The sequence below is a fragment of the Pleurodeles waltl genome, chromosome 7 (genome assembly GCF_031143425.1).
Source record: "Pleurodeles waltl isolate 20211129_DDA chromosome 7, aPleWal1.hap1.20221129, whole genome shotgun sequence".
NCBI lineage: Eukaryota > Metazoa > Chordata > Amphibia > Caudata > Salamandridae > Pleurodeles > Pleurodeles waltl.
The window spans coordinates 914,974,972-915,263,329 of NC_090446.1; the positions used below are offsets into that span (position 1 = coordinate 914,974,972).

Below are 288,358 nucleotides of genomic sequence, written 5' to 3' on the forward strand. Positions count from 1 at the left end.
AGTGAAATTACTCAGAGAGGCACTCCTGTAGCAATTGGTCTGGGTCTAGAAATACAGAGAGTACATAGAGACCCCTTCAGGTTGAATTCAGAAAGGAAGAAATCTTGTTAAATTCTTGTCAACTTTCCATTTTATGTAATCAAAGAGAGGATCCTAATGTTTGCTATAAGATATTAAGATCCTAAGGTACAGTGTGCTCCATTCTCTATTACGTCTGATCTCTCCCACCCTACTATAAACAGGCAATGCGAACTTGGTAAATGGATGGAGGAATAAAAAAAAATTGGTGCAAGCACTTAGCTTAAGTTCCAATTACTGCTGGGGGTAATAAGCAATAATAAGGTGTACAACGTTACCAATCCTGAAGATGTTGATGAATCTTTGCAAAATCTAAATTCAGGCAGGGAAGGACCTTATTGAGAACTGAGTGTACAGAACTGATGCAGAAGCAGAGCTGGGTTGATCAAGCAGTTGCAACTGATCAGACACATTGTGCTAAAGGGGGGACATTTGAAATGAGGGGAAACAGGTTTAGAGGAGGAAGTAGGGCAGATGATGGAGGGTGTTGAGCCATTTCTGAGATTATGATACAGAAGGATCGGTTGAGAATAGCCAGCTATTATGGGTCCAGCGTAGACAAAGAAACATCCTTCAGGCAACTCTCCGCAGCCATCCTGGATTTTTATTCTCCAATACTTCTAGGGGGAGATTTCAACATAATTCTAGATAATGTATAGGATCGGTCATCAGTGTGACCTCAGATTTACTCCCTCGTTCTCTATCTGACGGAGGACCTGAATCTCTGTGATGTATGGTGAAAAAGGGAGGAGAGCGGTAGGGATTACACCATCTGAGTAAAAGTATGGTCACTATTAGAGGCTGGATCCCTTTCTGGTAGAAAGGAACTATATGAGTAAAATGTGGCGGTTGGGGCATCTCCCTATTCATCTTTCTGACCATGCTACCTTAAGTATTCACGTTACTTTAATGGGCCAAACAAACATTGCAAGATGGAAGATAGGAAGATCCTTTTTCATATGGATAAGGTGCTGGATATTTAGGAGAGAACAATGAGTTATTTGAATACAACAAAGGAACACAAGCTTAGAAGTTGTATGGGACACATATAAGGCTTACCTGAGGGGGATACTACAAAGCTTTGTGGTGTCCCAGAATAGAAAAGGGAGAAGTAAGATGATGAAATTAGAGCAAGCACTGGCCAGGTTGGAGGAAAGTTGATGTTTGCAGGGATAGATTAGGAAGATAAGAGGAGAACAGAACAAGAGCTACACCAGTGCCAGGCACAGTTCAGGGCAAGAATCGAGAGTATGGAGAGGCAGCAATGGGAAGCCAGCAAAGTGAAGAATTTTGAATATGAAGAATGTTGTGTGAAGATGTTGGCATTGATGGCTAAAAGAGACAGAAATAGGATTACATAACAGGGATACAGGAGGAGGGATTAAAGGTATTGTTAGACGACAACTCAGGGATTGAAGGGGCATTTGTGAGCTTTCTCCAGAAGTTATATTCAGAACCCACTACACTAGACTTAGATAAAGTAAGGAATTGGAAATTAAGGGGCTACCATCCATCTCTTTAGAGTGCCAGGAGTTTTTAAATCAAGAGGTTAGTGGGCCACAGGTGTTGGATGCAATTAAGGGACTAAAAAGGGGAACGGCAGCAAGAGCGGATGGAATCCCAAATGAGGTTTATATTGGACTAGTTGATAAGATAGTTCCCTTATGGATAACTCTGTTCAACTCAATTTTGTTGGAAGGTTTCGCTGTCCTCCCATCGTGGAATGAGACAACTATTTCCTTGATCCTGAAGCCTGGCAGGAACCCACAAGAGTGTCAGTCATACTGACCCATATCCATGTTAAGTTGTGACTACAAAGTGTTTGCTAATATCCTAGCTAACCGTTTGAATAAAATAGCTGTCAGCAAAATACACCAAAACCAAAAGCGCTTTCTGCCTTGACAACGACTGAGGGAACTAGCACATTGTCTGATTGGAACTATTGGTATTGCTACTGAACACTCATTACCCTTGTCCGTTCTCACATTTGATGGAGCCAAAACCTTTGACCAAGTTAATTGGGAATATCTGATGCTGGTTCTCAAAACCTGGGGGTTGGTGGTACAATCGGTGGTTTTACAAAAAATGTATACCCCCCCATGTCAAAAATTTTGGTTAACAGCTACATTAAAAATCATGAGAGGAACCAAGCAGGGGTGTCCCTTATCTCCACTCCTGTTTGCATTATATGTGGAAACATTGATGCAAACCCTAAGCCTGAACACAGAGGTAGTCCCTTTCAGGTGTGGAGAGAATGAGTAGGAAGGTAGCTCTATATGCGGACGATCTGATGGTATTCACCTCAGATATTACTCAAACATTTTGAACAGGAACTGGCTTTCTTTGGGGGGTTCTTAGGTTATAAAGTTAATTAGGCTAAGACCGAGATAATACTGTGGAATATGAAACAGGAGGGAGTAGGTACTAAGGAAGCCATTAGGTACCTGGGAATATGTGTAGTACATGATCTTGATAGTCTTGTGGACAGGAACCTGTAGAGAGTGAGGAGAGTAGTGTTCAGGCTGATGGCCAAATGGAAGTCTTTACCCCTAATGATCTATGGACGGGCTAATCTTGTGAAAATTTGCTTCTTATTTGACAACATCCCACTTATCTTTGAAGGGAAAGCCCTAGATAATATCAAGAGGAGAATAACATATTTACTTTGAGCCACAAAAGGTATCTGTCTATCTTGTAAAAAGTTCAGAAGTAAACTGGGTAAAGGGGACCTGGAACTCCCTGATATCCAGCTTTAATTTTGGTCATTTCAATTGGAAAATTGGAGGATGCTGTTCTCTTGCCCCGATGAGTACTGCACGGGGATTCTTTATAAAGCCATGACAGAGGTGTCAGGTGAGAAGGTTTCCTCTATAAATGTGGTGCCCTCAAATACTTCAAAAAAAAAAATAAGTGTCTGAGATCAGGTGCTTGATTATGGTCTGATGTTAGAGTGCTATTAGGGATTCCATATTATATTAAACTGTTGCCAATTCAGGATTCCCTGGGGACCCCGGAATCTTTGAAGGACTATTTAGCCCTCTGAGAATTTCTGGGATTAAGACATGGTGGTAGGTAATGGTGGGAGATAAACTAATGTCATGGGAGGACTGGTTGAGGCATGTCTAGATTGAAGTACTATCAGTTGGTCACTTGGTTCAAGACGAAGGGTTGGACAAACTGTGAGCCCAATAGCATCATCGAAATGGAGCTACAGGAAATTAAGGCCATGAAGAAGGATGTAGTGAAGCGGTACCTACATCTAGTAAAGGCAGTGAGACGTGCAGGAAACTGTCATATAATGTATGGGAAAACAACCTACCCAAAGGGGAGCTACAGGAACTTCGCAAATATCCTTTAACTTACTTTATTCCACAATAAAATCTGTCCCTCTTATGAAAAAACACTTGTTCCCTCTTCACAGAATTTATTGGCCACCTATGAAGTTAGCAAAGCTCAATGGAAAAAGAGACTCCAGTTCTAAAAGGTGTGGAATTCAGGATGCTGACAATGTTCACATGTCAGCTGCCTGGCCCTGATCCACTTTTGGAAACTGGTGGGTAAGACAATTGCAAGCATCTGCGGATGGGTGGTGGAGGTAAGCCCAAAGCAGAAACTACTTGGAACGCTGGGTGGGGCAATGGAGTGGGGCTTGACCTACCCTGATTTAGGCAAATTACGCTTTCTCTTGTACCTCCTGACAAGGAGAGACATATGGTGGGGGGGGTACCAGTCAGAACCCCACACTTGGTAAGACTGGTGGAGATCAGTGGTTTACATTTAGGAGATTGAAAAGAAAATGGTGGGCATGGGTCATACTCACAATCAGTCAATATAGGATCCCTAGTGAGAATGCTAGAACATAAGATCCAATAATTATAGCTCTATCGCTGATGTCAGTGTAATGGCTTTGGGTACTCTCCAAAGACCACTGGCCCCTGAATTTAACCTGGTGAGCAATGGAGGCTATACAGCTTGGCTGTATTCTCATTGAAGGTAATATGAGAACTAAATACATAAGTATGATAATATGACGAAGAATGGAGAATGTTCTTCTAGCTTCTAATTCCCAATATTTTCTTGAAATGTGAAACTATCTGTTTTAGTTTCTGCTTGTTCAGTTGATAAGTGATGAGTATCCTGCCCTGCCAGATGTACTTTGATGAAGCCTGCTACAAGAATTTCAGGGCCTCATCTACAAGGAGTTTGTGCCGCCATTGCGTCATTTTGCAGCAGTGCAATCAGTGCTATACACTGCTCCATATCTACAAACTGACGCATTGGGCTCAATGTGTCCATTTGTATTGTCCTGCCTCACATTATTCCTGCAGCAGGTATAATGTATGCAGGGCAGGTGTTCCTACCATAAAACCCACGCAGAACTGACGCAGTGGAATTTAGAACTTTTCACGGTGTCACCCTGTGACTTGACTGCGTCAAAATCCTTTTGCCTGCTCAGACCAGTTAAGGATTGACACACAGCTTTTCACCTAGGACTTTCCCCTGTGTTCTGATGCATTGCTGGAGTTACGTCAGTTTTACGATGCAACTCCAGCAATGCGTAACTTTAGCTCCAACAGTTGCATCAGAATTACTGACGCATCCGTGAAAACCTGAGCTCTGTATTATAAATGCAGTGCATCTTTGGCATTTGCATCTAGCACAAGAAATCTGACGGTTTGATGCTGATGCTTCAGTTCTTGTAAATGAGGTCCTCAGTGTCTACCTCAATCACCACTTTTACAGAATTTTCTTTAAAGCCAATATCATAACTCTAATTAGTGTCTCTGTCCCATCTTGTAGCTATCACTTATTTATGACAGAACCATGAAGATTTATCTGTGTGTATGAAATGTAAATTTTCCAAACTGAAGGGGGGACTTGAATTCACTTCTCCCATCCTGCCTGTAATTCGGTATATCCACGAAACAGGCCTACCGTTAAGACTCTATATCATGGTCAAAGGTTGGCTTCCTCTTAAATATATCTCATTGCACATGATTCATTGTAGTTGAATACAGTTCGTATAATTTGTAGGCATATTTCTTGTAAGTTCTACGTTTTGCAGAATTTTCCACATACAGGGAGTGCAGAATTATTAGGCAAGTTGTATTTTTGAGGATTAATTTTATTATTGAACAACAACCATGTTCTCAATGAACCCAAAAAACTCATTAATATCAAAGCTGAATATTTTTGGAAGTAGTTTTTAGTTTGTTTTTAGTTTTAGCTATGTTAGGGGGATATCTGTGTGTGCAGGTGACTATTACTGTGCATAATTATTAGGCAACTTAACAAAAAAAAAATATATACCCATTTCAATTATTTATTATTACCAGTGAAACCAATATAACATCTGAACATTCACAAATATACTTTTCTGACATTCAAAAACAAAACAAAAACAAATCAGTGACCAATATAGCCACCTTTCTTTGCAAGGACACTCAAAAGCCTGCCATCCATGGATTCTGTCAGTGTTTTGATCTGTTCACCATCAACATTGCGTGCAGCAGCAACCACAGCCTCCCAGACACTGTTCAGAGAGGTGTACTGTTTTCCCTCCTTGTAAATCTCACATTTGATGATGGACCACAGGTTCTCAATGGGGTTCAGATCAGGTGAACAAGGAGGCCATGTCATTAGATTTCCTTCTTTTATACCCTTTCTTGCCAGCCACGCTGTGGAGTACTTGGACGCGTGTGATGGAGCATTGTCCTGCATGAAAATCATGTTTTTCTTGAAGGATACAGACTTCTTCCTGTACCACTGCTTGAAGAAGGTGTCTTCCAGGAACTGGCAGTAGGACTGGGAGTTGAGCTTGACTCCATCCTCAACCCGAAAAGGCCCCACAAGCTCATCTTTGATGATACCAGCCCAAACCAGTACTCCACCTCCACCTTGCTGGCGTCTGAGTCGGACTGGAGCTCTCTGCCCTTTACCAATCCAGCCACGGGCCCATCCATCTGGCCCATCAAGACTCACTCTCATTTCATCAGTCCATAAAACCTTAGAAAAATCAGTCTTGAGATATTTCTTGGCCCAGTCTTGACGTTTCAGCTTGTGTGTCTTGTTCAGTGGTGGTCGTCTTTCAGCCTTTCTTACCTTGGCCATGTCTCTGAGTATTGCACACCTTGTGCTTTTGGGCACTCCAGTGATGTTGCAGCTCTGAAATATGGCCAAACTGGTGGCAAGTGGCATCGTGGCAGCTGCACGCTTGACTTTTCTCAGTTCATGGGCAGTTATTTTGCGCCTTGGTTTTTCCACACGCTTCTTGCGACCCTGTTGACTATTTTGAATGAAACGCTTGATTGTTCGATGATCACGCTTCAGAAGCTTTGCAATTTTAAGAGTGCTGCATCCCTCTGCAAGATATCTCACTATTTTTGACTTTTCGGAGCCTGTCAAGTCCTTCTTTTGACCCATTTTGCCAAAGGAAAGGAAGTTGCCTAATAATTATGCACACCTGATATAGGGTGTTGATGTCATTAGACCACACCCCTTCTCATTACAGAGATGCACATCACCTAATATGCTTAATTGGTAGTAGGCTTTCGAGCCTATACAGCTTGGAGTAAGACAACATGCATAAAGAGGATGATGTGGTCAAAATACTCATTTGCCTAATAATTCTGCACTCCCTGTACTATTTTCTTTTAAAGTTCACCAAGACGTTAGGGATGACAGAAATGGTTATATAGCCAACTTTCTTTGTAAATGTCCACACTCTTACTGGTAAAATATTGTATCATATTTAGTAAAAATATAATCTTTGTTCAATTGATTTGAAAAAAAACGAACTGTTCATATGCATTATCAATGCATCTTTATCTATGCAACAAGGTCTGGAATTCAGTAGTTACTGTATTCCCTGTTGTTATACATTTCCCTGGAAACATGGTATAAAGGTACGACAAAACCAATACGATTTACGGAGTTCGGAAGTCTAAGGTGGCGTTCCTTTATAAAATGTGTTGTTTTGCTGGTTCAAGAATTCTAAAAAAAAACCTGAAAGGCCAAACATATATTCATTCATGCATTATAAACTTACACAATAGCTTACCTTCAAAGTGAGAAAGAAAGGTACGTTAAAGTATTTCTCAGCTCTCACACCCCTTATATATGAAAGCTACCAAATTTGAGAAATTGTTCACACCTGATAATATTAGTATGAATACTCAAATGCAAATGCACATTTAGTAGTAGCAAACGTTAAAAAAAAGTTGCTTGTGGGTGTAATTTAATGAGATGAACTACCTTGGAATAATGGAGACATATTTGATTTTTTTAATCTTCTGTCGTTACTTTCGAATCTTTTTTCATTAATCTTGTTTTCAACCACCTTTTATTCGTTTTCTAGAAACTGATATTGCATTAGTCACACCTACCATCCATTAGGAAAACCCACGAGCCACAGGCTGTTAAAATAAAAATTATACTTTATTGCTTTACAAAATGGTTTAAACTCTCATAGAGAAAGAATACTTTACAAAATACGCGGATAATACACAATCCTCGTATTAAATACACTTGGTGGATGTGCCGTCCATGCAGAGGAAGTGTGTTGGAGGCAGGATTGAAGGAGGCATAGGAACACACATGGGCAGGCATTGCTTCTAATGCCGTGCAGAATAATATATAACAACACACTCAGATTCAGGACCACAATCATTGGAGGCTGCAGTGACAGGGATGGAAGAGTGGAAGCATTTAGAAGGGCAAGTGTATGGCTTTTCACCAAGGTTGTGGCCTCACTCAAAAAATGGTAGTTTGGACTAAAGCAGTTCTGGACACCATTAATTGACCCTTGCCAATAGGCATTGGGAGTATCAGTGCATTATTCTTAATGCGGATTGGTGAACTACCACTTTACTTCTTTATACAGATAAGATTAATTTTTAATTCCCTCTCAACTGTGTACTTAGGCCCATATTTATACTTTTTAGCGCCACATTTGCGTCATTTTTTGCCGCAAAAGTGGTGCAAAGTTACAAAATAAAATTGTATTTTGTACGTTTGCGCTGCTTTTGCCTCAAAAAAGGTGTGCAAATGCGGCACTAAAAAAAAGTATAAATATGGGCCTTAACGTTTTTCTAATGTTAGGTCAAATCTAATGGTGAAGAAATTATCTCTAGTTAATAGCCTTCGGATGCCGATTCCCACTAGGGGAACTTTCAGACCACTGACTTTGATGGGGAATTTTAGAGTTAAACCCATTTTCTGAGGAATGTACGATGCGTTTTGAAAGCTGATATGATTAAGGATTGTAGAACCACATAAATAGGTAGTCTTTTAAACAATGGCACTCTGAGTCTATGTGCTATAATGGGAAAATCATCTTGAAATTACTTCTGGTCCATACAAGCATTCAAAGCTAAATAATTGATGGTGTGGTGTGATTCAGCCCATGCACACATGAGGCACGTCTGGTTGCACTATCTGCACAGAGCTGTTCCCTGCTGGTAAGTGAATCATGCTACAGAGGCCGACTTTTAGCTGTCACAAACGCAGCCACGCATCTTGCCTCAGGCCACGGAATTGGGAACGAAAGTTTCATTTGAAGGGGGGCTCCAAGTGGATTCTATTGGGCAGATCAGGTAAGGGTTAAGATAGGAGGGAAATGTTACAGGTCTGTGCTCCCCTGCTACCTGCGCACACTATGGACTGGGAGTTGTGCAGGCAGTAACACGTTCGCTGATTGGTTATTTTGGAAAGAAGGGGAAAAAATACAATCATTGAAGGCCATGTGAAAAAGACCAATTGCCAACTTCCCATCAAGTACTTTGTACAGAGCAAAATCTAGAGGCCTTTACTGCATTTTGTGGTCATGTTAACAGTGTTCTTGTAAATAAACTCTGCATCGAGCTCTATGTTACTGTCGCTTACGTACACTCAGTATATTTAATATTGCAGTGGTTTCACTACTTACACAGTTAGTATTTATAACACTGTAATTCGGCAGCACTCTGGTTATTAGAAAGTCAGTACACAGGTCACTGATGTGGGCTCGCTATTACTTTTTCAATAGACCTGCTCCTTGAGCTTTCTCTAATTACACAGTCAGTATATGTGCTACCGGAGTGATATCAAGGATATAGTCCCTAAATAAAGACAGAGTTCCCTTACAATTTCTTGGCCAGCACATCTAATACTGGAGTGCTTTCACTGAATGAATCATCGTACAAAACACTGAAGCGCCCTCACAGTCAGCGTATCTCACTCTTGGGTGATTTGTGGCAGTGTGTCCTACGCTAAGATTCTCCGACTATCAAACAGTAACAATGTGCATGTGATACCATGCAGCTCTTCTCTTTCCTCTTCTCGCCTTGTGTTTCCAGCTCAAGTGTCTCTCTCCATCCATACTCCTGTTTTTTCCATCTCGACTTGATCTATTTTGCTTTGTGAGCATCATCTTTTCACACACCCTGCCAAGATCCGGTACAGTCACATCAGTCTCAAGGCTGCTATCATAGCACAACCTCTTTGGATCTTAGCTCAGATTCCAGGGCCAGCCCGGTAGAGGGCCACTTGATACCCCATTTTGACCAGTCTTTCAGTCATGCCTGGATTCCTGAGGCTGAAAGACACCCTTGCCCTGAGGCCACGCGCCATTGGATCTACGTAACAGGTGTCCTTAACAATCAGTAAACAAATAGTGTCCCTTGCCAGAACTTGGGACCTGATTTTACCGCAAGCTTGGAAAACATGCGGTTTGTATTACGCTGCTCAGTATCCTTTTGTTAGAAGTCTGGTTTTCGTCATGCCAACACATCAGCAACACCATCTGAGTACTGTGTTGATACCAGAGTGCAGATTTGCCACACTTACATTTTACATGGGGATAGATAAGCCAACCAGTGACCAATCTTAGCAACATACCAGAGCAAGGCAAGTTTATGTTCATCTCCAGCTGAAGACAGGAATCCATTTGACTTGCAAATGCTACGCATTTAACCAAATTCTCTCCTTTGGCAGTATCAATGCTTGGGAATGTGCAAGAGTGTTGAGTAGCAGGATGCCAACTTTAAGCCTTCAGGGGCCACAACAGGGTCAAGGATGATGATGCTTGAGATTATTACTTCAGTACACTCAATATGTTGAACCCACAGGTGGCTTTGGGCTTCTGTTGCACCTTGACTACCATGTTCAAAAGGTTCCATCCAGGGACCAGTGGTCAGAAGATAACTTCCTCTGAACTGCCATAGTCACTCTCCACCATGTCTGAGTCCTCGTAGTTAGGGACCACCAAGGACAGGGCTCTGCGAGTTGGGGCTGGCCCCTCAACATCAGCATAAGAAGGCTGTGCTACACTCAGGCGCATACTGACCCGCTTGTAGCCAGGGTTGGGCTGATACTGGTTCCCCTCTGCTAAGGGCAATGGATAGTAACTGATGGCGGTGTATTCATTCTGGCACTGGGAGGGTGGCACCTCCTCGGGCCGAGGGATCATCAGATCTTCCAAGTTTTTATTGCTGTAGAGAGTGGGAAGAGGTGCCCGCTTGTTGGTCTGGTCCAGTGGGAATGGGAAACCGCCATAGAGGTCTGCATGCTCAGAGTCCCTGGGAAGAGGAGGCAGAGGTGGGGGAGGAAGTGGCCGATGTGTGATCTCGTAGCGCTGATATTCTTGAAGTGCTGGAGTTCCGTAACTTGGTGGCCAGTATGTTGTTTCAGCAGGATGCACTAGAAGGAAAGAAGAGAAGAGAGTCATTTTGATGGCAATGTTTCCTGTAACATCGATTTGATCTTATCCTGCACCAATTATTATATAAAAGAGGTTCAAGAAGGGGTCTGTAGGTGACGGTAACATGCAATGAGCGAGCTTGGTGTTTGCTCCCAATGGTGGCAATAGTAAGGTTGATTGTCAAAAGTGTTTTGAAGGTAATGCAGGATGATAGAGGGGAAAAGGGGTCGCTACATAGTTTAGAGTTGCTCCACGGTCCACTACTTTGAGCAGAAGTATCTATAGGACTAGAATTTCTTCTTTGTAGAATATATATGCATTGGCTGAGATTCAGAAATGTATGAGGGGTATCTAGGCAAGGAGGGGTCAGATGGAAGAGAGACCGAAAGAGAATGGTTTAAAATTGCGACAATATATAATGGATACAGTGCAGACTGAGCGATGAGGAATAGAAAACAAGAGAGTAGATTGAGAGGAAGCTCCCATTCGCATCACAAGGATAAACAGAAGCCTCATTTTACTAAAATATCAATCTCAAGGAAGAATTGGTTGCTTTCCAGATAAAGGGTGGTATAGTCTGCATCTACAATAAACCACGTCTTGGATACCAGTGAGTGATGACCTGGTGTCAGGTCACTCAGGAATATTATGGGAAAGGTAGAAAGTGGCTTGTAGTTGCCCGTTCAACACATGCAGCCGATACACCGGGAACAGGCTAACGTTGACCACAGTCGCTTCCTCTCTACTGATTCAGTCTTCAGAAGTATGTCTGCCAGGTTTGCCAGCAAGCATCAGCTCCTATCAGTAAGCAGAGTTGGCAAAAATATTTAAGAAATCACTCTCCTGTGAAAAAAACATAGAGTTCGGTTTCTGGACCAATATGAATGCTTGCTTTAACTTGCTCCAGGCTGGGTCAAATTTATTTTGTCTCTGGCATGTTGTAAGGTTATGTAACGCTGGCAGAGATTGTGTAATTGCCAATTACAGCTTGATTACAGTTACTGATGTCATTATTGCAATAAAAATATACAATTCCATTTTAGTCAGAAGCATGGACGTCAATTAGGGGTCGCCACGGGTCTCAGTTGCGACCCCCAGCTTGCCCCTTGCGACCCCTGGCACTGCCTCTGCGGCCCCTGACCTCGGAGGTGGCAAAATGAAGTGCCCGGAACACAGCGACAGGTCGTGCTTATGGACGTTGATTGGGGCTCCACTGCCTAGTTTTCAATCCGTTTTTTAAAATTGCACTATAAGTGAATAATATATTCACTATTAGTAATAAAAAAAATGGAGTACAGTTAGCTGGAATATGATCCTCTTTGGTAATTGAGTTAAGTAAAAAACACTTTGAAATGTATGTTGTGTGCATGCGTGCTGGTGAGAGTGTGTTTATGTAAAAGAGAGTGTGTGTATGAGTGAATGTGTCTTTATGTAAGCATGTGTCTGTAAGTGAACGTAAAGATGAAATGGCGTGTGATGTCACTTCCGCTACCCCTGGCATTTGGGTGATTTGACGTCCATGGGCAGAAGATTGTTTAAGATTCTCAGTCCTTCCACTGTATTTGCACCAAACTGTGCTAAAGGCACGCATACTAATTGAAATTCTATTTCCTAAACCTACACTCTTAATTTTTCATTGTGGAAAGTTAAATATTCAGCAGTTCCAAATATTTCCAGCATTTGCCTATTACTATACTTACACGACAGAAAAGGGATGTGCAGTAGGGCAGAGTTAGGGTAGACAAGCTCCGGTCAGTTTATGCACCTCCATTATTCAAAGGCAGCAGCAGAACTCAAAAGTTACAAGTGCTCTAAAACTCCCGTCTACCGCCTGTACTTTTCACGTTTTAACCTTCACCTTTCCGCACTACAACAAATAGGATTCTGTTGAGGGCTTGAGGGTGCAACCAAAGGTCACCCAGATAGGGTGGCCACCTTGCACGGAGACAAATTACAGACAGTGACCTTTAAAATCCAGGAAAGGGGGCAGAATTCAGGATAGACAAATAGGTGAAGAAGTCAATTTTACGGACACAGCTGCAGGGGTTAAGCAGTCATATAAAAGTAAATAAGTAGACAGCTAACACAAGGAAGTCAACATAGGTTTATGGCCTCTGATTTGTATTACAGATATCAATGTCGAGCAATAATTTATATGTATATGGACTTATTTAAAGAAAACAAAATAGAGGCATAGCAATTTTTCTCAGTGCCAAAGATATCTGTCTGTGAACTAAAATATTACCTCTGATACGCCAACTTGTCGTTGCTTGGACCAAATCGCATGACAATGAATTTGCAAATGCGTGTTAGCATCAGTTAGAATGGCAAAGGGGGAGGCTATTGCTGCTGCAGGATGAGGCTCACATGCAGGAAAAAAAAGAGTATTTAGTTCTCCTGAAGAAGGAGAAATCACCAGGGCATGGTACTAAACAGTGAGGTGGAATGGAGCAAGTTTGGGCAGGGGCAGATGTAGGACTCTTAATAAGGTGACAGTGTTAGTTAAAATGTAACATTTTAAACTCTAAAAACACTGAAAATTCACCGGTTATAGTTAACTCAAGCAACTTTAACTTGCACCCTCACCATGTCCTATTTATGACTACACCACTCATATCATGTTCTGTGATATCACTGATTATATGACTGTGTAAAGCCGGGTCCTGAGTTATAGTTATTTGAGTTATCTGGAAATGGTGAAGTTCAATGATTTTTAGACCTAAAAAACTGTTGATGCACTAGAGTTTTCTGATTCCTCGCAACTACTTGTGCCCTGCCGTCTATAACATTTCCTGCTTCAGAATGTCCCTGGGTGAGGGGATCTTGCAAGCAGGAGGCTGGACCCTTCCAGAGAACACCAGTAACTGTGATGTTGGGCAGCTGGAGCAATGCAAGTTCTGGGAGCTATGCGATAAGGTAGCAGATGGGTGTGCAGGTGGGCAGGATAGGACACAACCGGGGGAGGCAACCCTGGAAGTTGGTGGGTACTGCAGCGCATGGGACTGGCCAATAAATCTTTTGAGCAAATTAGGTGGGTTGTGCTGGCTGCTGAGAAACTGCACATGCTCAGAGAAGGAGACTGGGGAAACTGATGCTGAGAGGGCAAACCCCCCAGATTCCCCATTTACAAAACTATGAATAGTTGCATTATTTGAATTGCTCCTCATAATGTATATTATGAGACGCAGTGTGAGTTCTCGCACTAGTTCTCCATTTTATTTTTCTCCTTGAAGTCCTTGTTCTGTGCAAAATGCCCACTGTGAGCATTCTGAATTCAGCTCTCTGTCTTGACTACAGAAATTATCAATTTCTTCTTGAAATGTCTGCCAGCGTGATAAGACTCCTTAAGGCTTAGACAATTCCAATTACGGAATTCAGACAGTCTCTTTTATTGTATTAAAAAATCCTGATACAAATTTTGATAATAGACCACAGAGGAACGCAAACACCTCCACCTTCCTACCCTCCATTCCTCTCTGTGTACATAACGGTATGTGTGCGTAAGAAGACATTGAAAACAGGCATTACATTGTAGCTACATACCAGAAAATATTGGTCATTTGCATTATTTCCTCCATGGAAGGTAGATAATGTAGCAGAGAAAAGAGTGTGCTGAATCATAACAAAATAACAAAATGTGTTTGTCATTTTTCTCCCCATCCTTTCCCTCTTCCCTCTTTCGGTTTCTTTCTCTTTTTCCCTTCCCTTTTTAATTTCAATTTCACCTTCTTTTTCGTTTTTCTTTCCTATTTTCACTTTCCTTTTCTCTTTCAATTTCCCTTTCAAATTAACATGTCACCTCTTTCACTCCCCACGCTCCCTTTTCTTTCTCATGGTTTCTGTTTCAGGTGTTCTTCCTGCACAGAAAGAACTGTAAAAGACCGAGGGATTTAGGGACCTTTAGTATTTTTTGTTGAGTCTGGCACTTTAATCTACATCCCATCTAGGTGACTTGCTCTGTTGGGAGGGGGCTAATTTCTTATAAAACTGGGCAAAGAAGTAGACAAATTCACATTATTTTAAATAGCCTGAAGAAACAGTGGTAAGATAGAAAGATGTCCTAATGTGAACGGAGGCACTCACCGAAGTCATCACCTTCCCAAGTGCTCTTCACAATGGACTCATTGTCGGAGCTCGAAGGTGGAGCTGGTGGGAGGTTGGGTGCGACACTACACACTACAGTTCCACGTGCTTTCTGAGTGTTTCCAGAGCCAAAGGATGTGAATTCTGGTGCGTCCAGCTGCTTGCATGAGCCAGATGCATCCAAGTTGTTCTGCGAACCAGTCCTTATAAGATTCAATTCAATTGGTGGTCCAGCACCTTGCGTATCTACACCAATATTCTTGGAGAACTCGTTCTTCAGGATAACGTCAGGGTCTTCCTTGGGGACAGGTTTATGGGCCATCTTCCGACGTTGAAGGTGCTTTTTCAGGATGATGAAGGCTCCCACCAGGATACCAAGCCCGAGGACACCGGCCACAATCTCTGCAATCTCGCGAGGCCCTGTCACCATGCTGTAGCTTCTTGTCTCAGGCAACTGCCATACCTCGCAGGTCGGGCCCCCATACCCATCAGTGCAGTTACAGCGTGGGGAGCCATCACTGTCACTCTTCTCACAGTGCCCCCCGTTCATGCAGGGAGCCTCTGGACACCCTAAGACATCATCCTCACACCTGCAGAATAATGGTTGGGAAGGGAGAAAGAGGCAAGAACACACATTAATCTTCTGACTTCAACATACAATTAATTACATTCTGTCAATAAATATTCTCGAATTAGCGGGTAGGTAAGAGTTTTCATGATCCCTTAGCAAATTAGAAGCTTGAACCACGTACTCAATTCTGCTGGGCTATGGCTGACTGATCCTGACACTATATGACTGGAGACCTCCAGGAATAAACACTACTATGAAAAAAAAAAAAACACTTCCATTCTAGCTTAAAGATGGTCTTAGCATCAACTCAACTTCTCCTTCCTGCAGGTGGAATGCAGAGCCAGCAGAAGACAGTGTGGCAGAGAATGCATGTCAATAGCAGAAACACAGGAAATTTGTAAGGTGACAGTGAGCGTGTTCGAGGGAGGAGAAGAAATACACGAAGCAGGGCAAAACAAGCATTGACAAAGCCAATAGGTCTCACCAGTGCTTAATTTGTGATGAAATGGTGGTTACAACTGGGGTTCACCAGCACTCGTTTGTAGGTGACACCACCTTTTTTACTCATCAGACTGCGACCCAGAGCAAGAGAAAGAGAAACACAGTGAGGGAAAGAAGAAGGGAGATAAAGACGCAAAACAGTGGCAAAGGAGATAGCTGGGATAAAAAAAAGCCTGCATGAATGAGATAAAGGCACACGAGTGTCTGGTGGTGGATGAAAAAAGCTTGAACTGAAATGAAGACTATGCAACCTCAGTATTCGTCTCACCCAATATTTGATAGCGCTAGCGGTAGACTTCTGAACAAAACTTTGTGCCACAGCACTTATTCTTTTACAAATTAAGCACTTGGTCTCACCCTTTTAACCTAATGACTTCGAAAATGCATTTTGCCAATGCTGTGCAGCATCAGGAAAAAAGGAAAGAAAACCACAATGATGTTTATGCATCATGACCCTATTGGTGACCACATAATTCCATTTGCAGATGCATACATGATGATGTATGCACATGCTTGTGTAATAATGTGTGCGTGCAGCAGCAGAATGATGTGAATGCCATTTTATTTATTTTTTAATTTACCATAATGAGATGGCAGACACCACTTGGGGCTGTAAATAAAAACAAATATTTTTTACAACCTCCAAAGCATTTTTTTTTTTTTTTTTCTTCAATGAGTGGCCCGGTAGCAAGTGGCAGTTGCCAGGCACTTCAACATTTTTTTTAACAATACATATTTTATTTTAAGGACCACAAGGGACGGGGGAGAAATAAAAGAATGTGTGAGGGGGAGGAGTTACAGAGGAATCTAAGGCAAGGAGGAACAAATAAAAAAATATGTAAAAACCAGCATGGGGTAAGCATTGGATGCATCAGTGGAGGAGGGAACAACACAGAGCACTTTGAGAAGGGCATAGATATTTGAGAAGGCTATGAAATGCATATAGCAAAAACACAGTGCATAGAGAGGAACCAACATGCGCACTTACTTTGAATGCTAACAGCAAAAGAAAAAAAAGTGGTTTCCCGAATGTAAGCAGAAGAATGATACAAGCAATCCAATCTAGATTGAATGAAGAAGCTGTTCTCCAGTGTAGCAACAAACAAAAGGAGAAAGTGAAGCAAGTGAATAAGAAGCAAGCAAATGAGAGTGACGAGAAAGCAAAGGACAGCAGTGGACTGACTCAAAGCCCACTGTACATTTTTGGTATAGTCCACAAGTGATCTTTTCTAACTAATATCTAAAAGTTGTCTATAGCTGATACAGTGTAAGTAATAGGCTAGGATAGGACAACGTAGATAGTAATGGCTGTGAGTACAATTGGGGGAAGGTGCTAGTTGATGCTAATATTTTTGTGCTGTTTCACGATGATTTGGATGATATTACTGTTGATATTGTGGGGAAGCTCATGAACATTTGAGGAGACTGTGAATTTTTGGAACATGTGGTTTTGTTACAATTTGTCACTGATATTTAAGGGGCTTTGTCTGAGGATTTGTTGACTTTTGGGCCACGCGAGTGGGCATTTTTTAATTGATCCCTACTCAAACATAGATTTGTGCATGAATTGGGATCACAAGTTTCCTGGTAATTACCACATCCCTGCAGTTTCCCCCAGATTAATTTTGTCAGGTCAAACTTGTTGAAATTCACTGAGGGAAAGTAGCAGGACAGGCGGATTTTGGTGCACATTTTACCAAATATGCATGTTGTGCCCCATTTTAAAAGGCACAGCTTGGAACATTCAATCATGATTGCACATTTAAATTCTAATCCCCGGATTATCGGATTTTAGAAGTGCGATAAGTATCACATTTTCAACTATGCCACTAACAACAAGAGCATTGATGTTGGTATTCTGGGATGATTACAGGTAATATAAAAAAGGTTTTCTGATGCTGATTGTTTTAGTATATTGTGTGACAATTTTGTTCCATTTGATGAACTTCTGAGACCACTCAAGAAGGAAGAGAAGGATTTCAAAATATTTGTCATAGGACATTTTATGATTTTTCTAACTATTTGGCAGAGTGAGAGTTGAAAGTTCCATTATGATCTTTTTTTAAATAGGAGGTAAGCCCAACCTCGCCATATGCCTAAAAATATAATATTTTATCAATTATCTTGTCTACATATTCAGTAAGTTGCTAAATGTTGCTAATTTCTGCTTAAAAGAACATTTCAAGGTAGACAGAACTTTAAAACTCCACTAAACAATTGGTTCTAAAATCCAATTAATTTGAGCAGTAGCAGGTTTTTGACACGTTTTAAAAAGTATGTATCTACTCTATTTTGAAAGTTTTCTTTGCATTACATCTACTCTATCTCCATTTATGTCAACATCAGGGCAGTGCACGCTCTACGGGTGACAAGAATGCAAAAACCCAACAGTTTCAAGCTAACATAACTTATGCATTGTGATGATATGACGTTGTTTAACCTTTTGCATGGCAGAGTTTAATCTTAAAGACTTATGTTCAGCATGCATATAAATACTGTTGACATGCTCTGTACTGCTGCAGGTTTCCAGACTGTGTCAGGGTGTGGTCCCCTTCCAGGGCCTTCTATAGAAGCTTTCCCTGCAGCATGCCTGGGTGTGGTTTGTGGGCTGGGCCAAGACTCTATATAAGGGAGCCAGCCCAGCTCCACGTACTCACTATTCCGAGGTCCCGCTGCAGAGTAGCAGCAACTTCCTGAGCTCCTGTTCCGGTGGCCTACTTTGATTTTCCAGGCCTCTGCCCTTCATTTACATTGGTGATCCTTAATCAGGGCGGTAAGACGGAGGTTGGGCTGGGCCCCCGACCCCGTTATCGAGGACGCTCGAGTTCTTGGGCCTAATTCTTGCATGATAAACCATTTAACTCTTGCGCGTGTGAATGTGCGCTTGGGCATTTCGTGGCATTTGCATGCTGATACTCGAATCGGCAAGACGCGCGATTCATGTTCTTGTGATTTAACCCTTGATATTCATTGTGCGCTACCATTCTTTGACAGTTACATGGTGGCATTCGAATCGGCGAGATGCGCAATTCATGTTCTTGTTATTTAACCCTTGATATTTATTGTGCGCTACCATTCCTTGACAGTTACATGGTGGCATTCGAACCGGCAAGACGCGCAATTCATGTTCTTGTGATTTAACCATTGATATTCATTGTGTGTTACCAATCCTGGGCAGTTACATGGTGGTATTCGAATCGGCAAGACGCGCTATTCTTTCCTCATGCTTAATTCATGTTATTCATTGTACGCTACCATTCCTTGGCAGTTACATGGTGGCATTCGAATCAGCAAGACACGCAATTCTTTCCTCATGCTTAATTCATGTTATTCATTGTGCGCTACCATTCCTTGGCAGTTACATGGTGGCACTCGAATCGGCAAGGCGCGCAATTCTTTCCTCATGCTTAATTCATGTTATTCATTGTGCGCTACCATTCCTTGGCAGTTACATGGTGGCATTCGAATCGGCAAGACGCGCGTTTCTTTCATCGTGCTTAATTCATGTTATTCATTGTGCGCTTCCATTCTAAGGCATTTACTTGGAAGTTTTCGAGTTGACAAGTCGCATGATTTATTCCTCGAATCTACATGGTGTTATTCATGGTGCACAATCCTTCTATGGTGTTTACTATCTATGTGAAAATCTGCAAAGTGGGCAAATTCATGTTCCGACAATTTGAGAAAACAAAAAGGCCAGAGGTCTAGATGTAATGTGGTGTGTTCCTAATATGCTTTCTCAAAAATGATTCATATGATGGTTTAGAAATTATTCAGATTGTTTCCTGATTCTCATGCAAAGGAAAGTACTTGAATTTGAAAGTTTCATTTAACAATTTCTTGATTCCCTCACAGGTATCCAGTCATCTTGAAGCCTAGTCATTTTAAGTCTATGTTTAGGTTGTTCATGTTTTCATAATGACGATGCTTAGCGTCATTACCTAGTACTGATTTCTTGTGATGTAATTTTGATACTGTGTGTTTTAACTTTTGCTTCCTACAGGTCTCCTTCCCAGCTGTTCCCTTCCTAATCCCCTTTTCCCCACTTGGACTCTCTTAGACTCTGTGATAAATCTAATCAGGGCATTGGAGCTGTCTTGTGGTGGAATTGTTGGGAACGTGCACAGACCCCGAGGATCTGGTGACTCTGACAATTTACAAGTGTCTCGAAAATGTTATGTCACAATAAAGTGATCAGCTAAGGTGTAAAATGTCGATGATTTTTAGGGTGTATCTATGTTTTTTTGGCAAGCCATGAGGATGTTGTGGTGTGATTTCTGGGACATGAAACTAGAGGTGCTACAGCCACCTCCTCCATCCCTCCACACCGCATCATTTTAATCAAAGAGTTACATTTTCAGTTTTTAAATGTTCGAGATTTAAATCTTACCTTCAGTACCACCACACAAGGCACTTTACTTTTTGTGTGCTATAGCGCTTGCTTTTCTACCAGCTGTATCTCAATGGTTTGACTTTCAAATGCAGGCTCACATGACTGGTGGTCATTCTATTATTTTTTGGAAAGACCAGCTAGAGTGAAACTAGGGTAGCAGTCATCTTCCCTATTTTAAGGAGCCGGTGGAGCAGGAATCATGCGAGAAAACCATGTTAATGCAAATGTTAAGCACTACACAGCACTAAGTCATTGCTAGTAAATAACCTAACATCTCTCAGAAGTTACTAGAAATCCTTATCGCTCACTATAGTCCATTTGGAAACATAAGATGTGGATTTTCTTGGCAGCAATTGTGCTACAAGTGGGTATCCATCAGCTTTTCTGCAAATCTTCTAAATAGAGCTATACTGGCTCACGACACTGTTATTAATGCTTCAGGCAGTAAATGTAGGTATAGCCACGGTTCTTTACGTAAGGACAGATGCGGTTCCGGCAGTATCAATGGAACTACCAGCAGTACCAGAAGTGGCCATTATTACCCGCCTACAATTGACAAAACTTGAAACCATGGCAAGCCAGAACATTGCAGTGGGTGCCATATTAGTTTTAAAAGTAGGAAAATAGCCTTAATACTACTAGAGGAGACTGACAAAATAGCAACACTCAAGGTAGTAAAAATCCTTGCACTGGCTGGACAGCCACAATTGCTGTGTAGAGTGTAAATCGTGTCCCCCAAGACTGCCGTTGCCGGACTTCTGGTCTCACCTAGGTCCTTGGTGGTGGCTCAGGCATCTGCAGGTGTATCCGCTGAGAGTTGGAGTGCAAGTGCCACCCCGAAGGCAGGGCTGGGATGCACAATTGTCTCCGTCCAGCTGACAGTGTTGACCAGTAAATGGTGGGGGGCAAATGCAGCTGTAACCTGGGGAGAGAGGTACAAATGGGTTAGGAAATGTAGGGAGGGCGTTTAAGTAACGTATGAAAAATAATCAATTACGGTAGATACATTAGTCATGGAGAACACATGGAGTTATCCAACTCACTGGTGTCCAGTCAGTTGCAAAAAACAATACTATGGCTAATTAAAAACGCATGATCCATATTTACTAAGGGCGATTCCTTTGGACTTGGGTAGGAATGAATTGCCATGTTGCATTTGTACTGTTAATAAAACACATTTTCACATGAACTTTTAGCAGCACCTATGATTTTTACCATATAGAGGTTGTCCTGGGGATTGTGAGGATCATGTACAAAAACAAGGTATACACAGTTCCACAATGTGAGTATAATCAGGGAAACCACACTGGGTCCTGATCTAAGGAAAAGATCGGAAAGAAAAGAAAGAAAACCAGGTCCCTGGAAAATTAATTATTTTGGAACAAGAGCCCTCACTCACCAAAGGTGACATGCTTCATCCTTGGGCTCTGCTCCACGTCAGGCCGGCGCTGCAATGCCTGACGGGCCCCTCAAGGGGGGCTCTTTGCCGGAGATCTTTTGAGATATATGGCCGGTTTAGAAAGAATAGGGTATAGGATTGGAAAAATTATATTTAAAAATAACTAGAGGTTAGGCAAATTTTATTCAATAATCCAACCACTGTCATGATTAAAACCAAAGAACGGGGAGGGAAAAGAACAAGGTCTAGGCTCCCCAAAAAATTATTCACTTCCTCACTCAATTTGAGGTAAGGAATTGTACGTACAGGATCCCCTGTACGATTTACCAAAAGGTCAACATGTTTCTCGCTATTGATGTCCTATGGATCTAACGCGATTCTTCAGGACCTAAACTACCTAATCCTATGTGTAAATGTAACCTATAGTAAGGAATATTAGATTGTGAGGATCCCCATATGCTTTTATCTGGGCAGTATTCAACCTGGCATTCTTTGGTGTGTGCGAGGTTTTGCCCGTGGGTTGCAGGGGCTCACCACCATAGGCTGCCAGGAAAGCCATGCAATGACATGACAACTAATGTGCACTCTAGGGGCAGCCAAGGGTTTCAGTATCATGGCAATTGGTAGAATTCCAGGGAAAAACTGTTTGTTATAGGCCAATAGGGTGCATGCTGCTTGAGTTCCTGCCCTCCTGGACTACTAAAACTAGATGGAGATGGCAGGATATCCAGGAATAAGTGTGGCTGCATGTTTGCCATCCATTGCCAGAACTCCTGTCTCTCTATCAGCCTCTGTATCTCTCCTCTTTATTCTAAAGTAGGTCTGTTATCTGGTGCAGGAGCTTGATCCCTGCTGGTCGTAGGTCTTAAAACCACCCCATATGGAGGTCATAGAGTCATTTATTTGCACGGAACGCTTACCTTGCATCTCATTAAGGCAAGGTAGGTCTCCACTTTCAAAAAATGACTTTAATTCCATAAATTTGGCACTTCAGGGGTCTAGCACCAAAGTATAAATATGGAGTTAGTTTTGCACCGAATTAGAGTAAAATAAAAATGACACTAATTCGGTGCAAACAGAGTATAAATATGCCCCTTAATGTCAAGTGCATGCTGGCTTTATTTCCTCTTCTTTTGGCTGGAACATTGTCCAAGTACTGATTGCTTCACTTCAGTTGCTGTCCATCTGTTGATAGCTTCATGATTGAGACACTATTTCTTTTCTTCTTCCTTGTTGCACCTCTTGCCATTTGTAGCTACGTTTTACTATGACACATGCAGTTCAAAGAAGCCCCTGCTCCTTTGAAATGGATGTTTATTGTGACAACAGATGGTGTTTTTATTGTGACAACTAATGTTATGTGCTTCCAAATTATTTTTCACTAAGTCATGGACATGAGCACAATTGCTTTTTTTATCTGATAAGATGTTTTGCCAAATGTTGTTTTTCTTTTTTTCATGCCTGTGGAGATTAGTTGATTTGCTCAGACCCACAGGGGTGTTGTGCCAAGACCTAACAAGCATTAGCAAAGCAATGGGTCTAGTTTTGGAGACTATTTGCTCTGTCATTGCCTTTTGTTTATGCTGTACAGCACCAACCTTGGCAATTATCTCTAGCCATGTTGTGTAGCAGCATGGCTGCTGTTCAGCATGGCTATAAATAATAATAAAAAAGGACTATGATTTATCCAGCGCTAAATTACGTTTGAAAGAAAAAGCACATTAGCCTTGGCTGCATCAGAGGTTCTTTCAAATGTGTTTTAGCCACACTGCAAATCATCTGCACTCCTTTACAGCATGGCTACAAAACATTTCCAAAGCCAGTAGCTCTCATAGACGAGACCTATTTGCTTTGCCAATGCTTGTTCTATCTTTCTCATTCTTCTTTTGATGTGAAGTTATTTTAGCATTTACATGGGCACATTATTTTAGCTCTGGGGCTGTGCCTGTGCCCTTTCAGCTAGTTAAAAGTCATTTGTATTCCTTTTATTATCTTAGCAAAACTTAATTTTAGTAGATATGTTTTATTATTTTTATCAGTTACCCTTCCAAGCAGAATGTTATTCATTTCTTTGTACAACATTTTCTTCCTGTGCTGAACCCAAGGCTGCACACAATAGCTTACCAGGTATTGCCAGTACAAAGAGTATGATGTCTACTTGTTAGAAGTGGATCCTCTTCTTGGCAGTGGATTGCACCCTGTCCAAGTAGGGACCCTCACTTTAGTCAGGGTAAGGGAGCCACACAGCTGAGCTGGCCCCTGCTCATCCCAATGGTAGCTTGGCATGATCAGGCAGGTACAGTACATTTGGAAAATGATGAAACAAAGTAATCGTATGGAGTCAGGGAGGTGAGGCAATGCTGGAGATGGTGCAGCATTGGTTTCTTACTGCTACTGAGGAGGTGAGGCGTTGGTTCCTTACTGCGAGGAAGGGGAGGCGAGGGGTCGGTTCCTCACGGTTGCAGGGGAGATGATGTGGTGTAGACGGTGAGGCATCGGTTCCTTAGGATTTGGTGGGGTCGATGAATTCAGCAGGTCAAGACGTGAGGCCTCGAGTTTGCGGTGTTGTGGTCACACCACGGGGCCACAGATGACGCTGTGGCAAGACTCCGGAGGTGCTGCAGTGGCATCAGGCCTGCGGTGTCAGTCGCAGTTGTTGCACTCAGCGGGGGCTAGGACTCTGGTGCAGGCAGCAGCGCAGAGTCAGACAGTGGTCCTGGTTCTGAAGTTGCTCTGGAGCCAATGTACTTGGTTTATTCTTCGTTACACCAGAACTCACTCCCAAGGGCTGAGGAACTGGATTTGGCACCACCTGGTGATTCAGGACTCTCGGCAAGAGAGCCCAGATGCTTGCAGATAAATCTTCGATGTCTCTGAGACTTCTAACGGGAGGCAAGCTCAGCCCATGCACTTTAAAAACCTTTAAAGCAGGATGCAGGAGCAAAGTCCAGTCCTTTCACTTCCAGGACAGAAGCAACAAGCAGCAGGCCATTACAACAAAGCAACAAGCAGAGTGGCAGTGCTTCCCACAGCATCTAGCTCTTTTTCCTGACAGAATATCCGCAGTCCAGAAGGATTCTAAAGTTGTATAATAATAGTGTGGTGTTTCATTATCCTAATAATCACAATTCATGCTTTTTGACATAGAATGCAGTTGTTTCAATAAAATGTATTGAACCAAATCTTGCTTCTGTTTGTCTATGCATGCATGAGACTTGTACAACTGAGAGAAAGGGGTAAGATGTATTCCACCACGACTTTCCTGAGGAGTATTAGAGGGTCATGTGATAGACTGCCACAAATCACCTTTATTCTTGGATTCTGGTGAGGTGCTTCTAGCTAGGCCAACAGCTATCAGACGGTGTGGGATCAGACTCAGTCCCCCATATTTGTTGCCGCCCTAAATCTAGCAGTCTTGTTCCTATAGGAGTCCTATGACAATTTCTCACTTTTATTCCCTTCCTGTCTCCTGCTGTTGTAGAAACTCTAATTAAGTCCTGGTGCCTATTCCCTGCAGACACCCACACAAATTAAGCACTCTGTGACTCAGTCCTCGAGGAGATGATAGAAGTGATATCTTTATCACCCTTTAAAGGTTTGTAGCCTAAGGCAGACTATAAGGCTGCTGGTCATCTTCCACCTGCTAGGGATGTGCAGAAACTCCTAAATCACCTGACCCACACATCAGACTTACCCCCTTACTCTGTTTGTGACACCAAGAGCTCCAAGTTTGGAATATTTTATTTCTCAGTTTAAAAAGCCTTTTCAATAGGTACAGATAACAGGGGCGTTTCCTCTAGTAGAGCTGAGGGGCTGTGCCCCTCTAAAACTTCTACACATTCATATGAACAAATATTAAATAGATCAATTTGTTTAGAGATAAGATCATATCTCTGAACAAATGGATGCACTTAAGTCTGGGCTGTCTGTCCCAGGCTGCCTGTTAATTATTTATAACTAATCATTGTTGTTACTCATTTACCTCAAACAGCTAACAACCATTGACAATGCCAATTGTACTGACAGGTTTTAGGTGTATATCAGTTGTTGTGTTATATTTCTGAATGCAATAACAACTCAGAGAGAAACCGAAATACGGGCCAGATAGCACACTATGGGAATTGTATTGTACTGTAATAGTATTTATATAGCGCTTACTACCCCTGACGAGGCATCAAAGCGCTTTTCGGTGAGTAGCATGCTACTCTGGAACCCAACAAGAATTAGTGATGGATTAGTATCGGGAAATAATTAATACAGTTTTAGTATTATTATGAGTTAATTTGAGCCATGGATATGAGAGTTGGTTAGTTAGCTTGACTGGAGTAATGGAGGGGTGGAGGAGGAAAGAAACCCAGAAGTGTTAATTGGGAGTATATCCTTCATTTACTCAACCCAAAGGCTTGGGATGACTAAAGGGGGATGGAGGAGGGAAGAGTCTGTGGAAGGGTTAGGGAGAGCATAGTAGCAGGGTGAGATAAATGAGGGAGAATTTAGTAGGGTTGTGTGGGAGGTCATGGTAGTAGAGTGAGGTTTGGTGCGTTAGATGTGGAAGCGGAGGGAAGAGCTTAGGCAGAGTTATTTAGGAGATGAAAGTAGTTAGAAAGGATTTGGGATGAGTCAGAGTGGGAATGGAGGATAGTTTGATAGAGACATGACATATGATGATGGGTAGATAAGTGCGATAAGATGAGAGCAGGAATTCATAGATATCTAGTATAACAACCCATCCAGGAGCCATGCAATGACCCAGGAACATGCCAAGCACAGAAACAACATATACACATATATACATACATATATATATATACACATACACACACACATACAAACACACATGAATACACACACATATGCACATACAATACATAATTAGAACCATGGGTAAATATACTTAGTCAAACAGGTTTAAACAATGTGTGTGTACTTTATTGTTATGACATAGTAGCGATACATATTTTCTAAAGAACTATACATAACTAGAAATATACACATAATCAGAAAACAATATTTATCAACATAGGCATATGCAGTCCATAGTTGTTTGAATATGGTGGTTATGAAGGAAAGAGCCAACTCTTGAGTAGTTTTCTGAAGACAAGAAAGTTATCTGTGGCTCTTATAGTTGGGGGTAATGAATTCCATAATTTGGCTGCTTGAATGGAGAAGGATGTACCACCTATAGTCTTTTTCTTGTATTGTGGTGTTCTAAGGCGGGGTATATATCTAAATGAGATATAGTGTGCACAGAGACAAGGGGTTCCCCAAGAGGCTTGACAGCGGCAATAATAGACAATACCAATGCTTTACCCGTGGTAGTGTGGTCGAGCAGTTGGTCCCCCAGAGGGCAGTGTCAAGCACCTGCTGCACACACACAAGCAACAAGTGAAAACACACACTCAATGACACAACTCCAGACCAATAGATTTCCATATAGAAAAATATTCTTCTGTCAATTAACTTCTAGAACCACAAGATTCATTTAGCAGGTAAGTACATTAAATGAAAGGTACTTTGCATAGTAATATTTATAACATTGAATGGAATCAACAATGTACACAGTTTTCTTCAAAATGGCAAAAAGCTGTTTCAAAAGTTGACACTGCTATTTTCAACAGTTTCTGGGGGAGGCAAGTAAAGTACAGTCCTTGAGGTAAGCAACAAACCCACGGGCTCAATCTCTGGGGTATAGGCAGCCCACCTTTGGGGGGGGGTTAAAGATAACCCCGAACACCAAGCACCAGCAACACCGGTCAGGCGCAGAGGTCAATAGGCCCTTATGGAGACAGGGGGTACTCCCGTTCCGGTCTGCCTGTAGGCAAGTACCCGCGTCGGAGGGCAGACCAGGGGGTTTGAAGGAGCACTGGAAGGGCCCCAAGTAGGCACAAAAACCACACCCTCAGCGGGCGGCCAGGTGCAGTGTACAAACAGGGCATCAAGTTCCCAACAGAACTCTGTGGAGGGACCTGGGAGTCACCTAGGCGCTGCAGGCAGGGCACAGAGGGGCCTCCTGGGCAAGCTACCAACTGGGCAAGGGTGACGTTCTGTGGAGGGACCTGGGGGTCACCTAGGCGCTGCAGGCAGGGCACAGAGGGGCCTCCTTGGCAAGCCACCAACTGGGCAAGGGTGACAGCCACCTGCAGGTTGTTGCTGCACCGGTGGTCGGTTTCTCTCGGGCCCGGGGGCTGCTGGTGCTGTGTTTCTCCAGTCAATGGATATCATCGTCCCGGGCAGTTGCTGTCAGGAGGGTCTTCCGGATTCCCTCTGCAGGTGCTGTCGTGGGGTGCAGAAAGATCAGCCCAAGGTGGACACGTAGTCGGAATTGCCTGGGGATCCTCTCCGGCTAGTTGGTTTCACTGGACACGGGGCAGGGGTGTAGGGGGCAGACTAGTTGGACTCACGCTTCTGGAGTGAGGTGAGAGTCCCTTTAAAGATGGTTTCTTTATCTTCTTGTTGGACAGGTCCGCTGTCCATGGTAGTTTCATGGTCCTTGGTGATGCAGGCTGTCCCCTGGAGGCTTTTCAGGGGCCGCTGGTTCTGCAGAACACTTTGCTGCTTCTTTTGCAGCTTTTTGAAGCACGAGACAGCCTGTTAGGGCTGGGGAGGAGTCAACTGGCGTCTCCTCTTCTCCGCTGGGTTTTCAGCTCAGCAGCCCTTTCTTGAGGTCGTCAGGAATCTGAAGAGTGGGGGCCCACGATCGCCCCTAAACACTAAACCTAGGGGTGTGTTTAAGGTCAGGGGGCAATAGCCAATAGCTACTGTCCCTGAGGGTGGATACACCCTCCTTGTGCGGCAAATCCCCAACTCTATTGGTCCTAATCCTCCCAAGCAAGATAGAGGATATCTTAAGGAGGGGGGGTCACTTCAGCTCTGGGCCCTTAGGGGTGGTCCTGGCTGAGGGGGTGGCTCCTCCTTGTTTTTCTCAATATCCCTCTGGACTTGCCACCAAAAGTGGGGGCTCGTCCGAGGGAGGTGGGCATCTCCACTAGTTGGAGTGCCCTGGGACACTGTAACACCAGGCTTGAGCCTTTAAGGCTCACCGCCAGGTGTTACAGTTCCTGCAGGGGGAGGTGTGAAGCACCTCCACCCATGACAGCCTTGTTTCTGACCACAGAGTGCAGAAAGGCACTGACCCCATGTGGTCAGAAACTCATCTGGAAGTGGCAGGCTAGCATGACCGGTCAGCCTTACCCTAGCAGTTGGACTAACATACAGGGGGCACCTTCTTAGAGGCCCACTGTGTGTATTTTTCAATAACTCCCACTCTGGCATCAGTGTGGGTGTATTGTGCTGAGAAGTTTGATCCCAAACTTCCCAGTATTCAGTGTAGCCATTATGGAACTGTGGAGTTCGTAATTGATAGAGTCTCAGACCATATACTCAGTACGGCTACCCTGCACTTACAATGTCTAAGAATTGACTTAGACACCATAGGGGCATATTGCTCATGCAGCTACAATCACAGAAATGTATTTTACATGTTACCTTTTAGAGAGCCCACACTTTTTAGATTCCACTTAAACATCTGTGTGCACATATTTATGTATGATTGATTGCAGCCAGCAGCTGTGAGTGCTTCCTGATGCCAGGTTAGAGCATTTACTTCCAAAGCTGATGCTACATAGTGTGCAAGACACTGGGCAAGCACACACTCTAAAGGTCCTGAAGTTGTCACACTGTACAATTTACACATTAAAGTAACTGTTGAACATATTAATGGAGTAAGATATGGGGCAGTGTTTAATGTGTTTAGTATTCCAAGACTATCTGTTCCCACTGGTTTATAAACTTTTTTTCTTGGGAGGAGTACTCACCTTGAACCCCACATTTGTCCATTAAGCTTGCTCGCTTCACTCGCTACATAAAATTCATACCCAACTTTTACGTCTCACCGCTTTTAAATGTCACCAGCTGCCACTGACAAATAATGCATTATTAAAAACACATTATAAATCAAGCACCACGGTGGGGGCAAAAAACAACTTATTTGTACTTTTTTATGCCAATGTATTGCATTTCTGCACTTTTCAGAAAGCTGCATGAGTTTCTCTTGTCAGGACATGTTAGTGTTGCTGTGTAATTTCGGTCCTGAAGCCTTTTATGTACTAAAAGCGAACAATCTATTAAAATCTGAGACTTGCTGCCTTCCACGCCCCTCCACCCCTTCGCTCCACCCGTACACGCACAGCCAAAGGGCTCTGGGTGACACTTATTTGGCAGCTAAGTACAACTCTATCAGTTCACACAAAACATGACTCTTGGTGGACACAGGGAAACAAATGCACCAATACTAGGACAGTGAGGGATAAACCAAGTACAAGGACAGTTTGACAGACACAAGGCAGCCAGAAAGGCACACTGAGAAAGGCAGACATAGACTCGGGAACACACTCAGTTGGATGAGGAATAAACAAAGGCAGGGGTTCAGGGACAAACTAGGACGGGACACTAACACTGGGACAAAGAATGCACACGGGACACACTCGGATAAGAAAACAATGGCATGCATATCGAAGAAGATACACATAACCATCTGATTACACTTAGCTGAGTTGTATGGATGGCTATAAGACTGACTGTAGGAGGCTGGACTGGCTTGTAGTGAGTACCAAGGGGTACTTGCACCTTGCACCAGGCCCAGTTATCCCTTATTAGTGTATAGGGTGTCTAGCAGCTTAGGCTGATAGATAATGGTAGCTTAGCAGAGCAGCTTAGGCTGAACTAGGAGACGTGTGAAGCTACTACAGTACCACTTAGTGTCATATGCACAATATCATAGGAAAACACAATACACAGTTATACTAAAAATAAAGGTACTTTATTTTTATGACAATATGCCAAAGTATCTTAGAGTGTACCCTCAGTGAGAGGATAGGAAATATACACAAGATATATATACACAATAGCAAAAATATGCAGTATAGTCTTAGAAAACAGTGCAAACAATGTATAGTTACAATAGGATGCAATGGGGAAACATAGGGATAGGGGCAACACAAACCATATACTCCAAAAGTGGAATGCGAACCACGAATGGACCCCAAACCTATGTGACCTTGTAGAGGGTCGCTGGGACTATTAGAAAATAGTGAGAGTTAGAAAAATAACCCTCCCCAAGACCCTGAAAAGTGAGTGCAAAGTGCACCAAAGTTCCCCTAAGGACAAAATAGTCGTGTTAGAGGGAAAATGCAAGGAAAACACAAATCAGCAATGCAACAACGATGGATTCCTGACTGAGGGTACCTGTGGAACAAGGGGACCAAGTCCAAAAGTCACAAGCAGCTCGGAGATGGGCAGATGCCCAAGAAATGCCAGCGGTTGGTGCAAAGAAGCTCTTACTAGGCTGAAGAACTGTGAATACTGCAGGAACGACAAGGGCTAGAGACTTTCCCTTCGGAGGATTGATCCCCCACGCCTTGGAGAGTCGTGCAGAAGTGATTTCCCGCCGGATGAACGCCAACAAGCCTTGCTACACGCAAATCGTGCGTTTGGCGTTTTTGGACGCTGCTGGGGCCCAGGAGGGACCAGGAGGTCGCAAATTGGACCTGCAGAGAGAGGGGACGTCGAGCAAGACAAAGAGCCCTCACTGAAGCAGGTAGCACCCGGAGAAGTGCCAGAAACAGGCACTACGAGGATGCGTGAAACGGTGCTCGCCGAAGTTGCACAAAGGAGTCCCACGTCGCCGGAGACCAACTTAGAAAGTCGTGCAATGCAGGTTAGAGTTCCGTGGACCCAGGCTTGGCTGTGCACGAAGGATTTCCGCCGGAAGTGCACAGGGGCCGGAGTAGCTTGCAAAGTCGCGGTTCCCAGCAATGCAGCCCAGCGAGGTGAGGCAAGGACTTACCTCCACCAAACTTGGGCTGAAGAGTCACTGGACTGTGGGGGTCACTTGGACGGTGTCGCTGGATTCGAGGGACCTCGCTCGTCGTGCTGAGAGGAGACCCAAGGGACCGGTAATGCAGCTTTTTGGTGCCTGCGGTTGCAGGGGGAAGATTCCGTCGACCCACGGGAGATTTCTTCGGAGCTTCTGGTGCAGAGAGGAGGCAGACTACCCCCACAGCATGCACAAGCAGGAAAACAGTCGAGAAGGCGGCAGGATCAGCGTTACAGAGTTGCAGTAGTCGTCTTTGCTACTATGTTGCAGGTTTGCAGGCTTCCAGCGCGGTCAGCGGTCGATTCCTTATCAGAAGGTGAAGAGGGAGATGCAGAGGAACTCGGCTGAGCTCATGCATTCGTTATCTAAAGTTTCCCCAGAGACAGAGACCCTAAATAGCAAGAAAAGAGGGTTTGGCTACCTAGGAGAGAGGAAAGGCTACTAACACCTGAAGGAGCCTATCAGCAGGAGTCTCTGACGTCACCTGGTGGCACTGGCCACTCAGAGCAGTCCAGTGTGCCAGCAGCACCTCTGTTTCCAAGATGGCAGAGGTCTGGAGCACACTGGAGGAGCTCTGGACACCTCCCAGGGGAGGTGCAGGTCAGGGGAGTGGTCACTCCCCTTTCCTTTGTCCAGTTTCGCGCCAGAGCAGGGGCTAAGGGGTCCCTGAACCGGTGTAGACTGGCTTATGCAGAATTGGGCACCTCTGTGCCCAACAAAGCATTTCCAGAGGCTGGGGGAGGCTACTCCTCCCCTGCCTTCACACCATTTTCCAAAGGGAGAGGGTGTCACACCCTCTCTCAGAGGAAGTTCTTTGTTCTGCCATCCTGGGCCAGGCCTGGCTGGACCCCAGGAGGGCAGCTGCCTGTCTGAGGGGTTGGCAGCAGCAGCAGCTGCAGTGAAACCCCAGGAAGGGCAGTTTGGCAGTACCAGGGTCTGTGCTACAGACCACTGGGATCATGGAATTGTACCAACAATGCCAGGATGGCATAGAGGGGGCAATTCCATGATCATAGACATGTTACATGGCCATATTCGGAGTTACCATGGTGAAGCTACATATAGGTAGTGACCTATATGTAGTGCACGCGTGTAATGGTGTCCCCGCACTCACAAAGTTCAGGGAATTGGCTCTGAACAATGTGGGGGCACCTTGGCTAGTGCCAGGGTGCCCTCACACTAAGTAACTTTGCACCTAACCTTTACCAGGTAAAGGTTAGACATATAGGTGACTTATAAGTTACTTAAGTGCAGTGTAAAATGGCTGTGAAATAACGTGGACGTTATTTCACTCAGGCTGCAGTGGCAGGCCTGTGTAAGAATTGTCAGAGCTCCCTATGGGTGGCAAAAGAAATGCTGCAGCCCATAGGGATCTCCTGGAACCCCAATACCCTGGGTACCTCAGTACCATATACTAGGGAATTATAAGGGTGTTCCAGTAAGCCAATGTAAATTGGTAAAAATGGTCACTAGCCTGTCAGTGACAATTTGGAAAGAAATGAGAGAGCATAACCACTGAGGTTCTGATTAGCAGAGCCTCAGTGAGACAGTTAGGCACCACACAGGGAACATATACATGCACACCTATGAGCACTGGGGCCCTGTGTGACAGGGTCCCAGTGACACATACATATAGGCCACAAACCTATGAGCACTGGGGTCCTGACCAGCAGGATCCCAGTGACACATAACAAACATACTGAAACCATAGTGTTTTCACTATGAGCACTGAGGCCTGGCTATCAGGATCCCAGTGAGACAGTGAAAACAGTGACAAACATCCTGACATACACTCACAAACAGGCCAAAAGTGGGGGTAACAAGGCTAGAAAGAGGCTACCTTCTCACACAACCCCCCCCCAAACGAAGGACAATAAGGCTAACCTTGGCCAGTTGAGACTTTATTGTCTAAGTGGTGATAAGTAGAGAGTAGCTCTGCAATAGACTGGTTACTCCCTTTATCATCCACTATATGGTTACTTCCCTGTGGGGATGTAAACCACCCTGTTTGAAGTTTTTTAGCTAACCAACAATGTGAAGATGTATTTTCAGAGTTTCTATCAGTAAGTTTTAGTTTAGAGCAGTGGGAATTATCCACTGAACCTATTTGTAATGATGGAAATGCCAGACAGGGATGCTGTCTCAGTAAAGCCATAGCTGGACAAAAACTTTGTCCATTTGGCTGGAAGAGAGAACAGGGATGCTGTTTCTCTTGAGTTGGAGCAGGGCAGGGATGCTGTCCTATGAGCTCCACACTAGGGCAGGGATGCTGTCCTAAGTGTTGTGAGGCAGTACAGGGTTTCTGCACTAAAGTTTCTCTGGGAGGGTTGGAGGGATGCTCCATGTTAACTAAAATGGTGCTCTTTTTGTCACCAATGTTAGTTATCCCACAGAGAGGTACTTCTACCTCAGGGAGTCCAGCTATGCCAGCTGATGATTCCCTTGGAACAGGTGCCACCCCAGGAGAGGTTTCTCCCACCACAGGAATAGTATCCTGAATGGTAGGGTGGTTAGGGGATACTGTGATACCCTTTTTACCTGTTGATGGAGAGGGATCCTGAGTTTTCAGGCCTTCTCTCCTTTGCTTTTTCATTTCACTTGAAATGAGAGGGAACAATTCCTCAGGGATGCCCAGCATGGCTGCATGGGCATAAAACTCTACATCAGCCCAACCTGAGGCCTCTAGGTCATTACCTAAGAGACAGTCTACAGGTAAGCTAGGTGATACCACCACCTGCTTAGGGCCAGTAACTCCACCCCAACTAAACTGAATTATAGCTAAGGGAAGAAACTTAGTGGAGTTATGGACATCAATAATCTTATACTGTTGTCCAATGATGTGTTGTTCAGGAGGCACTAGGTTTTCAGTCACCAAAGTGAAACTGGCACCTGTGTCCCTATAGGCCAAGGCCTCAACACCATTTATTGAAACTGTCTGCCTGTACTTATCCATTGTAAGGGGACAAGCAGCCAGTGTGGCAAGGCCAATGCCACTAGGTGTGACAGAAACTGTCTTGGGACTGATTACATCAGTTTCCACTATGGACCCATAAGTGAACCCAACTACACCCTTTGCTTGACTGTTGCCAGCAGTCCCACCACTAGTACCACTACTGCTAGGGGCACTAGAGCTTGATGTATTAGTGGTGGTAGGCTCAGGGGGTTTACCTGGACAGGACTTATCCCCTGGCCTATGGCCTCTGTTTTTACACACAAAGCACCAAGGCTTTTTAATGTGTGCAGGTTGGGAAGAAGAGGAAGAATTTGTTTTATCCCCACCCTCTGAAGAGTGTTTAAGATTTGAAGTGGGATCTTTGGTTTTACCCTTATCCCCATGCTTATCTTGAGATTTTTCACCATCTTTCTTCTTATTGCCATCTTTGTCACCCCCTGTATGAACTTTTCTGTTCACCCTTGTTCTGACCCATTTGTCTGCCTTCTTTCCCAATTCTTGGGGAGAGGTCAGATCAGAGTCTACCAGGTACTGGTGCAACAAATCAGACACACAATTATTAAGTATATGCTCTCTCAGGATTGTGTTATACAGGCTTTCATAATCAGTAACTTTACTGCCATGTAACCACCCCTCCAAGGCCTTCACTGAATGGTCAATGAAATCAACCCAGTCTTGTGAAGACTCCTTTTTGGTCTCTCTGAACTTTATCCTGTACTGTTCAGTGGTTAAGCCATAACCATCCAGGAGTGCATTCTTAAGAACTGTAAAATTATTGGCATCATTTTCTTTCACAGTAAGGAGTCTATCCCTACCCTTTCCACTAAATGATAGCCATAGGATAGCAGCCCACTGCCTTTGAGGGACATCCTGTACAACACAGGCCCTCTCAAGTGCAGCAAACCACTTGTTAATGTCATCCCCCTCCTTATAAGGGGGAACTATCTTGTGCAGATTCCTGGAATCATGCTCTTTTGCAGGATGACTATGGGGAATACTGCTGCTGCCACCATGGGTATCTAAACCCAACTTCTGTCTTTCCCTCTCTATTTCTAAAGACTGTCTATCCAAATCCAGCTGTTGCTTCTTGAGCTTCAGTCTGGTTTGTTCCACTCTCAATCTATTGAGCTCCCTTTCTAACAATCTGTCATCAGGGTGGATGGGAGGGACATTTCTAGATACAGAGGTATGATGGGAATGAACAGAAGGAGACCTGTCCCTTACAAGGGGCACCCTAACAGCTTGGCTACCAGCATAATGTGAGAGCACATCATCAGTATGATGTGATTCAACCTCTGTACCAACTATGCTAGACTGTCTAGTAATGGGCAGGCTGAGAAGTTTCTTTCCTGAACCTTTTCCTGGGGGAGTCCCTGGATCAGATTGAGAATCATTAGCTACTTTTTCTACAGATTGGGCACTTATGGCCTTATCCTGTACTCTAAGCATATTAATTAACAGTTCTAAGGAAGGATTCTTCCCTACACTCAAACCTCTCTCTATGCAGAGACTCCTTGCTCCTTTCCAGCTAAGGTGATCATATGCAAGTTTGGATAGTTCAACTTTTTGGCCTGTGCCAGACATTTTTAGAGAGAGTTAAAGTGATAGACAAAGAGAAAAAAGTTTTCAGAACTTTTTGGAAAGACAGAAAAACTTTTTAAACTTTTAAGAACTTTTTGAAAGTTTAGAAGTACTTTTCAGCACTTAGAAAAGAGTGAAAAGAGGAAATGCAAAACTTTTTGGCTATGTGTATATACACTGACCTTGTTTTGTATATTTTTCTCTTATGAAAAGTACAATGACAAGAGTGGTAAGTAGTCTCAAAGCACTTATCCCACCGCTGCACAACCAATGTAGGAGGCTGGACTGGCTTGTAGTGAGTACCAAGGGGTACTTGCACCTTGCACCAGGCCCAGTTATCCCTTATTAGTGTATAGGGTGTCTAGCAGCTTAGGCTGATAGATAATGGTAGCTTAGCAGAGCAGCTTAGGCTGAACTAGGAGACGTGTGAAGCTACTACAGTACCACTTAGTGTCATATGCACAATATCATAAGAAAACACAATACACAGTTATACTAAAAATAAAGGTACTTTATTTTTATGACAATATGCCAAAGTATCTTAGAGTGTACCCTCAGTGAGAGGATAGGAAATATACACAAGATATATATACACAATAGCAAAAATATGCAGTATAGTCTTAGAAAACAGTGCAAACAATGTATAGTTACAATAGGATGCAATGGGGAAACATAGGGATAGGGGCAACACAAACCATATACTCCAAAAGTGGAATGCGAACCACGAATGGACCCCAAACCTATGTGACCTTGTAGAGGGTCGCTGGGACTATTAGAAAATAGTGAGAGTTAGAAAAATAACCCTCCCCAAGACCCTGAAAAGTGAGTGCAAAGTGCACCAAAGTTCCCCTAAGGACAAAATAGTCGTGTTAGAGGGAAAATGCAAGGAAAACACAAATCAGCAATGCAACAACGATGGATTCCTGACTGAGGGTACCTGTGGAACAAGGGGACCAAGTCCAAAAGTCACAAGCAGCTCGGAGATGGGCAGATGCCCAAGAAATGCCAGCGGTTGGTGCAAAGAAGCTCTTACTAGGCTGAAGAACTGTGAATACTGCAGGAACGACAAGGGCTAGAGACTTTCCCTTCGGAGGATTGATCCCCCACGCCTTGGAGAGTCATGCAGAAGTGATTTCCCGCCGGATGAACGCCAACAAGCCTTGCTACACGCAAATCGTGCGTTTGGCGTTTTTGGACGCTGCTGGGGCCCAGGAGGGACCAGGAGGTCGCAAATTGGACCTGCAGAGAGAGGGGACGTCGAGCAAGACAAAGAGCCCTCACTGAAGCAGGTAGCACCCGGAGAAGTGCCAGAAACAGGCACTATGAGGATGCGTGAAACGGTGCTTGCCGAAGTTGCACAAAGGAGTCCCACGTCGCCGGAGACCAACTTAGAAAGTCGTGCAATGCAGGTTAGAGTGCCGTGGACCCAGGCTTGGCTGTGCACGAAGGATTTCCGCCGGAAGTGCACAGGGGCCGGAGTAGCTTGCAAAGTCGCGGTTCCCAGCAATGCAGCCCAGCGAGGTGAGGCAAGGACTTACCTCCACCAAACTTGGGCTGAAGAGTCACTGGACTGTGGGGGTCACTTGGACGGTGTCGCTGGATTCGAGGGACCTCGCTCGTCATGCTGAGAGGAGACCCAAGGGACCGGTAATGCAGCTTTTTGGTGCCTGCGGTTGCAGGGGGAAGATTCCGTCGACCCACGGGAGATTTCTTCGGAGCTTCTGGTGCAGAGAGGAGGCAGACTACCCCCACAGCATGCACAAGCAGGAAAACAGTCGAGAAGGCGGCAGGATCAGCGTTACAGAGTTGCAGTAGTCGTCTTTGCTACTATGTTGCAGGTTTGCAGGCTTCCAGCGCGGTCAGCGGTCGATTCCTTATCAGAAGGTGAAGAGGGAGATGCAGAGGAACTCGGCTGAGCTCATGCATTCGTTATCTAAAGTTTCCCCAGAGACAGAGACCCTAAATAGCAAGAAAAGAGGGTTTGGCTACCTAGGAGAGAGGAAAGGCTACTAACACCTGAAGGAGCCTATCAGCAGGAGTCTCTGACGTCACCTGGTGGCACTGGCCACTCAGAGCAGTCCAGTGTGCCAGCAGCACCTCTGTTTCCAAGATGGCAGAGGTCTGGAGCACACTGGAGGAGCTCTGGACACCTCCCAGGGGAGGTGCAGGTCAGGGGAGTGGTCACTCCCCTTTCCTTTGTCCAGTTTCGCGCCAGAGCAGGGGCTAAGGGGTCCCTGAACCGGTGTAGACTGGCTTATGCAGAATTGGGCACCTCTGTGCCCAACAAAGCATTTCCAGAGGCTGGGGGAGGCTACTCCTCCCCTGCCTTCACACCATTTTCCAAAGGGAGAGGGTGTCACACCCTCTCTCAGAGGAAGTTCTTTGTTCTGCCATCCTGGGCCAGGCCTGGCTGGACCCCAGGAGGGCAGCTGCCTGTCTGAGGGGTTGGCAGCAGCAGCAGCTGCAGTGAAACCCCAGGAAGGGCAGTTTGGCAGTACCAGGGTCTGTGCTACAGACCACTGGGATCATGGAATTGTACCAACAATGCCAGGATGGCATAGAGGGGGCAATTCCATGATCATAGACATGTTACATGGCCATATTCGGAGTTACCATGGTGAAGCTACATATAGGTAGTGACCTATATGTAGTGCACGCATGTAATGGTGTCCCCGCACTCACAAAGTTCAGGGAATTGGCTCTGAACAATGTGGGGGCACCTTGGCTAGTGCCAGGGTGCCCTCACACTAAGTAACTTTGCACCTAACCTTTACCAGGTAAAGGTTAGACATATAGGTGACTTATAAGTTACTTAAGTGCAGTGTAAAATGGCTGTGAAATAACGTGGACGTTATTTCACTCAGGCTGCAGTGGCAGGCCTGTGTAAGAATTGTCAGAGCTCCCTATGGGTGGCAAAAGAAATGCTGCAGCCCATAGGGATCTCCTGGAACCCCAATACCCTGGGTACCTCAGTACCATATACTAGGGAATTATAAGGGTGTTCCAGTAAGCCAATGTAAATTGGTAAAAATGGTCACTAGCCTGTCAGTGACAATTTGGAAAGAAATGAGAGAGCATAACCACTGAGGTTCTGATTAGCAGAGCCTCAGTGAGACAGTTAGGCACCACACAGGGAACATATACATGCACACCTATGAGCACTGGGGCCCTGTGTGACAGGGTCCCAGTGACACATACATATAGGCCACAAACCTATGAGCACTGGGGTCCTGACCAGCAGGATCCCAGTGACACATAACAAACATACTGAAACCATAGTGTTTTCACTATGAGCACTGAGGCCTGGCTATCAGGATCCCAGTGAGACAGTGAAAACAGTGACAAACATCCTGACATACACTCACAAACAGGCCAAAAGTGGGGGTAACAAGGCTAGAAAGAGGCTACCTTCTCACACTGACCCTCCCTCATCAGCCACAGAGAAAATAGCAAACAAGCAGCCAACAGTCTGCACACGCACAACAATGCCAAGAGGCCAATGAAAGGATGAACATCTGAAAAAGCAAAGCATAAGGCAGCTTGCAGAAAAGGTGTGACAGGTCCTTCGAGGAGCTGCCCAGACACACTCTCCTGCACAATCAGACCATGAGGCATTCCTGCTTACAGTACAGATGTGAGAGGTCCTCATATGGCCCTTCCTTGGACATGTTTCCATGCACTATCAGACCATGATGTACTATGATGTGGGAAGTTCCTAGAGTGTCTGGCCTGGGCGTACTACCATGCATCATCAGATTATGAGGCACTCATCCTTACACTACAGGTGTGGGAGGTCCCTTGATAGTCTGGGAATGCTCCCCTACACAATCAGTCCATGAAGACACCAAAAGCTGTTAATGTCCACCAACCTAGGCACACATGTGAAACCAAGGAGTGGCTAGTCCTAGCTCACTGGTGGACACACAACCGGAACGTATTCTCATGTACTCAGAGCTGCAGTAAAACTAGGGTTATGTGAAATTGCAGCACTTAACACAAAGTTCATGTCATTCTGTAGAAAAGGTAAAAAAATAGATTCAGTAGGAAAAACATCTGAAAATTGACTTTGTATGGTATCTCCAGCAAGCTAACGAAAATTCTTATTCAGTTGAAAGATAAAAATTCATACTAATTGACTTTTAGGGCGGATTTTCCTACACAAAAAGGACAATTTCACTAGATGTGCAAATTGATCAAAATGTGAAAAATTTCCCTGATCTGTAAAATTATGATTTTTTACTCCACTTCGCCTCAAAAAGTTTAATTTCACATACGATTAAAGACAGCAAGAAATTAGCTCAGTCACAGGACCCAACAAAGGCAACGTTTTCATTAGAGCACCTGCAATATCTTGGATCATATACACTACCAAAGAGTTTAGACGCAATGCTCAATCACACAGTACTTTTCTCATGCAAAGTTATACACACAGTGCTACTCAAACGTGCAAGTAAACAAAAACACAGTCAGAAAGTCTCAGAAATACAGAAGAGATGCAACGAATGGGATGTGTGAACAAAGATACACAAAAGACAAGGCATACAAAGTTTATACATACACACCTAAACGCACAAATGCATACACATACACAAATATAGAAAGTAGCAGGTAGAGAAACCATAGATATACACAGTCATGTACAGACATATCAACCCGAGATCCTCAAACCAAGAGAGGCAAACACTAACAAATATAGGTACATAAGACGTATGTACACAAACAGAGACACAAAAACACAAATACAGGTTCACAAACCTACCAGTACACAAACAGATTCTCAAACTGTCATGCCCACACACAACATGAGGTACTGAAACTTGTAAGAAGGCACAAATACATAGGAACCCAAACATGCAGTGATGTTGTCCATTGAGATACACACATAAGTGTTCTATTACGCGCACACTTAGGTGCATAAGTGCACTCACCCCCCCCCCCCCGATCACACAACATGTTACCAAATCAAATTTTGGGTTCAGAATAAACACAGAATTAGTATTTGGAATGGGTATGTAAAAGGAATCCCTTCTAAATATTGATTTTTTAGTTCATGTATTATTGTTTTGTGATTGAAATGCGTTAGTAAAACAAGAATATTTTATCACTAAATCAACAGTGATGGCAATTCGCAAACTGGAAGAGGTCCCCTTCTCTTTTGTGAATGTCACTAAAGGCATTTTTTAATCAGCCCATGGACCTGGGTCACACAGGACCTCGGTCCCTCGCTAGCTTTCTTTTTAAATGTGTCCTGTTTTCCTATAAGGAAAATGCCCTGAATTTAAAAAAAGATTGCTTTATTGAAAAGCAATCACAGACCTGGTGGTCTGCTGATCCTAGCAGGCCATCATGTCTGTGATGCTAACCAATCGTAGAGGGTCTAGATTTATGTCCTAACATGTGCATATTGATGAGATAGGCCGAATTGAGACCCGCTACAAATCAGTATTTTGTGCACCAACCTATTAATACATAAATTGATCACTAAATACCAATGCATTCGGTAGAAGATAGTGTGCAAATTGCACCCATTTGTAACGAATTCATTTTAATAGATTCCTAATATGAAATCACAAATTACAAATCGTTATGTAATGCTGTTTTCGATTTCTTAAAATAAATCTTAGTACAGCAGGTCCCAGATCCACGGATATATCAACAGATACATAAACAAAGATCTAAAAAACACACACACAGGCACCTAAACAGACGTATGCTGCCAAAGTCTGTACTCGGTTGACATGTACACTCTTACACACACCCTTCCTGTTCACCACACACACACACACACACGTACTCACACAACAAACACACAGTAACACTCTTCACATAAATGTCTGTCAGGGAGCGGTAATTACAAATCTCTTTTTGAATCCATTTAACTTTGCTGACAGGGACCTTTTGAGGCCTGAGGGGGTTGAGAGCCTGGCATTACCTGTAATTGCCACTCAGCCATCAGGGTGTGGGCCACAGAGCCCCAGGCATGTCAACAGCAATCTCAAACAAAAGCAAAGCATTTTAAGAAAAGCAGCGTGTTTCTGAGCTCTCCTAAGACCTACCGTTCTATTCACAACACCTCCTCCCGAAACACACATAAACCCTTCTACCCTCACACACACACACACACACTTTATCCGCAACTGAATTAGTCTGCAAAGTAGAAATATGACCTCTGTCATTAAGTGACTGGCTCTGAATTCAACTCTTCGCCTGACCTTCTTTACTTCCGCGTGCAGCCCAGGAGGAAACTACTTATTTTGTAGATTTGTACGAATTAAAAAACTAAGATGAAAGCACACTAGAGATGTACAGGGTTTGGACTAAAAGGTAATTCTTAACGAATCCCGGGCGAGAGAGAGCTCTCCTAAGTCTGACACTAAACCCATTGCTCAAAGTTCTCTCCCAGAGAGGGAGTCTATATTTCAATTCTTTAGACTCCGTGAGGAAGGTACCGTCCCAAGGGATGCCACGCCCTTCCAAGCACTTTCATAAGGTGATATATGGCACGGTACAAATAAAATCAATAAAAAGAGAGAGTATATGCTTATGGGTGAGACTCATGTTGGAATGAAAAGCCACACTATCCAGATTTGGTATATTTTCAGTTTGTTTGTTTTAGACAAGCGCTGTCATTATCCATAAGGATACTACAGTCGATACACAGGAACTATGGAAAGGGAGATAAAACCATTTCTACATCACATGGGCTACACAAGGACTATTGTGCATATTCTGAATTTCACGAATACCAATAAATGTGGCCATCATATAATGTAGGTAAATCAAAATATATGTCAGTTTCTGATGTGTAGGCATCATATGCAAGGAACAAGAGAGAGGAGTAATAATCGAGTGCAGTGTAAATGAGGTTCATTCTCTGAAAAAAAGAACAACTACAGTTTCCCTACTACCAGCATCAAAATGTGTGGCTTTAACAAAGAGAGAGGGAAGAGTTGACAACTTGACAGTGAAAGTGTGCCCCCTACCTCTTAATCATCAATAGATTAGGAAGAGAATGCATGTGCCAGCCTGCTCTTTTTTAGGTCGTAGCTTACCAGACAGCACAGCTGTCTGATTGCAAAGGCATACTGGGGACATTCTGATAGCGTCCCTAGGAATGCATCTGCCCATTGCTTACCATTAGCTTTGTGTTTTGTAACTCACATTCACTTTAGTTGTAGGCTGTTCTGCAAGCCTTTGTTGCTCCCATGGAGCATATCCTGTTTACTACCTCTCTGTCTGACTACTTGTATTCTTCCATGAGTGCTCGCTTTCTGGGAACTCTTTTTTCATTTTTCCTTAGGCACTCCATGAGAGTAAGGGCCTGATTTAGAGTTTGGCAGAGGGGTTACTCCGTCACAAACGTGACAGATATCCTGTCCGCCGTATTACAAGTTCCATAGGCCGTAATGGAATTGTACTACAGCAACATTTACAGCCTGATTTAGAGTTTGGCAGACGGGGAATAAGTCTTGTTTGTGACAGAGTAACTCCCTCCGCCAAACTCTAAATCAGGTCCTAAATGTTTTCAGGTGTCTCCCTAGACAGTTCATAAAGCAGTAAACTTGCTGTATTTCCTTGGAAAGGTTTGCGGCCTCCTACCTTTGTGGTTGACTGTTTCTCCTTATCTCTGTCACTACCAGTTAATCCATCTTTCGTGCCTGTGAGGAACAGCGTCCTGTCTACAGGCTTGTTTATTTTGGTCATTGCTCTTTACTAATAGCATAACATAAATATTTATCTTCCTCAATTTCACTCCCATGCCATCAGCTCTGGAGGTAGGGGAGTTGGGGTGCCCAAGCACCCCCAAATTAACCATGCTGGAGTTCAATAGTGAATGAGGAATACACAGGCCTTTTTTGTTTCTATCTTATCACATTTGCTGTACATTCAAAGACAAAGGTCAGATGTTAGACTCTGTCTTCCAAGGAAGGTCTTTACTTTTTTTTTCTCTGACTACAAGGTGAGGGGATTTATGTGACAATCTTGGTGGGTACTAGGGCTTGAAAGGAAAGGCTGTGAGATTTGTTTTCTAGCACACAACACAATTTAAATGCTAGTAAATAAACTGTAGAAATATTTTAGAACATAACACATTTTTTATAGCACTGATGAAGCATATTTGTTTTAATTCTGAAGTGTTGTGAAGAGAAACATTTTAATACACTCAAAACAAATCAGTACCCTAAATGATTTCCACACATTATTGTGTGTCTGATGTATAGTATTATCATTAAAACTGTATATCTGTGCAAATGTAATAGCAGTTTCAAATAAACATATGCTGTCTGCAATGGCTGTGAACTTCCAAACCACAAGCATTGCACTCTACACCACTCCACTCTATGTCATTCTACTTCACTATACATCACTCCATTCTAGAGTACTCGACTCCACTCTATGCCACTCTAAAACCCTCCACTGTATGAGACTGTACAACACTCAATGGCACTCTACTCCACTCTATGACACTCCACTATAAGCCATTTCACTCTACACCACTCCACTCTATGACACTCTAATCCACTACACAACACTCCACTCTGTGCCACTCTACTCTTTGTCACTCCACTATACAACACTCCACTCTACAACACTCTACTTCACTCTATGCCACTCTACTCTGACACTCTACCTCACTCCACTCTACAATACTACTTCACTTTAAGCCGCTCCACTCAACTCCACTCCAACCTATTGCACTCTACACCACTCCATACCACTTAACTCTACAGCACTCTACTCCACTCCACATCACACTCTACCAATCATGCCACTCCACTCCATACCGTTCCATTCCGAATTTGTATCTATGCCGAACAGCAGCCATGCTGGTGTATAACATGGCTAAACATATTGGCAAAGCCAACGTCTCTCACATATGTGAGACCTATTGACAATTTTTTATTGGGTCCTTTTCTCCCTGGTGGAACTGACATCTGAGAGCTGTCTGCAGGTGCTCTGCTACTGGTAGCATTTCATTGCCCTTGTTCAGTGTGAGGTACGGTCACAATCAAAACCACTGGAATTATTCAAAATGGCAGGACCAAATTTTGTGGCAGACTTGACTTAATTACATGGCAAGAAAAGGCAAATTATGCGGCATAATGCACCACATTTTGTGATAGCATTACTTCTTTATTTTGTCACTTTTACACATTTTCTGGGCAAATGTTTAATCTCTTTAGTGCTAGTTCCACACACAAACACAGCAATAAGCAACAGAAAGGTGACCAGTCAACCGTTCCTAAAGGGCCTTCAACTGCTTTGTAATAGGCCTTGCTGAATTTTTAGTAACTTTTGACACCTTTGAGCTAGATATAATATTTTTGTTAAATCTACATATTAGGAGGAGGATTTTGGATTATGTGGCAAATGCAGCAAATACATAAATATGCTGTAAACGCAGTGGCTGCAAAAATCACATATTTCCAGTGGCCTTAGTCATGACTCACTGAAGCAGATGTCCTTATCCTGCCCCATCAAAGTAATAAATAATGTATTACTCTCCAGGCATTTGCATATATGTTAATGCCATGATGCAACAGTACATGTAGTAGTTATTTACAAAGGTATTCAATTATTAGATGAATTGTTTTCCTTTTAAGAGCTAACATACACATATCAGACCAAATCTGCAGACCCAACACCAAGTCTTGCCTCTGTCTCTCTGTGCCACTCAAAAGATATTAGGGAATTCACATTTCAAATTAATAAACATAAAAAGCAGCTGCCTAAAATTGCAGAAGTCACTTGTTTTTGACACACAGAACATACCTCCTCCGTGAATCTCAGCACAAATGCCGCCATGTTGGCAAGGATCGCTCACACAGGAACCTTCATGGGCACAGCATGGCTTGATGCCCACCTCCTCCACAATGCCACCAGTTTTCTTCTTTGCACCAAGCACAATATCTTCCCCATCAATACTGACATCATTAAGGCAACCTCTGAATGCCTGGGAGACCCTCCTGGGCTGCTGCTGGAGAAGGCCCCCGATAATCAGCTCTGGCCCATAGTGTGAGACTTTGCACGATTCGATGAGGCGTCTGAAGGTCACACTGCCTGAGCCATCAATAAGTAGACGGAAGGATGAATGCTCCACCTCCAGTAACACCGAGTGCCACCTTCCATCACTTACAACAGGCAGATGGAGTAGTGCCTCACTGACATTGTCTTGGCATCTGAACCTGAAGTTAGGGATGCCATTGACCAGCTGTGAAGTAGGAAGGTACACATATTAGATGCAACTAGTTACATAGAGTTATCAGCATGCCCTATTGGGCCGTGCTCTTCTTCTCTTCACGTACCTCTAGTATAAAACCCAGGAAAATATTAGATGCACGAACATGCATGAGACAATTAGAAGCATTAAGAAACATATTCTGACATCAAGTACAAGCTGAAATATAAATGTATTATATTCAGATGGCAATTTGGATTAAACTCAAGCCAGAACTTATTTCGTCAAGTACAGGAATGGACTTTTTCAAGGCTAATTAGTATTGGATAGTTTAGATTTCTTTCTCTGAATTGTGATAAGTATGTAGAGGTTCGAAAAGGTCTGAAACACTTGATTTGTGCACCTGAGTTGACAGGGTGCGAAAGAGCATATGCACTCTGGTATTTAAGCTCTAAGTTAGACTAATGTGTTGAAAACTATTCATACGTATAATTACTAGTTTAAGGTGTGTGCAGAAGTGATTACTGTTGTCATTGTAACCTGTATACTAGCAATATCTGTTTGATGTTATGTTCTAGTGTTTTCCCCACAGACTCCCAACATAGACTAAGCAGTACATGTACATGGTTTAAAGTAGAATAACATTTTAGTTAGGAGCCAGAACTACTCTCTACATCCATCACAGGGCAAGTTTGCTTTCTCTGTGTGCTTAGGAATGGCACAATAATGTTCAGCCCTCCTGGCAAGATAGCACTTGGCTGGCTGTGAGCTTACCATCCACTAAGAATAAAAGGGAGTGTAGTAAAATGGCTCTGTGTTGCAGTTTCCCCCCTACTTCTTGCATGATATTGATGCTGACTTGACTGAGAAGTGTGCTGGGACGCTGCTAACTAGGCCCCAGCACCAGTGTTCTTTCACAAAAAAGGCACCATTGTTTCCACAATTGGCACACCCCTGGCACACAGATAGGTCCCTTGGTACCAACGGCCCTGTGACCAGGGAAGGTCCCTAAGGGTTGCATCATTTGTTGTGCCACCCTAAGGGACCCTCACCTAAACACATACACACTGCCATTGCAGATTGTGTGTGTTGGTGGGGAGAAAAAGGCAAAGTCAACATGGCCTCCCCCTCAGGATGCCATGCACACAAAAAACTGCCTTTGGCATAGGCAAGTCACCCCTCTAGCAGGCCTTACAGCCCTAAGGCAGGGTGCACTATACTACAGGTGAGGGCATAGCTGCTGGAGCAATATGCCCCTACAGTGGCTAAGTCTATTCTTAAACATTGTAAGTACAGTATGGCCATATTAAGTATATGGTCTGGGAGTTTGTCAAAACGTACTCCACAGCTCCATAATGGCTACACTGAATACTGAAAAGTTTGGTATCAAACTTCTCAGAATAATAAACCCACACTGATTCCAGTGCCGGATTTATTAGAAAATGCACACAGAGGGCATCTTAGAGATGCCCCCTGTATTTTACCTAATCCTTCAGTGCAGGACTGACTAGTCTGTGCCAGCCTGCCACTGAGACGAGTTTCTGACCCCATGGGGTGAGAGCCTTTGTACTCTCTGCGGCCAGAAACAAAGCCTGCCCTTTGTGGAGGTGCTTCACGCCTCCCCCCTGCAGGAACTGTAACACCTAGCAGTGAGCCTCAAAGGCTCAGGCTTCGTGTTACAATGCCCCAGGGCACTCCAGCTAGTGGAGATGCTCGCCCCCTTGAGACACCACCCACTTTTGGCAGCAAGTCCAGGGTGAGATAATGAGAAAAACAAGGAGGAGTCACCCACCAGTCACGACAGCCCCTAAGGTGCCCTGAGCTGAGGTGACCCCTGCCTTTAGAAATCCTCCATCTGGAGTTTGGAGGATTCCCCCAATAGGAATAGGGATGTGCCTCCCTCCCCTCATGGAGGAGGCACAAAGAGGGTGTCGCCACTCTCAAGGACAGTAGCCATTGGCTACTGCCCCACTGACCTAAACACACCCCTACATTTAGTATTTAGGGGTGACCCTGAACCCAGGAAATCAAATACTTACAACCTGAAGAAAGAAGAAGGACTGCTGACCTGAAATCCCGGCAGAGACGATGGAGACGACAACTGACTTGGCCCCAGCCCTACTGACCTGTCTCCAGACTCAAAGAACCTGCACAGCGACGCATCCAACAGGGACCAGTGACCTCTGAGGACTCAGAGGACTGCCCTGAACATAAAGGACCAGGAAACTCCTGAGAACAGCGGCACTGTTCAAAACCTGCAACAACTTTGCAACAAAGAAACAACTTTCAAAGAACTGTCTCTTCCTGCCGGAAGCATGAGACTTCACACTCTGCACCCGCCGCCCCCGGCTCGAGTTCAGGAGAACCAACCCTGCAGAGAGAACTCCCATGCAACTATGACGACGTGGGTACCCTGAGCGACCCCCCTGAATGCCCTACAGCGACGCTTGAAGAAAGGATCCAGAGGCTCCCCCTGAAAGCGACTGCCTGGTAACAAAGAACCCAACGCCTGGACCAAGCAGTGCACCCGCAGCCCCCAGGACTGAGAGGAACCACCTACCAGCGCAGGAGTGACCAGCCAGTGGCCCTCATCCTAGCCCAATCCGTGGCTGGCCCGAGAAGCCCACCTGTGCCCTGCCTGCATCACCTAAGGGACCCCCGGGTCCCTCCATTGCTTTCAATAGCAAATCCAACGCCTACTTTGCCTACTGCACCCGGCCGCCCCTGTGCCGCTGAGGGTGTGTTTTGTGGGCTTGTGTGCATCCCCCTCAGTGCTCTACAAAACCCCCCTGGTCTGCTCCCCGAGGACACAGGTACTTACCTGTAAGCAGACTAGGACCGGAGCACCCCTGTTCTTCATAGGCGCCTATGTGTTTTGGGCCCTCCTTTGACCTCTGCACCTGACCGGCCCTGTGTTGCTGGTGCTGTGGCTTTAGGGTTGCCTTGAACCCCCAACAGTGGGCTGCCTATGCCCTGGAGACTGACTGTGTAAATGCTTTACTTACCTGAGAAACTTAACCAAACTTACCTCCCGAAGGAACTGTTGATTTTTGCAGTGTTGACTTTTAAAATTGCTTATTGCCATTTTAACCAAAACTCTGTGTACTACTACTTTAAATCTAAGTTCTATACTTACCTGTGTGAAGTACCTTGCATTTGTATGTACTTACCTCAAATCTTGAATCTTGTGGTTCTAAAATAAATTAAGAAAATATATTTTTCTATATAAAAACTATTGGCCTGGAGTTAAGTCTTTGAGTGTGTGTTCTTCATTTATTGCATGTGTGTGTACAAAAAATGCTTAACACTACCCTCTGATAAGCCTACTGCTCGACCACACTACCACAAAATAGAGCATTAGTATTATCTAATTTTGCCACTATCAACCTCTAAGGGGAACCCTTGGACTCTGTGCACACTATCTTGAGATAGTATAAACAAAGCCAACTTCCTACAGGGAGTTTTTGAGACCTTTATTTTTGTTATTTGTTGTCACCTTGTATTGAGCCTTAATTGAAATGGCCATTAGTGATTGCTGTACCGATGATGGGTAGCTTGTGTGGGAGCCAAACTCCAATGTTCTACTGCAACCCAATATTTTGATCACCCCAAATTTTATCTCATGTGCTCGGCTCCTGCATACACCTGATCTTGGGATAAGAGTCACCATGAATTACATCCATTTTAATAAAAAAGATTGCCTCACAAAAATGTGGCACAACTTAGCCATGTTAATAAACACACTTCTACATACTTAAAGGAAAATGTAGTAAATACCCCTCTCTGCTCTGACAAACCTGTAATAATGGCTTTAGTGATGAGTTTCTCTGGCATAATGGTGGTCTTCCATGCATAATGGTGGTGCCCATATATTGAGGACTTTCTCAGCATCCTTAGCATTATTGTGGCAATCCATCACATAATGATAACCATGCGAGGTGTACTGATGATTATTCACTGACATATTTGTGGTGATTATTCGAGTAATGGTAGTACTGTCATACTGTGGTCAAGGAGGCCGGAATATTGTATACTTTCTTGGCATAATGAGAGAATCCCTATTTAGTGATGGTTATCCCTGGCATGGCCCAAGTATAAGGTGGCCACTGTTAGCATTTAGTGGCCATCAGTGGCTTCTGAAGGGAATCCCTGGAATAAGGCAGGATATCCCTGAGATCTGGTGGCTACCACTGACTTATTGTAGGCAACCCCAGTATGTGATTGTGATACCTGTGCATGTGAGGCATACTTTGTCCTTATGGAACAGTAGCAAATGTGATTTGGCCCTCTCAGAACTACTCTGGGCAGCCTTTATCTATACCGATATAGCATTTTATATTGTTAGTTGATTTGTTGCCTGAAGTCTATGCTTGTATAGTTGGTATGACCTCAAGGATATGCTTACTGTCTGAAAGCTGTAGGGTTTATATGCAACCTAGGAAATAACTTGAGGGGCTGAGACCAAGATTTGTTTCCCTGTACGTATAACTCTGACATTGCGAGCTCTGTATATCTTTTTAATTTTAAAACTCTGCATCATTCTACATAGATTCACATTCGAATTCACAACTCAGAATCTAAATGAAAAAGGCAAGATAAAAAGTAAAAGGAAGATGAAAGAAGAGATATGAAGCTATGTTATTTAATTGCTTTAAAACTTAATTTATTTACACAGTTTTATGCACATTTTGCTGAAACAAACTATTTTGCTGGAATGTTTTGAAAGCTTTTGTGTGAAGTGAAGGTTACAAACAGCTATGTGGAGGTTTGGACGTGCTTGGCATGCCATGAAAAAACATTGCAATATGTCATGATTACTCCTTGGGGAAACAGTGCAGGAACCCTGAGATAGGGCAGAACCTATTTAGAACATTCTTGGCCTGCATTGACTTCACACTAAATGAACTCTGTTCATCCAAATACGACATTTTATTGCTATATTTAACTTCACTCTCTAAGGTAACTACCTCACCCATTTGTATTATCGTCCAACCACACTGACCTTGAGGAGAGGGACAGTGGCGTAACAAAGTCCCCCACAACCTCCTCGGTGGGGGTGAGGGGGCAGCTCCGGACCAGGAGGACACATTACCCAGGCCTTAGAGCTCCTGATTGAGTCCAGAGGGGGGTCCCATCATGTACTTTGCAGGGGGTCCCCCCTCAAGTTTTGCTACGTCACTGGAGAGGAGGTTACCACAAATACTTCCTCGGGCACCTTTAGAACTCACTATAAAACTATGGCTTTTTGTCCAATTCACTGAATATATTTGCTGTAAGATACGTTACATTGGCCATTTGCTCCCCTTTATGGAGGGTGTGATCACCTTTCTCGCTCACTCTGCAAATCAACAGTCACTTACAATCCATCAAATTCAAAGTTCAACAAAGCCATCACTAGTATGCCACATTAGGTTAAGTAAATGCTGTTCTGCAGGAAGTTGCCCAAGTTGACTGTGTGGGGGTCTGGTTGTCGTAAGAGGAGAGTGGCATATGCGTATGCCTACTTAGAGCCCATTGGGGAAAAATGGTTAGGCTAGCCAAGGGACCAATCTGAATGGAGCCAAACTCCAGGCAAGAGCTGCTTGGGGAATGTCTCCGCACCACAGGCTGTGATGGTGGATGAAATATATGTTCCTAAGAGGAATGTGGGAGACAAAGATTGGCTAAAGCAGGAGGTACCTGGGAAGTGAATTGGCTGTTTTGCTTCTGGATGCCTGGTGGTGTTGAATGAGACAATATCTGAGTGGATGCAGCAAAGACATTTTTGTCTGATACTTTGGAAGTGTGTCTTAAATCCAAGTAAATAAGTCCAGATCATCCTTTTTTTCTGTCCTTCTTACCTTTCATTACCGTCAGCAGTGAAGTTAGAGATTGGAGGGCGAAAACCCAGTGACCCAATCAAGGGCAGTATAGGGACCCTTCACCTAACATGACATTCTCTTTGGCCTCTCTAGCCTCTTCCTTCCACATAAACCTAGCCTAAGCCCTGGATTCGGCAGAGAAGGCAACTGGGGTGACCTTTCAAGAGAAGAGAGGGAACACGGCCTTTGGTTTAAGGCTCAAGCAGGGCCCCATCTAGATTTTAAATATAAATCTCTGCTGTGGACACTAGGTGAATAAACAGGCGGAAGGCTGGGAGAAAAGGGATTGTTGCGGGGAAGACAGAGCAAAAGAGAATCCTGCAAAAATCTGGATTCTTTTGCAAACAACCAAGGACTAAAGCCAGATCTGTTCAGAGACACTGTAACTCAACACCTGTCAGCTGTGCCAGGTGCTGGCAAAGAAACAATTGAATCATTGAAATACCCGGATCCAGCTACAGCACGGCTTGTATGTATTGTGTGGAGGTGTGGAGCCTTGCCTGTAGTAGAAGTGGCCCAACTCTGACAACTACTGTAAGGAAAAAAAGAAATGTTCTTGAAGGCAAAACCAGGAAGGAACACTCTGTGGGCTTCATAGACTATGCATTGCAGGAGAGCTATGTGCACTGGAAACAGGAGAGAACATCCGACAACATCTGTACTCCATTCTCACACGCCTACATCAGGCGGGACCAGCGAGGAGGCACACTTTGGCTTCATTGTGGCAGCAATTCTACAGTCAATATGAAGACTAAGGGGGTCATTACAACCCTGGGGGTACAAGACCGCCAGGGCTGTAATGATGGAAGCACCACCAACAGGCTGGCGGTGCTCCCCAGGTCATTACGACCGTGGCGGAAGCACTGCGGTCGCACCACCGGGGCTGGCGGTTTCCCACCACAATGGCCCCGGCGGCAGTAATCCGCAGCGCTGCCCAGGGGATTACGAGTCCCCCTACCGCCAGCCTTTTCCTGGCGGTTTGAACCGCCAGGAAAAGGCTGGCGGTTCGGGGAGTCGCAGGGGCCCCCCTGACAGGGCCCGTGCAGCTTTTCACTGTCTGCATAGCAGACAGTGAAAAGTGCGACAGGTGCAACTGCACCAGTCGCACGGCCGCAACACCGCCGGCTCCATTTGGAGCCGGCTCCTGTGTTGCGGCCGAGATCCCTGCTGGGACGGCGGGCGGAAACTAGCTTTATGCCCGCCGGCCCAGTGGGGATCTCCAAATGGCCGCGGCGGGGGTGTGGCCACATTGGCGGCCGCCCGGCGGTCTGATCTTGGCGGTCGTAATGAGGGCCTAAATGTTTTCCTTTGCTCCCAGTTACTTATTTATTAAGGGAGTTTTGTATTGAGCCATCCCGTCTTCCTTCTCAGGATAGTGGGATAGGATGTGGGGTGAAGGAGGGATAATAGGTGATAGCATTCAATTTAGCCTTAGTTGCCCCTAGAATGATGAAACACCAAATCGGATGAAACTGCAATGCTGAGGGCAAATTTTGAAATTGACTGTCTAGTTATCCAAGGCCGTAGACAACCAGGAACTCTTAGGGATCTTAAAAATCACATTCAAGTCTGAAATGATTACTGGAGTGATATCCTGAGGGAGGAGCTTTATGTTTGAAAGTATTTAGCTAGGTAGGTAGTTAGTATGTCCAGGGAGGTTGATATTAGGCATTAACTTGCAGGTAGCAGGCAAGATTTGTCATAAGAGATACCCAAGGACCGTCTCATTGCAAAGGAATTATTAGCCAATCCAGCATCTTCTGTGTGGCTGTCAAGAGCTCTGAATAACCCAGCCAGAGGATGAGCCACTTTGTGTGTGTTTGTACTCTTTGTTGTCGGCAGATTTTAGGGTTGGGAGCCCTGTGCTGATGGCTTTGAAGTAGTCCAGTTGTGAAGTTACTACTGCTAGGGCCAAAGGGATCAGGTTGAGAAGGTTCATAAAAAGGATGATTCTTCACATTAGAAGCAAGTGAAGGAAGATACTCCGAAAGCCTACATTGTCTTTGGGATGAAGGCAAATTTGGACTCAAACATCATTCATAGGTTTTATTGTGCTTTATGGGAGGGTGGTAAGAACATCCATCCCACAGGGGTTGGAAAATTAAAGCAGAAGCCAGACGATGAACAGGATTTGGAAATTGAATTTTTCAGCAGAATATTATTCAATACACTCAGCTTTGATGAGCCACTTTTTTTGCTCCCCCCTCACCGCCCTACCCACACCATGTGTGCGCCGTATCCACAGTACAGCGCAACATGGCGCACGTTAGGATAATAGAATCAAAAATTTTTATGCTTTTGTGGCGTTTGCAGGATTTGCTCCGAAAATTACAGTGCTAATACTGCAAAGTCAAGAGAGGCCTATTGAAAACATTGGGAGTGTCACTTTAATGCCTGCCTTAGTCAAGCGTTAACAATGACGCTAAAAATGGTGCAATGAAAGCTTGTAAATTTCACGATGACATTTTTTTGTGCCTCACTACGCAGGAACGCCCCCCTACAAAGTGCCGCAATGCATCCTTAAAGCCACATTAGCATAAAAAAAAATACGTCAGTGTGGCACAAGGAGGCGCAAGAGGCTTGTTAATATGCGCCTAGGTTTGCACTAGATTGTCGGACTGTGTCAAACCAGTTAAGAAAGGAAGCTAGAATGCAGGTCAGCACGCTGCTGCCTGCAAGCTGTTTGAGAAATGTCTGAGGCCCAAGAGGCCTATTTGGAATGAATGTGCTGAGAAGTTTAAACTTTTTTAAAATCTGAATCGCGTTAAGTGCAGAGTTGGATACTTGGGCCCATATTTATACATTCTTAGCGCCGCATTTGCATAATTTGTTTACGCAAAAATGGTGCAAACTTGCAAAATACAGTTGTATTTTGTAAGTTTGCGCCGTTTTCGCGTCAAAAAGCGACGCAAATGCGGCGTTAAAAAAGTATAAATATGGGCCTTGGTTCATCTGAAAGTTCAACAGTAAGCTGAGAGATTTGGCTTGTGAAGGACTTCCAATCTTGACTGAATTCTTATTCTTTCCAGTTCCTTAATTCTTTTCTCATTTTCTTCTTCTTACCTTTCTCTCTCTTTGCTTTTCGTGGAATCCAAGACCAAATCACACCCCATCACATACATCTTGTCTGAATCACCACACAACATTTGCTCACAGAATGCCTGAATGGGCCATTTTTCAACAAAAAAATGTCTGTAGGTAAACCTCTAAACTCTCCTTAAGACATGTTTCTGAAAACAGTCATGTTTAGTCAATGCACTTGGCATGGCAGACCGCTATAATGCCAACCGCCTTAGGGAAAGACATTTTCCTTATGAAGCTGTCTGTCAGCCCTGCAATTTCCAGCATCAAACCCGTGGGTGCACTTGGATGCCCCCGGCAGCCTGTGTAGGATGGGAAGACGCCAAACCTTAATCCCTGCCACTGCGAATGCCACTGTATACACACAGCCGGGTAATGTAAAATATGTCTTGTAGTCTTATTGTTCATCCAGATGACTGTGTTAGTATGGCACCATGGCACTGTGGATGCTGTGCATTTAGCATGCTCCCAGCACGTGCTCGGTGTGGTGGCTTAGTGGACTAATATGTGAGCTCCACGAATCTATTTGACCTCATGCTCACAGGTTTGAATGCCTGTGGATCCAGTCTGTCTCTCAACGGTCTGAGGTTGCAAAAACAAACACCATTGACTTGGGCAACAATTAACATATGTTTTTTCAGTGCCAAGATACTTTTCAGGATGAACGTGTGCTTTACAGATACATATGTTATGTCATTAATGTAATCTATTTTTTCAGCTAAAGGAAGCCAGGGATTAGTGGGGAAGAAAGCATGGGTGTTGATCACAGGCTATAACACAGCCTAATATCAGCAGGGCGCCAGCCCTGGGACTTTTGATACAGCAGGAATATTGGACATTCGCCCTATTACATTAAGGGTGGCTCACTCCAGCTCACAATGTGGCCCCGGGCTCCAGTGGCGATGGGACTTCCGTGATAATCTAAAGGTGGATGGCCTCACCGCGGAGTATAAAGGTAGGAATGGAACCCAAGACCTGAAAGGCTAAAGGGGGCATCCCTTTACATGGAGAACATGATACTTATTTAGGACAAAACAGTTAGGGGGTCATTCTGACCCTGGCGGTAAATACCGCCAGGGCGGAGTTTGGCGGTAGTACCGCCAACAGGCTGGCGGTGCTCCGCCGGGCATTCTGACCGCGGCGGTACAGCCGCGGCCAGAAGCGGAAAGCCGGCGGTGTACCGCCGACTTTCAGCTGCCCATGGGAATCCGCCATGGCGGCGCAGCTTGCTGCGCCGCCATGGGGATTCTGACACCCCATACTGCCATCCTGTTCCTGGCGGTTCGCCCGCCAGGAACAGGATGGCGGTATGGGGTGTCGTGGGGCCCCTGGGGGCCCCTGCAGTGCCCATGCCAATGGCATGGGCACTGCAGGGGCCCCCGTAAGAGGGCCCCACAAAGAATTTCAGTGTCTGCTTTGCAGACACTGAAATTCGCGACGGGTGCAACTGCACCCGTCGCACCTTCCCACTCCGCCGGCTCCATTCTGAGCCGGCTTCCTCGTGGGAAGGGTGTTTCCCGCTGGGCTGGCGGGCGGACTTTCGGCGGTCGCCCTCCAAGCTTAGAATCAGGGCCTTAATGTATTAATCTTCCTCTAAGCCCAAACCTTAAGAACGAGTTGCCTATCTATTTAAGATTGCACGTCTTGCTCTGGAAGAGGCATGGAAAGGGTGAAATGTCTTTACTCCCTCCCTCCCCTGCAAAATTTACTTTTACTCAATACCTTGTCTGCTTACATTTAAACATTTTTTTTTAATGTCGCATTGAAATTAATTTATTTACCTCTATAATGTTGACCTCATGTCAGTTGCCTTCTCTTGCTTTCATAACACGACCATACATCTTGACAAGTCCTTTATATACGTCTGTGTATACACCAGCATGGATTCACTGGCTTAACTTAAGTGCTCCACTGCCACTCTGGGTCAAGATTTTGCCATTTAGTGCCTTGTATACTTAATCCTAGCATAATATCTGGGATATGTATTAACCTGTACCAATGGTTGAAACATGTTTATCCTGTCAAAAGTTTGAGGATAGTTGTTCCCAGTATTGCAGCTGTGGATAATTTTATTGTTAGTGTTAGCTGCAACATATTTATCTTGGTGCTGTTTCTGAAATGCATTTTCTGCTGGTTTTTTTTTACAGGAAACAAAACCCTTGCATCGTTGTTGGGAATAATATTATCCTGGCACTGCGTCTACAACAATTTTATCCTACTTTTGTGGAATGCATATCCTTACCCCATATCGAAAGGCTCATCAACTGGGCTCAGTCACTAGACCACACTCCAGTTGAGCACTGCAAATGGTGAAAATTAGGTGGAACAACTGTAGGAAATTGTTTTACTGCTTTAGGGGTTGACATTATATTCAAGCAGCCACCACAATCTTTGTCAGAGTGAAGTCAGAAGCACACCTCACATTATTCTGTGCTCACGCTCTGGTAGCTAGCACGGAGCAGTCAGGCTTAATTTAGAGGCAATGTGTGAAGTATTTACACAGCAATTCAAGAAGTAATAATGTGAACGATAGCACAAGACAAATCCACACCAGTTTAGAAAAATTAAGTTATATTTAATAAATTATTTAAAACCATAAATGCAAATATTCAGTCAGTAGATCCAAAGGTATACAATTTTAAAGATTGAAGTGAAAATAGTGGCAAAAAGCACAACTCGCTAATAATGCTCATCTGGTGATGCCAGACTGGGTGACACAAGCTCAGGCTGGCCATGATGGAGGGTGGGCTGTATTCAGGAACCAACTTAAACCAGCTGAACAACAGTACATTAAATCCTGGTTGCAGAACTTTGCGAGATACTACATCAAAGATATTTTGTGCAATGGCAGTTCCGGGAAGCTGCGAGGCTGAGATGCAATGTTCTGCGTTGTCTTTAAGAATGCCATTAACAGGGGGTGTGAGATACAAAGTCCTCCATTGATGTATGCTGCACACCAACTGGTCCCAAAAAGGTTGCGGGGATTGCAATGCAGAGTCCTGCATCATCATCGGGATGCCTTCGAGGAGGGGCTTGCAATGCGCAGATCTGTGTTGAAGATGCATCGGCAGTGGCAATTCCACTGAGTCTGAGGGCTGCGATGCAAAGTCCTGCACCAGGGATGTGTCACCCAGCGGTTCTGATACAGAGTTTTGTGAGGTGATACGTCACGCTGTGTTGGTTCTGCTGTGACCGCAGTTGAGCTGTCAGAGCACCTTCAGGCCCACCTCCAAGGGTCCACGGCTGGGGTGGCACCACTTGGTAGGGCAGGACTCACTGCAGGCAGAGCCCAGGTGAGTGAGTTCAAAGTTGCTGGAGCCTGTTCTGTCCCTGAGGCTCCGATCAGGAGGCCATCCAACTAGCCCTTGGAGTCATTCTGGTCTTCCTCAGTTCAAGATGCAGGTCCAGTCCTTCTCACTCAGGCAGGAGGGCAGCAGGACAGCACAGCAGGGCAGTATATTAGCAATCCTTTTGCAGTAAAGCTGCACAGCAGTCCTTCTTCCGAGACTTCCACAGGTCGAGATGTGTACTGAGGCACTGGGTGTGAGGGTCCTTTTATTTATACCTGGTGCCTACTTTGAAGTAGCAGAAGGTTCTTGAGGTTTCCACCACCCTGGGGTGTCAGACACCCCTTTCCTCCGTACCCTGGCCCAGCTTTTCTGGGGACACAAAAGACTAGAGACAAATCCTTTGTATGTGTGTTCAGGCAGAAACTTTGTGATGTGCCATAAGTACAACATGTGTGTTAAGGACTGAAGGGAAGCCATTTGAGTCCTGTGTAATTTCTACCTTGCATAGGCCGATGAAGGAGGGCGTTCTTTGTGGACAGGTGAGTTATAGAGGCTGTAATCATGTCTTAGTTTGAGTAAAAAGTACAATAATCTTATGGGCCAAGTCTATGGCTAAAAGAGATGTGAATGTGGGCACATATTTAATAACAGATGCGCAAAGTTATGAGAATAGTAAACACGCATGGGTGGAATAGTGGGAACAAATAAATATCTGTGATTCAATTTGTGTAAAGGAGTTATCATATGAGCATTCTAACTATAAGTGGCAGAATTATACTCAAATAATTCATATATGGGTCTGGTTATCGGTACATTATTCAAGTGTGGGTGCAATTATTGTAAAAACATCCTGCAGGAGCATTACTCGGGCATGGGCTAGCTATGGGTACAGTAGTGTGTTTGGATAGAGTTGTGGGTACTACATTTGTAGTAAGATGCGGTTGTGAGTGGCCTGCTCCTGTCTGGGAAGTGTTTTGGATACCCTAATCCTGTATTGGACATATCTGTGTTGGAATAATTGTTTTAGCACATGCAATCTACTAGATTTTGAAGGAAGATTTTGGTTAAAACCACTGTTTCTCAAATGTGGTACTTGTACTTTCGCTGTTCTAACTGTGGTGTATTATCAGGGGTAGTTGGATTTTGCTCCGCAGTGTCAAAATAATCAGTGACTTCAGTGAGATAACGTTTAAAAAAACACACCCTTCATACTTTTCATTACATATAAATGTTTTTCTTACTTTGTAATACTGTGACAGTGACTTGGCTGTGAATGTATACGGCTTGATTTGCAGGGACACACTAAACATGAAACTAAAATAATACTGTTTATCGTACTGTGAATAACATATTTTTTTACATTCTGTGATGAGGGCCGGCACAAGCAGAACGGAGGATTTTAAGCATGAAAGAGGCATTTAGTACATGGGCATTTTTGTTGAGAATGTGTGTTATGCTTTAAATTGATCTAAACACAATAACATTCACTTTTTGTCATTTAGTGGCAGCTACAGGGTGGCTGGACTTTTCTCTCCACTGGGGATTGGTGAACACTTACTCTTCAATATAAGGCAGTGGAGGTTGTGTTGTCTACCGGAATGTGTCCTTCTCCTCCAGGTCTTTTGGAGGGATCACACAGCTGTCAGCACAAGCCCAGCAGAAGGGATAATGGTGCTGGCTGACGCTCTTAGACATGTTCGGGCCCCCATCGGAAGGAGCCTGGGGCAGAAAATGAGCAATTACTGTTCTGTGAAGGCAGGGATCAGATCCCTCTGCCCAGAGCGCTGGGACTCTTCACAGCACAGTTCAAGATGAGTTTACAGGGCCGAAACAGGCCTTGTCGCTTCAGTGGTGAGGATTTTACTTCAGTGCTCCTTTAAGCCATTTCTTTGGGGTCATCCCTAAAGAGTCATTTAGTTGTGATCTTGCTGTATTTGAAGACATTTCTGTGCATGTGATGAGGAGCAGAGACTCAGAAGGTGAGGAAATGTGTTCAATGGATGATAGGTAAATGTAAGACAAAACAAGATAGAGGGTTCACAAACTTCAAAATGTTGTGTTTATGGCTGTGGTGCAGTGTGTGTGTGTGTGTATAGTGTATATAGTAGCTTGGGCAAGACAGGGATCATGTTTGATTCTCAATTAAAATCCATTATTATTATTATTATTTGCCTCTACTTATCAATGTGCAAAGTTCTCTGCTCGGACTGCAGTCTCTTCACATGTAAGTATAGATTTTACTAGTAAGTATGGGAGGGACATAGGAGGGTGGGTGGGAAAAGGGTTAGAATTACTACTAAAGAGGATGGGATTAGGGAGGTGTAAGAGGGATTTTGAGAGGGCCAAGGAGGGGCTTGGGCGGGGGAGGAATCACCTACTCACACAAGTGTAGCCAATTGCTTTACTTTGGGGGGGGGAGACGTGTAACCTGCACTTACTAAGGGCCTCAATATGAGTTGAGCGGTGGTCCCACCATCGCCCGATTATGATATTTCCATCCTGCTGACCAGTGCAAACGTGGTATTACAACATTTCTGCATGTCAGCCAGGTGAAAACAGTGCAGCAGCATTCGCCTCGGCTCCCTTAGGGAGCTCAGGCCAATGCCATTGCACACAGCACCCTCGGAACGTGCACTGTCTGCCATTCAGAGGGTTTTGGCAGGGGGGACCTGGTTGTGGGCAGTACAGGGGCTCCCACTGTGGCCCCCATCACTGCCTTTCCACTAGCCTTTTCATGGCGGGGACCCCGCCATGATAAGACTGACAAAAAGAGAAGTTGTAATCAGCAAGGCGGAGCAGAACTCACCATCGCCGTGGCTGACCACAAGTTTGACCGCCGCCAACATGTCAAGATCCCTGATCCCAGCAGAGGCAGTGGTCTCCTGGCGGTCCAAGAACCAGGTTCGCCAAACTTGTAATGAGGGCTTAAGTTTGAGTTTGTGAATACTGTACGTAAGACATTTAGGGGGGTCATTCTGACCTGACGGAAGCACCGCCAACAGGCTGGCGGTGCTTCAAAGCCCATTCTGACCGCAGCGCTAAAGCCGCGGTCGGAAAACCGGGGCCGGCGGTTTCCCGCCGTTTTTGCCCCGGCTGGGCGAATCCGCCAGGGCAGCGCTGCAAGCACCGCTGCCCTGGGGATTCTGACCCCCTTACCGCCAGCCTGTTTCTGGCGGTAAGGGGTGTCCTGGGGCCCCTGGGGGCCCCTGCACTGCCCATGCCACTTGCATGGGCAGTGCAGGGGTCCCCTAACAGGGCCCCGGCCAGCTTTTCACTGTCTGCCTAGCAACTGCACCCGTCGCACGCCCGCAACACCGCCGGCTCCATTCGGAGCCGGCTTCTGTGTTGCGGCCTCTTTCCCGCTGGGCCAGCGGGAGCTAACTTGGTTAGCGCCCGCCGGCCCAGCGGGAATGTTGGAATGCCGGCAGCGGTCTTTTGGCCGCATGGCGGCCGATTGGCGGTTACCGCCGCCCGCCAAAGTTGGAATGACCGCCTTAGTATCAAGTGTAAACCTACTCAAAAGTGCAACATACCTTTGCGAATCAGACCCTATGTGTATAGAAAAGACAGTCAGGGTCAATGTAAAGATGATGACATTGGTGGTGTTATCAATGATACCATTTAACATGTCATGAGGGATGTACAACGTCAAGTCATGTTATAGTTAGCCCAGTGAGCTATAACCATATATACATATATAGATATATTTCCACTGAAAAAATAACGGTTATAGGGATATTATAATTAGATTCTGAATTTACACGCACAAAGCCAAAGAAATGCAGCTGTTATAGTTAGAGTTATTTCAAATAACTATAACTTGTGCCCTAAGGTAACTATAACTTGCGCACTCACCATGCACAGTTTTCTCATCAATAATTTTACTGCAAATGTTTCATATGGCCAACCCCCTATACCACCCAACCTCATACCATGCACGGCGGGAATTAGCCACGTGGGTTCAGGTAGTTATAGTGGGGTTGGGCCAGGCCCTGCAGTCAAGCCACCTATAACCACCCAATCCTGTGCCATGCATGACCTTTGCCCGTGTGCAGGGGGGTTGGCAGCAGGACCTGGCCGAGGTTGTCCACAATAGCAACACCATCCCCATGCAACGCACAGCCTTTGGCTGTACACGTATGAGGATGGCCACCTCCGGCAACCCCTTTAAGCTCCAAACCCTACACCACATAAAAGGAGGGCACAAAGACCCCCTCATGCCCCAGGGACCACCACCTCCTCAGGCTACGTTTAAAAAAATATGGGGGGGGCTGAGCAGATTCCCCTCACACCACAGGGACTACCACCTCCCAGGGGCTATTCTAATAATATTTAAAGGGGGGGACACAAGGACTCCCATGGGCCCCAGGATCCACCACCTCCCAGGGACCAAATACTTATTTTGTTAAAGGGAGGGGGGGCAACGGGTGGCCCTCATCACATACAATGCAAACTTAGCCCCGGGGAGGTGGTAGTCCCCTGGGCCCAGGGGGCTCTGCAGGACCCCCAGTTATTATACTTTTATCTTGCCTTGGGGAAGTGGTGGTATCTAGAGCTACTGAAAGCCTTAAGAGTGGGCCTGTGCACTCCCTCCTTCTATGAGCCCACAATGCCCCTGCGACCTGGCCCATTCAGGGGCTTTAACGTTCAGTAATGCAGGAGACCACATTTTATTTAAATCGTGGAGAAATCCACAGAACCAGCGGTGGATTTCTCCATTATTTTTAAGAAAATACTTTTTAGTCTTGGGGGGACCAACTCTGGATGGGGGGCGTAGGGTAAATATGCTCTGCCCTCTTTTCGTTTTTTTAACTTTTTTTTTTAACTAGGCCGAAACCGATTCCCAAAATAGCTGCCAACACTTGTTCGAAGTGTTGGCAGCAAATCAGATATCAGCGGGAGAGCCCTCTGAATCCGCAGCCATAGATATACAGATGTCTTTTCCCTTTAATATCTCGAAAAATACTGAACAGATTTACATCAAGTAAAAAAAGGATGAGCTTCGTACTAAAAGCTACATTTTTGTCAAATATGTTGTAATTCTGTCCAGCGGTTCAATCTGCAAGTGTGTCTAAAGAATCTATGGGAATTAACACGCAAAACACACTTTTTTTACCCTCTTCCCCTTTTTCTTGGCCCTGCTTGAAGGATCATCACAAAACCTTCCATGCACACAAAGATCTTTGGGCACACTTTTTAAGAAACGTTTTTAGAAGATTTGTCAAATGGTGCCAAAGATATAGGCAAGTCAAAAAATGCTTTTTCAATGGCAACTAGGTCCTAACTACAACTGCATAGTTTTAAGGTACATATATATATATATATATATATATATATATTTACATATATATAACCTAGTGGTGGGTCGCAGTTATAGCCGCCATGCCCTTTGTTTTGTTCAATAATGGTGAGGGCACAAGTTATAAATACCTTAGGGCACAAGTTATAGTTACATACTTACTCTAACTATAACTGTTGAATTTCTATGGTTTTCTGTGTTTAAAATGTGAGCCTAACTATAATGGCTCTGTATCCGTTAGTATTTTAAGTGAATTTCTAGGTTTTTTTAAATTCTATTTCCTAATTATAATGTCCCTGTAGTAGTTGTTTTTTTCAGTGAATTGCTATGTTTTTTTTAACGATAAGTAATTTTCATTACTATATGTTGAGCCAACCACTGCCATGCACAGCCTTCAGCCATGCGCGGCAGCGGTTGGCCAGAGGTTCAACCCTCCCTAACCACCCAACTTCACGCTGCGCACGGCCTTTAGCCATGCTCAGCGGGAGTTGGATGCAGGTCGTCGTGGCCCCCCTCCCCGGGCCGATTTCAGCCCTAGGGACCCCATCTCCCTGGGTCTGGCCATCCAAACCTTTTATTTTTTTGGGGGGGGGGCGGGCCTACCCCGGCTGATTTTGGCCCCAGAGACCCAGGGCGCAAGTTATAGTTACCTTAGGGCACGAGTCATAGTCACTTCAGCTAACCATACCTATATCTGCTGAATTTCTATGGATTTGTGCCAGTAAATTCAGTACCTATCTATAAACATCCCTGTAACTTTTATTTTTTTCAGTGAATTTCTAGGGTTTTTTAACGTAAAGTAATTTTCATTACTATATGTTGAGCCAACCACTGCCACGCACAGCCTTCAGCCATGCCAGGCAGCGGTTGGCCAGAGTTTCAACCCTCCCTAACCACCCAACTTCACGCTGCGCACGGCCTTTACCCATGCTCAGCGGGAGTAGGACGCAGGTCGTCGTGTCCCCCCCTCCCGGGCCGATTTCAGCCCTAGTGACCCCATCTCCCTGGGTCCGGCCATCCAAAACTTTAATTTTTGGGGGGGGGGGGCGGGCCTACCCCGGCTGATTTTGGCCCCAGAGACCCAGGGCGCAAGTTATAGTTACCTTAGGGCACGAGTCATAGTCACTTCAGCTAACCATAACTATATCTGCTGAATTTCTATGGATTGGTGCGAGTAAATTCAGTACCTAACTATAAACATCCTTGTAACTTTTATTTTTTTCAGTGAATTTCTAGGGTTTTTTAACATTAAGTAATTTAAATTAATTTACGTTAATCCAACCACTGCCACACATGGCTTTTGGCCTTGTGAGTGGTGGTTGGTTGCAGGGCCTGACCTGTAGCCAGGCCCTGTGACCTACCCTTCTATAACCACCCAAGCACGTACCACGCATGGCCTTTGGCTGTGCTTGGTGGGGTTTGGCCCCAGGGCCAGGCCACATCCTGTAGCCAAATCCTGAGGCCAACCCCTATAAACACCCAACCTTCCACAGCTTTTGGTCGTGCATGGTGTGGGTTGACTGCAGGACCTGCGGCCAGCCAAAACCTCATTAACCACTCACACCCGTGCCACGCTCAGCCTTGTGAAAGAAAACAAATGGGTTTAGGGTAGAAATATCCCAACCCCTTTGCCTTAATGCTGAAGCTCCCCTGGGACCAAAAATGTTGCTGCGCATTTGCAGTAATAAAACAAGCGCAGGCTCCTGTGCTTGTTTTCATTGAAAGCCCCCATCCCGGGGGCATTCTGAATTAAAAAAAATAAAAGGAGGGGCACACAGGGCCCCATTTATATATATATATAAATACAATTATTATATATATATATATATATATATATATATATATATATATATATATATATATATATATATATATATATATATAGAGAGAGAGAGAGAACGTGGTGGGTAACTGAATCCAATATTCTATTATTGCTATTGACGGGTTCTGATAACAAATTAAACCACAAGGGGTAAGACCAAGTGGTTTGTGATATCACCAGAACGCCAGATGGTAATGTAGTACCATATTACACGTTAACTTTTATGCATTTTTTATACTACTTGAGTAATTTGGGGGATTTAACCTAAAATTCAATTTTAAAAGGGAAGCTAGCAATTGCCACTGATTGAAATTAAAATGTTTGTTTTGTGTACCTTTCATGAATACATTTTTGGTAAAGCAATGGGCAATAGCAATGGCCATTGAATTTACGGGGGTTCTGCCACTGAATTGTTTACTGCATAACTATGGATTTACTGAATTTGCCACATAATTTGCAGCTTTCTCAAACAATGTTGTTTGTTGCGGATCACATAATACTACCAGAGAATGTGTTGCATAATTTGATTTTTTTATGCACAATTTGGATAACATTACTGCATAATTTAGATATCTGTGTCACACAATCACAGTAGCTCTGACAATGGTAGAGCTATGCAGAGTGGTTTAGGGTTTGCACTTATGATGACAAAACCACTGTTCCTTACAGAACTGTGAAATATTTTCCATATTTCACTGTTCCATTTAACCTATGACTCCCTTTTTAGGGTCGAGCCGGTGAGTGCATGAGCTAGTGCATACGTCTCGCTTGCGACAATCTGTTGTGTTCACTAGAAGGGCTTGGAGCCCACCTGGTGGCTCACCATTTCTTGGCTTGTGTGGCACTCTTCTTTACAGCCTTGTAATTAGTCGAGGCACGCCTGGCATCACTTCCATTTCTCTCTTGGGGCAGGGATCAGGCACTAACTGATGCAACTTAGTTCCTGTCCACAGCTCCTGACGTGATTGAGGTACTATTTGTTCTTTTTAGCTTTGAGTGCCACGCAAACAGAATGCTTGTGACTGGCAAAAACGTGCCCAACAGGCACAAAATTGCAACATTTTATTTTTTAAAGCTAACTTTATTTTATTTTGCCAAGTCGTCTTTTCTCAGTTTCTGCTCATGTTTTCTTTTGTTTTTGTTCAAAAGATGACAATGAACTTGTTCAAAATATGCAAGACCCATTGCAGTGCAAATGCTTGTTTATATCTTATTTGCCCTCCACATGCCATTCAATTTCTTGACTTTGGGATATTAAGATAGCAATCCTCAATAAACATTTGAAATGCATCAAGTCGTTCATTGCCTCCTCTCTGTGTCTAATTCCTTTATCTCAACAAACACGGGGCACAGATGTGAATGCTTACCTCTAGTATCCCAGCGTTGGTCCCATTGGCCGAGATAAGTACTGCGTGGGACTGATGGGTCTTCATCTGGAAACGAATCATCCAGTCTGCTGAACCTGAGTGAGGATTGTACCGAACAAAGCTGTGCCCGTTAAATCTCGCTCCGGTATCTGGGGAGAGGAAAGACAAACAGAAAAAAACTGTAAAGGGTGGAATCCTGTATTTCTTGTGACGATAATTGAGCAACACAATTCCAACATCATTTTTCTCAGGGTGGTGAACTCCAGGCAACTGAAGGACACACCTCTGCTGTTTGATATGAACCTAAGGGCAATGAGTCATCTTTCTCAGATTCACCAGGAAGCCACCACTATATGGTGGTTAATGCCTCATCAGCTAGTCATCAAATGCTGCAAAGCAGAACACCTAAAACTGAGTGGAAGCAACACCTGTCACTGGCAATGCCTGTAAGTGATAGTAGTGAGTTATGAAACACTATATATAAAACAACTTCTTAATTATAGTATTCTGTTATTAGTATTATTTTAAATAATGTTCATTTATTGCTTTTATAAATATGCAACACGTCATGGAAGCAGGAAATCATCATTCAGAAAACAGGGTATACGATGTATCAGAATTTCAGTAATAAACCTGGCAGTCCTCAGCCATAATAAGACAATAATACGATACAACAGATATGTGAAAGTAGTCCCACTTTTGTTCCCATATCCTACAATGTATGTGTGGACTCCCACTGACTCAGTATATCTCTGTATCTGGGATGAAACATCTATCCACGTGCCTTGTCCTTGCCTCTCTCAGGAGAGGCTTTGTCAGATTTCCAACTACCCTCCCCACCCCCTGAGAACCAGCAGTACATTTCAATATTCCTAAAATGGCAACTATCTTAGATAACATCTGAAATACGGTGTGCGAGTATTTCTTATCACCTGAAAGTTGTAAACAATGTGAAATAAATCACCTGTTTCAGAGTGACATCTGATGCAGTCAGGTGAGAGTGATTCTGTCCAAGTTACACAAAATGTTTGGAGTGTAATACATTCTATGTAAATAATTGAATTGAATGAGGTACAGCATAGCCAATAGAGATCACGAGGAGCGATTTTCCACTCTTTCTCCTCCACTGGGACTGGGCTGCCCTCAGTGGTTAAACGAAACTTGAGGGCCCCCCCTACAAAGTGCATGGAGGTGCCCCCGTCTGAACTCACTCAGGAGCTCTCAGGCCAGGGAACTGTGCTGGGGGGGCCTGATGCAGCCCGGTGTTCCCCCTGCACAGCAGTGGCTGAGGGGGCCTTTGTTACACCACTGGTTGCCGTCCTGCTTAGACCATAGGTTTGCAAAAATATCCCCATCAGGCGTAGGTGCTCTTGAGGCCTTGTCTGACACCCAAATCTGCCAATCAATACATTGGCAGGACTACATAGGCTCTCCGAGTTTCCTGATGGGACCAATCCTTGAATCTGGGGAGGGTTCCTGTACCACAAAGTTTACATAATTTACCATAACTGTGAGGATTAGGTATGATTTTATAACTTTTTTTGAGCTCCTGACGAATCACACCAAGATCTGTATAGACTTATTTCAGCGACAAACATGTTGACCTTCCATAATTAGGGCAGTGTAGGAACGTCCAACTATGCCACACACATACTTGATTCCTAGACTACAGGGTTATCTAACATTATATATTATTTCATGAACAGGTTAAGACAGACATTATTCTTACTTCCCCTGACTGTATCTATTTTTAATCTTGACAGAGGCCCACATTCTTAATAAATGACTTTACTATAGGGTCCTATTAGTCAATTTTAACATTTCTTCTCACCAATCCCACTTATTTGTTTTCACTTATGGCAACTTTCTTTAAAAAGATGTCCAGTAAAGAGCCCCCATGAGGTGCCCGTCAGATATTGCAGCGCCAGTCTGACGAGGAGCACAGCACGATGATGAAGCATGTTACTAGTTGGTGAGTGAGGGCTATCGCTCCTGATATGGGTTATCCATAGGGACTTTTATGGATTTCTCCTACACTTGGGTGAAATCCATACAGATATATTCCTTTTGGAACCGTGCATCCTTTGTTCTATGACGTATATGGGAGTTCTATGCATCGGACCATCCTTCATAAAAATCTCCCACCTCATAAGCCCTTCTTTTGTTTTTTGTAGTTGAAAATGGCATGTACCACAACATAATAGGGTCTCTTGTGACAACATGTTCCACCATCTGATCCAGCGAAGGGCTCTGGATCAGCCGTCAATAACTACTCGTGTAATGAATAGAGGGATTTAGGTACAGGTGCTGCATAAAGACACCCATAAAGCCCTTTGAAAAAGTCTGTTCCAATGAGAAATTCTGGGTCAGTCATGTCCCCTTGTAGTCAATCAATTACATTCATCAATTGAACAGCCCAGTGGTGTAAGAGAATATCTGGAATTCCTTGTACCACTTCGAAGACTGAGTAGTACATTCATCAAAGGCGATTTGTGGGTAACTGCCTGTCCAAAAGAAGGTCGGTAGGCTCATTTGTACAAAAGAATTTAGGGATTTCCTATGGAAAGTTTTGAAAGGCATACAAGAGTTTGGGAAGTGCTAACATTTTGTGAAGGGTCACTATGCCAAAAATAGAGACTGGCAGGGGCCTCAAGTTAAGTTACCAGAAGCATGTTGGGTCTTGGATGATGTGGCCTCCAAGGTATTTAAAGCTTTATGTTTAGATACATAGGGGGTCATTCTGACCCTGGCGGCCGGTGGCCGCCAGGGCCACCGACCACGGGAGCACCGCCAACAGGCTGGCGGTGCTCCCACGAGCATTCTGACCGCGGCGGTTCAGCCACGGTCAGAAGCGGAAAGTCGGCGGTCTCCCGCCGACTTTCCGCTGCTCGGGGGAATCCTCCATGGCGGCGGAGCGCGCTCCGCCGCCATGAGGATTCAGACACCCCCTACCGCCATCCTGTTCATGGCGGGAAACCCGCCATGAACAGGATGGCGGTAGGGGGTGCCGCGGGGCCCCTGGGGGCCCCTGCAGTGCCCATGCCATTGGCATGGGCACTGCAGGGGCCCCCGTAAGAGGGCCCCAAAAAGTATTTCAGTGTCTGCTTTGCAGACACTGAAATACGCGACGGGTGCAACTGCACCCGTCGCACCCCTGCAACTACGCCGGCTCAATTCTGAGCCGGCGTCCTCGTTGCAGGGGCATTTCCTCTGGGCCGGCGGGCGCTCTTTTGGAGAGCGCCCGCCGGCCCAGAGGAAATGTGTGAATGGCCGCCGCGGTCTTTTGACCGCGGTGCGGTCATTTGGCGGCGGGACTATGGCGGACGGCCTCCGCCGTCCGCCATGGTCAGAATCAGGCCCATAGTCTGGAGTGCCTACTGACTTTATCAATCCCTCTCCTGACCAGGATTATTGTTAATTTCTCAAAATCTGATATTAAAAAAATGAGGCCTCAACATAGAGTTCAAGAATCTTTACTAGTGTCCCTACAGTAGCACAGAAAGAGGAGCATGTTGGCTGTTTACAGAGAAAGGCAGTTTTCAAAGTCCCTTTCCAATGGAAACCCTGAACCACAGCACCAAACCTCATCCAGTTTGGAAGTGGTTCCATAGCCAAGACAAATAAGAGGGACAACAGAGGTACCCATTCCTGGTGCCAACAAATTGTGAAAGGAGGTGACTCTAATGCAGGCATATACAACTTTGTAAATAATTTAATGCTGGCTAGAAAATGGGTGCTAAACTTCATTAGGGTAAGTACCTGTTGCAGGAACAACTACTTGAGACAGTTGAAGGACTTCTCAAAGTCCACCGGCATAATTGCACAGGCCCCAGAGATTTTGTGTGCTTGGCCAGAGCCATCTGCCCACATGCAATGCACAGTGCTTCAGCTTGGCATAAAGCCATTTTAGTCCTAGTTTAAAAACTATGGGGGTCATTCTGACCCTGGCGGTCATGGACCGCCAGGGCCAACGACCGCGGGAGCACCGCCAACAGGCTGGCGGTGCTCCCATGGGCATTCTGACCGCGGCGGTAAAGCCGCGGTCAGAAGCGGGAAACCGGCGGTGTCCCGCCGGTTTACCGCTGCCCATGGGAATCCTCCATGGCGGCGCTGCAGGCAGCGCTGCCATGGGGATTCCGACCCCCTTACCGCCAGCCTGGTTCTGGCGGTTTTGACCGCCAGAACCTGGCTGGCGGTAACGGGTGTCGCGGGGCCCCTGGGGGCCCCTGCAGTGCCCATGCCAATAGCATGGGCACTGCAGGGGCCCCCTAACAGGGCCCCCCTAACAGGGCCCCACCAAGATTTTCAGTGTCTGCCAAGCAGACACTGAAAATCGCGACGGGTGCAACTGCACCCGTCGCACCCCTTCCACTCCGCCGGCTCCATTCGGAGCTGGCATCCTCATGGAAGGGGTTTCCCGCTGTGCTGGCGGGCGGCCTTCTGGCGGTCGCCCGCCAGCCCAGCGAGAAACTCAGAATAACCTCCGCCGCCCGCCAAAGTCAGAATGACCGCCTATGTGCTTAAGTGGACCAGCCTACTCCTAAGTACCTCGGCAAAGGCCTTAGATTCACTGTTAATGATCAAAATCGAGAGGTTAGAAGCGCACCGGCACAGAGGCCTATCAAGATGCAAAAGAACAGATATTGTAGCCATCTTGAGGTCTTACAGCTTCACTGAATAAGTTAAGTAGCTTGAGGCTAGAAGTGACGTACATCAATTAAAATAATTGGACGGGAGCCTGTTGGGTCCCAGTGTTTTCCCAGCCTGCATACCAGAAACAGCATCCTCTATTCCTGGCCTGATTTGCATTATTACATTAAATTATTATTATGAGCAAACTGTCAAAAGGATGCTATCAGGATGAAGAAAGTCCTTGAGGCAATGAAATATCTACCAGACAATGTCACTGGAATTGAATAAACAAAGGACATACTTGTCATATCTTCTCCATGTACTCATGGCATTTGGTTTCATTCAGAGCTACTGAATTTAGAGTAGTGGTTCTAAAATCCAAAATTAAAGCTGTCCTATAGAACTTCAGAGAGTTGTTCTAAATGTCCTAGATCCATCGTCTAATCAAGATCTTGTGCTGCTCAATTCCCTTGTGCTGGCTTCATAGAAAATACATAATTGTGTCTTTTTGTCTGACAGCCAGGTGGATCTGAAAAGCCACAATGCTGCACACTGCAGTTACATTTTCCTTTTCCCAGTCCTCATTTTGGGGAAACATCCTTTTTTACGACTTTTTTATTACGAAAGTCGTGGTTAACGAAAGCGTAACAACGCTTTTTTTTAACCACGACTTCGTATTTTTGTGCCTTAACTACGTATGTTCTGAACAACGAACATGCGTCGTTAAGGTAAAAAGAAGGGAGTTGGCGAAGGTAAGTGGTGGGTTTAGGTTTTGGGGTGGGGTTGGGCGGGTGGGGCGTTTTTGGTTTTGGGGAGGGGGTGGGGGGTCAGGGGGTTTTAGGTTTTGGGGTGGGGTTGGGGGGGTGGGGCGTTTTTGGTTTTGGGGAGTGGGTGGGGGGGTCAGGGGGTTTTAGGTTTTGGGGTGGGGCGTTTTTGGTTTTGGGGAGTGGGTAGGGGTCAGGGGGTTTTAGGTTTTAGGGTGGGGTTGGGGGGTGGGGCGTTTTTGGTTTTGGGGAGTGGGTGGGGGGTCAGGGGGTTTTAGGTTTTGGGGTGGGGTTGGGGGGGTGGGGCGTTTTTGGTTTTGGGTTTGGGTTTGGGGTTGGGGGGGTGGGGTGAGGGATGTAGGGTGAATGGTGCCTATTGCTAATGATTTTATTAGGAATGCCTTTACAACAAAATATCGCTGTTAAGGCATTCGTGGTAAAATCATTAGTAGTAAGGACGAGGTCGGTGTTCCGACCTCGTTGGTAAGGTTAGTAGTTGTTTTTAATTCGGTGTTCTGTCATATAATCCTAATTTTGTAATGTCATTCAATCATAAAGTTAAGAAAAACATTACTATCGAAATCTTGACACCAACATGTCAACATGCAAAGGTTTGACAAACTGAGTATCAATGATATGCATAGAACAGTGTAGATAGAATAGTAAATTTGCACAGTTCAACTAAGTATGTAACTATGGCCCTCATTATAACATGCCCTGGCGGATGGCGGTAGGGTGGCGCTGCTGCCAACAACAGGGCCACGCCAGTAGACCGCCGCAGACTTTATCATGACCCATGATACGGCCTGGTGGTGTTCTGCTGGCGGACGCTGCTGCTGGCAGGTGTGGGGGGGAAACCTGGAGAGGGGGAGGGGGTAGGGAAGACCCCTATCAGGGAAAGGGAAGGAATTCCCTGTCACTGATAGTGCCTACCGCCATGGTTTTTGTGGCAGTACGGAACCACGAAAACCATGGTGGTAGGTGGGGTCATAATCCCACGGGTGGGCTAGTGATGGCCGTCTGGCTGGAGACTGAAGTCTCCAGCCCAGCGGTCACTACCGCCGTGGCGGACGATGTGGTACATTGGCGGTTTGGCTTGAGCTAAACTGCCAACATCTTTATATGGGGAAAAGTACCGCCAGCCTGTTGGCAGTACTTTTCTCCATTTTACCGCCGTCCGCCGGGGTCATAATGACCCCCTATGTGTCTTGCAGACCTGTACCACTAGGTGGGATACTTCTCTACTGACCACGAAAGGTCAGGTGTTCCTGCACCTGGATTTTCAGGGTACAAAACAAGCCAAATTTTATGGTCGGAAAAATCTGTCAGGAAAAATCACATCCAGATTGTGCTGGGACTGCCGATGCAATTGCCTGATCCCTGGCTGCCCTACCCCCAAATAGCATTGGGGAACATGCAATGATCTCTTTTACTGGCACACATTATGCCCTGACTGGACCTCCTTCCCCACCCTACCTGCGACTGGCATAGGTCAGCCACTCCCATTTATCACCTATGATGGGAAAGTTGTAAATGGGACCGCAATTGTTCCCAGAATGGGGTATTTGCATGTGGAAAAGGACCTAGTAACTCCAGGTGTGCATGCTATTCCCATTCCTCAGACCTGTAGGAGGCTAGCTCAGTTTATGGTGAACACCTATGGTGTGGCACCATATACTAAGCACAGGCAACCCTTACTGATAGTGAATAGGTGCCCAGATAGCAAAAGCTCTCTACGGGTAGTGGACTCGAGCAGCTACAGCTTAACCAGGAAGAATGTAAAGTACTTGCAATACCACAGTAGTCAGACAATAACTTAGTCATGAGAAAGAACTACACAAGTGTTGCAAAAATGAGACACACCCAGAAGACAGGAGTACCTACACCAGGGACCTGGATGCAGAGGGGAGAATGGACGTTCTCTGAAGACTGTGGATGCCTTGGATCATCTAGCTGCTGTCACGACCTGTGGGCCAGGCCCTTGGAACCCAGGGATGGATTCTAGAGGTGGAGGACCTGCAAAGGAAGGGGGCAGAGTCCAGCACCGTTGGAGGAGCCCAGGTGGTGCAGGTGGCAATACCCACCCTCTTGAATATGAAGTTCTTGCAAATCAGTGGAAGAAGCCCTGATGAGGGGTCCAAGAGCTTTAGAAGATCCCAGGAGTCACCTACGAGCTGTCCCTCGATGGTCAGAGGATTGCAGGAGGGTTAGTGACCAGTCAGGTCATCAACAAGCACTGACAAATGCAATCAGGAGCAGAAGAGGAGTTTGCAAAAAGTTTGGGGACCAGCAAGGTCCAGGGGACTCTACCCAGGAAGGGGAGTCAGAGCTCGCCCTCAGCACACAGGAACGGCAAGAGAAATTGGTGGACCCCCCACAAGTGACCCACTGGCGCTGGACACAGGGAGCCACAAGCAGGCTTTACCAGCCCAACAAAACAGAAGTCCCACTTTGCAGGATTTGCAGGACAAGAGCAGATCTTCGGTTTGCAGAGTGTGGAGACTGGGGCTTCTTGGGGCCTGAATTTTTCACAGAGGAAGAGTCAACAACCCTTGGCAAATGCAACAGTCATGGTTCACAGGGGTACCAGTCTACTGGCAGAAGCAAGGGCCTGGATAGAAGACAAGCAGGACCCAGAGGAGGACTTAGATTCACCACCTGTGAAGCAGAATCTTTGGATGTTCAGGAACAGCAGACCCCACCAACTGGTTGATGTTGTCTTGAGGTGCCAGCAGTTGCAGGGGAGTGACACCTTCACTCCAAGGAAGATTCCTTTGTGCTTCTTGGTGCAACCAGAGTTCTTGTGATCCTGGAAGATGCACAGACTTAGGTGTTGCAGAATTCTTGAAGTACCCAGAGAAACATTGTTGCAATGGGAGCCTTCCCATCAGAAGCAGACTTGTTCAGTTCCAGCAAAGACCAGCAATGCTTCCAGAGGCCAGGAACAGAAGATGTCTTGCAGAGTGTTCCTTGAAGAGTCTTGGTTGACAAATCTGAGGACCGGCCTGCGAGGGAGTCCTTAAGTAACCCTGAAAGGGGGTAGGTCACTCTCTGCAGTGACCCACCTATCAGTGGGGGTCAGGGACTTCATCTACCTGGCCTAACCAGTCAGATGCTCCCAGGGGCCTCTTCACATCTTATTATCAAGATGGCAAAATCAAGTGGCCACTTGACAGAGCTCTGTGCACCTCCCAAAGGGAGGGGCTAGACAGGGGGTGGTCACTCCCCTGTGATTTGTGTAGTTTCACACCAGAGCAGGAACTGGGGAATTCTGAAATGGTGCAAACTGGATTACGCAAGGAGGGCACCAGATATGCCCTTCAACGCAGTGTGGTGGCGCTCAAAGGCCACTCCACCCCAGCACTTAGACACCTAACACACAGGGAGAGATAGTCAGACCTCTACTTGGCAGAAAATCCTTTGTTCTGCTCCTCCGGCCTGAGCCTGGCTCACCAGCAGGAGAGCACAACAGTGTCTGGGGTCAGCAGTAGTGAGGGCTGGTAGCTGGACCCTGTAAAGCTGTACAGGCAGAACGGGGAGATCCCCTAGGTAACACCCAGAGTACATGGTATGATGCAACTAACACTGGAATCTGTGTAGTCGCATGATTCCAACATGTTTGATACCAAACATGCCTAGGTTTGGGGTAGCCATTATGTAGCTGGACCACTAGTCTCAACTACATACCTTAAGATGGCTTCCCCGCACTTAAAGAGTCCAGGAATTGGCCTGGGGTCTATACAGTATGCTACTAATGCAGGGGTACCCTCACACGTAGAGACATGCACCCTGTCTTTGGGCTAAAGGGCCTACCAGAGGTGTGACATAATGTCTAAGTTTGGCAGTGAAAGGGTGCATGCACTCTTTCACGCAGGCTGCAAAGGCAGGCCTGCAATCCCAGTTTACATGGGCTCCTATGGGTGGCATGATACATACAGCAGCCCCTAGGGACCCCCGGTGTACCAACGCCCTGGATATCTAGGTACCATATACTAGGGACTTACATGGGTGCACCAGTATGCCAATTGTGGGTGTGAAAAGTAACCAACAACTACATTTAGGGGAGAGATCACAGTCACTGGGGTCCTGGTTAGCAGGAACCCAGTGAACTACATTACAAACACATTGACATCAGGCAAAAAATGTGGGTAACTATGCCAGAAAGACTGCACTTTCCTACATGACTATAACTCGTAATAGCCAGATTTGTGCATGGGGATACCAGCCAGCAACATTAATTTAGGCCACCTTGTCTTTTCGCTCATAAATACACCTACACCAAAAAAAGGTTTTTAACAAAAACTGTTGCCCATGCAATGAAAACAATATGATATGCTGAGAGTGAGTATATGTAAAGACTTATGTTTAAGTAACAATCTAGGGTTATGAATTAGAAAAACTTTACTGCCCAAGCCCATCGTTCAGGAAGGAAAACAAACATTTGCTTAGAGACTAATGCGTTTTTGCTGCAAACAAAGTGCTATTTTCTTTAGCTGTGGTATTCCCCCATAATTATCACTCTAGTTTAAGTGAAACCAGAAAATAGGTTTGAAAAGGCATGTTTGGAGCTGCACACTTGGCAACGTGTGGCTACCCGGTGACTCCTCAGGAAGGGAAAATGTGAAAGCTTTCTGTAGATAATTGCATGACATCCTGAGAAGAGGCACATTATGCCGCAGTTCTGGATTCACGCCCAAAGCTTAAGGCTGTTCCTCATTTCACATTCAGTCTTCAGCGTCAGTGACTAAGAGCTCACTCTTCAGGGATAGGCCATTCTTGACTGTTAAGTGTTGTATTTTTCTGACTCTGATAAATGAACTATTGTTAATAATCTCATCTTTAGCACTATAGGTTAAAAAAACAAATCACTTTTCTCTCGTGCTTAGACAGTCTTGTAGCTGTAGAAGGACTATCTCTCACTCTTCAACCAGATAATTAACTATTTATTTATTTAGCCCTCATACATGCCTGTATTGTGTTTATTCGCGCTTCCAGTTTTTAGCACTCTACCAGAAGACTTTGGCAGTAATTTAACCACCCTCCCCCCAGTCCAGGGGAGTGCCTGACCCTAGAACCTGGTACTCCTGCATTCAAAGTCACCAGTTGGACGTCACAAACACGTTCCTATGCCGCTAACTTTTTGTGCGAATGTGTCAACCTCTTTATATAAAGAAGTTAACAAGAGGTTTTTTTAAACAAAGCATGGATATCGATTCTGCTGCTTTTGAGGCCTTCGGCAGTTAATCAAGCATCTCGACCCATGCTATTACTAAGTTGTCCTAACTGTGCGTTCTTGTTTGTATTTGTGCCTCCAATCAACACTCATCATGTGTCTAACATCCAAAAAAGGAGTAATACAACATGATCTTCCACAGTGATGACTGTGACCTCCACAGTAATGTTAAATTAATTGCTCCTCTAACCGGTACAATTTGGAGGTGGTTTATGTCATACTCATGATGACCGGGTAGTTGCATTGTGGAGTTGGAGTATCTGATGTATAGATCCCTGTGTCTAACGGCCAAGGAGTGCGCCAGACCTCTTTCCTTTGTACCGTTGAGAAAATAGTTCATCTAGGTGTTTTAAAAGTGGTGAATCTCTGGAATGATCGGGAGTCACTGAAATGATATGCATGACGTCAGCGACTGTCCTTTCCCCCTCTAGCTCGCCCTCTGTGGGCGTCTTTTTTAAGGAGAAGGCCTAGTTGCAGTGGAAGGGGGGGCGTTCTCTGGCCATCTTGCAATGGTGTTTTGTTCCTCTTCAGCATTGGGGTATTCTAACTTGCCTCGCAAGTGAATTACTTCTCAGTCCTTTCTTTGCTATTTATCTTGCAAAATTCACATTCCCTTATAGAGCGTGAGGATAGTAAACATCACACACAGCATGCGGGCCACAAGCTGCCTTCATCCTTCCACAGGAAAACAAGTGAAGATGTTGGTAGAAAATTCCCCTTCAAATGGTATCAAAGGAAGGAGGAAATGCTTCATATATGTTAAAAGCATAAAATGAAGCACTTTGACCTGAAATTTTTAGGATAAACCTCACAACATATGTGAAAAAACTGAATTCTGAAGAAAAACCTCACAACATAGGTGAATACCTTAAGTAGTATGAGATTCTCTAAGCATGAGTTGGTAAAAAGTACTGAGATTGTCAAGCAACTGACAGTACAATGTGCGCTAGGCTATGGAAACTATAGACTCCTTCAAGGGGCGATGCATGTTGTCTCCAGCTTTCCCTACATTCTGCTCATCATGCCTTTTTTTACTTTGTTTGACTGTATCATTTGACTTTAGGACCCCTATGTCAGTGGGGTAATGAAACTGGAGGGGGTACCCCCTGCAAAGAACTTTGGACTCACTCAGGCCAGGTGGTGTGCTTAGGGAGCCCCTAGAAGCTTGGAGGCCCACGGGGCTGTGGGGGCCTTCCCTATGTGTAAGGACTTGAGGACTTAGGGCTTTTTTCTGTTCGCAAACAGCCCAATTCACAGAATCCAGCGATCAGAAAAAAACATTTTTGGATGTACAATAATGGTAATCTAATACTGGATCGCAAAATGGTAGCGATTCGGTACTATGAAGGAGCGTGTCAAGGGCGTCCCTTCCTAATAGTGACTCGCAGTGGTATGTACAAATGTTTCGTGACAGAATTGCAGTCGCAAAACATTCACTTTTTGCCGCCAAATTAATTTTGGTGGTAAACCATTCACAAACAGGAATGGGTCCCTAATGTCCCCTGTGAATGCATGTGCAAATGTTTTTGGGAGGGAGGCAGTGATCCCACAGGCCATCTCCTACTCTTAAAAAATGTTTCATTTTTCTTTTTGAAAATCATCCTGTTTTCCTTCAAGGAAAATGGGCTACATTTTAAAAAAATGCTTTCTTTAGAAAGCAGTCACAGACATGGTGGTCTGCTGACCCCAGCAAGCCTTCATCCCCTTGAGTGCTGGCCACTACAAATGGGTTGCAAATTGCGTCCTGCCGCATGAATATTCATGAGGCAGGTCCCTTAGGAATCCCAAACCGTGTCTCAGACACTGTTGTACATCAGAGATTGCAACTCGAAATTAGCAACTCGCTAAAGTTTGCAAATTGCGAGCCGCAATCTCTGATGGTTGTACATCTGGCCCTTGGTGCTGCCATGCAGTATACATTAACAGAAAGGCTACAGAAAATATTAAGGCTGTATAGGCTCTTGAGGTTATGATTGCATTTAAAAATATTGCAAAATCTCACCTCTATTGCATGTACATCCTTTGCATGTATTTTAAGTGTTCTAGGACCCCTGCACACGGGTGCAAATATTCTTCGTTTATGACTAGATGCAGGATCTGTCAGTTACCTTCCAAACTGTATATGACATTTGGTATGTTGGTTTTATTGTCATATCCAACATTTCTTGTCATAATGTCCCCTTTCTGCTCATATGAAAATAATTAAAGAGATTCATAAATAGATATGATGACTCTCCTATTGGACCAAGTGTATAAGAAGGTCTCAAGTTCTAAATCCTTTCATCTATATATCAGCATAATATTTATGGTGGTCCATTACGATGTGCATTCACCCCTCTGGAGTCTTTTTATTTGCAGATGACTAAGAACACAGGACCATAGGCCTGCCTCTATTTCTGCTTCATCCACTTTCCTGTTAATCTATACAGAGCCATCACCTTCTTTCCAGTTCTTGCTTCTCTTGATATGGTTCCTCACACCAGGAAGCAGGTACACCCTCAAATAACTTCATTGTGTGTCCACAGGACTGCCTCCTCCACTAATAAGGCAAACGGGTTGGACCTCACTTCTGTACTTAGACGATTGGTTCCTGATCTGTATCTGAACATGTTCCTTCTCTACTCTTTCCTATCAATCAATCAGGATTCTTGTAGAGCGTGGCTAATCACCCATTTGGGTCTCAAGATGCGGTACTGCAGCTCAGTCATAGCGCTGGATGGCCGGTTCAGTCAAAGAGCCAGGTCTTGCAGTCCTTCCTGAATTGAGGCAGAGAGGGAGATTGCCTGAGACAAAGAGGAAGAAAGTTCCAGGTCTTAGCGGCAAGATAGGAGAAGGATCTTCCTTCGGCTGTGGTCTTGTAGATTTGTTGGGTGGTGGCCAGGGCCAGGTGAGTGGAACAGAGTTGTCTGGTGGGTGTGTGGAAGGCCAGGCAGTGGTTGAAGTATGCAGGTTGATGTTGTGGAGGGCCTTGTAAGAGTGCGTGAGGAGCTTGAGCCCACTCTTATAGTAAATTGAGCCTTAAGAGCATAAAGCGAACTCTTGTCTAGAAAAAGTATCTACTATTTTTTGACAGAGTGTGGTTCACACTCTCATATATTGCACCAGTTCTCCTGCAATTTTCTATAGTAGTTCACTCACCTTTCCGTTATTTTGCTGCACTTGCTTAGCAATGTTGGAAATCTCTTGAGTAAAAATGAATTCCCATATTGGTGGTCTATGCTGTTGGCATACACCACGCTTCGATTCAGTACTTCACAGTCGCAGTATATAAGCTGTGTGTATGCACCTTTGATGAAAAGGAATGATCTTCTCAGAAGGATGACAAAACAAATAAACCCATGTTTCAGGAGATGTCAAGTATGGCTGAACCAGTACATGACTGTAAAAATAACTGAAATAAGAGTAAACTGAACTGCATCTGCTCTAAGGCTTGACTTCATGATACGTTCAACATATGAGAGGTCAAACCAGACACCTAGAGATCAATCTTAAGTGAATTCTGGAATCCCAGTTGTCAGGTGATTCTTCCTTAAGGGGAATAATTGTGTGTAGGGACAGCTGTTTCTTAATATTTCAGGTACATCTTTCATGCTCTTTCTGCAATGCCTTGCACTCATACATTTGTAAAAGAACCACACCACCTGTGCAGCTATTGCTATGCATTCCCACCTCCTTGCTGACTGGCAAGCCACACCTCCCTATTAGATTTTAAGGCATTATAAGGAAACCACAAGTCCTTCCTCTGCCTGGTGACTCAACATCCATAACCACAAAGTATTCGCGGTAAATCCATAGCCATGAAACAAGGTTTCAAACCATGCCCAACCGAATGCAACTTGAGATTGAAAGTAACTGCACCTTACCACCCAGCTTCTTCCAGACATTCTATTCCCTCAAGCAACATATGCAAATTACTTCATAAACACTCTTTGTTTAGCACACTTCTCTGGTTCCCTTTTCTATATCATACATATTCATAGAATGCTCATCAAGTCACCCCATGGGCAACTCCACGGAAATCTTACAATGTTCCAAATAAATGTATAAACAAATACATAAATAAAAATATATAAGCACCACTTTTGCAGTTTTTCCAAGATGACATCGAGCAAACAGATTTCGTTCCACGACATAGTGGAATGTTTTTTTACACGAGGAAAAGCATAAAGTTAGCATAAACAATAGTGTGAAATTGATCTGGTCCTTCTTTTGCTCTGTTTGAAATATCATATTTTCCTTTTCACTTTACATACGCAGCAAAAATGGTTCAAATCATTTTACCACAGTTTTGCACCATTGCTAAGTTTATGCGAGGCCTGACAGAAAGCTTGTCAGAAAAGTATAATTTCATGGCTTTCGTGAATAAAACTACCTGGAAGGCTAAAGAAGACATCAGAAGACTCAATGATCTGATTGGTCAAATTATTTTGAAAGTGTAAAGGTAGCAGACAGATTTTCTCACCGTTACACGTGCAGATCTGCTCCAGGATGTGCCGTGGCGTAATAACGCTGAGCCGGGCGTTGCTGTAGGTAGACAGGGTGTACGGGTCCAGTTGCACATTTTCTGTGCAGGAGCGCCTTGCACATTCTAGTCCTTTACAGGGAAGGTGTGCCACCTTCCGAACGCGCAGGCCAACCGCCTGCTCCAGCTCACGAGCTGATGCCGAAATTTTCTCAGCCAAGAGATGAGGCTCCAGGAAAGAACTGCCTGAGTCTCCAGCCACCAGGAGGAGGTCCACAGCATGAGCATCTTCCACCTGCTGCAGACTAACCATGTAAATCTTCTGACGTGGTACAGTGAGGATATTTGCTAGGAACCGCTTCAGGCTCCTCCAGTGGTCGCCAATAAACTCCTCAGAGGAAACATGGGCAAAACGCAGCTGGAGGGACCTATCTAGAGCCTCTTGATTGAAGCACCAGACCTGGATTTGTACATTAGCCAAAGTGGTGAACGTGCCATCGCTAATGGTCACTGTTAAGTTGTATAGGCCTTGAGGGAGTCCCTCACTGGCGATGATCTTTCCGTCCACACTACCCACAGAGAAGAGTCCTTTCTGTGGTTGGTCAGGCCCCAAAGTGTACACAAGAGCATCATGGGGGTCACGGTCTGTAGCATGGATTTTCCCCAAGACCCCACCACGGAACACTCTCTCGTTGGTTGTGATATAGATCTCCAAAGGCAGGGCTGATGGTGGGTAGCGGCTAGGTTCCGTAACCCGAATATTCACAAATGCAAAGGAAGAGAGAGGAGGAACCCCACTATCGAAGACCTAGAAGGATACAGAATAAGTTCACAGTTAAAACTATATATCTCTGCATCACCATACCATGAAACATGAAAACCCAGCCCACTACCCACCGAGGCACAACAGTGACAAGTCATTACCTGTTGTGTGTGTGATGGAAGTTTACACTGCTATTGCCTATGAGATGTGTGTGAATGTATATGCCTTTGTGTGTCTGCATATGTTTGTGGGTTTGTATGACTGGGCAAAAGAATTGCACTGCTGGTTTTACTATGCCTAATCAGTGTATGTGAGGAGAACCTGCACTGCCGCTGACTGCACTGTATGTTTTTGGTGTGAAAAGAGAACTCCAGATCTGCACCTTATACTACACCCCCTCTTTAACTGTCTGAGAAAAACTTCCACTGCTGCTACTTTTGCAGCAACTGTTCTTGATGAAGAAAGGGTGCATTGCTGCTGCCCAAGGCAGACATGCTGTTTCTCTATCCCCCCATCTCTATCTTTATCTCTATTTGTGTGTGAGAAAGATATTCTTGCATCTCTTCTTCCTGTACATTGCCTTTATTGTGTTTGATAATGTGGTTTTGTGCTTGCACGTTTGTGTCACATTTCAGTGTGTGCATGTGTTTTAGATTGCATCTTGATGGTTGTATTTAACCCTAGAAGCTTGATCCTAACTCCCATAAATCGTTAAAAATGAGATGAAGCTGAACCTGAATCTGCAGCAGATACTTCTCCTTGAGTTTTCTCCTTAGCGCGGATGAGGTTGTCAGCAAACCATTGGATCCAACTTGGAATGCATTACCATCATTTCCAGCCACGATCCTGAAGCGATAAGGAGGTCCATTCTCAGGGGAGTCCCTGTCAGTCATGATGAGCTCCAGGACACTTGTGCCCACTGGGGAATTCTCCTAAAATTGGGAAAGATTAAACATTAAGCCACAGAGGGATTTGCTGAGCAGTGCAAGCAAAAACTGTCCGTCCTGTCAAAAGGTCCTGGCTCTTTTTTCAGAATGCCTTGGAAAGGCAATGAACTATTAAGAAACATCTCAATTTCCTTGCATCTAATCATCAGTCTCCGTCCTCCATACGCTTAAACCAGCAGAATGGTTTAAGTGGGCTCCAGACTTAGAGGTTGAATGCAGGCCCTAAGAGATTTTTGCAAATACTAAATTTCTCAAAATGCAAATAAATATTCTAGATACAGCAGTGGTAAGCTTCTGGATTCTCTAAAAAAACATAGGAAATTCCATACTATTGCTTACCACTGGGTTGTAACTGCAGATCAGCGTTATCTGGTGTCTCAGCTCCATTGTGGAGCTCAGCTACTTCCACAATGTGATTGGCTTCTGAATACCACTGCTGCATTTGCATCTAGATGCTCACTCCAGTAACACAGCAAAATCCATACCATCATTGCCTGCTTGGTGTCACTGCCTCACACGTTTATCTGATCTTTCCAAACCTTACATAATGCTGTCTCTGATTAGCCATTTGGTGTCCCTGTTTCATTTCTGGCTGAGCTTTTTTTCAGCAGATTTACTGACTTTTTGGGTAGGGATCCCCATTATAGGGGACTTCAAAGAGGCACATAGTGGTCATCAAAAACGACAAAAGTACACCAGGAGGTGTTTAACATCGATGTTATGGTACAATGCCCCATACACACTTTTAAAAGATCCCCTCTCGCTTCTATGCCATCTTGAAAGGTCACAAAGAATGAATTCTCCCCTTGCCTACATCATGCCTTCAAACTGAGTCTGTTCACTCTGATGAGGTGGTGGAGATTGATTTCCACTCTCACCTGCAGCATAAGACTATAGTTGAGCTGGAAGAAAGTTGGTGGGTTGTCATTGATGTCCAACACTCGGATGCTGATTGCGATGTCACTGAACAGAGATGGCTTCCCTCCATCTGAAGCACGCACCGTCAGGGAGTAGTTGGGAATCTGAAATAGAAACAAACATGATGTCACCAGACATGTGTTGTTTTTAGTATTGAAACTCGAACTTAGAAGTTATCAGTTTTCTACCATTTATCCATGACTGGTACTAGAAAAGCCCTCATAATAATAGACAATAGTTTCCTTAAAAGACAATGGCTCACCTCCTCCCTGTCCAGGTGCTTGGCAACAAGGATTCCACCAGTTTTTGACTGGACTGTGAAGTGACCATGAGGATCCCCTCCGACTATAGAGTATGTGATCTGGTTGTTCGTAGGTCCATCCTGATCATCAGCTGACACCTACAGGAAGAGAAAAAACATTTCATTTCAACAAAGTACGTGATGGTGAGGAGCTATTAAAGGTCGCAGGTCATTCTTGCACAATGGGGATTTGTTTTCAAAGGATCCAAAGTGTTCACTTTCCTGGTGAGTGGCTACCAATGTTAATTAAAAAAAGTTTTTATCCACTTTCTGTCTCCAAACCATATGCACAGGAGCAGCGTACAGTTATAGCACAGTAGGTATCACACAAACTTTTGTATAAGGCAGTGGCGGCCCATCCTTTAGGGCGGAGGGGCCACACCGCCCCCACCTTTTGCCCCTCAGGAAGAGTGTCTGTCAGGCTGAACAAAGGCCAGCCCGACAGACACTCTTCATTTTCAGCTCAGACAGCCAGGAGTGAGCCATGCGCGATTTACGCAGACTCCTGGCTGCCTGAGCTGAACTTTGCTGAGCTGAGGAGGTCACAGCTCCTATGGGCATGACCTCCTCGGCTCAGCAAAGGTGCCTCGAGGCCCTCTCCTGGGTGACGAGAAAAGCATCACCCATTGACCCACACCCTGGGCGCTTCAGGTTTAAGCCCTGAAGCGCCCAGGGCGAGTGTCAATCAGTGACACTTAGTCACAGAGTGGGGTGGGGTCAGCAGTCTCACTGACCCTATCCCACTCTGTGATGAGGCAGGGACCTGGAGGCTGAAGGTAAGTGTGTGTGTGTGTATGTGTGTGATGTTTGAAATTGAATGTTTGGTGCGCACGTGCATGTTTGAATGGTATGAGTGTTGTTAATGGATGTGCATGCGTGCGTGCGTGTCTGTGTGTGAAAGAATGAGTGTGTGTGAGTGTGTGTGTGTGCTTCCCGCCTGCCCCCCTCCCTCCTAAAGCTGCCGGCCGCCACTGGTATAGGGTATAGAGTGTTATGAGTGTTGTTAATGGATGTGTGTGCGTGCGTGTGTGTGAAAGAATGAGTATGCGTGATGTTTTAAAATTAATGTTTGGTGCGTGCGTGCATGTTTGAATGGTATGAGTGTTGTTAATAGATGTGCGTGCGTGCGTGTTTGTGAAAGAATGAGTGTGTGTGTGTGTGCTTCCTGTCCCCCTCCCTCCTAAAGCTGCCGGCCGCCACTGGCATAGGGTGGAAAAGAGACTTAGACCCTTTTACCACTTATGTAAGTCAAGGTGACCAGTTGTCTTGGTCACACTACATTCACCAGGCATCTTGAGAGGAGAATTTTTCCTGCATGCATTACTTAAATTGCCAGTATGTAAACTTTGGAAAGAAGTAGAAAAAATGCAATAAACAGATTCAAATAGAAAACGAGGGGGGAGTTCTTCTATAGACCTCTTCCGAAAAAAACTTCTCTACATGGTCCCTTTCTGATTTTTGAACTGGGGCCAACTATTGTGTTGAGTCACTGTGTAGTGGAAAAAAAGGACAACAGCCTTAGCTGAGTCCTGTGTCAGTTTGCTGTAAGGTGCTTACCAACAGGTGAGCAATCTCCTGGGAGCAAAACATGTCTGCTACCTTGTCTATTGTTGAATATATCCCTTCTTGTTAGTTACCTCATAAATGATAATGTCAGGTGCTGTCAGTGTTAAGAACTGAAAGTGTGTTAGTCTCAGAAAACGTTTGTATGACAATAAGGATGCTTCTCGAGTTCCAGTGAAATGGCTTGTGGAAGGAATTTCGATCCTGCTATTGCACCCAAGTTAAATTCTGTTGGCATGTTGAATTAACATGCTGCCCTTGCGTGTGCGCTTCTGGCTTACCAAGAGAACGACATCTCCAATGGCTGCATCCTCGCTGACCTCCACGCTGTAGGACTCCTCAGCAAACTGAGGTTTGCAGTCGTTAATGTCTGTGACGTTAATCACCACAACAATGACATCAGTGAGTGACACTTCATTGCCTCGCGTGCCCTCCACGGACAACGAGTGCTGATGGCACACCTCAAAGTCCAAACTATCATTTAAGTAGAGTACACCTACAAATGAATGATAAAAGAAGAAAAGGCATTATGATAGAGAAGTGGTTCCCAACCTTTTGACTTCTGTGGACCCCCACTTTCAGTACTGGAACCCAGGGACTTCCACTGAGTCATTATTGGAATACAGGGAGCCCGCGATGAGTCATTACTGAATGCTGGAGACCTAATCTGTTAATATTATTACATTTTCTAAGCAGTCACAGACCCCCTGAGGAGGCTTTGCGGACCTCCAGGGGTCCAAGACCACAGGTTGGGAACCACTGGTATAGAGCCAAAGTGTAACTAGCACGCCATATAGAGCGATTTCTCACAGTATTTACCAATAAATGGTTGTGCTCACTTTCCCGTCTACATTAGACTCCATGTCGAAGATGATGTGATGAAATCCAAACAAATATGTATGTCTACCTTACCCGCATCACACTTCAAACACAGGAGCAATGATCAACCAGTCTTGACAAACCACCTCCCAACCCACTTCCCAGAGCCACCCTCTCTTATAGGCTGAAATGGAAACTGTGGTGCTTGCAATTCTTCTTGCTAACAATTCCTGAATACAAAACTACATCTTTTTAGATGCTGATTGTGACAAAGGTTTAGTAACTGGGAGCATCACTGACTTTACCTCTGTTTCTGCCTCAATGCTGTATACTTAAAGCACCTAGGGGCAGAATTATGACCTTTCATTTTGCGACTCGCAATTTGCCACCCGCATGGGAGTCTCAAATTGCGAGTCACAAAAAAAATGCACAACAGTGTTAAGTACACTGTTTGCAATTCCCAATGGAGTCGCAAATGATCAACCTCATCAATATTCATGAGGTAGGTCTGAATTTGCGACCCCATTGGGAATGGCCGCACTCACAGGGATGGTGGCCTGCTGTAGACAGCAGGCTACCGTGTCTGTGACTGCTTTTTAAATAAATGCAGCCTGTTTCCTTAAAGGAAAACTGGATGTATTTCAAACAAAAAAGATGAAAGTTTTCTTTTCATTTTTTCAGAGTAGGCAATGGTCTGTGGGACAACTACCTGCTCTGAAAAAATATTTTCACTTCCATTCTCTAGGGGAATACACCAATTTGAAATTGGTGTTAACTCCAATTGTTTTGTGACCGCATTCACGGTCACAAAACAATCATACATACCACTGCGACCCGCAATTTGGAACAGACACCCTTGGAACGCCCCTTCCTAGTTGACCCCAAACCCTTTTTGTGAATTGGTAAATAGATTGCTGAATCACAAAATTGGGTTTTTACATTGGGAAATGCTTTTTCCTTGTCGCAAATGGCCCGATTCTGAGAATCGGACCGCTTACAATAAGCAAATAGCTTTGTACATCAGGCCCCTAGTTATCAACGTTGAACTGCTCAGCAATAGAGGTGAATGGCTCAAATGTAGATTAATGTGGGCTATCAAGGGCATTGGACAGGGACCTTAAGGTTACAGAGCATTGGGCAAGGACCCAGGGCAGGAAATAAGTAGCATGGAAAGGTAGTGAAGGGTTGTAAGGAATGGCCACATGGGAATTCTGGTCGATTGTGGTCGAATGGACAGAAAAATAATGAATAGAGGGGGTTGATGGTGTTGGCAAGTCTAGAAATCATGGAACAACAAGTCCTGGATAGAATCTTGAGCAATCATAGAGGAAAGTGCAATGACAAGAAATTATTGATCATTTGTAAGGTGTTGGTGATTGTTGGTTCGATCAGTTGACATTTGATGATGATGGCCATGGGATAGTAAATCATGAAGCAATTGGTGACGGACCACATGAAAATAAAATGGAGAAGTCAAGAGAACAGAAATAAGGTGGAAGATTGGAAATAACTAAGGGGAATAGTTAAAGAGGGGAAATTAGAAACTTTGTGTTAATGATGGAAGTGAAATTGAGGAACATGGGTAGTGGTGTTTGGTTGGGTTATGTTGGATATTGTGGGAATATCCCTTTCCATGTTTCCCTCCATGTTCCCACTTTGCCAACATTTTCATCGATATATCGCCACGTACAAACAGGGTCAACAGATAACTCGTAGGGACTCTGGTTGAGGATCAAATAAATATCTAGGTCCCCAGAGGAATTTTTCTCGCCTCTGGCTAAGTTATGCAAAGTTATCATTAGTAGAATCCATTAAATGATTACACATCTAAAGTGATAAAGGAATTAAAATGGAGCAAAGACCTTGAAGTTCGAGAAAGGACATTTTTACTGATTGTCCATGGAGATAAAGTTGTTATCTATCAGACATTTCAAGGATTGTACACAATCCATTCTATCAGACATTCTTAAACAGTTAACTAAGCTGTTTCCAGAATGAGGCCTGGTTTAGGTTCACAAACGTTTTGTATTTTACTTAATTGGAAATGAACTGGTATTTAAGCTAGTTAATTCAAAGTTGGATGATGTCATCAGACAGGAAATACACATTTCGGAATGGGACTAGTGTTAAAAAGTCGAAGCACCAAAAAGTTAGCTTTCATAGTTTCAGAGGCACAACAAGACAATTAGATACTCTACCTGTTTTTGTATCCAGTCTGAACTTCATCTGCTCATTCCCACTGAGAATCTCATATTTTATTTCTGCACTCTCAGTTCCTTCCCTCATGATATTCACTAGATTCAGCACCTCTGACCCAAAGGGTGTATTCTCTAGTACAGCAACACTGTACTCTGCACAGGAAAACACTGGCCGGTAAGTGCCAAGGTCCACGATGGAAATGCTGATGGTGGCAAAAGATGAGAGTGGGTTTGAGACACCCTGGTCCATGGCACACACTGTAAGCTCAACAGTCGAGAGCTGCATGTCTTCAAGGGGCTTCTCAAGGTGGACAACACCAGTGCTTTCCTCGATGGAAAAGTGCCCATTGGCAGAGGTGGTCAGGGTATATCTAACTTCTGCATTGACGCCTGAAAGACAACAGGAGAAGGAGATTATTTGGCAGTCAGGCAGCACCAAGGTTCAGATTTTATTATAGTATGTCAAGATATACCCTTCTCTGTTTCTCATCTTTTGTCCCTTGAAGCGCACAGTGATAATTGGCAGCCATTTATTAAGTGACACCTTTTGCAGTTTTTCTCTCTACAACTGTTTTGATGTCAAAAACTGAGCATCTTTGCTTTGTCATGTTCTAATCTTATATTGCCGAGGCAGTTTCTCTGCTGCAAAAGTTATTATTAAGCCCATCTACCAGTTTTGCTAATTACAAAAATAATATTTTTGTTTAAAGGCAAAATAAAGAGAAATTAAAAACAGGACCATTGATAGAAATGGGTCTCTAGTTGGCAGTGGTTTGCACCCTGCCCAAATAAGGACCCTCACTCTAGTCAGGGTAAGGGAGTCACACAGCTAAGATAACCCCTGCTCACCCCCTTGGTAGCTTGGCATGAACAGTCAGGCTTATCTCAGAGGTAATGCGTGAAGTATTTGTACACACACGCAGTAACACAGTGAAAACACCAAAAAAGTATTCCACACTACTTTAGAAACATATCTAATATTTATCTGAATAAAACAAGACCAAAACAACAAAAATCCAACATACACAAACAAAACTACGAATTTTTAAAGATTAAGGGCTTTATTACAAGGATGGCGGTCCGAAGACCAACAGCTGAGTGGTGGCGGTCGGACCGCCGGGGCTGTGGCGGTCTGACCGCCACATTACAAGGTTGGCGGGCCGACCTGACAACCTACTGCAGTCCCGCCAGAATCAGTAATCCCGACGGGTTTACGGAGGTCCTGGTTGTGATCAGCCAGGGTGGCGCTGATTTCAGCACCGCCCTGCTGATTAAAACCTTGTTCTCCCCCAGCATTTTCATGGCAGTCTGTGTAGACAGTGTGCATTTTGAGGGTGCTAGTGACCCCTGTATGAGGCAGCATTGCCACCGGCTCTATTATGGGCCGACAACAATGCTTTTGCACCTTTCCCAATGGGCTGAGTGGCAGAAACCTTGGTTTCTACCAGTCAGCCCAGTGGGAAAGTCTTAATGGGGCTGGCGGGGAAGTCACCAGCACGCAACAACCTCCCCGTCGGGAGTTTGGCAGATGGATGTTTCCATCTGCCAAACTCATAATCAGCCCCTAAATCTCAATGAAGCACTTAGAAACACAATAGCCCCAACTGGAGCTATTATGATGTCGTTGATGGAGTCATTCCCAACAGTCCAACGCAACTCGCAAGGGAGTGCAGCCGATCATGAAGTTGCACTGACCCCAGGCACAGTACCTTTAAAAATGATGATGAAGCAAAGACGTTGCATGGAGTCTGGGAGGTGAGGCATCACTGCAACCGATGCAGCGTCAATTCCTTACTGTTATGGGGGAGATGAGGCGTTGGTTCCTTACTGTGAGGTAGGGGAGGTGAGATGTTGGTTCCTTATGGTTGCAATGAGGTGATGTGGCATCTGTGGTGAGGTGGAGGTTCCTTCTGGCAAGGTTAATGAGTTCAGCAGGTCAAGGCGCCCGTCGTCAACTTTGTGGTGTCACGTTCACACCATGGGGCCACAGATGCTGCAGAAGAGCTGGTATCCCAGAAGTCGGAGACACAGCACTTACGCTGAGGCAGGACTTCCGTGGTGTTGGTCTTGGTCATTGCACTTAATGAGAACCACGTCTCCTGGTGCAGGCAAAAGTGTGGAGTCATACAGTGGTGCTGGTTCTAAAGTTGCTCTGTAGTAGATGCACTTGGTTTCTTCTTTGTTGCACCAGAACTCACTCCCAAGGGCCCAGAAACTGGATTTGGTACCATTTGGTGGCAAGTCAGGTCTCTCAGCAAGAGAGAGCACAGGTGCTGGCAGATAAAGTCTTTGATGTCCCTCAGATTTCTAACAGGAGGCAAGCTCACTTCAAGTCCTTGGAGAACCTTGGAAAGCAGGATGTAGAAAGCAAAGTCCAGTCCTTTCACTCCTAGGACAGAAGCAGCAAACAGCAGGCAGCACAGCAAAGCAACAGGCAGAGGGGAACTCCCTCCTATGGCATCTACCTTGTCTCCGGGCAGAATTTCCTCAGTCCAGAAGTGTTCTGAAGTTGTAGTCTCAGAGACCCAGTACTTATACTCACTTCTACCTTTAAAGTAGGCAAAATTTAAAGGAAAGCCTTTGTAGCTCACAAGAACCTGCCTTTCCCTGCCCTGGCCCCAGACACACTCCAGGGGGTTGGAGACTGCTTTGTGTAAGGACAGGCACAGCCCTATTCAGGTGCAACTGTCAGTTCCTCCCTTCACTCTAGCCCAGAAAGACCCATCAGGATATGTGAGGCACACCTCAGCTCCCTTTGTGTGACTATTTAGAGTGAATTCACAAACAGCCCAACTGTTACCTTGACCCAGACATGTATTCCACAGACAGAGGCAAAGAATGGTTAAGCAAGAAAATGCCCACTCTCTAAAAGTGGCATTTTCAAACTTACTATTTAAAATCCACTTTCACCAAAAGATGTTTTTTTAAATGTGAGTCCAGAGACCCCAAACTCCACATCTCTATCTGCTCTCAATGGGAAATGACACTGTAAAGATATTTCAAAACAACCCCCATGTGAACCTATGGGAGTGATAGTTCTTACAATAGTGAAAAACTAATTTAGCAGTATTTCACTATCAGGACATGTAAAACACACTAGTACATTTGCTACCTTTTAAATACACTGCACCCTGCCCATGGGGCTGCCTTGGGCCAACCTGGGGGGTGACTTACATGTAGTAGAAGGGAAGATTTGGGCCTGGCAATTGGGTGCACTTTCCAGGTCTATAAGGCAGTTGAAACTGCCCACAGTGGCAGGTCTGAGACACGTTTACAGGGCTACTCATGTGAGTGGCACAATCAATGTTGCAGACCTAGGAGTAGCATTTAATTTACAGGTCCTAGGAACACATTGTGCACTGTACTAGGGACTTACTAGTAAATCAAATATGCCAATCATGGATAAACCAATCACCAATGCCATTTAGACAGACAACACTTGCACTTTAGTACTAATCAGCAGGGGTAAAGTGCCCAGAGTCCTAAAGCCAGCAAAAACGAAACTCAGCACAGGATCAAAAAGCAGGAGCTCAGAAGCTAAAAAGATAGGGAAATCCATGACAAGAGCAGACAGGTCTAACAACCACTATGATTCCAAAAGGAATGTTAATATGCAAGACAATATTAACTTCTCAGAAAACAAAAAAGGTTATATAAAGGCTGTCCACTCCCATTACATAAAGGCTGTCCACTCCCATCTGACGAGCTAGGGTGACTACTTGGCAGAACCTGCACTGTTACTACCTCAAATCATATAAAATCAGGCATCATATCAAAATGATCAGTATACCTTTGTGTGAAATAATTCAAAAGTCAAGAGCCTGAAGTACATTGCTTCATTTTCCATTAAAAGACATATGAAGCTTCACGAAGCCTACAGTGGAACTACCAAAATATCGATATGCCAGCTAATAGGAACTATGCTTCCTGGCCAATGCTAGAACAATCGGATACACAACCAAAAATCATGTGCAGCATTCCAGAGAGCAAAACTACTTGCAATGATTTGTCATGAGGCTTTCAAGACCAGCACAACGTTCCATGTACCAATAGGTATAACTAATTACCTATACTATTATCTAAGACAAGTTGAATATTTAGGATATGATCCATGATTGTGTATTAGTAATATTGGTCATCTACATTGCATATTCTAAATTTTACAAAAACAGCATTAGTAAAAGCCTCCTAAAACAAGTAATAACAAAAATTATAATAATAATGTTGTTATTATTATCGTTGTTATTGTTTTTATTATTATTTTTATTATTATTATTATTATTATCATCATCATCATCATCATCATCATCATTGGTGTTAATAATAATAATAATAATAATAATAATAATATCATTATTATCATGAAATAATCCTTTCTAAATGTTAGGAGTGGCTTAACCTACCCCAAAATCCACTCATCCGCATTCAAACAAAGACCCCTTTCAGACTGCCATTCCTTAAAACTAGCATGAACTTGCCCAAGAGCAATTCATCCTCTCCAGAAGCGGCACAGATTTGCACAAAAGCAGCATAGCTTTTCACAGGAATAGCACATTATTTTGCTAAGAACACAACTCACTGAAGAAAAAAAAATATCACACAAAAGCAGCACAATCATTCCCTGGATTAACCTAATTTATGTTAAAACCAGTTCTACCCCCCAAAGAACAGCATAATTAAAAACATGTAATCTCCACATTGTATTCCCCAACATAATCACAACCTTCAATCAACACCAATGCAACCAGTGTTAAGGCTAACCCCACCATCCAAAGACCAGCATATCTCCTCCAAGTGTAGTGAAACTTTTGTGTATAGGAGTATAGTCTTTTAGTAGACCAATACAACCCTGAACAGGTTTATTTTAAGTGGCTGTGAGAGAACCACGATTTCAGACAAGCTCAAAACAATCTTCTTCTGGACTACCACAACCTCCCTCAAAAAAATTGCAATTTTTTCTACAACCAACATGACACCCCCACAAACTCAGCTAAATAGCCACAGACACTAACATAGACCCCTTTAGGGCCAGCACAGCCTTATCAAAACCAGAACAACAGTCTCCAAGATCACTGGCCCTCAAAATTGGCATGCCATCACCCAACAAGACCAGCAGCATTTTTATCAAGACCAGCAGAATCTCTATCATGATTAGAACAATCTCCTCAAGATCAGCAGAACATCTTCCACAATCAGTGTAATATCTCCCTCTCCACACTAGTCAGAATAACTTCCACTATAGACACCATCTCCGAAGTTAAAAATACTCTTCCCAAAAATGTAAAAGTGCATCTTCTTCCAAGACTGCACAAACTCCACAATGCTAATGCATTGTTCTACAAGGCTAGATAACCTTCTAGCACAGCCTCCCAAATTACAGTGCAATCTCTTCCTCTATAGATGTAGCCTCCCTCAAAATCACCTAAAAAACACAGTAAATGTTCCATAAAAGGCAAGGAAAATCTTCTCAAACACAAGTGAAACCTTGTATAAGCACAGCACAGACTCTTCTAAGATCCCTTTATCCTCAACCAAGAACGGCGCGGCCTCCCCACACATTATCAGACCCTCCCCCATACTGGGACACTCTCTCTGAAGACCATCACAACTTTTGGAAAAAGGATCACAATCATACCAGTACCTGGCACCAGTACAATCTGCACCAATTCTCCTGCTGCAATTTTTGCTCAATACCAAAACATGCTCATTCAAGACCAACATATACAGCCTCATGAGCACCAAAAACTCCCATAAGTCCAGCACAGCCCCCTCCTAGACCTCCTCAACCTGTCACAGGGCCAGCCATACTAACCCGAAGAGAAATGAGAGTTTACAGAAGATAAGCCCACGTTCATTTAAGACCACCACAAATTCTCCAAACACCAACACATTATTCTTAGGATGTGTGCAGGCGCCTGGAAGATCACTGACACTTTCACCACATTTGGTGCACCATCTCCAAAATGAGCCCAACCCCCACCAAGATTACCATCGCCTTTCCATAGAGAAGCATTATTTCCATCGTAACCAGTGCAATCTCTTCAAGGATGATTTCTACTCAGGCAAAAGTCAGCATGACTGCTGTAAATAACTAAAACCACTACCAATCGGAGAACTCTTCCCACAACACTGGACCGACCTCCTTCAAGACTACAGGTACCTCCTCAAATAACAGCATTTCTACCACACTACAGAACTAATGTCCCTTGGTCAAGTGCGACCTCTACCAAAGTCAACAAAATACAACATCTGAAAAGCCCAGTACTGTCCTCCCAAATAAGGTTTATGACATCCACAGAACAGTGTAAAGACTTCAAAGACAAGGGAAATTTCAGTTAAATAAAGCCAATCCTCCCATGGTCCACAGTACCACCCGCAAATGAATTTCACACCCTTGCCCCGGGAGAAGAAGAACGTCACCTAGAAAACATCTTACTCTTGTCAATATTAGCTACACCTCTCCGAGATCAGCTCAATGTGTTCCAAAGCTAGATGAACTTGTATTCAACTTAATCTTCCCTAAAACTGGATTAACATTCCCCAGTACCAAATCACCCTCAATCCAGAGCTGTTTAACCTCTCCCATGGGCAGATCAACCTCCCACACAACTGGCTCAACCCCTCACAAGGCCAGCTTGACCTCATTCAAGACCAATTTCACCTTCCAGAGGCCAGCTCAGCCTGATGTACCCCAAGACCAGATAAATATCTTCTGGTAGTAGCTCGAACTACACCAAACCAATTCAGCAACCTGCAAGATAAGCTCAACCTCCACCAGTTTCACTTTAATTACCACAACACTACCTTGGTCTATCATCAAGAACAGCTTGAAACTCTGACTTCCCAGCTTAATCTCTACACAACCAGCACATCAACACACAAGACTAGACCAGCATGCTCCAAGACAAATACAGCTACCACAGACCAACCTAACCTGTCCCAAGCCCATCGTAACCTGCTGCAAGAAGAGCTACCAGTCTACCACACCAGCCTAAACAATGATCTGCCTTCATGTGACATTGAACAAGGACATGACAATTACTGTGCCTTCATATACGAACACGACCTCCATTGGGAGGGAAGTATGCTGAAAAATGCCATGAAATTGAATTTGTAGACAAAGACATCCATCCTTCCAAGGTCGGTAAATAGAGTACAATAAATTGGAAAAAGTCATGTTTTTTTATCTACAGTGCTTAGAACGTATGAGTCGTTTTCAGCACTGTACAAATAGCAAGTTATTAATGCTATTATTGTTCTTGTGACATGAACATTTGACATGCTAGGTCATATTTTCACCACATCCACACTTATAAAGATTAAATAGTCATCTCTCTCCCCAAACACACACTTGCCTTCATCTGGATCCTTGGCAAAGACCACAGCAATGGGTGTTCCGAGAGTGGTGTTATCAAAGACAGCCACAGTGTAGTGACTGGTGAGAAACACAGGTGCGTTATCATTCACATCTTCCACGGTCACAGTTACATTGGTGTGACAGGACCGACCACCTCCATCTGTTGCTTTGGCCAACAAATGGTATTCATCATTTGACTCCCGGTCCAGTGGTAAGAGAGTGGTCAACTTTCCTAGAGGAAGAGAATAGAAAGAATCCAACAGCTATTGGGCAGAAGATAGTCATGAAGGCCTTTTAGCCATAGCTGACCAACAGAAGACATTTTTGTGTAGTAGTGTCCCAGGTGTACATGTGATTCTTGAAACGGCAAAGGAATATATTTCTAAGATATAATGTTCTCAATGGGCCTAGCAACGTAACAGCCATACCACTACAGAAGGAGATTAAAATCAATTTCCCATCATGCAAAGAAATCCTGAAATGTACAGAGTCTGTCCGAATATGAAATTCATTGTATGAAATAATGTACGAAATCTACCTGAGATTTAAATTACCACCACCGGCATGGCGGTCACGACCGCCACATAATGAACACAGGGAGAACCACCACAGGCGGCCCTCCACCACCGCCAGGCTACTGCTGCCAGGCAGCCTGACGATGGTGGAATTCTTCATCCGACAGGGCAGCTCTGCCCTCCGGATAAAGAACCTGTGTTCCGCCAGCCATTCCCTGGCGGTTTCACCCACCAGGAAAAGGCTGGCAGAAGAGGTGCTCCGGGACCCCTGTGCACAGCCCCGTCGCGCAGGTCACTGCCCGATTTACGGGCAGTGATTTGCGCGACGGGTGCTGCTGCACCCGCCGCAATGCGGCATTGACGACGGCTCCATGTGGAGTAGACGGCAATGTCCAGGCCCAGCATTCCACTGGGCCGGCTGGCAGAAACACTGTTTCCACCCGCCGGCCCAGTGGTATGTTGATTATAGGGCCGGCAGGGTCTCAAAGGGGCTGGCGGTCTATGTTTAGACCACCATTCCCGCCATGTTCATAATGAGCCCCTTAATCTTGCTGCAATGAGTAACTCTGTGTAGCCCGAGGATTAATAAGTAAAAATTATTGAAAATGTCATTCGGAGATTAATAAATTATGTACATTTAATACTAACCCCTTTTCACCATAATATCTTAGAAAAAAATCCTACATTTGGATTGTTCATCACTGAAAGATGTGCCAACTTAGCAGCACGTTAGAATTCTCACCTGAATGAGGGTCCAGCCGAAACTTCTCAGCCCCAACACCATGGAGGGTGTACATAATCTGAGCATTGCTGCCTACATCAGGGTCATTGGCAGATATATAAAGGAGAGATCGTGCAGGTGGGGTGTCTTCGAGAACCCTCACTTTATTGAACATCTGTGAACGAAGAGAAGCATCATGTTATCCTGCAACCACAATTAGTTACGTGTTTAACTTCCCCTTACTTCTAGACCCTATCTAATTTCTGCAGCTTTCATCCAGCCCGGTGCCTGTCCCGTTTCGTCCTTCACTCTTTCTGCAAACATGCCGACTTTCTTATTTCTCTGCTACCACTGGACCAATTTATACCTCAGTCACTTACCTCTGGCCTAGCTTCCTGGTGCTGTATTAATTTCTACTCCAGTCTACTGCAGACCAGCTTCTTCAACTTTTACCGTACACGTCCCACAGCCCCCCATTTTGTACTCCACCTATGCTCCTGAACCTATTTCCTACTTTGTAGCATCTACTTTGGGTACTTCCCCCAAACAAGTCATTAATACTCACATGGAACAGTAAGTTAACAACCTCCTCGCCTGTGCAAAATTCTCTTCCGCCTGTGCACCTACTTTGCTTACTTCTTTTCCTTGTTTGCATGGGCCCAATTGTCAGCCCAAATGCCTGTCCAAAGTCTTCCCTCAAGCCTGACTTTCATGACCCCCACTGGGCATGGTCCTCGTCCTCACAGCATGCCTCCTCTGTGGGGCACAGATACAAACGTAAACGTCAACCTCTTCCGGCACACTTTTCATTGAGCCTCTGTTTCGCCATGACTGAATCACCTTCTCCATACGGAGTAATTTTAGTGGATTCATATTCAGCCAGATGGAGTATTGATAGCTGCTGATATGGCGCCACCACTCACAAACAACCTGTGCTCCCTAAATGGCATGCTCGCCAAAGCCAACAGCAAAATCCCTGTGCTCACCAGAAGAGTTATCTCGTTAGGCAAAAGCCAGGATTAGCTCAACAGACCACACTCACACAATATCTGGTTTACTGTCAAACACAAAAGACAACTTCCGGGCTCCCAGGCCAACCCTTTTACTATCAAGCCAGCACCACGGGACTCAACTATTCAACGCTGCTTAAACAGGGGGAATGTATTCATCCCAGCCGGCTGGCGAACCATGCGAGACATTACACTCACCTCCTGGCATTCAGGGCCATTATCATTGATGTCGAGAACGGAGATCTCGACGTCGGTTGTCACTTGGAACTTGCCGTCCGAGGCTGTCACCTTCAGGAGGTATTTCTCCACTGCTTCTCTGTCCAGCGGAGCCTTGGAGGAGATCTTCCACTCACCTCCTACCAGGTCAATGCCGAACTGCCCCAGTGGATCCCCCTCTGAAGGTAAGACAACCTAAGTTAGCAAATGACCTATTCAATTCACAGTAAGGCAGATTGTCATGACTTCTTTCAGTCTATAAAATACCCGTTCCTTGCATACAAACCTCCACTTACAGAGTTGGAACAATTTTCAGTGATGAAAAATAGCCACTTTAAAGTATATGATGGCATTTTTGACAAAAGTATTTCAAATTAATGTATTTGTCACATTTTGCATTTGTAGATACGACTGCAAACTACGAACAAATAAGAACAAAAACGTCTGTTCTTTAGTCAGAAATCCAGTACTTTCAGCTTACTTTCCTTTGCAGCATTCACATGGTGAACAGAGCTCCTGCGGTACACTGTGTTACTCAAATAACTGTCCATTTGAACCAAAGCGAGACAAACAAGCACTGCCTCTTAACATGTTAATGTTGGATCGGTTTTATTTCTATTTGGCAGAAAGTAAGACTGGATAGTTTGCATGTTTTTTTAAATAAAAGAACAAACCACAATTCATTAAAACAATAAGATCCGAACTAAAGAGAATGTGTTTGTTATTTGCGGGGAGGGCGTTTTTTAATAATTCTAGGCAAGATATAATTTTGATTGCATGCGTATTTTTTAAATGTTTTTGGTGACCCACGTCTAAATGGGAACTATGGGTCAGATTTATGAAGTCTTTTTGCATTCACAAATGACCAGATTTGTAGACCACAAAAAGGTTTTATATTATGGATGAAACCCAATTTGTAATTCGGTGACACATTAGCAAAACACAATTTGGATTTCCAACCAAATACTGATACCGAATTAGAAGAGGTGTCTCTAGGGGGACCAGTATTCAAAGTCATTAAAAACACAGAATCTGTCTCATTTGGGAAGGCAGTGGTAGGATACGTAACATTACAAGAGGTGGTCGGACTAGTGGACATTTCTACATAGACAACTTCCTCTACAGCCCTAGAGGACTTTGAAAATAATCTTTCAAGGGCTCTAATTCCCCATTCAATGACATTTGATACATGCTAACTACAAGCATAACAGATCTCTAAACACCATGTTTTATGCTTTAGGTTTAACAAATGGAAGCAATGAAGTTGGTCCAAATCTAATCACACATTTCAACTAGACTAATGTTTAATCTCTTTCTCTGATTTTAGTCTTGGTACCTCAAGATACGAAATTGCATATTTGCCTTATAATACTAGTTCAGAATAGCTCACCTATAATGTAACAGGTTATATGTCGATTGTGCTCTGAGATGTCAGCATCAGTGGTTTTTAGACCTGCAATGAATTCACCAGGCTTGCCATTTTCAGTCACTGACCCCCTGTATGTTTCCAAGGTGAACTGAGGAGGGTTATCATTGTCATCCGTAACTGTCACCTCCACAACTGTCTGTGAAGACAACTGCACTTTTCGACCATGGTCAGTTGCCACCACATGGAAGCTGTGCATTCTCTGGGTCTCACAATCGAGCTCTCTCAGTGTTGTGATCCATCCAGTCTCTCCATCAATGGTGAAAATCCCTTGCACATCATCAGAGTCTTGAGTTAAGCTGTAGGTCACTTCTCCATTGCTCCCAATGTCTTGATCATTGGCAGTAACCTGGATAACAGTGGTTCCTGCTGGCATGTTTTCCATGAGAAAAGCCTTATATGGGTTGGCTTCAAATATAGGATGGTTGTCATTGACATCCTTCACCTGAATACTCACAGAAGCCAGTGCAATCAGATCAGTCTCAAGATGTGAGCATTGAGCCATAACATCAATTTGATACCACTTGGTTGTCTCATGATCTATGGTCTTGGCAACCCTTATGGACCCTGTTTGCTGGTCAAGAGTGAAGACTCCATCTTTGTTGCTGTCAGTAGTCGTTCCTTTGACCAGGCTATAGATGATAGGTTCAACTGCTAATGCTTTCACCAATCCTAATTCAGTTCCAGCAGGGAGGTCCTCAGATGCGGCAAAAGTGTATAGAGGTTCTGAAAATCTCGGCAAGGACACATCTTTGGGCACCACTTGTAGATGCACAGGAATTGACGAGTGCCAGTGGGGAGAAGCTCCATCTTGGGCTTTGACCTTAAAATGAAAGACTTTGTTTTCCAGACCAACAAGACTTTCTTTGGTTGTAATCATCCCAGTGGAGGGGTGGATCTCAATCAGCTCTTCTGTGATCTCTTCAACTATATCAATAGAGTAGTTAATATCAGCATTCAGGCCTTCATCAGAATCATAAGCTATAACTTGAATGACAGAGGATCCCATGCTGACATTAGACTGAATTGATAATGTGTACCCGGGTGCCTTAAACTGTGGTGGATTATCATTCACATCTGTAAGGATTATTTTGACTGTGCAGAAAGCCACCTTGCCACCGCCATCTCTAGCCATGACTTTAATGTCAATGACCTTCTCTGTTGGGTTTTCTCTGTCCAGGTTTTGCAGGGTGGCAATGCGTCCTGTCTGGTCAATAGAGAATTTGTCATATGCCAACCTGTTGATGATGGTGTAATTAATAGAGCCATAAGGACCGTCATCTGGATCCACTGCCAGAAGGTCTATCACAGTTGTTCCCACTTCTGCATTTTCCATGAGTTCCACTTCAAATATGCTCTGTAAGAAAGCTGGGCTGTACTTATTGGCAGTGGTGGTATTTATATAGACAGGCACTACTGTTCTATGTACTCCGTCTGAGGCAGAAATTCGGAGGCTGTAAAAATTGTCTATATTTTTCTTACATACGTTGGCAATGGAGATAATACCAGATGTAGTATTGATTGCAAAATGCCTGTGGTCATTGCCGGACAAGATGAGATATTCCAGCTTGGTAAGTTCTGCACTGTCAGGATCAAGAGCCTGAACCTTAATGATGGTGTGGCCACATGTAGCTAGCTCATTCACGCTGGCTTCGTACTGGGGCTGCCTGAACTCAGGGGGGTTGTCGTTGACATCGGACACCTTGATAGTCACTAGGGCCTCACCACTCAGAGCCCTCATTCCATGATCTCTAGCTTGAACCCTGATATGAAACTGCTGATGTGTTTCATAATCCAGTTCCTGAGTTGTTGATATTTCTCCAGTGACTGGATCAATATGGAAGAACTTCATAGAGTCGTCCAAGCCATTTGGTAAGATTTGATAAGAAATCACTTTGTTTTTCCCTGAATCTGCATCTGAAGATTTAACAGAAATAACAGGAGTATGAGCAGGTAAGTTTTCAGAGATAATCGCATTGTAAACCATTTGAGAGAACAGAGGTGGATTATCATTAGTGTCCTCCACTTGAACTTCAACTGTAGCTTCGGAGAAGGATCCAGTTGCAGTGTCTGTGGCCCTCAAAGTTAACACATGCTTTGTCTTGTTCTCATAGTCCAAATGACCAATAACGCTCAGAACACCTGTCTTGAAATCTATGTTGAACAGTTTCAGTGCATCTTTGCTCACAAGGTTGTAGATCAAGCGCAATCCTTCTGGGCTACGGGCCTGTATGTGAAGAATAGGCGTATTAGTGATAATATTTTCAGGCACTTTAACCATGTAATAAAGATTCTGAAATATTGGACTGGATTTATTCCTCACAATGATTAACACCTGTTCTTCTTTCTGCAGTGGAGGTGTTCCTCTATCTTTAGCAATAACATTCAGGATATATTTATTCAGTGATAGGTAATCTAAGGGTTTCTTGATAGATATGTCTCCTAGATTAGGATCAATCCAGAAGTATATATAATCCTCTGCAAAGGAGTAGGTTATTGCTCCATTGTCTCCAAAGTCTTTGTCAGTGGCTGAGACCTGCAAAATAATATCTCCTTGTTCAATGTCCTCTTGCACTGATATTTGATATGGCAGATTCACAAATTCTGGAACATTGTCATTGACATCCTTAATGTAGATCTTGACATGGCCCCAAGCAAACCTCAGAGGGTTTCTGTTATCCTTCACCTCAACAGTAACATCATAGCTGCCATGCTCTTCCCTGTCAAAAGGCACACCTTTTGTCCGAATCAACCCTGAAGACTGTACAATTTGGAAATGATCTTTACCATTCAGGAGAGAGAAGAAAAGAGGCTCATTCAGTCGACTACCAGAAACCCCAAGAACCAACAGAGTCTTAACAGTCAAAGAATTCTCCATTAATTCTGCTGTGTATACTTCATGATCAAATTTTAAGTCTGTTTCATGTGCTTCTGAAAAATGTATTCTTACTGAGCTGGTACTTTTAAACAATCCATCAGAAGCCCGGACTGTGAGCTCATGATAGCGTTCTAGTGTTGTAGAATTGATGACAGATATGAGACCAGTTAGTGGATGGATGAAGAAGGCAGTATTCAGGTTGCCATCCAAAATACTGTAAGTCACCTCTGAATCTGCATCTGTTGCCTGCACTGTCAAAATCTCCATACCCTGGAACGGTGGCAGCCAGATGGTGACCTCATAATTATCTTGTAGAAAAACAGGTGGGGAATCATTGACATCAGTGAGATGAATGGTGATTTTTGCAGGTCTAGATGCAGACAGCATTGGTGTTCCACTATCGTGAACTTGTACATGGAAGTGGATGATGGGGGTCTCTTCATAGTCAAGTTTGGAGGCAACTATGAGAGTTCCTATACTGGGATCTACTTTGAAATATTTCCTTACTGCTGGCTCCACAATTTTATATACAAGCAATGCATTGGAACCTCTATCAGCATCTGTGGCTTGTATGACCAGAGGTTTGTTGGTTTCATCCATAACAATGTTGTTAACTCGAGCAGTCTCACTAATCCAGCCAACATAGGAAGAGTGCAAGAAGATCGGGGCATTGTCATTCTCATCAAGGAGGTGCAGTAGGACAACCACATCTGCCAGGCCACCTGCCATGTTGGTGCCACGTATTTTCAGCTGATAAGAGGAGATCTTCTCAAAATCCAAGTTCTTCTGTGTAGAAATGAGGCCTGAATAGGAATTTATAGAAAAGGCATTGTCTTTGTTCCCAGCTCTTATTTCATAGCTGACGGCTGACAAACTGATCGCAGAGACCAACATAACTGGTGTACCAGCTGCAGTGTTTTCCTTGAGCTCCTGAAAGTATTCAGCAGATGAAAATTTTGGGGGGGTGTTGTCAGAAGCCTTGATGTGGATGTGGACTGTGCTGGTGTCCCGGAGCTGGGGGACTCCTTGGTCTGCCGCCTGGACGGTGAGTACGAACCGTTCCTGCCTCAGTTCCTCCAGTGTTTTGGAGAGGGTGATAGTCCCAGTGAGTGGATCCATGGAGAAGAATCCCTCCAGGTTTCCTGCAATGAGAGGAAAAGAAAACAAGTCATGAAGGTTTAACTCATAGCTTACTTCAATGGTTCTTAAACTTTTGACTTCTCTGAATTCCCACTTAATCATTACTGGAACCCAAGGACCTCCACTGCATCATTATTAGTAAATGGGACACACACTGAGTCATTACTGGACGCTGGGTACCCTGGCATAGTCATTTGCAATCATTTGAACCGCAAACCAATACACAAAAAATACAGAAGTAAGCATTTATCAAGCAAATACACAAATGAATAAATAATTTGCTTTACCCACAAAGAAATATAAAAAAATAATTATTATTGGAAATGTTGGAGCGCTTATTTCAATTGAGACCACTCATCGTTCCAACTATGGCCCATATGTACTAAAACTTTTCCCATAGACACAGAATGGTTAAAATCCGTTGACACATGATGCCCTATATTCTGTTTAATGCCCCTAGGTCACTCCCACAAATCCATCTGAGGATACTAACTACATTTTAGCCTCCAATTTCAAATTCCTTTACATCCACCAGATGTTTTAAAATTCTCAATGTTACATTTTTCCTTGTTTATATGCACTTTATTAATCAGTTAATATTAATTAATTTTCTAAGCAGTCACAGATCCCCGAGTAGGCTTTGCGGACCCCTAGAAAAAAACACTGGCTTAGACAGTGGCCCGAGAATTTTAAATCATTTTGCTATTTTGTGCAGCTACATGAGGCATAGCATTTAAGTAGTATAGTACTTACATATAAAAACAATTCTGTTCACTGCTCCGTATGATCAAGCTTCCCCTTCAGAGTTGAACCCCCATCAACAGCCATACCGGTTAGACAAAGGATAACATCAACAAATGACAGAGGCTTTCATTCAATTCTGTCATTTCCTGAAGAGAATTTGCAAAAGCATGACTTCTGAAATCTCATAAAACTCCCTGAACCCAGTCATATGATTAGCCTACCTTGTTATTTGTGGGGAACTAATCAAGGATCCACAGCTCATGAGCATAATTCACTGGCATTGTAGACGGATGTCACTGCCAGCAGCCCACCAATGAGAGACCAAATTATTCACAAACTGTGAAGGACCAATCTGCTAATAACATGTGCACCAGATGTCACAGAAATTAACTATAGTACATTGAGGAGGTAGAGTTAAGAAGGATCACTGACACAATATGATGGCAGAAAATATTGTTGTCAAAATATCATGTCAAAAATATCATTTACCATAATATCATGATCCCATACTTATAATAGTAAGTACAAAAATATCAGAAAAAAATATCAACACTCATATTTTCCCTAAATAGACAAAATGTAAATTTTTTAATATAACTAAAGTTTAAAGTAGTACATGTTAAATATTTTAATATGTAATTTTAATTTAACATAAATTAAATATAATCCACTGATATTTAATAATATATATAAATATATACTTATATAAACACACATATGTGAGTATATATATATATATATATATATATATATATATATATATATATATATATTTAGGTATGTAAAATATTTATTTGAAATGGTATTATCTTTTACATTTTAGATATGTTTGTACCAATAAATGTAAAATAGTATTAAAATGAATATAATCTAAAATATACAAAAACAAAGAGGGAGAAGGAGGTTGTGGGCCTGGGCCTGTCCTCCTTATAGCCTATATAACATAACAAAAGAGGCCCAGCTAAAAGAACTACCACAGGATGGATAGGAAAAAGGATTTTCCTTTTAGAAAAACCCTCACCCACCAGGGTTACCCCTTGATGGCATGCTTCATCATTGGGTTTCTTCCCGTTCCGCTACGGAGCGGGCATGCTACGACATACGGGATACGTGGGAGCACTGATGTAGTCTCATCAATGTGAATCCCAGGAGGGATAGGAGTGGTGGGGTCTTGTGTAAGCTAAAAATACCTGTCTCCTAGTAATTCCAATGATTTAGGCGATCTCTTGGAGGCGGTATGATTAAAAAGGGGCTGCGGAAGTGGGGGAGGTAATGTACCTGACTTCCTAGTCTACATGTTTCAGAGACTTACCCCTAGGCTCCTCTTCAGGACCAAGGTGGACTCCCTTGTTTGACTACCTCTAATGAAAGCATAAATAATACATGCTCTGTGATATGGTGCAAATGCACCATACTAATGTGGTATCATAAGATGATACCTATCGTTTATGATGTCCATCATTGATACCTGTAAAAATACAAGAGAGGCATAGTTATCATAGCTCCCATTTGTAATGGATGGCTATATATGTTGTTGGTGGGTGTGGTGCCGTATATTTGAAAGCTGCACCCCACTCATGGGATACCGCACTCATGCATATAAGGACTGAGAGACTAAAGTACTCTCACAATCAACAGTACAAGACATACTACATTTAAGACTTGTAAACATGTAAACATGTGAAACCCACCAAACAGCACACACGTGGTGCATGCGTAGCCTACTTGGTAGTATTTGGATTCTCATATCATAGCTCCTCCGGGAGGGGTGTGTGCTTGTTGTCACACTCTAAATATTTGGCAATGTTTTAGAATCAATTCAACCTACTGTATCTGTAACGCAATGTAAACAATGTTCAAAAGGCACTTACTTCCTCAAAGCGACACTCCCCCTCTGTACCTAAAGCTCACCTCCCCGGGGTCTGAAACTTGAATGTTCACATGAGAGCTGAATTTAAATGTGCTGTAGCTCTTGCATCTCAGCACACTAAAGCGTGAAGCACTAGACCGCTAACTTCCCCAAGATGGTGGCCTCCAGTGGAACGAAGCGGGGTCCGTGAGGACCCTGAAAGTAGGTATCCCTTGTGGGTGCCTGTAACTGCACAGAGGTCATTGGGGCTTCAGGGACTTACAGAGGCAGAGCTGGGGAACCCCATATTGTTTTGAAAATTATTTGGGAGTTTCTTTCTTGTGTTTAACGAAGGGTTAATCATTCCCTTCTTACTGTGATGGTGATGTATATGTGAGTGGCTAATACTTATTATTGAGGGTTTGCTTTTTGTGACACTATGGAACGTAAAGGAATGAGATGGACTTAGAAACTTTTGCGCTGCCTAGGTGTACCATTCATTACAGGAGATGTATATCCAACTAGTGATTAACGTGATGTTAATACTTCATCAGCTGGCTCCAAGGTATGCTCTCATTAAGGCCAAATTGGTGTGTACATAATTTATAAACCCATTGTTGTTCTTTTTCGAACAGTGTAGACTCACAATTAATCTCTTTGTGGTGTTCTAGGATAACCCACTGGTTATCCTCCACTGTGTGTGCTTTCTCTTGGAAATGAGTGGACATTCTAGTCGTAGCCCGTCCACATCTTAGGTAACTACAGTTTTCGCAGATATGAGTCTTAACCTTGCGGGTGGTCATCGCCACATAATGTAGGTTGCATGGACAAGTGATTATGTATACTGCTCACTGAGTGTTACAATTAGAGAAGTCTCTAATGTCCCATGTTGAATTTTTTACTCACCCGAGACCCCACCACTCATATTCCTCCTGTAATTCACATTGACGAGATTACATCAGTGCTCCCACGTATCCCGTAGGTTGTAGCATGCCCCGCTCCATAGTGGAACAGGAAGAAACCCAATAATGAAGCATGCCACCAAAGGGTAAACCTGGTGGGTGAGGGTTTTTCTAGCAGAAAAATCCCTTTTCCTGCCCAAACTGTGGTAGTTCTATAATCTAAAATAAACATGTCTTAATTATAGTACTTTGTGTATATATGTGTATATATATACATATATATATATATATGTATATATATATGTATTTATATATATACATATATATATACAATATATACATATACCTACATATCTATATATATATAACATACATACACAATAAAAGCATTTAAAATATAAAAACGTTAATAAGATAAAATATATATTCATTCATGTACACAATAAATAAAATATTAAAATTTAAAAAATCCCAAAAACGTATTTACAAAAAAAACCTGTAAACATTAAAATGACTTCTAAAATATAAACAAATATTGTTAAATATACAAAAATAAAACAATTAATGCTATAAACTCAATTTAGCCAACATTATTAAAGCTATTGTAGTCTAAGAATATTAAATATGCTATTGCCACTCTACTTTATGCAACAGTAGGGAAAGTGTTGGACTTTGGAGCGGTAAAATTTACTATTCCCACTCCAGTCTGTGCAACAGTAGGGAAAGCATTGGATTTCGGAAGGGTGAACATGACTAAACCCACTCTAAACTGCACAAACAGCAAGGAAAGTGTTGGATTTCAAAGGAGTGAAATTTACGATTTCAACGCCAAACAGTGCAACAGTAGGGAAAGTGTCAAACTGCAAAGAGGATAATTTTATTATTCTTACTGCAGTCCAAACAAGGCGAGGGAAAGTACTTCATATACAGTATAAGTAACACCATTAGTATAAAATATTATTAAACTCTTAATATACAAATTATGAATTAACATAAATAATGATGAATATGTATATGTAATAAAGAAATAGAAAAACTATAATTAATTTAAATGCTATGCATTAAAATAATTATCAATTAATAAATTGTTATTCAATTATTTATCTTCCCACTCAATACCCCTACAAACCTAACAGTTGACACCTACAATATAACTTACAAAATAGGTATTCCATAATGTACATATTTAAAATTAATGAAATAATTAATTAACAATAATGAATTGCTAATTATTACTTAATTAACTTCCGAGCCCAAACCTAGCAGCCCACAACCACCATATGCTTAAAATAAATGAATATACCATAATTTAAATATTTAAAATTCAATTAATTAATTTACAAATAATAATAAAATATAAATGTATTATTCATTAAATAACTTACCAAAGTATACCCCTACAAACCCAGCATCCCGCAATTAAAATATTAAAATAATAAATCAGTATTCCATATTTATATACCTAAAAATCAATTAAATAATTAATTACAAATTGTTATTAAATTACTAATTATTTATTACTTAACTTCCCATCCCAAACCCCTACAAACCTAGCAGCCCACAACTAAAATATAAGTAAAATTGGTAGGTATACCATAAATTGCATAATTAAAATCAATTACATATTTAATTAACAATAATTAATTGTTAATTGTTGATTACTCAATTTACTTCCCACCCTATACATCTACAAACATAACAGTCCACAAGTAAAAGCTAAGGAAGATAAATCACTAATACATAATTTAATAATGAATATCAATTAAACAATTAAATAAAATATACTAAATGATTCAGAACTGTCAAATGAACTACCCACCTTATCGCCTTCCAAACCCAACAACTTGCTATGACACTATAAATCAATGTATAAAATTAAATAAAACATTCTAAATCACTTAAAATTACAAGCTATATTTTAAAGAAAGAAATAGTTCTATATAATGAATAGTAACACATTCAAATTATTAAAGAATGAAATTATTTACCATTATAGTATAGAAAATGCTATTAAAACATTGGTATTATTAAAGACAATATTACTTAACTAAAACAATAATATTTATGCATCTCTTTATTTATTTTCCAATGTTTATGCCTCCCGGTATTTTTAAACCACTATTTCATCCAAACACTATTAAGAACGCCTTCACCCAACCCACTAGTCTTCTGCTACACTAAATGCCCATGTTATATTATGTTATGTTATGTCCACCGAAAGGTCTCACAGCGCTGGAGCTACAGAAACAGTATGTCAATTATACAATCTGGATAGTTAATTGTAAGCCAGTCTAAAGTGGCAAGTCTTCAGGAGTTTCCTAAATTTGGAATAGAAGGAAGCAAACCTGATGTCAGAATGAAGGGTATTCCAGATACGGGGAGCAAGTGTTGAAAAACTGGAACCACCTGGAGCCTCATTACGAGTTTGGCAGACGGTTATGCCCATTTGCCGAACTTCCGACGGGGAGATTGCTTCCATAGTGGCTACCTCCCCACCGGGCCCATTAGGAGGTTCCCGCTTGCAGAGCTGCCCTGGTGGATTAGGACCGCCACAACTGCCACACTGGCAGGATATCTCCTCCTGGTTGTGCTGGCAGTCCCACCGCGGTCAGTCCGCCACAGTTAAAATATGACGGTCGGACCGTTTCATTGGTGACGATCCGACCGCCATCCGCAAACCTGGCAGTTATGAGACCACAAGTGTCTTCCTTTGGAAGGGGGGAATAAAGAGAAGGTTCAGATGGGCAGATCTTGTTACCAGGTGTATATTTATGAATGCAAGCTGAGATGAAGGCTAGGTTGCAGCTCTGTAAGGATTAAAAGACAGTACAGCAGGCCTTGAAAATTGAGCGTTGCTCAATTGGTAAGCAATGCAGTTCCCGCATCAGGGAAGTGATGTGACACTTCTGAGGTTGTTGGTACAGAAGCCTGGCAGCCTGATTCTGTATTTATTGGAGTCTGCCAACTAGGCCCTTCGGGAGACCCAAGTAGAGGGAATTTTCATAGTCAAGTATGGAGATGACCAATGCAATAATAACCTGTGTGAGAGCTCGAATGAAAGAAGTCTATTGTTTTTTCTAAATTTACGAAGTTGGAAAAAGCAGGCTGAAACTATGACCCCTACTTGGGGTTTCATTCACAGCTTCAAGTCAATCAAAACTCCAAGGCCTTTGACTGACTTCTTGGGCTGGGGGAGAGCCCATTGAAGAGGGCCAGAAGGCAGCATTCCACAGGTTGGTTTGCTTTCCAATGATGAGAATTTCGGTCTTATCGGAATTCAATTTAAGTTTATCCTGAAACGATGACTTTGATTCCGATGAGTTTTCATTGGAAAAAATCAATTGCATGTCATCAGCATAACTGTACACTTTGACTAGCATTTTATTCAGGACGTGCACTAGAGAGTGAATGTATAAGTTAAAAAGATAGGGGCATAAGGAAAATCCCTGAGGTACTTTGCAGGTTAATTTAACCTTAGGAGATCAGAAAGAGGAAAGCCTAACTGACTGTGACTGATCCTTCAGCAATGAAATAATCCAGTCCTGAGCAGTGCCTTAAAGGCCTGCAGCCCTGAAACAGTCCACCAAGATCTCGTGGTCAACTGTGTCAAAGGTCGCCAAGAGATCAAGAAATACCAGCACCTGTGTAGACCGTTTGTCTGCAGCCCCCTGTAAGTCATCCACCACTGAACGAATGGCCGACTCTATAGAGTGAGTTGGTCGAATTCCAGATTGATAGGAAGCTTGTACCAGCTGTCTTGCAATCCCACCCTCAGATTTGTTCACACTGGTATTTGTGGCTGGCAGTGAATTTGCCAGAGCACTGCAGAAGCCCTCCATACTGATTCAGGACCCGTTTCTAGAGAGGCAGTTGGTGCTGAGGAGAGGTTTCGGAAGGGCCACATCCAAGAGTACAAAGCACTATACCATGATACTGCTTCTTTTTAAACTCTCCTTTTCCCTCCAGATGTATGGCCTTTTACCTCTACTCGCTCTATTGTCTACTTCTGTTATTGCTATTACTATTTCACATTTGTATGGCACGTTATCTGCCATAAGCATGGCTGTGCAGAGCTTTCATTCATCAGAGAATGACTTTCTAAAAGGACCCGAAGAATCCAAGACCGCTATTTGACTTAAATTTATGGAAATGTGTGGTCAGTAGAGTGAGTGTGAGTTTGCCTCTCATGTAACTGTTACATTTGTGGTTTCTAGGAGGTGAGAACCAGTGCTGAAACGTAAAGGGAATCTGCCCTATCCTGGTTCGGGAAGCTATTTTTGGGCCGAATCCACAAGGAAATATACTGAATTTAGCTGCGCCCACACATTGCCGACGTTTGGTTCAGAGCAGCAACCCACTTTCTTATTTTTACTACCAGCCAGGCCTAAAACAATAGACCAGAATGAAAGGGTCAGTAAGGTGTAGGAATCACCTATTATCCACACTTGTAGCCATAATATGTTAAGCGTAAAAGATCGGGAGAAAAACAGAGGGAATCATTATGAGTTTGACAGAAGGGAAAGCCCGTCCCTCAAACTACCGGCAGGGTGACCGCCGGCTTCTTGGTGACCACCCAGCTGGACCTATTAGGAGTTTTCGGCTAGGTTGGCGGGCAGAAACCTCGGTTTCCACCCACCGGCCTAGCGGGAAACAGGGTACAGCATTGTCTCTGGCTCGTAATCGAGCCAGCTGTAATGCTGTAGCTTGCAGGGTGTACCAGCACCCTCGCAATGTTCACGGTCTGCAGGGCAGGCAGTAAACATTGTGATGGTGCTAGGGAGTGGGACCCCTGCACTGCCCATGCCTAGTGCATGGGAAGTGCAGGGTACCCCCTGTGGCCCCCTGCACCTGTTCTCCACCAGCCTTTTTATGGCGGAACCCTGATGGTCTGTCTTTATGTGGCGGTCGGAGTGCCACAGCAGTGGCAGTCCTGACCGCAATCACGAGTCTGGTGGTCTGAAGACCACCAGCCTCGTAATGAGGCCGAAAATTTGGATATAAAACGTAAATCAGTGATTGTGGTTATCTGTACTAAGAAGGCTTTGTTATTTTCCAAAGGAACCCTTCTTTGTAATCTTAGAAAACAACATATTGAGAAAGAAAACAAAAAGATCTAATCCCAGTACTTAACAGTTTGCATGCAGCTCTTACATATTGGCTTTAGATCACTGGCTGTTAGGAGGAATGTAACCTATAAACTGGAAACAACAAAATGACCTCAGTGTCAAAAGCAGTAGCCCACGTAACTATCAACATAAAATACAAATCTGTGTGTTATTTAGGGCCTGATTATGACCTTTGCGGAAGAGATTACTATGCCCCAAATGTGAAAGAGATCCCACCCGCTGTATTACAAGTCCTATTATAGCCTATGGAACTTGGAACTTGGCGGATGGGATATCTGTCACATTTGGGACGGATTAATCCCGTCCGCCAAGGTCGTAATCAGGCCCATAATGTTATATTATGTGCATTGCAACAGGCACATTAACCCTCCTTGATATTTTATGAGTCAAAACTATGACTGGACAAAACACTGAACTCTCCAACAACTGTGTTAACCACTATCACTAGAGTTCTCTTGCCACTTTTATAATTTCATCAAAGTTGCTCGGAATACAAAAATTTCTGCACCAGGTGTCTTAACATTGCAGGATAATTTAAAATGCAGCCTCTTTGTGACCAATAAAGTAAGCTACAATAGATTTTCTGTCACATATGTCACTCTCGATTTCTTTGCAGCAGATTTGATTTTAAGTTAATGTAATAGTTGAACGCCTGACTCTGCATTTCAAGCTCCACCAGTCGTGACTCCACCCCCTATCATCTACCATAGCTTGACCTTCAATTTATTATTTTCCAGAATACGTTTTTTCTAATTATAGCCAGAGGAGAACAGAGCGCCCTGCCAACGTGCTTGCATATTTCTTGGCTGCAGTGCATGGCAGGCAAACCATTTGTTCTTCATGTGTTCTGTTGTTGTGGGGTAGTGTATTGTGTCCTGGTGGACCATTTTAGTTCCCTCCCAAACCACGCTTACCAAAACACCACATCAATATATTTAATACCTTACAATGAGCATCACCTTTCTCGAAACAAAATACACATTGCTGTACTTTCTGTCTAGAATTGTATACAGAATTCAACAGATGCTTGTACGGCTACATCTTTCATTACTGCAAACTAAGTTTACATATTTCTTTTCGATATGTTGGCTATGTGACAATGCAATAAATTGTATTTGTTTCTAGGTCTGGGTTTTGACAGCATCGTTGTTAAATTGCCCTATTGCTCACAATATACATAGGTCCAGATTTAAGAAAAGTGGCACTGCACCCAGTGCAGTGCCACTTTTCTTGCACCCCTTAGCACCTTCTAACGCCAGATACGGCGCACCATGGTGGTACTTAGGGAACTAGCCTCAACATTTTTGACACCAGTTCGGAAATTTGCAGGATTAGTGTAAAAAATGTTGACGCTAATCCTGCAAAGCCCATTGAGGCTCACTGAAAACAATAGTGTGCCTCCTTTTAAAAGTCCTGAAAAAATGACGCAACTAAATCTCTTAGGCTTCTTTGCGCCATTTTCTCAGCCCCACTAATGAGGGAACTCCCCCTTTGCATTCATTATGCCTGTGCATGAATAATGTAGCGCAAAGGATTACAAAGTGAATTTCAAAATTCAGCATGGCAATTTTGGTCTCGTTATGCCACATTAGCATAACAACATTACACTTATGTCGCGCAAGGAGGCACTAGGAGCTCTTTAATCTGCCCAATAGAGTTGTTTTAGGATCCACCCCTTTCAACCGTTGGCTTTCTTCCCCAAGCCTCTATCAGCCACTGACGTGAAACTTTGGGCCTCATTACGAGACTGGCAGTCGAGGGATCACCAACCTTGCTGTGATGGTTGGACCGCAGCGACTGTGGCAGTCCGACCGCCACATTACAACCCTGGCGGGCGGACCTGCCAGAAGATCGCCATCCCTGCCAGGAACATGGTTCCCGACAGGGTGACAGCGGTCGGAGTTCTACTCACCCAGGGCAGTGCTGAACTCAGCCCTGCCTGGCTGATTACACTTCAGCTTTCTGCCAGCCTTTCCATGGTGGAGACCCCACCTTGGAAAGGGTGGTGAAAAGCCATTGCCGGAGGCCACAGGGAGGCCCCTGCACTTCCCATGCCCCCCTGCCCAGCACCATCAGAATGTGCACCATTCCGATGGTGCTGCGGTACCAGTGCTGCCACACAGTTTCCTCTGGGCTGACCGGCAGAAACCTTGGTTTCCACCGGTCAGCCAGGTGGAAACCTTGTAATGGGTCTGGTGGGGAGACCGCTCCTTGAGTCTGGCGGTCAGTTCGCCAGACTTGTAATGCTGGCCCAGTGGAGCATTCATCTTTCATCATGTGCTATTGATTGCTTGATTATATCCTTCCTTCTCCATTTGAGTGCTTGCATTGAACTGCACCAGGGACTAATTTGCATATACAGCACTATCTATGTGTTCTGTTGCCTTTAATGTGCTTGTGACGTTTTTGGGTGTGAAGCAAAATGCTATCAGAACTGTCCAGAGTATCACTCTAGATAAAAGTGAGAGGGTGGAGGTCGACAATACCAAACTAACATTAAACCCTCTATCCTTAGTCCTCTATAGCTCTAATATAGCTCTCTCCATTTTAGATATATATATTTCTGCGAGAGGTGGACAATTTCAAAGAGAAAACTCTCCAGCCGAATTGCAGAAGACAAAACAGATCTAGCCTTAGCCAACTTTCAGACCTCAAAAATTGCACCCAAACTAGTCTAATTGCCCGTCTGGCTCCGTCAGATAGGAGTTCCTTTTCTTCCTGGCATCAAGGAGCTGCCTCAGCATTTGAAAACACAAAATGTGTTTCTTTCTTCACAGACTCAAGTTAGCATAGAGCCACAATGATGCCTCCAGTCCAAATGAAAATACACCCTTTTCAACATCTTCAAGGGCGTGGAGACGCATCAGTGTATAAGGTTCATGGCTGGCAATAAATGGATTGTGGATCCCATCATAGCCATTTCTTCCTTCATAGATGCAGCATGAACCAGCAGTTGGTGCTGGTTAGAGCTGCACCCCCCAACTCCATCAGCAATATTTCTCCAGTCAGGGCCAGCTTTAGCGCTGGTGGCGCCGAGTGTGACAGCTTTTCTTTGGCGTCCCCCCATGACCTTTTCCAAAAATGCCCTCACTCCCACTCTCCAACAGTGCCCCTCATCTCTCCATAGTCCCTTTCTAACATATATATTTTTAAAGCACTACTCCCACTTCACTCGGTTTTGTGATCTGCATGGTACACGTTCTTTGCAGCAAGCACATTATCACTAAGTCGCTACATTATTATGAGTCAAAACTGCCACTAGACAAAATTCCGATATCTAACCAGCAGTAATATTAATCACCAGACTTATATCAACATTTTTGTTATTGCCTAAAAACTGCTGGATGGACAATGAAGTTCACTGCTTTTAAACCCATAATGTATTTTTAAACATGGCACCCTCCACCAAAGTCAGTGCTGGGTGCAGCTGCACTGGCTGCGACCACCCTAAAGCTGACCCCGCCTACAGCAGCCCCCCTGTCATTGGAGTGCCTATGAGACAGACATGTGACTTTAATCGCTACTACTGAACCACTATCAAGGACTGGGTTCTGCAGCAATTGCTGAACCTCAGATTTCAAATCAATGCAATCATTAGGGGCTTGTAGCCCCAAAATGCGTAATATCCTGGCTCTGTCCATAGTTTTGAGGTGCTCCACCGCTGAGTCTGATATATATGCACAATCATCAAATGAACATGCCTGCTACAGGGTTTCACTGTGTTCATATACAGCTTTCAGCACCTCGTCAACTCGAAGGCTCACGGACCCAAACTTGCAATCAACTCTCAAAAGCCAACCCTTACATTTCTCCAGAAAATATTCCATGGTGGATACATTCTTTCCATTGCATGTTGGGTACCTCTATAAGTCCCTCAGGGTGAAATAATGAGTTTACCCTTTGACAGTATTTCCATCCCTGTTTCAGCTCATTTGCCTTCTTGTGGTCCACTGGGAGAAATGGACTTTGGGGAAAAAAGTATCCTCTGTTCCTTGCAGATCAGTGCAGACGCGGCCCGTCCTTTAGGGCGGCGGGGCCACGTCCCCCCACCTTTTGCCCCTCATAAAGAGTGTATGTCAGGCTGAACAAAGGTCAGCCTGACAGACACTCTTCATGTTCAGGTCAGGCATCCAGGAGTGAGACATGCACGATTTGTGCAGACTCCTGGCTTCCTGAGCTGAACTTTGCTGGGCTGAGGAGGTCACAGCTCCTATGGGTGTGACCTCCTCGGCTCAGCAAAGGTGCCTCAAGGCCCTCCCCTGGGTGACGAGGAAAGCATCACCCATTGCCTTCAACGTGGGCGCTTCAGGTTTATGAGTTTTGTTAATGGATGTGCGTGCGTACGTGCGTGTGTGAAAGAATGAGTGTGTGTGTGTGATCTTTTACAATGAATGATTGATGCATGCGTTCATGTTTGAATGTTGTTAATGGATGCGCGTGCATGTGTGTAAAAGAATGAGTGTGTGTGTGCTTACCGCCCGCCCCCCTCCCTCCTAAAGCTGCCGGCCGCCACTGGATCAGTGTTTGGTGTCCTTGAGTGGCATTCTCAGCTGCTGTGGTATAACTGGCCTCGACGTACCGGCAGGCTTCAAACTGATGAGGGAAGGACAACAGGAGCAACAACTGTCGACTCTCCAAAGTGGTCACATGCATCACTACACCACTACCTCTATAACCTAGAGCTCAAACCCCAATTCAGTTTTACGGGGCCACTCATACAGTTCTCCAGGCTCACTTACTGTGACCCACAAGTATGGTGGGATGTGAATCCAGGAAGGCTACAACTCTAACTGCACCCGGTACAATCTTCCCTGCATAGAGGACCAACTTACCTTTCCAATCCTCGGGTCTTCAGCAGGACAGAAGGTGTTCTGAAGCCCCCAATTGGAGATATAGGGCCTGATTCTAACTTTGGAGGACGGTGTTAAACCGTCCCAAAAGTGGCGGATATACCACTTACCGTATTACGAGTTCCATAGGATATAATGGACTCGTAATACGGTAGGTGGTATATCCGCCACTTTTGGGACGGTTTAACACCGTCCTCCAAAGTTAGAATCAGGCCCATAGTCCTTCTGAGTTCCAGCCCACCTGAACTCCACAGCACCCCGTTCTCAATTGTGAAAGATGGCTAAGCAGTGTCAAAGCTTCAGAGGCCTATCACCATCTAGGAGCCTGCAAGGCTTCACCCCCTTTGTTTTAAAAGACAATGACCTCGGAAACTTACCACTAGAATGTTACTACTTAGTTTTCAGCATTAAAACTAGGGGAGTAACTGGCGCAAGTCTATCTAGTGTAGTTACTCATAATTAGCACACAATTACTTGTAATTATGCATAAATGTGCGAGAAGCGTAATCCAGCACTGACCACTATGGCCCTCATTCGGACCTTGGCGGGCGGCGGAGGCCGCCCGCCAAAGTCCCGCCGTCAGGTTACCGTTCCGCGGTCGAAAGACCGTGGCGGTAATTCTGACTTTCCCGCTGGGCTGGCGGGCGGCCGCCTTCAGGCCGCCCGCCAGCCCAGCGGGAAAGAGGCTTCCACGATGAAGCCGGCTCGGAATCGAGCCGGCGGAGTGGAAGCTGTGCGACGGGTGCAGTTGCACCCGTCGCGGGAGAACCGCCGGGAACTGGATGGCGGTAGGGGGGGTCGGAATCCCCTCGACCTTGGAGGATTCCAATGGGCGGCGGTACACTGGCGGGAGCCCGCCAGTGTTGCCGGTCCGACCGCGGCTTTACCGCCGCGGTCGGAATGCCCATTGGAGCACCGCCGGCCTGTCGGCGGTGCTCCCGCGGTCCTCCAACCCGGCGGTCATGGACCTCCAGGGTTGGAATGACCACCTATGTTTTTAGTGCAAAATGCAACCTTGCATCCAAAATAGGCCAGCAGATGCATTTTGCACTAAGAAAATAGCACTAAATGCTACAAGACACAAACAACAGTAGCCGGCAACCACTTGCCCTCTCTTAGTTCATTGTTCCCTGGGTCTCTGGTTAGTAGAAGCTGTTTTGAAGCCTTCAACGGGAGCTATAGTCCTTCTTAGCTCCAGCCCACCTGCACTCGGCACCACCCACTGTATTCAAATGTGAAAGATGGCTCCGATACTGGAGCAGTGTCACAGCTTCAGAAGCCTATTGCCATCTTGGATCCTGGCAAGCTCCACCCCATCTTTGTTTTTAATGACAATGGCCTTGGAAACTTACCACTGGAATGTAGGCGGGTGAATCTTACCCATTTAATGATTTGCATCAAAACCAGCCTTTAGTGAAATGAGCACTTTTAAGTTGTTCTCAACGAGTACGTGCAATTTACACTTAGAAATCACAGATATGCATCTAATTCCTCTAATTCCTCTTGTTTAGAATCTCCTGTTGAACACATTGTGGTGCTTTTCGTTCAATCAATCATTTCAAAAAGGAATTGCTGAAAGAACCTTGGATGTGCTGGTGCAGGGAGTGGCAGTAAAGTACTTGTAACAGCCCTAGACAACTCACTGTACAGTGTTTTTGTATGTTTACATTATGCATATGTAGAATCTGAGGCATGTGGAAAAACCGTGGTTTGCAAAACCACAAGATATTCTGGTCCCGTGCCAAAACTGGATTATTTCCTTGGGGCAAAAATACCTAAAGTCTGCACAGGTGCAGTGTTTGGAGGAATCACATTTTGCCCCATTTAGGCTACTTATACTTCAGAGATTACTACATAAAGATTTTGTACAAACCCTGATAGCTTACTCCTCTGATAAGCACAAGCTCACAAAGACTCTTCAAACCATGTCCCAGAGAAGACCAGCGACAGCTACTTAGACTTTCAATGGGTTCAAGGTAAGAAAGTATGTATGTTTTTAAAGATTCCTTTGAGAAGTCCTTTCTCTGGCACTTCAAAGTCAAGAGATAATCGAGAAGCATTTCATGATCTGTGTGGTTAGTTGTTCTAGAGCACTGCTGCATTTGGGATTCAGGTCCTGCAGACAAATGGCAGCCAGGCAATGATTGGGACTACAATGAACTAGTAAGATACATTTTGGTGCTTCTTAGGAGCTATTCCTCACAGTATTCATTCCACATGTAGCTTGCAAATATGCCTCTGAGCTCTTGTGCAAGAGACGGCGTTCTAGTAAGAAAGTGGTGCGAGTAACCTCGGTTTGTATGGAATAAAATGATCACAACTATATATGAAGCAGACATTTAGAGGCACTTCAAGGTTCTGTGACCCTATAACAAAAAACTCCTTTGGTCTTCTAGTGCATCTATATTGTCACAGAACATCAAATGACCTGCAGCATCAGGCATGGGTAACTTACAACAAACAATATAATAAATAATACAAATATTATACAAATATTTTCAAATGGCCAGCACCATGCTCACCTGTCTGTATCGAGTATCTGACCTCCCCGTTCATGCCTTGGTCTTTATCCAAGGCTTGGACTTTTATGACACTGGTGTCTTTTGGGGTTGAGATGAGGACATCTTTCTCGTATTGAAGTGCCAGGAACTGGGGTGAGTGGTCATTGCAGTCCTCCACGTTGATGAGCACCCTCACAAAGTCCCGCTTAATGGGCACCTCCTGGTCCCGCACCTGGGATGGGGAAGGGATAGAATAATGAACAGAAGTGGCAAATATATTATGGAAGTCTCTCTCTGCTGCAGTTAAATGCCAGATTTCATCTTTACCTCCAGTGGAGCAAGACAAATCTACAGATAAGCTATTGCATCTAAAAGACCTGTAACATCTATGGAAGAGCCAGGTATGTCCTAATATCTATCTGAATTTCTGCCCATTGCAGTTAGCTGTTCACATACAATGATCTGTTGGGTAACCTCCAGATTCCTCAATGCTCCAGTTCAAAACTGGTTCTTAAGGCTTCAGCTTTCCACTTATCCACTGCAAGCAATATAATACACACCCTTTTGACATGAGTGAATTTAATGTTACATACAACACGGGCCATGCGGTATTTCAACATGGTGCCTGTGCTTTGAATGCAATGGAGTGGGAGATGGGAGATGGAAACACTCCTAGAAAACAGGCCTGCTTATTTTCTAACACTAGCCCTTTGATGAAAACTAACAAAATATGCGCTGTTTTGTAAAGTTTTTTGAGGCTCGTGTTAACTGGACAGAGAAAGGAACATTTCCATTCTCTAAAACTCTTTAATAAATAAGAAAACTGAAATCTGGTAAGGAGGAGAATTGACCCTGCATGTTCTCTCTTGAAGGAAAGAGCGCAGGTAACGGTAGGCTTTGTGTACTTTCTATTATTTGAACCATAGTATTCACAACTGTCCTGCAGCAAAACGAGAGCTGATCCTGAGATATTCGCTCCTCAATCCTCACAGCACCATGCATAAGAAAATGGTATAAGTTGTCTGTGTCTGGGAAAGGATTAGGCACATGGACGGGTTGCTGGAGGGATGCTGAATTATTGAATTTCAGACTTCAGGCAAGGTTTCCGCCGGTCAGTAGCAGCAGCATTGCTGCCAGCTCATAATAGAGCCGGCGGCAATTCTGCCGCAAGCAGGGGGCACCAGCACCCTCGAATTGCTTAGCAGACAGTGTGCATTTCAAGGGTGCTGGACAGGGGGACCCCTGCACTGCCCATGCCATAAGCAGTGCAAGGGCTCCCTGCACTTGTTCTCCGCCAGCCTTTTCATTGAGGGGAAACCACCATGAACAGGCTGATGGAGACAAAGGTTGAAATCAGTAGGGTGGTGCTGAGTTCAGCGCTGCCCTGGCTGATTGCAACCTGCACCCCTGTCAGCATGTTGGGGTCTAAAATCCTGGCAGGGACGGCGGGAGGTTGGCGGGTCTGCCCACCAACCTCATAATGTGGTGTTTGGACCGCTACAGCCGCAACAGTCTGACAGCCACCACGGCATTGGCGGTCGTAATCGGGCCTAAAATGTCTGGCAGGTTTTGTTTAGTTCCTAACACTTTCGCCTATAAAGCATAACTCAGTGATGAGGCTTGCGAAACATCTGCTATTTTTTCTTTTTCTCCGAATAGGTTGCAGTTTCCTTTTGGGGCTTAAGGAACTTTACTAGGTGTAGCTCCATTAATTTGGGGGTGACAACACTTTTCCAAGAGCATTTGCTATCAATAGTGCAGCAAGTGCATTGGCAGGTGAGAGGGGTTTGTAAAAAACACAATTATTACGTTTAAAAAATACGCTGCAATTTGTCAGAAGACATAGGGCCTCATTACGAGTTTGGCTGTCCCACCACGGGACTGACAAACTCACAGGGAAGCACCACCGCCATAGTGGTGACTTTCCCTTTGAGCGTATTACAATGTTCCAGCTGCGCTGACTGGCGGGAACATTGTAATACGCATTCCTGCTGGGCTGACCAGCTAAAACAATGTTAGGATATTGGCGAGGCCAATATCCTAACACTCCAGCACTCTCGGAAAGCGCACTGTTGGCAAAGAAGACAATGCTCATTCCCACGGTGCTAGGCCGGGGGGGCCCTGCACTGTCCATGACATGGTCGTGGACAATGCAGGAGCCCCTCTGTGGCCCCCAGGACTTCTTTTCCACCAGTCTTTTCATGGTGGGCTCCCTGCCATGAAAATGCTGGTGGAAACAGGAGTTATAATCAGTCTGGTGGCGATGAGTTTAGCGCCCTCATGACTGGTTGCAAGCCCCACCACTGTCATGCCATCGGGAACCATGATCCCGGCGGGGACGGTGGTCCGTTGGCAGTTCGGCCACCAAAGTTGTAATTTGATGGTCAGACTGCCAAAGCCCCGGCGGTTCAACTCCAGCCTCTTAATGAGGCCCATAGCCTGATGCTGGACATCCTTCTTTGAAGCGCAGCAAATGTGACAAGTTAAATACAGAATTTAAAGGCCTCTTTCTTTAGTGCTTGACTTTTGCAACTCACCAAAAATCTCCGCCTTGACCCACAGTTTGGGAAACACTGAACTACACTCTATTAAGTCTTTGATCAAATGGTCTAAGATTTCTGTTTTCATCCCATGGCCCTCATTATGAGCGGCCTGTAAACATTGTGATATTTGTTGCACCTGATACAATCCAACTCTGCAGACCGGAATTTATCGGTGCAATAAATAACATACGGATTTTGGTGCTGGCTGCACCAAATTCCACATGTATTGATCAGGACATGAAATTTTCCCATGATAAATTTCCTCTGGGTTGACCTATCGGAATTTATCAGGGGAGAACTAAGAGAGTGACAAAATTATTACACAACTTTTAATTACGTTCACGGGTTTAAACAGGGATCGGAATTTAACCCTGAACTTTTAATGAGAGCCCAGGTGTTGAGATGCCCAATATTCAAAAACTATTTCTAAAGGGAAACATATAACCTTTCTCCTAGATGTGATTTACGATCAAAAATGTGATTTGGCCTATGCTTTACCTGTTGAAAAACACAACATAATAAGAAAAAAGAGCACACATCTCATACCTATTTTTTACGTGTATATTAAATTACTGAAACAATTTAGGATCATTAAACATTGTGATTGTCAGTAAGAGGTTATGTATTTGTTTTTAAATAATAAAAAAACATAATTGAATGGATAAGAAGGTTATTTTGGAGTTGAACAATTTAGCATATTTATTCACATGTTGAAAACATGGTTGAGCATTTAGGAAATACCTTTGTTTCTTAGTTGAAATATTTTTGAGTTGCTAAAACATTTCAAAATGACTTTCACAGATGTCTAAAAGGTTAAGATTACTAAAAAGCTACATAAGTTACTAAATAATTTAAAAAAATTGGGATAAATAGTTAAAATGGTAGAAAACATAATTATGACTTTCAACGAAGTTGGTATTGTTAACAAAAACGTTTTTTAAGGATATTGATTTAATAAAATGTCACTAACATTTTCCAAATTGTTTGCAGTTAAAATATGTTGGTACTGTCAATTAAAAAGGTAATTTCAATATGTGGTTTGAATAAAATCAAATTAACACAATGACCCCCATTATAAGTAAACATCAGGCCATAACTCCTCGGATGGAAAAAAATAAATGAAAATTGCAGTTTGTTTCTAAACTGTGGAAAAGTGTTCAGAGATTCAACCTACTGTAATGCCTACATTTAAGGGGAAATATTCCACTGGAAAAAAAAATGGATTTTTTTTGTAAATTGAAGAAACGAGTCCAGAAATCCATCCTACTGAAATGCCTTAATATAAAGAGAAATATTCTACTGTTCACACAGAAATAACACAAGCAGGAGAGTTAAAGTTCCTGTCCATCAGTTAAACCCATTGAAAGGCATGTAAGATGCTTGTTCAGGAACCCAACCAATTCGTTACTCTCTAGAAGCTTTTTCCTTACCATCACTGTTAAGATGTGGTGCCTTGTCACCTCGTAGTCCAATGCTGCTGCAGTAGCCAGTACCCCACTCATGGGGTCCAAATGGAAGAGTTTGGTACTCTCTGGGTCATTGGTATCTTGAAGGGTGTAAACTAGCCTTGTTCTCCTATCTAGATCATTTGCACTGACCCGGAGTATTTCCTGTCCTGTGGATGTGTCCTCTGGGATTGTTACCTCGTATTGCCTTTCCAGGAATTGAGGGCGATGCTGATTGATGTCAATTACATGTACATAGGCCTGTTGGGTAGAAGAAGATATAGGAACTCAACTATGTTCTTACTGAGATTCTAAATCAGTGGCCTTTTTCCCAATTGTTTCCTTTTATTAAGTCACACCACACTCTACCAATTAGCCATAACTAAAACAGTAAAATCCCATTAACATGCACCTCGTGAAAATGTATGCACCTTCTCTATCACACATACAGGAGCAAGGTTTAGGCCTGTATGCCTCTATGTCTGTAGAGTGATAACAATTAGTGCAGATAGAGCTGTTATGCTGAATCAAAAGGAAACAAAACAAGCATTTGCAATACAATGGGGCTCACGTCTACTCAATTATCTTTGTAAAAGGGTAGATGGCCAAGGCGGTAACAGAACTGCCCCAAGGAGGGACAAAGGTAAAGCACTTACCAATGATAACAAAGGATTTTTAAAAGGCAAGCCAATGAACGAGTGATAGTGATGGCCATGCGGTGGGTGAAGTTAAAAGCCCACAGGTAGATTACAACAGACCAAAGCGCTTGCACGCTTGACCTAAAAATGGGCCAGCTAGGGCCTGAATTGGAGTTGTGTGGCAATGAAAAATCCTCTGATTTGAGAGCACGTGCTCAATCTAAAGCGTAGTTCATCAACCTACCTTCTTCTTATCATCAGTGGACACTCCCTTCTTCCTTCTTTCAGAAAATAGAGAATTTTGAATTATACTACAACTATAAGTCATGCCTTTCGTTGATGAGTAGTACATTTTCAGCTCTTATTGTCTTATTATAATCAAAAGCTTTTTTTCTTTTATTTCAGCCTATCATCCTTCTGGACATTAGAAAAGTAATGCTTCAGAAAAAGCAATAGCAACAGGGCGCAAGTGGGAGAGGCTCTTTAAGAAAGGTTGAGTGAACAACCAGCTTTTTAGATTTTTCTTGAAATTGACTAAAGTTGAAATAGAGAAAACAAATCAGAAGCATTTGGCTACATTTTGATATCTTGGTGGTATAATATTAATTTCCCGATCATGTTGAATCCTTTTCCATGTGCTGTCACAATTGTGTGGGAACAGATAGTGTCACTTGTCAGAGTAAAGAGAGGAGGGGAGGGAGAAAGAGAAACCGAGAGGGATAAAGAAAGAGTTAAGGAAGACAGAGAAAGAGAGAGATGGAGAAAGAGAGAGAGAATGTGAGTGAGAGAGTCAGAGAGAGAGTTATGGCCAGACAAAAAGAGACAGGTTCTGGAATATTGCGCCTATTTCAGGAGTTCACAGTTAAAGTACTGTCCCCTATTCGGCTGTGTGCTGTCTCTGAACTCAGCTCTTAAAGAACTGTGCCAATGTGTACGGTTGCTGTTCTAGAGGCTGAATCTGGAGTATTTTATCTAGCCCAGAAATCCAATCTCAAATGGTGTAGATCATTTTGAAGGAGGTCATATTTTCAGGAGGAGAAAGGCAGGCAGCCCAGAGGTGGCCACCAAACTAGAGCGTTATCTGAGCTACAGCACACACGAGGAGCGATAGATACAGAAGGAGACAGACAAGAAGAAGAAAAAGAGAGCAAGAGAGAGGCGGAGACAGCTATAGAGCTATATCGAGAGATGGGAGAGACAGAAAGATGAGAGAGAGAGAACGAGATAGAAGGAGAAAGACAAAGAGACTAAAGAGGGTAAAACAGGGGTAGAAGAGAGAGAGGTGGAGAAAAAAGAGAGAAAGATGGAGACGCAGCTAAACTGAAAGAGAGGGGAGTGAAAGAGAGATGATGAAAGAGAGAGTCGTGGAGAGAGATAGAGACAGAAGGAGAGAGATGGCGAGATAGAATGGGAGAGTAAGAGGGGCAGAGAGAAGGAGAGACTGCAAAATGCAGAGAACGAGAAAGGTAAGAAGCTAAGCTAGTATGCTCAGGAAGATAAGCGAAATAAGGTTTAGAATACATGCATTCAATGTACAAGGTGAGAACACTGTGTTTGATCATTGTCATATAAAATAACTAGAAATTGGCCAAATTGATGAGGTGTGAGAGCCTTGTGTGCCCTCACCTCTAAAGTTTCTTCGGTTCTCTGAATCTAGAGTGTGTGAGAATTTTTCTAAGGGTGTGTAGACAAATGTTTCCTGGAGTTTTTGTAAACTAGCCCTTGCCCAAAGGTGTACCTTCTCTTCAGGGTATGAAAGTGCTGCCTACTGCAGCCATCAGCTACCATCTACAAAAAAACTTTACTGCCACGCCTATTGAGATCCCGGCCAACACTCAAGGAGACAATATCCAGTCCGGGAAGTCAACATCAACAGGCGAGCGCATTCCAGGAGTCGAAAAGGAATGCTGGCAGAACCTGCTGGGTGCACCTACTCTCTACTTCCCACCGCCAGGCTGTCTGTCTCAAACATCACCAATACATTCTTATGGCTGTCAAGAACCGTGGGACTTGCACATGGGTGACCTTCCTTACTGCAGTAGTAGCAAAACCCAAGTGTTCTCCTCACGCCTTAGGTACGATGAGTAAAATGGAAAGTTCTGTTTTTGAGCAACCCAAGTGCATATTGGACAATGGCACAATCATTCTCAGACACACCAGAGCCTCTGCAGTGAAAATGCTGATGTATTGGACAATGCACAGTGGCCACTTGGTCTTCTTTGTTTCAGTGGGGTCACCTAGGAACCCATCACAACTGATGATTTAATAGAATCGGAAGGCATTTTTCTCCATACCCACAGTGCCAGCAGTGGGAAAAGCTCGAGGTAGATTTGATCAATGCCACAGAATACTTTGCTATGCAAATCGACTTTCATTGTGCACTGATGCGGGGGTGGAAGAAAAACAAACTGCAATACAGTAAAAAAAACTGAACAAATTTCCAACTCAGTGACAGACTTAGAGGAAGATTTAGCACAATGCAGGACACTGAGAAAGAAGGCACTGAGGAAACATTCAAGACAAAACACGTCATGGTGAAAGGGACTCAGGGACACATTCAGGACATTTTACAACTTAGGGACAGGACCTCTAGGGCAGATTCCGGACAGCGTAGAAAGATAGCCCCTAAGGAGGATGTGGGGCAACACTCAACACAAGGAATGTAACCTTAATTTAAGTTATAGGACAGCACTCAACAAACAGACGTTAGTCCGGCTGACACCTTCATTACAGTATATGTGATGTGACGGTGACTCAATGGCTGAGTTAGTGAAATAAATAGCAGAGATTACAGAGACTAGACCCCACTTTTTTCCATCCAGCCCTTTATTTCTTCCTGAGGCATTGGTCTGTTTGTTTGAAACGTGACAATTTCTATTTAAACCTTTACTCATGTCCAAGGCCACTTGAAGCATATGCTTCTCCAGCTTCTTGCCACATAATCCATGATCTGCTGCATCCCCTGCAGATTTTTTTTTTTTCAGTGTTTCTAGCTCAAACAGATCAAAAGTTACTAAATATGCCGCCACATGTCCTGCTGGATGGTAGCAGGCTTTTGCAAAGATTAACTGGGTACATTTCAGTTGTTCCTTGTGGTGCTTAAGGGTAAACTGATGCTAAATAATCTGCCTTTTCTAGTCACATAACTTGTTCCTGTCATGACGCATAACCCAGAGGCCCCGGATGAAAGTGAGATATGACAGGCTAAATCAGGGACTTCAAACTGGGGAGCGGGCCTCCTTGGGGGGATCTCAAGTGATCCCGGGGGGGGGGAGCACCAGGCTCTGACCAAAAGAAGGATTATGCAGATATTACTTTGTTTCAAGCAGAAAAATGTTTATTGCATTTGTGAAAAGGTAACATAGCTTAACTGCAATGTTTAAGTAAGTCTAGACTTATTTAAGCATTACCAACTTAATAGAATAGTTATGAAAAATTCTGAGGGGGGAGGCCGATGATTCATTTTTTCCCACTTAGGGGGGGTGCAGTAGTATCAAGTTTGAAAACCACTGGGCTAAATCATCCCCAATACATTAAAGTGAGCAGAGAAGTCAATTCAGTGCTCTTCTTCTTCTTCTTGGCCACCATCTTCTCCACCATTGACCATGTCAATCAACTCCTAACACCATGCGGCATGTTGAACTTCAGCAAGAGAGCAATTACAGGAATTTACTCACCTGGGTTCTAATTACTCTGGTCCCATCCGTCACCTGCACAGTTAGGTTATAATTTGACTGCTTCTTCGCATCCAGGACTCTGGCAATCATTACTCCACCTGTGCTCTTGTCAATATCGAAGTCCAAATCACCATCGCCTCCTAGTGTGCAAGCAACATGGACAGAGGTTTATTTGAGGTAACAGCTAGAGAAGAATACAAGAAAAGGGGGGAACCCATAGACTGTAAAAGCTGTTCCTTCACAAATGGGCAGACAAACTCCTCCCCACTGCAAACTTAGTAAAAGATGGCCCTTCACCATGAGGTGTGCAGATACATTTGCAATGGTTTTGATGCTGTGAGGGTTTGTTACGTGCCCCCTGTCCGTGAGGTGTACATGCAAATTGCACCGGGGTTGGTGCCTGATAGAAAAATGGCATATCTCTGTAGTGTACAAATACAGTGCCTTATGGTCTACTGCAGGGGGTGGCTTGTGAAAGAGAAATCCCCTGCCTCTGAGTTGTGCAGAGACACTTCTGATGCTCTCTGGGTCGGGATGGCGGATACCAGAATTTATTGTTTCGCACGTGTACAGGTAGACTGCCTTATGCTATGGTGTTGGTAACGGTTTAATTAAAGGGAAAATGCCTGTCTCTGGGGTGTGAAGCACTGGGATTTGTTGTGAGCTACATAGGTTAGCTGTAGTGTGCAGCCTTAGGCTCTGGTGCTGGGGGTGGCTTGTGATAGGGATGCTCCCTGTCCTTGAGGTGTGCAGAGGCACTGCTTCTGCTCTATGGCTGGCAATAGGTTGTGATAGAGAAACTCTTTGGTTTTCATATTGGGAGACAGAGAGTCTTGGGAACAGATAAACTGTTTTGGATACAGATAGGCAGTCTTGGGTACAGATAGACTGCATGGGATACAGGTAGACAGTCGTGGGTATAGATAAACTGTTTAGGGTTCAGACAGACAGCCTTGGGTACAGATTGACTGCTTGGGGTACAGATAGACGGGTTTGGGTACAGATAGACTGTTTGGGGTACATATAGATGGGTTTAAGTACAGATAGACTGTTTGAGGTACAAACAGACAGGCTTAAGTACATTTAGACTGTTTGGGGTACAAGTATACAGCCTTTGGTACAGATAGACTGCGTGGGACACAGACAGGCAGCCTTGGGTACAGATGGACTGTTTGGGATACAGATAGACAGCCTTGGGTACAGATAGAGTGTCTGGGGTACAGATGGACATGCTTGGGCACAGTCAGACTGCAGTAAGTGCTGATAGACAGCCTTCGGTATGTGTAGACTGCCTTACACAATGGGTTGTTGATGGTTTAAGGACAGACAATCTCCTTGCCTCTGGGATGTGCAGCACACTGCATTCTGGTGAGGGGAATGTTTTGTTAGCTAGATAGGTTTCCGTTCCCTGTCTCTGGGGTGTGCAGCCTTAAACTCTGGTGCTGAGGGATGACTTACTCAGACACAGACTCAGTACATTCTGGTGCTGGAGGAGGTTTGTTAGAGACAGGCAGACCCACTCGGTGTGCACATCCAGAAACAGATGCCCTTATCCCAGGGAGGAGTGACGTCAGGAAGGATACAGCCAAGCTATCACTGCTGAAGGTCACGTCCTGGCACTCCAGCCTCATCCCTGGCTACCAGTTTCAGCAGTCTTGCCCGAAGCCTGCCGTGCACAGGTGTCCTGGCCAGACTTGGGCCTAGCAGGGCGGACGCGTTCTCTACCTTTCCATATGTCCAAGTCTCATAGGAACGTGGGTGTCTTTTGAGAGCCCAGTAACAAAATGTGTGTCATGGAATGGCGATCATCCTCAAGGACGAGCACAAGTCATTCCTGAAAACATTTTCCTCTGTCGCTATAACAACTAGAAAGGGACATACTTTGGCAACTAAACTGTGACAAATGGGACCTGAGAAAACGACTTTCAATCCCAGCTTCTACCCTTAACTTTACTACGTAACCTTGAGCAATTGGATGTGTTTGTGTCAGTCGCCTCATTTTCTAAAAGCAGCATGCATGAGATAAACTAAACAGCACTTTTTAACATATATACAATAAAGTGTAATTTTATATACGCTCTAGGCAACCCCCCCATGCTATTTCCACTTCCCTTCATATCTATTTCTTACCATGGGATATTCAAGACAACGCTTGCCCCACAACCACCCCCGCCCCTCACGCAGCTCCCCACCACCTCACTTCCAAGCAAGCACACAGGGTCCCATAGCTTCCTGGGAATGACTCTTGGGTCTGATGGTAACTGTGGTGCACTGTCTGTCATACAGGGAATGTGTAATTCAATACCTTTCTGGCTGAGGGGGTAAAAGAGGCGCTGAGGAGGACTTTAGCACTTAGCACATGTCATGCATGGCACTGGCCAGAGTTATAATGCTCCTTTCCGATCATAAAGTAGAGCACATTGGTAACTGCAATTATGTTTGTGCTAATAAAAAGGAATAGATGTCAGTGCAGTATTGACCCCCAGTGGCCAGTTACACTGTGACATAAACTGAAGATAAGATCTGGTGGATACAGCACTAGTTGCCAGTAAGTGAAGGTTAAATCATACCCATAGTATTGGTTACTGCCGGAAGCAGACTCAAACACAACACCTCATTGACACTCTGCCGACCACAACACTTTGGCATTAGTAGATGTCCAGGAGGAAGCAGACAGTGGGACATCTGCGGCTCCCCAGGCAGGGAGCAGTCAGAAAACTGCACTGATTGAATGTTCCCTTATCCCTATAGACCTGGCCAATCTGGCTACAAAGATATGTAGGACCATCCTAGTGTCACCACATGGATAGTAATGTGTCTACTGTGGCGGAGAGATATCCATTCTAACTTTAGTAATTAGTGCCATATCGGCCTCTTTTGATAACTTGGGGGCTAAGAGTTACCAGCCTTCCTTTCAAGGGGCAGGTGTGACTTATTTACCAGTGATCTCGAACCAGAGCTGGCTGCTGGTGATCTCCGTGCTGATGACGCCCACCATATGGTTGACTGGATCTGTCTCCATGACAGTGAAGGTAAAGTGTGGTTCATCAAATGCCAGTGGTTGTGCAGATGGGGAAGGAAGAGGGATCCACTGCACATGCAGACGGACACTGGTGGAACGTGGAGGACTCCCGCCGTCTGTTGCTTTCACCTGCCAAAGACAAGAGCTGAGATTAGATTGTGGAGTTTCATGGGGTGCTGATCGTGATGTGGTTTGGGTGATGGATGGACGTAAAATGTGGCACCTTATAAAAACATTTTTTAGAGCAGAAATATTTATAGCCCTGAAGGACCAGTACATAGCTGTAGAACCTTTTGAGACTTTTGATGGCAGTGCTGCTCCTAGTGTCAAAGAGCCTGATCCGGACTTTGGCAGGTGGTCAGCCTCCTGTCATGTGACAGGGGTCTTTCCTCCACCACCCTGGCACAACTAACACCTGCCATATATTGATATCTCCAACAGCCCTACTGAGATCTTCGTGCCTTCATGGGAGCGCCTGCCGCAGCAGCTCTTCCAAAGGCACTGAGAGTTTGCTGAGCCCTGCCATGTTTTTTTTTTCTTTTCCAAAAACAAACCTCCCAAACTTGGAGTTTATTTCTGAAAATAGCAAAAATAAATGACACAGACACCCTGGGAGTTTTCTCACAGAATTCTGAGGTCTTTTTACTATCTTTTCTGTTTCGGACTACCAGACTCTAAATAGGGCAGGCGGACCTTCAGTTTGCCAGAGAGGGCCCCCTGCCAGAGTACCCTCTTGCCAAACTCTAAATCAGGTCCCAAATGTTCTTAGTCCAAAAGTAATTGCCTTTCTGCCCGGGAGTAGGTGTAGTTCATGACTAAGCATCAATATATTCGCAGTTCCAGTGTCAATGTTTTCTCAATCCCTGTAACATGTGTTCACTTTCTTCATTTGGCCCATTACTCGGTATTTTACCTTTCCAAAATGTGAGAACTTCCTTTGCACAAAATGTAAGTATTCCCCTTTTAGCCGAAAGTGCTTCCCTGCACTACTATCAGTGTACTCCATATCTATGTGTACTTGTGACTCTGTCCCACTGTGAGTGACAGTCAGCCCCAGAGTACTAATGCCCTCTCCCAATGAACATATTTATGATTTCCAATCTATGTGTCCCGCTGTCACACTGACATGTCTGTAATGGGATTCTTGTCTCCCATTGGTTTATATGATAGTCTATCTGCCTCTGTGCTAGTGTTTTCCTGTCCCAATGTCATTGTGCCCAATGAACTGGTGCACCTGTTTCTCAGCCTCGCAGTGTGTCCCTCTAACTAGGGGAGCAGTTTAGCCAGTAAGACTCCAAGGTGTGAGTCTTAAATTTCCCAACTAAAAATGTGGTGGTCTGCAGGGTATATGAGATAAATGACCAAGGTTTGGGATAAACTGTTGCAAATATTGCATCAAGTGGGCTTCCATCTAGAGTAGCACACGGGGCAAAAAATGATGCATTGAGTCCTGCCCAAGCAATTGCTGATAGACCATTTGAAGCATTTGTCTCATCACTTTTGGGGCATTTGACTGTCAGTAGTAAGCCAGGAAACCTGAAACTGGTGCAGCTTTCCGAGATTACTACTGCCAATGTTTATGAATTGCAAAAATCAGTACATTTGCACCTATTGAAGGAGTTCTTATATGGTTGCAGTTTACTGCTTTCTGGTAAACCTGTCGCTAAATATATTTAAGTTACAAACCAAAAAATGAATCCTAAACCTTCTTAGCGCAATGAGAACAACAAAACAGACATATCTGACCCGACTCAGTGTCCTCCACACCCAAGTACCAAGCCACAAATACTTTTATGTGGGGGGTGTTACACCCCAATCCACCTCCCCGCCACTGATGCCACACCCTTGCCTCTCACCCAGTGATACTTGTAGAGAAATTAAGCAACTTAAGGGTACATCTGAGATATGCTGGCAGGTCCGAGTGGCACAACGTAAGGGGATCTAGCTGTGCTGCACTTTAAAATCACTATTAAAACTTTGCAACTGCTGTGATTAAACCAATCTGACTACTGATCTTGTGAGGGTAATTATGCCTTTATCTTCATTTTAGACACTGGTCTGTTCTGCTCCTTACCAGTCTGTTGACTAACTTTATTCAGACTCAAGTTTTCGATGAAAACCGTTTAAAAAAAGAAACTTATAATGGCCAACACGAGGATGAAAAGTTTCACTTCTGCTTCCCTCATAATATTAATTTAGCCCAACCAAGCGCTGTAAAATATTTGAAACGGGTAAAACAAGGAATAAGTGCAAATTTAGGTCCGGAACAAAGAACTCAATAAAAGTATTGAATTGACAAGCTCCCGGCGATGGAAAGTATGTTCGTTTTCAGACGAGAACTATCTAGGGAAGAGCTGGGGCAGAGTCAGTAACATGTAAGGCAGAATTGACAGCTGACTTAGTCCCAAGCCTACTACCCTTTTATAGAACAGCCTAATGAGCTGGTGATTCTGTCTCAGCCCTCCTCGCATTTCAGAAATTAGTCAGATGTACGATTGACTTTGGCCCAACCCTACCTTTCAGACGCACAGACGCATGGAATTCTAAAGAATTCTCAAGATAATAGTAAGCCTCTAAGCTAGAATGCTAATGAAAACACTAAAAAGAAAACCCCAAGCTACTATTCAATTCTGGTTTGCACTGGCCCCGCATTCCTAAGTAAGAGAAGAAAAGGTGAAGGATCCTGCCAATTTTCTCTTTGAAGATCGTTTATTGAATTTTGTGCCTGTCGAGGCATGGATTTCACCACCACAGATCACTATGTGTTCCCTGATATGTTTTTGTGGTCAGTAAGTGGCAGAGTATGTGGCGCGGGTGTGCAGTACCGCTGTGTGCTTTCAATAATCCTTAGGGGGCATAATGCCCATAGACAAGCCTGTTCACCACCCAGGGCAATGGGAGAGCCCCAGGGACTGATGCAGCTGTCTCAGGCAAACTGAAAAACAGGTGGTGGTGGCCTTGAGACAGGATGCAATCCTAGACCAAGGGAAGGCCGTGCACTGAGTGCTCCATTGTTTTGTGCAGGATATTGGGGTGGTTAGGGAGCAGGAGAGGCTCCTGGTTTTTGAACACAGCCTTTGTCCTCACACCCTACCCTAGTTAAGCTTTCTGCAAGTTCCAAGCACGGAGAGTGCAATGGTTACAGTGATTAGGGGGCAATGATAGTGTAAGATTTTAGCTGGTTCTAGTAAGTGCAGTGTTTACTGAGATCCAGCATATTCCGTTTGTGGATATCAACTGGGTAGTCCTTGCCCCGAGTGAGATCCTCAACAGTTCCAGGCAGCGGTTCCAGGCATACAACCGTGACAGTAGGCACAGAGCCTGCGAATGCAGCAGATGGTTGAGGAAAGGGACAGATCCACACTGGGTTGGGTTATATAAAATGCAGGACAGTAGAGGGTCTTTTTTCTCACCCTGGAAGTCGTCAGTTTCCTCTCCCTGTGTCCTTTAATTACATCTGTCCTGACGATGACCTTCTAAAGCAATTAGGGGGTCGAAATGCAATGACATTGCAACAGAGTAAGTCATTTCCTGTCACTAATGGACAGAGCTGTTTCCCATTTTAAATAAGTAGCCTAGTTTATGGATTTGATTGTAGTCATTTGTTGCTACACTGTACATAGGTGCATTCAAGTTCCTTCTCTGATTTCTTGTTGTGTGATAGTTGGAGAAACTGAGCACGTTTACTATTGTCTTGGTTATAACGCTTATTACTTTTTCTGTTTCCATCTAAATACCTGCAAAGTTCAAATGAGGCTACTTTGTTTGCTCTCTTTTTTGACATTTACTTTTTAGGGTAATTGGCTTTGGATTCACGTCTATGATCAAACTTTTTGAATAATAGTAATTGTTCTGCTATATAAGTATAGCAAATCAATTACAATACTTTGCTATACGAGTCTTTAAATGAGTCCCTGTGAACCACTATATTGAATACTTAAGATTACCCAAGTTTCCTTGGAATAAGGGTTGCTCTTATACATTACACTCTTACAGCATGTGTACATAATAAAGGTTAGCACTTAAAAAAAATAAAAAAAAAGATCATGGAGGTCTAGACACCCAAACGCCAAACGTAGTGGAATGTATTCTATTTGTTGCAGCAGGACAAACTCATAAGTGTAACCCACAGAAAGTGAACTAGAGTCATTGAGTCATGTTTACATTTTGTTTGATGCGCTGAGGTCGATGCACGCTGGAGAGGTGATGCATCAACCCCCTTCCACGCAATGGAGGCTTATGTGCCAGTTCTGATCAACGCAAGAGTCTGTTTGCACAGTGGTAGCAATACATTGATTTTGACTGAAGAACCATTTTATACCCACTTGCAAGGGCCCAGGACTGGATTGGCACCACTTTGCTTGGCAAGACTCACAGTTGGTAGAGTATAGGTGCTGTAACAGGTGAGGTGGAAGCCTTTTGAGTCCCCTGAGAATTCTGAAAACAGGAGGCAAGCTAGCAAGCCTTTAGAGTTACTTTGGTTCAGGGATTGAGAGATGCAGATCAAGCAAGGAGGGCAGCAAGCAGCAGGTCAGCAGAGCAGGAGTTCATTAGAGTAGCAGTTCAGCAGTGTGGCAGTCCTTGTAGCTGCACAGCAGCCCTTCTTCCTAGGAAGGTATCCACTGACCAAGAAGTATACTGAAGTGGTGGGGTCAGAAGTGCAGTTCTTATACCGAGTGGTGCCTTTGAAATGGGGGAGACATCAAAGAGATGCTTTTGAAGTGCACAGACTCCCTGCCATTCCTGCCCTGGCTCCAGACTCACTACAAGGGGGTATACAGCCCTCTGTGTGGGGACAAGACATCGCCTATTCAGGTGTGTCAGCTCCTCCCTCCCATCCTGCCCAGGATGACTCATCAGGATGCGGATGGCCCATCAGTCACACCTAAGCTCTCTTTGTGTCTGACTGTCTGGAGGAAATGCACAAAGCCCAGCTGCCACCCACTACAGACATGTATTCAGATCAGAGACAGGCAGGAGGCACAAAATGGCTAAAGAAAGAAAATAACAACTTTCTAAAAGTGGCGTTTTCAGAAATCTGACTTCACCATACATTGAGATTTTGAATTATGATTCCTGAGACACCAAACTTGGGGATACCATCTCTTCCCAATTGGAAATTACATTTATATCTATAGCCTTTCTTTTCCCCATGTTAATTGTAATTGTAATTGTAATCGTATTTATATAGCGCTTACTACCCCTGACGAGGCGTCGAAGCGCTTTTCGATGAGTAGCACGCTACTCCGGTACCCAACAAGAATTAGTGATGGATTAGTATAATTTAATAAGGAGTACAGTTTTAGTATTATTATGAGTTAATTTGAGTTGCGGATATGAGAGTTTGTTAGTTAGATTGACTGGAGTAATGGAGGGGTGGAGGAGGAAAGAAATCCAGAAGTGTTAATTGGGAGTTTATCCTTCATTTACTCAATCCAAAGGCTTGAGATGAATAAAAGGGGAGCGGAGGGGAAAGAGGATGTGGAAGGGTTAGGGAGAGCATAGTAGCAGGGTGAGATGAATGCAGGAAAATTTAGTAGGGTTGTGTGGGAGGTCACAGAGGTAGAGTGAGGTTTGGTGAGTTAGATGTGGAGGTGGAGGGAAGAGCTTAGGCAGAGATATTTAGGAGATGAAAGTGGTCGAAGGGATTTGGGATGAGTCCGAGTGAGAATGGAGGATATTTTGATAGAGACATGACATAAGAGTGATGAGTAGATAAGTGTGATAAAAAGAGAGCAGAAATTCATACATATCTAGTATAACAACCCAAAAAAAAACCAGGAGCCATGCAATGATCCACAAACATGCCAGGCACAGAAACAACATATACACATACATACACATATATATATATATTTATACACACACACACATGAATACACACACATATGCACATACAATACATAATTAGAATCATGGGTAAAAAATACTTAGTCAGACAGGTTTAAAAGAGTGTGTGTGTATTTTATTGTTATTGGTTTAGTTTCTGTAAAATGAGCATCGTGGCCTACCCAACCGGAGTATTTTCTACGAGTATGTCAGTAAGCGTTACCTAGCATGTTTTATACGCCTCGTTTATATTGTACACTAAGGGTACGTGATGGGCCACGGGGTAAACGTCTCCAGCAACCTTGTGTGCCTTTGGCAATGTGATTGTTACTAGTGCGTCTTTGTGGAGATGTCCTTGTGCTTCTGAGCATCAACAACGCACCACCGGAATCGGCGGTAAACGCATTGGGGTCGTTTTGGAAAGCTCTCCATCATTCTGGTAAAAGGCGGGAATTCCTTTACCTACTTCGAGGGTGGACGGGGCGTGGCTCAGCGGGCGGAGCTTACAGGTGCTTTATAAAGGGAGAACCTTCTACTCTGTGTCTCCAGCAGGGGAAGATAGAACCTGCGCGTCTCAGTCAGATACAGATTACGCTCCAGTACATCATCAGTTCACCTCCAGGATGGATTCTAGATCTTTTTCTGCTATGGGATCTCTGAGCGCACAGCCTTGCTTTATCTTTGCCAAGCCCAAGAGTTAGGGTGGCTTGTCCTTTCCAGAAGCTGAGCTTCAACTGCGGCATCTGCTACGATTATATTTGTAAGTGCTTCCTTTGAGGTTTAGTTTCTGTAAAATAAGCATCGTGGTCTACCCAACCGGAGTATTTTCTACGAGTATGTCAGTAAGCGTAACCTAACATGTTTTATACGCCCCGTTTATATTGTACACTAAGGGTACGTGATGGGCCACGGGGTAAAACGTCTCCAGCAACCTTGTGTGCCTTTGGCAATGTGATTGTTACTAGTGCGTCTTTGTGGAGATGTCCTTGTGCTTCTGAGCATCAACAACGCACCACCGGAATCGGCGGTAAACGCATTGGGGTCGTTTTGGAAAGCTGTCCATCATCCTGGTAAAAGGCGGGAATTCCTTTACCTACTTCGAGGGTGGAAGGGGCGTGGCTCAGCGGGCGGAGCTTACAGGTGCTTTATAAAGGGAGAACCTTCTACTCTGTGTCTCCAGCAGAGGAAGATAGAACCGGCGCGTCACAGTCAGATACAGATTACGCTCCAGTACATAATCAGTTCACCTCCAGGAAGGATTCTAGATCTTTTTCTGCTATGGGATCTCTGAGCGCACAGGCTTGCTTTATCTTTGCCAAGCCCAAGATTTAGGGTGGCTTGTCCTTTCCAGAAGCTGAGCTTCAACTGCGGCACCTGCAACATTTATATTTCTAAGTGCTTCCTTTGAGGTTTAGTTTCTGTAAAATGAGCATCGTGGTCTACCCAACCGGAGTATTTTCTACGAGTATGTCAGTAGGCGTTACCTAGCATGTTTTATACGCCCCGTTTATATTGTACAATAAGGGTACGTGATGGGCCACGGGGTAAAAACGTCTCCAGCAACCTTGTGTGCCTTTGGCAATGTGATTGTTACTAGTGCGTCTTTGTGGAGATGTTCTCGTGCTTCTGCGCATCAACAACGCACCACCTGAATCGGCGGTAAACGCAGTGGGGTCATTTTGGAAAGCTGTCCATCATCGTGGTAAAAGGCGGGAATTCCTTTACCTACTTCGAGGGTGGACGGGCGTGGCTCAGCGGGCGGAGCTTACAGGTGCTTTATAAAGGGAGAACCTTCTACTCTGTGTCTCCAGCAGAGGATGATAGAACCCGCGCGTCACAGTCAGATACAGATTACGCTCCAGTACATCATCAGTTCACCTCCAGGATGGATTCTAGATCTTTTTCTGCTATGGGATCTCTGAGCGCAGAGCCTTGCTTTATCTTTGCCAAGCCCAAGAGTTTCCAGAAGCAGAGATTCAACTGCGGCACCTGCTACGATTATATTTGTAAGTGCTTCCTTTGAGGTTTAGTTTCTGTAAAATGAGCATCGTGGCCTACCCAACCGGAGTATTTTCTACGAGTATGTCAGTAAGCGTAACCTAGCATGTTTTATACGCCCCGTTTATATTGTACACTAAGGGTACGTGATGGGCCACGGGGTAAACGTCTCCAGCAACCTTGTGTTCCTTTGGCAATATGATTGTTACTAGTGCGTCTTTGTGGAGATGTCCTCGTGCTTCTGAGCATCAACAACGCACCACCGGAATCGGCGGTAAACGCAATGGGGTCGTTTTGGAAAGCTGTCCATCATCCTGGTAAAAGGTGGGAATTCCTTTACCTACTTCGAGGGTGGACGGGGCGTGGCTCAGCGGGCGGAGCTTACAGGGGCTTTACAAAGGGAGAACCTTCTACTCTGTGTCTCCAGCAGAGGAAGATAGAACCCGAGCGTCACAGTCAGATACAGATTACGCTCCAGTACATCATCAGTTCACCTCCAGGAAGGATTCTAGATCTTTTTCTGCTATGGGATCTCTGAGCGCACAGCCTTGCTTTATCTTTGCCAAGCCCAAGAGTTAGGGTGGCTTGTCCTTTCCAGAAGCTGAGCTTCAACTGCGGCACCTGCTACGTTTATATTTCTAAGTGCTTTCTGTTGAGGTTTAGTTTCTGTAAAATGAGCATCGTGGTCTACCCAACCGGAGTATTTTCTACGAGTATGTCAGTAAGCGTTACCTATCATGTTTTATACGCCCTGTTTATCTTGTACACTAGGGGTACGTGATGGGCCACGGGGTAAACGTCTCCAGCAACCTTGTGTGCCTTTGGCAATGTTATTGTTACTAGTGCGTCTTTGTGGAGATGTCCTCGTGCTTCTGCGCATCAACAACGCACCACCTGAATCGGCGGTAAACGCAGTGGGGTCGTTTTGGAAAGCTGTCCATCATCCTGGTAAGAGGCGGGAATTGCTTTACCTACTTCGAGGGTGGACGGGGCGTGGCTCAGTGGGCGGAGCTTACAGGTGCTTTATGAAGGGAGAACCTTCTACTCTGTGTCTCCAGGAGAGGAAGATAGAACCCGCGCGTCACAGTCAGATACAGATTACGCTCCAGTACATCATCAGTTCACCTCCAGGAAGGTTTCTAGATCTTTTCTGCTATGGGACCTCTGAGCGCACAGCCGTGCTTTATCTATGCCAAGCCCAAGAGTTAGGGTGGCTTGTCCTTTCCAGAAGCTGAGCTTCAACTGCGGCACCTGCTACGTTTATATTGTACACTAGGGGTACGTGATGGGCCACGGGGTAAACGTCTCCAGCAACCTTGTGTGCCTTTGGCAATGTTATTGTTATTAGTGCGTCTTTGTGGAGATGTCCTCGTGCTTCTGCGCATCAACAACGCACCACGTGAATCGGCGGTAAACGCAGTGGGGTCGTTTTGGAAAGCTGTCCATCATCGTGGTAAAAGGCGGGAATTCCTTTACCTACTTCGAGGGTGGACGGGCGTGGCTCAGCGGGCGGAGCTTACAGGTGCTTTATAAAGGGTGAACCTTCTACTCTGTGTCTCCAGCAGAGAAAGATAGAACCCGCGCGTCACAGTCAGATACAGATTACGCTCCAGTACATCATCAGTTCACCTCCAGGAAGGATTCTAGATCTTTTCCTGCTATGGGATCTCTGAGCGCACAGCCTTGCTTTATCTTTGCCAAGCCCAAGAGTTAGGGTGGCTTGTCCTTTCCAGAAGCTGAGCTTCAACTGCGGCACCTGCTACGTTTATATTTGGAAGTGCTTCCTTTGAGGTTTAGTTTCTGTAAAATGAGCATCGTGGCCTACCCAACCGGAGTATTTTCTACGAGTATGTCAGTAAGCGTTACCTAGCATGTTTTATACGCCCCGTTTATATTGTACACTAAGGGTACGTGATGGGCCACTGGGTAAACGTCTCCAGCAACCTTGTGTGCCTTTGGCAATGTGATTGTTACTAGTGCGTCTTTGTGGAGATGTCCTTGTGCTTCTGAGCATCAACAACGCACCACCGGAATCGGCGGTAAACGCATTGGGGTCGTTTTGGAAAGCTGTCCATCATCCTGGTAAAAGGCGGGAATTCCTTTATCTACTTCGAGGGTGGACGGGGCGTGGCTCAGCGGGCGGAGCTTACAGGTGTTTTATAAAGGGAGAACCTTCTACTCTGTGTCTCCAGCAGAGGAAGATAGAACCTGCGCGTCTCAGTCAGATACAGATTACGCTCCAGTACATCATCAGTTCACCTCCAGGATGGATTCTAGATCTTTTTCTGCTATGGGATCTCTGAGCGCACAGCCTTGCTTTATCTTTGCCAAGCCCAAGAGTTAGGGTGGCTTGTCCTTTCCAGAAGCTGAGCTTCAACTGCGGCACCTGCTACGTTTATATTTGGAAGTGCTTCCTTTGAGGTTTAGTTTCTGTAAAATGAGCATCGTGGCCTACCCAACCGGAGTATTTTCTACGAGTATGTCAGTAAGCGTTACCTAGCATGTTTTATACGCCCCGTTTATATTGTACACTAAGGGTACGTGATGGGCCACTGGGTAAACGTCTCCAGCAACCTTGTGTGCCTTTGGCAATGTGATTGTTACTAGTGCGTCTTTGTGGAGATGTCCTTGTGCTTCTGAGCATCAACAACGCACCACCGGAATCGGCGGTAAACGCATTGGGGTCGTTTTGGAAAGCTGTCCATCATCCTGGTAAAAGGCGGGAATTCCTTTATCTACTTCGAGGGTGGACGGGGCGTGGCTCAGCGGGCGGAGCTTACAGGTGTTTTATAAAGGGAGAACCTTCTACTCTGTGTCTCCAGCAGAGGAAGATAGAACCTGCGCGTCTCAGTCAGATACAGATTACGCTCCAGTACATCATCAGTTCACCTCCAGGATGGATTCTAGATCTTTTTCTGCTATGGGATCTCTGAGCGCACAGCCTTGCTTTAGTTTCCAAAGAAACTATAAATAAATAGAAATATACATATAGGGCCTGATTTTAACCTTGGCGGACGGCGGAGGCCGTCCGCCAAGGTTCCGCCGCCAAATGACCGCACCGCGGTCAGAAGACCGCGGCGGCCATTCTAACATTTCCTCTGGGCCAGCGGGCGCTCTCCAAAAGAGCGCCCGCCGGCCCAGAGGAAATGCCCCTGCAACGAGGACGCCGGCTCAGAATTGAGCCGGCGTAGTTGCAGGGGTGCGACGGGTGCAGTTTGCACCCGTCGCGTATTTCAGTGTCTGCATGCCAGACACTGAAATACTTTGCGGGGCCCTCTTACGGGGGCCCCTGCAGTGCCCATGCCATGGGCATGGGCACTGCAGGGGCCCCCAGGGGCCCCGCGGCACCCCCTACCGCCATCCTGTTCGCGGTAGGGGGTGTCAGAATCCCCATGGCTGCGGAGCGCGCTCCGCAGCCATGGAGGATTCCCCCGAGCAGCGGAAAGTCGGCGGGAGACCGCCGACTTTCCGCTTCTGACCGCGGCTGAACCGCCGCGGTCAGAATGCTCGTGGGAGCACCGCCAGCCTGTTGGCGGTGCTCCCAGGGTCAGAATGACCCCCATAATCTGAAAAAAATAATTATCCACATAGGCATATGCAGTTCATAGTTGTTTGAAAAAGGTGGTTATGAAGGAAAGAGCCAACTCTTGAGTAGTTTCCTGAAAACAAGAAAGTTATCTGTGGCTCTTATAGTTGGGGGTAATGAATTCCATAGTTTGGCTGCTTGGACGGAGAAGGATGTACCACCTACAGTCTTTTTCTTGTATGGTGGTGTTCTAAGGCGGGGTGCCAGTCTTGAGCGGAGGGTTCTTTGTTGGATGTATTTGGTAATTTTCTTTCTGATGAAAAGCGGTCCTGTTCCATGTATAGCTTTGTGGGTGATACAAAGCAGCTTGAAAGTGCATCTTCTGGCAACGGGTAACCAGTGTAGTGCTCTTAAGGCAGGGGAGATGTGGGCTTGCGGCTTTATATGTAATAGTAGCCTGGCTGCGGAATTCTGGATACGTTGTAGTTTTTTCATAACAGATAGAGATGATCCATGGTAGAGGCTATTGGCATAATCCAGTTTGGATAATACAAGTGAGATAGTAGCTTGCACCTTGTGTGGAAATCCGAGGTGAGGGAAAATGCGTCGTAAAGTCTTTAAGGAGATGAAGCTTGTGCGTGCTAATTTGTCTACTTGGGCATTCATAGTTAGTTTGGAATCCATGGTGATTCCTAGGTTTTTCACTTCCTTGGATAATTGAGGAGGTGGTCCGAGATCGTCAGGCCAGACGCACAGAGGGTCATAATGTTTCCAGTCTCCACATATGAGTATTTCAGTTTTGGAGGAATTTAGTTTGAGATGGCTCCAGGTCATCCACTGATCAACGGCTCTGAGGCAACTGAAGATTTGAGAGTTTTCAATGTTTTTGGGGTCTTCTAATTGAAGTAGTATTTGTGTGTCATCTGCATAGTTGTAGCATGTGAGATGGAAATCATTGATCAGTTCTGGTAAAGATATCATGTAGATGTTAAAAAGCAAAGGTGAGATGATTGACCCTTGGGGGACCCCTGTTTTTGTGAGGTAGGGTTCGGATGAGAAGGGGGGTGAGTGGATGATATTTGCTCTTTTTTGGAGATAGGAAGTAATCCAGTCGAGCGCAATCCCTTGTATGCCGGCTTCGTGGAGTCTTTGAGTTAGGGTGTCATGGTCAACCGTATCAAAGGCAGCTGAGAGGTCCAAGAGAAGTAGTGCAGCAACTCCATTTCGGTCAACTGTGTTTTTAAGATCATCCCAGATTGCCATGAGTGCCGATTCAGTGCTTCTTCCTGGGCGGAATCCAGTTTGGAAGTCTGAAAGTATAGAATTGTCTTCAATGAATTGTGACATCTGGGCGAATGCTGCTCTTTCTATCAATTCGCCCAGGAAAGGTCCATTTGTGATAGGTCTGTAGTTGTTGGGGTCTTGCGGGTCTAGGTTTGTTTTCTTTAATAATGGTCGTATGTATGCCTTTTTCAGGTCTGTAGGAAAAGTTCCTGAAGTTAAAGAGTTGTTGATGATTCTTCTTACAGGTGTGGCAGCGGAAGTAGATAGCAGGATGTTCTTGAAGATCTGTGGTGGGCAAGGGTCAGAAGGGCAACCAGAAGGTCTGCTTGCTTTGACCAAATCCATAAATTCATCCTGGGATATTTGTTTGAAGGACTGTAGAGGTTGGGATGGTTTATTCTTAAAGGGTATTTTAGTAAAGGGGTTGGTGCTGTTGGTTTTCTTCTGTTTTAAATAGGAGTCCAATGTGTCTGCCTTGGTTGTGTAGTGAGTTGCCAATTTGTTTGTGAAATCTTGAGTGGTGGGATGACTTCCTTCCATGCATGTGGGTTTTCGAAATTCATTGAGAATTTTGTAAAATTCCTTGGTTGTAGATTGAGCATTTAGAATTCTGTCTGAGTAGTATCTTTTTTTAGCTTTTTTGATTGATGATTTGTAAATCCTGTTAAGTTTGTGTAGCTGCAGTTTGTCTTGACTGTTGTTTGTTTTGAGCCAGGTCCGCTGCAACTTTCTGATTTGATTCTTTATCTTTTTAAGTTCTGTGTTTCTCCAAGGTGTTGGTTTTCTTTTGTCATGTTTAGTTTTTCTGAGTGGTATTAGGACATCAAAAGCTTCCTGTAGCCACTCATAAAGTTTAGGTACAGAATTGATTGTATCTAGATCTGTGTTTGCTGTTAGTTGTGTTTCTAAGTGATCAAAATTGAGTTTTCTCCATGGTCGATAGGTGTATGTATGTAAGTGGTTGTGGGGTGTGTTGATTTGTGGAGTTGTCTGTCGGAAAGTTATCAGATGGTGGTCTGACCAGGTGGTTGGTGTGATGCTATGAATAGTAACAAGTTCAGGCTTAGCAAAAATTACATCTAGGATGTGACCAGCGATGTGTGTGGGATTGTGTACAATCTGATGTAGATTCAATGCGAGTAGGCCAGTGGTGATAGCTTTTGGATGGGGCATATTGGGTTTGTCAAACCAAATGTTTAGATCCTCAAGAATGCATAGATTGGAGTATAGTGTAATAAGGTTTGAGACTATGTCAAGAAAGGCATCTGGGAAAGTGGAGTTGTTAGGTGGAGGTCTGTAAAGGAGGAGAAAGTTACAGGTGGAAGTTGGAGTAGGGTGGCATCTGGTAAGGAGGGCTTCACAACCTTGTATGGAGATGTTGTCTGTTTTACTGAGGTTTATTGCCTGTTTGAATATAATAGCTAGTCCACCTCCTCTCTTGCCTATACGGTTTTGTGTGATGGTTTGATAGCCTGGAGGAAGGGCTTCGTGCAATACTGGTGCCATGTCATCTCCCAACCAGGTTTCCGTAATGAATAGTAAGTCAGGTTGTGTGTCTGTGAGAAGGTCGTAGATGTGGTGCTTGTTTTTTGAGAGTGATCGAGCATTTATGAGCTGGCAGTTTAGATAGGGTGTGTTAGTGGTAGTGTTGTTTTGTTTAGTAGAAGGGTAAGTAGTATAATGTGAGCTTGAAGCAGGAGTGTTGCTAGTTGTGTTAACTGTTTGAGGCTCACAATAGTCTTGCTTTTCAACATAGTGTTCCTCTTCCAGCAGGTTAAGGAGGCATTTTGTTGGGTCTGTGTGTGTGGGTGGTGAACTTGGTTGCTGAGAGAGCCATGAGGAGTGTAGTGTTTTTTGTAGGGTAGTTTTATTATGAAACAAACAAGGGGATGCGAGGTTGCTATGAGTGGCATGTTTTTTATTTTGTTTGCGTTTGTTTAGTGTGGATGGAGTATGGGTTAGGGGTGGTGGAGGAGCATGTGGATCATGATGTAAGGCTCTAAATTGTGCAATGGAGGAGAGGCGACTGAATGAAGGTTGCTGGGATGGGGTGCTTGTGGTAGGTGTTTGTGAAGAGTGGGGGGGTAGGGGTGGAGATAGGGTGGAATTTGTATCCTTTGTGTAGTCTTGGGGGTGAGAGTGGGTATGATGATGAGTGTAATGTAAGTTTGTGTTGCTTTGATGTGCTGATGTTTGTGGTTGGTATTGTTTTTGTGGAATAATGAGAGGGGCTATTGGTGTAGTTGTTTTTGGTGAGGGATTTGTATGTGAGTTAGTGCTGTTAAGTGGAATTTGAGTGTTAGATGGGGTGTTGATGTGTTTTGGAGATGAATGTATGAGGTGTATATGAGGTGATGGATGTGTGTCAGGGAGATAAGTATTAGTTGAGATGACTGGAAGAGGTAATATGTGTGGTGGAGTGAAATGTGGGGATTGTATGGTTGTGTGTAATTGGTGAGCAGGGGGGAAGAGTGTGTGTAGATGATGTTTATGAAGGCAGGGTTTTGGCATTGTTATGAGTTCAGGCGGTCTGTGTGAAGCGAACAGCGGATAGTGTTTTTGGTTAGTATGTGTAGAGAGTGTGTATCTGGGAGACTGAAACTGAGAGAATTGTATGTTGTAGTTTTGTATTGTGTGGGCGGTGGCAGGTAGTGTTAGTGGGAGGGGACAGAGGAGTGTTTGCTGTGAGTATGAAGGTGTTTGACTGTAGTAGTTATGGGGTGTATGTGTATATGTGTTGTATGTAGGGTATTGTGTTGGGTGGTGGGGCAATGCAATATGTCTGTGGTCAGTTTGTGATGCATGAGTTGGATATCTTTGCAGATAATGTGTTTGCATGTTGAGGGATGTGTTGGGGTAGAAACCATTCCTGGTGGAATGAGAATTGGGCAGCATTGTTAGTCCTAGTCCCTACTCCCTACCTGTCCCGAACAGGCCCAAACAGGCAACTGCCCTTGTCCTCTCCGCCCTTTGCCTCGACGCCCGGGCTCAGACGCCCTGAATCCTAGCCTTTTATAGCCCTACTGGCCAATAAGAAGCTGGTCCTAACCCTAGCCAATCCGATTTTAAACCCTGATTTAGCCAACTAATGGGAGACCCAGCCCTAATCACCAGTCACAGCCCTATTTCCTGACCCCCAATCACAGCCCCAGCCCTACAACCAACAGCCAATCAGAATCCCAACCCTATCCACCAATCATAGCCCTAGAACCAACAGCCAATCAGAATCCTAGCCCTATCCACCAATCATAGCCCTAGAACCAACAGCCAATCAGAATCCTAGCCCTATCCACCAATCATAGCCCTAGAACTAACAGCCAATCAGAATCCCAGCCCTATCCACCAATCATAGCCCTAGAACCAACAGCCAATCATAATCCTAGCCCTATCCACCAATCACAGCCCTAGAAACCAACAGCCAATCAGAATCCTAGCCCTATCCACCAATCATAAATGCATCATGTTAAGAAGATGCCCGTAAGATAAAATAAACACATTTACATTTATAGAATGTAATTAGGTAATCACAATGTTATCTTATGGGAGGGAAAGGCCTTGCAGTAGTGAAAAACTAATTTAAGAGTTTTTCATTACAAGGACATGTAAAACTTGAAAGTACATGTCCTACTTTTTAAATACGTTACACCCTGCCCAGAGGCTACCTTAGGGGTGACATATGTATTAAAAAGGAAGGTTCGAGCATGGCAAGAGGGTTAACTTGCCAGGCCGACACAGCAGTTTAAAACTGCACACACAGGCTCTGCAATGGCAAGGCTAAGACATGTTTTAGGCAGAAAGCACATGCACTTTAGTCCTGGTTAGCATTGGTAAAGTGCCCAGAGTCCTAAAGCCAGCAGAAACAGGGTCAGCAAAACAGGTGGTCTGAGGGTAATAGGTCAGGGGAAACCACTCCAAGCACACCAAGTCTAACACTGAGAATGAAAATATTTGTAACCCTAAGAAGTTACATGATTGGTGAATAAAAAGAGAATCTGGGAAGAAGGGGTGGATCTGATATCTGAGATATCAGATAATTATAAAGATCAGGAATACATCCACAATTCCTAGATAGGGGACGTAGCTTGAGATTCCTCAAGTCCATATTCCACACAGCTGGCAGCACAACAATAGGAATATACATGTTACAGTGGACATTAAAGCAATTCACTGTGGAGTGTTTGTACTTTGTTTCACCACTTCATGCAAAGTGGAAGAGAAATTCTTAAGGCACATCACTTAAAACACTCCTATGTGAATCCTAAAGTTTACCCTGTCCTGACACCACACCTGAAACCTCTGAAGATCTTATTTCTTGCTTGTCCTCACTCTCTACTGACTAGGTCAAAAAGTGGTGCTTCTATTGTTTCACAGGGTACAACCTTGCAGTACCAATATTAAATACATTGAAAGTCACTCATGTATACCCCTCTAGTGCGTCACTTTGACTTACTGTAAGTATGTTATATTCTCCAGCATGAAAGGCACTCCTGGAGAAGACAAGGCCAGAGGTGGGATGGATGGAGAAAATGTCATCTTCTTCATCCTGCAAGCTGTATGTAACCTTGGCATTCAACCCTTCATCCTGATCAGAGGCCACCAGCCTGTAGATGTTAGTGGGGTCCTTAGAGCTAAGTCTTTCTGGGAGTTGGACATTGAAGCGTTTCTGGAGGAAGGTTGGGGCATTGTCATTGGCATCTAGGACCTGGATGATGACCCTGGAAGTTGACTGCAGCGGGGGATTGCCGTTGTCTGAGACTGCGACCTACAGGAACAGTGAATAAGCAGAAAATGTTTAGATGGTCAAAATATTAGTTTAATAACAGTACATCGGAGATTATTGCATATCATTTCTAGAGTTAAGTATATACTCATTCTCAAAGAAACATTAGAGCATGTTGAAAAATAATTACAAATCTGTAAATATTTAAAGAAAGATGAAACAACCATTCAAGTAACACCTACATGGAATATCTGCACCATAACGGAACAATAGTTTAAGGGCAATTTACTTTCAGTTATCGCCAACCAATAGAGATATAATCTATTTTTGTTTTATTCAATGTTTTTTATAGCTCAAACCTGCTACAGAGGTTTTATAATGCTTTGTAGGTACAAGGAATAGTTACACAAGTGCAATTACGCACACTACACTTTATAAGTCAATGAAGAAGTTCCTTCTGCAGTACATCGAAGGAAAAAGTGCTCTTCCACCATGCAAATAAATAGTGAAGGGTCTATTGGAGCATGACCAAGGTTGATGTGCATATGATTTCTCCCTGTCTGAAGTGGCACAATGTATTCAGAATAACAAAAGTGGTAAATAGTAGGGACAGATGCACATAAATGACTTACTCACAATGAACTTATCAATTGCTCATTGGTAATGTATTTAAATTACAACAAACATTTTACAATTATCCAGGACAAAGAAATCCTCAGTGATGAATGAAGTTAAAGTTCTCTACACAAAGTAACATACAAGTATTTACAACTACCTATATACACATATATACACTTTTTGTATCTTCATCGATCTCCATCATACTTTAGAAGCGTGGTTAAAGTTATATTGAAACAGTAATCCACATGGAAAAAAAGATGGTTGCCAATGTGATCATATCCACTGGTCCTGCTTTTCTTAAGCACTTATTACTGGAGGGATGTGAACTATACTCCAAGTCCATATGTTATTAATTTCTCCTTATGTTGCAACTCTCTGAGGCATCACAAACACTGAACCAGATCAGATCAACACCCCCTATACATACACTGTGCATAATGGGTTGGGGGTGTAGGCAATCATCTGGTGTACAAGACCCATTAATCGCAGTCCGCAGGGAAGACTTGGGTAGGTAACTGTTAAGTAATGAGTGGGAGAAGGCAATAGTGTACCCTAGGAAAGTTTTGCAGAACACAAGATTTCAATATATCAGATTTAACATCTTGCACAGGGCTTATCTCACACCACCTCCATTTCCCACATTTAGGTCCTCGTCGGACTGTACCAAATGTCGACAGCCAGAGTCTCATATGATATGATGATATGTTCTGGGGCTGCTCTGAAGCAACGGCGTTATGGGCTGCAGTGTCCACTGCACTAGAGAAGGTGACTGGTCGCACGGATGTGTGTACACAGGAGGGATCGCTGCTGGAGCTGTTAAGACGCTAGAAGACTGTTAAGGCCACAAACCATTTCATTGATTTGGCATTGTTGATAGCCCGCAGGCTCATAGCCATGCACTGAAAAGCTCTGGTATTGCCTGGTGTGACACCCTAATGTGCGGCAATGCTCAAATGGGAATGGGCAGAGGCAGTGCACTAAGGCGAGAAGAGGCTTGCGGCCTGCCTCAATACCCCATAGCGGCGGACTGGGAGGTACTGCTCCTGAATTTACAAACATATCAGGAAGAGACAGGCAGTTAATAGTGCATGCCTGGCTACTCCAGTGTGCCCACCACTCTTCCAGATCCATCCTTCATTGATTTCCAATAAAGTATAAGGTAAATGGTGTACCCTGTTATCATAAATATAAGCCTCAACAGGAAGGGACACATTATAATACTGACATCATAAATGCATTGTTAGGAGGTATCGGATGACTGGTTACTTATTGTTAGAATCTGTTATGTTTATAAGGATGAAACCAAGCCCTCCTGCGACTATAGATATATTCATGTATAGCCTTGTTATGGGATTACTGTTCATACCTCTGTATAATGCTACAGATACAATGAATGTAACTGTGATATTAACCAAAATGCTGATAAAAACGGTTTAAAAAGGTAGCTTGGCAGCCCAGGCCTCACCATTTTTTGAAGCAGGACCTTGGATGGTGTGCATATGGTTGCTCTCTGTCTGCAGTGGCATAATGAGCAAACAGAGTGATGAAGTGAAATGCGGTAAATTGTAATTATCAGTGGCTGAGAATAATTCAAGAATCCTACCCATCACTTTTTGTTTCCTTGAATTGTTGGTCATAGAAGAACATTAATCTGAAAGAAACACGATGCACCTCCCAAGGGAGACAGAGATTGGCTAAGTCTCAGGCCATCAAACATTTGAACCACTCTCAAGGCTCTGCCACCATGTGTGTCCTAGGTCATTCCACACTCCTCTCCATCTCTTTTTCATTCACTGTCTCTGCGTGACTGGCAGTGACCAGTACACTGTCCTCACCAGAGCTATCAGCATTTCTTATCCATACTAAGCAGTAGATACCACTCTAAAATGACAAGGTGGACGTTTCTTTTAATGCACCAGTGCATTGCTCGGCGAATATGAGCGAGAAACTAGAGGAACCCTTCCGTCCTTGGTAGCAACGACTCTATGGACAAGCAGAATGGTAGATATGTGAAGATTTTATGTTTCTGCAGTCAACATCCTGCACAAACAAGCCCTAAGCAAATTTATTAAGATGCAAATCTTGCAAAAAGTAATTGCTTCTTAGTCCATTGGTAAAGTGTCCATATGTATAAATTAAAGGTGAAGGGAAATCAATTGTAAACATTAAAAAATCAAAAGGAAAATGTGTGCTCAAGAAACAAGTGTTGAGCAAACAAACCCTACTGAAACAAGAAAACATAAAAGTTACTTTAGATATTTTAATACACAAGCTAAGCTGATTTTAAACTTGTGAAAGATGTCTAGGAATTTCAAATGTTTGATTTGTTAATATTAACATTTATAACGAGTGCACCTATTAAAATAAGTTTTTGACGACAGCTAGGCCCGAGGTCATCACAGAACTGTAGGAAGCAATATCAGTAGAAATAATGTAAAAAGATACACTGGATAACAAGTATAGCCTACCTGAAAGAGAAAACCACAAAGACCTTATAACATTATTCCAACAAGTGAAAAGAAAATCGTTTAATTGATTGATCATAAAAGACTAACCGTGATTTCTAAAACCAGAAGCTCTCATTGTGAGACGCTTGATTATTTCTGATATATGCAGTAAATCCTGTTACCAAACCTATCGCAATTAGGAATTTTTAAGTTTTTGTAGCACCTGGTGCATACTCAGTGTAATAAAAAACACAATCCTTTACATTTCGGCAGGTCACACCTGCCTGAATGTAAATGAAGAAAATGTCCTAGAAAATACCACAACGTGCAGATTTTAGTGGGGCAAATTTCAAAACCTGCATGTTATGCCATTTAATAGACAAAATTTGTAATAGGCTACAGTTATAACACTTGATGAACTCCAAGCACCTCGGTGGTAGTTATCAGATGCCATAATGATGACATCGAAGACCAGGCGACTGGTAACAAAGGGCAGAGTGATGAAGTTTTGCAGGGCGATGTTACCGCCCCAGCAAATAAATGGTTCAGAGTCTAGCTCTTCGTAAAAATGTGGAGTTTCTGAAAGAAGAGTGGGCACATCATACATTTCAAGATTGTGGTGGAGGAATGGTGCCGAAGTGGGCCGCTGTGGCTTCCATTAGGTCTGAGGTTCGCCGTGTGAAACTGCATAACCGTAAGTTAGCTAAGACTTGAGCTACAGACTGAACGTCTTCTCTTGGCATAAGATAACAAACTGTTCTCAGGAACAAAAACTGGGAGAGTAGCAAACCTTTAAATGATTACCACAGCATGGTGCAATGTGGGGTTAGACTCAAGAATAAAAACCTAAAGTCTTAGGGCCTTACGTAGTGTATTTTGGGTGTCCTGTTGACCCGCCATATTTAGAGATATTTACCTGTCTGGAAGAGATTGGCATGCCTTCAACAGAGGTAGCACTAAAGCAGCTCCTTTGATGGCACTGTATGTTTGCTGAGCAGCCACCATAATTCATCTGGCTACCAGTGGTGGTTTCCTCTAGAGGACGAGAGAGCATTGCCCTCCTGCCCCCTGCCAGCCACACAGGCAAAAATAAAATGACAATGGAAAGATTCCATTGCCATTTTATTTCTACAGTCCCAGTGCGCACTGCAGCAGCACCAGCCCCAAGCAAAGAGACATGTTGGTCTGTCCTCTGCTGCCGATTGCCAGCAAAGGACTGAAGCAAGGCTGACTGGATGCTCCAAAATGTGCATGTCACTTTGGCTGGCTGTTTTGCGCCGGCCAAAGTGACAGCCAGCCAAAGTGACATGGGCACTTTGAAGCTCTCCACTCAGCTGTCTTGAGACAGCTGGGTGGCGACCAAGCACAGGCCTCCAGGGCCTGAAGGAGCATCCAACTAGCCAGCTCTATCCAATCCAGGTGCTTCTCTCATGCTGATTGACAGCATGAGAGCAGTGTCTGGATTAGTTAGGGGAGCTCTTCCTCTATCGGACAGCAAAGACAGCAGAAGATCGCAGAAGAGGAAGTGCAGCCCATGGGTAAATGCTTTTTTACTTCATTTTATTTCAAATATGTAATGCGTGAAAGTGTGTAATGCATGTAAGTGTAGTAATTGAGTTTTATTTCATAGTTAGTGATATTTATTTGGGCTTTTGGAGGGCGGGGTTATTTTGTTTTGGACTTTTGGAGGGAGGGGTGGTTTAGTTTGGGGTTCTGGAGGGAGGGGGTGTTTTACATTTTTGTTTGGGACAGTGGTCGGGAACTTCATTCATCCAACCACTTTCAAAGGGTACCAGACACACCTGCTGGCTACTCGGCAAGCTTATTGTTCAGGCAGAGCTCCGGCAGCAGAAACATAATTATTTACTTAACTCTAATTGTGCAGGCAAACCAATTATTTGGTGGGCATGGTACTCTATCACGTTTGTGTCAGAGCACCCAACCAAATTCAAAAACCCATTTATGGCCTTAGTTAAAGACTGACAGACTGGGTACTCAAATAAAGAGAAGGAGAGAGGTTGTCCTGGCCACTGTATTATAAGTGCAATATTGACTATGGCATTTATATTATAGCATATTGCACAGCAGTCCCATTTTTGAATGAGTTCCCAGTATGAGCATTTTTCAATTAGGCCCTTAATTGGAACAAGGAGGTTTGGAGGCTATCACAGATATGTTCTCCGTTCTCCACCACTTTACAAGCTAATGACGTGGTTTATTGGTTAACAACAAGTGATTCAAATAGAGACATTCATGTTTAGACAATCCTGGGCTTCAAGCGCTCAATTTCTTTAAAGTAGTGGCTGGGGTTTTGGATGTCAAGGGATAATACTTAAATATATAGCGAGGAATTGCCAGAATCCCGATACCTGAAGATGCCCAGCTTGTAGACGGGAGTCCCCAGTGGCTCTAGGTCTAGATAAGCAAGATGGGTGATGGGAAGGAACCATAAAGCGGAGCAGGGCAGGACCAGGTGTGGCCTCCCCCAGTCTGAACCATTGACTCTGGTTAGACAGCAAAGAAGATAAGCAAGTTCAATCCATCTTCATGCATGCTTATAAGATGCAAAATATCAACCATGTCAAAGGCCACTAAGAGACTGCATAGGACCAAAAGAAAGTCATCCCACCATCAAGCATGTGCTAATACCATCAGTGCTGCACACAGCTCCAAAAAACAGATTGTTATGACTTCAATACATTATTTCCAGTGTCTATTAATCAAATGTGGGTCAACACACAACTCAGTCTTTTTTAACAAAAGGGATATGTCAGTGATAGGAGCAGTGAACAGATAAACACCATCATTCACTCCACTGAGCCCACATTTCCACAAAGTGAACCAGACTCCTGTTTATGAAGGAAACCTTGGAACTGCGTGGAAAGTAAAAAAAGCAATGTAATGCCATAGTAATGGTAGATTGAGTACTCTTAAAAAGCCAAATAACTGATATAACAATTACAAAACCAGCTCACCAGAGGCTTATACAAGGGTCTATTACTTTGTAAAATAGGCAAATGATAATATTTAATAAACATTCAAGAAAAGAACCGCGCTGTAAGGAAGTATTAACCAATTTAAGCCAAACTAGACAAAGCCCACAGAAGTTTTCTTCCAATCAATTATTGTTATTGGCATTTGAAATAAAACATACACAGTCCAACTGACCCAACAATGTCAGGAGGGGAGGAACAAGGTGGTTGAGACCAGTGGGTGAGGGGGACGGGGGAAAACCACAATCGTACATGATTAATGACATTAACCTATGGCACCCAATCCACATATTGCTCGAATCCCACATCACCAGAAGAGTTTGCCCACCCTCAACACAGCAAGTGAGCAAGTTGCAGAGAAAAATGAGAGAGCAGTGGTGGAACAATTGAAAATGCTTAACCACATCAGATAGAGCAGAATGTCTAGAGCCCTGTCAACAATCGGGAATAGGGGTCGTGTTGGAGTCGGGGGCGAAGCGTGGTCCTCTGTATCTGTTCACCGTGGGGAGATGGAAAGAGAGTCTAACATTTAATCACCTTATGTGGACGACTGTTGCTGGACGTAATTAATAAGGTCATAAATATTATACAAAGCATTCAGTGTCTTTTACAGACGAAAAAAGATTCAGTTTGTAAAGGATATAAATATTTGCTTATCGTTTTTTTGATCATTTGTGGAAGTGAAAAGGGAGAATTTCAATAAATTTCCTATTCTACTTTAGAACATTGGAGGAGGCAAAGCTTGAAAAGGTTGCACATGAGGACCCAACAGAGCTCATTTGTGTAGGTGTTTGCACGAGATGTACCTGTACATTTCTGTTTCTTCTAGAGAGAATGATTTTTAAGATTATTTTTATTCGTTTTCATTAGAAACATTCACAATGAACTGGCAGTATCACAAGTCTCCAAAGGAGTACAATTCTAGAAAGCATGATGGTTTCCCTTCCAGGTTATTTGGCTCCAAAGTCCCAAAGTGAAATACCGGGTTCGAGTACCATCCCAGAAAAACAGCTGTAATTGTTTAAGTCATTTGTAGGAAATGTAAATCTTTCTGTGTGCACTTCACCCCCTATTTTCTTAGCTTGCCTACGTCATTACTGTCAAGGATCAAGCTTCTGGACATCAGTATGGGCATCACCCAAAAGATTCTGTCCAGCTCAAACTGCTAAGCTAATTTCTGCTATTCAATGAAGCACAACAATGGTAAATCCAGACGTGGATCCGAGCTCGATGTGGCCATTAAACCAACACCAATAATGTACAATAAGGCCGAAATGCATCTATGCATCTTTGGTTGTTTGTAATGCGCTTTATTGGTAATTTGGTCTAGTAGGTCAGTCTGGACTGCCCATTTTGGAGTGCAGTTTAAGACTTATGTGCCTTTGGTTAGTTCCTTTCTGTAAACATTTAGGAGCTAAAAAAATCCTTCGGTCCTTGGTGTATATGGCTGTGATTACCATTAATAGACTCATTCCTAGTGCTTCACATTGAATAAAGCATTTTCTTCTTTTTCTGCTGGCTACAGATTTCATTCCGAGAGCGTGAGAAAGGAAGAGAGGAGACCTCTTGCTACTTTTCCAAACCACCCTGTGGAAGTACACACCGCAGTACTGCAAAGGGAACTGAAACTTATGTCTCATGATATCCTCACTTACCTCAAGGTTATGTTCTTCTTTGAATTCGCGATCAAGCAGCTGAGGGGTAGTGGAGATCCAACCTGACAGGCAAGGAGAAACTTGGTGTTAGTAATGAAAGAAAGAGGTACCAGAGTTTATTGGGAGTACTTGACAAATATATATTTGGGAGTTTTGTGGGATTAGCCCTCAAAAGAAGAGTAATATAGCAGCATGTATAAAAATGGTCATATGACATAATTAAAACTGGACTATGCTAACAGGTGACGTCAATAGAAATCTGTGGAACAATAATTATTGAAAAAATTAGTTTTTTTCTTTAAACAGGTACAGTTACCTATAGAGCTCAGCAACACAGGAAAAAAATTACCTAAAAAGAGGAACATTCACTACTATGACTTATGGTCCAATATTTGTCCAAGAACACTGACATTTACATTAACTTACGAGTCAATGCTAATCTAAAACGGAGGCATGATCAGTAACCCATGGAATAAATTCTGTCTCATTTTTTTTTATTGTGCAGTCCTGTGGTATGGTAAACATTTTCACCAGTAACTGAAGCTTTGCACAAGGATTGGAAGGGCAAAAACACACACTCATAAACACACACAAACATTACACAGTGGCTATCGCCACTGTGTCCTTATAGTAAGGTCAGAGATTCAAGTGGAAAAGAGGTTTTATTTTGTTAATATGTTTGGCGCACTTTGGCAAGCCGCCACAGAACTTTCCTAAAAAGGATCATCCACCTCAGCTCCTTCCTGGAATGTTTTTGGATGATCTGTCAAGCTTGGCCGAGAAAAAGGGGAGGTCCCAAAACAAGTTTTCTCCATGCAATTTCCCATAACAGTTTGAGATAGGAATACAGAAAAACAAAACTGCTATAAATTTAGCAGATAGCTAGATCTTTACACGGAAAGCGTGTTTTTTGTGGCTTGATGTAAATCTGGTCGCTTTTTTTTAGAAATCAAGATGCAAAAGTTAGTGCTATATTGACAGTTTGGTCCCGTGAGAGTCCTGCAGGACTCCCGTGGTACAATTAATTAAAAAATCGAGTAATCCACTTGGCCAAGATGGCTTTTTTCCCATTGGCCATCTTAGTCCTGCGGAACTGATACTGGTTCCGCGAGACCAAGGGATCTGATTGGCTGGATGAAGCAATGAGGGAAATGTTGACATTGCCAAGAACTTCTTCATATTAACTAGTGCTTAGAAGGCTTATCTGATCTGGCAATGACACCTATGCATTTCACGCTAAAGTGCAGGAGCCTCCATGATCCGGGAAACCTCACTTGGAGTAACATGTCCTAATCCGGACACCAGAGTTCCACATCAATATTAACATTTTGCTGTTTTCATAGCACTGACAAACAGCAGGTGTAGCCATTGGCCAATTTTATGATATTCAGTTTTATTGATCTCAGAAGTCCTGCCAAGAGTGCTTAAAAGACTCAGCCACCTCACTGCATTACAGAAAACCGACAGGATGCTACAGATATGGTGCAAGGAATATCAAACGAGAGGTGTACTTTAAGCTGTACACACTAGAGATCGAGGTCGTGATATGTTAGCGCTACTTAACTAACTTTGCAATTTAAACACAGCACAGGAGGGGGCAGACAAGTGGTTCTAGAGAAAGTAGTAATGAAACAATATGTATTATTATGCTGACTTGTATTGCTTCTTATTTAGGGCTTTCTTCCTGATTATGAGGCCTTCCGGATAGCATAGTAGAATGCTGCTCTGTTCGCTCCACATTGTTTCTGGTCTATCTAGGAAACATTTGCAGTGCTGTACATCAGGTTTGGAGATCGCGTTCTAATCCTGCAACAACCAACATATAGATACACTTCAGCATGAGGTGTAGTGAAGTTATGTGGGAAACAGAGATGTTCCACTGTGTATCTTTACCACAATGTAGTGCAAGCTATGGCCTTGTCGCAGGAGTGGTCTCAATCGGCAACAAAAATAACTAATCAGTAGGGATGATATGAGTGAATTATTGGATGGTGAAAACAAAGACTAAGGGGCCCATTACATGTATCCCAGTACCCCTGGTAGGCAGTAATAGGACCCAATGTTATCATGGATCCACAAGACCATCGCAAATAGGCCCTTATGAATGGAGCATAACATGTAGCAGCACCGATTTCCACACAAGAGGCATTTTACTGAGGACAAAGTCCTCCAGGAATGACCTCGAGGATTTGTTATCATGACCCTTGGATAGCCGAATACTATATAGTGAAGCCAACTCCCCTTATGAGTTAATGTATGGCCTGTGTCTAATCTCCAGAAGCACAAAGGAAAAAAGCGGGTGTGTAGGAGAGCAGGAGACACTTGTGCCAATTGACTGGTTGGTGGCCTGGACTCCCAGATTGCAGATAGCACATTGTCACATAATCGCAGCATCACAGCAGTAGGGACACAGAGAGGCAGGAATAAGGTAAGTATAGGGCCAGATATAATATCAATGTAGATAAACACGAAGAAGATAGGCCATAAATGAGTTTCCATGAGCGGAGGAGTTTCACTGTAACTATTCCCCAGGAAATCCTGGAAATTTGAACAAGAACTTAAGATGATCAAACCTCCTTCAATTTGGGGAAATGCTGAGCGGTTCTGGGATGACAAACAGGACTGCAGGAGAAGATTTACAGTAAATCAGAAACTGAAGCAGGACTGGAGGGAAATACCCTCAGATTCAATGGGGAGGACACAGGAGGAGGGACCAATGGGAACAGAGTAGGTGAAAAGCAATAAAGGTGAGGGAACGAGGTTGGGTGCCAACTGTTAATATAGGTAGTCAGAGTTGTAACAAGCCCTATTGCCAGATACTTCCTCTCTGGCTCTTGAGTCTTTAATGGGATTCTACCTATTGTGACCTGTAAGTCTCTGTAAGACCTGTAAGGCCTGTGCAGCATACAGTTAGGAAAGCCCTAGAAATGCCTATTCTCCATGAGTGTAGTTTCCACTTCCCCAACTTCCATCCTCTGCATTTCCTGTACCCTTTCTGCTGAGCTATTCTTGGAGATTTTACAGGAATAGTAGGTAACTCATAATTAGATTCTTGTTATGGTTCCAATAACCAGAAAAAGTTAAGTCTAGAAAGGATTGGCAGCCATTATTAGATATGTATCTCTGTGAATTATGTACTATTTGTTTATCAAATGTGCTGTTTTCACAAAGACTCACAAATTACTCTCATTATAATTTTATGACAGCAATATCCTTTCGATTGTTACTCAGGATAAAAGGAATATTCTTCAATTTGCTGGATTTTAAAAGTCACTGAAAGATCATATAGGATTAGGGAAGTGATAAGAGAAGTTGTGGGAAAGGCTAAGAATGGAACTTTTTACACTTTTCATCAATGAGGTAATGATAGTGAAACTGGAAAATTGGGTTATGCATGATTCAGCTGTTAGAATGCTGGCAATCTAAAAATGTGGAATGCTATAGATCTGATGAGTTACTCCTTTAATAAGCCATTCCAAACTACCCAGACATTGAATGACATCAAAATAGATTTATAAAACAACCAGCAACACTGGGGGTCCTAGTGCTAGGCCCAAAACTCCCATGAACACCTAAAAAAATGTCAACAAGGCTATGAAATGATGACATTTTTGGTTTGCCTCATAGGGGATGATATCTCCTTTCATTGAACCTTCTGAAATGGATTCACTGCTACACCTCCTTATCTGTTTTATCGACCTAATCTTTAAAATTGCATGGCCCACCTCTGTTCAATGAGTGCTTTAGGAAACCTCGAAATCTGTCCTACACCTTCCTTACTTAGTTAAACATGTAGCAACACATCAGTCAGTTAATGGATTCAGTGATAGCTGATATCATCATTTTATCAACAGATTAGCAACAGATGAGCAGGCACCAGCTGGCAGCTGGTGCACAGCCAAATCAGCATGACTCATAGTTATCAAAAGCTTGGAGCTCAGTTGCTAGTCATGCCTCATTGACCCTAGGACTATAATACTTTCAGTCAGCGAAACCACTTCACCACATTGCAGATGTCTATGACCAGATGTCCTATGTGAACTATCACTATCACCTGGCCACAAAGTCAGACGGGAACAAAAAATAGGCCTGGGCACCAAAATAAAAGTGGTCCCATTAGCAGACCAGAAAGCTACAAAAGTGGCCCAAATTTGCATATCAGGTCAGTTTTGAACTTGTAAAGACACACTGCATGGGTATTGTGCAAGGAAAGGGGGACTGCATGCATTTGGGTTTCTACCAGGCCTGGTTTGTGATACTATCAAGGAAATAAACATAACAAGCATTTGCAATGCAATAGGTCCCGCATTTTCTTGAGTTAGAGCTATTGGCATTGTAAATTTAGAAATCGACTTTTCTTGTCACATAAATTGGTCAACCCTGTCTTATAATTTTGTCTTTTCCTGTCATGTTTTAGTCGTCCCTTGTGGCTGCTGACATCAGAAATCCCAAGCCCTTGTGGTGAGACGAGAAGATTAATGCACTACTTTGTGTTTTGTAAACGTCTGATCAGAAACTGGAAATAAGGCTGAAAAAGTATTTTATTTTTATTTTAACAGAATTAAAAGTCTTACAAGCATTCTTGCCTCACATTTCAACCAGCAGAGCAGTCTGAGAAGATGTATGGCCCCAATACAGGAGGTAGGCAATGCCCGGGATGTCGCGAGGGCTGGCAGGGAGAGACTCCAGATAAGATGCGATGCGAGGCTAAGCAAGTTTCACATCATTGCTTCTAGGTTTAGCTACATCTTACCAGAAATTGCATATTGTGGCTTTCGTGAGCAGTGAGCTAAATGACTCGGTGTTTCTTTTGTAAAATAAGCTTTTTTTAGGAGCCAGAGGTAAATGAGGACAGCACTGGAATAAAGCAAAAACAAATGTCAGTGACATGGGAGGAGGTGAAAGGATCAGAATGCTGCAATAAAACGCAGGCAGCTGCCAGCCTATAACACCCATCTTGAAAGGGGAGCAGCAAAGAAATAACAAAAATAGTCCATCACAGCAACAGATAAATAAACCAAAGTGGAACAATACAGTAGTTTATCGCTGCTCTGAAATGCAAAAAGGAGGGAGAAAAAGGCAGAACTGACCACTAGCGAGCAAGAATTTTTAAAGGACACTGCAAATAAAAAATTAAATTGCTTTAAGCCATAAGAAGTATACTAAAATTATACACTTACGCTCGACCTAAAAACGGGCCCACCCAACCATAAAACAGGCCTAAAAACCACCAAAAGACAGCCAACCCACTAATCGGTCAGACCTGTATGTCTGGCACTGCTTGATTGCCTTATAGGGCAGTCTGACCCTGTCTGGCCAAGTAAAGAGTCAAGGCATCAATGTTCAATCCCTGGTTTCTCAGACAATCAATAGCAACAAAGTCACGGACTCCACCAAGCCAAAGTGTAGACAATAAAAATCTCACAGCTGATAGACAGGATCTGCTACAGTTGTTTATGGCTTCATCTCCATCTTAATGTGGGACTATCCCACTCTGCAAATCTATAAGGAAACTACAAGCCTTGTAAACTGCCCATGAAAAATCACCACCCTCATTTAGCCACTAAGTAAAGTTCTCTATCTGGGGATGCCAATCAGTGTGGTGCAAACACCATGTATAGTACAAATAATGGAGAATGAACTAATCAGTTTGGACACTCTAATCACCCAAAGAATGGCTGATCAACCTTTAAGTTGAAGGAAAACTCTTTTGAGAGATATCAAGATTTCAGTGGAGAAGTGTGACACAATGGCTACTTCTCACTACTTCAAGAGCAGACCTGGCCTGGGACCAGGGTTCAATTCCTGCCTCAGTGTGTATTGGGCTCAATTCCCTTGGACTAGATAATTCTTGCCTCAATGCCTAATCTAATTAATGGGTCCCACTCTGGGCAATAGCTTGCTTAATCTCCACAATGGCCCTGACAGCGCTTGGATGCCTGGCTTCACCCTGGGGGTTGCCAGGAGTGGGTGCCTCACAGGGAAAAGCCACGAGGGGTTCCACAGCGGTATGTGTACAGTGCCTTGAGACCCTAAGGGGTGAATAGTGCGCTATACAAGTGTGAAGTTTAAGAATTGGAATGAGTTGTTCATCACTGAGACATTGATCACATTCACTTTTCCAAAGAAAAATCAACCACTCGCTAAAGCCCCCCAACCAGACTAAAACTGGACACTCCAAATCACTATGCTCACCATCTGCATGATGCATAACATGCCAGTGTCACAAGGCCTAAACTTCATACACCATGTAACATGTTTTTCCATTTTATTTTATGTTGTTTGTATTGTTGCATGTACCACTTGAATGTACCACATGAATGTACCACAATCCGAAATTTACCACAGAGTTGTCCAAGTGTACCTAAAAATGCAAAGCGCTTGAATACAGCAAAGACAACTTAATCAGATCTACAGGAACAGAATATAAACATGTTGGTTAATACCTTCTCAACAATGCACGACTATCGTACTGTACGGTCATTTGATATTCATATTCAAGCCTCTACTGCATGTCACTTAAACACTGTGCATCTGCTATGGAATAAACTTCTATACTGTATAAAAATAATTTACAATTGCAAAAAGGATGGAAAAATAACTATTCATTTACCTTTTTTCTCCTTTCCATCTTTAACCAAAATCTCATTTCTTCATATTTTATTTTATTCACAATAAAAAAAAATCAGTTAATTCTATCTAATATGCTTATTCTCTACAACTACATACACTTTGAATGCACTGGTTTTTTTTATACCCATTATAAAATGTTGTTTATAACTAATGTAAGAGAAAAATATTCAGATTTTTCAAAATATATATGAAGTCACTGATTTTTGATTTGCTTGTCATATCGATCGCGATGCCTATACCAACAGCAGTTATTTTCTCCATAAATGTTATTGTAGGTGTCTGTAGGTACAGTCCGTCCTTGACCATTTCCAAGGCACTTGGCGTTTTAGAGCCAATTTTCTTTGCATTAATCAAAATGTGCAGATTGTATCGATTTTGCACTCAGTACAAAAAAAACGATACAAAATACTCCATTTTACCCATCTGGTTCTCCTGTCAAATAGTTTGAGCAGGAGCGGCTGGTCCTTTAGGGCGGAGAGGCCACGTCCCCCAACTTTTGCCCCTCAAACAAAGGCCTGAACAAAAGCCAGCCTGACAGACACTCTTCATGTTCAGGTCAGGCAGCCAGGAGCAGACATGCACGATTTGCTCAGACTCCTGGCTGCCTGAGCTGAACTTTGCTGGGCTGAGGAGGTCATCGCTCCTATGGGTGTGACCTCTTCGGCTCAGCAAAGGTGCCTTGAGGCCCTCCCCTGGGTGACGAGGAAAACGTCACCCATTGACTTCGACCTGGGTGCTTCAGGTTGAAGCCCTGGAGCGCCCAGGGCGAGTGTCTATCAGTGACACTTCGGGCAGCAGTCCCAACCCTCCTGGGACCTCCGACGCTGAAGGTAAGTGTATGTGTGTGTGATCTTTTAAACTGATTGTTTGGTGCGTACGTGCATGTTTGAATGTTATGAGTGTTGTTAATGGATGTGCGTGCGTGTGTGTGTGAAAGAATGAGTGTGTGTGCATGATCTTTTAAAATTAATGTTTGGTGCGTGTGTGCATGTTTGAACGTTATGAGTGTTGTTAATGGATGTGCGTGCATGCTTGTGTGTGTGAAAGAATGAGTGTGTGTGTGTGATCTTTTAAAATAAATGTTTGGTGTTGTTAATGGATGTGCGTGTGTGAGTGAGATAATGAGTGTGTGTGTGCTTCCCGCCCGCCCCCCTCCCTCCTAAAGCTGCCGGCCGCCACTGAGTCCGAGGGCCAGTTCCGTGACAAATTTGGATGTCTGATCACAGCACCGGAATATTCATTTCACGTACATGCACAGGTGCTAATAAGCGTGCAGTTTGTTGCTCTATTTTCATGTTTTCTCCTCGAAAATATTGAAGCCAGTAGTCAATAATCGATCCCGAAACTTAGTAGAGAACATTCGCTTATTTGATTGTATTTCAAGCTTGCCTGTGATAAAAACAAAGAGGGGGAGTTGGATAGGTGGGTGCCTGTGTGTATGCATATATATATATATATATATATATATATATATATATATATATCATATAATGCGCGTGGCTGGCTGTGCCCCAGCCCAAGGGGGCGACCATGAGCGCAGAAATGTTGAGAAATCTCCTGATGTTATACCAGACCACCCCTAGAAAATGTCTCCTTGCAGAAGAATGTCAGGTATGTTTTTATCTTTCTCCTAAAGGGCTGACAGGTACACAACCCAAGTCAGCAAACTGGATTTATGGAACTAGGGCATTTAGGGGCTCTGCTCATTTGTTAGTTGGTGTTCAAAAAATGTTGGGTGCAAAGTCTCACTAAACAATGTTTACACCCACACACACCATGCAGTCAACTCTCATGGCAAGCACATACACCGCCCACTTCCTTTCATTTAGTGGGAGGGCAGCTGCTAAACCTTGCGTGAGGCAGATCAAACATTCCCCAGCTGTTTATATAAAAAGACTTGAAAACTGCGCCAAAATCGTGTCTTTTTTTATCTAAATGACAGCCTTCCGTGCAAAGCAACAAAGCACACCAATACCTAGACTACGACAGGAGCTGGGATGGAGCAGGCACTCCCCATCATGACTCAGACACACGAAGCGTAATACTGCACATGATGGGGGTTCTTTGGTGTTGGAGGAGAATGCGGAACAGAAACGGATTATCTCACTTGGAGTGGGTGCACAGAAGTCACTGTTAATAAATCGCCAGCTGCAGGAGAGGAATCACCCCTAGTGGGGTCGGGGGATAGAAAGAAGGGGTAGCCCATTCCCTTTAATACCCCTGGAGCAGAGGTCTCAATCTAGATTGACCACGACTCCAAGGGCCTCATTACAAGGTCGCCGGTAAACTCCGAGTAAAACCACACCACCGTAGATACCGATACCAAAAGCATAAGTACCACATAGGGGGACAAACATAATGGCGTTTACATGAGAAATCAACAATTAGTATTGGAATTCCATCTCCAATTTCCATGTTCCTTTTCTCATTCTGTACCCGGGATTTCACACGGAGATTCCAACTGCTCTTAGCAGTGCATGAAATGGAAAAATTAAAGTGCAGGTACTCTGTGACAGGGTACCTGCTTGTTTCCGAGAAGTGCCGGTACTCTCCAATTAAAAGTATTACGTTTTTCTTGAGATGTGCCGGTACTCTCCCTCTCAAAATAAAAAAGTGCCGGTACTCAGTACCGGACAGTACCGGCCCATTTAACGCACTGTCTCTTAGTAGATAGGGTCTCTGGGTGAGTGACACCAGATCTGTGTTTTTCTCAAGGACCTCTCATTTCTGACAGGGCTAGTCACTCCTATGTACAGCCCAATCAGAATTATTAAGGGGCTTGGGCTTATAAATGAGCTTTGTGTAATTAAGACCACATGTTTCCAGGCCTGCACTTTTGCTTGACAAACCATAAAGAATTGCCGGATTAGGCATGATTGTCCAATTACATGCAAACATTTTTGTATGTTGGATGGGCAGAGTACATATAAATGTTGTGGAATACACTGAACCAACAGGAATGACTCCTCACTTCGGAGATTCAGTTACAAACCTAAGTCTGCAACCCTTATCAGTAGTACAGATATTTCTCTTAAGTTGGTGATGGAACGGTGTAATAACTTCCTGATTTTTCCAAGAACTAGGCAGACTTTGTGCAAAGAAGTACTGTACATTTGTCGTTACAGTTGTTTATCAATCTTATTTCATAACCTATGTGTAGCATTTCCTGGTCAGATATCCCCAGCTACCAAATGAATACAAATAAACCTCTGCATCTTCTTTCACCCCATTGCCTATGAAGCCCTCCTTGATAGACGTTCTCCAAACTCATGCACTTAAGCCTTCGCCTAGTCCTTTTAGGGCACTGAAAATAACCACTTAAGACTGGGGGAGCCTAGTTGAGCCTCATGTTCACTATATCATACACGTTCTCAAGGGTCCCCCTCTTCCCCCATTGACTCAATATTTATTTGAGGTAGTTTGCAGATTTGATTAACTCTTTCAACCGTAACTGTTGGACAAATTTGAGCATTAATTTGCTAAATGGGTCAAAGTGTACAGACCATGTCAAGCCAGCCAGTTCCTCTCAACAACTGGAAACTGGATCCACAGAGTGATGTTGGCTGTACCTCAAACCCCAGAAGATGTTGATACTCTGGCTGGTGATGCAGCCACTGCATACCCTTCTACCCCACAGTCAGATATCGTACGACCATCACCACCTCCATTTAGCTAGGTCAGAAACCTGTTGCACACTTCATTTCACAGCTGTACCTAAACTGCCTTATCAACAGAATTACAGACGTGATAATGTCAACATAAACGTTCTCACCAGGCCTTCTACTCCACTGTGGGATTGCAGTATTACTAGCTTTATCCTGTTTTTTGACCTGTCTACTCTTGGGGCTTCAATGTAGGATTCCTATGAAAGTTGAATAGAGTCTCACTGGGTTTAAGCTGGCAAAATCTGTGTTTCCATGTGCTGCTCCTCAGGAACAGAACACAATTCAAAGTAAACTCACACAAATCTATTTGGAGGAATATCCCATCTTTTACTTCAGGCCCTGGGAAGTCTAGAAACCTATGTATACGCTTGTAACTCGTATTGACCAAAGACATGAAACTAGTTCCTCAGCAATTTGAAAAAACAACCAGGGCCTGTTATAGAACTCGTTGGACAGGTTACTCCGTCACAACGGTGACGAATATCCTGTCTGTTGAATTCTAAATCCCATAAGACATAATGGGATTTAGATTTCATTGGACGGAATAACCGTCTGTCAAGTTCTAAATCAGGCCCCCATTTGGGAGGAAGGAGCATACGTATCTGGGGTGCACAACTTTCCCAAAACACTAGAGCAGTCAATGAGCTGTCATTCTTCTTCCGAAGAGAGATAAAGTGCGCATCTGTGCTAATGCTTAGAAAATAGACCACTTCCAAAAAAGCGCTGAACTGACAGAGAAGCCAAATGTCCAACATGCATCCTTTGTTAATTATTTACGTTCAACCATTTTTACTTGAGGGCCAAACATTTTGCCCAAAATCGAATTGACAACCACTTCTCTCTTCTGCCCTATGCACTTTAGTCTTTGTTTTTTAAAATCAGTCCTGATAAGCGCTGCTCAGGAGCTGAACTTGAAACTGAGACCAGCTAACCATACTGATGCCTAGAACATGCTTCTTGTGGTCCTGTGGAGAGAAGCGGGCACTCCGCCAAAGTGATACCCCTAGCCACTCAACTATGAGAGTGCTGAAACAGGCGCCACAAAGAGAAACTTCCTAAAATCCTGTTAATGTATGAATCAAATAGCACTCAGAAGCGGTAAGTGGGCAGTATGTCAGCTCCTGTAAAGCTGCCCAACAAAATAGAGAAACGCATATGTCTAATATGTCAATTAATAACCTGTGCTAATTTGAGCCGCTTAAAATCTGGGTGAATGTAGTGTTACTTTATCCACTACAGGCTTTCCATGAGAGTCAAACCTAACATATCCATTGTGATAGCATCAGATGGGCATCATGCTGACCACAGAACGATACGATTAAAATAACAAAAATCTGATCACCAATCCTACAAAAATAAGCTACTTCAATTTCACATTCAGCGCTCCGGACTTTAAATAGTGAATAAGAGGGTTTGATTTAAAGGGGCTGCTGCAGTGGAGCAACATATAACCTTCCCGCCCTCGGCCGCAAATAACACTTCACCTCCAGAATCAGGGACCCGTTCGCTGCAGGGTCAGCCTGACTGGGATTTAACACGAGAATGTTGCGGGCTTCCCATATTTGTCTCCCTGCGCTGTTTTTGGTATCGCGCGTTCTTTCATGCGTGGAAATTCTTGCGTTATTTTCAAAACTCCCAAAACGTGACTCAAAATATACATATCATTTTCAAAGGCAGATCTGGGTGGATGGCCACGCTGAATGGAAACAGGTACGTATCGCCATAGGGGTCCGTGGCAGCTATTTGGGAACGTGTTTCCTGGCCAGGAGGAGGTGCGGATGACTTCTTGTTCCAAGGCTGGAATGCGTACGGGCCCTGCGCTGACACAACAAACAGCGCCTACGTGAGGCGAGGTGAGCGGGAGGAAGAGCCCGCCTCAGGGAGCTTTGGGCGCCATCTGCAAAAAAAACTGTACTAAAGCTGCTCGGGCAGTCGTGTCGGGACAGGCGCAGGGACATCAATGGCACCTTATTGTTTGCTAAAGGAACGAAAATCTGCATTCCTGTAGCTGCTGGGCTGAAAGTGACACTGGTTAACCACCAGAGAGCTGGGTAGGTGCCAGCCGAGCTCCTGCCGGGCATAGAGGAGTGGTGGAGCTGGAATCTTACACCTGGGCCTAGTGTCAACGGCTGTGCTCAGTTTTTAAAGAGAGTGGCTTCCCTGGAGCTGGTTCTAGGGTCTACAGCGCAGGTAGGTTTCTAAGACAACCTTGCTCTTGCTTCAGCACAGGTGATCCTTGGCTCAGTGACCAGGGACTTTCCCTAGCACAACTGGGCTCTCACACTGGTTGGTTGCGTCCTGATCTGATGGTGGTTCTCTTCTGGCTCAATACTTCTCTCGGCTCTCCCGGTTGCTTTTTCGTATGCTATGGCTGGTTCCAGTACAATCATACGTCTAGTCTGTCTTATCGCTGTGCTAATCTCGTTCTACATATGTGGCTATGTAAGCATATTGTGACTATAACCAAATTCAAAACAGTTTGTTCGGGACGGTACTCTTGAATTCTGTGCTCTGGGTGCAATATAGATCAGTTTGGCCGTTGTATCATTCAAGTTTGAACTTGAATAAAGACATGGGCTAGTACGTTACATGAAATGAGACCCCCTGAAATGAGACCCCCAGAACTACACACACTACTCCAGCCCAGAATTGGATACACTAAATTAATGGGGCTCTCAGAACTGGAGACACTGATCCAAAAACTGCTGCCAATAAGCGCAACACTCGTGGGTTAGTATGTTTTAAATGCCACAAATTCTTTGTTTCGGTTTGTATCTTCTTCTCTAAATAATTAGTTCTCTCCCTTCTGTAGTTCAGCTCGGTTCTGTTAGCGTAAAGGACGTTTCTATGTCTGTTATAACTGAGACTGGATCTTGTTCCTTGAAAGCTGTGTTCTCTATCTTTCAAGGTTGACTTGTGGATAGTAGAATAATTCTATGTTTTACTCTATCTTGATTCTTCCATTTGTGATACTGTAGGATTGCTAGGATCTACATATATATATATATATAGATATATATATATCTATATATATATATATATCTATATATATCTATATATATATATGTGTGTGTGTAGATCCTATATATATATATATATATATAGATATATATATATATATATATATCTATATATATATATATATATATATAATTATTATTTGTTCACATAAAAAAAAACAAAGGTTACAGGGACGTTATACTTAGGTTCTGAATTTACTCTCACAAAACCAGAGAACTTCAGCAGTTATAGTTAGAATTATTTCAAGTAACTATATCTTGCGGCCTAAGGAAACTATAACTCACGCCCCACCATGCACAGTTCTTTGTTCAATAATTTTACTTTTAATGTTTCATTGATAATTTTATTGATGTTTAGAGGTTGTCATGAGTGCTGTAATATCTGGGGTAAATAGCAGTGCATGGTGGGAGCGCGAGTTATAGTGACCTTAAGCCGCAAGTTATAGTTACTTGAAATAACTTTAACCTATAACAGCTCAATTTCTCTGGTTTTATGGTAGTAAATTCAGAACCTAAATATTTCAAGGGTTTTTTAATTCTATTGCCTAACTGTAACATCCCTGTAACCTTTGTTTTTTTCAGGAAATTTCTGTGTTTTTTTTTAACTTAAAGAAATTTTTATTGCTATATGTTAATCAAACCACAACCACGCACAGCCTTTGGCCATGAGCAGCAGGGGTTGGTGACAGGGCCTGGCCTCTGGCCAGTCCCTGTGGTCAACCCCTCTAACGTTCCAACCCCACGCTGTGCATAGCCTTTGGCCGTGTGCAGCAGGAGTTGGCTGCAGGACCTGTCTCTCTAGGTGTGAGAGTAGGTGTGAAAGGGTGTCTCTGTTTTTTTACTTAAAGTAATTTTCATTACTACACATTAATCCAACCACTGCAGCCAACGCCCTATAACCACCCAACCCCATGCTGTGCACAGCTTTTGGCCGTGTGCAGCGTAAGTTGGCCACAAAGCCTGTCTCTCTGCGTGTGAGAATAGGTGTGAAAGGGTGTCTTTGGGTGTGAAAGTGACCGTGAGAGTGTCTATCTGGGAGTGAGAGTGGGTGTGAGAGTGTCTGATTGTGTTTCAATAGATGAAAGATGCATTCACCTTCACAAAGGATTTCAGATAGTTTTTCAATATGGAATCGCCAAGCAAACACACTTGCTTTGCCTTCACCAAGCCCAGGAGCTAGTATCATTTGACCTTTCTAGAAGTGGAGATTCAACTGGAGCACCTGCTACGTTTATATTTGTGAGTACTTCCTATTGAGGTTTAATTTCTGTGAAATGAGCATCATGGCCAGAATGGAAACTCACCTGCTCGTTTATCCAACAAGTGTCCATAGTTTTGCACACAAAAATCTATCCAACTGGAGCACTTTCTATTCGTTAGTTAGTAAGTGCTACCTTGCTGGGTTAATGGCCGTTGTGGGGAAGGGGGTCATGCGGCCCTCCTCCCCTGGCCAATTTCAACCTCAGGGACCCCATCCCCTGGGGCTCACTACAATTCAATGGTGGTGAGAACAACTGCTGGTGCCCCTAGAAGGGGCTGGAGTGCCACCCAAGCATTTTATTTAGTGCTTTGGAGGGCTGCAGGGAGTGCAGCCCTCCAGCAACATTAAAACAAATCACAGTAAGGTTACTGGTTCACTGATTCCATGATCCCAGGAGAGCTTACCATTATTTTTAAACTACTCTAATTTGGGGCTGTATTTCTGCAGCTGGAGTGCAGGGATCCTTTGTGACTAGTTCTATGGCTGAATGTTATGGCCTTGGTATTTTAATAGCATAACTATCACCACCAGGGTGCAACTGGCTGCACAGCCTATGTGTAGCCTACAGAACTAGACATAACATTCCAGATGGCGCTTTACTAGTAATGCCTGGTGAAGTGACTCGAGCTCCCTTTTCTGCTAGTATAAGCCAGCTTCATTACAATGTCATTTTGAAATCATTAAATATCACCCAACGATAACCTTCAAGCTGCTTTGTATCACTCACAACGTTATACATGGAACAGGATCGCTTTTTATCAGAAACAAAATAACCAAATACATTCAACAAAGAAACCTCCACTCAAGATTGGCACCCTGCCTTAGAACACCAACATACAAGAAAAAGGCTATAGGTGGTACATCCTTCTCCGTTCAAGAAGCCAAACTATGGAATTAATTACCCCCAGATATAAGATCCACGGATAACTATCTTGTCTTCAGAAGACTATTCAAGAACATATTAAAAAAGCAATGGACTGCATATGCCTGTGTTGATAAATATTTTTTATCCGAATATGTGTGTATTCTAGAGATGTATAGTTCTTTAGGAAATATGTATTGCTACTGTGTTATTTCAATAATTTACACACATACTCTTTAAACCTGTTTAACAAATGTATGTTTACTCACGATTAAATATGTATATGTATGTGAATATATAAATATATATATAAATATATGTATAATATATATGTGTGTATATGTGTGTGTATAAATAATAAGTGAATAAAATCTATAAATAAAACTCAAATTATAAATAAGCAAATAAAAGTAGAAAAATAATAATAACAATAATGCATAAATAAATCAAATAAAAAAATAATGAAAAAGTGTGTGTGTATATATATATATATATATATATATATATATATATATATATATATATATATATAAAATTATATATAAACAAACATTATATAAATGTACTCTCTTGTAAGCTTTACTTTGTCTACCTATCACCATATGTCATGTCTCTATCAATCTATCCTCCATCCCCACTCTGACTCATCCCAAACCCATTCTACTACTTTCATCTCCAAAATAACCCTGCCTAAGCTCTTCCCTCCTCTTCCACATTAGCTAACCCAAACCTCACTTTACTACCATGGTCTCCCAAACAACCCTAATAAATTCTCCCTCATGTATCTCACCTTTGACTCATCCAAAACCCCTCCTGCTACTATGATCTCCCTATGCCTTTCCACAGACTCTTCCCTCCTCCATCTCTCCTTTACTCATTCCAAAACCATCCTATTACTATAAACTCCCAATTACCACTTCTGGATTCTTCCCTACTCTATCCCTCAATCCAACTAATAAACTCACATATCCCCTGCTCAAATTAACTCATAAAAATACTAAAACTGAACTCATATTTCTCTATATTAATCCATCACTAATTCCTCTTGGGTTCCAGAGTAGCGTGCTACTCGCCGAAAAGTGCATTGAGGCCTTGTCAGGGGTAGTAAGCGCTATATAAATACTATTACAATACAATACAATTCAATAAACATGTTGGATGTGCAATCTCACTCCCACCCAATTACACTGTCTCTATACTCCATAGTATTCTGTGATCAAAATCTGGTGCAAATAGGCTGTCTCATCTACACTATGATGCTATTCCTATGCCCGTTTTCTGCACTTGGGATTTCTGCAGCCCTAGTAATTCTCTGCACCTCCTGCAGCTCTCCTGTCAGTCACCCTATTCTCTCATTAGACTGATCAAAAAGCAAGAAGGCCTTCTCCCAGCGGGCAAAGACTGCACGCCCTGTGCGATAAGGCTGAATGCACTCTCATCCCTGGGGACGTGAGAACGAGATCCGATCTGCCTCTCCAAAAATGTTGTTTCTTTTTAGTCTCTAGTTATTGTGTTTCTTCGGTTTCTAATCCCAGGAGTCAAGACCCAAGAATGTGAGGTTTAAGGAACAAAAGAGAGGATTTTCAGCTGAAGGAGTGCACAGCGGCAGGTAGCGGCATGTCAACAAGGGGAAGAGAGGTTAGAGGCAGTGCAAAACCGTGCCCGCTCTGTTGCTTTCTACACAGAGTAAGACTTGGAAGATGCAATTCTTTGCATCAGAAATGCATCAGAAATGTTAAAAGTCCAATGTGCGAGATTTTAGCACTTCAGATGACAACTTATTTTTTTTAAACAAACACATGGTGCTTCCTAGCATGAGACTGCATTAAGGTCTTCAGCCAGACGTGAGACTGCATCTAATTCACTGAGCCCAGCTTGAAGGGACCTTCAATATTTTGGAGATCACAGAAACTAGTTATGAATTACAGACTGGTCAATTGGGTCATTGATACTACTTTTAGAATGTTTTTCGGTGGTTTATATTTTTGTGCATTAATGATAACGATTAATATGATATTTTCATAATTGATTTTGCCTTTATATGCTAAATTAACATAATTACAGTTTAATGAATTTTATAAGCTGCATAGAAGTGTGTCACTCCTGCTCCCCCATCCCACTCCACAGAGCAAAGTAAAGTTGATGTCTCATGGTTTATGTCCACTTTTATGAATACATTGCTTTCAATGAATTTTCTACCTTTGTCTATGATTGAAACATTATCAAGGTCCCTTCTGTGACCTACAATTGTACATATCAGTTGATTCATTCGCTGAAAGTTCCATTGTTTAAATGTTTCATTTTTGCTATATACATGTTTTTAAATGAGATAGTGCTTAAGTGTTAAGGTAATGATGTGTAATTTTGCTTATGTTCTAATTTGCTAAAGAAATTAGACTTTTTCTAGGACCAAATTGATTTTGCAGCTTTCCTAATTTATTAAGCGAGAATTTCAGTTAGGAACTCCTGCATTTGGGGGTGAGCCAGAAGACTTTCCTCTTCTACTAGGCATGCTGTCTCACTTCTTTTAGGTTTTACTGGTCATTTGGGAGTTAGAATAATTCTGATTTTACATACACTTTATTACTTTGCATTACAAAACCTGTTAGAAATGGGATTTCTGGTTGGCTAAGGTGGGCGCCTCAGCCAGGCAGAACACACAACTCTAGTCAGGGCAAGTAAGTCACCCACCAAAGATAACCTGTGCTGGTAGCTTGGCACAGAGCAGCAGGTTTATCCTCAGCGGTCATGTGTAAAGTGTTTCGGCAACACACTTGCACCAGTGACACAATAAATACACCACAAAAGAGACTCTACAAAATGATATATAAAATACATTAACCGTAGACCAAAACATCACAAATCAGTGATTACTTCGTCAATTAGACAGTTGTCAAACCATCACAGTTAGTACAATAAGATAAAACTTATAAGGTGCACACGTCATGAAAAATACCCTCCCGGTGCTTACAAGACAGGTCCTGACATAGGCTTGTTATCCTGTTAAAGCAAAGCAACCGATATATACCATAATATCAGATCACAACATGCAGCAGTTAGATTAGGGAGCAAAACATGAGTCACCAAAGCATTACCATACATAAATCATCACCCTGGTATACATAGATACAGTGCATCTGACTTCTATTATAGGTTATGCAGAAATGTGAGCACCAACCGGAGCCTACAGGAACACCTGCACGCCTACTACAGGGACTAAGGTAATACCAAGCAGAATCAGCAGGATCAGCCCTCTCTTGAGGATTGTCACCCTGTCCTGCTACCTGATTCAACCTATCAGGGCCCCCAAGATATGAGCAAACATGGGGGAGGAGGCCCACACACTGGCGAAAGAAGTGGGGAGACCTTGCTGCCCCTAGCCCCCCGTGTGTCAAAAGAACCAAACACAGCTGTCCACGAATGTGCGGTGCAGCTGCTTCTTCCACAATGCCGCCAGAGCCATCCCTTTCTCTGTGGCGGGAGCCTGTCTCTCTGGGACTCCTCCACTGGAATGTAGTGTGGCGGCAACATCTGGTGTTGTTGCAGCCCCTCCTTGGAGTGACTGTTGATGGTGCTGGCGGTAACTCTGTCCCTCCCAGGGATGTGCACTGAGCAGCCAATGTGGCTGCTTTGGGAGCTTTCCTGTCACCCGACAGTGTGTGGGGAAGAACAATGGCGTGTTGCTGGGCAGGGGCACAACGATCCTGAACACAACACCTCCCTGGCTGGTCACTCCCACTGATTTTAGGTTGGCTGCCTGCTTACACCTCAGTGGGCAACCTGGTGGTGATACCTTCCGACTTCTTTCAGCACAACAGTGCTTCATGGCCCACGCAAGCCATAAATGTTGATCAGGGGCCAAAACAGCAAGCGCTCACCCTGTGCTGGTCCCGGCAAATAAACCAACTTGCACTAGTCCTCCTAACCAGGAGAACACTCCACACACTGAGAGTTCCTCTTTTACCAAAACAGGTAGGTGGCACATCACCCAGCCCCTGGAGAACAACTAGGGAGCACAAGAGCAGGGAACAAGCAGCAGGCCAACACACCAGAGTCTTTGAAGCAAAGTCCTTCTTGTAGCCCAGCAGGCCACAGACCAGCACAACAACAAGTCAGTCAAATGGCGGTTCCTCCTGGAAGCATAACAGTTCCTTCTGGCAATGCGCAGTCTGTAGAGCCAGTAGTGTCAGGTAACAAGTCCATGCAGTGTCTAAAAACATGAGGTTACATCCCTTGCACTTATACCCAAAATGTCTTTGATAAAAGAGGCACTTCAAAAGAACATTAGAAGTGCATAACACCCCCTTTCAACCGCAGCCCTGGCTCTAGACATCAGTAGGGGGTAAACAAGCCCTTTGTGTGAGGTCAGGACACAGTCTATACAAATGTAAGTGCACTCCGTCTCCCTCTCTCCCAGCCCAGGAAGACCATTCAGTATGCAGATGTAATCCTGTTACTCCTCCACCCTCTGTGTGATGGCTGTCTGGAAAGTATGCACACAGCCCAGCTGTCACTCTCCTCTGGATGTGGATTGGAGACAGGCTGCAAAGGACAAGAGTTATATGCACAGAGAAATGCCCACCTTATAAAAGTGACATTTCTAAAATAGTAATGTAAAATCCACCTACACCAGTAAGCAGGATTTCTCACTACCATTCCAAAAATACCAAACATGCCCACGCTACTCCTTAAAGATCAGAAATTACCAACTAGTGTCTTTAAGGGAATTCCCAATGCTAGCCTATGACAGGAGTAGGCCTCACAGCAGTGAGAAACCAAATAGGTTGTTTGTCACTACTAGGACATGCCACCCAATGAAGGCACATGTCCTACCTTTTACCCTCAGAACATCCTGCCCATAGGGCTATCTAGGGCCTACCGTAGGGGTGTCTTAGGTATAGTAAAAAGGGAGTTCAGGCCATGGCAAGTAGTTTCACTTGCCAAGTCAATGAGGCAGTAAACTAAGCACTTCGGTGGCAGGCCTGATACAAGTTTGGAAGGCTACTTCTGTGGGTGGCGCAATCCGCGCTGCAGGCCCACTAGTAGCCTTTGATCTACAGTCCCTGGGTATATGGTATACAGGCAAATTAAATAAGCCAAATAGGTGTAATCCAATTATACCAAGATTTAGGGGAGAGAGCACATGCACTTTAGCACTGATTAGCAGCGGCAAAGTGTTCAGAGTCCTAAAGCCAACAAAGCCAAAAGGTTTGAGAATAGCCCTGAAGAGAGGGTCATTTCCAACAAAGCCTTTATGGCATTTACTCTGTATCGCTCATTTTTTAATTTTATAATAAAACCCTTTAACTTTTTACTGAGCTACAACTCAGTTATTGAGTGAGCGCATTACTTATTACTTTAACTATTTTACTTTTCTAATCAATGTTTAAGGGGTGCCTCAACATGCCATTAAACCTATGGGAGAACCAAATGAGGTATAATTTTAGGTTGTCCACGTTTTGGGGTACGGTTTTGCTCCCAGGCCAGCCAAAGACTAGAAGCCTAACTCGAGTATATAGGGCTATTGAGTCTCACTAGAATTGTCAGTCCATTAACATTTATGGGGCTATTGAGGCTAGTCATGACTTAGGGACTTTATTCAAGACCTTGAGTCAGTTCTGCCTTACTAGAATGGAAGTTCTATAAAGTCTGTATTACCACTGAAGCGTGCCTAGGAACAGAGGTTTAATTCTTGTATATGGGGCTACTAAGGCTGAGCCAATGCCATAGAATATTAGAGTCTGCCAAAAAAAATTGTAAGCTAGTTGAAAGACTCCCTTAGGACCTATGAGGAAATTGAAGCTGAGCATGACTTCCAAACAAAACTTAATGTGTGACATCGGGGCATGAGTATGAGATGCCATTACAATTAAAGGACTATTTAATCTGGATAGGAGTAAGGATGGCCAGAGGGGAAAATGTTTTGCATCTATTTGTTCTTTGAGGAGTACCAAAAGTGAAACCATATTAGAATAGATGGGGCCATTTAGTCTGAGCAAGCGTTAGAGTTTCTATTAATGCATACATATGGGCCATTGGGTCTGAAAAATATAATTGAAGTATACAGTGACACAGAGACCGGCCCAAGGCAATATTGTGATCTATGTGCCTTCGAAGGTAGCCATAAATGAAACACTCCTCTAAAGAGTAGGAGCCTTTGAATATTGCATAGAATATAAGTTTGTTAGGGTATTTTGGGGTCATTGAGACAGTCCAGAACTGAAAATACATTGTAATAGGCAGGGCCCTTGAAGCTGACCAGAGGTGAGAGTAGAGGCTGCTAAACATGATAGGGCTTTTGAGGTTGGCCAAGAAGGAAAATCGGGGGCAGTCTATGGGGCCACAAAGCATAATCAGAAGTGAAAGAAATCCTTAAAGTCCAGGGTAATCGAGGCAGGTCCTGATTGACACTGTGAACATGTACAGGTCTCCTGTAGAATGAGGCTCAAGGTCACTGGATTATGGACAAGAATGCTTAGGCGGACCGGTCCCTAAAGTAATGAAATTTCAGTTCCACTGGCCTTTCATTTACATAAGGCTCCCACTAAACGGAGATTAGATCAACTGCTCAAGAGCAGCTGTATAGACCAGCAAAACATCTGCCATTAAGCAGTTGGAATTTGCATCAACCTTTGCATATCGAAATGTAATTTCGACATGTGCCTACAGTCGTTGCACCTTTTAATCATTCTTAATTCCCTCTCCACACCCTGCCTGCTCACGGGCTGTAAATAAGAAACAAATCCCAGTGTACACAGACGCCAGAGACAATTGTCAGCATAAATATTCTAAAAGTTTCCACGAAGCCGCAGCAGAGCCAAGATATTTCAAATCCCAGGCCCGAGGGAGAAGAGGAGGAGAGCAAAGGAGTGACACAAGGAGAGCTGATTGAAAGCATCAAACACAAACTTCACCATAATACAAAACGAAGAACAATTTATCACAACCTCAGTTGCGTTTTAGTGCCTAAACAAAGTGTGAAATGATTGCCATTCTCAATGTTGCTCATTTTACACACCTCAGCAGGATGAACGGAGGTGTCAGTTCGGTGACCTACTATAAATCTTGGACAAGACACCTCCAATGAATGTCCAAAACAACCTTGAATAGCCAACGTAGTGCTGAGCCACGCCATCACGCTTCATGTGCGCGTGGGCAAACCTTATTAACAAATCACTCAAATGCGCTCCTTAGAATCCCGCATCCAGTAATGAGCGGCTACTTATGAAGCAGTTAGGCAGCATAATTATGTAAACAAACAAATAAGCCTGATTATTATACAGACACAAAGCTGGCAATGGCACTAGCAATACCTAGCTTTGTTCTCTGGCTACATTCTATCCTTGAGGCCCTCAGTCTATTTTCTGTCTACATTGTCTCCGTAGAGTCAATGCTCTAACTTCTGTCTGTGATTTCTCCCTGATGTGTCTTTTGTCCAGTGATTCATTTGAGCCTATCGTTGCAGGTGGGGCCCATCTGAACTCATTGTAGGCAAGCAGTGCTTATTTTTCCACATCAGATTTTGACCCAGAGAAAAGGGGAGAAAATCACAAAGAGGGGAAATAAAGAGAAAGACGGAAAACAGTGACAAAGGAAGAGCATGGGTGAAAAAGAACCTGGAACAGTTATGTGAAGAGGCAAGGAGTGTCTGGTGGTGGATTAAAGAGGCATCAGGTGGAATTATAACTACACAGATCTGGTGTTCAATACTCAGACCTTCAAAAATGCAGGCAGTGGGCTTCAGAGCAAAACTTTGTCCCCCAGCACTTATTGTTTTACAAATTAAGCACTGCTTCTGTTTTTGTTTTCTCCATGGAATCCGTGCCCTCTTTGATCTACTTCAGGTTGCCTCTTGCATTCTCTCTGATTCCTTTTGTCTATCTTGTCTCTGTTGTCTCTGAGCGGGGACATCTTTCTGTTTTCTGTCTGGAGTCTATTACCCATCAAGTACCCTTTGATATCCCAGGTGACCACTCTGTATCTATGATCTCATTGCGGACCATATCACAACCATCTGCATAAAATGAGAGCATTTTCCAGTGCCTCGCGCCTGTTCACCATCATGTCCTACAAATAGAAAACGTAAAATATAGATTAAAAGAAACCGTTTTCCACGGCTGTGTCTTTTGATCTTAAAAGCCCCTATATCTGTGACGTCAAAGCTCGTGGTTTGTTTATGAAAGAGTGCTGGACGGTCGGACTGCTGTTGGAGGTAACTACTGACGGGTATATGATGCAAGCAGTGGGACTTTTCCAGACAGAAAAATCCTAACGGGTGGAATGTTACTTTTACAAAACTTATGTTTTTTCTTCTACTGGAAAGCAGAATTATAAATGTACAAAACAATTTTGTTTTTCCAAATTCTAAATAGTTTATAGGGCTTCTGAATGTGCATTTGTATCTCTATATACTGATCAGTACACTAGAACTTAGAATCTATTTTTCGTTCTGAAATGTGATTGTGTAATCTCCCCGCTGATGAGTATCAAGGCATTGAGGATTCAGATTGGTGATTTCGAATCTTTAGTTGCTGATTTTTATGATTAATGGTGACTCAGTATCCAAAAAGTGCACCACCCTCATTCTCACCATGTGTGCAAAGTAAAACAACAAGAAATGTAACTGCAAAATGATCTGGAAATCTGATTCCGCATTGGAAATTAGAAATTTTGAGATAACTGCATCAGATTCTGAATTTAGAGATTTTAAAAAAATTTATTCAGTTTTATATAGTACCGACATGGCTCATGAGTATTATTAAGACCGCACAAAGTACAAAGTGAGTAAGGCAAACCGGATGATAGTACAATGCAACCCACAAATATGCTGGATGGGGATGAAAAGTGTAAAATTGAAAAAACGGGGAGTGTGGGAGTTTTGAACGTCTACCAAACCATGCTACAAAGGTGCTCGTCTGTCAGCATGAAAGACCTGTGTGGATGTCATAAGGAAGTGTAAGGTATATGGGGAGCACAGGTGAAGGGCGTGCCCGAGATTGCCTTTCATTAGCCTCCTGGATCCTCGCCCAGCCATCCTACACACTGTGGCTCCAAAATCACATTACTGTTTACTTTTCACCTGGCCTTAGCCAATACATACACAATTTCTCTGCATCTGACAAGCTGAACACGGAGGGCAGGTCGCGACCCATATTCTGACAAAGGTGCCTGAAGCTAATTCTTTGGAAATGACCAGACTAGAGACTCAGAAAAAGGCCCAGTTGACAGATGGATCTCACATGTGACTTATTCCCAGGGGTCGTGGGGTCATGTGTTGATCCTGCCCTTGCACCCTCAATTGTGTTGGTCAATGGACTTAGACAGAGGTTTTGCAAAAAGGGACATTTTGTTTTGCGGGTTATTGAATTAAAATATCCCACAGACATTTTCATGAAATTTACAGACAGTGGTAAAAACAAAAAAGTGAGACAGAAACACCTATTGAAAAAATAAAGTTAACTTACAGCACAGACAGGAAGTACGATGCCAGATAAAGAAGAGATGTGCATAAACTATGGGGAAAAAGAAGCACAAAGACTGCTGGTTTAATGTGCAGAAACAAGCCTTCAGGTGGAAAGGAAAAATTAAACATTTCAGATAACCAGAAACTAAAGAATAAAAGGAAATTTGTAGAAAGCTAAGAAAGCTGCAAGGATTGAAAAAACAAGTGAAATCTGATAGTTGCCCACAGGGATGTCTTTATTCACAGATTATGTTGATGTCCGGCAAAGAAGATTTCTAAATTCTGATTACATTAGTGGGGAAGGGTACAATCTTTAAGTTTTTGAGAGGTTTCAATTCCAATTGTCCCATTCACCAACACTAAAACCCTGGGGATAATGCACCCCAGGACAGGAAAAAAGCATTCCTGTCCAACGCAACCACACCCCACACCTCCACACACCCATATCGATGCACACAAATGCCTACACACACACCCCAAACATTCACACCGGGCTAACACTGTAGACAGCGCTGACGACATTGGCATCATCACACACACCAATGCACACACACCACATCATACCATAGACAGTACATATCATGACGAAATACATGCAAGCGACAAGACAGTCCACCCCCCCCCTCAATTACAGTTGTGCCACATACCTGTCGGGAAGTGCAGAGCAGCCCATGTCATGGAGGTCATCAGGAGACATGTGAGGTGGAGTACAGAGGAAGGTGGTGACAGCTGCCACGTACAGGACTGTCACCACAGGCATTGGTCGGTATGGGCCCCAGTCCCCCATAGGCGGCACTGGTACCCAATGGGTACTTACACAGTGGGGCAAACCACCAATGGTTCACCTCCATGCAGAGACAGACATGCTGATTTCTGCTTCGTAATATGGTGGGCAGGATGTTGTAGGCTTGGAGGTGCTGTGGTAGGACCGCCTCTCTCCCACCCTCAGTCGTCCTGGCGGTGTTTGAAATGTGGCTGAATTTGAGCGGTCTTCAGGTGTGCCACGTAATACGGCAGTCAGGAGACCACCATCACTGGCGGTATTTTGGAAGCTGCCAGCACAGCAGTCTTTCCGACAGACCGCCAAAGTCGTAATGAAGGCCCTAGTGTTACTTTCAAAGAGCATCTTATTAGAACTCTCTAGTGTAGGCTTCGTCGACGAGTAGCTTGTGAGTTACAAGTAATTCTCCAGCCACTTGCAAGTAGCTCTCCTGTGTGCAGCTCAGTGCATTAAATTAGAAGCTTTTGCTTGGTTGAATTAATATATCTAGACCAAATTAGAAAAGCATTTGTTAAGGACAAAAATGTCTATATATTCAGAATTCATAAGCTGATGTCTTGAGAAAAATGATTGATTTTTCAAAATAGATTTAACTCTGATATTTAAGTGATAGAAATCAAATGGTGTTGGGGAGATTATTACTAGTATTATTAATGTGATGCTAGGGGCATTGCAGCTATGTCTAGCATGTATTACCCATGTAGCAGCATTAGACATTGACAAACATTTTTTACATTATCAATGCCAACCGTGCCCGATACGCTGAGGTGAACGCTGCTGGTAATCTTGCATGTGGTGGGCACTTACGTAATCTTTAGCAACACAAACATGTTACATGCACCCTAAGTGGCCAGGGTATGCCCACATGTGGATCCCTTGCGTGCTGCGCCACTGGATTCAATCTAGCCTGGCTGATGAGGGGTGATACCCTGAAACCAGTCCCAAGATGGTTGTTTCCAGTCCAGGAGGACCTGGCTTGGTAGTTCGGGCTGGACTTTTCACATGAGGGGCAGGATCAAGACTGATTTGCATATGGCTGGGCCCAAACTAGGGTGACGTGCTTAGCAAAATAACAATGGTTTAAACCCAAATCTGTGACTGGGGTTGTGTTTGAAAAGTTTCAACACTCTATCCATCATTTTATTTTGTAGTGTTGCTACGTGCACCATAAGTGGCCAGGGTATGCCCAGACGTGGGTCCCTTGCTTACTGCGCCACTGGATTCAAGTTTCAACACTCCATCCCTCATTTTGTTTTGCAGTGTTACTTATGTTATCTTGTCTGCTGTGGTTACTATTACTTCTGAAATAATATTAGTAGCTCAAGAGGATTTTCATTGAACACAAAAAGCTCCTATTACAAAAAAGGTTGGAGACCCACTACTCTTGTGCCCCCCAATAGCAGTGAAACGACTGAATGTTTGCACTACCTGTGTCCAAAGCACAATAGTAATGTGAGTGCTGTATCAAGGGCTGTATTGGACCTAATGCAAGCAGGGAAAATGCCCCACACTTCGATTGGCTAATAAATGACAGCCATAATTGGGGTGTGGTAGGTCTCTCAGGCACTACCCCAGGCCCTGATGTCAGTGCAACTGCTGCCGTCTCCCTCTCAACCCTAGCCAGCAAGGATGAAATGTAAAAAATCCCCTCCCAGCACACCCACAAAAGGGGTTTGCTGCTCCCTGCTGGTAGCTCCGTCAGGTGTCTGCATTATCTTACCCTATCACCACAAGCCGCTACAAAATGTACATTCCATTGGAGAACCATGGCCTACAAGCATACTGAGGAGACTGAGCAGAAAAATTGGCAGTGAATGGGCAGGACACCCTGACTACTGAACTCAATAAAGGGAAGAACATTTACGCCAATCACACAACAGTTAATTTGGCAATTATCTGAGAGACTTAAGTGAAACTGAAGGAAACTGAAGGAAACATGAGGAAAACTTACAGTTTCACAAATTTAGGGTGACTCCCAAAAAGAGTGGATTCAATTCCCTTACAGTTCAGAATTCTGAAGAAAAAGATTTCTCGAGTAGAAAGAGAGGGAAGGCAGTTTCTAAGCACGTTTTATGGCTGCCCATGCCAAGCCTGCCTGCCTCTGCTTGTTAGCGTCTCCTCTGAACTTCAAAGCATGAAAGTGCAAAGTGTTAATTTCTCTTTCTTTACTGGCAACAGTGCCCCGAGCATTTGTTCGATGCAACAGTAAATAAAGAGACGTCAGCCCCCCTGAAAGGAAAAGAAAATAAGTGCTCCTGAATTAACAACTGCATTGTTTTCGGGGTCATCCATACTACTGCCCCCACGCCCCATTGGTTCCTCTAATTCTCTCAAATACTGCCAGCAACGTTCTTTTGTTCACTGACACGCATCTTGATGATTCTGGGTTGACTTTTCAGAGAACTGCAGCCAATGGTCCTTAAACCCAGATGCCAACAATCAACTTGCTGCAATTTTTCGCAACCTAAACATGTCCAACTTTCATTGGCGATCCCACAACGCCTGCACCTGGTCGACTGCATCAAGAAGGTGTAGTCAAGCTGGACTATGCACCTGGCCCCACTCTTCCGATCCTTACTGGGATGGGAGTGGTAGACCCCCTGGGCACCAAAGGCCTTGGAAGACATGACATGGAAACATCAGTCAGACAGGAGCCAGCAGGAAGACTGTCTGTCCCTCCTACACACCTGGCGATCATCTCTTGATGGGATAATATCCCTAGCCAGTCACTAAAGTTCTTAACTAAAGCTTATCCTTAAACTTTTAAAGCTGTGGGTCTCAAGTTATCTGTGCCCGGGCCACAGGCAAAGAAAGGGCACGTAGCGATGAGACGTCTGGGGCGCATTGCATCTGTGGGACATAGGACTATGCTTAATTGTTCCAACCCAGAATCTACAGTTGTCTGATGGCAACATCCTTTGAATTCTTTTCATTCTCCCTAATAGACTTAAGCTGCGCAATTACAATTGTTCATGATAATAAGTAACTGTTATATTTTATTATGTCCAAAATTAGATCGCTTTACATTTTACTGCACGGTCACTTTAGATTAGATTTGTATGCACACTGCTAATGTCATTTCATTGTTGTATTATGTCATTGTGTGCCATCGCCTGAGGCCATGAAACCTTGAATCGTAGCTTTCCTCTGATTAACGTTTACCCCTGTAACACACTGCATCGCAAAGGGCTGTTCTGCAACCAGGGACAGCAATCCACATCATCCCTTACCATTACACTTACATCTATTGCAATACATATCATGTTTCCTCCTTCTATGCCTCTTAAACCCCACAGTTAAGAAACTTTGCGGCTGCTGACAGTACTCTCTACACCTCTGTTCAACGCTTGCCAACTTTCATCCTCACATTCATCTGCCCCTTCTCCACCTTTTCATCAACCATTCACCACCCACATCTCCTCCCCCCATGAAACACAAACCAAACACCAACCTACATTGCTGATCATTTTGACTCTTACAGCCTTTCGTTACCTTTGCTACTGCCATCACTGAGATTTGAATCAATCCAGCTTCCATCAACAACAGTCCTTCATACCAAATCCAGTACTTTATCTTATATGACTCATAGCAATCATAGAGTGAGAGGAGGGGGCATTAGTCTCAACAAGATACCCTTATTGACCTTTTCTCCACTACCCCCGAATACTACTCTGCAGCTCTACTATAAATATCTCATTGAACACCCATATTGTGCCGTCAACAGTCCATGGGGAACATTGGCTCCTTCTTTGATGACCTTGATAATGCATTGGAATCTCTAACACAATCTACATCACAAAAATGTATTGGTGAGCTTAACCTCAATCCAAATAATCACCAACTAAGATCATATCCATCCTATTTATTTATAGGTATTCACGGACATACACATGCACTCCTTTCATATATTCTCAAATGGCAATCTATGTGATCATATTCTGATTTGCAAAACACTAACCATCTAGAATTAGCCTAGCTCCCCCTCACCATTGTATTGTATTGTATTGTAATATAATCGTATTTATATAGCGATTACTACCCCTGACGAAGCGCCAAATCGCTTTTCGGCGAGTCGCACGCAACTCTGGAACCCAACAAGAATTAGTGATGGATTAGTATCGGGAAATAATGAGTACAGTTTTAGTATTATTATGAGTTAATTTGAACCGCGTATATGAGAGTTTGTTAGTTAGATTGACTGGAGTAATGGAGGGGTGGAGGAGGAAAGAAATCCAGAAGTGTTAATTGGGAGTATATCCTTCATTTACTCAACCCAAAGGCTTGGGATGAGAAAAGGGGGATGGAGGAGGGAAGAGTATGTGGAAGGGTTAGCGAGAGCATAGTAGCAGGGTGAGATAAATGTGGGAGAATCTAGTAGGGTTGTGTGGGAGGTCACAGTAGTAGAGCGAGGTTTGGTGAGTTAGATGTGGAAGCAGAGGGAAGAGCTTAGGCAGAGTTATTTAGGAGATGAAAGTAGTAGAAAGGATTTGGGATGAGTCAGAGTGAGAATGGAGGATAGTTTGATAGAGACATGACATATGATGATGATACGATGAGAGCAGGAATTCATAGATATCTAGTATAACAACCCACCCAGGAGCCATGCAATGACCCACGAACAAGCCAAGCACAGAAACCACTCATACACATAAATACATATATATATATATATATATATATATATATATATATATATATATATATGCATATATATATATATATAGATACACACATACAAACACACATGAATACACACACATATGCACATACAATACATAATTATAACCATGGGTAAAATATACTTAGTCAAACAGGTTTAAAGAGTGTGTGTGTATTTTATTGTTATGACATAGTAGCGATACATATTTTCTAAAGAACTATACAGAACTAGAAATATACACATAATCTGAAAAAAAAATATTTATCAACATAGGCATATGAAGTCCATAGTTGTTTGAATATGGTGGTTATGAAGGAAAGAGCCAACTCTTGAGTAGTTTTCTGAAGACAAGAAAGTTATCTGTGGCTCTTATAGTTGGTGGTAATGAATTCCTTAGTTTGGCTGCTTGAACGGAGAAGGATGTACCACCTATAGTCTTTTTCTTGTATGGTGGTGTTCTAAGGCGGGGTGCCAATCTTGAGCGGAGGTTTCTTTGTTGGATGTACTTGGTTATTTTGTTTCTGATAAAAAGCGGTCCTGTTCCATGTATAGCTTTTGTGGGTGATACAAAGCAGCTTGAAAGTGCATCTTCTGGCAACGGGTAACCAGTGTAGTGCTCTCAAGGCAGGGGAGATGTGGGCTTGCAGCTTTACATGTAATAGTAGCCTGGCTGCGGAATTCTGGATACGTTATAGTTTTTTCATAGTAGATAGAGATGATCCATGGTAGAGGCCATTGGCATAATCCAGTTTGGATAGTACAAGCAAGATAGTAGCTTGCACCTTGTGTGGAAACCCGAGGTGGGGGAAGATGTGTCGTAAAGTCTTCAAGGTGATGAAGCTTGTTCGTGCTAATTTGTCCACTTGGGCATTCATAGCTAACTTGGAATCCATGGTGATTCCTAGGTTTTTAACTTCCTTGGATAATTGAGGAGGTGGTCCGAGATCATCAGGCCAGACACACAGAGGGTCATAATTTTTCCAGTCACCACATATGAGTATTTCTGTTTTGGAGATATTTAGTTTGAGATGGCTCCAGATCATCCACTGATCAACGGCTCTGAGGCAACTGAAGATTTGTGAGTTTTCAATGTTTTTGGGGCATTCTAATTTAAGTAGTATTTGTGTGTTATCTGCATAGTTGTTGCATGTGAGATGGAAATCATTGATCAGTTCTGGTAAAGATATCATGTAGATGTTGAAAAGCAAAGGTGAGATGATTGATCCTCGGGGGACGCCTGCTTTTGTGAGGTAGGGTTTGGATGAGAAGGGGGGAGAGTGGATGATATTAGATCTTTTTTGAAGATAGGAAGTAATCCAGTTGAGAGCAAACCCTTGTATGCCGGCTTTGTGGAGTCTTTGAATTAGGGTGTCATGGTCAACCGTATCAAAGGCAGCTGAGAGGTCCAAGAGAAGTAGTGCAGCAACTCCATTGCGGTCGACTGTGTTTTAAGATCATACCAGATTGCTATGAGTGCCGATTCAGTGCTTCTTCCTGGGCGGAATCCAGTTTGGAAGTCTGAAAGTATAGAATTGTCTTCAATGAATTGTGACATCTGGGCGAATGCTGCTCTTTCTATCAATTTGCCCAGGAAAGGTCCATTTGTGATTGGTCTGTAGTTGTTGGGGTCTTGTGGGTCTAGGTTTGTTTTCTTTAATAAAGGTCGGATGTATACCTTTTTCAGGTCTACAGGAAAAGTTCCTGAAGTTAAAGAGTTGTTGATGATTCTTCTTACAGGTGTGGCAGCAGAAGTAGAAAGAAGAATGTTCTTGAAGATTTGTGGTGGGCAAGGATCAGAAGGGCAACCGGAATGTCTGCTTGCTTTGACCAAATCCATAAATTCACCCTGGGATATTTGTTTGAAGGACGGTAGAGGTTGGGTTGGTTTATTCTTAGAGGGTATTTTAGGAAAGGGGTTGGTGCTGATGTTTTTCTTCTGTTTTAAATAGGAGTCAAATGTGTCTGCCTTGGTTGTGTAGTGAGTTGCCAATTTGTTTGTGAAATCTTGAGTAGTGGGATGACTTCCTTCCATGCATGTAGGTTTTCGAAATTCATTGAGAATTTTATACAATTCCTTGGTTGTAGATTGAGCATTTTGAATTCTGTCTGAGTAGTACCTTTTTTTTAGCTTTTTTGATTGATGATTTGTATATCCTGTTAAGTTTGTGTAGCTGCAGTTTGTCTTGACTGTTGTTTGTTTTGAGCCAGGTCCGCTGCAACTTTCTGATTTGTTGCTTTATCTTTTTAAGTTCTGTGTTTCTCCAAGGTGTTGGTTTTCTTTTGTTGTGTTTAGTTTTTCTGAGTGGTATTAGGATATCAAAAGCTTCCTGTAGCCACTCATAAAGTTTTGGCACAGAATTAATTGTATCTAGATTTGTGTTGGCTGTTAGTTGTGTTTCTAAGTCATCCAAATTGAGTTTGCTCCATGGTCGATAGGTGTATGTATGTAAGTAGTTGTGGGGTGTGTTGATTTGTGGAGTTGTATGTCGGAAAGTTATCAAATGGTGGTCTGACCAAGTGATTGGCGTGATGCTATGAATAGTAACTAGTTCAGGCTTAGCGAAAATGACATCTAGGATGTGTCCAGCGATGTGTGTGGGATTGTGTACAATCTGATGTAGGTTCAATGCGACTAGGCCAGTGGTGATAGCTTTTGGATGGGGCATACTGGGTTTGTCAAACCAAATGTTAAGATCCCCAAGAATGCATAGGTTGGAGTTTAGTGTAATAAGGTTTGAGACGGTGTCTAGAAAAGCATCTGGGAATGTGGAGTTGTTAGGTGGAGGTCTGTAAAGGAGGAGAAAGTTACAGGAGGAAGTTGGAGTAGGGTGGCATCTGGTAAGGAGGGCTTCACAACCTTGTATGGAGATGTTGTCTGTTTTACTGAGGTTCAATGCCTGTTTGAATATAATAGCTAGCCCACCTCCTCTCTTGCCTATACGGTTTTGTGCAATGGTTTGATAGCCTGGAGGAACGGCCTCGTGCAACACTTGGGCCATGTCATCTCCCAACCAGGATTCAGTTATGAATAGTAAGTCAGGTTGTGTGTCTGTGAGCAGGTCGTAGATGTGGTGCTTGTTTTTTGAGAGTGATCGAGCATTTATGAGCTGGCAGTTTAGAAAAGGTGTGTTAGTGGTACTGTTGTTTTGTTTAGGAGAAGGGTAAGTAGTGTAATGTGAGCTGTTGCTAGTTGTGATAACTGTTTGAGGCTCACAATAGTCTTGCTTTTCAATATAGTGTTCCTCTTCCAGAAGGTTAAGGAGGCATTTTGTTGGGTCTCTGTGTGTGGGAGGTGGACTTGGTGGACGAGAGAGCCATGAAGAGTGTACTGTTTTTTGTAGGGTAGTCTTATTATGTAATAGACAAGGGGATGCGAGGTTGCCATTATACTCATGCTAGCTTTTATCTCTCTCACCTGTGCCCCTGCACTCAAGAGTCTTATGGCCAAATGCAAACACCCACCAAATTAAATTCCTAGCCTTCATTTTTAGATGAAATTCACATTGATCTTTGACCCATATTGAGCACTATCTCTATTGAACAACATAACAATACATTGAGGCTAGGATTGGCGCTGCCCTTTTGTCTTCATAACTGCACTGCTGTGCCAAATATCCATAACAATAATGTATTCACTCCATCGAAACATTAAAGCTAAAAAACGCATCCACTCCTTTGTAGTTAGAAAGAAGCCCTGGCCATTAAACAGCGTGAGTCCTAGAAACTTGCCTTGAATGTTTTTACACATGCGTTCAATAGCATCTAGCTCCCATATTATCAGACTATCACTTCTTTCACACTTTCCTATCACTATTATGCGACAATGCCCCAATCATTTCCTCATTTTCCACTTTCACTACCCAATGACAATCACAGAGACAATTACAGATCTGACAGTGGCTCACGGTCATTCACCACAGCGTGGCTGTTAGATCACTTAAGATGAACCCTTCAGAACACATGTAAGCTTCAGCATGCCTACTTTGCTTACCCAGCCCACCCCCACCTTTATATCTTAACCACAAAACCCAAAGCCACCAACCTCAGAGTACACTTCAATCCCTCTCTGAGTATGAATACATGTATAACCAAAACGGCTGCAGAAACCAGATTATAATTACTGAGCACTCAATAAATCTGTCCATATATTTCCTTCCATACAACCCATACAATGATATTCCCTCTTGCCTTCTGACAAGTCTACTTTCTCACCCAATACAAAATTCCTCACAAATGCCATTGGGTACCTTCCAATAAGTACTGCTGCCTTACAATACTACAGGGATGACCGAGTGACGAAAAAATCCTTCAGAATAAAGTGCCCTTAGGAAGAAACCCCACTTACTGAGTATCTGCTTCCATGTGGCTGCACTGCTTTCGGACAGGAGTTGGGGATTCCGTCTCAACAACCTGCTCCCTACCACTCTTCCATATCTAAACACTCAGGGCCGCAGACAACTGAGGTGCATGAGTTCCTGGAGAGACCCATTGAAGTGTGGGTGCTCCTGAGCTGTACTTGATCTGTTTCCACCCCAAACATTGATGCTTCTATCATTTCATCTGTCTCTCGGCAATCATTTCGACACATAGGGCCTGATTACGAGGTGGCCGGTATATGTTGACCCATGTGTAAACCCCTGTTTACTCAAGAGTTCATAATTACAAGTTAGTTGGTATTCAACGCACCCGATAATTATCGGATATGTTCAATACCTCAAACTTCATTAACTTTCAGGATCAAACCTGTCGAAATTTAACGGGGAAAAGCATTCAGTGTTTAACCGTATCATGTGGATTTTGGTGCCTTAAATTCAAAAATGTTAATGTTATTTCCCATCAACTCCTAATAGGTTTTATCACACCAAATAAATAACTTTCCCCAAAGTATTATCATGTGTGATAAATAGCACCTAGCTCACAATCAGGGTAATAGTGTATACGATCGAAAATATAATATCCCCCCATGGAGTGTAGTACCATAGCACGCTTTCAAACAACAACTTTTTAGCACCCGACAGCAGGAAATAGCAATTTTTGTTGCCACTAAATATTACATGCCCACATGAGCAGTGCATGTCTTTAGGCCTAGAACGCCTAAAGTGAAACACAAGCTAACAATTTATTCTCAAGGTCCTTCTACTAAGGGTCACTCTTGTCATTAAATCTTGCCTGCCCCATCTGACGCAATTTACGACTCTGCGCCTGAGAAATTAAAGCAGCCAATCTGCATAGGCTAAGCAATCATCTGCGTCGCACAAGCGCACCTGCTCATCACTTAGATAACCTTGACCGAAAATATGAGTTAACTCGCAGTCATGGAGGAAGATGAAACGCGGGCTATATGCTTGAACAGGTAATATTAATTTCATGCTAATTACATTGCCTTTAATCTCAGTCTTGACAAATTCAAAGGTGAATTCCGCTGCTAATTACATTGTTTTGTACTTCAGCCCCGACAATTACAAACACACATTGTTAGTGCTAAGAATAAACAATGCTACTGTCAATCTCCCCTGGCACACTCAGTGCGAACTTTCGACTTGTCACATAAAAAGTAGACATGCCTGGTCCAGTCACCATCTCCTCTAGGCCGGAGCAACCATAGTCACAAGGCTAAATCAAGACAATAAGCGCACTATCTTTGTTTGTATTCCTGTACTAGTCTAACCACTTGTGGATGCGTCTAGTAACCAACAAGAACTCCTCTTCAAGCTACCAGGCATTGTGCTTTTCAAAGTAATGCACAACGAGAAGGCAGAGCTGAAGATTTTCTCTAAACATCCAATATTCTTATGCAGCTTCCAGCTAACAGCACAGATGTGAAGATGTGCGGTCAGCATCTGTAGCACCATAGCAACAATGACAAACGCCACCGGCAGTCTGTTCAGGACACACGTCACTTACACCCTATTTATTTTCTACTGTATCGGAGTACCAGTTCATTTTCCTCAACATAATCCCTGGTTTAGATAACCTGACTGCTTATTTCCGGCTAGCAATCATTTTCTGATATTCTTATCGCCTTATTAGCATAATCTGGTCTCCCATTCTATCTCCCACATAGCCCTCTCACAATTGTGCCCACTTTTATTATCCACACTGCTCCATGAACGTTTACTCATTGTCTCTCTTTTTGTGGCACACTTTAAACCACTATACTCATCGCCTCCTTGCACTGCCTTTTATCCCTCTCCTTTACCTTGCCTGGCACTCCCTCTAGCTCCGCTTTATATTTTTTATTGTTTGTCATCTGTCATCTCCAGCTGATAAGCGCTTTGCACCTCGACCTCACCGAGGGCCAGATGTACGAAGCATGTTTTTTCCAGTCACAAACCACCCATCGTGCAGTTTGCAACCAGACAATGCTATTTCCTATGTACAAAAGGCGACTCAGAAACCTATTACTGTATCACATTTTGCTTTTGCGATTCGGTATTTGGAAGGGGCGTGTTTACAGCATCCCCTTCCTAGTATCGAATAGCGCTGGTATGTATGAATGTTTTTCCATAGAAGAGATGGTAACCCATTCGCAACCGCACAGGGGACCCTGCTATCCCTTCCCCTTTCTGAATATGGGTGACAACATATTTTAAGAGTAGCCAGTCATCCCACGGACCATTGTTTACTCTTAAAAAATGAAAAGAACACTTTTCATTTTTGTTTTTGTAATGAATCCCTTTTTCTTTTAAGGAAATTACCAAACAAAAGGCTTTATTTAAAAAGCAGTCACAGACATGGTGGTCTGCTGACCCCAGCAGACCACCATCACTGTGATTGTGGCCATTCCTAATGGGTCGCAAATTGCGACCTGCCTCATGAATATTGATGAGGCAGGTCCCTTGCGACCCATTTGGATACCCATTTGGCAATTGCAAACGGTATTAAACACACTGTAGTACCTCGCAGTTTGCGATTTCCTAATAACAAACCAACAAAATTTGCTATTAGAAAATCACAAACCACTTTTTTCCTACATCTGGCCCCAAGAGGCTTAGTCCCTCACTGTCCCTACCAACACATGCCATACCTCTCTTAGTGATCTCATCCTCGACCTGGGCTTTTCTGTTTTACTGCAGTGCATCTGCTATGAAAGATGTTCAGATTTCCCCTCCCATCTGCAGCTCTCATCATACTAGATATTTGGGATCGTTTGACATTGTGTAACAGCCCTAATCTGCCTGAAGCTCTGCTTTAACATTACAGGGAAAGCATGGGACTAGTTCAGATAATTCTTGGAAGAACAAAAACAGCAAGTAAAACTGGATTAACAAGACTCAGTACGTACTAACTTAGTATGTGGCTTCCCCCAAGTTCAACATTCTCCTCCCAGTGATACCCAATGAGGATACGTAGCTGCTAGCCCACCTGATCAATAAGAAAGATTACAAATGGTGGTAATACACTGACGGTACTAACTATCTGACTGCTTCCTTTCTGACAAACATTAGGTGAACAAGAATGGCATCTGCATAAACTGTGATAAGACAGAGATCTTCATACAAAAAAAATGATTAAACGCCTCCTCTAGACATCCATGTGCTGCTGGACCACCTCTTCTCCCAATCAGTAGATGGGGTGTGTAACCGCAAAGTCAACTCAACTTTTGACTCAACTATATTTCAGTGTTCAAACCCAAACAACCATCCAATCAACAAACTATCAATTTATCACCTATGTGCCATATCCAAAACGAGCTCTCTTGTAACCATTGAAGACACAAAACTACTGGCTCAGTAGTACATTATTACACCACAAAGCCATTGTAAAACGCCGACATGTGCAGAAAAGAGCCATACAGATCTTCTTCAACTGCAGAATAATTGACACATTTCCACTCTAGGCCACAATTATCCTGGCTAACCACTGAACACCTAATACAACACAGGGGCCAATGTTCTGTATGGTAAGGCATCACGACAAAAGTACCTCAACACCTATTAGACTCTTCAAGCACTGACTATGCTGTGTTGCAAATCTGATTGCATACAGAAAATCCCAAAATGGAGACTTGCAAACTTCAGAAGCAGAACTCTGAAAGTGGCAAAAGGGAAACTTTGAAACAAATTTCCCAAAGAACTCACGTAATTGAACAACTTCATATCTTTCAAAAACCCATTGAAACAACTCCTACACCTCAAACAAAAAATGACCCTTCAGATTTTTCTTCCTTAAAACCTGAAGTAATAGCTCACCAGATATGTCCTGAAGGTCCTCGTTATCGCTCAAAACTTCTCCTGTGAATGTCTCTCCCATCCTCAGACCTCATGAACTCTCCAATCTTCCCAAAACAAGCGACTATCCCGTGTATAAGACACAATTGTTATTGCTTACCCAGCCCTTTCCTTCATGTCTCAGCACCTTTCTCTCTCCATCTTCAAGCTTCCCACTCCACCACCCCACATCTTTTTTTAGTGTTGTGTTCTTCCTCCATTTTAGTTGACTTTCCCACCTTCAATCTGTATTGCATTTTCATAATACAATGTTTATTTTCTATTTTCATGAATTGTTTTTTGTCAAACACAAGTGTTTACTGCACCGAGAGGCTAGACCCGTGGTGAGTGTTCTGCATTTAAAAATGTATAAATCAATAAATACCCTCACTTGTCCTCAGCAAATTCCACCACTTTAACATTTTTAGGTCGAGCATAGCAGTGCACATGCGCTGCTTTTCCAACGTGTTGGTATGTATCTGGGCTTTTAACAACGCCCATCACTATCACTTGTTCATGGGCTTGCCCTTCAAAAATCCTTTGATGACATTGGTAACATTTGTCCCCCCTTGGGGAGGTTTTGTTACCGCCTTGGCTATCGCCCCTGTTACATGGCTAATTGCACTTTTGCCGATAAGTTTGACTGCGAGCAAACTTCTTTTTCCTTTCGTGTCTCTTCTTATCGATGAAGTTCATGGCGGCCGTGGTGCTGTGAATCGGCTTGCTGATGTGAAGCTGTTTTACTTTTGATTTTCAAGTTATGTGGCAAGAAAAGTCTGGTTAGGAGTTTACAATGGTAAAAGCTCTGACTTGCGCAAATGCGAGACCCATTACATTGCAAATGCTTGTTCTGATTGCAATCTCCCTGAATACATTTGTCCAATTGGGAATGGTTCTAAACTTTGTTAAAAGGATGTTTACTTTCTTTCAAAAAGCACCTATCTTTGTCTATTGACACATAACTGGATGGCTGTCAACTAAGAGAACTCTTTAAAATCCATTGATCCTAGGTTACAGAATCACAAATTCCTCAATTTAGGACTACCCTTCTTCAGTCCTGAGTTAACATATTCGAACTCGGAAATTACACTTGCTAACCTTAATCTCCTTATCATATCCAAAACATTATGGCCTTCATTATGTGTTTTTCTGAGGAGTAGATGCTATTTATTGAACCTAATATAATCCTTCCCCCTGGGGTTTGGAATTTATCTGTTGTGAAAAATACCACCTATTCTGAAATGTTGGAGAATATCATATGAATTTTGGTAATCACTTCAACAAATCGACATGTTACAGTGAATTCTGTATTATTTTCCCCTGTTACATACTGATAGGTTTGACCTGCCACACTCTAATGAAGAATTTTATGCACCCGGTAATCACCAAGTGCGATAAACACCACACACCTGCTTATTTCAACCCCCGGGCAAACAGGGGTTTGTGCGGGGGGCAAAAACACCGACCAACATATAGTGCGGGGGCTAAAAACACCGACCAACGTATAGTGCAGGGGTTAAAAACACCGACCAACGCATAGTCAGGGCCAATGTCAGGCATCTGGGTTTTGGTCTATCTGTTCAATGGGATCCCTGCACTGCAACTCTTCGTGTTCATAGGTGCTGATCATTGGCTCACCTCCCTCAAGACTGCCCACAGGCAACACTTAGGGGGTTATTACAACTTTGGAGGAGGTGTTAATCCGTCCCAAAAGTGACGGTAAAGTGACGGATATACCACCAGCCGTATTACGAGTCCATTATATCCTATGGAACTCGTAATACGGCTGGTGGTAAATCCGTCACTTTACCGTCACTTTTGGGACGGATTAACACCTCCTCCAAAATTGTAATAACCCCCTTAATCTTACAATAATTATCCATACACAAACCTTTCTCCTACATTAAACTTGGCACTGTCAATATGTTCATATGAAAAATAACGTATTTATACTCTCATTTGTTGGCTTTTGTTTTTATTTAAAAAGCACAAAAAAAAAGGAACAAACTATCTTGAACACGCTACCAAGCAAAATAATACACAACTGTAAATTAAAAAACTACAACCAATCAAGGAAGAATTAATTAAAAGTAAAACAGTAGGGGCCTGATTTAGATTTTGGTGGACAGGTGACGGATACCCTGTCTGCTGAAATATAAATCCTGTAGGATATATTGGGATTTATGTTTAAATGGACGGGAAATCCATCACCGTCCTGACGGAGTAATCTGTCCGCCAATATCTAAATCAGGCCCGAAGTTTGATAGGTAGGAATAACAGGCAGTAGGCCCATTGAAATGTAACATGCAGAGTTGTGATTAACATTCATCTGCGTCAAATATAGACTCTTCTATATACGTCCGACCTCAAACTGCAAACTGTTTGCGGCTTGTTGAAAAGCTTCAGTAGCCACATCAAATAAATAGATTAAGAACTATGGAGAAGGGCACCTGGCAGCAAAGTTATGTGGCTCACACCCGACCCATCGAAGTACACTACCTCTATATACACTTGACTGTTTAATTTACGTAAACATTATTTCTCCTGGAGGCTAAAATATCATTGCATGAGTAGTCATTGTAACTTCGGGCACCAATGAGTATTTCAGTGGTAGCGATGCCGGCATGATTTTGCTGCGGGACAATGTCACAATGACAAATTTGCTAATTTCGAAAGCAAGAAATTACATCAGATGGTCTGCAAAATAAGAGAGCTGCCCTTTGGTCCAAAATAAGAATTTTGCGTGGTCCCAGAAACAAAACATTTTCAATGTACCTCATGTTCAAGGAACAAAATACCGAGCGTTTGGGACATTTCCTATATGAATTCTAAAATAGACGCCTTCCATGAGAGTTTGTCTTTCTATAACACAAAAAGGCAGTTCCTCCATGACAACTTGGCAAGACACAGCTTCTTTAATACTTACGAGAACCATTGTAGTTGGAAAATATGTGGCATGGCAGCAGACATCTCTAAGGTTTGTGACACACCTGCCACCTATGTAGTGGAAACAGCCACTCAAATTAAAATTATGCCTTTGATTTCTACTCAGGGCTGTGTCACTTGAAGAAGAATGTGGTCTTTCGTAGCAAATACCTTTAACATACAGAAACGATAAATAGTCAGGCCGTTACCCATCTATTTATAAAAAAAAACTTGCCCCTTCTATTCAGAAGTCGTACCTCCTACCCCTACATTCACTATTTTCACTATAAACCTCCATTCCACCTCTACAAAAAACAGCCTCTCTAAAATTGCTGCTGCTATATTGCTAGTAATGAGAGACAAGAAAGAAACCTTGCACCCAACCTAAATAAAGTACTGCTCCTGGGATGATTTCTGAGATTGCTAATTTAGTCTCTCAAACTGGCACATCCTTTTCCACAGGTGGCTTTAGCCATTAATACTCAGCCATTGGCCAGGTACTTACCGGTGACTGGATCAATGGTGAAGAATCCCTGGGCATTCCCATTGATGATGCTGAAGGAGAGCCGACCAGTTGAGCAAGCATCGGAGTCATTAGCTTCAAGTTGTAGGATGGAAACGTTCTTTGGGGAGTTCTCCATTACCACAGCATAGAAGACAGGCCGTGAGAGCTGTGGGATGTTGTCGTTAATGTCAGCCACTTCAATGTACACTTGGGTGATGGATGAAAGAGGGGTGGAGCCAGAGTCCACAGCGGTCACAGACAACCAGTAGCTGGAGACAGATTCATGGTCTAAAGGAGCCACTGTGCGAATAATACCTGAAAATGTAAGCAAATATGGTGGATATATAGCATAGCAGTCATAACATGCAATGGCAAATTAGCAGAGAAGTAATAATGGTGCTTAATTAGAGCTCAACAGCTGTCTACAGGGCAGACTTTCCGGTACATAACTTGTTGGGGCATGCAGAGAATAGGTTGCCTATCTCTTGTCCTAAATCCCTGCTCCTCCACAGAACATTGCTCTTGCTCCTCTTTTCTTCTGCGCCCATGGTCCCTGTTCAACAGTGTTCTCCTCAAATATGTCCTCGAATAGGAAGTTTGGCATCTACACTCCCTCAATTACATACAATGGACATCCTGGCTGGGCATCATCCGGAGATGGACCAAAGAGTAAAGAAATGGACGATAGCTGTCTTGTGCATACTGCTACTGTGCTGCATGAACTGATGCACATACGCTCATTTGAGTATTGTAGTTTTTGGATACAATGGATCATGCTTATGAGGTAGTTTCGGATAAGAATGCTGCTACAAAGCACCCTTCATGCTTCCAAAGTCATCCTTCTGTCTAGCACTTAGGTGGGAGAAATTGCTTCCGTAGAATGTAAAGAGTAATGCAATCTTTGAAGTCTGCTGCTTCGGAAGGTCCCTGCAGCTGCACACTGCTGATGTGGTGCAATAATGATGGATGGGCCACCAATGAAGCAAATACTACTGCAGGTATCCAGGCAAAAACTGGTCCTACCTCAGACATGCAGGCAAAAACATATCCTACAGCAGACTACCACCGACATGCTTGCAAAAACTGATACTACCTCAGACATGCAGGCAAAAACTGACCCTTCCTCAGACATGCAGGCAAAAACTGATCCTACAGCAGACTACCACCGACATGCATGCAAAATCTGATACTACCTCAGACATGCAGGCAAAAACTGATCCTACCTCAGACATGCAGGCAAAACTGATCCTACAGCAGAGTACCACAGACATGCATGGAAAAACTGATCCTACCCCAGACATGCAGGCAAAAGCTGATCCTGAAGTTGACTACCACAGACATGCACAGAAAAACGTATCCTGCCGCAGACATGGAGGCAAAAGCTGATCCTACAGCAGACTACCACAGATTGGATGAAAAAACGTATCCTACCGCAGACATGCAAACAAAAACCGGTTGTAACACAAACATACAGGCACACCTGCATGCTAGGGAGTGAGCAAATCCCCAGACTGAGGAGGAAGGTAACTCAGTTTGAAAGCTGAGCTCAATGGTACGCTGGCACTGTGGCTTACTATTAGAAGAAGAGTAAAATAACTAAAAGGTGGAAGACAAGTAGGCAGACGGAAACCTACACCTTTAGGACATTAACACACTGCAGCAACTTAGTAGAATTCGTACCTATGTCCAGAAGGTTAGACAGAAACCCATACAGCCAAACTTCATATTAACTTCTTATATCATCCTACTAGGATTCGAAATGTAATTGCTACTTCAGAAATCAAATTTTCTCTCGGCTGACTTTCTAAGATAAAATGCTGTGACTCAGGCACATATGGAAATACTCAATAAATGCAGAATATCAACTGGCAGTTAAAATGCAGGCTTTTGTACCACTTTCCCCATGGTATTTCTTTGGAAGTAGAAGAGGAATCCATTTGTACTAGTTGGTTGAAATATATGAACATTTGGGCTCCACGTGACAATGAATCCACCAGCTAATAAATAAGCAGCTCTTGGTTCTTAACTACATCCTCTCACACATGTGCAGACGTCAGACAACCAGAAGACAGCCTCCGCCAACCTGTGCTACAATGGCCATATTCTATCTAGTCTTACCCTGGCTAAGACATGGGGAGCATGGATTCGGCTCACTTTTCTCAGCATGTAGAAATCATATCTTAAGATTTTGTAAGTGTCTACAAACATTCTTGGTTTACATACTTTTTAGAATTTTTCTTCTGCATTTTGTCTGCCTCAAGTTATAAATGAAGAAAGTCATTCAGTTGTGCAAGTTCATTTGGGCCTTAAAGTTCCCAAATTTTGTAACCTTTACTTTTACCACAGTGCAAAAAACTTAAGTACTTTGCAAACCTAAAGGATATATAAAGTGCCTTTTAGATTAATCTTGCAAATTTGTAAACATTTGTAAGTATAGAATACAATTAAAATAATTTCTGATTTTTGTAAGTTTTTGAAAACTCAATGTACCATAAGCAAGTGATAGCTAGTATTAATATGTCAACCTATTCCAAAATTTGATGCAACGCAGTGCAGCAACCAAAGGGCGAGAGAAAAATAGCGGCACACCTATTAAAATATGAAGCTGTATTTCTCTTACCATAGTACAAAGGTGTGTTCATGATGTCATGTATAGGTTTTGTACTCCCAGTACAAAAACTATTGTTTGACACTGATTAATACTCTTTACACTTTGAATGTGTCCCGCAGAGTGCTTAACACACACAGAATGTGAACATTTTTAAATGAAAAAATATTCTCAAACCTAATGCCTACCTCGAGGAAGAGTAATTTCTTGGCTCAAATCCCTGTCGCAGACCTGGTGCAACTTATTGCTTAATTTTCCCTAGTTGTGCAAATTTAGGTATAACTGTTTAGTTTCTTCATAACAACAGTTTGTAAAATGTCTGGACACGACATGTAATAGAGGGGCACTTCAAACAATACATTAGATATCGTTTGTAAAGATGCAAAACCTTACAGCTTTGCATATGATTTTCGTGCTCCAGAAATTTTACAAACATATTTTGCAAACTGTTGTAAATATGTGTTTTTTTTTTTAATATTAAGCAAGTATGTGAATCTTTCTTATTTCTCCTTATACACAGTAGGACCAAGCTGATTTGGATTACACTTGGCCGGATCTTTTTGTTCCTTATTCTGTTTGCAGCTATGAGTACCAAACAAAGTTATCTGTATTTGCCCAGTACAAATCTTTACGGAATCTGACCAGGACTGAAAATGAGGCAAGCCGTTCTGCTCGCTTTCTCTGTCTGCAAATTATAATACGGGCATAAATAGCGTTCACTGCAATTTTTCAGGTGCAAAATAGTATGTAGTGTGGTGGTAGACTTGAAGAATGTGTGGAGCGGTGTAGTAGAGGGCCTCCACCTCCCTCAATCACCCTTCAATGCTGTTGTTCCCATTCCTGAAAGCTGAGTAACCTAAGGTAATAGGCATTGGTACAAACAAAGGATCGAAAGGTTCCGATGCTGGTGATTGTCCCAGCCAGCTTCCTCAAAAAGATCTTAGTCAACCGCCATTGAAGATCCAATAGAATTACAAGAGTCTCCTCGGAACACTAAGCGAACCAACCTTTGCAAATCTTTGAGTCAGTATTGCACAGCTCAAGCTATCAACTCGCTAAATTCCTATGTGCAAACCTTGCAGTGGCTTAAGACCATCCCACAAAGCTGCCTTCTGCTAAAGCGTTGCTATATTGTTGCTTTTATTAGGGGTTTTTCGTCTATTATGCCTAGAGAAATGCAGACATTAGTTTACATAATTAGAAAAGAACAGTTATATCACATTTTCAGAAGCTTTGTTCATTTATCCATGTTTGACATTTTTCTAACTGGAATTGATTTTTGCAGATACATCTTTCCGAAGGAACCTAATTAGAGAGGCGTTTCAACCCAAGAGAATGGCAGTTTTAAACCAACATTGTTTAGCAAACTATACCAATGTTTTCAAAAGTAGTAGAAAAGTTATTTTTGGTGTTCTTTCATGAAGAAGTCCGACGTTTGGTAAATATAATAGTTTTTCAGGAGTATGAATAAGACTTCACTTATCAATTAAAACATGCAAAAGAAATTCAGAACAATGGTGGGATTCCACTCTTCATATTGCACAAAACTAGAGGTGTAGCCATTCTGCTTCAGATAGGTTTAATCTTCCGGGTTGATATCTCACTCTTTGACCACGAGAACAGAGTGGTGGGCAGGGATCTTTTTTGGGGGGAGGTTCTGTTGACTATATTTTCTGTTTCAGGCCCCAACAAAGGCAAACAATCCTACTATACAGACCGCTACCCCAGGATCTCACACTTTGCGGGTGGTTACATGGTTCTGGGTTGTGACTTTAATGTCCCTGCAGATCTGGACCTTGATCATTCTCAACTTCACCATGGCAATTAGTGGTTCCTGCCTCCCTCACACATTGTATCTTCGACTTGACACTGGAGGATGCCTGGTGCTACCATCACAGGGATGAACGTGACTGCACATATTACTCCCTCGTCCACAAAACATACTCATGTTTAGATTTTTTTTGTATGTCATGCTCCCCCCTGCCCAACCTGGTAGATACCTCCATAGATATTAAGTCCACCTCTGACCACGCAGCGGTCTGGATGATGATGAGCTCAGAGTCATCCTCATAGGCCTTTTCCAAAACCACAGGTAGTGAACGAAATAGCGCCGAGAGACCCAGCTTTGATGGACCGAATCTGCAACATTATTGAGCATTACTTTATCGAAAATGATAATGTGCGGTCTCCCCCTCCGCTTTATGGGATGCAGCTAATGCAACCTTCTGTGGCAAGCTTACATCCCATACAGCTGCCTTTGAACATCTTGTGAAGCAACACAAATAAGAGTTAAAAGCCCATTTTTCATTGGCCGAGGCTAAGCATAAATGAGGGGGCACTGCTAGATATATGAGAGAACTCTGTAGATTATGGGTGGAATTAAAACAACTCCACATGAAGAAGGCTGCTAATAAATGATTATACAAAAATCAAACCTACTACAAAAAGGGGATGATAGGGCTGATCAGCTTTTGGCTTCTAATCTGATAAAGATTGCCACGCGCAACTTAAAAAGATACTAGATGAAGATGGCAATTCATACTGCAATACCCTGAGGATTCTCTTCATCTCCAAACATTATTATGCTACCCTATTCCAGGCACAGGCCCTAGATGGTCGTCTCCAAGGCGAGTATCTACATGGCTTTATGCCTCCCATCTTGGCGGCTGACTTCAGCCTCCTCGAGGAAATAATCTCCCCTGATTAGGTCAGAGCAGCCACTGAAGCCATACTTCTCAGAAAAGCACAGGGCCCAGATGGCTTCTCCACTTCCTTCTACAAAACATACACCTTGCTGCTAGTGGAGCTCCTGGCAAAGGTCTTTAGCTATTTTTTGGAGTGGAGATGGTGACAGATTCTGTGCGGGCTCCCATCTGGTCCTGCTCTTGAAACCGGATAAACGTCCACCACTCTGACCTTTCTACAGGCCGGCAGCACTACCAATTTGTGATGTAAAAAAATTCACTTAAATATTAGAGTCTAGGTTACACCAATATGGTCTTGCCTCATTGCCACTCAATAGTCAGGCTTTATTAAACATAGACATGCCAATGATTATACCAGATTGGCGGTTGCACTCGTGGAGGTGGTGGAGCATTGAAAACAGCCAATGGCTTTTCTCTCCTTAGATGCAGAGAAGGTCTTTGACAAAGTTGATTGGCAGTTCTTGTTGAAGGTGCTAGATAAGAGTCAACTGGGCCTTAAAATGAAGGTGTTTATTTTAGCAAACCTTACGCAACCCAGCACCAATATTAAGGTCACTGGGGAATACACTTCAGGCAAGCCATTGCTGAGAGGGAGGAGGGAGGGTTGTCTCTTGTCAACATAGATATTTTCCTTTACTTTGGAACCCCTTGTTTCCCAAATACAAAATAATCCTAATATTCATGGCATGCTAGCGGGGGCAGAAAGCACAAGTTTGGTCACTTTGCAGATGATATTCTTTGTTTTGTCACTGAGCCAGAAACCACCCTTCTGGTGCTCCAAGCTGGATTGGATTGCTGTGCTTTAGCATCTGGCTTCCAAATCAACTACTCTAAATCCCAGGGTCTTGGGGTGGCAGACTCACAGGGCCAACTATGTGGTCCTATCCAACAGGCTTGGGCCGAGTCTACCACCCAATATCTAGGGATCTACTTACCTAGCCACTCCTACGCACTATTCCATTGCAATATTCTATCTTTGCTTACGGCCCTCTTCAAGGACCTTTATAGATGGTGAAAATTGGAAATTACCTGGCTGGGCCAGATAAATAGCCTCAAACTGAATTCCTTGCCCCGGCTTTTATATGCACTGCAGTCGCTCCCCCTGACCATTCCACCTGCAGCCCAGAAACTACTTTGTCAGAAGATGCTTAGCTTCATCTGGAAGGACAAACATCCACAAGTGACAGAGGTGTCTTTGCCAAAATCTCCTCCGAAAGAGGGCCTGGGGTTTCCAGACATATCCAAGTACCAACAAGCGGCTCAACTCTGCCCCGCACTTGATTGAAACCATGACCCGGAGGGCAAGTCCTAGGTGCAAGTGGAACAAGCGTTCTCACCCATTTCACTTAAGGACCTCTTGTGGCTATTAGAGAGGGCTTGGTCCTGCACCCCACCCTTACAACCATTTACTAACACACTCCTGTCTTGTTGGCATTCAATACGTTGTAAACTGAATTTTCCATCCTACCCATTTCTTCTTACCCCTCTGACTATTAATCCAAACTTCTCACTAGGATCGTCGGAGCTGAGGTTCCTCCAGTGGAACAAAGGCCAGACTCCATGCTTGAGAGAGTTCTACAATGGGGATGAATTGTGTACGAGAGAGGAGTTAGTTGAGTCCTTCTCCCTGACTAGGTACAATACATAGAGGCTCACACAGGCTCTGAGCTGGGCGGGACACAACATTGCTAACACCGTGCTCCAGAGGGAGGAAACACATATTGAATCTTTCCTCATTACCAATGTTAGACGCAGGGGCATTTCCTGGCTTTATCCTTACATTCTCGATCCAACACCACTGAAAAAACATGCCTATGTAACCCAGTGGGAAAGGGACTTGGGAGTGGAAATATTAGATGCCTCATGGAAAGCCATTTGGGTGAGGGCTGACAGATCCTCTATTTGTTTGTATTTTAAAGAAAATGCTTACAAATTGTTTGCCCGCTAGTACTTTACCCCCGTTAGGCTCCATAAGACGGTTGGCAGCCCCCGGCGACGTGTTGGAAGGGCTGCAATGACAGAGAGGCTTTTTGGCACACATGGTGGTCCTGTCCATACATTCAATCTTTCTGGGAGGTAATCCTTCAAACTATAAGGGACATTACAAATACCATGTTGCCCCGTTACCTACTACTTATCCTGCTCGGCAGCCCTGGGGCCCAAAGATAATACCTCACATCGACACCAATGAAGAAGTTGTTTTCCCACCTCCTCTCAGCTGTACAGATGCGCATAGCCCAAGTGTAGAAGCAACCTCAGGTGCCCACTCTCAATTTATGGTGGTTTAAAGTTTGGATCAATTTACGTGATGGAAAAACTCACGGAGCTCGATGACGACAGGTTGCTAAGTTTGACGAAACCTGTCGCCCATTCATTACTCCCTTTAAACGGCTATAACTTTTATGAGTTTTCCACTTGACAATGTCCAAAACTTTACGTTTCTCAGGTATTTGTGACATTTCAGACTTTGAGGCTGCTAGTCAATCATCTTGGGGGGGGGGGTTGTTAATGTTACCGCTCTCATTCCTTACTTAAGCATTTTTATGTCCATTTTTTTGCTGAAGTGGGTGGGCTGGCTCTACTGGAGGAGGTGTTATTGTTTTTATGTGTAACAGCACATGTGAACTGCACTCTGTATTGCAATGAAATGTCATTGTGTGTGATCTTATTACTGGTCAAACTTTAAATAAGCTGGTTAAAAAGAAGAAAAATGGTGGGAATTGTCAAATAAAGTGCTTTGCACTCTATACACTTTGATTCCACAAAGAAAAGAAATTGCTAAAAATGACTGAAAACGTAATTTTGTCCATTTCTAATTATGTATACAAATTGTTTTCCCTTAACTCCTAAGACAAATATTTTAAGTATTGGCAAAAAGGCAAAGTCATTTACAAAATAAAATTGGACAGTGGGGGACAGAATGCAAAATTGCCCCCTGCTGGTGTTCGCCCCCTTGGCCATTTTCATATTTCGGAAGGGGCTGCACACACTTATGCATCCCACTCTAGAAACCAATTGCACAAGCGATCATTTCAAACCTTCCCAATGCCATGGCAGGCAGTGGGGGCTCTGATTTGAATGAGGGCACAGACCTGGTTTGTAGAGGATGTATTGAATGCACCATCAAAGTCCAGGACTGTGAGACCAGTTTGATAATACAGCCCAAGGTTTCTCGCTATTCATATCTCAACAGTGCAGACACAGCTGTTGTCAATTTCTTACCTGTATCTTGCTCGATACTGAAGGCTGCAAGATGAATGCTGTCTTGAATGATGTACATGATCTTTCCATCTCTGCCTTTATCTCCATCATGAGCTGTCAGAGTCATCACAGATGTTCCTGCTGGAGCATTTTCTGGAACCTCACCTTGAAAGACAAAGGAAGAGAAACAAGGAGGCTGCAGGTTCTCATTAACATCGGTGACATCAATTTCGACTGCACATCGGGAGGTACGTGGTGAGGGCCAACCACCATCACTTGTCAGCACTGTCAAGTTGTAAGATGATCTGGTCTCAAAATCTAACTCCTTCTCCAGGATCAGAGCTCCTGTCTTCTTATCCAGCTTGAAGGTCCTCTGTTCACTGTTGGTGAGCATGTAAGTTACTTCCCCAGCAAGGCCAGCATCTGGATCAAATGCCTCAAGAAAGAGAAGAATTGTACCTTTGGGCAAATCCTCAGGCACTTTTACTTTGCTGCGGTGGGGCTGGCAGCGTGGGGAGTTATCATTGACATCTTCTAATACTACAGTCAGCTCTGTAACAGACATAAGCTGATGGCCCACTTTGGGCTGGTCTCTAGCTTCAATCTTTAACACAAAGTGATCAAAGGATTCCCGGTCTAAGGGATGAGTTACAGTTACAAAGCCTGTGACTTCATCAATGCTAAATTTGTTTGTCCAGGTTAGCAAAGAATATTTAACCAGACCCTTGTCCTCACTGTCGGCATCTTCGGCCTTCACCTGAATTACTGGTGTGCCTACTTTAGCATTTTCAGGGATTATTGTCTGGTATCCACCTAGAGGAAACTTGGGGGCATTGTCGTTTACATCTAGGAGGTTCACCACTAAAATCCTCCATGATGACTTCTGAGGGGTGCCAAGGTCAAAAACACTTATGTTAAGGGTGTAGAAACTTGCGGTTTCACGATCCAAAGCAAACAAGACTTTAAGATAACCTTTCTCTGTGTCAATGGCAAAGCAACTGTCTTCATTCCCACTAGTGATCACATAGGCTAGTTTCCCATTAAAACCAGTGTCTGGGTCAGTAGCTCCTATGCGAATGATGGTGGAGTTGGCTGGAAGGTCTTCTCCTATATTAATCGAGTGGGGCAAGCTCTCATCAAACTGGGGTGTGTGACTATTGATAAGATGAATATTTAAAGACGTGTCCTCATCTTCATGTTGCTCTTGGGATTGTATCGATTCAATCACTGCTTGTGTTAGTTTCTGAAGGACCCCAGTCTCCTGGCATTGCATGGAAATGGGAAGACCAGAATCAGTAACGCTGATATTCACAACTGTAGGAAAAGCATAGTTTTGACCATCAGTTGCTGTCACTTGCAGAGAGTAAAAAGCTTGGCTATCAGAAACAAGTTGCATAGACTTCTTCAGAGATATAACGCCTGTGGTTGACCCAATTTCAAATATCTCCTCTTCATTGCCAGATAAAATCTCATATTTGATATGCTGGAGCTCATCTACATCCACAGCAGACAAGACGGTTATGTGCTTACCAATTGACAGGTCTTTTGGAACACTCCCAGTGCAGTTTACCTGCTCAAAGGCTGGACCATTGTCGTTCAAGTTGTTTAGCATAAGGGAAATATAAACCTCTGTTTGACGAGAAAATGGAGATCCAGAGTCCGATGCACATACATGCAAGCGGTACACTCTCTGTGTTAGCTCATAATCAAATAGTTTGGAAGTTGAAATAATGCCAGATGTTTTTTCTATGGTGAACGGAAGATGTTGTTGGTTAACCAGAGAATATGTGACAAGACCATTGTCTCTTTGGTCATCATCACTTGCATGCACTTGAAAGACACTAGTTCCAACTGGCAGGTTCTCGTTAAAAGAGCTTTGATATGATGACTGTGTGAAAACAGGGGCATGGTTGTTACAGTCAAGGAGGTCCACCAATACAGATACTGAAGCCTGTCCATTGGCAGCTGTGACTTCAAACTTGAAGTGAGACTGATCCTTCACATCCATTTGTTTAGCCATCGTAATCAATCCAGTTTTAGGGTTTATTTCAAAATGGCTGCTGTCAGGGGTTGATTTTAGAGAATATCTTAGGGTAGGTATGTCTTGAGTAACCTTGACAATTGCCACATGGCTCCCAACTGGGGCACACTCACTATGCCTAACTTTGTAAACGTCTTTTTCAAATCTCACAGAGAAGTATTTAAAGGGAGCTATGTTTATCATTTTGACTTCAGAGTACTGAGGTGGCCTACTCTTATCTTTAGCTTGCAGGCTAAGATTAAAACCACCAATGTTTTCTAACCAGTTGGTGTCTTTGGTAGGCACAATCATAAACTCATTGTTTCCTATGTAGGATTTAACAACCTTGAATTGTTTATCCGGATCTCCAGCCATAATGTCTACAGAATCAACTCCAGAACCATTGGCTTCCACAGTAATGGTTGCATAGAAGGGTGTTTCTAAAATACCAGATTCCACTATGTTCACTGAAGTAATAGTTGGGGTCATCTTTCCAGCAACCTCTACCTCGACCACCAGACTGGCTAGGTTACCAGATGCTTTGCCCTCAGAAATCTTGCTCATGCGGTCCACAGCCTGTACCCAGAGATCATGTTTCTTTTGAACAGTGGCGTTTAGGTTTCCAGCCAACATTACAGCACCACTGGTAGGGTGAACACTGAATAAGGAGTTCTGAGGGTGAAAGGTGTAATAAAACTGTGCATTCTGACCCAAGTCAGCATCAGTGGCACTGACTCTTGTTATGATGGTCTTCAAGGGGGCATCTTCTTGGACTGTAGCTTTGTAGGAGGGTGGTGAGAAGAGAGGCTTCAAATCATTGATGTCTAAAATGTGGATCATAACTTGTGTCCAAGCTTCATAATCAAAGTTCCTCTCAGAGGCCTGAATTGTCAATAAGAAGCTGTCCTTGACCTCCCTGTTGAACATGGCAGTGTTACCGCTCTTAGTCCTTAGTCTTAAAAAGCAGAAATCGCCAACAACGTGCTCCTCTGTTTTGAAGAATCCCAAGCTGTCTCCGGCTGCAATTCTGTACTTGATGATCCAATGTGGATCAGTGAGGAAGATGCCCATCTTCACTTCTGTCTCCACATACGTCTTGGGGGCAGAGTTTTCATAGACCGTTGCATTGTACATCAGATGTGTGAAATGCATCAAGGGTGTAGTTGTTTTCTCCTGAGTGCCGGGACAGACCATGATGCACAGCAGAAGAAGCAACAGGCATATGATCCGCCCCTTCCGAGAGAATTCCATGGTGATGACCTCCCTGTGGGAGAGAAAGACGAAAAAATTATTGGTATGATTTCAGAGTGCAAGAACATCAACCATCACGTCAAGGGATTGCAATGATTGACCTCACTTCTTCCTGTCGCTCCCCAGCACTTTGTAGCCCATTCTTTAGCCAGAATTAACCATTCACCGAAAACCATCATCTTTCAGCAGAGGCACAACTACCACACATAACAACAGAGCAGGGTATGAAATGGCAGCACGAGCTGAATACCAAGGCTGTGTAGAGTTGATTCCATGTCATACCTCTTTAATCCACCAACAGAGACCCCTTTGCTCTTTATCTCACTCTTGCAGGTTACTCCCATCCCTCCTCTTTCCCTTTGTTTATCTTTCTCCTTCTTTCCCCCCTTTTGTGCTTTTCTCTCCCTTGCTCTTGGATCAAAGTTTGTGGAGGAAAAATAAGGTCTTATCCCAAAAATGAGTGCTGGCAGGTCCCACCTACAATCACCATCTCATACTAAGCACTAAGCGCAAGCTTCCCTTACACAGTAGCCACACAGGCAGCAGCAGCAGCAAAACTTTACTTACACACACAGGCAGTACAAGCTGCAGCAGCGCAAGGTTCACTTGCACACACTGACAGTGCAGGGTGTTTTAGGGAAAACTTGACTTACACACACAGGATGTACAGGCTGCAACAGCACAAGGTTTGCTTAAACACACTGACAGTACAGGCTGCAGCCGTGCAAGCTTCCCTTACACACACTGGCAGTACAGGGTGCCTCAGCGCAAACATGACTTACACACACACAGGATTTATAGGCTGCAGCAGCACAAGGTTTGCTTAAACACACTGACAGTACAGGGTCAGCCGTGCAACCTTCCCTTGCACACACTGACAGTACAGGGTGCTTCAGCTCAAACATGACTTACACACACAGGATGTACAGGCTGCAGCAGCACAAGGTTTGCTTAAACAAACTGACAGTACAGCGTCCATTGTGCAAGCTTCCCTTACACACACTGACAGTACAGGGTGCAGCCGTGCAAGTGTCCCTTACACACACTGACAGTACAGGCTGCAGCAGAGCAAGCTTTACTTAAACACAGACAACACGGGCAGCTGCATTTCAAGCTTCACTTACATGCACAGGCAGTATAGGCTGCAGCAAAGCAAGCTTCACTTACACACACTGACAGTACAGGCTGGAGCAGTGCAAGCTTCACTTACATACACAGGTTGTACAGGCTGCAGCAGCGCAAGCCGCACTTACACACAGACAGCACAGGCAGCTGCAGTGCAAGCTTCACTTACACACACAGGCAGTATAGGCTGCAGCAAAGCAAGCTTCACTTACACACACTGGCAGTACAGGCAGGAGCAGTGCAAGCTTCACTTACACACACAGGTTGTATAGGCTGCAGCAGCGCAAGCTTCACTAACACATTCAAACAGTACAGGCAGCAGTCGGGCAAGCCTCCCTTCCACACACTGACAGTACAGGCTGCATGAGAGCAATCGCCACGTACACACACAGACTATACAGGCTGCAGCAGTGCAAGCCTCACTTACACACACAGACTGTACAGGCTGCAGCAGTGCAAGCCTCACTTACACACACAGACTGTACAGGCTGCAGCAGTGCAAGCCTCACTTACACACACAGACGGCACAGGCAGCTGCAGTGCAAATTCAAATTACACACACAGGCGGCAGAGACAAGATTTACCCAATGAAGGCATAGACAGCAGCAGTACAAGCTTCACTAACACATTCCGACAGTGCAGGCGGCAACAGCAGCGTACGTCCAAGTTACAAACACACAACACTTACAGCAGGAGCCTTAGAAGTGCAAGTTCACACAAAAAAACATTTGCAGCCTTGATATGACACATACATTGCAGTGACCCATAAAACACAGGGTTTACCTTGATAAGGTATACACCGGGATCATTCTGCCATCAGCGAGGAGGATACAAATATCACGGAACAACGAACAGGAAATATTCTGAACAGTCCTTTCGAATCACGTACTGTACCTGGCATCCACGCCCAAACTGAAGGGGCTATGAAGCTATGCATGTGCTAGTTTCTTGCTCCGGTTTCCTGGTTTGATTTGTCAAATGGTTATAAAGGGAACCAATGAAAGAGACGCCTAAATTCGAACAGGAAAGACTTGTTCTTCAGCTCGAGGTAGGTTTCATTTTTGGCCAATGGGCGCTTCAGGGGTTCGGTGCCAGCAGCACGTTCTCTCTGACTGCCAGACCTAGGCGGTGTGAAGCAAGGCAGACTACGGTCAGTATGAGAGACTGATTGCCAGACCGAGGCGGCAGTGTGAGGGATAACAAAGCACGGCCAAGATCAACGACTGACTGACAGAAACAAGCACCAGTGAGTCAAGGCAAAGGTCTGCCGGCCAGGTAGCAATGTGAAGCATGGCAAGGCACGACCAGGGTGAGTGAATGACAGCCAGACCCAGGCGGCAGTGTGAGGCTTGGTAAAGCACGGTCAGAATGAGTGACTGACTGCCAGACCCGGGCTGAAGTGTGAGGCATAGCAAAAAACGGCCATGAAGAGTGACTGACAGCCAGGGCCAAGCGGAAGTTAGGAAAGGCAACACACAGCCCGGATGAGTGACTGACAGCCAGACCCTGGCAGCAGTGTGAGGCATGGTAAAGAACGGCCAGGAAGAGTGACTGACAGCAAGGCGGCAGTGTAAGGCATGACAAATCAAGGCCAGGATGAATGAGTGTGGAACAATATGAAGCAGCGGGGCCTCTCACAGAGAGGTGTATTGACTGACAGTGAGAGCTGCAGCTTACTGACTAAACATACATACGTAGACTGGCAAAGAGTGGTGTGCAACCTCTGCAGACCCCCAGTGAGAGCTGTTGTTACTGAAAATAGCAGGCAGTAGGTGCCACCTCCTACTGACAAGACCCTTATAGCTGGGTGTGCCTCTGACTGATCATGGCTTTACCTCAAGAGGTGGTTCATACATAAAAGACAGACAGGCCGAGGTGCTGCCTGCTGACCAAACCCAGACAGCAAGAGGTACCTCTAAAATGGCCGCCAGACAGCGAGAGTTGCCTCCTACTGACCACGGAGAGACTGTCAGTGGTGTCTCCTACTGACCAGAGACAGACAGAGTGAGGTGCCTCCTACAGACCAAACGCAGACAGCAAGAGGTGGCTCTTACTGACCGTAGACAGACATGGAGCGGTGCCTCCTACTGACCAGAGACAGACAAAGTGAGGTGCTTCTTACAGACCAGAGACTGACAGCAAGAAGTGCCTCTGCATACCAGAGATGGACAGGGTGAGGTGACCCCTACTCACAAAAAACAGAGCAGGAGGTGCCTCTAAAATGAGAGGCGGACAGCAAGAGGTTCCTCCCACGGACCAGAGACAGACTGCGAGAGGTGCTTCTAATAGAACATAGACAGACAGCAAGAGATGCCTCTTACAGACCACAGACAAAGACTACGGTGTCTCATACAGAACATAAACAGCAGAAAGTGCCCCCTGCCTACCGTAGACAGACAGTAAGAGGTACATCTTATAGACCACAGAAAACTAGCCACACATTCCACTTCGTGGTCATAGACAAACAGGAAGGTGTGCCTTTTACAGACAAGAGACAAGCAGCAAGAGGTTTGCCTCACATGCCCGACAGAAAATGAGCTGTGCCCCCTTACAGAACATTGATGGATAGCAAGACGTCCCTTTTAATGGTCATAGACAGACTGCAAGAGGTGCTTCTTACAGCTAGTAGACAGACCATGAGAAGCTCTGTTTTGAGAGCAGAGACGGCTAGATAGAGGCTCCGATTACTGCATATAGGCAGACAGCAAGAGATGTGCTTCATGTGAGGTTGAGGTGCATTGCAGAGGCAATTGGTATTCTGCACTCCGGAGTGGCTGTGGCTGTTGCAGATGAGGTGGAGGTGCACCAGCAGTGGTCCTTGGGTCTCTCTGCTCTTGAGTCACTGTGTGCTTCATGGGAGGTGAAGATGCATTGCAGAGGTAAGTGGTGATCTCCACTCCTGAATAGCTGTGAGTGCTGCGGGTGAGGCTGACGTGCATTGGCAGTGGTGGGTTGGAGCTCTCCACTCTGGAGTCCTGGTGTGTGCTGCGGGTGAGGCTGACGTGCATTGGCAGTGGTGGGTTGGAGCTCTCCACTCTGGAGTCCTGGTGTGTGCTGCAGGTGAGGCTGAGGTGCATTGGCAGTGGCGGGTTGGAGCTCTCCACTCTGGAGTCCTGGTGTGTGCTACAGGTGAGGCTGACGTGCATTGGCAGTGGCGGGTTGGAGCTCTCCACTCTGGAGTCCTGGTGTGTGCTGCGGGTGAGGCTGAGGTGCATTGGCAGTGGCGGGTTGGAGCTCTCCACTCTGGAGTCCTGGTGTGTGCTGCGGGTGAGGCTGACGTGCATTGGCAGTGGTGGGTTGGAGCTCTCCACTCTGGAGTCATGGTGTGTGCTGCAGGTGAGGCTGAGGTGCATTGGCAGTGGTGGGTTGTAGCTCTCCACTCTGGAGTCCTGGTGTGTGCTGCAGGTGAGGCTGACGTGCATTGGCAGTGGTGGGTTGGAGCTCTCCACTCTGGACTCCTGGTGTGTGCTGCAGGTGAGGCTGAGGTGCATTGGCAGTGGCGGGTTGGAGCTCTCCACTCTGGAGTCATGGTGTGTGCTGCAGGTGAGGCTGAGGTGCAGTGGCAATGACGGACAGAGCTTTGTGCTCTGGGGTCTCTGAGAGTGCTGCAGGTGAGGTTGAGGTGCATCGGATGGAGCTCTCCACTATGGAGTCTCTACATGTGCTTCAGGTGAGGTTGAGGTGCATCGGATGGAGCTCTCCACTCTGGAGTCATGGTGTGTGCTGCAGGTGAGGCTGAGGTGCATCGGATGAAGCTCTCTGGTCTGGAGTCTCTGAGAGTGCTGCAGGTGAGGTTGAGGTGCATCGGATGGAGCTCTCCACTATGGAGTCTCTACATGTGCTTCAGGTGAGGTTGAGGTGCATCGGATGGAGCTCTCCACTATGGAGTCTCTACATGTGCTGCAGGTGAGGTTGAGGTGCATCGGATGGAGCTCTCCACTATGGAGTCTCTACATGTGCTTCAGGTGAGGTTGAGGTGCATCGGATGGAGCTCTCCACTATGGAGTCTCTACATGTGCTTCAGGTGAGGTTGAGGTGCATCGGAGGAAGCTCTCTGGTCTGGAGTCTCTGAGAGTGCTGCAGGTGAGGCTGAGGTGCATTGGCAGTGGCGGGTTGGAGCTCACCACTCTGGAGTCATGGTGTGTGCTGCAGGTGAGCTTGAGGTGCATCGGATGGAGCTCTCCACTATGGAGTCTCTACATGTGCTTCAGGTGAGGTTGAGGTGCATCGGAGGAAACTCTCTGCTCTGGAGTCACTCTGTGCTGCTCTGGAGTCACTCTGTGTGCTTCGGATGAGGTTGAGGTGCATCGGATGGAGTTCTCTGCTCTGGAGTCACTCTGTGTGCTTCGGATGAGGTTGAGGCGCATCGGATGGAGTTCTCTGCTCTGGAGTCACTCTGTGTGCTTCGGATGAGGTTGAGGCGCATCGGATGGAGTTCTCTGCTCTGGAGTCACTCTGTGTGCTTCGGATGAGGTTGAGGCGCATCGGATGGAGTTCTCTGCTCTGGAGTCACTCTGTGTGCTTCGGATGAGGTTGAGGCGCATCGGATGGAGTTCTCTGCTCTGGGGTCACTGTGGGTGCTTCAGGTGAGGTTGCAGTGCATCGATGATGGAAGACGGAGCTTTCCACTGTTGAGTAGATGTGGGCACTGCAGGTTGAGGGGCACTGCAGAGGTGAGTGGGGTTCGCTTTGAAGTAGGTGTGAGTGCTGAAGGGGAGAGTTTGGGTTCATTGCGAGAGCGTAGTATGTCCATTTACACTGAAAGAGTGGACGGTGATATTTATGTGCAAAACTGAATAGCACTGAGACATCTGTGTGGGAATCTAAGTACTGAATTTGCTGGGTCCGTAATAACATGGTTGAGTCATACTGGAATCGCTGTGTTCGGATCCAGTATTACAAAGGACAGGAATTTCAGCAACTCAGGATTGAGAGCTGAGGCAGCAGGGATGCTGAAGACAAGCTTCAGGCGCATTGGCAGAGCTGTGCGTTGAAATATTAGGGATGCTGAAGGTCAGGAGTGGAGAACACAGAGAAGTAATAGATGGATAGGGAGGCAGGTCGGGAGTGAAGCATATGGTCAGAGCAGTGTATTGGTTTTTGTACAGGGATAATAGGAGTGCTGAAGGTCAGGACTGGTGAGTACTTTGGTCGAGCTATCTATGAGTTTTGAATGCTGAGGTAATTGGAGAGATGAAGATTAGGATTGAGGTGTTTGGTGAAACAGACTATTTGTCTCAGTGCTAGTGTAACATGGGTGCTGACGACTGGGGCAATGACACAGTTTCAAAGGTGTTTGTGGGTCTCAGTGCTGGGAAACACAGTGTGTTGAAAGTTAGACATGGTGTTTACAGTCAAAGCTGTGCATGTGTCTCATTTCCAGAAGATCAGTGATGTTGAAGGTCGAGAGTCAGTGAGGTGTCTGTGGAGCTCAGTTCTGGAATGGAAGGGAGTGCTCAAGGTCACAAGTGCAGGCCATTGTCATAATTCTCATTGGGCCTCTGTGCTAGATTAAGTGTGGCCTTAATTAAGGATCCCAGCTCTCACACCTTGTGCAAACAAACGGACCAGGCCAAAGCTAAGAAACAGTCTGATCCCCATCTGAGGAGCAAGTCCCACACTTATGGACTTCCGAAAACTGCGCCAGAAGTGTATTTAGCGGGACACCTAACTTCATTTTCAGAAATATGCTTGGACAAGCAAGCCATAACATAATCCTCCGAGGCAGGCCCATGTCCCAGCTTCCTTTAGGGAATAGGTGGAGTACACAGCAAAGGGGCAAAACAGCCATGTTAGTGCCCCACCTAGCCCCTGGTACCAAGAATCCTCCAAAAGCCAGCCCATGGGTTAAATACAGCCATTTTACTTTTTATTTTTGATACTATTTATTTTGGATGTGGGATGCAAAAATCTGGGCATGATGCATCTTTGACTTAGTAATGGTCAAATATGTCCTACTTCCTAATGCACCTGGCGTGTAATGCTGCCCATAAGTAGTTATAAACAGGGGCATAGCTTAGTCAGTAATACTGAGAAGGTGTGAGATTCAGATTTTCAAACAATCACGTGGCCATATAATCTTAAAATACATTATACAACAAGCAGGGAGCATAGGAGCGGTTTAAGGGGCAATGGAAAGGGAGAGGAATGTGGTTTGGTAGGCGTACTAAGTGGAAGAAAACCAAAAACAGACAGAGGAAGAAAGTGTGTGTATTTTTGTCTATGTGTATATAAAAATCTGACAGATACTTCACTATACCCGACTAAAAGAAATAATCTGTACCCAACTATTTATCATGAAATACATTTATAGGGGAGCGTGAGCCAGCCCCCACCTCCCAAGCCTAGGTCCCTGTTTCTAAATGATCTTCACGGGAAGTTTTACATTCAAAGCCCTTGCGGTGGGTGGAGCTTCTCGACAGACCTATTACCGATCTCACGGCTACTCGAGTCTGTGCTTTCTCTTATTTTTAAGCAATCAATCGGGATTTTCGACCTATGTCCCATTGTGTAGCCGCAGTTGATCCCGTCTTGCCTTTCGGATTTTGCCTACCCCTAGCCGCAGGGGTGAGGACTCTTCTGAGTTCCATGCCCTGTGCCGGAAACAGGGTAAGGGTCAGAGGTCACGCGAAGCCCTGTACACGTCTGTGAAAGCGGATAAAGCAGCGTGTGGGGACGTGTCCCCGGCGCCACTCCTTTCATTTCACTGAGAGCGGAGGCAGAGCTTCGGAGCTCCCCTGGACGGGGTGGAGGGGTCTGTGAGGGAGGGGTGGGCTCTTATCTCCCAGATAACCCTGCAGTCAGCTAGGACCAAGGAGAGAGGGGTGTCAGGTGGGAGGCCTGTGCACACTTCACACATAATTGGAGCCAATCTTCTATCGCTGGAAAAGGCAGACAGATAACACTGACTGGAGCCTGCATTGTGCAGGAAGGAATAATGGGGCCCGCCCCGAGGCCCTGCGCGCTCTACCTTATACCCAAACGCCGGCAGACGCAAACGACGTCAATAAATCCTTTCAGCACCGTTTGCAGTTTTAGCTCGTCATACACAGCTAGGTGAGCGAAGTCTCACCCGACAAGCAGCTATTCCCGGTTCTTCCCGTGCTTGGGGCCAACACAAACATGCCCAATGCGGCTCACTAAATCCTGGCCTGTAGCGGCACACACCTTTCCAGTGGTACACACGTACACTCTGCCAAGAGACAGGTGCTGCAGTTCTAAGACTGGTGCCTACACACGCCCTTGCCAATGCCTCTCACTCCGAGGGTTCTGGACAGCTGCAGCTCTGCCAGCCTCCTTGCTGAACCAATAATTCTCTGTCCAGGGTTAGACGGGTAGGCAGGGCCACTGGATTTATGTGTTTGTGCGACCGCAGCGATTTTAGCATAATTACAGATTTGTCGCATTTGCCACATAATCCATCATCTGCCGCATAATTTGCACGTATAAACAAACTAAATGTTTCTAGCTGAAATGGTTTTAAAGATACTAACAGTGCAGCAACGCGTTGCTGCGCGTTGAAAGGCCCTTTGCAAAATTGGACTGGTCACCTTTTTGTTGCTTATTGGTGCAGCTGGGTATTAAAATGGTACTAACCAGGTGCAAAAACTGCCCAGTGTTATGAAGTTTAAAAATGTTGAAATAATGAAGTAACATTATTACAAAATGTGCAGCATTATGCTGCAAAACTTACTTTTCCCTACTCTATAATTTACTAATCCCTGCTGCATATTTTGGTGCCCTCATGCCGCTTAATTCCTGGGGCCCTGTCTATAGGGCAATCTGGCAGTGCAAGAAGGGCAGGTCTGACAAGTCAGTGTGTGGGTAGGTTTTTGGCTGTTTGGGGGCCTGTTTTATGGTCTGATGGCCCGATTTGAACTGCCGATTTCCCTGATATTATCACAAACATTGCCTGCAGCAAGCACAAATGCACGCAGTCTCCCTTACCATGCAGAACATTTCTACAGCGTATTTTTGCACCTTCAAAAGTAACCTGATTTACAAATGAAGGCCACTTTTTAGCTGCCTGTTTTACTAATAGTGGTCACCTTTATTTTGGTGTCCAGGCCTAGTTTCTGTCCCAGACCGACCCTGCCTGTAGGACCCCAGCATTAGGGATGTTTGCACACTTTGACGTCTGATTTCCGCCTCCAGCGGAGTCAGTCCGCAGATCCTGCACAGGCCGGACCAGAAGGAGGAATGCGAGACCGACTCACCCCTGCTCTCCAGCAAAATTACCTGAGGGAAACTGAGGAGTCAAATATCTAACAAGCGTCGCAAAAGCTGAGCGCTCCCTCCACTATACTTTAACACGATTCCTCAGTCCTTCTCGAGGCTTAACAAGGGTCAGAGGTAGCCAGGGGCGCTGGCACTATCAATTGGAAGGAATGTGGTCTGCTGGGGTGATGTGATCAACGGGGTGGGGGTGGGGGGGGGGGGTTATGTCATGTTGTGTTATGCTATGTTGTGTTTCGACGGCGCACAGTCTGGTAGAGGTCTTGGCTGTCGGGTTGCCTTTCACACATTTCTGAGGTTTCCATCACAGCCAGGGATTTGTGTGTTAGGTTTGGTTGTGCACGCGCGAATGTATTCACCTGGTGCATGTGTTCGTTTGTAGGGCGGGGTAAGCATCACATAGCAGCGTAGCGCTGTGTTATGTTGCGGCTGTCATGCTATTGTGTTATTGATTGCATGGTATACTGTGGCAGCATGGTCCTCTTGAGGAGACAGGATAAAATGTTGGTACATGCGGAATGGTATTTCAGAGTAGTTTGGTGTGCGGTATGCGCTAGCACCGTGCTGTGGTGTATGTAGAAGGGTATTGTGTGGTAGGTAGCATGTTATAGCATGGTAAAGTATGACAGGAGGGAACTGTGAGTTGTGGTACACATGGATTGCCGTATAAACAACATAGTGGAACTCGTGAGTAGGAAACATAGCAAGTACTACGGTGCAGGTAGCATGCTATCGTGGTGTGTAGTAGCCCCCTGTCATGGTGTGGGTGGCAGAGCTCTGGTGTGGGTAGCATAGTACAGTGGTGTGGTAGTATATGGTGACGTTCCCTTGTCATAGGTAGCGTTATATTAGGATGCCACCTGCGCCCTGGTTCTCTAGTGTATTACTAGCATTAGAAGGGATTTTGATTTGATGAACTCCTGATTAGTCAAGGCGCTATACAAAAAATGTACACACCACTGAATTTACAGAATCTGTGATGCTGACTTTGTCGGGCCAAACCCAAGCGAATAGAAGTGATTAGACCCTTCGTGCTGCATACAAAAGGTAAACTGCAGCTTCATGTATTTACAGACTCCTTGTGCAGCCATGCAACACCAGTGACGCAGTGTGAATGAAACTACCTCAGTCAAAATCCCTTATGAGGAGCTCGGGTTTTCGTGTGTCCTGGTGCAGAGACCACACTTACCACATATATTCTCTTCTTAGCCCCCTCCGGTCATGGAAACTGAGCTGCATGAACGAGACAGGAGCTCAAACTGAGTTACCTGAGTGCAGGATTCCAGCTGTCTTGTAAGCCCCCCCCCCCCCATCCTCTGATGCAGATGTTCTTCCCACACCCAAGAAATGCTGCCGTTCCCCTCCAACTCCCCCACCCCAAACTCCGCGTCAATAGCTATTGAACAGAATAATATCCGGGAACAAATAAAACACTGAAGTATACGCGGTCTCCAGCCAACCTGTCGGCACACGCCTGTCAAACCATGAGCAGAGCGAACAAAAAGGCCCGCACTGCTCCCATTACTGCGGGTTTTATTGCTACACGCCAGGCCCGGAGGCGGAGGAGGCGAGGAGGGGGGGCAGGAAAAGCAACCTCAGAACAATGAAGGGGCACTGAGAGCACTGCACCCTTCCATGCATTTTGTGTAAACGTGCGGCACCTTTTTTCATTTGCAATTGCATTTGCTTTTTTCATTTCCAGTTTTGCAAAATAAAAATTCTTTTTTTCATTCTTCCTGTAGTCTGCTACCTCGTCTGTTTTTCGTTTACTTGAAACTTTCGAACATGCGCGTTTTTATATCCTTTGAACGTGATTATTTTCTCTAATAGAACACAACGAATCCAAAAATGACTCGTGGAACCCAGGGTTCCAATTTGCTGCAGGTTTGTGCGGGAGCTTGCGCGGGGAAATTAGCGCCAGTTTATCAGCTTTCTGGCGCTAGTTCAGTCCCAATATCGTTTTGGCATCTGTGCGGTTGAATTTGTGTAGGAGCTTGTGCTGGACATTGTACCACGATTACAACACCTATCCTAGATAGCTGGGTTACCGCTGCGCCATAATGCAAGGCACGAGTGCCGGCAAAGACATAATCGGACGGCAACTGTTGGTAAATTTGGCGCTACACAGGTTTCTATAGTGCAACGCAGCGCTGCAATTTTTCATAGACCGCTCCGTTTGCGTGGAAGACAGAAAATCTGGGCCAGGTTATTGTACTTGCATATTTGTGTCATAATTCTATGCTCTAAATTATATACTTTTTGTTCCACCAAGTTTTCATATTGCTGGCCTTTTTTATGCTTGATGGCATTGTGAAGAACCATGCTGATTTATTCTTCAGAACCATTTTTTATTTGTGTGCAGCAAGGAGACCAGACACACAATTTGTGATAAAAGTGACCATTCTCACAACTGAAATCCCAAAGTGATAAACTTTATAAAATATATCTGAAAAGTGTTTCAAAGACATTTGTGAATGCTGCAAAAAAAAAAAAAAAAAATGAAATAGCGTTGCAATTTTGCAAATCCCTAGCTCAATGCTAGCCACCTCCTGGGTTGTCTACTGCTGAGATCCATCCATAGATGAGTATGTTATGACAGGCTTAAGAATAAATGAGGAAAAAAGATGGTGGTGTGCATAGGAAAGAATAAGGTCTAAAATGTACAACCCCAGGCAGCATCCTTCAGGTCTCTGCGGCACCACCCATCTAACAACACCTATTCAAGTACTATAGGCAATAATACAGACATAGCCAACCTCTATCCAACAACATCCAGCCAAAGCATCTTTACAACACTACTTCAACATTTCTTCAAAGACGTCAGTTCAATAGGTTCTATCTGACAACACCAATCCAACACCCATCTAACCTCTGTGCGGAAAACACCGAAGCAATACCTATCCTAAAGCCTCCATAAAACATTCAGCCAAAACACCCACACAACATCACTTCAAAGACATCAATCCAACAACATCTATCTGACAGCACTCTTCCAACACCCATGGAACGTCTGTGAGAAAAACTCAGAAACAATAACTATCCAAATCCTCCATACAGCACCCAGTCAACAGCATCACTTCAAAGCTGCTAAAGGCATCCATCTGACAACTAGCACCCATAGAACGTCCATGCGAAAACACCGAAACATTAACTATTCAAATACCACCATACAATATTTAGCCGAAACATCCAAAACTCCAATACAACATCACTTCAAAGACAACAAACAACATCCACCTGACAACACCCATAGAACGTCTGTGCAATAAACACCAACATAAATACCTATCTAAAAACCTCCATTCAATATCCAGCCAAAGCATCCATACAACATCACTTCAAAGATGAGAGTCACACAAAATCCATCTGACAGCACCCATCCAACATCCATAGAACATCAGTGCAAAAACAACGAACAAACACCTATCTGAAAACATCCACACATCTTGCCAAAGCATCTATACAACATTACTTCAAATACTTCACCCCAACAACACCCGATACACCTATCCAACATCCATAGAATGTTCGTGCAAAAAACACCGAACACCTATCCAAAAGCATCCATACAATATTCAGCCAACATTCAGCCAAATGATCCATACAACAACATTACTTCAAACACCCAATCAAACTGCATCCATCTAGTACATAAATTCCTTCCAACAATACAAACCCGCTCAATTTTTATAAGTAACGTTGCAACAGAAACCACAATTAATATAAATAGTTTTGACAGCTAAACAGACAATGTCTAACAGGAAAAAAAATGGCACGAATGGGGATATAATCTTGCAAAAGTAACGAGATGCCTTACGGAAGAAAGTAAACAAATACGTAAGTCTAGAAAATATGGTGAATAGAATGTAACTGGAATTTGCAAAAACATTAAAAAGTAGCAACTCAATGTTTTAATGAAAAGTTCAGTTTTAAGAGACATCAAAAGAGGATTCTTGATCAGTTGCGTATTGGTTGAAATAGGGTGTTAGGATGCAGTCTTCAGAGGATGGCCATTAACAGTGCAGCTTCTCAGTTCCCCTCTTTTGTCGACTTCGGTAAGAGAAGAGACTGAGTCAGCCTAGCGAAATTTACACTTGTGAACTGCAAGTTACACTTTGATATCATCAGTAGGTGCAGTCACTGATGAGCTGCGTCCTCGTTACTTTATCTGATCCCGGATTCCTTCCCGGCCCTCTGCAGGTACTAGCGAGAGTATTGTTCCTTGGATGAAAGGAAGCAGCCCTTATTCTGGGCCAGAGTGAGTGAGGAGAAGATGCTCGGGGGGGGGGGGGGGGGGGGGGGGGGGGGGAACCCGGAGGTGGAAGCCGTGATATTTACAGGGCCACTTAAAATTATACAACAGAGGAGGACTAAATGAAGAGGGAGGGTGGGCTATATTATGCGAAAAGAAAAGGCAAAATATGCAACATTACGCGCACATTTTGAAGCAGTATTCCTTCACTATTGTGCCGTTTCTACGCGTGTTAACACTGTATTATTTCAATGCTGTATCAGTTTCACATAGAAATACCACAATTAATAACTGAAAGGAGACCTCCCCTGCACATCAAAAGGCCTGCCACTGCATGGTGATGTCTTTTAGTAACTTTTGATCCGTTTTAACTACTAACATTTTTTCCCTTTAAAATCTTCAAATTAGGTAAACTAAATACATAAATAAATACGTGGAAGATGATGGGTTATGTGGCAAATGTTACAAATTCATCATTGTGTGGAAAATGCAGCGGCCACAGAATCACACAATTCCAGTATCCCTGGCTGTTTAGCATACATGCTCAGGAAGGCTCACCCGCACAGGGCCTCTTAAGCCCGCAGTGTTGCGAGTGTGGATCAGGGCCCAGTAGACCACGGCACACGCTTCTGGGCACCAGACACTGCTGATAAGAGTAGAAAGGTTGGTTGCCGCGGGAAGCATTTTTGTTCAGAATCTGGCAGAAACAATGGGCATTTTGTTTGAACATGTGCTGCACTTGTGTGGAGGGCAGAAATACTAATGCACAAGGCAGGGGCGGATCTCCGAAGTGTCCCTCTTGGGAGAACGCTTGAGGGGCGAGGCGGGAGTAAGGTGTCTTTCAATCTAATCACTGAAGTCTGGGGCAGTCTCTTTATCGCTGTGCCACTCTACTGAGCCAACTCGTCCTTGATGTGGCGGGTCCTGTGTCCCCATGCCTGTCCTCTGAGCAGCCCCAGAGGCGTCTCGACATATATGATGAGGCAGTCACCTCAGTTCAACAATCTTGGAGACAACATTCTGTGCATCACTTAGGCCACCCATTCTCTGAGCCCCCCAGCCCTAGAGGTGGCATTCCCATTATGTATGAGACAATCTCCAGAGTTCAACAGTCCTTGGGGTGACGGTCAGTGTATCCCTTGTACCAGTCCCCTGAGCCTATCAAGTGCTGGAGGTGAAAGGATCTGCGGTTCCTGTGCCAGTTCCCTGACCCCCTCCCAGTTTGTAATGGGAGAGGTCCTGTATACAAGAGCATGAGTCCTGATCTGAGCTAGCCTGGTGACAGGATCTGTGTCCCTGTGCCACTCGCCTGGCCCCCTCCCAGTCTGGGAGAGGTGAAAGGCTCTGCATCTCGGAGCATGTCCTGACCTAAGCCGGCTCTGGAGGTGTCAAGATCAAATCCTCTAACCCTTCTCCCAGTCTGAGAAGTGAGAGGCTCTGCATCCTGGAGCACGCCCTGACCCGAACCAGCCCTGGAGGCGACGGGTTCCGTGTTCCACAGGCAATGACTGAAGCCACACAGCCCGCTGGATGGAGTACCCTGCACCGCCGTTTCGGTGCTCCCAGTCGGTTATTGCTTCAAAGAGCTTCAGTGTCACAGTTACCAAGGTAATAAAATGCCAAGCTTGGTTCGTGTTCAGTCTTTCAGTCAGGCAGACATACCTTTGAAAGTCATCCCTTACTTTGTGCACGGGTCCCATAATAACACAAGCCACGCTCAGAGAGAGATTTAGTTGATGAAAGCAAACTACACATCCTAACCACACGACAAATTACAGGCCAGGCAACTCACCACAAACACCATTAACCACAAGAGAAGAAAATGCCCCACGTTAATGTCAGCAAAGTGCAGCTTTATCCTCAGCTATGTGCTTGTTTCAAGTGTAGGGAGGAAAGTCTTCACTTGGCTCAGGGGGCCGTTGCCGCCCTTCTGTCCGATTTCTTTCTGGCCTTTTGTAATTTACCCCAGTGAGCTCGACTATCTGTGATTTCTCTGGAGGTGCTCCGCCTTCTCTTCCATTCTGCAGCAAATGACCAGGCTCTGCTGGCCAGGGTTGCACCTGATCCATAATCCAGCGAGGCTTCTGCTCTCCATACAGGTTATAGGGAGTATAATGGCTGGTAGCAATGGCTCTAGGGTCAGAGGCTCTGACTATTTACAGGAACAACACGCATTTGCAATGCAATGGGTCTCGTGTTTGCTCGAGTTTGAGCTATTAGCGCTGTAGATTCCTAACTGGAGTTTTCTTGCCACATAAATTGAAAATGAAAAGTAAAACAGTTGACATAAGTGAGCCGATTCAAAGCGCCACGGCCTCTATGAGGGCAAAGGAGAGACTTAAAGGTAAAAAGAAGTGTGCACGCAGTCAAACGTATCAGCAAACGTACAGTTATCCATGTAACAGGGTCCATGGCCAAGGCGGTAACAAAACTGCCCGAAGGAGGGACAAACATAAAGTATTACCAATGATAACAAATTATTTTTAACAGGCAAGCCCATAAATGAGTGATAGTGATGGGCGTGCAGTGGGCGTGGCATAGCACGTCACAGCACTTGCACGCTCGACCTAAAAATTTTGTTAGCTGCATACTGTGAATAAGATCTTTTCAGACCCTGGTTGGTTCATATGTAGTTTTATGATTTTTATGTAAGTCCTATTATTTTAGAAGGGGTGCTTGAAGTCACAGTATGTTGGCATATTCAAGTTGGAAGTGTATTAGAGGGACTGTAGCTTGAGCTTAACCAGGGAAGCAAAGATATGGGAAAATGTACAGGAGGCATGTCATCACACAGAAGCTTCTCTTGGAGATTTGATTGAATGTGGCATAATATAGAGACTGAAGTCAACAATTGTTGTCAATTAGTGCTATTTGCTTCAGAACTGACCTTTCAATGAATTTGACTTAAAATGGGGCAATAGCTACCAGTCAGTGGGTAGAAGAGTAGGTTGAAACAGGGCAATGTTTTCTTGGAGTAGGTTATATATCAGCCTTCTTGAGTCCACTTGAGAATGCTCTGGTTACTAAGGAGTGATTGATGATGGCTCTGGGTGGGATGGCAGCAACGTTTTTGAGAAGAATGTCCTTAATTATATGAAAAGGGCATGAGTCATCTCGGGCAAAGGATGTGCCACAGGCTTTTGTGGTATATGTGAAGTCTTTTAGGGTAAACAGACAAGTAGCTTTGGGTCTTCATTTATTTTATGGATTATAAGAGTTGTGGGGAAGGTGCAAGGTGGGTTCTTCTCTATTTTAGGTCTGTGACAGATAGCTTTAGCTGTCATATGGGTACCTATTGTTTTCAACACATTGCATGTACTGAGTGTGGTCTTTGGGCCTGCTCCTTGCTTACAATTTGTAGGATTTGTTGTACATCCCAGGAGTCTGCTTTTGATTTGATGGCTTTCTTCCCTATTCTTGTGCGCATGAAGTCTATGAAGATTTCAATTTCACTGTGTTTTGATTGGATGATGTTTAATTTACTGCTGACATCAGACCTTGCAATGCAATGCATAGAAGGGACTATTGCCCCTCCCCCTTTCTCTCTCCCTCTTCTCCTCTTCATCCTCAATACTCTCCCTTCCCTTCTCTCCCCTTCCACTTGGTCACCCCTTATCCAGCATCCTACTGATGACTACCCCCCTTTTGTAATTTACACACCAACCGCCATGCAGTTGAGGAGTGGATCATCTTAAAATGCTTTTCTGAGTATTCCTAGATGGCCGTCCACAAGTGTCCATAAACATACATGTGCGGTGGGTATCTAGGAATAGGTTTTGTTTTATTTTAACAAATCCCATCCAAAGATTGCTGCCTCAGATGTGTGTCCACAGCAGCTGTCTTCAAACAATATTTGTTAAAATAAAATGCATTCAAATATGGCTGACCTCATGCCTGCGCATTCACGGTGAGCATATTTTAATGCACTTTGTTATGTTTCACAAACCTGTTCCAAGATAGTCACTGCAGAAGCTTACACACTCGTAGTGGCTAACTAAGACAAAAAAAAGCCCTGGAACAGTTAATAAGGTTCACAGTACAGACTATTGTTTTGCCAAAGCTTGTACCAATAAAGGTACGTTTCCAGGACTTTTGCAATGAAGGGATCAGCCATAGATTCGGATATATATTGTTCCTGAGATTCTGTCATATTTGAGCAAAGGCTTTTTGAATACATTAATCATTTTTCTGTCGCTCCAATGACCATAAAAGGGGTTCTGAGAAATGGCACGAGTCCAGGAGTCATTTTACTTTGACAGCTTCCTTATAGACTCTGGAATGGTACTAAAGTGCCAGTTTGTCTTCATTGCTGGAAAACATTTTTCCAAACTCTTTTGAAGCTTGTATTTGATATTGTGATTTTATTTCAGCAGTCTACCTGACTGGTAGACTCCCAAGGATTAATGGATGAGATGGGGTTGTGTTGTATATGTTCTTCAAAGACAGTTGAAATAATTAGATTTATTGAACTGTGGACATAACAACCTGCATACTGTTGTCTCTAAGCAAAGAGTAGTAAACACCTCACACATGTCCACATCTTTCCAGGTCCAGGACATTTCCCGGAACACCATCTGACCTCCCCTTATTCATGCATTTAGGCCACTTAATCTCCCCCTTGATTCAGTAGTTGCTCTTTGTGTAGATTTTAAGAGTAACATCTGTTGCACTAGCACAAAGGGGCATTTTCCAAGAGCAAGACTTTGCATGTTGTTTCTAATGCCAAATGTAAGACTCCAAAGAAGTCCTGCTTCCTGTGATTTGCCCTGGAAGAAGAAGAGTATATACTTCCTGTGTTTGGAGAAGATCTAGTCTTTGACCAGGAGGAGAAGAGCAAGGTCCACAGGAAGGAAGCTTGTTAGCAGGCAGGTCTTCCCGATAAAGCGAGCCTTCAGGGAGGCAGGAGGAGCATGCAGTGCAGCTGAGAGAACTGAATCAAACACATCTGCTTTTCAAGATTGGGCGGATCTGCTGAAGGCATGTGTGGTGTGCCGGCATTGTCATCACCCGCTGTCTACGATTCCTTACTCTGTGAGTCCGTATATCCACATTTTCATCCTGAGCTGTTGTTTGCCTTCACTGTAGATTTAACGGTAATGTGTCTTTGGCTGTGGTTAGTCACCCAACTCTGTAACTGTTGGAACCCTTCCTCTAGCCATAATAGCTCTGGATTTTTCATGGTTCAAACTTGTGGCTGGACCCTAGTCGAAAATTTCGATTTCCTCCTTCTGCCAGCTGGATGCCTGGAGTCCTGGAGTTCCATGAATGTCCATGCTAATCGAAAATCTGAATAGACGTTTTCAAGTTATGGTCCTTTAAGGTTTGGTCCTCCCAAGGCATCAGCTTTAGGAATTAAGGCTAGTTATAGAGCTAGCACATCCCTACTGCAAACACTGACTGAGAACAATTAGAGCTACTGGTCTCTTGTAAATTGTTCCTGAAATCCCTCGTCCATGTCAAGAGGTAAATGGATCCCTAGTGGTTCAGATCACTGACACGTCAAGAACATTGACTCTGTTGGACTTTGGACTAGCTTCTTTGCTATCTTCTCTTTCCTTTCTCAGTATGGCATCATGCAAGTCATACATTGAAGAAAAGTAAAATATTTACATAGCTACCAACAATCAACAAACAGAGGGATTTTCTAAAATGTAATGGTATTTAGAGATGGGCAAGCCAACACATCAACAGGGAGAGCCAAGACAGAGCCCAGCCAATGGTGTATGTTACTCCTTTAACATGTGAAAGTTCTGACACTGAGAAGTACTTATTAAAAGTGATGGTTTTTAAACATGTACCTTTAGTGAACTAAGAGGCAAGACAGTTGTCATTTAAGCTCTGTACGTGGCCCAGATTATTATAGAGCAACATTATAGTCTATTACTTAGAACACAATCCTTTTTTGTTCAACTGGTATTTTGAACTCATATTTGAAAGTGCTTTCATCCGCGATAAAGAAGAAAAAGAAGTTTGGTGAAATAAAGTATGTGACTAACATGACAGAATTATAACGCGGAAGCCACAATGTAACCAGGTTTTCTGGTTTCACTTTGTAAAACTCAGCAACTAAATAGGTATCTATTTGTATCTTATTTTTATCATAATGGTTTGTTTTTACGTTTTTTTGCCTTTTTCTGTAGTTTTTATATAGTGCAATCTTGACCCAAAGGTATTGGAGCGCTTTAGGTCAGCATCAGTTACATTACACAAGGTTACATTCATTATTTTTTGGCACTGGGAGATTAAGTGATTATCCCAGAATCACCTGTTGAACCACGCCGAGACTCAAACCTGGTTCACCTGTTCCAAAGTCTGCAGCTCTGCTCTTAACACCACTCCTTGGATAGAGGGAGGGTGACAGCCAGAAGCCACTTCAAAGCTCTGCTTGTTATAGGCTCGAGGTCCCAAAAGGACCACGATGTTAGCCAGGCTTCAGCCTCGAACCTGTCTCCAGCTGTCAGTGGCACACCCAGCTCTACTGCCAATGAGTTTGAAAGAGTACAACCTGCATACAGGGGGAGTAAAATTAGGTTGTGGGTGCCCACGGGTCAAAATATGCCACCCATTCTTATGATTCTCTGGCTTCAAAAAGGCCTAGGATCCTGGAATTCATGAATACATGGGCTACCAACTCCTTTCTCTAGGAGCTACTTAGGCCATGCGGCACACATAGACAAGCAATGCAGTTATCACAATCGAAAGTTGTGACATCATGCCCAGACCGCGATTGCAAGTAGCAAGAGGTAGCCTCTTTATAAGGCAGGGCAATCTTGACCTCATTCTTTCTCACCTGTAATTCACCATGAAGTTGGGAGGATGAAGGACCTTATAGCCTTAGTTGCCCTTTTGGCGGTAAAACGAAAATATGTCATCAGTCAGCCAACAAAAAAATTGTGCAAAATCAACATGTGCTAGCGCTGAGGTTCTTGCTCTACATTTTCCTTCTGTGTGAGTTTCCCCAAAGGAGTGGGGGAGTTGAGGGTTTGAGGCTCCATATATCTATCATATGTCTCTAGGTTCTGATCTTGCTACTATGTTTATTGACCACTGGTCCTAAGTATTGTGCAAAAACGAATACTCTCCATTTCAACCTGCTCATAATGTAAATATTATTTTGTATTTTTCACTTATTTAGGTGTGTGTATCCTATCGAGGTAATTAAAGATGTGTTGGAAAAGTTGCTACAGATGGTATTTTTCACGTTGTGTGCTCTGTTTATGGTTGTTTCTTGTATTTGAGTAAATACATGTAATAATCCACATTTTAGTTATTTAAAGCATCGCACACTCAGTTGAGTTTGAGGGGACGAGGACCTTAAATTGGGCACTTACTAGCTTACTCTTCTACATCATTGTCCACTACCAAAATCATGTTAACCCAGTCCTGGATGAAAGAAGAGATGTCATGTATTATGAACCATGTAGTGAGGAAACAAGGGGCAGATTTATGACATTAGTACAGCAATCAAAGTTTCTGCCCTGTGTAGCATGAGAGGGAGGGGCGCTACTAAGATGGGAAGCAACCGCTGTCTTCCTTACACTCACACACTTTCAGATTGCCTTGTGCCATACACTAAGACCTTCGCACCATAGCTAAAGGGTGGGTGTGTGACACACTTTAAAGCATTTCTCACTTTGTACATGTTCGGTGCAGTGCAGCACACAAAGTTTAAAAAGTTTCGAGAAAAATAATTGTTTTTCCGACTTGCTCAAGGATTTTTCGACCCCAAGTGCTGTCTATCACGTTTACTAGATAGGGCTTTGTGTCAAAACCCATGGTTCATGGAAGTGCCAAGTATCTCTCATGGGATGCACCCTTGACACAAAGTAGCACAAAGCACTACTTTGCCTAAAAGCAACCTTCCTGCAGGAAAAAAAAGCGTTGTACTGGAAAGTAGATGGAAAAACAACTCCGCACCAGTTTGTGTCTCTTTTGGTGACTTTGCACTGGTGCAAAGTTTTGATAAATATGGCCCAGAATGTGCACCTGAACCACTTCAGATGGAGTCTGGAAAATGCAATTCCAATATGGAAACAGTTTTACAGAACAACAATTTGGGATTATTCAACGTCTACCCTTTGACTTTGCAGTTAGGAAATTGACGTTCTTTCGTTAGACCAAAAAATATCAATATGAAGGGAGCAGGATGTAACCCGTGTGTTTTCAAACGTTATTCATTTTGGGCAGTTGGCTTGGAGACTCATTTTTAACCAGTTCCCATACACAAAGTCATGCAACGTCTGATCTGGGACCTCGAAGTGTGACTCATGTGTCATCGGACTCTTGTTCAAAGCTATCACTTACATAGCCATTCAATTAGATTTAAGTCTCCCAAAACCGATTTATTTCAACCAAATGCATTACAAGGTTGCCAGTGCAGATTTTGTTTTAATAAACCTTGAAGAAGCCAAAAGGTCTGACTTTGTCACATAGGATTTGTATGCGTCATATGTGTGTCATGTGCTTAGTAAAGGCAGACTGCAGACACTGCACTACTGCCTTAATGGTCTTACTGTAGACACGTAACAAGGCCATATCAACTGCACTGTTAATACCATGGACTTAGTGCAGCCAGGCCTGCCATCGGTACTGTAAACACTGTTTGTTTCCTGTACATTTCTACAGACACGTACAAAAGCACACTGTAAATTCTGCATGTACTTAGGGCAGCCCCACGGAAGCAGACAGTAAACACTGCATAATGTATTGCACAACTGCACTATTAAATATAGACACCATATATATAGACGTGGCATATTGAAAGGTAAGTGCACATAGGGATAGATAGGTTTTCTAGTCCTAACTACACACCTACTTACCTTGAAGATCTTTGTACAGCGTAGGTACTTATGTGTAGAAATCAGAATAGAACATCTAGAATTGCTTACCTGTCAATATTGTATTTTCAATATTCGGTCCTCGGTATTCTGTCCCATCGATGTTGTTGATTAGATAGTTATTGGACACAAAATGCCACATGCGTAGCATTATTTGTATGTGACAACATACAGACGGGGGGATGTGGCCTGTAAAGACTTCTCGTTATGAGAAATGTATTGAAGTACTTCCTGTTATGACACTTAAATGACATCCTGTAAATCTCCCTCTTACTACAACCCATGACACTGTTTTAAAGATACTTGAAAATGGAAGCACAGAATTCCCTATAAAGTTAAACTGCCGATGTAGTTGCCGTGGCAACAGTTTTAAAATGTTTGAGAATGTCAGTTTTCGATACCAGCTGAAGTTGTGGTCGTTTGTGCCAACTCTGTTGTAAAACAGTCATGGTGTTTATTTTGCTTTAAAGTTGCTATAGTTTAACAGTTCAATGAAATAGGATGCTTACTTCCTTTTAAACCCACATTTCTTGTTCACAGCTTGTAATTTTCCTTCTGATTATTTGTTTAGAATACTGTTTTTCTCCTTTGTGTGGTGATTTATCAAGCGGGATGGGGTGGGATGTTAATCCTACATGCAATTTGTTGCCATCTTCAAGGAGTGGGAGTGTGTTGGAACGACACTCAAAACACAAAAGTTAGGAGACGTAAACAAAATAAACACAGGCCACCCTTCCCAATCAAAAAGGAATACAGTTTGTACCTGGATGCATAGAAACCTTTAAAATGTTTAATGTATGTGTACATTTATCATGTTCCCAAAACAAACAACTTAAAATCTTGTTAAAGTCCCAAAATCAACCACGGTCTACAGTAAGCTCCCAGATTATTTTCTAGTGTGGTAAAATAAAATCTCAAGGACCATATCCTTTCAAAGTTAGACTGTGGCTAAGGACATAGTGCCATTTGTATGTCTCCAGCCAGCACCAAAGGTGGGTGAAAAAAAGCTTGGCTTGCTTTTGTCCATTTATTTCTGCTTTCTGGCTTAGTCAATGCCCCACTCCCAAACCTCCCCTTTCATTAAGAGTTTCCCAAAGTGCTACTCCAGGAGGGACGGTGGGGGTTGGGAAGGAGAATAATGCTCTGGTCAACTATGAATGATCTTCAGACCTAATATTTCTGGCTGCAGAAACAACAGACCAGGCGCGGCTCACGGGATGGAAAAGGGGTGAGGCAGCACGGCACGTAGCAGGGAGGGTGGAAGGGACCCCAAACAAATAAGAAAATAAAAAATAAAACGGACCTTTTCCCGCACCGTGCCATCTGCTCTGCTCCGTTGCTGCAGGCACAGGCCCCCAGCCTGCCCTGCGGCCAATCCTGACGCTGCTCAAAGCAGCGTTAAGATTGGCTGGTAGCGTCCATCCTGGGTGCTCCCAGGCAGACTGGAGCCTGTGCTTACTCTCTCCAGCCTGGCAAACACAGTGCTGAGCTGGAGAACGCACGGCATGCATGGGTGTTTGGACGGCCCCAAAATGCCGGTCAAACATTGATGCACTCTCCCTCAATTCGCATCACGCCCATGGCCCACCCACTTTTACAGTAAAAACATAATAAACTCAGTTTAATATGTTTTTACTTTAGAAAGTTTTTCAGCTCCTGCTGCTGGCGGGGGGGGGGGGGGGGCACGTGGCACTCCTCCACCCTAGCAGAGGAGCCGCCCCTGCAACAGGTCTAGTTTCACTGAGCTCGGGTGGAGAGGGGCAGGAAGTCGCAGGCATAGGCATAACTTGGCACCAGCCCACCTCCTCTAGCATCATGGGGGATAAATCAGTCCTCCCCTTATAGAAGCCACAGCCTTCCTGGCCCTCAAATGCCAGCCCAACCTCCCCTTCCCGTTTCTGCACCAGCTCCCTCGCAGATATTTTTCGTCTTCTTAGAGCAGATGGTAAGTATTAGAATTTAGTTCCCAGGAACTAGGCTTTCTACCTCTTCAGCTCTGCTCAGGTGCACCGTATTTCATACGTCCTCTTCATTGCACCCCTAGAGCTCCAGATACCATTGCATTTTGTCTCTAGTGGGTACTTTCAGCTATTTAATGCAAGTTGCACATCTTCAGTATTTGCACAAACTCTTGTCTCCTCAGTAACATGGAGCAGAATTTCATACTTCTTTTCTAGGGCCTTGCATTTTTACTTACAACACAAATTTAACACAATCTGCTGCCAGAAGAAGGCCCACCACTCCTAGGTATAGTCGTGGTAATGTTCTCCAGCACTTGCATGATGATGCCAAGAGACGTCTACCGACACTACAAAAAGCACTAGGACGATGCAATACATGGGTCACCTTAAGTTATCTCCGTCAGACAGGACTTTTCCCCAGAACTTCAGTCTATGATCAAACGTGTGCCAGCAGGTGGAGAACTATCCTACAGCAGATATGGGGACAGCAAGCAAACTGTTGTGTGTGTTTCCAAAAACATGTAAACTGACTTTCTCTGGCCTGTGGAGTTGTTCAGGAAATGGGTGTGGCATACAGAAGCAGAAAAGTCAATAGACTATTCACCTTCATGCTAAGGGGGAGCTAAAATTATAGTTATCTCTGCTTACTTTTCATTGCAAGCCCATGGACAAACTAGCTTGGGAGATGATACTCCCTCATGGTGATACACTTACTGCTCACACAACCCTGGTTTGCTTCTAATCTAAATATAGGCCATCCTAAGGTTAACTCCGATGCAATAACTGGACTGGTCACAGGAGGACAGCCACAATGTGGATTTAAAGACCAGGATGCCTAGTTGTGCTGGATTGTTAATGACTCTTGGAGCCGCCCAGGTACACTAAGCACGAGGTCACCACACATAGACTCAGCGGTGAAAATGAAGGCTGTACACACATGCGTGAGCCAAGGTCAGGTTTCTTTGCATTCTAAACATAACACTTTATTTTCTAAGATTTCACCATCCATTAGGGGCCACAATATGCGACTCAGCTCCCCAGAAATTCAGACAGAGGGAAGCCTGTGCCATACATAGCTGACTTCAGTGAGTTGGAGCTAACGTTATTAGCAATTTCTCAAGCGTCACAAGTTAAAGGTCCCAGAAATAGGACAGATGCCAAAGTTATATGATGAGATATATTAAAGAAAGTTTGAAAGCATGTTTTCTTTAATAATAATAAAAATAACAGTGCAACTAATAATACTACTATTACATTTTAAATTGTGTTCTGTACTACACTTTAGTTATTTCTAAGCAATGTAGACAAATGTTTATTGCTAGTTTTTTCAATATTTAAAGTATTTAAAGCAGTCAGACATTTTCTCAATCAGTGCTTGATGTCCTCATTTTTTGTTCTTTATCTGTTGAAAGTCTTGGCAGAGGACAAGTGTCATGTGCTTTAGAAAAGGTCTTAAATTCATGCGCACAAGTGAAGGTTTATCGTACAAGTGAAGGTTTATCGTCAGTGAGTCCCTATGAATTACCTTATTTAATTCCTCCATTTGCAGGGTAAGAACACTAGAGTTCTATTAGGATTTGTGTAGTCTGTATGTTAGTTATATGACAGCTGTAGCTGATACAAGTGGTGATGTGCAGACCGTTAACCTTGAAGAAATGACTTGCACCCAAGACTGTAAGTATTAACTTTGTCTACTGTCAGTTGAGTAGTCAGGAAATACGAACGCCTGTTCGAACCGCTAACCAAGAAAAGTGATTGGCCCTGTTTGGCCACTCTCAACTATAAGGGTTTTTAACCATATGATATTTGTCATCGAAGGCAAATAATGAATAAGTGAACTGCCTGAGCTGAGACCAGGATCTAGACATATGCTTAATGCCTTGTAAAAAAATGTATCTTAATCAGGGCCCTCACCAGAGTAATCAAGTCATCTAATACAGACAATGACACCGTTTTGTCGGATCTTTAATTCAGCTGCTACCCTAAATAAGGCTTGAGAAGGTTGCTAACACACGCTCCAAACCGTCTTTGTTATTCTAATTCCTGGACAACAAAGTGACTCACCTACTTCAGGTAAAGTATGAAATCCTTACCTCTAGCAGCTAATCTTGGATATCTGAACATGACAACCGATTTAAATGGATTACTTCAATCGACATTCTTTAAAACTGGGCTAAGCTCTTAGCAGACTCATGTGAATGGCCAAACTCACATTTAATAATAATCTTATTTCCTATAAAATATTACCCATTTTCTGCTGAGTCTCTTAATCAATCTTCTACCCTGTTGTACTTTAGGTCAAAATTCGGCTTGTGAAGTGTTTTCATGGAATCACAAACCTCCCCAAGGAAAGCTATGAAAACAGGGTAAAGTCTCTTGATAATAGAGTAGACACAGCCGTCTCAAGGTCTCTACAGAACAAACTTGGAAGGTATTCCTTCACCTGAACTAGTGTACCCTTATAGAAAAATCTAATTTGGGAGAATCCTGAATGGTTGGTAGCTGACAGGGGACCACGGAGTGATTATGCAAAGTTAGGCGAAAACGTATAAAAGTGGGTTATCAAAACTCTACAGGGCTTTATGCTGACTGCAAACTCAGCATTTCATCCTTCTGAGACTGATAAAATAAGTACCATTGAGTTAATAAAATAGTAACGCAGATCATGATTACAGGACTTTGGAGCTGTGCGACAGTGGCAGTAAGAGCTTGATAATACCCATGATAACACTTGATTGTCCATGTTATTTGAAGGAAATGACCAAAATGTACCACGTCTGACCCTCTCAATGGCTAGCCACAGCTTGCAGAGATCCAACAAGACATGCCTTGGTACACCTCCCAGGACACCAGTGGACAGTGAGCCTTTAGGATCACAAGTATTGCACCACGCAAGAAACAGAGTTAAAAGCACTTAGTAAGAGAGAGGTTATTATTATCCGGCAAGTAAACAGAGTGTACAGTCATTAAGCGGCAAGCCATTACCCTGTACCTAGCGCCCAGCTCGCAACTGTAATTAGGACACGTGCTATTAACCTTTCAGTACTCACAACATACAAGCAGTCATTAGGTCCTGGGTTAGAGTCCCATCCAAACGTCTACACGACACTCCTAGGCCAGGCCATTGCCCCATGAAGCGTGCAGAGTTTGAAAAAACATTACTAGCCATGTCAATATTCCTTCGGTATATACAAACGACAGGACTTCCTTATAAATAGTGACTAACTCTTTCAACACACACTATGAAAAGAGGTCAATATTATTTAAGCTGTCGGGGAACATGGAAAATGCAATTAGTCATTAGAAGAAATAATATTGACCCTCAAGTACACTTAGCATAGCCTGAGACATTAGGATTTAAACCAGTGCCCTTCCAATATGACGAGAGTATTTATTGTACTGGGAGCCTATGGGAAGTGGGCATTGCCCTTCTAGCACACCCAAAGTACTGTACTAGTTGTTATTGTGAAATTATCTTTGCCCCCTCCCCCTAGAGTACATGCATATTAAATTGAATTAGGTGGAGAAAGGCACCAACACTTTAAGTATTTTAAGCATATGAGTACTCATTAGGAGGCTTGTATTTATTAGTTCTTCATCTGAAAGACAGGTATTGGCCCTACAAGTACAACAAGATTCCAAGGAGTCAGTCATTGACAGGTATTCTGGTACCCTCAGAATACAATCAGTTATTGACAGACAGATATTGCTTTTCCACCACATGCTCACATATGCCAAAGAATCATTGAGAAATGGATATTGACCATTCTGGAACTCCCAGAACCCAAACAAACATAAGGAGACTGAACTCAGCTCTCCCAAAACACCCGGAGTACAAGTACTATTTGACTCATGGGTACTGACCCTTCAAGTACACACAGAGCACAAGGATTGAGTGAGTTGTGGGTGGATAGTGTGGTATCCCTATTTATGCATGATACAAAGTTCTGTCACATAGTTGTTATCCCAGTGCGAAAGGAAGCAATGAGGCTAGGCTTACGAATGCTAGATGAGTGGCATATGAGAGGGATTTGTGAGGTCAGTAGAGTCCAGGAAGGAGTTGTGCACTCAGAACACCGATAATGGGAGGATCGGCAAAGGATGGGAACACATAAGGGGGTTGCCTAAGCTTCATGGGTGGGTTTGAAGGGGACAGATAATATCACTGGTGGTAGGCAGGGCAAGAGGGATGTCAGTGGGTCCAGGGAGGTGGGGGGGCACACAGAGAACTATAAAAAGAAGGGAAAGGAGCGGGCTGATTCTAGAAACCACTTGGAGTTGTGCTCAGGGTGGAATGCCTCACTAGCAGATTGTATCTTGGTTGAAAGGGCAGGTGTTTTTTGAGTCCAGAAGATAACATATCTGCAGCACTGTGTGCTGTTTCGAAAGCTGCATCAGGAGAATTGTCCATTTCTGGACTGACAGTGGCCAGACACGTTGCCAAAACTGCTGCACAACAATAGAGAAAGACTAGTACGTTTCATAGATGAGAAACGAAAATAGTTCAAACAAATAGTCTCCTGAATGTTAGCATCAAAATCCATAAAGTGGATTTAAGTGCAGGGAGGTAGAGAGACCTCCGGCCTTAAAGTAAATATATAGAGCGCAAGAACTGTCCTGTTTGTGTGGACCCCGAGACCACAACATAAAGAGTGTGAACGATGCAAGTTGCGGAGCGATATCACCTTTTTTCAAAGTATGATTAGTCATCAAAAGGAACAACTTTGAAGAGCGCGTGGCGGAAAAGTATAAATCAATGCAAAAGGCAAGGGGAGAGAGTTCGTAGGCGGGACTGCGGCAATGAAGGGTTCGTGCGCCCTAAAACAACGAAAGGACTGGTCTGTTGCTCCCAGTCTGCCTACGTATATGTGTCAATCTGCGCGTGACATACAGAGGGATACCAAGTATGATGGTGTCACGATCCACATGACAATGCTACATGTGTGATGCTGTGCATGGCGTTCATCAAGTCACCCCAAGTCAAGTGTCGCACTGCCCCACACCGCAAGCTTGTCAATATGAAATTGTGCATGACGCACTGAGAAAGGCATATCACACATAAACTACCACACAAACCATTTCACTGAATGTCAACGCAACACACAAAATGCCCACAAGGCAAGCCATTGCACACAACACCGGGAAATACAACGTGCACACCAGTCATGTGCATGTCGCTTTGTACTTATGCTGAGGCTTGCAAACTAATCCTGAATCGTACATAAAGCAAACGCGCGTCATACACCCTGCAACCGCACATCACACAGTAAATGCACAGTGCGGGTAGTACAGAGTGAACGGCAGCACACAGATGCATTGCTCACATGCAGCCTGTACGTCGCTGTGCATAGGAACGAACATTCAGGCAGTGTTGCCAGCGCTCCCGACCCCACTGCCCCTCACAGCGGCACGTGCGCCCTCCGTACTCTCCTGTGCCTCCCTCTGCCCATGTTGTCCCGCTGTGATTCTGCACGCGCTATGTGCTCTTGCCCCTTACCGGCCCTGTACGCCCCCATCCCTGTACACAGTTTCCCGTGTCCGTGTCCTGTTGCCCCTCTCTCTGCCTCCTGTCGCCGTTCTACGCGTGTCCTGCTTATGCTCACATGATGTCCTGTGACCCCTCCGTGTGACCAGTTGTCCGTCTCAGGTTGTGTCCTGTTACTATTTTCCCTGTGGTCAGTTATGCCCTCTGCCCCTCCTCCTCGCCACCCGGGCTCTATTGCCCTTCTCCCCTCGTCCTGTGACCACATGGCGTGCCGTGTTGCCCTGTTCCCGGTGTCATGCTCTGTCACCCCTGCTCACCTGCTCTCTGGTTCTCTCTCTCTCCCAGGGCCCTGCCTCTCCGCTCTGGGTCTGTCTCAGATGCCCCCTGCCAGGGCCCTCTCTTTGACTCCTTCTGCCCTTTGAGCAGTGCCCCCGGCCCTGGGGCAGAAGGCTCCTTACCTGGCCGCAGCGCTCCTGTCGGACTCTATTCCCTGCCCGCCCGGGACATCTGTGCTGCCGGGGCCCCTCTGGCTCCCATCTCCGCCGCACGGCGAGGCGCCCCTCAGATGTGTCCTTCGGGGGGGTCTTCCAGGTGGGCAGGCGCCGGCTGAAGCGAAGCCCCGCTGGGGAGGTCCTGAGGAGGTGGCGAGGAGTCGTCTCCCGGCTCAGGTGAGGCACTGTGTGTGAGTGAGGCTCGGAGCCGGGAGGTGGGGCCAGGTGTGAGCGCTCCCCGCCTCTCCTGCTCACTGACGTCCTATCTACCGTCTCGCTCAGCCCGGCCTCTGTCTTCATCTGTCCACCGCCCTCGCGCTCTCCATTCCCACTCTTTCACTATGACTAGAGCTCCGCTCGCTTTTCGGCCTGAATAGCTCTCCTTGTTTCTCTTGCACTTTCTCCCGTCCCGACAACAGCTCCTACCCCCGCCCTCTGCCCCTCAACATCGCCCTATACCCCACCTTTCTCCCAATTGACAATGCCCTTCTCCTCACACTCTCTGTATAGTTATCTGTGTCTCACATTCGCTTCATGTCTTTTCTTTCTTTCTTCCTCTCGCTCTCGCCACCCTCACTCTGCATCTCTCTTGTCCAATTCTTCTTTCCCTCTTCTCCCTCTCTTTGTCTCTCTAGTCAAGCCATCTCTTGCCATCTCCACCTCTTTGTCTCTCTGCCTCCATCTCGCTAGCATGTTGTCTCTCTCTCCTTTTTTACTACCTTCTTTCTCTTACAACATCCATTCCCTCTTCCTCCATCTCTCTTCCCTTCTACCTCCCTTTTCCCTCTAACCGGCCTTTGCCTCTCTGTGTCCTACATGTGATTCTCTTTGGTTTTTTCAGGAACCCTCCATCTACCTCAGCAGTCACTCGCGTATTCCCTTCCCTAGCTCTCTCAGCCTCCATCTCCTTCCCACTTCAAGGTTTCTGACTGTCCATCCCTCTGTTACTGACGTCCTGAATGACACTCGTATCCATTTATCGCTCTCGCCTTCTGCCACGACTCTCTCTCTTTCTATGAGTGTGGAGTATATATCAAGGTGTTCTGCACACAACGCTAAGGTGAACGTCGAGTGGTTTGTGAACGTCGTCGGAAACCCGATATGACGATATCATACACCACATTTCACCTTAGCCGCTAAACATTGATATTTTACACGATACAGTGAGCAGTTTAGTATTTTAGGTGGATTTTCAACACTTTTGTATCAACTTCAGTTTACATTTTAGTATTTCTTTCCCGAGGTGACAGGCGTGTTTGTCAATGTTTTGGTATAGGAGTGAGTTCTTTAACGAATAGATAAAGTATTAGTATTTAAAACGTACTTTTCTATTAGTGTGTTATTAAATACAAAACAACGTTTTAGAAGAAACATTTTATTTTCTGGCGTGTTTTCCTGTTGTAGTGAAGTTTAACATAATTCATCTGTATATGTATTAATACTTAAGAAAGACGAGAAAAAATTTCACAGAGGTCTGCTTTCCTGAGCATTATTTTTATGTGATCAGACCTAAGGAAGCAATTAAATTAATTTTTTTAATCAAACTGGAGCAATGTACAAACGAAGAGAATGCAAACTGTAGTCAAGTACAAATGAAGAAAATGCAAACTGCAGCCACGCACAAATGGAGAAAGTGCAGATTCTAGCCATATTCAAACAGAGTGCAAACTGCAGCCTTGAGCAAATGCAGAGAGTGGAAACTGTAGCCATATACAAACAGAGTGCAAACTGCAGCCTTGAGCAAATGCAGAGAGTGGAAACTGTAGCCATATACAAACAGAGTGCAAACTGTAGCCTTGTGCATATGGGGTTCAAACTCTAGTCTTGTGCAAATGAAGGGTATGGAATCTAGTCATGTACAAATGAAGAGAGTGTAGATAGCAGCCCTTTGCAAATGAAGAGACTGCAAACTGCAGTCTTGTACCAGTGGAGAGAGTGCAGACAGCAGCCATGTGCAAATGGAGTACAAACTGTAGTTATGTGCAAAAGAAGACGATGGAAACTAGCCATGTACAAAAGAAGAGAGATCAGTTTGCAGCCATGTGCAAATGGAGAGAATGCACACTGCAGCCATGTACAAATGGAGAGAGTGCACACTGCAGCCTTGTGCAAATGGAGAGAATGCACACTGCAGCCATGTGCAAATGGAAAGCAGTGCACACTGCAGCCTTGTGCAAACGGAGAGAGTGCACACTGCAGCCTTGTGCAAACGGAGAGAGTGCACACTGCAGCCTTGTGCAAACGGAGAGAGTGCACACTGCAGCCTTGTCCATATGAAGATAATGCAAACTGCAGCCATGTACAAATAAAGAGAATGGGAACTGAATCCTTGCGCACTGTAGCCATGTACACTTGGAGAGAGTGCATCTGTTCTCCAAAGACTCCAGGGCTCCATAAATGTAGAGTGTACTTAAGGAGCCAGGGTAGCTGAATTCTGCCACGTCATCATTAAAGGGGGCTGGTGACTGAGTTGGTAGAATGTAGTTAATAGGTAGAAAAGGGAAAGTAAATCATAGAGACAAACCTCACATAGATCCCTGCTGAGAAGGTTCTGCATAACACCGTCCCACACAGGGGGACTGACTGTGTCAATCTGGCACTGAGTTCGAGCAGTCTGCAAGACACATATTCTAGTGTGGTCTTTAACATAACCTAGAGAACAGCTTTTGTGAGCCCAGTGTAGACAGCAAGAACGAAAAATGCTCATTTTGCAACAATTTCACTTCATGATTTTTTCTGGAAAGCTGTATTACTTGTAATCATGCCGTCTCCAGGGGCGTGGATTCGGGGGGGGGGGGGGGGGGGCTTGGGGAGTGGTGGTGTTTGGGTTGTCACCCCTCCTAATAAATGTATTTTCAGGAAAATAGTTGACAGTTGATTTCAGTCGCGGATGCTGAAGTGTGTGTCGGACTTCACAAGGAATATTTACATAAACAGACAAAAACGCACACACACTCTCTCCCTCTCTGCTTTGAAACTCTACAAAAATTTTGGTTATTTTACAAAATATTTATTTTTTTCTCACATAGTGCCACCTACTAATCCTCATTCGTCCTAATTCCCTCTGCCCCTCTAGGCACTCTCATGTGCCCTGATTGTCATCTAATGTGTTTTGACATTATGTGCCAGCGTGATTGATGGAAAATCTAAAGCTTACCCCCCACCCCAATCTTACTGACCAAGCTACTCCCCTCGCCATCTCTGTGAATTACGACTGATATTTCAAATGTAATACTCCTGTGAGATATAGGTTTTGAAACCACTGGGAGGTATTCTATAAAATGTGTGTCCCTCTCTCTCCATCGTTCTCTTTATCTCCTCCTGCCTCTATCTCGCTCCTTATATAGTCCTCCACCTCCCTTTTTCAGTTTCATCTGTCTATCCTCTCACTTCTTACCCTCACTTATTCCTATTCTTATTCCCTGTCCCTCTCTCTGCAACTCCTCTGCCTCTGTCACCCCTCACCCCCCCCCCCAGCCCCCCCCTAGGTGAGTGAATTACAGGCCTGCAAATGAGCCAAAACCGCAGAGCCTGAAAATGACAGAGCTTTACAATTCCATTCTTTACAGAAAACCCTAAAATCCAGGCTTTAAGCTGCTTGAACAGTCGAACTGCCTGGAAATGAAGCAAACATCACAAAGGTAATGGATGCAGCCGTATTCAGAGGCCCGATAAATACATTTCACGCATGTGTGATATATGCTAGCCACAAGTGTCTCTGAACCTTCTAGGGGAGAAATAAACTGGGGAATGCCTATCTATCAAAAAGTTCGCCATTCACCTAACTATATTATCAATACGAAACCTAAATATTTCAATATTCCTGAACATTAACAGTGATGACTTCATTATAGACAAGTACCTTGAGTGAAGGACTCTTTCACAGCATTCCAAATTTAGTGCATTCATCGATTCAGGTAGGGTTATATAGAAGATTGGAAAGAGCAAACAATGTATTGGGCTACATCCTTTAACAGCCCTGTCCTTTAGCGAACTTTAGCAAACATGACAAAAATCCACAGTAGGCAAATCAAGTTTTTGGGCACTGTGATGAAGATTCTGCATGAGACGTTAAACACATAGGCCATTAAAATATTGGCGAATAATATAGAAACTTGCTGTAAACTAACTCGCTGTTTTGTTCCATGAATATGCACATATCTAGAAATTCTGTTTATTCAGTCCCTTATACCAAGTTTTCCATGCTCCATCCAGCACCTTCTGACATACCAGGGTACCATGCACAATAAGAGACCCACATCCTGGTACAACCTTACTGAGAGGTCCTGCCACCCAGCATCTCCTATATCCCACAGGTCATGCACACTTCACAGCCCACTAGATTACTGTCTATCCCCAGGCATTAAAAATGTTTGGCGTTGCTAAACAAACACAGAGGACTGGGCACTTATTGTTGAAGGGACATAGGTGTACAGTTGCAATTAACAAGCATCAGCGGGTCAACATACATAAGCACTAGATGACTCTTTTGACTAGTGCCCTAACTCATATCAATAAAGAAGGCAAACAATGCATAGGAACACAAATTAATATTTGCCTACATTTATTGTTTTAAAAAGACTGAAGTAATTACCTGCATTGTTTGTTGGGAAATTAATTACTGCACGAAGGTTGATCTGCTTCTTGTACGTGTTTATACCTGTTTATCCTACAAGGCAGTCTACTAAAATTATTCACGTTCCAGGCGCAGGCTCCCCACTCTCTTAAGGAGCCAAAACATTACATTAACCTTTTTTGATAACACTATCCTCGATAAAATGGACATGCATGTTTGTCGGATGTTGTTGTGATTGGTTATGTAAGAATTATTTAGAAAGGGTCGAAATATGCCCGGAATGTTATTTACCTTTTAGATTTTATATGCAGAGACAAAGCAATTGTGTGATTATTGAGTGAATGTGAATTGAATGTTAATGGGGAAATGGATCTGGGTCTACTCAGTGAAACTGTGTAACTGTAGAATAGATAAGAAACATAAATCACGCCCGTATGTTTTTTCTACAAATATGAATATAGATGAAAATAAAGAGATACCAGTACTTGTGAAGATTGGTCTGTCCCATGTGAAGAATGTCAGAATAAGTTATTGTCAGTTCAGGTGGGACACATCCTTTATAGATATCCCTATGTTATTCCTAGACGTGCCTTCCACACAGGGGCAGAATAAAACCACCTTTCATGCTAAAATCCTGCTAGAGACACATCACTCATGCATCTGCTGGGAGCGATGTATAGGTGCAAAGTGTGTGCCACTGGGGTTCGTTCAGTAACAATGGCTTTGCTAATAATAACTTTTGTATTTTCACCAGTGCAAGACTTATAATGTTATTGTCACACTATACCGTTTAGTAACAAGCAAAATCAATTTTAAAGCTGAAGGCAGCATAGGTCAAAGTTCAAGGTATTGCAACAGCCCCTGGAAGGGTTAAAAAGTATCCAGGAAAGGATGACTCCAGTTGCCCTTAAGTCTTACAAACAAAGAGAATGTTAGCATTTGACATAAACCCCTTGTGTCTCTCTGTAGTGTCTCCTGTACCCCTTCCCCGTCACTGACTCACTCTGAAGCTAACAAGTGCCTAGAGGCAATACAGGGTGTGCTATATACATCTTAATTCACTGAGTTCTTTCCTGTCCTTTCAGTGATCACGGGACCAGAATCAGTGCCTACTCAGCTACCCACACACAGCTAGAATTCACTTACCAATCAGTAGTTGGGCACTTCAGAAGTGCAAGCAAATAATTTCACCTTTAAAGACACATTTGTCAAATGTGCAACAAGCAGGCGTGCTCTTTCCAAGTTCAAGCACCACACACATGACTGTTAATCACACACAAAGGGCCGCCATCGACACACAGCAGCATTGATGTCAACAGATCTAGATTAAGGCAGCAATAATGTAGCCAAGCCACAAAAAATGGTGGGACGCCACGGGGAATGGAATAGGAGAGCTGAGATATAATTTCACCTGATATAAAGCAGCATTACGTGTAATAAACCTGTTGTGTTGTCGATATGCCTGAACTAAGACAACATTGATGTAATTAAACATGAATAAAGGCATAAATACGGTAACCAAACATGCACATCGGCTGCTATTATATAATTAAACATGCAGCAACACTATCATTAAGCTACCATACCTGGAATAAAGCAGCAATAATGCCACTAATCCTCCAATAAGGTTGCAACAATGTAACCGAACAGGGTAACGGCTGGTAGAATACAAGCACGTGCAATTAAAATATAATTACATCACCACACCTGGAATAATGCTGCATTGATGTCACAACGTCTGGAGTTATGCTGAGGTGATGGGGCACGCATTGTGTAGGACTGTAATGTTGCCACTAAGCTTGGGAGAAGGCTGTTGCGATGTCATCAGAGTTGGATCTAGGATAAGACGTAAGTGATATCACCTAGTCTGGAATAAGGCTGCAGTGATGTCAGCAAGCACTGAACACGGCTGGAGTGATGTCTCCATATCTGACCATGGTATAAGGCTAAAGTGCTGTCAGCAAGGGTGACGAAAACCATCAGAAATGCTAGCAAACCTGGTACTAGGGTGCAGTGTTATAAATATGGCTGACAAAGGTACAGGGCATCCTGAATTAAGCGATTTTGCAGTTGCGGCATTTCCTCCAAATTGTGGATTTGTCACATATGCAATATAATCAGTCATCTGCTACATAATCTGTAGATTTTTGCAAAAAAACACTTTTTCTAGTTCAAACAGGTCAAAAGTTACCAGGCACTCAGTGAATCGTGTTGTGCTCAGTGGAAAGCCCTTCTGAAAGGTTGACCGGCCGCCCATCTGTTGCTTATTGCTGTATTTGGGTGTTAAATCAGTAATAATGGGGTAATTTGTGCAAATGACAAAATAACTAAGTATTGCTCCCACAAAATGTGCCCCATAACGCCGCATAATTAAGCTGAAGTGAGGCTCTGTATCAGTAAGAATGCTGTAGTGAGACAAGAGCATCTAAAACAGTGTTTGAAAAAGAATTAAAAGCTCTCTGGCCCTTTTCCGACTTTCTCCAGTCATTGTAAGTAACCGAGGCCTAACACGCTTCCCAATGGGTCAATTACGTGACAAATTGGTTCTTGACATCTTCCCACGTGAACAGGAATGGATGTAAGCAGAGGCAGGTGCTGCTATCCTAAACTTTACACTGAGTTTCCATTCTCAGGTCTTCGAACAATCCTGGCTTATGACTAGGGTGTCCCCGGACATACTGACCTGTCCTGTTGAAATATCGCCATAAAGGCCTGCTGCCTCCACAGAGAAAAATATATCTAATTAGCAATTCTACAGCTTCCATCATCCATCATGTGAACCAGAGATGCCAAGTACCTGCCCAGACATGTTCTGTGTGTGAATGAGGTGGGCTTCATGCTGGCCGAGGCCTATGAAGCCATGACTGGGGAGAGATTAGCAGGAGTTTGCTCGGGGCTGAAGGAATACTCTGCCCCCTGCAGAGGTGGGTGCCTGGGGGACATCTGCATAACCAAGGAGCGCCTGGAAGTCGCTAATTGTCTTTTCTCGTCATAAAAGGCATATCAAAGAGGTTGGGGGAAGATGAATTGGTTAGCGGGGGTCTTGCCAGAAGAACAGACCTGCTGGGCACGAATGCAAAGCCTTGAGACAATGTGGAAAATGGTTCACTTCCAAAAACAAAACAAACAACTCTACATCTAGGCGCTATGAACAGCAGCGAGCTGATCGAGATACTTCACATTATCATTGAAAGGAATTATTGCCAGTGTCCTGGAGTACACGTAAGGGGGAAGCAGCTTCAGAGTAAGAAACTAAGCAGATAGGAAACAGCGAAGACGGCCAAGAGCTTCCGGTTCACGTCAAATACTTTATTCAGCTGATTACTTTTGCATAAGGTACACGTTTATGTTCCAGCATATATTCTTTCCAGCGAAATCTGTAGTTTAACAACCCTCCACTTGGATCAGATACCCCTCACCTTCAGTAAATAGAAATGTAATATTCTAAAGCTCGTGATAGCCTACTTTCTCTCGCATGGAATCCCTGAAGTCCGAATACCCATCAACAACTTCCAAAAATACATTATTTTTAGTTTATTGATACAGTTAGAATACTTAAAGATTGAGCTGCATAAAAAACCTTATGGACACTATTGAGAAATGTGTGCTGAATTAACTAACTTTTTCCATATTATGAGTACTCTCGTTATGTTTGTACACATTAAGAAAAGAGATCATCTCCCTTTCTCCGGTGTGTACGGAGCTCTTTAGCTTTCTTTGCAGTGGACACCGACTGCCAGATAGAAGCACTAACACTTCAATTGCCAAACTGAGCACCGACTTTTTGCAAATTAAATCTGATTTTGCAAATTGACTTATGTACAAATAAGTCAGTTCACAAAATTACCATTTGGAGTGGGCCGCAATCCAAACTACCGTAGCAATATTAATGAGGTAGGTCGCAAATTGTGACTTACTCTGATTGGATGCCTTAATAGGAATGGTGGTATGCTACAGTCAAAAGACCACCATATCTGTGATCTCATTTAAACAAAGTACCTTTTTAATGCAGCATTTAAGAATTTTTTTTATAATTTTTTAAGTTTAAAGGTTGACAGTGGTCCCCTGACAGTTCCCATACACACTTTTATTTCTGTTCACAAAGAGAAAGGGGTCCCAAAGAGCCACCACCCCATTTGCGAGTGAGTTACCACCTCCTTTGAGGAGCTGGCACCCTATCAATGATTTGTGGTCAAAACTGCAGCTGCAAACCATTGATACCTAGCTTTGCAAATCAGAGTGTGGAAGAGACACCCTAAACACTCCCCTTTTAAACTGCAATTTGTAATGCATTTCTAAACCTATTTTGCAATTTGGTAACCAGCTACCGGACACAAAATGGGTTTAGTACATTTATTAAAACCATTGAGTGGTCCAAAACCCTGTAAATTAGTGAATGGCAGGCTTTGTGACTGGTAAAAGGCTTTGTACATCTGGCCATAGGTTCCTTGGCTTTTATTGACATTGGGCTTCAAGTTAATTAGGTTTTATTAATAGCAAGATTTGACTTTATTAGTTTGAAGCAATAGTCATCAGTGGATGTAACAGGGGGTTTCGACAGTGGAAGCAGATTTTGGGCTTTGTGAACAATGGGCAGAGTCAGATTGGGAAGGTGGGCAGTGGGCATTGGAAGATGGGCTGGTGCCTCATGGTCATCTGTGGGCTGCTTTTTTGAGGGCTTCAGTCAACCAGCCCACAGACCCTCACTGTCTTCCTGGCCCCATCAGATCACTGTAATGGGGGGTAGCATCACGAGCAGGTAGGCACTCAGAGGGCAGGGGCTTATGTTGGTGCTAGGACAATACGGTTCTGGCCTTAGCAGACTTCAGCTTGGGCCCTGTGGGGATGGCACAGACTCTCAGAAGTAGTGTTCCACTCCCCTACTGTGCTGTCAAATATTCACAGTAGTCACCCCCACCTCACTTGAGCCAGGCTGGGACCCGGGTGTTGCTCAGGACCCCAGGCCATCCACACCTCAACACCTTTGTGTCTGACCCAGCTCAACAGCAGTGCTTTTCTCCTGACCCCTTCCTGCCAGCCCACTACAAATAGGTCATGTTGGGCAGGGGGAGGAGGGAGTATCCAGGGGCCTCGCTGGGGGCCAGGTGTTGTCACCTAAAGTGTGTCTTAGACCTTGGTGGTGGAGGGGGTGGGGTTGCTTTTACATATGTCTCTCGGTAAGGCCACCTTTTCAAGAGAGAAAAATAGGACCTTAACAAGGATTCCCAGTGTCAGCTCAGAATCCTGTGATCATGGGCAAATCACTTAATCTCCCAAGTCCTAAAGTAAAAAAAAATGAATTTGATCTGGTGTAACTGGTGCACATGTAAATTGCTCCAGTGCCTTTGGACCGAGTTCATGCTATATAAAACTACACAGACACAAAATATCCAGCCAGATTCGGCAAAGGCCTAAGCATGATAATTAAAGAGGAATCTTTTAAACACCCACATTCATTTTTAACCAGGCTTTTCCGCCTTTGTCTGGTTTATCTATCAGTCATGGATAATTACAGAAGCTTTAGTACATATTTTCATACCAGCCTGAACACTAAAATACAGATCAGTTGGTAAAAATACGGCCAGATGGCAACCCTAGCCAGATCATGTGTTGTGGCCCTTGGGCAATTTTATTTTACCTCATCAGTCTGGCCAAACTGCAGTACTTCTAGTTTTCACAAATGTTATTGGCTTTATAAACTTTAAAATACTTAACTTAATAAACATATCACCAAAAACTAAATGAGTCTAACCAAATTGCATTCATGAACGGGATGATCCAGGAATGTGGGGCAACTTTTTTTTGGGAGTGCCCAGTGTAGGAGGCTGGCCTGGTTTGTAGTGGGTACCTAAGGTACTTACACCTTATACCAGGTCCAGTTATCCCTTATTAGTGAAATGTAGGCAGTGTCTAGCAGCTTAGGATGTCTAAGGGTAGCTGTAGCAGAGCAGCCAAGGCTGAACTAGGAGACGTACAAAGCTCTTGCAATACCACTATAGTCTCACAGTACTTATACACAATAAAAGACAATACTCAGTGTTACCAAAAATAAAGGTAATTTCTTTTAGTGACACAAGGCCAAAAATATCTTAGGGACAATACTCCTTCTGGAGGTGAGTATTATACACAATATATACACTAGTAACCACAATCAGGTATCCACAGTCATAGAATAGTGCGAACAGTGAAAAGCTCAATAGAGTGCAATGGGCCTAGGGGCAACACAAACCATATACTAAAATAGTGGACTGCAAAAGTTGGATTCCCCCCTAGGGAAATGTAATGTGTAGAGGGGTGCTGGGAGTGTAAGAACACACCAATGGTAAGTAAAGGACCCCACCCCAGAGCAGAAGATAGCTGCAGGTTTCTGCTTGGTGCAAGAGATTTTCCACGACCAGTCATTGGATGCAGGCTGTTTGCATCGCTGGATTCTGCCAACAAGCCTTGGTTCACTCAAGAGCACGTTCTGCGTCAAAGAGGAGCTGCCTGGACCCAGGAAGGACCTGGGGGTCTCAACTCAGACTGAGGAGACAGAGGGGGCTCTCAGCACTTCAGAGAGCTCTCAGAGGACCAGGCAGCACCCACGGGAGTCCCAGGACACGGGACAAAGGAGTTGCAAATTACGGTCATTGCAGCAGTACACAGAAGGATCCTACACCGCCGGAGAACAACTCAGGGAGCTGAGTGCCACAGGATAGAGTGCTGTGGACCTGAGCTAGGCTGTGCAAGAAGAACTTTTGGAAGAAGTGCACAGAAGCCCAAGGAGCTGCAGCAGACACGATGCACAGGGGCTACTGTCTGGCTCAGGGATGCAAGCTCTTACCTCCACCAAATTTGTACAGCTGGACCTTTAGACAGTCAGGATCACTTTGGTCCATTGCCTGTGTTCCAGGTATCATGCACATCGACAGATGCTGAAGCAGGGAAGTGACTTTGTCCCTTCACAGGAGAATCCTTCTGTTCTTCTGATGCAGGGTGAAGACAGGCAGTCCTCAGAGCGTGCACAACCTGGAAACCGTTGCAGTTGCTGGCTGGAGCTGAAGCTACAGGTCTGGATACTGCCTTTCTGGATACTTTGTTGCAGTTGCAGCGGTTCATGGAGCAATCTGCGCTTGATCCGAGAGTCATAAGCTGAAGCAGAGGATGCAGAAGAGCCCTGGTGGAGTCTTGCAAACCGAATCTGAGGAAACACCCAGAGGAGAGACCCTAAATAGCCCTGAGAGGGGGATTGGCTACCTACCCAGGAATGCACCTATAAGGAGGGGTCTCTGATGTCACCTGCTGTCACTGACCACCCAGATGCTCCCAGAGGGTCACCACACCTTGGAATCCAAGATGGCTAATGCCAGGGACACTCTGGATGAGCTCTGAGCACCACCCATGGGATGGTGATGGACAGGGGAGTGGTCACTCCCCTTTGTTTGTCCAATTTCACACCAGAGCAGGGACTGGGGGTCCCTGACCTGGTGTAGACTGGATTATAGAAGGCATTTGTGCCCTTCAAAGCATTTCCAGAGGGTCTGGGAGTATACCCTCCCATGCCTGCAACACCTATTTCCAATGGGAGAGGGTGTAACACCCCTCTCCTAAAGGAAATGTATTGTTCTGCCTTCCTGGGATTGAGCTGCTCCATCCCCAGGAGGCAGAATCCGGTCTGTGAGGTGGCATCAGGTGGAGCTACAGTGGAAACCTCAGAGAGCTGGTTTGGCAGTACTGGGGGTCGATGATGGAGACCCCAGGGTGCATGGAGTTGTCCCCCCAAAACCAGATTTGGATTGGAGGTTCAATTTCACAATCTTAGACACCTCACATGGCCATATTCACAGTTACCATTGTGAAGCTACATATATGCATTGACATATATGTAGTGCATGCTTATAATGGTGCACCCGCACTCATGAAGTCCGGGTGATTGGCCCTGGACAATGTGGGGGCACCTTTGCTAGTGCAAGGGTGCCCTCACACAGAGTAACTTTGCACCTAGACGTCAGTAACTGAAGGATAGATATATATGTGACTTATAAGTTGCCTGGTGCAGTGAAAATGGCTGTGAAATAGTGTGTGCACTATTTCACTCAGGCTGCAGTGGCAGTCCTGAAGGAGTGTTTGTATGAGCTCCTTATGGGTGGCAAAAGAAATGCTGCAACCCATAAGGATCTCCTGGAACCCCAATGCCCTGGGTACCTAGGTACTATATACTAGGAACTTATAAGGGGGGACCAGTGTGCCAATTAGAATTGGAATATGGAGTCACTAAAGTATAGTGTCAAATTTGGTACACAGAGAGAGCATAAGCACTGGAGTTTTGGTTAGAAGAACTCCAGTGACACAGTCAAGCATACTGACAACACGTATAGGCCACAAACTATGAGCACTGGGGTCCTGACTAGCAGGATTCCAGTGAGACAGTAAGAACACACTGCCAAGCAGGTAGAAATTGGGGTTAACAATCCAAGAAAGATGGTACTTTCCTACACCCAGGCTTAATTGTGATCCCAGCCTGACCCTAACCATGGACCCTTAGTTCATTGACCTTTGAACCCTTATGAATAGTCTCCATTTTACAGAAGATTCACTTACAAGCTGTAGCAGGATTAATAGCACTCCAGTTCTTTGGAGGCTATTCAGGGACTGTTTCCAAATCTTCCAGCTTCTCCCTCCCACTTTTAGGGGTATTTCATGATTTAAATGTAGGAGTGATTAAGGCCTGTAGAAGGGCATTAGTAGCAGTTGTCAACAAGCACTGAGCAAACCTGTAGGTCGCACCTTTGGTACCTACCGGCTTTGCCAGTGCCTTTGGCATTGCTGTACAGCATGAACAAAAGTGAAAATAAAACGGTGCGATGATACAGTCACAACAGCTGCGTCAAACGTGTCATAATGCATGTGTGCCTACAAAATGCCTTTGATGCCATTTCTTTTATTGACTAGTTTGATATGGATCACTAAATTAAAAAAGTGGGAAAGGATTTGTGAGAAAAAAGTGTGTTTTTTTAAGGCCGAGGGGCCGACAGCAATTTTTTACCTGTTTTCATTTTGCCTCTTTGTGAAATGCATGTCTGTGCATAACACAGGAATATCCATGAAGAGACGTGCCACACGTTTGTCCCATATGATGTAAGAATAACTTATTCTGACATTATTTACATGGGATAGACCAATCTTCACAAGTATTATTACTCACACACACAAAAAAGTATAAAAACAAGGGGTGACATAGGAAGTAAGTAAAGAGTAGGTGGGTGGAAGCACCAAGGAGTGTGCAGGGGAAAGGGAAAAGTAGCACATGATGGACAGCAACAAAGGGTGTCAGGGTGGAGATGTACACATGTGAGAAAGCAACACAGAGTCCAGGGGACAACAGGAAGTTGGCACCATTTGAAACAGAGGAGAGACAGCAACACAAACAGCAGTGAGACATAGAAGGATAGAATCCAGCAAGTCAGAGGTGGTAAAGAGGCTATGCTCCAGGCGATGTACAAACACAGGATGGGCAAGCTGGCAGGAGCAGCTCCTTTGCTATGGCGAAGGAGTGTCTTCCCACTGGCTGTGCCAGAAGTAGACAAATAAAACAATAGATCATTTTATTTTTCATCTGCTGGCTCAGCCAGCAGTGCAGGGAGGGGCAGGGCCATGGAAGGTGGGAGGCGGGAGGAGGGGAGAGTGCACCTAAGTGCGCATGTGTGTTTTGTTGGCCTTCGTAGGCCGGCCAAACACACATGCACACTTAGGTTTCTTCAGCCTGGCTGTGTTTAACAGCCGGGATGGAGAAACTGCACTGACCCCAGGGCTGTGTCCTGACCCTGATTTCATGCAAGGTTTTGCATGAAAGCAGCACCAGGATTGCTGAGCCGTCTGTGGTGGTGCGTCCCAGCAGTGAATGCTGGGACACCAGAGGAAAAGGAGCGCGAGGTGGCAGGAGGTGGCACGGACGGAGGCAAGGTAAGTTTTTTTTTTTTTTACTTTTACCTTGTCTCTGTACCCCGAACCCTGACCCTGTCCTCTCCTTATGCAGCGGCTTCTGCTACAAGCTGGGACAAGCTAAACCATCAAATAAGAAGCAAACAAATCAGAGTGACCTTAAAGTCAATCAGTGGTAAGCAATGGGTGGGCTGTAAGTCACTGTAAGTACTTCATAACCCCATAAATATGTCTTTTGCAACCAGATGCTTACCAATATGCTTGACCCAAAAATATCAACTGAAAACAATGGCATTGCAGATTGCAAGAAATGACACTATTATGCTTTCTCCTCCAAAATTCTACTGTTTCTCTTTCTGTTTATTCCTTTTCAACAGCATTTAATCTGTCGTCAAGGTGTGGAATGTTCTAAAAGCATTTAAGCCCTTCTGTCTTTGACTATACCAGTCATTAAAAGATCTGTCTCTCATTGTAGGCTCTGGCCTGCGACCTGACTGAATAATGCAGGAAGAATGAGTTTAAAGGCTGTGAGAGCCTTAAGCACTGGGGCTTTGGTGCTATAAAAGAGGGGCTGGCAAAATGATTTGTCTCACTGGAAAAGTGCTTTAAGAGTAATACACCTATTCCAGCATGGAAAACCAGTAGGTGTTCATGGTTCCTCATTCGTGTACCATGGAGGATAATGGTTTGACCTTAGTTCTTTTCCCAGGGAGGGAGTCGAGGCCCTCAAGATCTATGGGACGAAATCTTCCAGGGACCCAGGATTCAGGCCTTAAAAAGAGCAGCAAGAAATGTCTCAGTCTGAAGCCATCTTTGGACTGACAACACCCTGGTTTTTGCAAGTCGGGCAATTCTTCAAACCTATCCAGAGATCACTGCAGTTCGTGAGGAAGTTGATTTCTATGAGACTCTGTAGAAATGCATGCAGCCACTGAAAAGAAATGAACAAGGCAAACATCAGGGGATAAGACATACTCCACTAACGTCTTGGAAGCCATAGAATTGTATGACACCATTGATAAGAGGAGCAAGCCAAAACTGAACACACTTTAGGAGGCAAGTGATGAGGAATAACTGAGACTCCATTCAAGACCAGTAGTTGGAAGAATGAGCAAAAGACAATTAAAGTGCACAGACTAATGATGCACAATAAGTCAAACCCCATTCAAGTGCACAAGGCCAGTGATTTGAAGAATGAGCAAGACAATACCAGAGGCGGTGCCTCCACGAGGACGCAGCAGTGCAGACAAAATGATAAATAAAATGGTAATAAAACAAATTTATTACCATTTTATTTTCCATGCTGGCAGTAGCTGGGTCTTCGGGTGGGGCCAGCAGCAGGGAGGAACAGTGTGCACTCCAGTTTAAAGTGTACATGTCACTTTGGCCGGTTGTCTTGCCACGGCCAGTCTGACATGCGCATTTTAACCACTTCAACCTGAGCTGTCTTTGACAGCTGGGTGGAGAGAATGCCCAGTGCCTGCTGGAGAATCAAGGTAGCCCGCTCCAGCTAATCCTTCTGATGCTCTCATCTTGCCTGAACCGCATGAGAGCAGCACCAGGATTGCTAGAGGGGAGTTGGCTGAGGCTCTGGGGAACTGTCCTTGAGCCTCCAAGTGTCCAGAGGAAGAAAAGAAGCACCACAATTTCCCAAGATATCTATTCTTCTCAGAGGCACTCTGCTGCTGTGGGGGATACTTTCTTATTACTCTAACGAGTTATGTTTGAGGAGTTGCTAACGAACATTTGCGGAGGGTAAGCATGCGGCTTTCTGGGCGTCCTTGGATGCGTGAGTGTACATCTGTTGTGTGTCCTATCGAAGTGTCACAATGTTGTGTGCATACTTAATTGCATCTAGCAACACAGAAAAGAATAATTACTTAAACGCACAAACATGGCTTAAACACAGGCTAAAGTGGAGCTGGTGGTCGACTGTAATTTCTAGATCCTGGGAAGGACATTTCCGCACCAGTAGAAAGCCTCTGCATGAGCGTCCTTTGAACGCACAGCGCTGCACTGAGGCCCACCCTATTGCATGCGGCTTGCATTGTGTGGTGGACAACACACCTCTTCCCAGGCTCTTATCCGCCACCCTCATCATTAGTGACCGCAGAGGTTCATTTCTTCCCACCAGTATAAGGCTGCTGCCTTTATCCATTCGTTTTATCCATCCATTTATTTGACCCTTCTTTGTGCGCAGTTCAGGTTCATCAGCCACCCCAGACTGAGGCATTTCTCCAATCACTGCTTCCCTCACTGTGCACAACACAGGATCTTACAGTGTCACGCAACCAAGAGAAGTTCATCCAATCGCACCCATGCTCAATAAAGCTTCATTCACTCACGAAAAGTTCAGCCTCTGGCACTTGCCAGCCTTTGCAAACTCACTCCACAGACTAACCCAACCTGTACCCCCCATATAACACTTAAACACACCGGGGGTGATTCTCACCCTGGCGGGCGGCGGAGGCCGCCCGCCAGAGTTCCCCCTCCAAAATACTGCTCCGCGGTTGCAAGACCGCTGAGGGTATTTTGGGTTTTGCACTGGGCTGGCGGGCGACCGCCAAAAGGCCGCCCGCCAGCCCAGTGCAAAACGGCCTTCCCACTAGGACGCCGGCTCAGAATTGAGCCGGCGGAGTGGGAAGGTGTGACGGGTGCAGTGGCACCCGTTGCGTATTTCAGTGTCTGCATAGCAGACACTGAAATACAAAGTGGGGCCCTCTTACGGGGGCCCCTGCAGTGCCCATGCCATTGGCATGGGCACTGCAGGGGCCCCCAGGGGCCCCGCGGCACCCCCTACCGCCATCCTGTTCCTGGCGGGAGACCCGCCAGGAACAGGATGGCGGTAGGGGGTGTCAGAATCCCCATGGCGGCGGAGCACGCTCCGCCGCCATGGAGGATTCACAAGGGCAGCGGAAAACCGGCGGGAGACCGCCGGTTTTCCGCATCTGACCGCGGCCGAAGCGCCGCGGTCAGAATGCCCTGCGGGGCACCGCCGGCCTGTCGGCGGTGCTCCCGCCGACCCTGGCCCCGGCGGTCTCTGACCACCGGGGTCAGAATGACCCCCACCGTCTTTCAAAGACACATCATGCACAGGGCGCGCACTGCACACAGTGAAAACCATCTGTGGGATTCATTCATTAAATAAACTCAAGACATCCCCTCCACACACACGCCTGAACTGTACAGATTAGTTTAGTCCCGCAGCCAAAGACAGTACAACACGGCCATCAGGCACACAAGCAAACACACAAACACTCCCCCACTTTCCCCACTCATAAATAGACACAGCCTTCTACTTTGTACACTATATGGGTAGTCTCCTTGACGTAGGGTGACCAGATCTTGAGAACTAAAAACATGGAAATTTTTTCAGCAATTGAAGAAGCACCTCAACGGAGTGGTGCGGAATGACAGCTCTTGTCAACATAGGACGACAGAAGAGGCACAAAAAAATAAAATAAAATGTAAGTTTTAAAACTAGCATCATATACATGAAAGTTAAATTGCCTACTTAAAACAGCTGCTAACTAGTGCAGCTTTAGAACACCTAAAAAGGTGCCTTGCTGTTTTCAGTCAACCCCCTCTAAAAAACGGGAAATGAGCCAAATTTGCCAAAATCTGCCAGGACAGCTAGTGAAAAACCCGGACTGTCTTGGCAAATCCGGGACGCCTGCTCACTTTACCTTCACCCAACAATACAGCTCCAACAGAAGACATTACTCACCTGCACAGGAAGGACACTAATTGAGACAGGTGCAGACTATCACATTCAGCTCTGCACCTCCCCTTAAAGAACAGAGTCAAGTAACAGCATCGGGATGTAAATCATGCAAGACTAGTTGCTGAGCTGCCACTCACACGACGCCCTGACATGGCCCAAGGACAACTCACAACTTAATTGTCACATTGTTGTTGTGTACACAAAAACTGTAATTTACTGTACAGCTTTTTGCTTGCAGTCGCTTTAACTTATTTATGAGCATTCTTTTTCCGAAAGGCTGGTGTTATATTTAATTGACCAATTAATGATTAATTTTCAAAATGTTGGATCTCTGTGTAATAGGTGAATACATGCGTTACAGAGAGCACAATTTCTCACAGACAAGTGGTCTGCTTCCAGTTCCACCAACACGTGATTGTGAATGACATTCACAATCACATGTGTTAGTGCAAATGTGAACGATGCAGATTGTGGTGTTCACTCCTTCAGAAGAAGCACAGAAAGTTCACGCCTGTGATGGCACTCCTGGGATATGTCAAGGACCTTGATAAGTTGTATTGTAAGCTTGTTACCTTGGCACTTCTGCTGGGGAAGAGAAGAGTAGCCATGGCGGAATGATTACTGCCATAGGCACGCCCACTGGTTAAGGGGCCTGACCACATGCTCCCCCCACTACAAGACATATGGATCTCTGTTACCGTGTACATCCCGTCTCAGAAATATATAGGGGCCACTCTGCACTTACCTGGCAGGTTCTAGCAGAATCACTGACTGGCTTTAAAGATCTGTCCCCACTGCCCAATGAAGTTGCCTATGTGTCTGTAAATTGCTATGTGATGATGTGTTGTCTCCTGTGTGAATAGTTGTGCTCCCTAGTTATGGGTTAAAATCAAAGTAAAAATGTAAAAATGACTATGAAGATATAGAGATTTTGATGTTTAAATATTTTAAGACTACACGTTCACAATTGATTTACAATCTTCCAGCTTTCTCAAATTTGCTTAAAAATTAACCATTTGCCACTCTTTAAAAAAAAAGATTTTTAGAAGAGAACCCCCAGCCCCTATATAGGGAGTGCAGAATTATTAGGCAAATGAGTATTTTGACCACATCGTCCTCTTTATGCATGTTGTCTTACTCCAAGCTGTATAGGCTCGAAAGCCTACTACCAATTAAGCATATTAGGTGATGTGCATCTCTGTAATGAGAAGGGGTGTGGTCTAATGACATCAACACCCTATATCAGGTGTGCATAATTATTAGGCAACTTCCTTTCCTTTGGCAAAATGGGTCAAAAGAAGGACTTGACAGGCTCAGAAAAGTCAAAAATAGTGAGATATCTTGCAGAGGGATGCAGCACTCTTAAAATTGCAAAGCTTCTGAAGCGTGATCATCGAACAATCAAGCGTTTCATTCAAAATAGTCAACAGGGTCGCAAGAAGCGTGTGGAAAAACCAAGGCGCAAAATAACTGCCCATGAACTGAGAAAAGTCAAGCGTGCAGCTGCCACGATGCCACTTGCCACCAGTTTGGCCATATTTCAGAGCTGCAACATCACTGGAGTGCCAAAAAGCACAAGGTGTGCAATACTCAGAGACATGGCCAAGGTAAGAAAGGCTGAAAGACGACCACCACTGAACAAGACACACAAGCTGAAACGTCAAGACTGGGCCAAGAAATATCTCAAGACTGATTTTTCTAAGGTTTTATGGACTGATGAAATGAGAGTGAGTCTTGATGGGCCAGATGGATGGGCCCGTGGCTGGATTGGTAAAGGGCAGAGAGCTCCAGTCCGATTCAGACGCCAGCAAGGTGGAGGTGGAGTACTGGTTTGGGCTGGTATCATCAAAGATGAGCTTGTGGGGCCTTTTCGGGTTGAGGATGGAGTCAAGCTCAACTCCCAGTCCTACTGCCAGTTCCTGGAAGACACCTTCTTCAAGCAGTGGTACAGGAAGAAGTCTGCATCCTTCAAGAAAAACATGATTTTCATGCAGGACAATGCTCCATCACACGCGTCCAAGTACTCCACAGCGTGGCTGGCAAGAAAGGGTATAAAAGAAGGAAATCTAATGACATGGCCTCCTTGTTCACCTGATCTGAACCCCATTGAGAACCTGTGGTCCATCATCAAATGTGAGATTTACAAGGAGGGAAAACAGTACACCTCTCTGAACAGTGTCTGGGAGGCTGTGGTTGCTGCTGCACGCAATGTTGATGGTGAACAGATCAAAACACTGACAGAATCCATGGATGGCAGGCTTTTGAGTGTCCTTGCAAAGAAAGGTGGCTATATTGGTCACTGATTTGTTTTTGTTTTGTTTTTGAATGTCAGAAATGTATATTTGTGAATGTTGAGATGTTATATTGGTTTCACTGGTAATAATAAATAATTGAAATGGGTATATATTTTTTTTTGTTAAGTTGCCTAATAATTATGCACAGTAATAGTCACCTGCACACACAGATATCCCCCTAACATAGCTAAAACTAAAAACAAACTAAAAACTACTTCCAAAAATATTCAGCTTTGATATTAATGAGTTTTTTGGGTTCATTGAGAACATGGTTGTTGTTCAATAATAAAATTAATCCTCAAAAATACAACTTGCCTAATAATTCTGCACTCCCTGTACATGCTTTTGGTCAGTCGGGCTAGCTCGGTTCGCTCACTCACGGCAAAACACACATCCCCAACTTTTTTGCCCCACCACTTTGAAATGTCACCAGCTGCCACTGGACAATACCAAGGTGCACCAGACCAGAAATAAGCGATAGGTGTTGTCTATGAGATTGCCTTTTGTACAAGAATAATAATGCTTATTGCATGCATGACTGGCTTGATCCCATATACACTTGACTGCATTTAATACTAAGGAATACACGTAATAGGCATTAGGCTTTGAAAATAGGGCTAATCATTTGAATGGTAATGCTAGCAGCGTGTGGTTGATCACCATATTTTTGTCAAGAAACTCCCTGCTTTTGACACAGTTCAAACAAACAGGACAGAAAAGGAAACCTTTAGGCTCATCTGGTGTGTGAGTTGCAACTGCAGCAGCAAGGGAGATTATCCAGTGGACACCTGTCTTAAAACAAGAGGCGAGTAGCATTTGCTTCTATAACACAGGTTGTTCAGTACCATGGTGGAGGGCTCAATTCCGACTGCTGACCCGATTACACTGGAAACTATACATGGCTAAGAATAATGAAAGCTTAGTTAAGTAATTTAGACATACATTTTAGATGACTGTCAACATTTTCACAGATTAGTAATGGAATAGAATAGTAGGATAGGGATGTGTGATGAAATGTGATCCGGGATTTGCATATTATCTCATGAATTGTTTCTGATTATTATGATCATTCTGATACACATGATTTTCAGGCAGGTGATGCATAATAAATAACCATATAATGGTAAAATACCATTCATTGTGTGTGAATACTGATTTAGGGGTACAATGGTTATATTATGTAGATGTGTAGAGCACACTATCACCGAGGAGGTTATCAGGTGCTAAGCAGGTATGAGCCTTGCCAAACCTAGAGCCTGGTGGGACTTCTCAAAAAGCCACGCCTTCAGCTTTTTGCAGAATCTAAGAAGCATGGAAGAGCCTCTTTATGTGTAGTGGCATGTGGTTCAAAGCTTGCCAGATCAGGTTTTCCATGTTTGGCTCCTCTTGATGAAGCAGCCACAAGTAAAAGCAGAAGAAGAAAACCAAGGCTTTTAAAACCACGAAGCCATCGGGTCTAGGGTGTCCAAACTTATCCTGAAGGCTGTAATCACCTCAGTCTAGAGGAAGGGAGTTTCCCTGGTGGCTCTCATGAAGGCTCTGGGAACTGGCAGCTACATGTGGACAAGAACAAGAGCCAGGTAAAGCCGCTCTGAAGAGCCTGGGCAGCAAAGGTGCCTTAGCCCACCTGAGAGACACTGGAGCCTCCAGATCCTTCAAGGTAAACAAGAAGATCTGGAGGACAAGAAAGTCACCAAGAAAATTGCAGCTAAGAGCAAGAACCAACAGTCTAGAAAGTTGCTGCCACTGCCAAGAAGCACAAAAAGGCTCCCGTGGGGATTAAGAAGAGCCCAAAGAAGGTTACCAAACCAGCTGCAGCAAAGAATCCTAAGAAGCCCAAAGCTGCCCCAGCCAAGAAAACTGCCAAGAGTCCAGCGAATGCCAAGTCTGTGAAGCCAAAAGCAGCTAAAAAAAGTTCAGCCAAGGTAGTGAAACCAAAGATAGCCAAACCCAAAGAAGCAAAGCCTAAAAGGTCAGCACCCAATACATGCTTACGCAGGCATTTCAAACACCTTTGATGATCACAGACAGAAAAGAGATTCTATGACAGGTTTATCTGATTCCCAACACTCGCTGATAACAGAGTACAAGCAGAGGTGAGAAACACCTGCCAGTTCCTCTTTTCTGCAAAAAGGGCACACATCCTTTACAGAAATAGGATCCACCAGATGTGGCTCTAATATTATTTGATTAGGACAACATAAGTGAGATTCCAGCTGGAGGGGGAACATGGCGTGTGGCAGTCAGGGAGCGACTCACCTGAAGCGCTCACCTGAGCTCCCTGACTTGAGCTTCGTGTTTTTCTTTCCTCTTCCTTTTCGGATCCCTCGCTTTCTTTTGCTTCTCCTCCCCCCCCCCCTTGGATCCTTGTAGTGGGGATCTCGGGGGAACGTATGGGCGCAGGGAGGCGCTCATTGCTGGCAGTCGAGTCCGGGGCAGCAAACTGGTTCCACGCCGCCCTGGAACTCCGAAGGAGTCGTCGGGCAGTGTCACGCGTTCCCCTCCGGGGAGCGCTGGCAGAGGCAGCACTAGCTGCCGGGAAACCATGAGGGCAGGAGAAGGAAGATTCTATGGCCCTCCAATACCTCAGAAATCGTCGAAGGGAGTAAGGGTGTTAGCATCTGAGGTCGGTATATCTTCTTCAAGCCCCCCACCGGTAAGAGATTCCTTTTTGGCTATGGTTGGCACCGGGGGAGGAGGAAAGAAGTGTAAAAATCTGCTCATACACTCAGATAGTGGAGCAGATAGTGGAGCAGCAGGACAGAACTGGGTGATGAATCGAGGAAGTCTTTTAGGAAAAAAAGAGGATTTAAATATAAAAAAAACGAGATTGAAACAGAGATCTGCCATAACTACCATGAAAATTACCCCCTCCTTGCGGGCATATTTTAGAGCGCTTCCTATAGTACCTGACAATTCTGATTCTTTAATGAGTCAAGATAGGGTGGAGGGGGGGCGTCGGCCCTGACTCCCTTGTCGGATCCATCTTCTAATAAATCCTCGGTTTTGTCCCCGGTGCTCCAGAACGATAATGAGGGGAACAGGGGTGCGGCTTGGAAACAGGAGGTTCCGCACTCTTTGGCGGAGCCAGGAATTGTAAATCCTGTACATTTGTCTAATACTCAATCTCAAATTATATTCCCAGAGCCTAATGCATTAAAAAGTATGATTTCTTCACTGACAGATAGTATAAAAAAAGGTTTCGCAATTTCAGGGGTAAATCAAGCTGAAATAAGGTCAGACTGTGAGTCACTTGAGAAAAAAGTAGACTTGTTGGAACTTAGGACTCAGGCTCTTGAGGAATCAGTCAAGACTCTGAGTGAGAATGTGGAGAGGAATAAGGAAGAGATTCAATTGTTGAAGAAGACGGAACGGGACTTCCAAGACAATATGGAACTTTTAGAAAATAATTCCAGAAGAAATAACCTGAGAATTTTGAATATCCCAGAGGGTATGGAAGGGTCCGATCTAAAAAAGTATATAGCAACTCTTATCAAAAAGGCAGTCCCTATTGACTCATCCGAGGCTGAGATCTTTAACGATATTCAGAGAGTCCATCTGGACCCCTTTAAGAGGAATCCGAATATTAAGAAACTATGAAGGATTTTGGTGAACTTTAAAACTTATCTTCTGAAAGAGAAAATCCTCATGAAGGCCTTGGAGCTTGGATCTCTGGATAGTGGGGAAACGAAATTTGAGATTAAGTCTGACCTCTCTAGGATGACACTGAACAAGCAATGAGAGCTAGGAAAACACCTGGAGGAATTTAACAAAATAGGAGCGGAGGTTCGACTGAGATTTCCAGCAGGTTTGCGTGTGATGCTGAATAATAAAATGTACAATATCAGGGATCCCGTTGCAGCAGATGATCTTCTAGATGCGATAAAAAAGGGGCATATGGTTCAAGAAAAGTCAGGGGAGCTCATGGCGCTCTAAATTGGGCCAATGGGTCAAGAGATAAGGGTAGGGGCTCTCCCAGGGAGGGTAGGAAGGGACACGATAGGGGAGTTTGGGGTTGCACAAAGGGGGAAGCATGAGGGGAAAAAAAAAAATATACTCACACATCTCAGATTTATTTCTGTCTGGATAACATCCAGGCGGTCCAGGGAGATGGGAAAAGCTTAGTACAACTGATGTCATGGAATGTTAATGGGCTATGTATGAAAGCTAGAACAAGAAGAATCCTGCAGTTCCTTAGGGATTCATCAGCCCATATTATATTCTTACAGGAAACACACTTAACTAAAGAAGAGAGTGTAACTTTGTTTAGAACACAACACTGGATAGGGGATTTTGTAACCACTGAGCACAATTTTAATACAAAGGGGGTGGCAATTTTGGTGAAGCGTCAGTTGAATGCGATCCTATCCAAGGCAGTAACGGACAAATTAGGGAGATGGATTATACTCAGGTTGCAGCTCGGTAGTAGGGCATTTACTTTGGTAGGATATTATGGTCCTAACTGTGACGATCTAGAGCCTCTTAGGAAGGTTCCCACCTTTTGAACTTTTCTGATCCAGTAATTATGGTAGGGGACATTAATGTGATTTTTAGATAATAGGCTTGATAGATCAGCGAAATCTAGGTAGGTCGGCACTCCTAAGTCCCAGCAGTATTTAAAGTTAATGATGAAGGATTTTGGGCTGGTGACTTGTGGAGGGAGAGAGCAGGGCAAATGCAGGAATTCTCATTTCATAATTGAAAGTATGGACATGCTTCACGAATCAATTACTTTTTAGTGGGTTATACTATTTGTGATTTGGTGGAGACCATTGTTTATTCACCAGCCCATCTATCAGACCATGCAGCAGTGATGTTAAAATTACGCTGTCCCCATGGGGTAGGTGGGGTGAGATGGACCCTTGATCGAGCCCTTTTACTTGAGGAGGAGATTGTTTGTGTTCTCTGTAAGGAGGTTGAGGGTTTTTTTAGGTTTAATCTAGGCTCAGCATCTATTTGGGTAGTGTGGGATACTTTTAAAACAGTAATGAGGGGAAAAATGATAAGTCTAGTGAGTTAAGGGAATAAGATGCATAGGGAGGAAGTGAAAAACTTAGAACAGTAAATTGCGTTATCCACTACCCTCTATGATATGGGTGGAGATGAGGTGTATTTGAGGAACAGAATTTCCCAGCTAAAATTACAGCTGGAATCTGTTTTACAACTTAAAATTGCGAAGGGATGTGAGGCAAGGGAGAAAAGTCACTTTGAATATGGAGAGAATATGGGAAAGGTTTTGGCTTGGAAGTGTAAAAACGCTCAGACACGTAATATGGTTAAAGAATTGGTGGATGTGCAATCAGGGGTGAGCGTAACATCTTTCGAGGCTATAGGAGAGACCTTCTACAATTGTTTTTCCAGACTTTATAGCGAGGAATGGGAGGTGAGTGAGGGGATGATCAATGAATGGTTGGATAGAGATCACCCCTCTCCACGCCTCCTGGAAAGGAAACAGAATTATTTATCTAGACCTATTACGGAGAGGGAAGTTATAGTGGCGTTAAAAGAAAGCAAGAGTGGTAAGGCCCCTGGGCCAGATGGAATTCCGGCTGAGTTTTATTAGGCATTGAGGGATGTCATAATACCTGCTCTTTCGTAATTGTTTTCAGAGATCTTTGAGGGTGGAGTTTCTTTACCAGCTTTATGGCAGGAGGCTATTATTTCGCTCATTTTAAAACCTGGTAAATCCCCTTTGAAGTGTGAGTCATATAGACCAATTTATTTGTTGTATAGCGACTATTATTTGTTTGCTAAAAAAATGGCAAATAGGTTGAGTGTGGTGGTGAGATACTTGGCTCATCCTGACCAGAGAGGTTTTCTCAGGAATTGATTTTTACATGAGCAGACATTTACCTTAATAGGGGCCATTGATTTAGCTACTACATACCAAGGTCCCCTGGCTGTTATAGCTGTGGATGCCATGAAAGCTTTCGACAGAGTTAGTTAGAAATATTTGTATAGGATTCTGGATCGTAGTAATTTGGGGCAGAAATTTTGTCAGGATATACGATCTATTTACCAGGCACCCAAGGCCAGGTTGTTGGTTAACGGTAGGTTAACAGATTCATTTTGGATTACCAGGGGTACTCGACAGGGCTGTCCCCTTTCCCCTTTGTTGTTTAGGCAGGATTAGGCAGGATTCGAGAATTCTCCCTTTCAGGAGCAAGGGTTGGGAGAAGAAAGTAGCCTTATTTGCCGATGATCTTCTGATTTATACCTCTGATTTATTGACAACAATGTCTATTCTATTAGATATCACTGAGGGGTTTGGGAAGATCTCAGGCTATTGTATCAATACAGACAAAACCGAAATAATGGTCTGGAACCTGAAGAGTGCAAATTGGCATACTACTAACTCCATGAGGTATTTAGGGTTAACAATTGTCCATGATTTGAAACAAATCTCCCTGGTGCATATTAGGTCAATTATAACTGAGTGTAGTAAGCTTATGTTGGGTTGGCTGCATCTGCCTCTTAAAATTATTGGGAGGGTCAATTTGTTTAAAATGATAATACTACCTAAGTTAAATTTTCTTTGTAATTCTGTCCCTCTTTATATGGATAAAAAATGATTGGCTATGTTTCAACAAAAAATGTACTCTTTCATTTGGGCACATAGGGGCCCTAGGATAGCCTGGAAGAAACTGCGTAGAAGAAATGAGAAAGGTTGGCTGACGCTTCCTGATGTTCAATATTATGCGTGGGCGTTTCATCTTAAGAACGTTAGGATGTTGTTCTCCTCCCCTGACCTCTCATCAGTGGGCACAATGTTTAATTTTATGGTGGCCACAGAAAAAGGTGCAACAAAGTATTTTCTATATAAGTTTGGTGATCCCAAGTTCTTCAAGAAAGTGAAATTGAAAATACTATACGACGCTGCTAAGGTATGGTTTGAGGTTCTCAGAGCGGTTACAATACAATATTATAGCCCGAGTGCTCCAGTTTGGGATTCCCCAGGTTTTGGCTCGGCCTCTTAAGAGAGCAGGAATTAAAGTTTGGGGGGACTTGATCAGGGGAGGAATTTTGTTATCTTGGAATGAGCTCTTGGAAATTACAGAGGGATCCCTTTTAAGATTAAAGTATCTTCAACTGAGAAATTGGACATGTGAACTTAAAAATATGTTTGGCTCTGCGTATCTATTAGAGGACACCCTGATAAGGAATCATGTACGTTTACAAAAAGTTTCTAAATGGTATTGGGGGATCTTGGAGGCTTTAGATTGCGATTTTGGATTACTGAGGGCCCTTTGAGGGGAGGAGTTCCCCTCAAGGCAGGATCAGGTGCAAGAATGGTGGGAGTCATCTATGCAAAGGGTGTTCAAAGTAATAAAGCCTGTGTCATTGAGAAGGAATCATCTTTATACATTGCATAGGGCCTTTTTTTCCCCGAAGAGACTTTCTAAGATTAGGGGAGGAGAAGAAGTGTCCTGTGTAAAATGTGGTCTGCTAGGTGCTTCTGATATACATATGCTTTTGGACTGTCCAGTGGTGTTAGTTTTTTGGCGAAAGTTATGTACATCTCTTTCGGGTATTACTAGACAAAATATCTATCCGACTTTACCTTTAGTTATTTTCTTTGCATTGGAAGAGGCTGTAGTGTTGAATAGAGAAACTAGATTAATGCTCATGTATGCACTACTTTTGGCTAGGAGGGAGATCTGCAGGGAATGGGTGATTCCCATGCCCCCTTCGTATATAGATTGGCTTAATGCTTTGATGGGTATCTCAAAATTGGATGTGGGAGCGAGTAAATTGAATAAGAGGGAAAAATAATCAAGATGTGGTCATGTTCATGGGAATGACAGGGCACTTTATTATAATGTACTTTATTATAATGTACCACCTGTATATGCTGATATCGGTCCTATGATTATATATATGTCTACTCTTGTGTCCTTGACGATAACAGTGGTCTAAGGATCAATGAGAGAGTCTTATTCTCCCTGGCGTTGGACTTCTCTATGATAGACAAACATCATTGGGGCGATATGAGTAGTCTTTAAGGCCAGAGATGTATGAGGCCCAAAAAAAAAAAAAATGTGAGATTCCATTCACATTCACAAGGCGAGAGGCTTGAAGAGTGAGCAAGGCACCTCTGAAGTGTCCAAGGCCTAAGATGTAAGATTACGTGACAGTTGTTGAAGTGTATGAGACCAACAATTTAAAGAATAAGCACAGCAGTGCTAAAGTGCAGCGGACCTGTGGTGTGTGAATGTGTGAGAATCCACACAATTGTATAAAAGCTGTAATAGGAAGAACAAGTCATATTTAGTCTGATTTTAGAGCAGTATAAGGAGGCCAGGGGTTATAAAGAGCATTCAAGAACACCAGGCTACTAATCTGAAGAATGAGCAGAGCAATGATGAGTGATAAGTGAGATCCCATTAGTGTGCACCAAGCCATTGATTTGAAAAATCAGAAATGCATCCCTGAATATGGCGTTACCTTAGAGCACCAGACAGGCAATAAGGATTAAGTAAGTCCCTGCTCAAGTGCTCTTGAGTCCAATCATTTGAAAGCTGTGAAAGACGCTTGTGAAGAGCACCAGACCAGTGAAGACCAGACCAGTGAAGCAGAAAAAGTGAGACTCTATTCAAGTGCCCAAGGTCAGAGAATGGAAAGACGACCAAGGCGCCACTGAAGTGTCCCAGACCGCTGATGCGTGAATGAGTAAGGCTAGAAATGTATGAGGCCGGTGATGTGAGGGATGGGTACGGGACCACTGAAGTGCGCCGGATCAGTAATGTGTGAATAAGTGGGACATCTATTTAATTGCACGAGGCCAGGGGGTTGAAGATTGAGCATGAAGTGTCCAAGACTAGTGAGATGTGAATGAGTGAGATTTGTAAAGTATGAGGGCAGTGATATGAAGGCTGAGCAAGGCTCCACCGAGGTGCACTAGACCAGTGACGTGTTAATGAGTGAGACGCCATCCAAGCACATTAAGCCATTGGTTTGGGAAAGGAGAGAACAGTGATGGCATGAGATTAGAGATAGATAGTGAGGCTACATTACAACGTAGATGGGGAGAGTGAAATGTCATGAGGAAACTGGCGAAATATTTATCTCCATCGGCTGTGGTGGCTGAGATTATATTGAAACGCACGTGGGATGGGGGCAGTGAAGTGGGGATGCGGTCACCTGGCCAGGTTATCGTGTTACTTTATCAATTTATGGTGAGTGAGATAGACTTGGTGGAATTGCCATTATCGGCTACACAATGTATTCAGTGCTCGCCTCGTGCCGGTCGGCTGCACTTTCAAGAAAACCTCACATACAGGTACGTAAACGCACCTGGATATTAGAGGGGACTGTAGCAGACCCAGGAATCCACAGCTAATGAGACGAAAGAGGTATTAAAGATGGCGGACCCCACTTCTTAAGAGCAGTGTGCCTGGCTCCACCCTGAGATCGAGTGACAGAAGAGCTTTCGTGGTATTTATTACCTGTTCAGACCGGTCTGTCCCCGGGGAGAGTGTCGCTAGTTCTCGCCCGAGACCCTCAATCGCCACACACGCTCGCTGGCTGGTGTTTTGAGAAATAGGCGGCGCTTTAGAAAGGCTGGTAGGGCTGGGACAGCAGAGTTAGTCCCGTCACGTGAATCTTTCAGCCCTTTAGACGCATCTGTTTACCAGAAATCTGGAACATAATTCCCACGATGCTAGCAGCATCCCCAGCAGAACTGACTGCTGTTCGTTATGCTTTCCAACGTGATAACTCCGACAATGAATTTCAGCACGGCTTCTAGCTGCCGTGCCTACAGTATCGGCACTTCTCAGAAAGGCTTTTAGACGCTATGCACTTAACGGGTAAGAAATAGTTGCAATCCATGATACTTTCACTTGAACGGAGCCAGCATTTCTCCTCGTGTTTGCTGTACTTTAAGTACGCAGGGCTGCTGTGCTTTAAAAGGTATTGTACATGCACTTCTCATCACTTCAGAAAAACCTACCACGGCCCACATGCGTTTCACAGTACCAGTACTTCACAACTATCCTCGGGAAACCCACCTTATGGATAGGTTTGCATTTCTGCAGATCTTGTGTCTTCAAAGGTGCATTTCTAACCGAATCAGTAAAGCTGGGGAGCCCAGCTACTGGAGGGGCGAGAGGAGGGTTGCGCTATCAAGTGTGCTGAGAGAACCTGGCCGGAGAGTGCTGCAGTCCCCCTTTTTACAGGTCTGCCGCACCAAATAATGTATCCAAGCTGGGTGTCTGTTTAGTTACTTGATCTGAAGGGACAATGCGGAAATCATGTCACTAACCCGAGACGCAATCAGCCCAGCGATTCACTTTTGCTGCCAGTTCTGCTGCACTGAAAAATGCTGCACTTAACCGGCTCTATCAGCCCAGATCCAACCAGTCCAGCTGTGCACCCCTTCTGCCAAATGATGCTGCACTGTAAAACACTGCATTTCACAGGCTCTATCAGTCCAGAATCACCCAGGCCACCAGTCTAATAAACCCTCAGCCAGTCCAGCGGTGCACCCCTGCTGCCAGTTGATGCTGCACTGCAAAATGCTGCACTTGACAGGCTTTTCAGTCCAGATCCAACAAGTCCAGAGCTGCACCCCGCTGCCAGATGCTGCTGCACTGCAAAACACTGCACTTCACATGCACTATCAGTCCAGAACCATCCATGCTACCAATCCAATAAACACTGAGCAAGTGCAGCGCCTCAACCCTGCTGCCAGTTAATGCTGCACTGCAAAATGCTGCACTTCACAGGCTGTTTCAGTCCAGATCCAACCAGCCCAGCTATGTACTGCTGCTGCCAGTTGATGCTGCTTTGCAGAACACTGCACTTCACGGGCTCTCTAAGTCCAGAACCATCCATGCCACCAGCCCAATAAACACTTAACCAATCCAGCGGTCCACACCTGCTGGCAGTTGATGCTGCACTGCAAAATGCTGCACTTCACAGGCTTTCTCAGGCCACATCCCAGCAGTCCAGCGGTGCACTCCTGCTGCCAGTTGATGCTGCAAGATACCGCCCTGCACGGGCTCTATCAGTCCAGATCCAACCAGGCCAGTGGTCCACCCTTGCTGCCAGTTGATGCTGCACTGCAAAATACTGTACTTCACAGGCTATGTCGGTCCAGACCCAACCAGGCCAGCTGTACACCTCTGCTGCCAGTTGATGCCGCACTGCAATGCACCGCACTTTATGGAGATCGTCAGTACAGTGACAGCAGCCATACTTTTCTGTGCGGTTGCACCGTTCTGTATGTACAGAGTGGAAGCGCCAATGACGCGTTTGGCAGCAGAACACTTCATTTCATAGGCCTATGGCCCAGAGTAGCACGCCTTGCCGGGTCCTGTGGCACAGCACTCCAATCACCAGGCGGGAGGCCCTGAATGTGCCCTGTCAGTCTGGGCAGCACCAGGCCCCTGGCGAGTTGTGCCAGTCTGCGGGGGTGGTGGCAGAAAGCCACTGCTTCTGCAGATAACGTCACTTTATATATACACCAAGCATTAAGTGTGACACGAGTGAAAGCCCTAAACTGTGCCCCCCCACCCCCCTCAATCCCTCCCCCCGCCTCTGTGGAAAGAGGGTATGAATTCGAGTGAAGATTAGGAGCCCTTTGTTGGCAGCAACATGGGGGGGGGGGTTGTTAAGTGCTTGAGATGTTGTTCGGTCACTCCGAACTGAAGGGCACACACTGCAATCAGAGCATTGTGTTAGGGATTACGTCCAGCTGATAATACCGGCCCCATCCTTGGGCTGCCAGAGAGCCACAGAACGTCCCACCTTCTCTACCCACGACAGCGGGTAGCAGAACGGTCTCTCCATTTTATGGAATCTTGTAGCAGGGCAGTTGCGTTGAAGCCCGGTGCAGATCTTGAGCAGGACAGATGGAAGAGGGCTCACCGCCCCTCTTAGGGCCCTATAGTGAGCCTAGTTTACAGCCTCGGATAATGACCCGCGAGTGCGAGAGTAAAAGGCAAACTTCACACTCCCTGCATACTGGAGCAGCTGATGCCTAGACATGGCCAGGATATAATGAGTAATATGCCAGGCAACAGGCAGGTGCATTTCATTAAACCGGACGTGCCTGTTTCGCATTCTAATCCAACGTGTTTTTGGCCCACTGTGTCACTGCAGGGTGGGCCGACCGTATGCAAATAAGCCGCTACTCCTGCCCCAGTAGGAACAGTGCTGCTGAAATGGCAGGCCATATCCCCACTGAAGAATAATTCAAGCAATCCCCAGCCCGGTCTCAGCACTGATGTCATTAGGGAGGTGCAGCTTGTGGTCTAAGAAATAGTGAGCACGGGACCAACCTAGACCTATCCATGGTACTTAGGGTGTCTCACTGAGAAAAAACAAAACTGATGGCTAGAATGTTTGATTTAACCTTATAGCTAATAATTACTACTAAAATTATCCATTGGCTGGGGAACCTGTTTTTTTACACTCTGTTGGCAGGGCCTGTAGCTTACACTGTTCCCCATTGAGCAGGAGGAGTCGAGGGCGGGGTTTGAAAGTTTGAGGGAGACTAATTCTAGCATCGGGGACAAGGATAACGAAAATGTGTCCATGACCTTAAAGGGGAAAAGTGCTAGCCTGTTGGTGTTGACTGGAGCAATGGCACTATGTTAATGCAATGGGCATGTCAGTCTTGCTCCAGCGCTTGGCCTAGGCAAGGGCAGCGTGTGTTTTTTCAGCTCCATAGCTCCCCTATTTCTGAGAGAGACAGAATACTGTTATTAGTGCGCTGCGCTACGGCCGCGCGTTAATCATTAGCGCGGTTGCGCTCGGGATGGCGTTCCTCGGATGGCGGAGCTCGGGGGCACTAAAGCGCACGTGGCAGTCACGCGGCGAAGGCAGCGCTGGGAGGCAGAGCCGTTCTGGTTGTTTTCTTCAAAGCCAATGTTCAACACAGCGTTTTAGAAACATTTAGCGACTTATTTGGCAATCCGATGTAACTATTTTATAAATTACTTTCTAACTTGGCAGTTGGCACAACAACGGAGTACTTTCCTTATTATTTTACTGCACTTTCTCGATAAAACAGGTAATGGTTAATCGTGTTATTTTATTACATTGCTTTATAACATGCAATGGTTATCTTTAGGCGACAGGGATGAGTCGACAATGTTATTTTTGAGATCATTTTCAGGACAGTTTTCTCCCTCTCTTTCGGGAATATCGAATCTCTAAGTTTGGGATGAGCTTATGAAGTACCAAATAGTTTCAAGGATGCATGCACTTCAGGAGTTTTTCCCACCACTACTACCAGAGCCAGTACTGGGAGCGAGGTGACATGACCTTGTGGTGCATTGGTGCCACTTATGGAAGACAATGGCCTTCGGTCAGTCCCAGCATCAGCAGGATAGATAGAACACACTTTTGCACCGCACGGTACAGGACAGGCCCCTGCAGTGTGCACGGTGCCGGTGTCTAGAGTAAGAGCATAGGCAGTGGGAAAACTGGAGCAAGGCACGCTTCTAGGGGTGATGCAGTTTTGAGGATGGGGGCATGTGCCTATCCTTCAATGCCTAAGTATTCACAATGTTTTTAGTGAAGGAGAGCACACCGGCTGTGAGCCACCCAGGAAGATGGCATGGAATGCTCCAGCCGTTCACAGATGTCGCTGCTAGGGCTGAAGGCGCTCATGTATCTGCAGTGGACAGATGCAGCAGCTAGGAGTGAAAGGGGGCATCCACACTTTGATTTGTTGGTCTTCACGTAACACCATGTTACAACCCAAGGATAGCATCTGGGGCCATATTTATACTCCGTTTGCGCCGAAATTGCGTCGTTTTTTTTGACGCAATTTCGACGCAAAACTAACGCCAACTAACGCCATATTTATACTATGGCGTTAGAGGCGAATAGCGCCAAAGTTCCCGGAATGTGCGTCATTTTTTAGCGTGAACCCCTTCCTTGCGTTAATGATATGCAAGGGAGGCGTTCCCGTCTAAAAAATGACTCCCAGGCCTTTACGTGGTATTTATACTCCCGGGCAAAAGAGACGCCCGGGAGTTGGCGTGGCAAAAAACGGCGCATTTGCGCCACTTTTTAACGCCTGCTCAGGGCAGGCGTTAAGGGGCCTGTGGGCTCAAAATGAGCCCACAGGTGCCCTCCCATGCCCCCAGGGACCCCCCCTGCCACCCTTGCCCACCCCAGGAGGACCCCCAAGGATGGAGGGACCCACCCCAGGGACATTCAGGTAAGTTCAGGTAAGTTTTATTTTTTATTTTTTATATTTTTTTTTGGTGGCATAGGGGGGCCTTATTTGTGCCCCCCTACATGCCACTATGCCCAATGACCATGCCCAGGGGACAGAAGTCCCCTGGGCATGGCCATTGGGCAAGGGGGCATGACTCCTATCTTTACAATGATAGGAGTCATGTTGATGGGGGATGGGCGTCGTTAAAAAATGGCGCAAGTCGGGTTAAGACGATTTTTTCGACGTAACCTGACTTGCCCCATTTTAAGACGCCCATGCGCCATTTTCCCCCTACGCCGGCGCTGTCTGGTCTACGTGGTTTTTTCCCACGCAAACCAGGCAGCGCCGGTCTGATTGCGCCGTCTAACGCCATTCCATAAATACGGCGCCCGCATGGCGCTTCAGAATGGCGTTAGACGGCGCAAAACTTTTTGACGCTAAACTGCGTTAGCGCAGTTTAGCGTCAAAAAGTATAAATATGGGCCCTGATCTCTAACCCGCTCAATCGTGCTACCCGGCGCCAATAGTCCACCAACAAAACTACCCTCTACCCTTGAACACACAGAGACTCTTCTTGGAGTTTATTGATTGATTATTAATTAATCAAATCATAAATCATTGATACGAACATAAATCAGTCATAAAGCCGTAAATCATTGATAAATACCATAAACCACCCATCATAAAACATTAAATCAATATTGCCACTTGTTGGCAGAAATGTAGTCTTCATTCAGCATTTGAATGTACTGTGGGTTGAGCGCAACAGCTTCAAGGCTATATCCTTACAGCTGAAGTCTGACCTTGTAGGCTCCTCAGGCAGTGGCCGGGATGCAAGTGCTGTATCTGCTTTGCGACTGCCCCTTTGCCTCCTCTGTTTTGCTCCACTCGGTATCCCTGCCATTAGGCATTCCAAGGCACACCAGTATGGCAACCTTATCCTTTCTTAGGCCTTCCGGCTGCTCATGGGTATTCCGAATACTGCTTAATGGTGCTGCTTCTGCCCCACTAATCAGGGACGTTTTGCGACTGTAACACTGGCAAACCTTGTTCCTCAGGTGTGGGTCAGCTTTGGGAACGATAAGGCAGTTGCCCTATTTACTATCTTTTTTAGCCGCTCGGGTGGGGTTGCTCTCCACCTTCACTGGCCAGTTCAAATGGTGCAGTCCAATCCAGTGTCAGAGATGTTTGCGAGCTCTATGTGGGAGGGAAGCAGTCAGCCATTTTGTGCCCCAAAAACCTTTCCCTTTACTCCTTTCTCTCATTCCTTCACGCCCACCCCTTTGGTCCTGCTGTAAGAAGTGGGGAAGGGTCACTACCCCAGGGCTCTACTGAGCCCCACTGCCCAGTTGATTCCTGAGTTCTCTGGCGCATTAGTCTTAGCCTCCAAGGGCTTGCTGCACGAGCGAGGCCAGCACTCTATTCTCTCTGCTGCACTTTTAACCCTTTCGTTGTTGGAAATATGTACTTCCCCTGGAAAGAGCTTTTTTTTAAAAAAAAAGAAAATAAATAAATCAGTGTTATTTTGAATAAACAAATGTACTTCTTTGATCTCTGTTCACCCTTATAAATTAAATGTGTTTTTCAACATATTCAGGTTTATTTATTGGTTAAAAAACCGCTTACATATCTCATAACAATCAGATTCTATCATGAGAAATCTAGAAATATCTTCATTTTTTAGCAAATTTGTCAATATTTTGATGTATTTCTCAAACAGACAAATATAAATCTCGAAACATTAATCAAGGACGTTTAGCACTTAGGCCCTTATTTATACTTTTTGTTGCAAAACTGCACTAAAGCAGTTTTGCACCAAAAAGTTTAGCACCGGCTTGCACCATTTCTGTGCACCAGCCGGGCACCATATTTATGGAGTCATGCAAGCCAGGTAGGCTAGAGTAAAAAAAAAATGACTTTAGTCGGGTGGGGCTGGCAGTATAGAAGAAGGGGGTTTAGCACCAAAAAATGACTTTAGGTAGGTTAGAGTAAAAACAAAAAAAGACTCTAACCAGATTAGAAAAGGCAGGGGTGCCCCTGGGGCCTGGGGAGGTCACCTGCAAGCTTATTCCATGATGTTCCAACATGGAAATAGGCCCACAGGTCCCCCTACGCTTGCCCTGACCCAGGAGTTAAAAAACGGGGTAAAGCAAGCTTTGCACCATTTTTGACCCCTCCTCCCTTCCATGCACCATTTTTGCACTGGAGTATAAATATGGCTTTAAGGCCATAAAGTCATTTTTTGCACGGGAACGCCTACCTTGCATCTCATTAAGGTAAGGTAGGTTTCCACTTCCAAAAAATAACTTTAACTCCATACATTTGGTGCTAGACGTGTCTAGCACCAAAGTATAAATATGGAGTTAGTTTTGCACAGAATTAGAGTGAAAAAAATGACGCTAATTCGGTGCAAACAGAGTATAAATATGCCCCTTAATGTCTGGAATACAATACTGAACATGTGTGGGTTTTCTTGGGGATTATACTCTGCGCAATTAGTTAGGTAAAATAAGCACTGATCACTACCTTTTGGATAAATCACTGTTTATTGTATACTGTTTATTTGATGACAGAATTAAAACTGAGGACTTCCTGGAAACTTTACACCCTTAAGAGTCTATAGGTGCAAGCAAGACCTCTCTTGCCCTGATTGGTTGGCCTGTAGAACATGGTGAGCATGACAATCACCAGAGCTGTTGCATTTTTTGGTCCAAAAAATGGTTAACTCGCTTCAGTCTCCCTTGCACAGGACATAGCCCTGTCAAAGCTTGACATCCATCTATGTTCTTATGGGTCTTCAGAATGTGGGAGTGCTAGACATATAAGACATATATGGGTTTTTTATGGGTTCATAGTACCTACGGGTGATAAATTGGGTTCCCTGTAATTGGAGAATTTGGAAAGCAACTAAATGCGAGACACCTGTTTAGGATACCTCTCTGTTGGTCGCAAGCTCCATCCCAGGTCTATATAGAATCACACCACAATTGTATAGTCTCCACAGCTAGACATTTTAAGATTTCTATAGCTTGGTGCCAGATATCCCTTCCCCAGATTGGCTGGCCAGTAGAACTTGTTTAACGTGATGTTTTTCAGATTTTTAGAATTTTTTCCCAAAACATTTGAATTCTCTCCAGTCTTACTCACGCAGGAAGCCAAGGCTTTGCCCCAATAGTTGCTCCACTATGTTTCTTGAATGTGGGAGTACCAGATACATATGAGTTTGTGGTGCCCACAGGTAATACACTTGGTGCAGTGCATTTAGAAAATTCCAGACAGCTGAAAGAAAATGTCCATTGTAGATGCATGTCATTTGGTCGCTGGAATCGTGAGCGCCTTGGCCACAAATGCAAAAACAAAACCAACTCCATCTTGCTTGAAGTCACAGGAATGCACTGGTACATCATTTATACACGTTTGACTTTAACAATTGTTATCAATGTATCAGGAAGAAGTTGTTACCCATGCAGTGAATGTCCATCTTTTTACCATGCCTTAGAATTTAATCTTTGAGTAAATTGCTTATGCTAGATGAGGGTCTGACTACTTGGGTTTAGAGTTTTCCCTCATCTGTTTTGCTGGTGCTCCTTGAACTCCCATGTGATTCTGCTCAATACAAATTCACTCTAAAAGAATGATCCTGCTTATGAATTTTATTTAAGTTTGGGTGTTGAGAGTACTGTTGGAGAACAGTGGGCAAACTGTCTGTACTTATTGGCAGATTGGGCGATCTGTGGTAGCCAGGATGCAGAAGGTGTATGTTCAGATCCCTTTCAGAGGGCCATGGGGCAAACAGGAATTACTAGGCCCAAGCATGGAGGTTAAGGCCTTTTACTCATGATGTCCCAGGGCCTTCTATGGGTCTTGAGCAACTTGGCCAAGTACCCCTTCAGTACTTGACTGTTCATGGTAGAGCAGGTCAATCAGTCCAAGACATCTCATGGGGTAGGGGAGGGGAGCCCTGAGGTTGATACAGTGGGCGAACACAGGCTCACAACTCATAATGTGTTCAATAGCAGCAATACATGATTGGCCAGTGAAATACTGCCTTTTATGAAAACAATAATATGTATATACAAACACAAAGTCAAATACAGAATACACAAAGACTACACTCAGCCCTCTGAGATTAGGGCTCTAGTGTTCAATGGCAGGCCCGATTGGCGTGCCTAACTTCACAGCGGCCCCCTCTGGCATATAGGGTTGCTGGCTTACACACCGCCCACAGGTGAAGGCCTGATCAGCATGGTTAACTTCACAGAGGCCTCCTCTGACATATAGGGTTGCCAACTTACACATTGCATGCGGTCAACGGTCTGATAGGCATGACTGTGATGCTGACCACAACTGACTTCATGGTGGCCCCTTTGACATATAGGGTCACTGACTTGAACCTGCATATGGGCCACAGCCCGATTGGTGAAGCAGTCATCTCCTCAAACCTCACTACAGAAATCCTCTCACCAGGATTTACCACTGGACCTTGCTACTTCCAGCTATCCTCTTCTCCTCACAGAGCACAGTAGTCTTGGCAGGCACGCAGGTGATGGTGATCCAGGCACTAGGGCAGGTGGTGTTAGATGTTCCCATGGCAATGTTTCCTCACCCAGCCGTGAGATTGGGGGCCTTAATCCCAAGTCCTGATCACAGGCAGAAGTCTTGCAGAGCATCTCCTCGTCTCACAGACTGACTGGCTGCTTGACAATTGACAACTTTAAGGTTCTTAAGCTCCCCTTCTTATAGTCCATATCCAGACACCAAATGTGATGTATGGTCTCAGTCATTGAAGTTTGTGCTGGGGGGTCTGCTTCCTTTTGAAGTGCTCTCTCCTCTGCCCTGCCTTCCTTCCAGAAATAAGCCTGTTACAACAGGAGTGATTCCAAATCTTGTAGCCCCACAACCACAGGCCAAGGGAGTGACAAGAGGTTCCAGTGTGCGTGTCTCAGTCACCTCACTAGAAGGCAACAATCCACAAATCTGTCTGGGGGATTGCTCTACCCCCTCAAGGTCCGACAGTCAGTCCTGTATCTCCCAAAATGGAACCCAGAATCTTCCATGTGTTACAATTCACAGGTACACATACATCCAGCACATGCATGCAATACACACGCTCTGCACAGCACTATATACCAACGATGTAGGACAATGGTGAGTTAAAAGCACAGCAGAATAACTTTATATCAGTGAGCCTGAAGGCCTCAGTCCAGTGACACAGGTAAAAATCACTGTTCACTTCTACTGATCACTATACAATATACTGCCACCACCACGCTTGTTCCACTTAACTCCTGGAAAAGGTAGTAACATTTCACCACTATGAGGGTAGCACTTTGGGTACTGCTCCCAGTTCAACGAGACTGCAGTTTGTGAGCCAGGCCTATGTCATAGCACACACACATGATCTGTGTTTGCCCATGACAACAAAAATCAGCACCAGGGATCAAGACATCATTGCAGATGGGGCACTCAGAGCAGGGGTACACATCCCTCACCATGCGAGGAACTTTTCCATGCCAACATGTACCAATTGGAGGGATATTCACCTAATATTCCAACCTATGCTCATGGGTCCGACTTGGCTGGATTAGTAAGTGGCTTGCGCAGATCTCTAGTAGTGCTTTGAGAATGACTAAAAAGGTAGGGCAGGGATAAGGAATAAAAGGTTAACCGAGGAACAAATAGCTAAATGGCACTTAGGTCACCTTTGAGAGGAAAAAGCCGTGCAAGGTTTTTCACCCTTCCCCATGACCATGGAATGAATATAAAAATGACAAACTGGTGAAAGAGAAGGGTGCTGTTTCGAGGAGGTGTGATTCCTCTCCAGAGGTGTATGACTGAGTTTGTCAAACGATAGGTCCTTCAGGGTATGAAGTCTATTAGAGGCTATAGGCAGGTGTGGTTGAGAACCTTATGCTTACCCAGGTAATCTCACCAGAGAAGGAGAGAGACATACTGGGCCACGTTTCTCCCTTAGAGGTTGTGAGCGCGTGCATATATGCCTTAGGAAGGGCAGTTCCCCTCGATGTATGAGTGTAGGAAGTTGGCTCTGTATGTGCTATTTCAAAGTAAGGAATATCATGCACAGAGTCCAAGGGTTCCCCTTAGAGGTAAAATAGTGGTAAAAAGAGATAATACTAATGCTCTATTTTGTGGTAGTGTGGTCGAGCAGTAGGCTTATCCAAGGAGTAGTGTTAAGCATTTGTTGTACATACACATAGACAATAAATGAGGTACACACACTCAGAGACAAATCCAGCCAATAGGTTTTGTTATAGAAAAATATCTTTTCTTAGTTTATTTTAAGAACCACAGTTTCAAATTTAACATGTAATATCTTGTTTGAAAGGTATTGCAGGTAAGTACATTAGGAACTTTGAATCATTTCAATTGCATGTATACTTTTCAAGTTATTCACAAATAGCTATTTCAAAAGTGGACACAGTGCAATTTTCACAGTTCCTGGGGGAGGTAAGTATTTGTTAGTTTTACCAGGTAAGTAAGACACTTACAGGGTTCAGTTCTTGGTCCAAGGTAGCCCACCGTTGGGGGTTCAGAGCAACCCCAAAGTTACCACACCAGCAGCTCAGGGCCGGTCAGGTGCAGAGTTCAAAGTGGTGCCCAAAACGCATAGGCTTCAATGGAGAGAAGGGGGTGCTTGCAGGTAAGTACCCGCGTCTTCGGAGGGCAGACCAGGGGGGTTTTGTAGGGCACCGGGGGGGACACAAGCCCACACAGAAATTTCACCCTCAGCGGCGCGGGGGCGGCCGGGTGCAGTGTTAGAACAAGCGTTGGGTTCGCAATGTTAGTCAATGAGAGACCAAGGGATCTCTTTAGCGCTGCAGGAAGGCAAGGGGGGGCTTCCTCGGGGAAACCTCCACTTGGGCAAGGGAGAGGGACTCCTGGGGGTCACTTCTGCAGTGAAAGTCCGGTCCTTCAGGTCCTGGGGGCTGCGGGTGCAGGGTCTTTTCCAGGCATCGGGACTTAGGTTTCAGAGAGTCGCGGTCAGGGGAAGCCTCGGGATTCCCTCTGCAGGCGGCGCTGTGGGGGCTCAGGGGGGACAGGTTTTGGTACTCACAGTCGTAGAGTAGTCCGGGGGTCCTCCCTGAGGTGTTGGTTCTCCACCAGCCGAGTCAGGGTCGCCGGGTGCAGTGTTGCAAGTCTCACGCTTCTTGCGGGGAGTTGCAGGGTTCTTTAAAGCTGCTTCTTGAAACAAAGTTGCAGTCTTTTTGGAGCAGGTCCGCTGTCCTCGGGAGTTTCTTGTCGTCGTCGAAGCAGGGCAGTCCTCAGAGGATTCAGAGGTCGCTGGTCCCTTTGGAAGGCGTCGCTGGAGCAGAGTTCTTTGGAAGGCAGGAGACAGGCCGGTGAGTTTCTGGAGCCAAGGCAGTTGTTGTCTTCTGGTCTTCCTCTGCAGGGGTTTTCAGCTAGGCAGTCCTTCTTCTTGTTGTTGCAGGAATCAAATTTTCTAGGGTTCAGGGTAGCCCTTAAATACTAAATTTAAGGGCGTGTTTAGGTCTGGGGGGTTAGTAGCCAATGGCTACTAGCCCTGAGGGTGGGTACACCCTCTTTGTGCCTCCTCCCAAGGGGAGGGGGTCACAATCCTAACCCTATTGGGGGAATCCTCCATCTGCAAGATGGAGGATTTCTAAAAGTTAGAGTCACCTCAGCTCAGGACACCTTAGGGGCTGTCCTGACTGGCCAGTGACTCCTCCTTGTTGCTTTCTTTGTTCCCTCCAGCCTTGCCGCCAAAAGTGGGGGCCGTGGCCGGAGGGGGCGGGCAACTCCACTAAGCTGGAGTGCCCTGCTGGGCTGTGACAAAGGGGTGAGCCTTTGAGGCTCACCGCCAGGTGTCACAGCTCCTGCCTGGGGGAGGTGTTAGCATCTCCACCCAGTGCAGGCTTTGTTACTGGCCTCAGAGTGACAAAGGCACTCTCCCCATGGGGCCAGCAACATGTCTCTAGTGTGGCAGGCTGCTGGAACTAGTCAGCCTACACAGACAGTCGGTTAAGTTTCAGGGGGCACCTCTAAGGTGCCCTCTGGGGTGTATTTTGCAATAAAATGTACACTGGCATCAGTGTGCATTTATTGTGCTGAGAAGTTTGATACCAAACTTCCCAGTTTTCAGTGTAGCCATTATGGTGCTGTGGAGTTCGTGTTTGACAGACTCCCAGACCATATACTCTTATGGCTACCCTGCACTTACAATGTCTAAGGTTTTGTTTAGACACTGTAGGGGTACCATGCTCATGCACTGGTACCCTCACCTATGGTATAGTGCACCCTGCCTTAGGGCTGTAAGGCCTGCTAGAGGGGTGACTGACCTATACTTGCATAGGCAGTGAGAGGCTGGCATGGCACCCTGAGGGGAGTGCCATGTCGACTTACTCGTTTTGTTCTCACTAGCACACACAAGCTGGCAAGCAGTGTGTCTGTGCTGAGTGAGAGGTCTCCAGGGTGGCATAAGACATGCTGCAGCCCTTAGAGACCTTCCTTGGCATCAGGGCCCTTGGTACTAGAAGTACCAGTTACAAGGGACTTATCTGGATGCCAGGGTCTGCCAATTGTGGATACAAAAGTACAGGTTAGGGAAAGAACACTGGTGCTGGGGCCTGGTTAGCAGGCCTCAGCACACTTTCAATTGTAAACATAGCATCAGCAAAGGCAAAAGGTCAGGGGGAAACCATGCCAAGGAGGCATTTCCTTACACAAACCCCCCCCCAAACGAAAGAGGATGAGACTAACCTTTCCCAAGAGAGTCTTCATTTTCTAAGTGGAAGAACCTGGAAAGGCCATCTGCATTGGCATGGGCAGTCCCAGGTCTGTGTTCCACTATAAAGTCCATTCCCTGTAGGGAGATGGACCACCTCAACAGTTTAGGATTTTCACCTTTCATTTGCATCAGCCATTTGAGAGGTCTGTGGTCAGTTTGAACTAGGAAGTGAGTCCCAAAGAGGTATGGTCTCAGCTTCTTCAGGGACCAAACCACAGCAAAGGCCTCCCTCTCAATGGCACTCCAACGCTGCTCCCTGGGGAGTAACCTCCTGCTAATGAAAGCAACAGGCTGGTCAAGGCCATCATCATTTGTTTGGGACAAAACTGCCCCTATCCCATGTTCAGAGGCATCTGTCTGCACAATGAACTGCTTAGAATAATCTGGAGCTTTTAGAACTGGTGCTGAGCACATTGCTTGTTTCAGGGTGTCAAAGGCCTGTTGGCATTCCACAGTCCAGTTCACTTTCTTGGGCATTTTCTTGGAGGTGAGTTCAGTGAGGGCTGTCACAATGGATCCATATCCCTTCACAAACCTCCTGTAATACCCAGTCAAGCCAAGGAATGCCCTGACTTGAGTCTGGGTTTTTGGAGCTACCCAGTCCAGAATAGTCTGGATCTTGGGTTGGAGTGGCTGAACTTGGCCTCCACCTACAAGGTGGCCCAAGTAAACCACAGTTCCCTGCCCTATCTGGCATTTGGATGCCTTGATAGAGAGGCCTGCAGATTGCAGAGCCTTCAAAACCTTCTTCAGGTGGACCAGGTGATCCTGCCAGGTGGAGCTAAAGACAGCAATATCATCAAGATAAGCTGTGCTAAAGGACTCCAAGCCAGCAAGGACTTGATTCACCAACCTTTGGAAGGTGGCAGGGGCATTCTTTAAACCAAAGGGCATAACAGTAAACTGATAATGCCCATCAGGTGTGGAGAATGCTGTTTTCTCTTTTGCTCCAGGTGCCATTTTTATTTGCCAGTACCCTGCTGTCAAGTCAAAGGTACTTAAGAATTTGGCAGCACCTAATTTGTCTATGAGCTCATCAGCTCTAGGAAATGGATGGGCGTCTGTCTTGGTGACAGAGTTGAGCCCTCTGTAGTCCACACAAAACCTCATCTCTTTCTTTCCATCTTTGGTGTGAGGTTTGGGGACTAAGACCACTGGGCTAGCCCAGGGGCTGTCAGAGCGCTCAATTACTCCCAATTCCAGCATCTTGTGGACTTCCACCTTGATGCTTTCCTTAACATGGTCAGACTGTCTAAAGATTTTGTTTTTGACAGGCATGCTGTCTCCTGTGTCCACATCATGGGTACACAGGTGTGTCTGACCAGGGGTTAGGGAGAAGAGTTCAGGAAACTGTTGTAGGACTCTCATACAATCAGCTTGCTGTTGGCCAGAGAGGGTGTCTGAGTAGATCACTCCATCTACTGAGCCATCTTTTGGGTCTGATGATAGAAGATCAGGGAGAGGTTCACTCTCTGCCTCCTGATCCTCATCTGTTACCATCAACAGATTTACATCAGCCCTGTCATGGAAGAGCTTAAGGCGGTTCACATGGATCACCCTCTTGGGGCTCCTGCTTGTGCCCAGGTCCACCAGGTAGGTGACCCGACTCTTCCTTTCTAGCACTGGGTAAGGGCCACTCCATTTGTCCTGGAGTGCCCTGGGAGCCACAGGCTCCAGAACCCAGACTTTCTGCCCTGGTTGGAACTCAACCAGTGCAGCCTTTTGGTCATACCAAAACTTCTGGAGCTGTTGGCTGGCCTCAAGGTTTTTGGTTGCCTTTTCCATGTACTCTGCCATTCTAGAGCGAAGGCCAAGTACATAGTCCACTATGTCTTGTTTAGGCTCATGAAGAGGTCTCTCCCAGCCTTCTTTAACAAGAGCAAGTGGTCCCCTTACAGGGTGACCAAACAGAAGTTCAAAGGGTGAGAATCCTACTCCCTTCTGTGGCACCTCTCTGTAAGCAAAAAGCAGACATGGCAAGAGGACATCCCATCTCCTTTTGAGTTTTTCTGGGAGCCCCATGATCATGCCTTTTAATGTCTTGTTGAATCTCTCAACTAAGCCATTAGTTTGTGGATGGTATGGTGTAGTGAATTTGTAAGTCACTCCACACTCATTCCACATGTGTTTTAGGTATGCTGACATGAAGTTGGTACCTCTGTCAGACACCACCTCCTTAGGGAAACCCACTCTGGTAAAGATACCAATGAGGGCCTTGGCTACTGCAGGGGCAGTAGTGGACCTAAGGGGAATAGCTTCAGGATACCTAGTAGCATGATCCACTACTACTAGGATGTACATATTTCCTGAGGCTGTGGGAGGTTCCAGTGGACCAACTATGTCCACACCCACTCTTTCAAAGGGGACCCCCACCACTGGAAGTGGAATGAGGGGGGCCTTTGGGTGCCCACCTGTCTTACCACTGGATTGACAGGTGGGGCAGGAGAGGCAAAACTCCTTAACCTTCTGGGACATATTGGGCCAGTAGACGTGGTTGACTAACCTCTCCCACGTCTTGGTTTGTCCCAAATGCCCAGCAAGGGGAATATCATGGGCTAAGGTCAGAATAAACTCTCTGAACGACTGAGGCACTACCACTCTCCTAGTGGCACCAGGTTTGGGGTCTCTGGCCTCAGTGTACAGGAGTCCATCTTCCCAATAGACCCTATGTGTTCCATTTTTCTTGCCCTTGGACTCTTCAGCAGCTTGCTGCCTAAGGCCTTCAAGAGAGGGACAGGTTTCTTGTCCCTTACACAGCTCCTCCCTTGAGGGTCCCCCTGGGCCTAAGAGCTCAACCTGATAAGGTTCAAGCTCCAAAGGCTCAGTTCCCTCAGAGGGCAGAACTTCTTCCTGAGAAGAGAGGTTCTCTTTTTCTGACTGTGTTGCAGTTGGTTTCCCAACTGACTTTCCTTTTCTCTTGGTAGGCTGGGCCATTTTTCCAGACTCCAGCTCTACTTTTTCACCCTGTGCCTTGCATTGTGCTCTTGTTTTTACACACACCAGTTCAGGGATACCCAGCATGGCTGCATGGGTTTTTAGTTCTACCTCAGCCCATGCTGAGGTCTCCAGGTCATTTCCAAGCAGACAGTCTACTGGGATGTTTGAGGAGACCACCACCTGTTTCAGGCCATTGACCCCTCCCCATTCTAAAGTTACCATTGCCATGGGATGTGCTTTAGTCTGATTGTCAGCGTTGGTGACTGTATAAGTTTTTCCAGTCAGGTATTGGCCAGGGGAAACCAGTTTCTCTGTCACCATGGTGACACTGGCACCTGTATCCCTCAGGCCCTCTACACTTGTCCCATTAATAAAGAGCTGCTGCCTGTATTTTTGCATGTTAGGGGGCCAGGCAGCTAGTGTGGCTAAATCCACCCCACCCTCAGAGACTAGAGTAGCTTCAGTGTGGACCCTGATTTGCTCTGGGCACACTGTTGATCCCACTTGGAGACTAGCCATTCCAGTGTTACCTGGATTGGAGTTTGGAGTGGAACTTTTCTTGG

The 288,358-nt window shown here is 44.3% G+C and overlaps 1 protein-coding gene across 2 annotated transcripts; it reads right to left on the bottom strand.

The window, feature by feature from the left end:
* Nucleotides 1-7,496: 7,496 nt before the first annotated feature.
* FAT2 (FAT atypical cadherin 2) lies at nt 7,497-241,653 on the bottom strand. Of its 2 annotated transcripts, none has more exons than XM_069199589.1 (24): nt 241,368-241,653; nt 207,765-211,027; nt 199,230-199,544; nt 157,245-157,306; nt 149,259-149,570; nt 132,090-132,300; nt 129,150-129,289; nt 124,820-125,095; nt 120,868-121,078; nt 100,821-104,876; nt 99,413-99,609; nt 98,226-98,379; nt 96,967-97,200; nt 89,612-90,001; nt 86,876-87,090; nt 84,993-85,130; nt 84,691-84,834; nt 83,600-83,797; nt 82,103-82,910; nt 67,012-67,160; nt 45,886-46,324; nt 21,073-21,226; nt 14,840-15,429; nt 7,497-10,755 (listed from the first exon to the last, which is right to left on the bottom strand). In XM_069199589.1, the coding sequence occupies exons 2-24, from the start codon at nt 211,012-211,014 to the stop codon at nt 10,250-10,252; spliced, it is 13,149 nt and encodes a 4,382-aa protein (XP_069055690.1). In that variant the 5' UTR covers nt 211,015-211,027; nt 241,368-241,653; the 3' UTR covers nt 7,497-10,249. The 2 variants fall into 2 exon arrangements, with proteins under 2 accessions (XP_069055690.1, XP_069055689.1); XM_069199588.1 differs by lacking the exon at nt 241,368-241,653 and adding an exon at nt 212,923-213,038.
* Nucleotides 241,654-288,358: the final 46,705 nt, after the last annotated feature.

Bases quoted from the DNA above. Each gene is read 5' to 3' on its own strand.
- FAT2 (XM_069199588.1), bottom strand. From the start codon at position 212,948: ATGATCCCGGTGTATACCTTATCAAG. The intron at 211,028-212,922 runs GTAAACCCTGTG...TCTCTCCCACAG, and splicing joins CCGGTGTATACCTTATCAAG to GGAGGTCATCACCATGGAAT. The intron at 199,545-207,764 runs GTAAGAAATTGA...TTACATTTTCAG, and splicing joins CAGTATCGAGCAAGATACAG to GTATTATTCGCACAGTGGCT.